The following is a 288,358-nucleotide window of genomic DNA, read 5'->3' on the forward strand; positions in this document are numbered from 1 at the left end:
ACTCCTAACAAACAGAGAGATGAGAAAAATACATTCTTTAAATGTATTAACATGATTATGAACTCTTATTCAAATAAATATTCAAACAACTATTAGCATACTCTGATGTGTTCTAGGGTGAAGTTTGTTGGGAGGTCCATTGATTGGGTGATTTGGGGATTTGAGAGCTGGACAACAGTAGACATCAAAGTTTTTGTTGAGACTATATTTGTGTCGAAGAAACTAGGTTTAAAGATGTCTGCCATGTTTGTGTAGCTCATAAAGGCCAAAGCTGGTTAAAAAAAATAAAAAAAATAAATAAGTATCCTAAATACAGAATAAAAGCTATCAAGTGCTGATAAACAGTATGTATAAACTACAGACAGGTGGATATGAAGCTTATAATGAAGTATAGAATGTATAGTATGAATTCTATTGAGTGAAGGAGATGGAAGTCTGATTTTGTAGACCTGTTTAACTTTGATGTAGCTATTTTTAATAAGAGAGAATGGAAAGCTGCTAATTGTGAATGAGAACATGAACAGATTTTTTCCATGTACAATCCACAATGTCAAATGTAGCTAAAAATGGATAAAAGTATAGGTTTATAGGTATATTGTTTATCAATGAATAGAAGCCCAATTTTTTGGCACATTGTCATGGTATTAGAGGAATAAACACTTCAGAACATTTATGTATACACATTATAGGAAGAGAACTTTTGTGGTAAAAATACCTCCACTTCATTATTAAAATGTCATTAAAGTGATATGTTTCTGATGATATACTCTATACTGTACATATATTGTGAGAAATTGCTTAGAATATTTGGGACATTCTGAATACATGAAATTAGTGATTTTGAAAGATATTGCTATACTGTAACTTTTGTTTGTTTAAATGATTGACAGGCAGGTGAACATGCCTCCTTGTTCTGATTCGTTGAATGCTTGAGGTATGGCTCAGTTCTTTTCATTTTTATCTATTCTTCTTAAAGAATCTTACAGGGACAGATACAGAGGACATGGACAGATTTTTCCCTAGTCATCAGATTCTGTGTGAAGCAGCCAATGTTGCCAATTTAATCTTTTTGGTTTGTTTATTTATAAAACTCTTGATTCAAAAGTGGTAGCTCAAGTGGTTAAGGCTCTGGGTCATTGACCGGAATATCAGGGTTTAAGCCCCAGCACTGCCAAGTTGCCACCTTTGGGCCTTTGAGCAAGGCCCCAAACCCACCATGCTCCAGGTGTGCTGCATCATGACCCTGTGCTCTGACCCCAACCCCCAAGGATGGGATATGTGAAGAAAGAATTTCACTGTGCAGTAATGTATATGTGTCAAATAAAGACAACTTAACTCAAAGAAACAGCCCTTTTGTGTTCATTCTAAATCCTAAAGGCACCGATAACAAACCCATGCACATGATGTTTAGGACAACCACTTAAAACAAGTTGCTACTATACCAGTGTTGCTCTCCGAAGTCCAACTGAAATCAATATTCAGAGAGACATAGCTTGTGATAAGTGGAGAGATTTCAGTACAGGTGGTTAGTTGACACTTGAGAACTTCAACCTCTGGAAAGATTTATAAAAGAAAATCAAGTCAGTTATTTTGTTCTAATCTTATTATTAATGGGAAAACAGTGGCTCATTAATTTATATTTTCTTGAGGTAGATTTCTTACCTAAGTTCTGGACAGAAACTGAGAAGCTGACATTGCTATCCATTTTCTTCAGAAACGTAGACACCACTTCTCCAGTTACATTCATTAGATAATTTGCAAACAATCTCAGATCAGTTTGGTTAGGACCATCAGTTATCACACATTTTGTGAGATCCATTATGGTGCTCAATTGAGTTTCCACCTCCTACACCACAACCAAAGATTACACATTCAAATGCAATGACAGTCCTGTCAGTGAATATGTTTATATTCATGTTAAAGAAATGACCAAATACATCTCACCTCCTCTGATAAGTATGTAATGTTCTGGGTTTGGTTCAAGATCTTCAGTGTTTCAAAATCAAGCTACAGCAAAAATGATTGCATATTAATATCTCTTTCTGCAATAATAGATGCCTTTATGCTTATATTTTTTTCTAAACATTTTACCTAAACATGTGTTGTAAGAAATTGGGTGAAATATGAATAAATTAAGGAGTCAAATACTATGTAGAAAATACAACAATACATAAAGGAATTGGACAGTGTTTATTGGTTTATTGGTTATTTATTATTCAGTCAAACATACCTCACAGTTTTCAAGCAATGCCAGTTCAACACCTGTAAAAAAGAGTGAATTATTAAACAATTTTTTATTATACCCTCTTTCTTTCTTTCTTTCTCTTTCTTTCTTTCTTTCTTTCTTTCTTTCTTTCTTTCTTTCTTTCTTTCTTTCTTTCTTTCTTTCTTTCTTTCTTTCTTTCTTTCTTTCTTTCTTTCTTTCTTTCTTTCTTTCTTTCTTTCTTTCTTTCTTTCTTTCCTGAATATTTTAAAGTTCTTTTTTGTTGTTAATCATGTTATAAGTGTAAATACCCCAACAATTACAAACAAAAAATGGCAAATGAAATTATAAAGGTGCAAAGCAACAATGTGCATCTTCTTCATAAATGAGCAACACATTAAGTTGGCTGTTGAATGTGATGAGTTCATTTACATATAATACATATAATGCCTTATGACTCTATCAGGTTTTAGTCAGGTTTAATCAGCAATGCTTTTAGTTACAAGTGTGAAAACCTGCTTCTGAAAAGAATCAGATACAAGATGCAAAATGTTCTAAGATGCCAAATGCAAAATGGGCAAGACTAAGATTTCAGATTAAGTTCAGTTTATTACAAAATTATTACAAGCTTTAATTGTCATTCTGACTAATTATAACTGATGCCCTACATAGTGGATTGAAAAAACCTTCCTCCTTGATCCTGATGCTACAAAAAGACACAGAACTACATAAGACAACACAGAACTAAGGGCTAAAAACAAAAAAAATAACCTTTTGACATAAAATGCATGTGTGCAACAGGGCCAGACAACAGACAAGAGACAATCCAACAGTCAATACAAAACACTATGAGACAGATACATAACATAGCGCTGACCAGTATACAGTCAGTGTGGATCTGAGTGCAAATAAAGATACTTATTTGTTCGTAAACATGTGTATACATCTGACAGCAGCAATTGGAAAAGCAAAAATAAAGTGATGTGCAGAAAACTATCAATAAATCCTTTTTCAAGTTTTCTTTTTCATTATTCTCAAGAAATATGAAAATTAATTTAAAAAAAATTAAACCCTTTTGTTTCTTGAGAAGAGTTATGACATTATTATTTACTTACTGGAAAGTAGAGAATCACATGTTGTAAATAGTAACAGAACAACGATTCCTGGTGGAGAGACACAGAAATGAGTTTATTGCTGACATTCTTTACACACATGCTTTATAGAGTAAAGTGTAAGAAATTATATCATGTGTAGAGAAAAGCCAAAATGTTTCACATTTTCGAATAACCTTTAACTGTAAAATTCCCCTTTAGCAATGGATATAAAAAGACTGAAAGGGAAACACCCAGGTTATCAGTCTATCAGTAAAATACTCACCTCTCCACAGATGAATCATTTTGCAATGTTTGTTGGTTAAATATTCACTCGTTGTCCATCGGAATATTGCTGCTGGTGTCGCGAGTGAGTGCGTGAATGAAGGTCCAAATGAAATAGGAACATTATTTTTGTCTGCATATCTGTAAATCTATAAATCATTTGCATTTGGAATCTAAAATGAGATACTTCATTGTCAGATTGGCAGCAAAGCAGCTTTTGCATATACAGGTCTCTGAGTTCCAGAGAAGTGGTAGATATGATCAGGGTGAAAAAAAAACACGTCTTGGAGAGTATAAGGAATGATGAACTCCTGGGGTCTAACAGAGACATGATTCTACATTCTATAAAATGTGTTTCATCAGCAGAAAGGATCTGATAATCTGCATCATTTTTGCTGAATGATGTGACTCCTGATTGATGAAGGAGTTCAACAGCAAAATAGAATTTAAACATAAACAAAGTTCCAAGGACGTAAGCAGGTCTGTTTTAAATTAAACAAAGAAATAAGCAGTGCACACAAAGGGCGATTTTTACTATAGATGCATCAAACCAAGGCTTTTAGGCTCTGAGTTAGTGAATGCATGCATCAGTAAGTATAAATGGTCTGGTCAGATGATCTAACTGGACATTGAAAATAAATGAGACCATTAACATGTTTAGAAGTTTGATCAAAGACTGAATCTGATGGTCAAATCATTTGGCATGGTGGTTTGGGGTAAATATCTGTGTGATCAGATGTCAAAACAATCCCTCACCCAATCCCTGCAGCTGACCGTGTACAAGTCTGGTGTACTTTCATTCTCAGGTTAGGAAATAAGAAGATAGACAGCTCTTCATTTGTCACACAAATTATTCAGATATAATTTTATTTTATTTATAGTGCTACTGGAATAGGGAATGATCATCAAATCATCAAACAATAAACTACAAAAAACAAATATTACATGACATTATTTTTCATAATTATTCATAAAATAATTAAATGTTTACAGTATAGAAGAATATATCAGGTTGGTAGACTTTTTGGACAATAGACCTTTTACCATTGAAAGAAAAAATAAAATATTTTGAAAAGTCAAACTAATAAATAAAACAGTTACCTAAACTAAATTAGAATTAAAATGTATATTGCTGAGTCTATATACTGTACAATTTATTGCTGGGTTTTAAATGGGGTTTTTTTCTGCATCTAATTCTGACCACAATTGTCTATTTCAACACACTGATATTATACAATATTTACCAAAGATTCTGGAAATATTTGAACTTCACCTTGACTGTAGTCTGTTAATAAAAACAGTTAGTCTCCCTAAAGATGTCAGAAATCTCACCGCTAAGTGTTTTTTCCCTTTATAATTAGCCTAATCAGTTCTGAATTTGAATTCTGAAAATTGAATTAGTTACTGAAACCTTAAAACTGTTCATAGTGTGAATAGAAGAGCTTCTCATAATCAGCACATGCTAGCCCTCTTTATTTAAAGTGAACCACAGTGCTGTAAAATTATTCATGAATTTTCTAGAACAGCAGCTCTTCGACATTTAATTTCATTCTTTAACAGTTATAAGGAATATCAGTATAAGCTTGAGATTAGTTATCCTGTGACTCTTCAGGTTGCCCAATGACACTCATGAAGCTGTTTCTGGATTGTTGGAGTGGCAGAAGGAATGCAGATAGTTTCTGTACATCTGTCTGACCTGAAAATGGATTAAAAGAAGCAAAAAATAGTCCAATAAATGCAAACACAAAAAGCAAATCACATTCTGTTTTAAGATTCTGCTTCCTAATAAAGTTTATTCTATTGTACCTCATTAGTTCAGAAAGGTAAAAAAAAACATTAAGTGAGACAGCTAAGTGGCTCTTGGGTAGGTGCTGACCTCTTTGTTAAGGACACAGTGGATGAGGAAGATGAAGGTGCCCTGCTGGGAGTTGAGGAACTGGAAGGCATGATATAAAACTCCGTTCTTGCTGGGAATGTACAGGAGTATCCAGTAGCAAATGAGAATAATGAACTGAGTCAGGCTCCTGATCATCAGGCATATGATCAGGTTCTTATTTGCAGAGGAGCTCATTTGAAGGAGTTCATTCTTAAGCTTCTTAAGTATGAAGATCATGATGATAACAGTAACAAGTAAGGGGACCAGGTTTAACTGCACAGGGAAAATAAAATAAAAGATGTGTGTAAAAAATATTAACCCCCTCCACATCTGACAGTTGCTACTAGCTATAATAAAAAAAAATGACTTACTGTAATAGTGAAAAGAACAGGACCTGCAAAAATAAAGCTCGAACTTTCATCCTCCATAAACCAGCATCTAGACACACAATGATAAACAGTAATGAAAACAGTGAAAGTCCCCATGAGTTGTAACTAATAATATATACATATATATATATTTATATTATTTATTATATTATATTTATATATATATTTGTTATAGAAAATTAATTGACACTTTCTGACATCATCTGAAATCATAAGCCTGATTTGAACTGTGTGTTGAACTGTGTGTTAAACAGAAGTCAGACTCACTCTTCATTGATGGAAGCCTTAGGAAAGCCTACACCAGAAGTGGCCAGTACTCCAAGTGGAATAAAATATCCAATCACAATTAACCATTTCCAGCTAAACACTTCCTCCTGGTTTGATCTGATTTCAGAAAGATTCTTCATGAAGATGTAGAGCAGCACAGCTTCAATGAACATCCACACGAAAACAGACATTAAAAAAAACCACTGGAATCCAGCCAGCACTTCACTCAATTGCTAGAGAGAGAGAGAGAGAGAGAGAGAGAGAGAATAGACAGATCATAACCAGCTATCAGGGGATGCATGCACTTTTGATGTTATTAATAGAAATAAATAATGACAGCCATGTGAAATTGCAGATATTGTTACCACCTTAAAATGTTTCAATTGCAGTACTATTAACAACTATTTCATATTCTTATTGATAACAAAATGACCAACTCTATATGTTTTATCCATGTATAGTTACCTTTAATGTCTGTCAAACAAGTAAGGTCCTATTATCGGTTGAATGTTATAGCAGCTATGAACATATCCCTCACCAGTCTCTCTTTTTTTTCTCTTTTGAAGCTTAAACTCCTCTGCCCTAGAGATGTTGTAAAACTCACCAGGGGGCGAATGTTGGTCAGGAAAAGAGTTCTGATCAGGCTGAGTAAGTGAAACAGCAGGAGGTTTATGCATAGGTTTATCAGAGTTGTGTTGGTCACTGGGTTCCGGGAATAAATGGCAAATGTCACTATAGACAAGCATAGGAATACGAGTCCCACTATTATAGCCACTGCAATCAGAATGTTCATGAGACGATCACTCTGCAAAGAAATAGTCCAGTTGGCAACAGTGACAGTGTTGAGACTATGCCATATATATATATATATATACACACAAGCTCAAACGTTTACCCTGAAAGAAATTGCTAAACATTGCCATTTATTTGAAAATATGACTAATAATGCAAAAGATTTTTTTCTTATTTAAGGTTAGTGGTCACGTGAAGTCATTATCACATAGTTGTTTGTTTTCTTTTTAAAACCTAATGATGACTGAAATCACCCGAACAACCCTGATCAAAAGTTTATATATCTCTGAATGTTTGCCCACATTATAAACACACAGGTTGATACACAGAATTGTTTGGGATGCAAAGAAAAACAACTTTGAAAGAAATGCAGGCTTCTCAGGAAAAAAGTGGTGTTGTTTTAAGGCGCACAATAAAGAGGTACTTGACCACAAATGACCTGCATGGTCGAGTTGCCAGGGGAAAGCCATTACAGTGCCCATGCCACAAAAATGCCCGCTTTTAGTACTCCAAACAGCACAGACAGTTCTCACCACTTCTGTGATGAGACCATAACTGACCTTTATAGTCACAACCATAAACGCTATGTTTGGAGAGGAGTCAAGAAGGCCTACAGTGAAAAGTACACCATCCCCACTATAAAGCATGCTGGTGGATCTCTTATGTTTTGGGGCTGTGTGAGCTCCAGTGGCACAAGGAAGTTGGCAGACCATTTGCATTCTACAGCACGAAAGCTGCGCATGGAACATTCTTGGATGTTCCAACATGATCTCATACACAATTATTACAAAAGACCGCATGCCATCATTGATGCTAAAGGGGTCAATACACGATATTAAGAACTAAAGATATGCAAACTTTTGAACAGGGATTATTTCCTCATTTTCTTTATTGTCATGTTTTGTTTGATGATTGTACCATTCTGTTATGAACTTGAGTCCTATAAGAAATAAAATAAATTTGTTTTGCTTTCTCACGTATATTTTCTTTAAAAAATGGTACACATCTTGCACATTCTCCCAAGGTATGCAAACTTTTGAGCACAACTGAATATACACACACTTGCTTTTGTGATATTCTTGCAGTGCATATATCCACTTTGAATTTACACACAATGTCTTTGTGCTTATATAAGGCTTACTCTGAAGTAGATATGTGCCAAATTAGGTGACAGTTAAACTAGGTTTGTACAGAACAGAATAAAGAGAAACAAACAGAAAATCAAAATAAAATCCACAATGATGGATAATCTAATTAGGTAGAAATTAATGTCACATGGTCCACTGACCTCATCTCGACACAGGAAATCCAGCAACACATGGTTCAAAAGTTATGACCAATAAAATTACTTCCAAATTAATCCCAAATCCTTTAATTTGTCTGATCTTTTTCTTATACCATTTGGTGTTTGTCATATTCCAGGAAAGATGTGTCTTATCTCCTTTCCTGTTTGAGGTTTTTATGAACAGGATATCAAGATGCAGTTAAGGATGGAGGATTGACCAGTATGGAGCTGAGGGAAATTAAGTCCTTCTTCACAATTGATTATAAAAGAGAGCATGAGATGTGTTACGGCAATGTTATGTTCACTTTACTGGTCTGTGATGGTGAAATGGACGCTCTGTGCTCAAAAAAGGAGCTCAGATCTTCCAAAAGATGGTGGGTTATGAAAACCTCATTGAATTGGTTACAGGAACCAAAGTTTGAGTTCAGCAAAAATAAATGAATGAACAACTCTTTATTTTTTGCATTTTCAAACTACGATATTTCTTTTCTGCTTAATGTGTGGTTTAGTGTGCATGTGTAAAAACTGATTTCTTACCATGCATGGGTCAGTCTGCATGATGAGAGTGAACATAGACATGTGATCACAAGAGCATTCTGTGTGAGTTCTGTTAAACCATATGATGCTACAACCTTTTTCAACCCATTTGTTTGTCATCCAGTGCACACAGGAGAGAACGCCTTTAGGTTCTAAATCCTAGGCAGTGGAGAAGAAATTCAAATAATCTGAAAATTGCTTATTAAAAAATTGATGAGACAAAGGCTCAAGACTTACATAAATATGCTTGAAGGTGATTTTGACCGGTGTGGTGAGGGTTGTGTTGGTAGTTTTGGGAAGAATAGCAGACACCACAGGGGACATCATGGTCTTATTTCTGCTTGTAATTGTCTTATAGAAGGTAGGCTTCAGAATTTTTGCCAAATTGTTGTAACTCATGATGGCCACAGCCTCTGGTCCTCAAGTTATAATGATATTGAAGTTAAAATAAAAAAAAAAAAAAATACAGTAATTAATATTGAAGGATTGCATTTATTATAGAATTCTTAATAACAAAAGCAGTGTTACCCACTACTGCTAGCTATTATTTATCCTAGCCATTTGATTGTATCAACTACTGTTTTGAAAAATAATGCTCAGCCTTTGCAAATTTAGTTTCAGGTTCTTAAACCAGACATTAAAAAAGTAACAGTAAACTACATTAATATTAATTATTATTATATTCAAATTTTAATCTGTTATTTATAAAATAAAAGATTACTACCATACCATTGTTGTTTATTGAACTTTCAGTAAGACTGATATCCATAGAAACATATTGTGTACTCAGTTGAAGAATATTACTTGAGGAAGTATTAGGTGCAGCCACAATGGTAACTTCTAAGGATATAAAGTCAGTGGATTTTTAGTTGTCTTCAGTTTGGAATATAGTCAAAGCAAAACAATTCAACAAAATAAACAAAGTATTCTCTACAATGGAATTGCTAGTAGAAGAAATTTAAGATTTGAAAAAAAAAAAGCCTTTATGTTAAAAAAGAGCTTTTGTACCTAAATCCTTGAGAGACCAGATGATGTTGATGGAAGCATCTCTTTTTCTCACCAGTGTAGACAGCAGTTGCTCAGTTACATTCAATACAGCATTTCCATAGGACGCAAGATACTTTCGGTCAGAAACATCGTTTGTCACAAGAGTTGTAAAATTTATTATGATGGTCAAATATTTTTTCACCATCTAGCCAACAGCCAGAGAGATATCCATGAGTCCATATACAAATGAAATTACCATGTGGTCCAAAAAGCCACTTATATTTACACTGAAGGAAATAATAACTAGCATGTCTTACCTCTTGTGGTAATTCTTGATGAATTTCAGAAGGAATTATACTCAGGAAGTCCAATATGCATTGTCCTGTCAAAACACCCTAAATTAAAAAATTAAAATTAGAATCAGGCATAACATTCTGAGCAGTGCCAGGTGAAGTGAATAACACTGATGATCTACTCATCATGGCAGCAAGGCAGCAAGTGAACATTTTATCCTCAATGTTGATGTGTTAGAAGCAGGAAAAATGGGCAAGCGTAACAGTTTAAGCGAGTTTGACGAAGGGCCAAATTGTGATGGCTAGATGACTGGATCAGAACATCTCCAAAACTGCAGCTCTTGTGGGGTGTACAAATCATTCATTCTTCAACCACTGCTACCTCTTGTTCAAGAACAGCTGTATATCTGGAATCTTTACTGGAAAACTGGGCTTGAGGCAGGTATTTACAATACACACTAGTCCATCACAGGTCACATCACACATTCACACCCTCATTCATTAAAGCAAATTTAGCATAGCCAATTCACCAACTGACTTCTCTTTGGGGGATGGTTGGAAATCAGGGAAGCCATAGTGATTTTTTATAAAAGAACTTCCACAATACAGATTGCAAATACTTCTCATATGATGTCCTCAGTGTTTTTTTTATTTTATTTTTTTTTTTACTGCTGCAAACATTTCTATCCTGGTATTGTACACACGCAGCAGTGAGACAGGTAAGACAGCTGTCTTACCTTGCATGGATCAGCCTGCATGACGAGGGCGAAGGTTCCCACACGATTACATGAGCACACTGAGTGACTGCTGTTGGTCTTTGTGATATTACATTCTTTTCCAACCCATCTGTTTTCCCTCCAGTACATACAGGAGAGAATGCTGTCAGGGGCTATCCCCTAGCCAACAGGAAAGGAGAAATGGATAAACAATTAAAAAGTTAGTTTGTTTATCAATCATCACTAGCACTTTATAATAGTTAGGTGGTGATCCAGGAATGACACGGTACCAAGCAGGAATAGACCCTGCTCCATACATACATTTATTTACACCTAGGGGCAATTTAGAATATATGGAAGGAGAGGTGACATGAAACACTGCACAGCCAGTAACATGTAACAGTAACAGTAACACTGTGGCAGCCCCCCAAAATACAGCTCTGGAAAAAAATAAGAACCCACTGCAAAATAATCAGTTTCTGTTCTTTCTTCCAGCTTCTTGTATTGGTGAGATGAAGAGTTTTGTTTGATTTTTTGTGAACTGCTGACAATATTTATCCTAAATTCAAAATATACCTATTGTTATTTAGAGTGTATATTTAAAGGAAATGACAACACATCAAAATAACCCAAGATCATGCAGCATTTGCAGAGCTTTAATAACTCAAAAAAAACAAAATGTAAATCATTTGTAAACAGATTGTGTTAATGCTTTGGCTAAATAACATTAAGAGATCAGTATTTGGTGGAATAACCCCAATCTGCATGAGTTTTGGCTCCATGATCTCCACCAGTTTCTCACATTGCTGTTGGGGAACTTTATACCACTCTATTTGCAAAAAAGCAAACAGCTCAGCTTTACTTGATGTTTTGTGACCATCCATCTTCCTCTTGATGACATTCCAGAGGTTTTCAATAGGGTTCACATCTGGAGATTGGGCAGTGGTCTCTTATTTCTTTTTCAGAGCTGTAGCTATTGTTTAAAATCTATGTAACAAGACAACAGTAATTTTAAGGTAAAATAACTGACTTTGATGTGCTTCAGGGTGAAGCTGACAGGTTTAGTTAGGCTGGAGTCGGTGGCTTTGGGAAGTGTTGCTGTAACCACCATGGACACAATGGATTTCTCTGTGTCTCTAAATGTGTTGAAGAAGGTTGGTTCTAATATGGCTGCCATGTTGGTGTAGCTCAAGAAGGCCACAGTAGCTTGTTCTGTAGGGTCAATGACACTGAGGTTCAGTTTCCATAAGTATTGATTTAAATGGAGCTTTAAATGTTATGTGACTTTATATAAATCTGCTTGCTGAACAGTTCTTGAAATTAATTTGTTTAAAAAAATTAAAAAACAAACAAACATACACTAAAACATCAGCTGTCTGATATGGAGAATGATAGTGGAACTGCAATAAATGGAGAACTTGCACTAGACACCCAGGTACCAAAAACACTGGTGATAAAACAGTCAGAGGTGAAAGAGATTCACAAGCACAGTTACTGAATCTTCTGCCAAAGAAGACAGTGATGATGTCTAAGCAGTCTGTATTTAATACATAATGGAAATCAAAGGCGCTCTATTCCTGGAATAAAAACAGCTAAACTGAGTTAGGACTAGCTAAGGTCTATAGAAAATCCCCTCATTCCCTTTTTCACCCAAATATCCACCTTAACCATTGTAGTTTTTACAATTTTGTATCCAACTTCATGATAAATAATCAGGAGGGATTTCTTCAGTGTTTAAACTGGGAAATCTACTCCTGAGCCCACTGCATTTTTACTGTATGGTAAGAATAGCCATGATCATTTATTTAGTGATTAATTTACTCACTTTCTTACTTATTATACTGTATACAGCACAGTGAAATTCTTTCTTCACATATCCCATCCTTGGATTTGGGGTCAGAGAGCAGGGTCAGCCATGATACAGTGCCCCTGGAGCAGAGAGGGTTCTCAAGGGCCCAACAGTGGCAACTTGAGCCACCTTACTCACTAACTATTTAGAAATCCCAACAGTGGACAATATTAAACATGGAAAGGTCATGACTATACCTATGTTATTATTGGCAATTGCAGTTAGACTGATATCCATAGAGGCATGACTTGTGATGAGACTGAGGTTTTTCCAGAAATCTTGAGATCCAACTGTGATAACCTGAAGCTCTGGAAAGAAATACATCAACAGTAAGCAGTATTCAGAAATCACAGGAATAAACAATAGATTGTAAAAGGAAAAATTCATGTAAATCTACACTGTAAGATATAGCTGTAGTGTTATAGCATTTACAAGCAGGATTTATACCTAAAGTTTGGAGAGAAATGTTGATGATATGGCTTTTCTGCACCAGGGCTGACACCAGAGTCTCGATGACATCCATTAAAATATTTCCATAGGACTCGAAATATTTATCCATCACATAAGAATCAAGATTCATTATTGTGGTCAAATAATTTTGTACAGTCTAGCAGACAGACAGAGAGACTCACATGAGTATGTAGAATAAGATTTTCCTACTGTCCCTAAAAACATTTATGTTTACAATATGAAAATTACTGCACCAAACACTTCTCACCTCCTGTGGTAAGACTGCAGGTATGTTATACTGAATTTGCTCCAGGAAGTCCATTACACACTGTTCTGTCAAATTCAGCTGGAGAAATATTACGTTCTAGATTATTTTTGTGTGAACTGAACAGTCTATATTTTACAAGGTAAAACAGTTTGTTTATGTTTTTTCTAAGTTCAACATATTTTAATGCATGTAGATGATGATGAACTATTAAATAATTCTCATTATTTACAGTTAAATTTATTTGGTACTACAGTATACATGTTTTTATCAGTACATACAAGTGTTATATAATATTTCATAGCCAGTTTACTACAGTATAAGAATAGTAAGATGTAATTGCTAGTAGCAATTGTTTATCACAGAAACTATTTTAAACCAAATATGCGTAAGTCTGGTGACCCTGAAGCTGCGAAGCCACAATGAGCCGTCAGTTGACTGTAAATTTTGCTCATATATACACACACACAGCTCATACCATGCATGGGTCAGTCTGACTGATGACCACTAAAGTTGTCAAGCTGTCACATGAGCACACGGTGTGAGTGTTGTTGGTCTGTATAAGGGAACATGTACCCCATCTGTTTGCCTCCAAGTCCATACAAGAAAGGATGGCCTGGGGTTTTAATGGCTAACCAAATGAGAAAAAAATATATATTGTTAAACACAAAAGAGATTAATATTAAAAACATTTCAAAGCAATAATTTATTGAATTCTCGAAAGTAACCATGATGTGTTTGAAGGTGAAGTTGACTGGAGTGGAGGGGTATGAGTTGGTTTTGAAAGGTATTCCTGACACCACATTGGATATCACTATGGTTTCAGTTTTTCTGACAACTGTGTCAAAAAAGCTGGGTTTAAAGATGTCTGCCATGTCGGTGAAGCTCATGAAGGCCACTGCAGTGGATGTTGAAGCTGAAGAGAACATTAGTTTTGTTAAATTCCACAGTAAGTTATGAAGTTCCATAACAAAATTTACACATCATACATGGTTTTATAATTATTAGAGATTTAAAGCGGCCATATGCTGGGTAAGAAATAAAAATAAGATGTATAACTTTTGAACAGAAAGTGACATCTTTCATCTTGCTGTAGAGACACTTGGATACTGCCATTATTATTATTATTATTATTATTATTATTATTATTGCAGAAAAATGGAAATGTGCATCATACAATGACAAGATTATTTCAATTTTGCAGCTTCTGGATCCATTTTTTTTTTACATATGGCATTTAAAAGTGTGCCAGTTTAGGGTGTGGGTCAGCCCTGTTATAGTGAAAGGAGATCAGGAGAAGGAATGAGCAATGAGCATATAGCCAGTGGATAATAAATGTGAGAGAAAGAGAACTGAGAACTGTGAGCACTTCTGTGTTTTTATTTCTACCCATTATTATTTATTTATTTCTGTTTGTACCCAGACTACAAACAGTTTGTGTCAGTCAGTTGGGTGTTATATGACATGCCTATGATGGAGTGTAGATGTTGCTGGGAATATCTGAGAAGCTGAATTGTCATATAGTCTTCTTGGCCATTTTTAAAGTCAAAAGGTTTCTCCTGTCTCAGCAATTTTTCCACAATCAAACGTTAAACATACTACCATGAGTGTAGTTTAATGAAGATACTCTCAAACAGGTCCTTCTTCACCTCCTTAATCATCAGACTGCAGAAGTTTGCCAGCTTTGCTGACCCCATAAATGACATTGACCTCTATGCATGCAAGGCAAGTGTATTGACAAAGCATGTAACTAACAGACCTTTTCAGATTTTCAGTATCGAGAAGAGGACAAAGAACTCAAAAATGACAATAATATTTCTTTGAATGTTTAGGGAACAGTAAGGGCTGACAGTTCTGGAAATGCAGATCAGTTCAACCTTCCATGTGGCCAAATGCAGCATTTGTGAATGATCAGCATAACCCTAACCCTAAACTTTTTCACTGAAACTTTGAACTACAAAACTATCATGAGTTGAATTTATTTGAACACACTTTGGAAGAGAAAAAATAGCAATTGTAAATATTACTACTGTACCATCTTTAATCGTTGTGAGATCAATACGCATAGACTCATTGCTTGTGTTGAGTTGCATCACATTATTTTTGAGTATGAGTACTTGAACCTCTGGAAAGATATAAATCAGGATTAGCTGTGTTTAGAACCTATATTGATAAAAAAAACCAAAAATATATTCACTTTTGAGTTAACCCCCTACATGGTGTGTACACAGTATGGGGAACATATGGTTATTGGTTTTTTGGGTAAATACAATCGTTTTAGTGTGAACTGATGATGAACAGAAATGCGGCTACCGTGTTCTGAAGTTTATATACCTAAATTTTGGACAGCTATATTTCTGATGGTTCTGATGGAATTTATCAGCATAGACACCACTTCCCTGACTGTGTCCAATACTTCCATTCCAAACATCGTTAGACCAACTTGATCAGGAGCCTCTTTTACACAAGCCGTTAGATTCATGATTTCGTTTAACTTGTCTTCTACATCCTGTTCAACAAATAAAGAGGTACTCATTAATTACATATAAATTCAATGACAATCCTGTTCATCAAGACATTTAGATTTGAAATTAGGAAATGTCTCACCTTCTGATATAATGTGTTAAACCTGTTGTAAAGCAGATTTTCCCTTAAATCTGTTACATTTAGCTAAATAAAATTAAAAAAAATAAATTAATTAATAAATTAAAAAAAAAAACAACAACAATGATAATGAATTTATGCAAAAAATGGAAATTTATTTACCACTCATTTTAGTAACCAATGTACTTAAATAAATGAACAAATAAATATGATAAATTCTACTTATTGCTTTTGGGTTTTTTTTGTTTTTTTTTTAATTAATGCTAAAAATGAAAAACTCGGTGCTTCACTCAGTGCACAAGAGCACAATGTCTCTTCATGACCCATTCAGACATACCTGACATTGTTCAGCCAATGTCAAAGTGACACCTTAAAAGGAAAAAAAAAATCACCCTTTCAGAATTATAATCCTGCAAACGTTCTCTAAAGTCCTTCAGAGAGGAAAGTCAGACTATCAGACTATAACAGGCATATGGACAGAGGCGTAAAGTATTGGAGTAAATATACTTAATTATTTTACTTAAGTATTTTTTTGGCTACTTTGTACATTTACTGAGTATCAAACATATAAACAACTTTTACTCTTTACTCAACTACATTTACACTGACACCGTTACTCCTTACATTGTGCACGGCAAGTCAGCAACTTTATCTGCTGGGGCTTCTTCAGCAAAAGAAGCAATATTGCCATCTGCTGGGAATTGAAGGTACTACATGCGATTTGCCTTTATGCGCCAAATGTTCTGCGCCACATGAACGCGAATCGGACGTTTGCTGTAGGGGTGTTCGCTTCCAGATTTTTTGAAGTCAAGAATAAATTCCAAGAACTTTGAGAACTAGCTTTTGTTGAAGTTGAACAAATTTTTTTTTGACTTTGACTGTTTAGTCCGTGTTAAAGCCTGTTTCTGCCATGCTTAAGAGGCTATTGTGTTGAGGCTGTTGTACCTTGATTTGATAAAAAAATATATATATATTGTTGGAAATAAGCCCTCACAAATCAGCTGTTCCTTGTTTTTTATTTTACATATCTCTGTTGGACTAGTGCATCTTTGCACCTACACTGTACACTGTAGACTTTTACTGAAGTTGTTTGGGAATTAGCGACTTGTAACTTGTAATGGAGTAATTTTTGCAATAAGGTATCTTTACTTTTACTCAAGTATGGTTTTCAGGTACTCTTTACACCTCTGTGTATGGAGCATGGAAACCCCACAGAACTCCATCTAATGCTTTCCTGAATCGTTCAATTGCTCAAAATGCTAACACCCTTTGGTCCGGTATACTGTAAAATGATTCCCCTAGGAAATATTATTTGAAATAAAAAAACAAAACAACGGAACCCGTCAGTTTTCTGTAGAAGAGAGATGTGCCTTAATATACAGTTGTGTTGGTGCTTTTTACTTACTGTAACATGAATTAGGAAGAACAGTAATTAAGGTCAGGAACAGCACAGTGACGTCTGTCGAGAGAAGAGGCACAGGGATTTTATCAACCAGCCAAAAGGAAGAAATTCACTGGTAAATCTAAACTCTTTTTCCATAACACAGATGATAGAAACACCTCTGTTTAATATATGAGAGATTGATAACTGAAATTAAACAGTAAAACACTATCTATCGAACTGAATACTGCTTTTGTGATGCTTCTTTATCTTCTAACACCACCTTTACCCTCCGCACTACTATCAACACCCACTTCTATCATTCATCAACAAAAACACAACTATAAGACACAGAAACCAGAAAATAAACCATTCATCCCCCAACCCACCAGCACTAATAACAGTTCTGCTACTACTAATAATAACCACACTTCAGTCTGTACTCACTTTTCATTAAGAGAATCATATTTTGATTTAGCTGAAATGTCCTTGGTATTCCCTGTAGTTGCGCTTCTTGACTGTATGAGAGCGTGAATTCGGAAATTAAACTAGATGGTTTGTTTGTTTACATATCATCGAATCAGACTCATTTGCATTCGGTGCATAAACTGTGACACACTGTTGTTAGAGCTGCACATACACTGTTAAAGGATTTGCATGTTACGCTCCAGTCACAGGTTGGAACAAGAAGAGAATTAATGTCATGAACAAAAGAAGCTGACAAGAATTTCTCAAATGTGGGGATATATTATATGTCAACTGTGTCAAATAAGGATAATAAACAAATGAGGATCTACTTTCTTTTCTCGTTAACTAAAAAAAAACATACAAGTTTTACATTGAATATTTACAAAGAAAGTGAACCAAATGGGTAAAACTTCTGTCATACTGTAAGGACACACTGGATACCAGGAAGTCAATAACAAACAATGAATGATGAACTCTAATGATGAACTGGAATTATTCCATAACTTAAAATATCATAAGCATATACGATATATGATAGAATAGAATAGAATAGAATAGAATAGAATAGAATAGAATAGAATAGAATAGAATATTAATGACTTGTGTATAAAGTGACCAGAATATTACTTTTATAAAAATACATATAAATAAAATTAGACTTATAATAATTTAAAATTATAATTATTAAAAAGTTGTAGGACCTTATTCATAAAAACCTATTTCATTGCAGATTTATTAAAACAATCACAAAAAAAACCACACACATAATTATCTCCTGGGCCACATCAGTATCTGCGAAGAACCCCCAGAGGTGGAAGCAGTGGGCAAAATCTAGTTGAAAAAACAGGCAGAGTAATCCAAATAACCAGTGAACAGTCAGCAGGAATAAACACAGCAAGGGTCATACACATGAAACAATGGCAGATACAAAAATACATAAAACAGAGAGGTACATGAGACAACATAGAACAAATTGTTTTTATTATTAAATATCTTATAAATTAAAAATAAATTAGTAAATCTTTGAAAATAAATCTTATTATAAATTAATAAATCTTATAATAAATACCAGTTTGTAAAAGCAAATAATGTGCAGTTAAAATACAAAAAACAAGATGTCACAACACAAAAACAGAATAAGAACATGGATATAAATGTAAGATTATATATTCTTGTAAAACATGGAAAGAGGAATAACCTTATGAGAAAACAGCAGTTTTCATCAGGTTATGATTTGAAGTGTTTACAAATGATTATGAAGTGAAAGGCTTTTAAATCAAACAGCAAACTACTGAAGTATGGTCTGGATAAAGTCAACAGCACAGTTATAAAATCTTCTCAGGGTTTCTTTACACTTTTGATATGTAGATATTTCTGCACTCCAGTATGACATGATGAAAAAAGACAATAGCTCTGTTGAGTTTGTAGACTGTTTCCTTTCAGATTCTCTGTGTAATCAAGCGTATTGTGGAGAAATGGGATGTAAACAATGCTGTTGTCACTCTGACAGGTTTTAAATGTACTTCAACCAAGATTTACATGAAACCAAATGGTAAATTTCAGCCATCATATTACAACTCTCATATTTGTCTTCCTGAAATATTCCTTGGTCATGTGATACACTGTCATATTGTCCTTTAAACAAGACATTAACATTGTTTCATGTTAATTTGCGTGTGAATGTGAAGCTCTGTTCTGGTCTTCTGACATGGCCTTGTACTTGGAGCAGTGGTAAAGGTCATCCCACCACTTCCTGTACTGGTGTCTGATCTAAAATCAAGTAAAACAGTACAAACTGTTAACGTTGTGATTCAGTGAACTCTGTCTGAAATGTTTTCACATGTATAGTAATGTTATTAAGTCAGTATTATAACACAGATGGTGTGATGTGACATTGGAGGTACTGATAGTTCTTATTTATACCTCAGCAATCTCTTTTTACTTCTCATTTATTAAAGAAGAGTTTTCACCCTTTTAATGGAATGAAATGTCCAGGAAACAATGTTAGTTCCTGTTATCACTCAGCTATAAACGGTATAAACAGTCCACCCTCTTTTTTTCTCTCTCTCTCCTGAGACACAAGTTCGTCATGTTACAGAGAAACCACAAAGCACAAACTCTGTCCTCTGTCCTGGATATGTCTTAACCTCTGACAGTTACGAAGCGCTGACACTGGAGACTCCTTCCAGAAATGCTCCATAAACATCTCCTAAGAGAAAACTTCAACCTATCAAAGCTTACACATGTTTCTTGTTTCTTGTCCTGCTGATGCTGACTAACACAGACAACAGCACTGTGGTTTAACTCAGTTTATAATTCTATTCTAAACAAAAAAAGCAAACAAACAAACAATAAACTTAAAAATTATGTGTAATGTAAGGGTTACAAGGTACGGAACTACAATTGTTATATCACATGAAAGAACATCTCACCTCTTGGTTGAGGACACAATGAACGATGAAGATGAAGGTTCCCTGCTGCGAATTTAAGAAGAGGAAGATGATCTTTATCATGTTGTTTTGCTCAGTGAAGAAGCCTAAAGCCCAGGGGCAGCCAAGAATGACAAACTGGAGCAGGGTTTTTAACACAAGAGTCCTACACAGAGAGAGAGAGAGAGAGAGAGAGAGAGACAGTATTTATGAATGTCTGTAAATATAAAGGAAGGTGAATAATTCATGAATGATTCAGGAAGGAGTGTGATGTGTGTTACCGGGTGTGTTTTAGGTGGGAAATGGATTTATCCAGGCTAGACAAAGAGCGGTGGAGAATTGCGATGATCACACAAGAAAGGAGAAAGTTGATCTGTGAGTGAAGAGGATAAATTTGTCTGGACAGTGTATCGCACTGTGACTAAGCAAGGATGAACATTTTAATTCCAAATTCGTATATTTGCAACATACATTTGCAATATAGCATTTACATTGTTGATTAGTGTCATGTGATTCCACTTTCTTTTCATTATTATATTATTTTTATCACTATCCATGTGTTTTGTTTTGATCTGATTCCTGTATCCACGTCTTCTCTGTCAGTGGTATATTGCCCTATTGTGTGTTCACATCTTCCTCTTCCGTAGTAAACACAATTTCCCAGAGCACAATGCAGCCAACTAACATGTACTACACATCCTAGTACCGATGGATATTAAGTGATAGTTAGTCTCACACACTCATGTTCATTAGTTTCTGATCAGTTTGCCTATTTATATCCTCATGTGCTTCAGTTCCTTTGTAAATTCTTATTGTTCTCTGGTTTTGGCCCTTAAAATTACATTAATCTTTTAATATTGAAAGTAAACCTGTTTGGCTGCCCAGAATTAAACTGATGCTGATCTGCCCTGAGTGTGTCCTGTCTCACCTCCACACCTGCCTGTCCTCTATAGTCCCTGCAAATGAGCTGTTACTATAGAAACCATCACAGATTAAACTGAGCTCATTAATATAATGATTTTCAGCTGCACTTTCCAGAATTCAGCTAGACAATAGACAATATGCACATTTGCATTATTTAGGACTTACAGCAATAATGCCACACACAGGACCCAGAAATGCCCAGATGACATCAGCCTGAAGCCAGCAACTGCATGAAGATCAACCAGTGGTTTTTAAATGAAGTTAATTTTGTGTCTAGTGTCAAGAGATTATAACCATATTGAAGTACAATATATAAAAAAAAAGAAAGAAAATAAACCAGACTCTTACTGATCTATACTGTAGGCATCAGGATACAGTCCAGAAGTCAAGCCCACCAAAACCAGGGGGATGATGTATCCAATCACAATCATGCATTTCCAGTTAAGCACGTCCACCTGCTTCGAGCTGATCCGTGAAAGGTTCTTCACACAGATGTGCAGCAAAACCGCCTCAATGAACATCCACACAAACGCTGATAAAAATAAGAAGTGTGTGACACCAGCCAACACTTCACACAACTGAGAGAACTGAGAGAGAGAGAGAGAGAGAGAGAGAGAGGGAGGTTTGTTAGAACATACTTAAACAAACAGAATCATGGAGACAAGGAATGAAAAAGAGACAAGTAATCCACAAAAAGTTACTTAAAATTAATCAATTAAGCTTTGGTTAATAATAATAATAATAATAATAATAATAATAATAATAATAATAATAAAACTATGAAGATCCCACAGAGCTACATTAAACCCATTATTTAGAAATCTGAAGAAAATGGCAACTCTGAGACTCTGCTTATGGTGAAGCATGGTGATGGCAACATAATAATGGAATCTTGCTAGCAATCTACCATCAGGTAACTGTTTATCAGGAATTGAACTTACCTGAGACTGTTTTACATTCTCCTGGTACTGTTGTGTGAGCAGGAAAACCAGGTGAGCAAAAAATAAGCTTATAGACAGGTTGAGCAAAGCCACGTTGGTCACTTTGGGGCCTCGCTGGCAGACAGCAAGAGTCAATATAGTCAAGAAGAGGAACAACAACCCCACGGACACACCCACTGTGTTAATGAGCTCTATGATCTCATCATCATCACCCTGCAAATCAAATAATCAGCATTTTTTAATACATCTGACAAAATTATTAGTTTTAGAATTCCATTACCAAGAAGGACCAAGTAGTGAATGCATGAAATAAATATTACACATTTTGTTCCCGTATTAACTTTTGTTTTAGATTTAGATGTTTACTCATATTAGATTTTTGACTGCAGTTTTCTTTTCTGTATTGGATTGTTAATATTTAAAACTAAATACACAAACACAACCTTTATCTTTTTGAATTATAAATAATTTTGCATACTGAGTTCCTCATACAAAACTGCACAGGGCCCAGTTTCTCAAAGACATTATAAAATTAAGATAATGATAACTAGTAGCATTAATGCTTTTATGATGACCTTACTACTTTTTCTTTTTTGCGCAAAGTAGTTGATTCTAATTTTAAAACCGAGTTTGTCAGGTTTTAAAAGCAGCTCACTGGAAATACAATTGGCTGCATGTGTTTGTGGTCAGGTAAGAAAAAAAAAATCTGAATTTTAGTTATTTTTTCTTTGGTGAAAAAAAAAAAGAGTATTAAAAATAGTTTACTGCATTCAGAAAAAAAGCCCAAAAGTGAAATTTTGTAAGATAATGTGGGTGAGAAATGCTTTTAATCTATTTCATGGCCCATGTGAAAGTTGAGCCATCATGAGTTCTACAACATACCAGGATATTTTGACCAAAAGTTCGGTTGTTTATGCCAAGAATTGTAAACTTGGCTGTACAGTGAATTTTTACAGATATTTCTGAATCTTAAACTTAAATGTAAAGCTGCTTAAAATGTATTTTGACAGAGGATTGACCCAAGATCCCTTCAGTTTTTTTTTTATTATTTAAAATATAATTAATGTGTCCTATAGGGGGCAGTGTTGCACAGGCCATGCCTGCATTGACAGGAGAAGCTGAGAAAAAATCATCAAAGACAAAGCGAATTCTGCAAAATCCAAGTCAATGGTCACTCAAAGCATTTCTGACGTGTATTCTCTCGTGTGTATTCAGCAGTATTAAGTGGATCAAGTGGTGCACATCCACAGCCAGTAGAGAACAGTAAGTACTGGATGTTACAAAGAAATTTGATATTGTTTATGCTTTATGGTTTAAAAACACATCCAGACAATCTTCCTTGCTAAAAGCCTGAACACTGCTTGGCACACAGCACCATAGACACAAATAATGCATAGTTTCTCAGTGGTCTGCATTTAAGTTTCAGTGCATCGCTCTGCATGTCTGGTTTACCCATAAACCCTCTCTGCCTCACAACTCAGCTACACATCAACATAAAGCCAGCTTCAAAAAATAGAGAGAGCTAAACGTTTCTTTCGTGTTATATCATCAACAATAGTTTACTCAAAGTAATGAAATATTGGCAGATGAACTTTTCTCTCATCTTTTCTTTCATTTTCAATAGCTAATCATTTTATAAACTGTTTTAGCAACAAATAAAGTTGACTTGTACTGCAAATATTGCATTCCATCAACCCTTCTGATGTAAAACAAAATGGACAAAAATATTTATTTCAATAAAAAGAATAGACGTTGAAACCAGTCATTTTTTTGTGAATCTGCTGGTCACTTACGTTGACCAGCTCGGTCTGCATGATGAGAGCGAAGGTAGATAGATGAGTACAGGAGCACACTGTGTAAGTGCTGTTCCTCTCTGTGGCATTACAACCATCTTCAACCCATTTACTCTCATTCCAATACACACAGAAGAGTTTTGCATCACGACCTAATTCCTACACAACAAAAAGTTCCAACAAAAAGTTATAGATGATCTGCTAAACAATAAGAATGATTAACTGGACTATTTAAGTAAATATTATTATTATTATTAATATAATATAAAAAACTAAATTCTAAATTGTTCTAATTGTGAAGAGTTTTAATTCAAATTTTAGCACATCCACCAGACGTTCAGCAGAATTCATGACTTATCCCTGCTACACTATTTATCAAGTAGGATCTGTTGATATCTGTCCACAGGCTGAAAATCTCTGATTTATACAAAGTACCTACTGAATATCAACAACAATAAATATTTGGGGTGTTTAATGGTAGTGAGTGGTGAGTTAATGGTCTGCCAGTGGTTTGAAGAGTGTCTACAGTAGATGATTTAAATAGCCTTACCAAATAAACTCAACTGAAATGAAGTAAGTAATAACTTACTTTAGCATATTTGAAGGTGAAATCAACTGGTTTGTTGAGGCTTGTGCCCGGGATGCTAGGAAGCGTTGCTGACACCACAGTAGACATCATGGTTTTAAGTGTGTTTTTGTTGGAACTTTTGTTGAAGAATGTAGGTTTCAGGATGTTGCCCATGTTGTTGTAGCTCACAAAGACCACAGCTGCTGATCCTGGAAATAAATATAACAACAACAACAATAATAATAATAATAATAATAATAATAATAATGAAAATGAAAACTGCAACAGTCACGTTTGTGAAATTTAAATTTTGCTTTTTTGCTTATTTTGCCTATTTTGTTATAAACCCAATGCTGATTTGAATTCATGTTTTTGGTCAAAAAGACATAAAAAGGGTGTAACATGTTTAGTTTCCATCCATGTCCTGTCACTGTTTGTCTTCCACATGTTTTCCAAATTAGTCTCCACCGTTTTCAGTTGGCCTTTTGATCAGTTTTTGTATTTCAACTCTTGTGGTTTGTGGAATTATTGTTTACTACTGTTTGCTGATCACCCAACCTCTGTCTGTTTCTTTTTCTGATTGCAAATTACATTTTACACCCTTTAAATAAAACACTTTTACTGCACCTGTATCCTTCTCAACTCACGACAAACATACACATAAATATGAAGAAGAGACAATTATTCCAGAAAATGTTTAAATTCGGATTACATATTGTTTAGTTTAACTACCAAAATGAAATCAGTGATTATGCTTTTCTAGAATTTGTGTCTAGCTCAAACATTATTTTTCCCCACAGGAATAGATTATTATCTATTTTCATTTTGTTTCTTTGTATATATCACTATTCATATCCTTGTAATATCGAGATTTATGTTTGAATGACATCATTTCCACCTATGGAATTATCTAATTTGTTCAGAACAGCTATGTGAGTGAGGCAGGTATGTTGCAAATGGGTTCCCTAGTTAAGTGATAAAATATAGCAGGTTAAGTCAAGATTTTGGACAAAATCTGCATATGATATGTTTTAATACTGGTCTAAGTTACTGAGTATGTTTAGTTGTTGATAATTAAGTGTATATTCAGAGTTTTAAGTTGACGTCCATGTGCCATTTTAAAATACCAGATTTCTTAAATGATATTGGTTGGTAAAAATGCATAAAACAGTGGACTACGCTCTTAAAACATTTTTACTTTGCTGAAGAATATTTTTCCTTTTATGTCTAAAATTATTTATTTGTACCCATGTGTATGTTCGATTAGTTGATCAGATTATCATATTATAATAAAGTAACAGATACACTATATTGCCAAAAGTATTCGCTCACCTGCCTTGACTCGCATATGAACTTAAGTGACATCCCATTCCTAATCCATAGGGTTCAATATGACGTCGGTCCACCCTTTGCAGCTATAACAGCTTCAACTCTTCTGGGAAGGCTGTCCACAAGGTTTAGGAGTGTGTTTATGGGAATTTTTGACCATTCTTCCAGAAGCGCATTTGTGAGGTCACACACTGATGTTGGACGAGAAGGCCTGGCTCTCAGTCTCCGCTCTAATTCATCCCAAAGGTGTTCTATCGGGTTGAGGTCAGGACTCTGTGCAGGCCAGTCAAGTTCATCCACACCAGACTCTGTCATCCATGTCTTTATGGACCTTGCTTTGTGCACTGGTGCACAGTCATGTTGGAAGAGGAAGGGGCCAGCTCCAAACTGTTCCCACAAAGTTGGGAGCATGGAATTGTCCAAAATGTCTTGGTATGCTGAAGCATTCAGAGTTCCTTTCACTGGAACTAAGGGGCCAAGCCCAGCTCCTGAAAAACAACCCCACACCATAATCCCCCCTCCACCAAACTTTACACTTGGCACAATGCAGTCAGACAAGTACCGTTCTCCTGGCAACCGCCAAACCCAGACTCGTCCATCAGATTGCCAGATGGAGAAGCGCGATTCGTCACTCCAGAGAACACGTCTCCACTGCTCTAGAGTCCAGTGGCGGCGTGCTTTACACCACTGCATCCGACGCTTTGCATTGCACTTGGTGATGTATGGCTTGGATGCAGCTGCTCGGCCATGGAAACCCATTCCATGAAGCTCTCTGCGCACTGTTCTTGAGCTAATCTGAAGGCCACATGAAGTTTGGAGGTCTGTAGCGATTGACTCTGCAGAAAGTTGGCGACCTCTTCGCACTATGCGCCTCAGCATCCGCTGACCCCGCTCCGTCAGTTTACGTGGCCTACCACTTCGTGGCTGAGTTGCTGTCGTTCCCAAACACTTCCACGTTCTTATAATACAGCTGACAGTTGACTGTGGAATATTTAGGAGCGAGGAAATTTCACGACTGGATTTGTTGCACAGGTGGCATCCTATCACAGTTCCACGCTGGAATTCACTGAGCTCCTGAGAGCGACCCATTCTTCCACAAATGTTTGTAAAAACAGTCTGCATGCCTAGGTGCTTGATTTTATACACCTGTGGCCATGGAAGTGATTGGAACACCTGATTCTGTTTATTTGGATGGGTGAGCGAATACTTTTGGCAATATAGTGTATTTTGCCCACTGACTGGAATACACAACAATATATCAGATGCAGGATTAAACTTAAACAAGATTACTACTGTACCATTGTTTTTCTTGGAAATCCCAATGAGATCAATACTCAGAGAAGAATTGCTCGTGACGAGAGGGGGAATTTCAGTCAAAGAAGTCATTTTTCCAACTGAAAATACTTGACCCTCTGAAAATATCCAGAAATGTTATTAATAGATCTTGCAGAGTAACTTTATTATGGGCTTCAAAACATTTTCAGAGTTTTAGAACAATTCTCAAAACAGTTTCCATACCCAAATCGCTGAGATTTATGCTTGTTGTGTTCTGGGTCTCTGTTGGTGTCACTAGTGAAGACACCAGTCTCTCAGTGACAGCCAGTACTTTATTTCCGTAGGAGATTAGCTTCTCAGAAGTAGCATTTTCAACAACAGATGTAACGTTCATTACTGAGGCCAAATAAAGTTCCACAGTCTGTCAACAACAAGAGAAACATTCAGTCATTACATATCCACACACTCTGATTGTCCAGAAATTCAGGAAACAGATGATTACATCACAAACTTGTCTTACCTTCTGTTCTAGTGGGCCTGAATTGTTTAGGAGTTGGTCAAGATTGTTCAGAAAATTCTCTGCACATGCTGCTGTCTAGAACAACAACAAAATTACATTTTATAGTGAACTTAAAGTGCCATGTGATTTCCGTCTATTCCTTAATGTTGTAAATGATTTAAAAATCAACTGGGCACATAGCTTCTTTTACAGTGAGATATTTGACAGTATAAGTTAGCTGCCTCTTACTGAGACTGGAACAAACCAATTTCTTTGTACAAAAGCATGTACATTTTTATTTTGTGCAAAAATATTACTTGCTAATAAAATGAAATTGTCTGACTTGGGTATTGTCTGTTTGACAAAGAAGTAGAAGAGTAGTTAGAGACTTTTTTTTTAATTAGTATGTACATTTGAATAAATGCCGGAATGTTCGGCTGAATGATGCAGTGATGGATTACATAAACCATTTACAGTAAAATGTTCTGCCACCAAACATGGTAAACAAGAAAGGCAAAATACTTAGAATTAACAGTGAATTGAGTCAAAAAGGTACAGAACTGTTTTGTTTAATCTTACCTGGCAATCTTTAGGCAGTGTGAGAGCTGAAAAAATAGATCATTAAAACAAAGCTGTTAAATTGTCATATTTTCCTCATACGCCGCCCATCATAATTTTAGTCATATAGTAATATGTCTACAAAAAGATTTTAGTTTATTTCCCCTCATACCTGTGCATCCGGCTGTGTCTTTATCTGTTGAAATTGTATAGCCTGGTGTACACACACAGCTGCCGTAAACAGTACCACAATAAGCATTCGATCCACAGGAAGAATTACTGCATAATAAATGACCTGTGGATGGCAGGGTGAATGTTAAATCAAGCAAAAAACCAAACTGCCCCTGTTTCTGTGACTCATTACAGACTCAAATCATTTTATTTTTAAATCTGTTTTTGTTAGAGAAGTAGGGATTTTCAGGGATTTGGAGCTTTTAGAACTGTAATAGCTATAAGGAACAAAAACCTAACATGCCAACTAAATAAAAAGGTGTTGATTATTTTGTTTAAAGTTTTTCTCACGTGTGGCATAAATTCCTTTGGTAGGTCGGAGGTAGTAGACAATGAATCCTTCGCTGCAGGTAGTAAAATATGTGATGTTTGAATTACATGTGAATAAGTTGTAATTTGGGACATTTCCGTTGGTGTTATTTTGGACGTTTGCGCAGGAAGTGACTACCTGGTTTCCACTTATACCAATGAAGCGGTACCATCCCTCCATCAGCTTACTGTCACTCTTATTACAAGTGGAGGAACAAAAGCCAACATTGCGCCAGGGCTCAGAAATGTTTATATACAGTGGACAAGAAGCTGAGGATGAGAGATAAACATAGGTTATATTATTGTAGCTACATGATAAGTGAGACAGCAAAATGACATCAGCGTGAAGATGAGTATTGTGCCGGTCAAATGGTTAGTGTTTATATGTTATCAGTTCTCATTCACATTCACTTGTACAGCAAAGCTTCACATAAAAACACTGATACTGTTTTATTCATTACTTATTCATTAACATTATACTTTAAAACCCATCTTTAAACCTTTCATTGATTATAAATTCAAATAAAGTTAATTGATTATATATAATATTTAGTCAAATTAGAGTTTTTATTTAAGGATACTTTTCTTTAAAATATTAGATATAAGCTTACCGTTTTGTGCAGTGCTGATGTTTGTAAGTACAGTCAGTAGGATCATGGCAAGACCTGTTAAAGTAGTACAAACAAAATCCAGATATATTACTCAATTCAGTTTCATCCTGAATAATAAAACCTTTTCTATGTAGAGATTTAGATTGGAACAATGAATAATAAGGAGCAAACACTCACATGGTGTAAAAGAGCTCATCGTTCTCCCTTCTGCTCTGTGCTGATGTATGGTCAGATGTGGTGTGGACAAGCTCAGGTTGTCCGACTGAACAGTGGTGATGACATCATCAGCACAAGGACCACTAAGAGAACAGCAGTAGCTTGGGTGTGGCCTCTTTCCCTTTTTGTGACTCAGGCTTGGCTTTAGAGAGATACCTTAAAGTGAAAAGTCATCAATATAAAGCTTTAGTGAATATAAACTGTGGTAAAATTTTACTTCACTCTTTTACAATGTGAGCTAATGAGAACGACAGAGTCTGGACTGGGTTTGGGTTCCAGTGAGTCGTGTACCGCCAAAATTTTTGTGTTTCCACGACAATGTCCTATAACCAACATTTTCACTGAAAACAAACATACAAAGGCTCTTCTCTTTAGCCAGTGCTGGTTGGAAGAAATCTGCATATATTCCAGGAAAGTCCGACCATAGTCAAATGTTGTGGTCATGAAACTGATCCTCTTTCTCTTTTGGGTGTCTCTTTTGGGTGTCTGGTAATTAACACCTCAGGTGAACATAAGCTTGCTTCGTATCTAATCCGAGGTATTTATAGCATGACTGAAACTCATGCATTTGTGTCAACTAATAAACATTAGTTTGACGACACTGGGTTTTCTCTAACTGAACTTTGATTCCTAGCCTCAGTAACAAGTACGCAATATTTATGGAAATGATTTTCAATCAATTTAAGATTCTTAAACTACTCATTCCAGTTATCCTGTGGTGCAACACAAAAGCATGATCTGGAGATAACAGGTTCAAATCTATTTGAGACAGGGAGTAATGTGATGTGGATAGTGCTTTTTTCTTAAATAAATAAGTAAATAAACTTTGCTTTATTTTTATTAATGCCATTTTTAACTACTTAAAAACTACATGATTCAAATAGAAAATCATAGACCAACCATCAAAGAAGCTAAATGCCAACTATTTTAATTATCAAATTTAATTTGTTTTGAAGGCTAGTTGATACTATACATTTTAACCCAAATGAAACATTTAAAATTACTTTTCTCCACTTGTTGTCTAGTAAAAGTACATACGTAGTATCTTTCACCAAATTGAGATCTTTTTTAAGATCTTTTTTTCTCTCTTTGGCAAATTTTGAAAGCAAGGCAACCTCAGAAAGCTGGCAGGAACAGCTGGACAGTTCCCTGCCAGGCCCAGAGAGGGCGCTGGCAGGTGAACCTGGGAAGCCTGCTTCTTTGTGAGTCTTTTGTGTTACGACCTTCCCATTGTTCTCCACCTGTATCTCATTAGCCCTAATGTCTCTCCCTATAAATAGGGATCCTTGCGTTCATGTCTTTGTCTGTGATTGTTAACTGTGCTGTGATGTCAGGTTTAGGCTAGTTATGTTTAGGCTAGTTATGTTTAGGCTAGTTATGTTTAGGCTAGTTATGTTTAGGCTAGTTATGTTTAGGCTAGTTATGTTTAGGTTAGTTATGTTTAGGCTAGTTATGTTTAGGTTAGTTATGTTTAGGTTAGTTATGTTTAGGTTAGTTATGTTTAGGCTAGTTATGTTTAGGTTAGTTATGTTTAGGTTAGTTATGTTTAGGCTAGTTATGTTTAGGTTAGTTATGTTTAGGTTAGTTATGTTTAGGTTAGTTATGTTTAGGCTAGTTATGTTTAGGTTAGTTATGTTTAGGTTAGTTATGTTTAGGTTAGTTATGTTTAGGCTAGTTATGTTTAGGTTAGTTATGTTTAGGCTAGTTATGTTTAGGTTAGTTATGTTTAGGCTAGTTATGTTTAGGTTAGTTATGTTTAGGTTAGTTATGTTTAGGCTAGTTATGTTTAGGTTAGTTATGTTTAGGTTAGTTATGTTTAGGTTAGTTATGTTTAGGTTTTGTTTTGCCATGTTTAGGTGTGTCTTTTGTTTAGTTTTACACCATGCAATGTCTAGTGTTAAGTTAGTTGCCCTCTGTCTTGTCTTTATGTAATAAAAGCAGTGCTTCGCTGAATCTTGCGTATGGGTCTCTATTTCCACAGCGTGCAGGCATGTGCACGCAACACCATGGCAGTCGGGTTCGAACGTGACAAAAGTATAGTTTGATAGTCAAATTAGCAAAAGGATTTTAAATACCACCCCAATTCACACATGCCTGTTGTCATACACACTCCTGCTAGTTGTTCCTCATTTTGACCATATGTAATCTCATATATCAGGAAACTCAACCTTGTAATAAAAACTACATGTCCCTAGAACAGAAAAGATTATAAAACCTATTTAAATGTATATTTGAATTTGAAGCACCTATCTCACTTATCTTGCTTGTTATGATGTTCTTAGTCTATCAAAAACACATCCTCATGCTATTTGAGTGTGTAGCAGTTCGAACTCAATGGATAGAACATGAAAAGGACGCACACCTTACTGAATAGTGTATATATATATATATATTATAGATATGGATTTTTAAAAATCAGGAGTAACATTAGCATAACTCAGGAAATCAGCCCAGTTGTCTACCTAATAAATCTCTCATTAAAGATCAAACAATCAAATGTGCTTTAAATATAAGTTTTATACTTTTTTCTTTACTACTTTCAGCATAATTCTGTGTGTGTGTGTGTGTGTGTGTGTGTGTGCGTGCGTGCGTGTGTGTGTGTGTGTGCGCGTGTTTCATAGTAACGATGTGGAAGTGTGGAAATCAATAAGCATATAAAGCACCACTAATAAGTATATAAGGGCAATATGCTAAATAAATACATACATACATTTTGTTCTATGGACAGCAATGAAGAAAACAAAGTACACATCAGACTCGATGTAATAAAAAATAATAGTAAAGGGTTGCCAAAAGCAGAGGCATTTCAGTGACTGCATATAAATAATTGTTTGTGATCATATCGTTTTCACTTCTGTCTAAATAATGATGCTTTTTACCCTCATTCTTATTATGTAGACAATGTATGTGCATTTTGTTTGCATTCAGAAGTCAAACCAATATTTGCATGAATGTCAATAAACTTATATAGCAGCCATAAAATATTATTAACATGCAACAACAAAGCATAAAACTCTACAAAGGAAAAGTTTACAATGTTATGGCTCATTGGTGTATATACACTACCAGTCAAAAGTTTGGACACACCTTCTAATCCATGGTCTTTCCTGATGTTTATTTCTTTCTACATTGTAAACCAATGCTGAAGGCGGCCGAAATCCACAACAATGTCGTTTGAACAGTTGATATTGAGATATGTCTGCTACTGATGCTCTGTAAAGCCTTCATAACGCCTCTAATCTGAGGTGCTGTTAATTGGTGATTTCTGAGGCTGGTGACTCTAAATGAACTTCTCCTCTGCAGCAGAGGTCAGTTTTGGTCTTGCTTTACTGGGATGGTCTTCATGTGAGCCAGTTTCATCATGGTGCTTGATGGGTTTTGCAAATGCACTTGACAATACTGTTCTTGCAAGAACTATTCCAGAACACCTGACCTTCGTGTCTTAAAATAACAACTGACTGTTTTTTGTTGTCATTACATATGGATTACTTAAGTCCATGTGTGTTATTTCATAGTTTTGAAATCTCCAATATTGTTCTAGAATGTAGAAAATAAATCCCTAAACAAAAAATATTGAATTAAAAAGGGTGTCCAAACTTTTGATATATATATATATATATATATATATATATATATATATATATATATATATATATATCTCAGTGGTGGGCCATGCATTTCACACCTAGGCCTTCACTGGTGTCCTTCCTGAATTAATCCACCTCTATACCATCATTATGACGCCACCATGGGCGTCGAGAGGCCATTTCTACATTTCTTTATCTACATTTCTACTCAGCCCTCCTAAAATTCTTCGATAAACTATACACAAATTCATGATCTCCTCAGTCTCCTTTAAATTTCATATGAAAACGGCGGCAGACTTCGGCTCCTCCGCATCTTTCAGCACGTTCTTCACTCCACAGACCGCGGCATCGCAGAGCAAGTGTGTGTGTGTGTGTGTGTGTGTGTGTGTGAGATCAGGAAGGCTCATATTTGACTTGTTCCATACTCAAATGTTATACACATCTATGCAATACAGTGGAATGCTGCAATAAATTTACCATCCTACCCTGTTAGTCAAACCTTTATTTTATTTATTTATTTATTTATTTTACTATTATACCCTCATTGGGAGGAAAATTCTAGACTCACCCATGGATGCCACGGCAATAGATACTAATCACCCGTTAAATAACGAAGTAAAAAAGAAATTAGTCTACAGTATTTCACACCTCACAAGGAATAGTAAATTTTATTACGGTTACTTTTCTCAAAAAAGACATTCTTGATGCCGTATGCAGCAAATTGCAATCTCTGGAGGACGCAGCATCCGAAATGAGACACAGTGAATATATAACAGGGTATATGGGCGGGTCACTGCCTCTGACTACTCCAACTATCCAATCAAAGGACGGGAAATTGCTGAATTGTAATCGTATGCCTGCTGGATGGCCCCAGTGACGCCAACTCGAAATCTGATTGGTTAATCTAACAATTTCATTGCCACTTATTTTAAGCTCCGGGCACCTGAACTGTTGATTCTGAAGGCCTTAAGGCAGATTTCTTTCACATGATGTCAGCCACTGGCTGAAATATGATTGGATAAATACTCTTATCATAAATATACACTACTGGAAGCAGCGCAGCCGAGAAAAAAGCTATGGAATGTAGAGAATAGACTATTGGGAATAATTTAATACACATTCATGGCAAAATATATTAAATATATTAAAATGCAAGTCAGTGATTCAGATCACTGATATATTTGATCAGATTCAGATATATTTATCAGCCATAACTTTATGACCACCTGTCTAATATTGTGTTGGTCCTCCTTTTGCTGACAAAACAGCAACTCCACTAGATCCCTGAAGGTGTGCTGTGGGATCTGGCACCAAGATGTTAGCAGCAGATCTTTTAAGTCCTGTCAGTTGCAAGGTGGAGCCTCCATGGATTGGACTTGTTTGTCCAGCACATCCCACAGATGCTTGACTGGATTGAGATCTGGGGTATTTGGAGGCCAAATCAACATCTCAAACTCTTTGTTGTGGTCATCAAACCATTGCTGAACCATTTCTGTTTTGCGGCATGGCGCATTATCCTGCTGAAAGAGGCCACAGCCATTAGGGAATACTGTTTCCATGAAAGGGTGTACCTGGTCAGCAACAACAGTTAGGTAGGTGTTCATGTAAAACTAACATCCACATGGATGGCAGGACTCAAGGTTTCCCAGCAGAACATTGCCCATGACCCTGTCTCCGGTTCACCACTGTTCCTTTCCTTGGACCATTTTTGATAGATACTGACCACTGCAGACAAATTAAAATATTTACATTCCTGGTGATTTTCTGTGCAGCACAAAACCTAAAGTAGATTTTTATGCATCCAACACTGTATTACACCAGGGTAGGAAGAAATGATCTGTAATCCTTACTTCTGTAATCCCAAAGGATGGAAAATTGATACACTATAGATAGAAATTGAACACAATAGATACACTACTTATTTGGTACACAGATTGCAAGATTCTCACACAATCTCATAAACATAAAAAAAAACGGCTTCTGCCGTTTCATCGCTGACTATGACACCTGTTCATTACACCTTTCAGTGAGCTATTTTCAGTGTGCATGCAACGTTCCCCCGTCCCCAGTGGAAGTTACGCCCCTGACTGTGGTGATCTAGAGTGATTTTTTTTTATTTGTTTTATATTTTTCAAGAACAGACCTCCTGAAATTCAGAACACATGGCATTTCTTCCTTACTCCTATGTCTGAAATGTCTATGTACTGATCTTTCAAATACAGTACAGTAAGGTATAGTTTTATAATTTATCCATATATGTGGATACAAATGAATCATAAAGTCTGATTTATTAAAAACAAAAAAAGTTAATGGATAAACAGAATGATTTCCGACACCAGTCATGTGACCAACAGAAATAGAAAACTCACATATACATGTACTGTGTCAAAGTTTTAGGTAGGTGTGAAGAAATTTGGTAAAGTAAGAATGCTTTCAAAAACATATTTTAATATTTTTATTTTTTATTTATTTACAAAATGCAAAGTGAGCAAACAGAAGATATATCTAAATCAAATCAATATTTGGTGTGACTGCTTCAAACCAGGATCTTGCACAAGGTTCAGAGTCAGGTATGTGATTAACCAGTTATACCAAGTAGGTGCTAATGATCATCAATTTCATGTAGGTTGGAACCCAGTCATTAACTGAAACAGAAACAGCTGTATAGGAGCTTAAACCTGGGTGAGGAACAAATTCTGCTATTAAGGTGATGTTGTGAATGACAGTTTAATGTCACAGGCCATACACCATGACAAGACTGAGCACAACAAGAAGACACAAGGTAGTTCTACTGCGTCTTTGTCTCTCCTAGGCAAACATTTCAAAGTAGACTAGTTTCAAGTTTTCTTGTTATCTTTGACCTTGGTGGATGGACATAACATTTAGGTTGGTTTTAATTCACTGAATGTTTTCACTTCTCTAATTCACCGCCACCACCATAACACCAATAACAAAGAAAAACAGAAGTGGAAAAATTCACTGTTCATTCTTTTTACCTATTTATGGCATAAAGCATTTTAAATATTTAACAGTACATTTTAACAAATGCAAATTTATATTAAAAAGAAACACATGTAATGGAAATTTATGAAAATGCAAAAGTTTGTACCTTGAAGGGTATTATCATTACAATTATTATTATTAAACCACAGAGCTACACTGGAAAAAATGATGTGTTGGATTTACTTAAAATACACATGCACCATTTTTGCATCCCACTTTTTAAGTAAATCCAACTTGAAGCAATTTTATGTAAATTTAACAAGAAAACCTTTGTTGTGTACATAAATATGAGTTCACTCAACATTCTTTACTTAAAAAAATATCTAACATCAATAGAATTTACCGAGTAAATTCAAGTTGTGTCAACATTTAAGCTGTTTTACATTTTAAAAAAGATAATTAATTGAGCTGAATCAACATAAAAATTTTATTTATTTTGGATTTAGAGCTACTGAATGAAACTGGTCTGCCTACTGGTCTGCCCTGCTCCAGAACATTCAGTGTCTTAAAATAAACACAAAACATAAAATTAGCACAAAATAAAACATTTTACTTTATTTTTAAATAGAGCTTGCAATACTTTTGTATACAAATGAATTGAGCACAGCTTAATAAGAAAATATAACATCATTCACTAAAGTTTTTTCAGAAGATTACAAAACTGAAGCAATTTTTTTCTTGACAGAGTTTGCAATACTCTGGAAAATTAAACAGCCTGAAAACCAAAAATTAATTATAATATAATACTGCTGAAAGTGACAAAGTTGACAAAAGGAAGTTCACAAGTCATTTCCTTGATTTTTTTCAACCTTTGCATGAAAGATTAATATTTCTCTAACATTTACTACTGGAACATGCAACAAACACAATTTTCACAAAATTGAGTGCAGACTAACAACATAGAACCATGTCTTTTGACAACATATTTTGAGTTGTAGTAGTTGTAATAGTCAAAACAACAACAGTGAAATCTTTTATTTCAACAAAGAAGCTTGTTCAGAGAATGCATCTTTGGAGAAAGCTTACCACTGTCTAGCTCCAGTAGAATCTTTTGAAAGAATTCAAATGTGTATCTTAGTTCTTTGGGGTAACTCAGATTAATTGCGTATATTAGGCCAAGTGGCAAAGCACAAGCCTTTGCAACACCTGCCAACCCTGTCAGCACTTCTATGCCTTCCAGCACTACCCCAGTCTCTAAAGGATCATCCATTGAGCCACCTTTCGTGATAATCCTCAGTGTGTGCTGTTCAAGTTCATCCAAGTCCACATGAGTATCCTTAAAGTAAAGCATAGCAAATGTGTATTTAATTGCAACATTACTTGGCATATTTCAGACTGTTTTATAGTGGGGAAAATATACATTAAATAAATGCAAAAAATAATGCATTAAATTAAATAAATAACACAAAATGACACAGAATGTTTTGAGGTAACCCAACCAACATAACTTAATAATAAATAAAATAAATGTTACAGTCTATTGTTTCAATACTTTCTAATTGGGTGAAATTGGTAGATTGCCAATGTTAAGTTGATTATTTAGGTCTGGATCTCAACTAGGTGGATCTCACTAAATCAAACAAACAGCATAGAGCATTCCATGTATTCTAGATACTTACTTGGTAATGCCTGATGAGATTATCGGTGTTTTCAGAGAGGTACACAATTAAACACCGAATCACAACATCTCTACGTTTTTCCACAGCACTGGTCTTCAAAGTACATGAAACAAAAAGCTGCTTTTCAGGGTGGATATACATAAAATCACGCATATATAGAGACCTCCATGTTACAGGACAAAGGCTTTTTTTAACTCGCTCATCTTCATTGATGGTGTAACTGCTGATGGCAAATTAATTCAGAAGCAAATGTTTTTACAACTAATTGGAGAATTCTTGAATGGCCAAGTCACCTCATCTGAACCTGATTGAGCATGCCTTTTATATACTGTAGAAAGCTTAAAGCATGCATATGCATATGACAATGCATATGACTTTCTTCTAAAAATCTAAAAATCTGTTCTGTGTTCATCTGAAGAAAGTAAGTCATACATCTGGGACAGCATGTGAGTGAGTAAACAATGAGAGAATTTTTATTTTTAGGTTGGAGTATCACTTTAAGGGGACTTGACCCCCAAAATAAGCAGTTGACTGAAGTTAGCTGCAGCACAGGCCTGGCAGAGCATCACCAGAGATGATACCTGGTGATATCTATGAGTTGCAGACTTTGAGCAGTTATTACATGCAAAGGATATGCAACAAAGTACTAAACATGACTAATTTACATACTGTTGCTGTGTCCTGAACATTATGATGCCCTCGAATGGATGTAAGTATGTATAACAACTGTTATAATTTCTACATGTTAAAACTGAAATTTATGAAAATACCCTTTAATAAAACCTAAGAATTTAACCACTTGAACTGTGAATTGTTTGATTACAAATCTAAAACTGTGGAGTACAGAGGAAAATTAAGAAAGAAATGGCTTTGTCCCAAACATTTTGGAGGGCACTAACATACATGTTCCAACAAACTAGTCACATACCTGATTCAGCACATTCAAAATTTCACAAATTTGCTGTCCAGCATTTCCTCCCTTGGTGCGAAACAAAGACAGGAGTGCATCTGTGTATTTGTCCAGGTTTGCCATGAATGATGTTTCTAGCTCAACAGCTGTTAAGCTTCTGAATTCTTCTTTGACCTTAAAAGACAATAACACAGTACTCAAAAATTAGACAAATTTAGAGCAAAATTAAAACAAGGGAACCTCAATATAGATACCTGAGAGATGTCGAACAAGGCAGGCCATCTTTGCTGAATGCTTGCTATAGAAGGACTGTTCTCCACTATCTCCTGGCGATGGTAGGAGAATGTTATGCCCATTTTCTGATTAATATTTTTCCAGTTATCCCTTATCTTGACCTCTTCAAGGAGCTCCACCCGTTCTTGTTCTAGATTTTGTACAGTTACTCCTGATGGATGTGGTGGGGGGTAGTTCAATTCGGCTTTCTGAGTTTTTTTTTTTTACAGCAGCAGGTCTTTTATTTTTGCCTGAGTTCACAGCAAATTCTGGACAACCTAGACTTCTCAGTTATGACCGATAGTTTCTCATCTTGTACTTCAATCTTGTTTGCCATCCATAGAATCCAGAGAATGACCCAGGCTCCTTCAAGCAAGGATGCTTTTGGATTAATGCCTCTGCAACTGTGCAAATTTGCTGGCTGGTTGGATATGCACAATACTGGAAAATTCTGCCAATTTTTCCAGAATATCGGACTTCACACATGGATTGTTCAGAAGAGTGCCACTGTTTTTGAATTCATCATTAGCAGACTTCAGAACCAGCTCAGTGTCATAGGCAAACTCTGGAATTTCAAACTGTGTTGGCCATGGCTGTGATCTTTGGCCATAACTCTCTGGAGAGGAGAGCAATAGTGTGTCATCTGATGAGCCAAATGATAAGGGAGCTGAAGAGGCAACTGAAGAGTCATCAGAAGTAGATGGGGCAGCACTCTCCAAACTGTTGACTGTTGCTAAATTTATAAAAACTTGCACTACCTTGATAGTGTCTTTATCTTTAAGTTCAGATGTTGAAGTCAGAGAAAAGAACTCTCCAAAATCAGCATCTTTGTAATGAAGAGTAAAGTTCCCTTGTATCTGAAATGTCTCTCTAACTACTGACTCCAACTTCACACAGGTATCTGAAATTCCAGAGGGCAGGTGAAGTTTGTGAATGGAGTGTTGATCAGGAATCACCCGTAATAGTGCTGGTTCGCACATGTCCTGTTTGAAAATACAGAATCAATTAAAGGGATAGTTCACCCAAAAAAGAAAACTGTCATTGTTTACTAATGCCGTTCCAAACTCTTCAAATTATTTTCATTCTCCTTTAGAACACAAAAGAAGATATTCTGAAGAAAGTTCCAGTGTTTTTTGTCCATTCAGTCAAAGTCAATGGGGTTCAAAAGTTTCAAGCTCCAAATAGGACATAGTGATTAAACTCCAGTGGTTTAATCCAAGACTTCTGAAGTGATGACAACTTTGTATGATTGTACAGGCACCAAGTTAATTTGTTGTTCACATGAGTAAATTACACAATTTTCATTTTTGGGTCAACTGTCCTTTACTGTAAAACATTCAGACATGACATTGAATTAAACCATTTCGATTTCCGATTACCTAGAACTGTACAGAAATGAAGCGCTTCAAAGTCACCATACACTTTCCCTCAACAGTGTATGCACCTAAAGGCACAACATCACTCAAGTCTTTCTGGAGAAGTACTTCAACATGCCCAGGTGCATCCAGTTCAAAAGACCTCAAGTGTTCATTGTACCAGGCTCTACGTGTTTTCACAATAAACCCAACAGCGTTTTTTACAACCATCATCTGGTGTATCTGCACAAAGTCAGGGAGTCCTGCAGTGGAACCATGAGCCACAACCATGCCTATACAGTATTTTGTTCAAGATACAGGATACAGAGATACAGAGTTTGCCAACACTACTGATGTTTTGCCTGGGAATTTTTTGCGAATTGCCTCCTGTACATCATTACAAAGCAAATCCAAATGGACACTGGACACATGTGAAACAGAAAGAGCTGGTTTAAAATTCCCCAAATTATGAGAATGAAAAGCCATCAACAACTGGTGTTTCATGGCAAGAGATAGCAAGATGTTCCTAAAAGAATGGGTCCAAAACTCATGGTCCACATAGCCACCAGAGGACCACATGCCTGTATCAATTCAGGATAGTGCTCCGGGAAATGATGCTTAGGGAGCAGTTTCTGCTGTGGAAATACACCCAAAAATCTGTGTCTGTGCTCAGATATTTTGGTGTCAAGGTAACCAATAGACTCCTGGGTATGGACTGGTGAAACTATCAGTTCCACAATTTCTTTAAGATCCATAAGAATTAACCATACAGGTTCATCAACTGGAATTTTTGGGCCTATAAGAAATGGAAGAAATCTGAGCAGGGCCCAGTTTTCATGGGTATTTCCTCCAATACTCTTTCGATTTCCAAAAGACAGAGGCAATGACTTTGGACAGTTGGTTTTGTCTGTCCATTTAAATGGGAAATGTTGGATTGCAACATTTATCTCACTCACTGTCAAGTATTTCTTTTTGATGAAAACATCTAAGCATAAAGCCAGTTCTACAGGAATGATCCCTTCAAAAACATCATGCAGGAGATCTGGTGGAAATCCTGATAAAACATGGAAATATTCCAGTTTGTCAGTCAAGATGCATTGTCTTTTGACACCAAATGAATGGACAACACTTGGATCCTCTAATGTTAATTTAATATGATGAGAGTGTTGCTCGATCGTCCTTCTCTGAAATGCCCCTGAATGTACTTCTTTCAGCTGAAAATCTGAACACTGGCCAAGGCAAAACCTGCAGGGATATAGTCCAGAAAAAATTTTCAACAAACCCACCAAGTGAATGGGCTGCTAAATTGTCTGCAACAATGCACATCACTGTACCTCTGACATTTTCACCAAGACTAGAAACAAAAACTCCTTCTCTCTCCAATACTCCAAGATCGTTCAAAAGGGGTTCTAGCACAACTGAATATCCATGCCGTTTCACATCTTCTGCTTTGCACAGCACTGCCAAATAAATAGATGACAACTCAGATCGGAGTAGTGATGGTATATTTCCCAGCACCCAATAAACTGCAGTAATTTTATGCAGGGAAATCCTGAATTCACCTTTAGACAGAAAAGGGTTTTGCTGAAAATATAGCCCATCATAAAAAGATTTGTATGTTGGGACATCCTGTTCAGAGATCTGAAGGCTTTCAAGTACCTTCTGAGAAATATCTGTCATTCATTAAACGAGACAACAACTTGAGAATAGGCACATACTGAAAACTCTGTCTTTCCTTGGCATCAATAATATACTCAACAGGTTCCAGAATGTTGAAGTTTTCTTTATAATATTCTTTCCTCTTATATGAGGAACTAAATATACCATCTAATCCAAATGACCTGCTTAATTGGCTTGACTTACAAAGTTCCCTTACCAAATCTGTGATTACTGAAGTGTCAAGAATACATTCATGTTTCTTTAGTGTTTGTTCAATAATACATCTAAATGCTCCAGCTGACCCTTCTGTTGAAATAAACTGTAAGTCTTCCACCAACTGGTCAATGCACTTGCCTGATACATGAAATAGGCTTTCCAACTTTAGCAGCACAGAACCAATTTTTTTTTTCCAGAAGAATCTGGTAAAGGTTCATTTTCTGCATTCAGTGGCAAACTGGTTTCTTCTTCTTTGCTTTCTTCTTCATGAGTTATGCTGCTGGAATGGCCACAGTCAGAATCTAAACTTCTATGCAGCACTACCGGTTTAAAATCAGTGACAGAATGAGGCATATGCTTTCTGCTTTTGTGAGCAGCAAATGTGCCATAAACATTTGTCCTGAAATCACACTGGTGAAAAACACAATCAACAGTTTCTTGTTTCTGTCTAAGATGTGTGAAAAATTCTGCCTCTGTTGAAAATGTAATAGAGGCACTATGTTGACATGAGAAGGAAAGCTTCTCCCCTGGTGTCTGTACATCAGAGGGGACATGGTGCCTTTTCAAGTGAGAACGAAATGAGTTCAATGTTTTAAATGAACAGGGACAATCCGGAAAAATACATGGAAGTGATCAGTGTCGTCCAAGACAGTCATGTTGTAATCTATAATGTTTAAGTAAGTCTGCTTTTTTAGAAACGACTGTGCTACAAAATTTGCATGTCCATATCATTGTGCACTAGAAGGAGAAGAAAAGATTAATTCATAGCTTTATATTTTGTATGAATTTTGTATGAATTGTCTCATTTAGCACAGACCTTTCAGTGAAAGCTTTTATACTAAACTGACAATATGGTCTTTAAAGCCGATAAATCACCCTAAATGCACAAAAAGCCAATTTGCCAAAAACAATTAACAGTGTGAAATAAAAAAAAAAATTACCTCCAATAATTTTGTTCCACTATAATTTGCACTATAATTGTTTGCAATACTGCATAGAACTATGGATGGAGAGAAAAACAACAGTATTAAACAACATAAAATAGCTTATTAGGCTAGCTTTTAAATTTTTATTATACAGTCTATTATTTTTGGATCTGAGCAATGCTGCAAATGCATTAGTGCAAACTCGATAAATTTAGCTTAGGCAATCTCCATGCATACGTGCAAAAGCGATGCATGAACATATACAGTACATAAATACTCTGACCACTTGCGTGCAAACTTGTTTATCGATTCATGTGCACACACTTACACGTATAAACTCGATGTATATTTACAAATTATTCATAAATAACATGTTTTTAGTTGTTTAAGCATCATTCGTAGCAATTCAAAAATGCCCCCTTGACCACCAACTTTAATATTTTGCTTCGTTTATATAAAGCTATGCTGACCTCTTTTCACCATCTTCACAACGTTGCATTTCAGAAAGTGGCTCCAGTTTGAATGTTAAAATTTCAAAAATCTACTTTTTGCTTCGTTTATATATATATATATATAAAGAAGTTAAGCTTACACTTTTTCACATCTTCACCAGATTGCGCAGCAGAAAATGGCTCTAGTTTAGGAATACACCCCACTAACGCAACAGAATTTTTAACCAAATATTAAAAAGCCATACTTTCATATTTTACTTTGTTTATATAGAGACAGCTTACCTGACAAAGTTTTCACTGCCTTTACGTCGTACAGTACTTCAGAAAATAGCTCCAGTTTGAATGGTAAAAAGTCAAACTCTACTTTTTGCTTCGTTTATATAAAGCTAAGCTTGTATCTCTTCAGTCTTCACCACATTGCGCAGGAGAAAATTGCTCTAGTTTAGGAATACACCCCAGTAATGCAATAGAATGTTTAATGAATGTTAAAAAGTCATATTTCAATATTTTACTTTGTTTATTATTGTAAAAGACAGCTTACCTGACAGAGTTTTCACCGTCTTCACGTTGCGCTTCAGAAAATGGCTCCTGTTCCTTAGCGGAAGAATATTTGCATATCATGTCGCTCATAGGCAAATTTTATGTTAGGTTTACTTAATTTTAACAAAATTGTAATGGTAGTTGACGTGACTTACATTTTCTCATTCACTTTATGCATACATTTAAGTTCACCTTGTAATTTATATTTTCATGTTACACATGAAACTAATGTACTAATGCACTAATGTATGTTAAATAGAGCAAAGAATGTTATGAACTGTACGTTTTTTTAGTTTAATCTATTTATCTTTATACGTAAGGGTTGTTGAGCCAACAAATCGTTTTTTTTCAGTGTACAAAAAACAACACAGAAGTAATAGTTATTCTTATTAAAATATCTCCAAATACCAGTTAGTAAAATAATGTGTGCATATTGTGTAGTTAGAATAAAACTATACTCTCATGAAAAAAGAAAAAAAAAGATGTCATCACTTTAAAAACAAATTTCCCACCTGGTTCAATTCTTCTGCTTTTATTAATTACAGTAATAAGTGATGATATGATATTCTGTTATTATATAATTCAGATTATCATGGATATGAATGTAAGTTTAAATATCCTTGTAAAACACGCAAAGAGGAAATCATTGATAAAAAAACAAAACAAAAAAAACATGTGTATTGAAAAGAAATGGGGTGTTAACCACACTAATGAGTGTTCAACTCTAGCTGTTGTCACTCTGACAGGTGAGAGGCCTTGTCTTTGTCCTTTAAACAAGACATTAACATTGTTTCATGTTAATTTGCGTGTGAATGTGAAGCTCTGTTGTGGTCTTCTGACATGGCCTTGTACTTGGAGCAGTGGTAAAGGTCATCCCACCACTTCCTGTACTGGTGTCTGATCTAAAATCAAGTAAAACAGTACAAACTGTTAACGTTGTGATTCAGTGAACTCTGTCTGAAATGTTTTCACATGTATAGTAATGTTATTAAGTCAGTATTATAACACAGATGGTGTGATGTGACATTGGAGGTACTGATAGTTCTTATTTATACCTCAGCAATCTCTTTTTACTTCTCATTTATTAAAGAAGAGTTTCCACCCTTTTAATGGAATGAAATGTCCAGGAAACAATGTTAGTTCCTGTTATCACTCAGCTATAAACGGTATAAACAGTCCACCCTCTTTTTTTCTCTCTCTCTCCTGAGACACAAGTTCGTCATGTTACAGAGAAACCACAAAGCACAAACTCTGTCCTCTGTCCTGGATATGTCTTAACCTCTGACAGTTACGAAGCGCTGACACTGGAGACTCCTTCCAGAAATGCTCCATAAACATCTCCTAAGAGAAAACTTCAACCTATCAAAGCTTACACATGTTTCTTGTAATCTGCTGATGCTGACTAACACAGACAACAGCACTGTGGTTTAACTCAGTTTGAGTATTTGTAATTCTATGCTAAAAAACTTAAAAATTATGTGTAATGTAAGAGTTACAAGGTACGGAACTACAATTGTTATATCACATGAAAGAACATCTCACCTCTTGGTTGAGGACACAATGAACGATGAAGATGAAGGTTCCCTGCTGCGAATTTAAGAAGAGGAAGATGATCTTTATCATGTTGTTTTGCTCAGTGAAGAAGCCTAAAGCCCAGGGGCAGCCAAGAATGACAAACTGGAGCAGGGTTTTTAACACAAGAGTCCTACACAGAGAGAGAGAATTTTTAAGTGTATTTATGAATGTCTGTATATATAATGGAAGGTGAATAATTCAAGGAGTGTGATGTGTGTTACCGGGTGTGTTTTAGGTGGGAAACGGATTTATCCAGGCTAGACAAAGAGCAGTGGAGAATTGCGATGATCACACAAGAAAGGAGAAAGTTGATCTGTGAGTGAAGAGGATAAATTTGTCTGGACAGTGTATCGCACTGTGACTAAGCAAGGATGAACATTTTAATTTAAAATTATATATTTGCAACATGATCCACAAAAATATAGCATTTACATTGTTGATTAGTGTCATGTGATTCCATTTCAGTGTGGATTCTGGTTATCAGTGCACATTGCCTATATTCCAATGCTTTTGTTTTCTTTTATTTTTATCACTATCCATCTTCTAAACAATAGACTCTACATGTATCTCTAAGTCTATATATATAGTCTATTGTTTAGAAGATGGATAGCGATAAAAAAATAAACTATATAACTATAAACATAAATAAACTATATATATATATATATATATTTGTCTTATTTAGGACTTACAGCAATAATGCCACACACAGGACCCAGAAATGCCCAGATGACACCACCCTTAAGCCAGCAACTGCATGAAGATCAACCAGTGTTTTTTTTTAAATGAAGTTAATTGTGTCTCTGACCAACAGTTTGTAACCATATTGAAGTACAATAGATAAAAAAATAAACCAGACTCTTACTGATCTATACTGTAGGCATCAGGATACAGTCCAGAAGTCACGCCTACCAATACCAGGGGGATGATGTATCCAATCACAATCATGCATTTCCAGTTAAGCACGTCCACCTGCTTCGAGCTGATCCGTGAAAGGTTCTTCACACAGATGTACAGCAAAACCGCCTCAGTGAACATCCACACAAACGCTGATAAAAATAAGAAGTGTGTGACACCAGCCAACACTTCACACAACTGAGAGAACTGAGAGAGAGAGAGAGAGAGAGAGAGAGGTTTCACATATACAGTATCTCACCTGTAAATATAAAAAAGAAATTGTAGCGTAGATATCCTGTATACTGACATCACACAGAGTCAAATTACTTACTGCACATACAACATGTCTGTAGGTGCCACCAATGTACAAGTATAGAATATCAAACAGAAAAAGAGGTATTATAGGGTGTGTAATGAAACAGGTGAGACCTGTGTAATGAAAGTGATCTCAATGTAACTGCACACGTTCAAGGAAGAACCCAGAGTTTGTTGTAATACTTAAACAAACAGCATCATGGAGACAGAGGAATCAAAAAGTAAAAAATCAGTTAGGCTTATGTTTATAAATAAATAAATAAATAAATTCAAAACATTGCACAGAGCTATGTTATTTTAAATAATTATTTTAAAAAATCTAAAGAAAATGACACCTCTGTGCTCTACTTGGAGAATCCATCAACCAAAATTAAGTAAGCAGGTAAAAAGTGGTTTAGTTGGAAAAACAACCAACAAATCAAAGGCAACTAATCCTCAGAGTGAAGCACGGTGATGGCCACATAACACTGGATTCTTGGTGTTTTTATAATGAAATCACATAGAACTTTAATTACACACAGTACCTGGTCATATGAACAAGGTGAACAAGGTATTATTTTTTATTTTGTGTATGTTCATAAAGAATACACAGTTTGACCTCCTGGTTCTAACACTAGGAAACTGATATTAGTTGCACACAGCTCTCTATCTCTATCGGACCAATGGTGCATACGAACTGTATATCCTGCTGTGTATCATCCCTCAAACATTAACCACTAACATATGCTATGCCTGAATAAAGTCTTATGCTTCAGTGTGTTAGTTAGATGGAGTATATTTATTTCAGAAGAGATGGTTATTAAGCAATGAAGGAGACAGCCCAGAGACACAGACAAATTCCATTCAATGTCATGATGTAACCATGGTGGAACTAGTTAAATAGTATAATGACATGAAAATGTGACCTACCATCAGGTAACTGTTTATCAGGAATTGAACTTACCTGAGACTGTTTTACATTCTCCTGGTACTGTTGTGTGAGCAGGAAAACCAGGTGAGCAAAAAATAAGCTTATAGACAGGTTGAGCAAAGCCACGTTGGTCACTTTGGGGCCTCGCTGGCAGACAGCAAGAGTCAATATAGTCAAGAAGAGGAACAACAACCCCACGGACACACCCACTGTGTTAATGAGCTCTATGATCTCATCATCATCACCCTGCAAATCAAATAATCAGCATTTTTCAATACATGATCAAATTTTACATTTGGAAAGTTCATATTCTCAGAAATCTAATAATCCTCAATTTCACCTCAATTCCTTCTTCTTTTTTAAAAATTGATTTCTGTTTTGAGAAACTCACTAAACTTAAATCCTTCCTGGATGTTATACTGAGTTCAAACATCTTTTTTGCCTTTATTTCCTTATGTGCAACTCTGTGTTATTCTTTTTCTTATTTATTCTCCTGGAATTTTGTTTCATCTCTTGACTCTGATCCAGGACAATTTTTATCCAAACCATTTTGCATTCCATCAATTCTTCTGATGTAAATATTGACAAAAATATTTATTTAAATAAAAAGAATAGAAGTTGAAACCAGTCATTTCTTTGTGAACACTTACCTTGTCCGGGTCAGTCTGCATAATGAGGGCGAAGGTGGACAGGTGAGTGCAGGAGCACACTGTGTGAGTGCTATTTTTGTCTTTGACCGTACAACCATCTTTAACCCATTCAGTCTCCTTCCAGTACACACAAAAGAGGTTTGCAGACTGACCTAATGTCTGGACAACAAAAAGTTACACACCTTATTAGTCAGCTGATGATCTATTAGTTCAGACTTCCAAGATGGCACCATGCTAGAGGCAGCCTGTCGGAGCAGCTCTGGAAATGAGTTGTATATTTTTGTATTTTAATTTGTTTTTATTTTTGCTGTCTGACATGCACCGTTCTTGTCCTGTGCACCTGGTCATTACACTTATGCCAAGATTCAGTGACTCAGTGTCAGGAACAGCTGGACAGTTCCCTGCAAGGCCCAGAGAGGGCGCTGGCAGGTGAACCTTGGAAGCCTGCTTCTTTGTGTGTCTTTTGTGTTACGCCCTTCCCATTGTTCTCTTTCCTGGTGTGTCACCTGTATCCCATTAGCCCAAATGTTTATCCCTATAAATAGGGATCCTTGTGTTCATGTCTTTGTCAGTGATTGTTAACTGTGCCGTGGATTTCTGTCAGGTTTTGTGTTAGGTTTTGTTTTGCCATGTTCAGGTTTTGTTTCAGATTAGTTTCTTGTTTTGTTGTACACCATGCAATGTCTAGTGTGAAGTTAGTTGCCCTCTGTCTCATCTTTATGTAATAAAAGCAGCGCTTCACTGAATCCTGCGTATGGGTCTCCTTTCACAGCATGCAGGCAAGTGCACGCAACACCACGGCGGTCTGGGTTTGAGCCCTGCACAGGGTGGGGGTCACAGACATGACACTTAGATATTTTTTTACTGCTCGATATTGTATTTGGGTCATTGCTAATGAATGGGAGCCTTGCCTGTAGCACTGCTGGCACTGCTTATAAACCTGACCAACTGATTGCCCTGAGGTGACCAGCTCTTGTTGTTGGAGAAAAGCATACTAGAGGAGAAGGAGGAGATGACATGGCTACAGAGTGAGTGTTAAATGGAGGATGAAAAAGAGGAGATTTAATCCCTGCAGTCATTATGTGAAATGCTACATCCTCGGCTAATAAAATGAACAAACTAGAAGTGCTTGCCAAGACTCAGAGAAGGTACAGAAAGTGCAGTATCATGTGTTTCACAGAAACATAGCTTCACAAACAGATACTGGACTCTAATTTGACTATCCCTGACTTCCACATAGTTCGAGCAGATGAAGAAAGAGGAAGAAAGGAGGGGGGCTTGGCATGCTTGTAAACTTGAGATCGTTTAACCCTGGGCATAGTTCCATCAAAGAGCACATTTACAAAATGAATATTAAGCTTATTGCTATCGGAATCTGCCCATATCAAGTGCTGAGAGAATTCACAACATAGTCATCGTTATTGTTTACATTTCTCCATTTGGGAACTCGGAAGTGGCAGGTGACGTTATCCATTCTGTAACTGAATATACAAACAAAACACCCCAGTGCCTTCATCTACATCACGGGTGATTTCAACCATGTCTCTCTCTCCTCCACACTTCCCATCTTGTACCAGTTTGTTAACTACAAAACAAGAGAAGACCCTATATTTGTTGTATGCAACCATCAAATATTCTAACAGTTCCACTGACCTCTGCCCTCTAGGTAGGTCAGATCACAACAAAGTACAGCTCTTACCACCACTTAAGCTTGCTGTACAGCGACAACCAGCTAAAGTGAGAAATGGCCTCATGAGGCCACTGTGCTACCCAAACAACAAACCTTGTGTAAACCATGACCTGAAAGCCCTACTGTAAAAAGAGGGCTTTTAGGTCAGGGGACCAAGCAGAACTCAAGCAAGTACAAAGAGAGTTAAAACACAGAAACAAGGAGACCAAGGATGCCTACAGAAAGAAAGTGAAAGAAAGCATGGAGAACAACACTAGGGATGTGTTCTGAGATCACTGTTTAACAGAGAAAAGGTAGAGGTGCAGAGGAGGGAAATGCACAAGAAGCAAATTTCACCAGTTTCCTGCAGCCCCTTTGTCCCACCCCTGTCACCCCCGTGCCAGACTGGGCTACCATTGCCAATGAGATAAGAAGAGAGCTAGAGAGGCTCAACCAGACAAAGGCTGCGAGACCAGACAGCATCAACCAATGCGTGCTGAAGACTTGTGCAAACCAGTTGTGTGGAGTACTCCAGCACCTCTTCACCCTGAGCCTGCACCCTCAAAGAGTTCCAGTGTTATGGAAAACATCCTGCTGTGTTCCAGTGACTAAGAGGGGACACCAGACCCATAGCACTAACTACCCACATAAAGAAGGTCTTGAAAATACTGTTTCTGGCTCAGCTTAGACCACTAGTGTGCCCATCACAATACTCCCTGCAGTTTTCATACCAGCTCATGGTGGGTGTGAAAGAGAATAATATATCTTCTGCAGAAGGCATACTCCTATCTGGACAGTGTCATGTTCTTTGACTCCTTCAGTGCATTCAATACCATCCAGACCAGACTGCTGAGGGCAAAACTGGAAAACATGTAGGTGGATCCTCCCCTAATCATATGGATACATAAAAATCTGATGGGTAGGCCATGTTTTGTGAGATTACAGAGCTGAATGTCTGATAAGTAACATCTGGGCCCCCCAGAAAATCTCCCTTCCTTTTCACCACAAACACCTCAAACTTTAAGTACTGAGTCATGTCATCGGCAGAAATTCTCGGATGACACAGCCACAGTTAGCTGTGTGGAAAGTGGACATGGGGACGAGTACAGGGACCTGGTTGACCTCTTTGTGAAGTGGTGTAGGGAGAACTACCTGCAGCTGAATGTGGCAAAGACAAAAGAGCTGGTGATATATTTCAGCCGGAATAAGTCCCCACTTTCTCTAGTCTGCATAGGTGGGCCCACCATGGAAATTGTAGAATCATATAATTACCTGGGCATCTAACTGTACAATAAGCTGGAGTGATCCACAAATACAGAGGCCATTTACAAGAAGTGCCTGGGCCAGCTTTATGTCTTGAGAAGGCCCAGGTCTTTCACTGTGTGCAACAGCATGCCTCAGATATATAGCCAAAATGGTCTGAGATACGTTTATTGGACACACCCTAAGAACTCTCTTGTCCTTTAATAAGTCTTTTTTATTATGTCAGTAGTTTGCATATTTTAACTGCTTTTCTTGCACATTTGCTTGTTTTGCACATTGTCTCATCAGTGCACATCAGTCCATCTAGTATATCAGTCTATTCTTGCACATATGACTGCCTCAGTATTTTGTAGTAGTTTACTGTATAAATCTCACAGAATGTATTGCATCCCAACTGCACTCTGCACTTTTTTTTAATTTATTCCTTTGTACCCAATCTCATTATCCATTTTGTTTTTTTCATTTTGTATCCCTACTCTCTTTTATTTAGTTCACAGAGCTGCCGTGACAATTTCCCTTCAGGGATTAATAAATAAAGAATTCTATTCTATTCTATTCTATTCTATTCTATTCTATTCTATTCTATTCTATTCAACAATTAACTGTAGTATTCAGTTAGTATTAACAGTGTTCGTAGTCTACCTATTAAACATCAACAACAATAAATGGTTGATATGTTTAATGGTAGTGACTGGTGAGTTATTGGTTTATCAGTGGTTTGAAGAGTGTCTACAGTGGTTTATCTTAAAAATCCCTCACTAATTAAACTCATCTGAATTGAGAAAGTTAAAATAACATACTTCAGTATATTTGAAGGCAAACTGAACTGGTTTGGTGAGGCTCTTGCTGGAGGTCATAGGAAGTGTTGCTGACACTACAGTGGACATCATTGTTTTATTTGTGTTTGACATTAGGCTGAAGAAGCTAGGTTTCAGGATGTTGGCCATGTTGCTGTAGCTCACAAATACCACAGCAGCTGATCCTGGGAATAAAAATAACAACAATAATAATAATAATTAAAACTGTCAAGTTGCATGCTGTGAATCAAATATGTTAAATTTCATGTTACAGAAATTCTTGAATATAACAGATAATTAATTACAAATATATACACAAATAGAGAAAGCGTATGACAGGGTGCCAAGAGAAGAGCTGTGGTAATGTATGAGGAAGTCAGGAGTAGCAGAGAAGTATGTCAGAGTGGTGCAGGACATGTATGAGAGGAGCAGGACAGTGGTGAGGTGTGCTGTAGGTCAGACAGAGGAGTTCAGAGTGGAGGTGGGACTGCATCAGGGATCGGCTCTGAGCCCCTTCCTGTTTGCTATGGTGATGGACCAGTTGTCAGAGGAGGTCAGACAGGAGTCTCCTTGGACAATAATGTTTGCAGATGACATTGTGATCTGTAGTGAGAGCAGGGAGCAGGTGGAGGAAAACCTGGAGAGGTGGAGGTTTGTGCTGGAGAGAAGAGGAATGAAAGTCAGTGGTAGTAAGACTGAGTACATGTGTGTGAATGACAGGGAGGGAAGTGGAACAGTAAGATTACAGGGTGAAGAGGTGAAGAAGGTACAGGAGTTTAAGTACTTGGGTCAACAGTCCAGAGTAATGGGGAGTGTGGGAAAGAGGTAAAGAAGCGAGTTCAGGCAGGTTGGAATGGGTGGAGAAAGCTGTCGGGAGTTCTGTGTGATAGAAAAATTTCAGCGAGAATCAAGGGGAAGGTGATACAAGACAGGGGTGAGACCGGCCATGCTGTATGGTTTAGAGACAGTATCACTGAGACAGAGACAGGAGTCAGAGCTGGAGGTAGCAGAGCTGAAGATGTTGAGGTTCTCTTTGGGAGGGACACGGTTGGACAGGATTAGGAACGAGTACATCAGTGGGAAAGCTCATGTTGGATGTTTGGGGGATGAAGTTAGGGAGGACAGATTAAGATGGTTTGGACATGTCCAGAGGAGGGAGAGTGAGTATATTGGTAGGAGAATGTTGGACATGGAGCTGCCAGGCAGGAGGAAAAGAGGAAGGCTAAAGAGGAGGTATATGGATGGAATAAATGAGGATATGAAGCAATTAGGAATTACAATATAGATTTTTAGTAAAGAAATAATTAAAATATAGATAGATAATGCAATGCAACTTTAAATAAATAAATGCAACATTCTGTAACATAGAGTCCTTGCAGTATAAGGCAGATAATATTATATATAGTACTCCACATCTTTTTTAAAAAGACACAAAAAGGGTGAAACATATTTTGTCTCCACTCATGTCCTGTCACTGGTTGTCTACCTTGTGTTTCCCAATTAGTCTCCACCGTTTTCATATTTAATTATTTTATGTATTTAATCTCTTGAGCTTCTGTGTTTGGACTGAGGTAAAGTTCCCTGTGTTCAACAATTTGCTGTCTGACATTGCCAAGCTGTTTTTTGCTTGTTGTCACTTCCTGGTTTTGAGCATGTTCTGGTTTCCGATTCTCTGTGATGTGGACTATCCCTGACACTGTTGTTTGCTGGATCACCCAGCCTCTCTTTCTTCTAACTCTTTCTGTTTCTTGTTCTGATTTCAAATTACATTTTGGATTTGTCGGCCTGAAACATTTTACTGCATCTGTATCTTTCTCAACTTGTGACAAACATACACATGAGTATGATAGAAAATTTTTATTTACAGAAAATATTTCAAATTTGGCAGGATGAAAACAGGATAATATTATAATATTATAATAAAGTAACAGACATTTTGCCCACTGGCTAAAATATATAAAAAATATATCAGATGCAAGATTAAATTTTAAAAGATTACTACTGTACCATTGTTTTTCTTGGAAATCCCAATGAGATCAATACTCAAAGAAGAATTGCTCGTGACGAGAGGGGGAATTTCAGTCAAAGAAGTCATTTTTCCAACTGAAAATACACGAGCCTCTGAAAATATCCAGAAATGTTATTAATAGATCTTGTAGAATAACTTTAATATGAGCTTATTTTTTATAAAGCATATACTATTCCATACCCAAATCGCTGAGATTTATGCTTGTTGTGTTCTGGGTCTCTGTTGGTGTCACTAGTGAAGACACCAGTCTCTCAGTGACAGCCAGTACTTTATTTCCGAGGGAGATTAGCAAACTGTCATTAAAATTTTCAATGACAGATGTAACGTTCATTACTGAGACCAAATAAAGTTCCACAGTCTGTCAACAACAAGAGAAACATTCAGTCATTACATATCCACACACTTCAATCCACACAAATTCAGGAAACAGATGATTACATCACAAACTTGTCTTACCTTCTGTTCTAGTGGGCCTGAATTGTTTAGGAGTTGGTCAAGATTGTTCAGAAAATTCTCTGCACATGCTGCTGTCTAGAACAACAACAAAATTACATTTTATAGTGAACTTAAAGTGCCATGTGATTTCTGTCTATTCCTTAATGTTATAAATGTTTTAAAATTAACTGGGGAAATGTTTGCCATTAGAATTGCTTTATGAGAAAATGGATATAATATGATTATAAGATAATACTATCAGTTAGCAACACAAATCTTGAGTGAAGTGTCCAAGTGCATACACACATTTAAGTTTTAATTAATTATCGTGTGAATTTGGAGATCATGTGAATTGTAAATGCCAAAATATTTTGCCAAGCGATGAATTAATCACCGTGTGAGGTGTCATAGCCTTTAAAGCAATCTTACCTCCTGGCAATCTTTAGGCATTGTGAGAACTGAAAAATAGTGAGGTAACATTCATCTAAAAAAGGCTTTTGAATTCACTGTTTGAAAATGGTTATCTCTTCTTCATGTACCCCATCCTAATTTCAGTCATACATTAAAATATCCTTTTTTATTAATTAATTATTTTTTTTTTACCTGAGCATCCATATGTGTTGTCATCTGTTGACATTGTGAAGCCAGGTTTACACACACAGCTGCCATAAACAGTACCACAAAAAGCATTCGGTCCACAGGAAGAATTACTACAGTATGAATGACCTGTTGATGGCAGGGTGACTGTTAACTCAAGCAAATAACCAAACCGACCCTTTTCAGTGACTCTTATTATTTCAGACTCAGGCTACAATATATTAAAGCTTTTAAAAAATCAAGTTTATTTATTAATTTATTTATTTTTATTTATTTATTTATTTTTTTATTTATTTGTGGGATTTTTGTTTGCTTGTTTGACAATGTAAAATAGGAATTTCAGGAATTTCATAACTTCAATATAAAAGAAGAAGAAGAAGAAAAAAAACCCCTTTAAAAGCCCCAAATCTTTAATGTTTTCGTTGATATTGTTTTTTTTCTAAATAACAATAGAAACCATAAAATCATAACCAAAAAACAGCCATTCAAGATGAATTTTTTCTAACTCTTAAATATTTTTTTTTCTTTTTGTTTTGTTACAGATAAGTTGGGATTTTCAGTGATTTAAGGATTTTAGAATGGCAATAAGTATAAGGAGCAAAAAGGTAGCATGCCAACTTGATAAAAATGTGTTGGTTGTTTCATTTAAATATACACTGCTATTTTAGTAATAAAACAAGTGCTACCATAAAATGAGCAGAAATGCACAGAATGAACTGATGACAATATACAACAAATATCAAAAACATGGAGGCATGTTTCTTTAGAAAAATGTAAGTTTTTCTCACGTGTGGCATAAATTCCTTTGGAAGGTCGGAGGTAGAAGACAGTGAATCCTTTGCTGCAGGTATAAAAATCTGTGGTGCTTGCATTACATACGAGTAAGTTTGTGACAGTTCCATCTGTGTTATTTAGGGTATTTGCGCAGGAAGTGACTACCTGGTCTCCACTTATACCAATGAAGCGGTACCATCCCTCCGTCAGCTTACTGTCACTCTTATTACAAGTGGTGGAACAAAAGCCAACATTGCGCCAGGGCTCAGAAATGTTTATATACAGTGGACAAGAAGCTGAGGATGAGAGATAAACATAGGTTATATTACTGCATTATTGTACACAATAAACAAGACAGCAAAATTACATCAGAGTGATGATAAATTCTGTATTGTGCAGATCAGAAGTTTAGTGTTTATATGTTATCAAAGCTCCACATAAAAACATGCATGAAACCACTGATACTGTTTTACTTATTCATTACTATAATATTTTATAACCCATCTAACCCAGTGACAAAAACTCTACAAATCTAAATTCAAATTCAAATAAATTCAAATAAAGTTAATTGATGATATATAATATTTAGTTTAGTCAAATTAGAGTTTTTATTTAAGGATACTTTTCTTTAAAATATTAGATATAAGCTTACCGTTTTGTGCAGTGCTGATGTTTGTAAGTACAGTCAGTAGGATCATGGCAAGACCTGTTAAAGTAGTACAAACAAAATCCAGATATATTACTCAATTCAGTTTCATCCTGAATAATAAAACCTTTTCTATGTAGAGATTTAGATTGGAACAATGAATAATAAGGAGCAAACACTCACATGGTGTAAAAGAGCTCATCGTTCTCCCTTCTGCTCTGTGCTGATGTATGGTCAGATGTGGTGTGGACAAGCTCAGGTTGTCCGACTGAACAGTGGTGATGACATCATCAGCACAAGGACCACTAAGAGAACAGCAGTAGCTTGGGTGTGGCCTCTTTCCCTTTTTGTGACTCAGGCTTGGCTTTAGAGAGATACCTTAAAGTGAAAAGTCATCAATATAAAGCTTTAGTGAATATAAACTGTGGTAAAATTTTACTTCACTCTTTTACAATGTGAGCTAATGAGAACGACAGAGTCTGGACTGGGTTTGGGTTCCAGTGAGTCGTGTACCGCCAAAATTTTTGTGTTTCCACGACAATGTCCTATAACCAACATTTTCACTGAAAACAAACATACAAAGGCTCTTCTCTTTAGCCAGTGCTGGTTGGAAGAAATCTGCATATATTCCAGGAAAGTCCGACCATAGTCAAATGTTGTGGTCATTGCTGAAACCCATGCGTCTGTGTAAGCTAATAAACAGTAGTTTGATGACACTGGGTTTCTGTAATTGATCTTTAATTCCCAGGAACTAAACCAAACTAATAATAAGTATGTTAGTGATATATTCTGAATAAATAAATAAATACATACATACATATATACATTTTGTGCTTTGCTATTGACCCAGAAACACAGAAAAACATGAAATAAACACCAGTCACAATGCCATTAATATATATATATATATAAAGGGGTGCTAAATGCAGAAGCATTTCAGTGGTTGCATAAAATAATCATATTCATATAATAATCATATTGTGTTTACATTATATACTTGTGTAAATAAAGATGTGATTTTAACCTCATTCTTATATATAGACATGTATTCACATTCTTTTGTCCAATTCAGAAGGCAAACTGATATTTGCATGCATATCAATGAACCTATGCCACCATAAAATATTATTAACATTCAACAACAAAGCATAAAACTTTACAAAGGAAAGGCAATGGCTTGGACATTCGTTGGAAAACAGATGAAAAACAACTACTTTGAAACCTGCAGCAAGTTTAATGGTCTGTTAATGAGCACTCTCAAGTCTGCTGTAACAGAAAAAAAATACATAACCAAAGCTACACAACCAGTAATATCATGCTCTATTTAATTTCTGTTTAAATTGTGTTTGTGTAAGATGGGGGATGTGGTAGCTAGGGGGTAAGGTGCTACCATGTGCCAGGATATGTCTGTCCCGGAGCTGCGAGCAGAACCCCACTAGCCTTGTAAGAACAAGGACTAAGGAGTGGGGTCAAGGTACAGGTTATAGAACCTGATAAGTGTGCGTGAAGAGGACCAACCTGCTGCAGTACAAATATCCTAGAGGGGATCGCCCCTAGCAAGAGTGCTGGACAAGGTGATACCTCTAGTGGAGTGAGCCCTAATTTCTAGAGGCATATCTTGTAGGGCACGACTACCCAGCTCAATGTGCTGCTTGGACACCAGATTGCTTTGTTCTGGCTGCCAAACCATGCTGTGTATCTGTGAGAGCCTAAACTTTTGACTACTGTACAGTAGAGCATAGTTTTATATTAGTCATGCATGCCAGGTGACCAACAGAAACAGAATAGTGTATAAACTCAGCATTACACACACACCAAATGCCCACTCAATAAAGAAGTTATGTTTAGTTTTATATAGATTTTAATCAGCTTTTTAGATGTTTAGTAGCTTTCTTATACATCAAAATTTTGGGAAGATTTTAAAATAAATACAACTATGCATATTGTTCATTCTTTCATTCATTCATTCATTCATTCATTCATTCATTCATTCATTCATTCATTTATCAGGGAAAACTCTGTGGCATAAATTTCTTACAGACAGTGAACAGTACATGACATCAAATTCATTATAAAATTAGTATATACCAAATATAAAACAATATATAGATTTGTCTTATTTACAAAATGTGAAAGGTTTCTATCTAAACAGGCACAGGTCAATAATCCAAAGAGACACATGGCAAACAAATCCAAAAGCTAGGTCATGAACAGTGGAACACGGAAAACAAGGAACACAGCTTGGTACACAGGAAAAACGCTGTATTACTTCTCAATGTGTATAGTATTAACATAGCTTAAATAGGCTTAACCCAGAAATAGGTGACCCGGATATGCTAGAATTCTGGTGACGGTGGCCTGACCTGAACCTCAATACCTCAGCATGCAAAATGAGCTCCTGAAGCTGAAGCAGGAAAATCCAAGTCAGGGGAGAGGTATTTCTCTCATAACGCAGCAAATTGCCAATTTACATTTACATTTACATTTCTGGCATTTGGCAGACGCTCTTATCCAGTGCGACATACAAAAGTGCTTTAAGTCTCTATCACTGAAAACTGGTTCAGTAGGTTACAGACTTAGGATACCATTAGCCTAAAATTGGATTTTTTTTTAAACATATAACAATACATAAACAGGGAAAGATAAGAGCTAGTTTAAGTGCTTCAGGAAAAGGTAGGTCTTAAGACGTCGTTTGAAGACAGTCAGAGACTCTGCTGTACGGACATCTAGGGGAAGTTTATTCCACCACCTCGGTGGAAGAACAGAGAAGAGTCTAGATGAATACCTACCCTTTGCTCTGAGAGATGGTGGGACCAGTCGGGCAGTGCTAGTGGATCGGAGGGAGCGAGGTACAGTGCGAGGAGTAATAAGATCTTTACAATTTCCAGTAATCTCAGTTGCTTTTATATACTTACAATTAATATAATACTCTTTGTTATATTGTGGTGATCAAGGGTGAGTTTTTTTCTATAGCACACCCACAGAGTGGGTGTATATTAAAGTAAAGTATATTACTTTTATAATATAAGGCTAAAAACACCAGAATCCCCACCAGTGAAGTGATCAGTAACACACCCACAGAGACACAGAGGTAAACAAAAACATATAGATCAATATATAGATTTGTTTTATTTACGAAATGTGAAAGGTTTGTTTTTACTCTATGACATCTTGGTAGTAGACCAGCGAGGTCATTCATTACAGTGAACAGTGTATATATTGTGGGTAGACGATATGGCGGAAACGTTGAGAAAGTTTTCATAGTCAGACGGAGTATTTATACTGGCAGGATGAGGATTATGGGAGATTGAGTTCTGGTTCCCAAATGAATTGCCTTCAGAGTCAGAAGCCTTGAACAACAAACAGCAGAAGGTTATTCAAAATATTCTCAAGATTTGTCAATCCCAGAGAATTCTTTTTTAAGTCACTCACCTCTCTTCTTCCTGGGCAACACTGCCACTTAACCAAGGTCTCTGGAATGCAACAATTTTATACTTAATGTCAGAAAAATGAAATGGAAAAAAAAGGATTGCTCAGAAGGTCTTGATGCCTTTTGTATAAGCACTGCTGCATGTCAAAGCTTTATATTAATGCACATGTTCCGTTATTATTTCTATTGTAACAGCTGATTTACAGGGATCTGAGAGCATGTAATAGTTGGTGAAGTTTTCTTTGAGGAGAAATGTGTTTGTGTATCATGTGTGGAAGGAGTCGTCAGAGTCAGAGCTGTGTAAGAGCCAGACTTAAAACTTTAAATTTTCTTCCAGACAGAAGAGTTTATACTGCATTGTGCTTTCTGTAGTAACATGCTGCAGTCTTTTTTCTTACTATCATCGAGAGAGAATAAAGGGAGGTTGGTGAGGGAACTTTTATATTGGTTGTGTCGGAACCCAGATCCCCTCTCTGGGTGGACACTTCAGGGTGGTCCTAGAGCCTTTTTCAATTACCAATATTATCAAAAGTCTTATATATTCCAGATCAAAAATGCAGGAAAACCCAAAGATATAAAGAATTCCTCCAGGCTTGGATGAGAAAAAGCAACCGGTTTTATTTAGAAAAATATCACCAAAAAATGGCACTTAAATACACAGATTCATGAATCGATGCAGTCAAGTACGCCCCCCTTCACAAATCCCCCAGTATACACGTATATACCTTCTAGCCCAGCTACCTAAACTTGCTGGGGTCAATTTTTTCTATGGATTGTTTTGACGTTCACTAATTTTTCCCCCTAAAAAACAGCCCCACCTTTCTGTGGCCTTCATACGGCCTGTGAGTCACAAGTTTTAATTTAACACGTTTTAGTCCGACCTTATTAATTATAACTTCAGAACTTATTTAAACCAAAAAACACATTTATTTCCTTACACATTTAGTTTATCACTTATATTTTAATCTACATAACCTACATCTACATGTTCCATATGTTTGTGTACTTGTTTGTTGTTCCTGTGTGGTTCATGGTGACTGCCTAGCAATTCCTTAGGATTTTTACCATGCTGTAAGAAAAAGGTGCTACCTTTATTTTAATTCAGTTTTCACTCGTTGCCTATGTGATAATGATAATATGGTAAAAGTAAAAGGAGTAAAATGGCTCTGTGATCTTAGTTTAGTTTGATTTACATTGAGTTTGTTTATTTATTTATTTAGGTTAGGATTAGTCAGTTTATTTTGATTTAGTTTAATTCAGTTTTTCTAAATCTTCTCCATTACTTCAAGCCCTTTAACCTTTTAAGGTCTGTATTTTTCCATGACACTTATTCTGTGTTTTCTCCCTATGTTTACATGAACATCAGCCACTGCAATAATATTTTGCTCTCTTCTCCTGGTGCTTCAGTAACATCTTCTCCAAACACACTTCCGTCTCAGCACCTGTTGTTTTGTTCTTTACTTTTGCCACAAGGAATTTTACCATCTTTCCACTTACCTAGGTAAAATACTTCTTATTTACTTACTTACATAGGTGGTGTAATATAATTTCTGTACATAAAGTTTATATTAACTTTAAATTTTAAAAAACAACCTTAAGCTCTCTCTCGAACATTCGAGTCAGTGTCATGTCAGATAAGACTGTTATGGTTTTCTCGCACCTAAGCTCAAGGATTCTGAATTTTCTCCAACATGTTTTTCTGTTTTAGGGGAGCCAGCTCCACGATATGATATGATATGCTAGCTTATGCACTTCCTTCTTCTGGTTGTTTATGCCAAAGCCAGACCACAGACGCCAGAAAGTTTGAGAATGATTCTAACTAACCCACTAATGATGACTCAGCCAGTTTGGCTCATCTCTATTTTTGTGGTTTTATTTTATTTTTTTTTTCCTTTTTTCCCCCTATAATGAACCAACTGGTTCCTTACATGGTTTTACATCTAACATCAGATAATCAGTAGATTAGGTATGGTAATTAGATAGGCAACATTGTTTATGACAATGAGGGTAGGTAATGATTAAAGTAAACTTAGTTATATTACCTTAAGATCGTCATAGATTTGATTAAGCACAACTGAGTGAGTTTAATGATTAAACAATTTATCTCAATTTATCTAGTAACATTTTTTTGTTTTTTGTATTTTCCTTATTTTAATGATTGAAACTGAATTAGATTTGTCTTAAAGATTAATGGAAAGAAATCAAATTTATGAGTTGGTTAAAGTACTTCCCTTACTGATTAAGAGTCAAACATAATTAATAATTAGATATATGAAAAGTATACGTTTAAAAAAAATTCCCACAGTTGTTTCACAACATTATATATAACTCTAAATGGATAAAATGTTATTGGAAAACATCAGAGTGGCAACAGCATGTCACACAGTACCACCTAGTGGTTAAATGTGTGTGTGTGTGTGTGTGTGTGTGTGTCTTACTTTTATAATTTAAGGCTAAAAACACCAGAATCCCCACCAGTGAAGTGATCAGTAACACACCCACAGAGACACAGAGGTAAACTCGCCAATCTGACAAAACAAAAACATTAGTTCTCTTCTCACTGTTATCATGATGTGTTGCCTGATACCACATGACATGCTCTACTGAATGTTACACACTCTTAGCTCAACATGCTAAGCAAAACCAGAGCTTCCTGGAGAGAACCACAGAAGGTCACTATGACATTTCTTCTGAACTCTTGCTCGATATAAACTTCCTACAAGGCTTGTGTAGACTAACTGAGACCTGGCAATAATATAACGTTAATATATACGTGTCTTCAGTTATTTTGACAAAGAAAAAAAAACTTTTAATATAAGATGTGCAGACATGATTATATAACTATAATTATACAGGTTTTAGGAAGACTGTGATTATCTTGTTAACCAATGGTGTCTAGTAAGATAAAAAAAAAAAAGTTGACACCGCTCACCTGTTTTGATGTTGTTGTAGTCAGTTGACTGAACTGTTGCTATAGTAACTGTGACAGAAAGAAAAAACATGTTTTCAGCGTATATACTGTAAGTAGCAGAGTTTAGTACCCTAAAGTTGTTTATTTTCCTAGAACAGCATGACCCAATCAATGATTACACACTTTTCATTGTGTTTATATGAAACGTCCACTGTATGATCCATGCTATAGAAACATAGCTCAACTTCTGTAAGAGCTGCTGTTATAAAAAAATTAATCAAAGCCTGATGATCAATCACAATTTTGTGCTGTGGCATAGGTGTGTCTACCTGCTGTAAATGTGGCATTGAATGTTATTGAGATAGCCCCCAGATAACTGATAGTAGATGGAGAATAAATGTGAGCTCTTGTGTTCAATGGTGAAGAACTCGTTGGTGCTGGGGAAAAAAAAGCATGAGTCATGTTACTTCTTTGAGTTTTCATTTTAGTGTTTTTCATTACTTTTATCTCAACATCTTACCATCTACAACTGTTAGGATGACCTTGGTATAGGTGTCAGTAACAGACCGGTCTACTGCACACCAGTACTTCCCAGAGTCTGTCATTTTGAGGTCAGTAATAATCACAGTGAAGATGTTCCCTCTGTCCTGTAGCTCATACTTCGAAGGAGTAGGCTTGACTGAGTCAACCACAACATCCTTCTCTTCTTTACACGGGTCCTTGCAGAAGTACTTCCTGTTACCTACTGCCCACACATGAGAGCACTCTATTGTCACTGACTGTCCTGTATATCCATTGATTTTAAGCTCAGATGTTACAAAGCATTGTGCTGTGGAAAAGATTATAATTTATTAGAGTTTGAAGTGTCTCATATTTTATTGCCAATCATTATTAAATAATAGAAGGTGCAACTCACCTGAGAGAAGGACACAAATAGCACAAAGAAGCAGCTTCATTATCATCTTAAACCTTCTTGAGACAATTATTAAGTGTGGAAATCACCATCACTCGAGCTGAACAAGTCACACCCTATGGTTCAGTTAAAGGAAGTGACATTGTCCTACGTTCAGTTTTGCTGAAATTTTCACCACAAGCACACCCACCATGTATATGCAGTATTTCTTACATATATCAACATTCACTTACTCAAACCTCTACAGCTTTATTATTATATTACGATTTAGATTAATTGTGTTTAAGTTCTTCTGTTTCTTTTTCTATATTTTTATAAGTTATTTTTTTCATTTGCATCCATTTAAATTTCCCAGCAACTGAATAAGTAAAGTATGAAAATATAATATACATTTTAAATGTAAGATTTATAATTATTGTTATCCTCATTTGTGCTTACAATTATATTCATGGTACCTGCTATGGTTTTCCATTTAATGATAAGTGTTTTCAAATTTTTGTCTACGCTGCACAGTCTGATTTGTGAAAGTGGAAACACATTGCACCCAAGCCATTTTCCCCAGGAAACCACCCCCAACCCTGTCAGTGTGAGGTGTAAAGAAACTGCATTACTGTACTACAGGACTACTCAACACTAACACTTCCTTTTAAAATAAAAGTTTAAGAGGACAGGAAAACATATCATAATATCCATAAAATAAACAAATGTAAGTTATTTAAAATGAAACAGTTTTAAACATATACAGTTTTTCACTGCATGTGTTTAGTGGTTTGGGTTTGATGCTGACTGTGCTGTGTGTTTAACTTCCTACTTTGCTGAGTCAGTGGGTTCACCTTTTCACATATGTGGTCTGAGATGATTTAAAAAAAAAAAACCCTGTACACAGTATAGACACAGTGTTCTGCTAACATGTTTGTAAAAGCCATTAACATATTTAAGGTTTAATTCATTTCATGAATAAATTTGGTGTCATTAATTTGCTTTTGTATAAAACACAGGAAGCAATAAATACACAAGCATGCAATACATTACCCAGAATTGAGGAAGAAGTATTTTAGAAAACTCTTAGAGGGCGGCACAATGGCTTAGTAGTAGCTTTTAGGCTGACTGGAGACTCTAAATTGCCCGTAGAGTGTGAATGTGTGTGTGTGTGTGTGTGTGTGTGTGAATGTGTGTGTGTGTGTGTGTGTGAATGTGTGTGTGTGTGTGTGTGTGTGTGAATGTGTGTGTGTGTGTGTGTGTGTGTGTGTGCGCGCCCTGTGATGGGTTGGCACTCCGTCCAGGGTGTATCCTGCCTTGATACCTGATGACGCCTGAGATAGGCACAGGCCCCCGTGACCTGAGGATAGATCAGATAAGCGGTACAGACAATGAAATGAAAAAAAAAAGTATTAAGAGAGCTATATGACAATTTCCTCAGCTAAAACAGGAAACAAAACAATGTGGTACACATGATGTCTTAACCACACACTCAGATGGCAGTTTCACTCATAAATTCAATGTCTACATTTCCTGTACATAAAGAGGCTCAGAGTCATTTCTTTTAACATTTATAATGTCAAACTACCCATGTGTAAATGTGTTTCATACAGCTATAGTATCATTTTTATGGGTTTCCTTTCATAGTTTTTGTATATTTTGATTTGTTAATGTATTTATTTGTGACAATGCTGAACCACTGACCAGTGTTCATTAGGTTCTAAAACTGCATTTTGTTGTTTTTCTTTCTTTCTTTCTTTCTTTCTTTCTTTCTTTGAGACTCAGGAAGAAGCTCACAAACTTTGTAGGTTGTGAGTATTTGATATCATGGATATGGGACCTTGAAAAGAGCATAGTCAACTGAGTAAACCAGCTCACCCTCCAGCCTAAATCTTCTTCATCAACCCCACAGAAGAGGGAACCCCATCTGCCACACCTGGAGCGCTTTGCAGATAAACCAAATCTCTGCTGGCCCTTTCTCATGCAGTAAGCAGTGATCTTCGAACTTCACCCATTGTCATTTCTGACCGACTGGACCTGGGTTGCCTATGTGATTTCCCTGCTTTCTGGAAAGCCTTGACTCTGGGTGACAGTCTTCTCTGTGCTCCTGCTTTGATGCCTTCTCACATAAGCTATGCAAGGTATTCAACCCCTCTGTTCCTAAGAAAGAGGCGTTCAAGTCCCACTTCGAGATCTCGGGCGGGTGACCAATGGCCATGTATGCGGTACACTTCTGGACCACAGCATCTGACTGTGAATGGAATTCAGACACACTCTACAATGTCTTCTACTGAGGCCTCACATCAGAGATCAAGGACAAACACACTGCCCGTGAATTACCTAAGGACCTTGACAAACTCATTAATCAGATTGTCAGAGCCCATGCAGATTGTTTATCATTGACTCACCAAGGCTGAGAGGGAGTGATGACATGCTGGCAGCTTATGCCTGTATGGCCAGGCCACATCGTCGATTCATGTCCCGTAAAAAAGAGGGCTTATTGCTGAGGGAGGGCCCGGTCCTCGTCTAAACCCCTGCTTCAAAATTCAAAACACAATCTTGCCGCCTTTGTTGACTCTGAAGTGGACACGGAATTCCTTGATTAGGAGCTAACCCAACTGGGCCCACAGATGGAACTACTCCCTGAAACCCTGCAAGTACAGTATCTTACAAAAGTGAGTACACCCCTCACATTTTTGTAAATATTTTATTATATTTTTTCATGTGACAACACTGAAGAAATGACACTCTGCTCCAATGTAAACTAGTGAGTGTCCAGCCTGTATAACAGTGTAAATTTACTCTCCCCTCAAAATAACTCAACACACAGACATTAATGTCCAAACTGTTGGCAACAAAAGTAAATACACCCCTAAATGGAAATGTCCAAATTGGGCCCAAAGTGTCAATATTTTGTGTGGCCACCATTATTTTCCAGCACTGCCTTAACCCTCTTGGGCATGGAGTTCACCAGCACTTCACAGGTTTCCACTGGAGTCCTCTTCCACTCCTCCATGTTGACATCAAAGAGCTGGTGGATGTTAGAGACCTTGCGCTCTCCCGCCTTCCATTTGAGGATGCCCCACAGATGCTCAATAGGGTTTAGGTCTGGAGACATGCTTGGCCAGTCCATCACCTTTACCCTCAGCTTCTTTAGCAAAGCAGTGGTCATCTTGGAGGTCTGTTTGAGGTCGTTATCATGTTGGAATACTGCCCTGCAGCCCAGTCTCCGAAGGGAGACTGCTTCAGTATGTCACAGTACACGTTGGCATTCATGGTTCCCTCAATGAACTGTAGCTCCCCAGTGCCAGCAGCACTCATGCAGGCCCAGACCATGACACTCCCACCACCATGCTTGACTGTAGGCAAGACACACTTGTCTTTGTACTCCTCACCTGGTTGCCACCACACACGCTTGACACCATCTGAACCAAATAGGTTTATCTTGGTCTCAGCGGACCCCAGGACATGGTTCCAGTAATCCATGTCCTTAGTCTGCTTGTCTTCAGCGAACTGTATGCAGGCTTTCTTGTGCATCATCTTTAGTAGAGGCTTCCTTCTGGGACGGCAGCCATGCAGACCAATTTGATGTAGTGTGTGGCGTATGGTCTGAGCACTGACCGGCTGACCCCCCACCGCTTCAACCTCTGCAGCAATGCTGGCAATACGTCTATTTCCCAAAGACAACCTCCGGATATGACGCTCAGCACGTGCACTCAACTTCTTTGGTGGACCATGGCGAGGCCTGTTCTGAGTGGAACCTGTCCTGTAAAACCACTGGATGGTCTTGCCCACCGTGCTGCAGCTCAGTTTCAGGGTCTTGGCAATCTTCTTATAGCCTAGGCTATTTTTATACAGAGCAGCAATTCTTTTTTTCAGATCCTCAGAGAGTTCTTTGCCATGAGGTGCCACGTTGAACTTCCAGTGACCAGTATGAGAGAGTGTGAGAGCGATAACACCAAATTTAACACAACTGATCCCCATTCACACCTGAGACCTTGTAACACTAACGAGTCACATGACACCGGGGAGGGGAAATGGCTAATTGGGCCCAATTTGGACATTTCCACTTAGGGGTGTAGTCAATTTTGTTGCCAACGGTTTAGACATTAATGGCTGTGTGTTGAGTTATGTTGAGGGGACAGCAAATTTACACTGTTATACAGGCTGGACACTCACTACTGTACATTGTAGCAGAGGGTCATTTCTTCAGTGTTATATAATAAATATAATAAAATATTTATAAAAATCTGAGGGGTGTCCTCACTTTTGTGAGATACTGTATGTGCACTGAATAGCCACCTTCTGCATCGAGTTCAGTAACATTCGGCTTGCCATTTAAGCTATGCTTAGCCATGACACAAGTCACTACCTCTAACAGCTTCTAAAAAGTGAGGAGACTCTTCAGCTACAACCCACTTTTCATCATCCACATCAAGCTTATCAGAGCATGATGTGGACAACATTAAATCCTTGTTTGTCTCAGATGAAGTCGCAAAGTGAACATCCAAATCCAAAGTGGAGATTTCCAAGATTTCTGATAACACTTAGGATATGAAATGAATGCAATAATGCTGATGGTGTGGTGTATTCCTCAATTAATTGTCAATTGATGAATTTACAGTAGGTTCATCTGAGATGATTAATAATAAATGAAATTAAATAATAAAATAGAATAAATATATATATTTTAAAAAAAACACCCTGTACAAAGTATATACACAGTGTTAATTCTAGATTATTACCCAAACTGAAAACAACATTAACGATTTTTACTCTTAAATATAGGCTTACATTTTTAGGAATAAATTTGTTGTAATTTATCTGCTTTTTTATTAAACATAGGAGGCAAGGTCAGCAGCAGGTAACTTGATAAACTCTTTCCTGTTGTGCTATTAAAAGATTTATTTAGAAAGCTTCTTGACCATTCAGCTAACACAGGAAACAAAACCCGTGCTACATATCACATCAGCAACGAGTTTTAACCACACTCTCAGTTGCTTGTTGGACAAGAGGGTTGAGTATAAAAGGTAAGAAAATGTTTATTTCATTTTTTAAGTTACTAAATTCATTTATTAATCCAATATCTAAATTTCCTGTAGATAGAGAGGATCAACGTCATTTATTTTACTAACTTATAATTAACAACTTTTACTGATTGCCTAGCAGTGTGGCTAAATATAGAGATATATCAATATCATGATAAACTCTGGTTGGAGCCATAAGTTTAGATGTTAAACAATTTGTTAATTAGTTTATTTTATAAATAAATAGAAGTATCAACAAAACTTTTTTTTTTTACAGATTTCTCTCTCTCTCTCTCTCTTTCTCCTTCTCACACACACACACACACACACAAAATCAGCATTATCACTCCATTGCACACATTGTTTGAGACAGGTCTGATAATTCCCAACCAGCTATGAGCTGAATAATCTCTACAAATGGAAGTTACTTACCATATACGGTGATTTGGCTATACCATATATGAGTGTAACTATGCATGTAGAGAATGTAGAGGATTTATTATCCAAAGTACACAACTATTTGTAAAACCATGTGATAAACACCAGTTTTGTAGATTGTATGAACAGGTTTTACACATGGTATTATAAGCTGCTTTATACATTTTGATAAATTAGAGATCTGGTATGAGAAAATGGGAATGTCTTTATCTATTGGCTATGTAGTTCTGGCTATGGAAGGTCATTGGGAAGAAAAGTACAGTAGTGAGTGTCCAGCCTGTATAACAGTGTAAATTTGCTTTCCCCTCAAAATAAGTCAACACACAGCTATTAATGTCTAAACCTTTGGCAACAAAAGTGACTACACCCCTAAGTGGAAATGTCCAAATTGGGCCCAAAGTGTCAATATGTGGCCACCATTATTTTCCAGCACTGCCTTAACCCTCTTGGGCATGGAGTTCACCAGCACTTCACAGGTTGCCACTGGAGTCCTCTTCCACTCCTCCATGATGACATCACAGAGCTGGTGGATGTTAGAAACTTTGCACTCCCCCACCTTCCGTTTGAGGATGCCCCACAGATGCTCAATAGGGTTTAGGTCTGGAGACATGCTTGGCCAGTCCATCACCAAGGCAGTGGTCATCTTGGGGTCATTATCATGTTGGAATACTGCCCTGCAGCCCAGTCTCTGAAGGGAGGGGATCATGCTCTGCTTCAGTCACAGTACATGTTGGTATTCATGGTTCCCTCAGTGAACTGTAGCTCCCCAGTGCCAGCAGCACTCATGCAGGCCCAGACCATGACACTCCCACCACCATGCTTGACTGTAGGCAAGGCACACTTGTCTTTGTACTCCTCACCTGGTTGCCCCCACACACGCTTGACACCATCTGAACCAAATAAGTTTATCTTGGTCTCATCAGACCCCAGGACATGGTTCCAGTAATCTATGTCCTTAGTCTGCTTGTCTTCAGCGAACTGTATGCGGGCTTTTTTGTGCATCATCTTTAGTAGAGGCTTCCTTCTGGGACGACAGCCATGCAGACCAATTTGATGTAGTGTGTGGCGTATGGTCTGAGCACTGACCGGCTGACCCCCCACCCCTTCAACCTCTGCAGCAATGCTGGCAATACGTCTATTTCCCAAAGACAACCTCCGGATATGACGCTCAACACGTGCACTCGACTTCTTTGGTGGACCATGGCGAGGCCTGTTCTGAGTGGAACCTGTCCTGTAAAACCACTGGATGGTCTTGCCCACCGTGCTGCAGCTCAGGTTCAGGGTCTTGGCAATCTTCTTATAGCCTAGGCCATTTTTATACAGAGCAGCAATTCTTTTTTTCAGATCCTCAGAGAGTTCTTTGCCATGAGATGCCACGTTGAACTTCCAGTGACCAGTATGAGAGAGTGTGAGAGCGATAACACCAAATTTAACACAACTGATCCCCATTCACACCTGAGACCTTGTAACACTAACGAGTCACATGACACCGGGGAGGGGAAATGGCTAATTGGGCCCAATTTGGACATTTCCACTTAGGGGTGTAGTCAATTTTGTTGCCAACGGTTTAGACATTAATGGCTGTGTGTTGAGTTATGTTGAGGGGACAGCAAATTTACACTGTTATACAGGCTGGACACTCACTACTGTACATTGTAGCAGAGGGTCATTTCTTCAGTGTTATATAATAAATATAACAAAATATTTATAAAAATCTGAGGGGTGTACTCACTTTTGTGAGATACTGTATGTGCACTGAATAGCCACCTTCTGCATCGAGTTCAGTAACATTCGGCTTGCCATTTAAGCTATGCTTAGCCATGACACAAGTCACTACCTCTAACAGCTTCTAAAAAGTGAGGAGACTCTTCAGCTACAACCCACTTTTCATCATCCACATCAAGCTTATCAGAGCATGATGTGGACAACATTAAATCCTTGTTTGTCTCAGATGAAGTCGCAAAGTGAACATCCAAATCCAAAGTGGAGATTTCCAAGATTTCTGATAACACTTAGGATATGAAATGAATGCAATAATGCTGATGGTGTGGTGTATTCCTCAATTAATTGTCAATTGATGAATTTACAGTAGGTTCATCTGAGATGATTAATAATAAATGAAATTAAATAATAAAATAGAATAAATATATATATATTTTTTAAAAAACCACCCTGTACAAAGTATATACACAGTGTTAATTCTAGATTATTACCCCAACTGAAAACAACATTAACGATTTTTACTCTTAAATATAGGCTTACATTTTTAGGAATAAATTTGTTGTAATTTATCTGCTTTTTTATTAAACATAGGAGGCAAGGTCAGCAGCAGGTAACTCGATAAACTCTTTCCTGTTGTGCTATTAAAAGATTTATTTAGAAAGCTTCTTGACCATTCAGCTAACACAGGAAACAAAACCCGTGCTACATATCACATCAGCAACGAGTTTTAACCACACTCTCAGTTGCTTGTTGGACAAGAGGGTTGAGTATAAAAGGTAAGAAAATGTTTATTTCATTTTTTAAGTTACTAAATTCATTTATTAATCCAATATCTAAATTTCCTGTAGATAGAGAGGATCAACGTCATTTATTTTACTAACTTATAATTAACAACTTTTACTGATTGGCTTGCAGTGTGGCTAAATATAGAGATATATCAATATCATGATAAATTCTGGTTGGAGCCATAAGTTTAGATGTTAAACAATTTGTTAATTAGTTTATTTTATAAATAAATAGAAGTATCAACAAAACTTTTTTTTTACAGATTTCTCTCTCTCTCTCTCTCTCTCTCTCTCTCTCTCTCTCTCTCTCTCTCTCTGTCTTTCTCTCTCTCTCTCTCTCTCTCTCTCTCTCTCTCTCTCTCTCTCTCTCTCTTTCTCCTTCTCACACACACACACACACACACAAAATCAGCATTATCACTCCATTGCACACATTGTTTGAGACAGGTCTGATAATTCCCAACCAGCTATGAGCTGAATAATCTCTACAAATGGAAGTTACTTACCATATACGGTGATTTGGCTATACCATATATGAGTGTAACTATGCATGTAGAGAATGTAGAGGATTTATTATCCAAAGTACACAACTATTTGTAAAACCATGTGATAAACACCAGTTTTGTAGATTGTATGAACAGGTTTTACACATGGTATTATAAGCTGCTTTATACATTTTGATAAATTAGAGATCTGGTATGAGAAAATGGGAATGTCTTTATCTATTGGCTATGTAGTTCTGGCTATGGAAGGTCATTGGGAAGAAAAGTACAGTAGTGAGTGTCCAGCCTGTATAACAGTGTAAATTTACTCTCCCCTCAAAATAACTCAACACACAGACATTAATGTCCAAACTGTTGGCAACAAAAGTGACTCCACCCCTAAATGGAAATGTCCAAATTGGGCCCAAAGTGTCAATATTTTGTGTGGCCACCATTATTTTCCAGCACTGCCTTAACCCTCTTGGGCATGGAGTTCACCAGAGCTTCACAGGTTGCCACTGGAGTCCTCTTCCACTCCTCCATGTTGACATCACAGAGCTGGTGGATGTTAGAGACCTTGCGCTCTCCCGCCTTCCATTTGAGGATGCCCCACAGATGCTCAATAGGGTTTAGGTCTGGAGACATGCTTGGCCAGTCAATCACCTTTACCCTCAGCTTCTTTAGCAAAGCAGTGGTCATCTTGGAGGTCTGTTTGAGGTCGTTATCATGTTGGAATACTGCCCTGCAGCCCAGTCTCCGAAGGGAGACTGCTTCAGTATGTCACAGTACACGTTGGCATTCATGGTTCCCTCAATGAACTGTAGCTCCCCAGTGCCAGCAGCACTCATGCAGGCCCAGACCATGACACTCCCACCACCATGCTTGACTGTAGGCAAGACAAACTTGTCTTTGTACTCCTCACCTGGTTGCCACCACACACGCTTGACACCATCTGAACCAAATAAGTTTATCTTGGTCTCAGCGGACCCCAGGACATGGTTCCAGTAATCTATGTCCTTAGTCTGCTTGTCTTCAGCGAACTGTATGCGGGCTTTCTTGTGCATCATCTTTAGTAGAGGCTTCCTTCTGGGACACAGCCATGCAGACCAATTTGATGTAGTGTGTGGCGTATGGTCTGAGCACTGACAGGCCGACCCCCCACCGCTTCAACCTCTGCAGCAATGCTGGCAATACGTCTATTTCCCAAAGACAACCTCCGGATATGACGCTCAGCACGTGCACTCAACTTCTTTGGTGGACCATGGCGAGGCCTGTTCTGAGTGGAACCTGTCCTGTAAAACCACTGGATGGTCTTGCCCACCGTGCTGCAGCTCAGTTTCAGGGTCTTGGCAATCTTCTTATAGCCTAGGCCATCTTTATATAGAGCAACAATTCTTTTTTTCAGATCCTCAGAGAGTTCTTTGCCATGAGGTGCCATGTTGAACTTCCAGTGACCAGTATAAGAGAGTGTGAGAGCGATAACACCAAATTTAACACAACTGATCCCCATTCACACCTGAGACCTTGTAACACTAACGAGTCACATGACACCGGGGAGGGGAAATGGCTAATTGGGCCCAATTTGGACATTTCCACTTTGGGGTGTAGTCAATTTTGTTGCCAACGGTTTAGACATTAATGGCTGTGTGTTGAGTTATGTTGAGGGGACAGCAAATTTACACTCTTATACAGGCTGGACACTACTTTACATTGTAGCAGAGGGTCATTTCTTCAGTGTTATATAATAAATATAATAATATATTTATAAAAATCTGAGGGGTGTCCTCACTTTTGTGAGATACTGTATGTGCACTGAATAGCCACCTTCTGCATCGAGTTCAGTAACATTCGGCTTGCCATTTAAGCTATGCTTAGCCATGACACAAGTCACTACCTCTAACAGCTTCTAAAAAGTGAGGAGACTCTTCAGCTACAACCCACTTTTCATCATCCACATCAAGCTTATCAGAGCATGATGTGGACAACATTAAATCCTTGTTTGTCTCAGATGAAGTCGCAAAGTGAACTTCCAAATCCAAAGTGGAGATTTCCAAGATTTCTGATAACACTTAGGATATGAAATGGATGCAATAATGCTGATGGTGTGGTGTATTCCTCAATTAATTGTCAATTGATGAATTTACAGTAGGTTCATCTGAGATGATTAATAATAAATTAAATTAAATAATAAAATAGAATAAATATATATATTTTTTTAAAAAAACCACCCTGTACAAAGTATATACACAGTGTTAATTCTAGATTATTACCCCAACTGAAAACAACATTAACGATTTTTACCCTTAAATATAGGCTTACATTTTTAGGAATAAATTTGTTTTTAATTTATCTGCTTTTTTATTAAACATAGGAGGCAAGGTCAGCAGCAGGTAACTCGATAAACTCTTTCCTGTTGTGCTATTAAAAGATTTATTTAGAAAGCTTCTTGACCATTCAGCTAACACAGGAAACAAAACCCGTGCTACATATCACATCAGCAACGAGTTTTAACCACACTCTCAGTTGCTTGTTGGACAAGAGGGTTGAGTATAAAAGGTAAGAAAATGTTTATTTCATTTTTTAAGTTACTAAATTCATTTATTAATCCAATAACTAAATTTCCTGTAGATAGAGAGGATCAACGTCATTTATTTTACTAACTTATAATTAACAACTTTTACTGATTGCCTAGCAGTGTGGCTAAATATAGAGATATATCAATATCATGATAAACTCTGGTTGGAGCCATAAGTTTAGATGTTAAACAATTTGTTAATTAGTTTATTTTATAAATAAATAGAAGTATCAACAAAACTTTTTTTTTTACAGATTTCTCTCTCTTTTTCTCTCTCTCTCTCTCTCTCTCTCTCTCTCTCTCTCTCTCTTTCTCTTTCTCACACACACACACACAAAATCAGCATTATCACTCCATTGCACACATTGTTTGAGACAGGTCTGATAATTCCCAACCAGCTATGAGCTGAATAATCTCTACAAATGGAAGTTACTTACCATATACGGTGATTTGGCTATACCATATATGAGTGTAACTATGCATGTAGAGAATGTAGAGGATTTATTATCCAAAGTATACAACTATTTGTAAAACCATGTGATAAACACCAGTTTTGTAGATTGTATGAACAGGTTTTACACATGGTATTATAAGCTGCTTTATACATTTTGATAAATTAGAGTTCTGGTATGAGAAAATGGGAATGTCTTTATCTATTGGCTATGTAGTTCTGGCTATGGAAGGTCATTGGGAAGAAATGTACAGTAGTGAGTGTCCAGCCTGTCTAACAGTGTAAATTTGCTTTCCCCTCAAAATAAGTCAACACACAGCTATTAATGTCTAAACCTTTGGCAACAAAAGTGACTACACCCCTAAGTGGAAATGTCCAAATTGGGCCCAAAGTGTCAATATGTGGCCACCATTATTTTCCAGCACTGCCTTAACCCTCTTGGGCATGGAGTTCACCAGCACTTCACAGGTTGCCACTGGAGTCCTCTTCCACTCCTCCATGATGACATCACAGAGCTGGTGGATGTTAGAGACTTTGCACTCCCCCACCTTCCGTTTGAGGATGACCCACAGATGCTCAATAGGGTTTAGGTCTGGAGACATGCTTGGCCAGTCCATCACCAAGGCAGTGGTCATCTTGGAGGTGTGTTTGGGGTCATTATCATGTTGGAATACTGCCCTGCAGCCCAGTCTCCGAAGGGAGGGGATCATGCTCTGCTTCAGTCACAGTACACGTTGGCATTCATGGTTCCCTCAGTGAACTGTAGCTCCCCAGTGCCAGCAGCACTCATGCAGGCCCAGACCATGACACTCCCACCACCATGCTTGACTGTAGGCAAGACACACTTGTCTTTGTACTCCTCACCTGGTTGCCCCCACACACGCTTGACACCATCTGAACCAAATAGGTTTATCTTGGTCTCAGCGGACCACAGGACATGGTTCCAGTAATCCATGTCCTTAGTCTGCTTGTCTTCAACGAACTGTATGCGGGCTTTCTTGTGCATCATCTTTAGTAGAGGCTTCCTTCTGGGACGACAGCCATGCAGACCAATTTGATGTAGTGTGTGGCGTATGGTCTGAGCACTGACAGGCCGACCCCCCACCGCTTCAACCTCTGCAGCAATGCTGGCAGCACTCATACGTCTATTTCCCAAAGACAACCTCCGGATATGACGCTCAGCACGTGCACTCAACTTCTTTGGTGGACCATGGCGAGGCCTGTTCTGAGTGGAACCTGTCCTGTAAAACCACTGGATGGTCTTGCCCACCGTGCTGCAGCTCAGTTTCAGGGTCTTGGCAATCTTCTTATAGCCTAGGCCATTTTTATACAGAGCAACAATTCTTTTTTTCAGATCCTCAGAGAGTTCTTTGCCATGAGGTGCCATGTTGAACTTCCAGTGACCAGTATGAGAGAGTGTGAGAGCGATTTAAATTTAACACAACTGATCCCCATTCACACCTGAGACCTTGTAATACTAACAAGTCACATGACACCGGGGAGGGTAAATGACTAATTGGGCCCAATTTGGACATTTCCACTTAAGGCTTGGTCACACTACAAGACTTTAACTGTCGGCAGATCGCTTTGCTCTTCAGACTACATGACTTCACTGTATGTCATTTTGTCCTTGTGGTGTTCACACTACGCGACACTTCGTAAATGATCCACAAGAGGGGGTCACTCACCACACGATCTGACAACAACTCTTGTCACCCAATGCCTCAATGCTGTCCCCAAACCACGTTTTATCATGAAAACACACGCGACAGGTGGATCCGGAAATGACGCGAGACTTTCGGCTTGTTTTGAAAATGAAAATGTCGGCAGGAGTCTCGCTCTAAATACATGTTAATTTATTAAAATAAATGTTGTGTCCACACTATTTTTGAAGCCATGTTGCTGCTGCTGCTTTCCTTCCGGTGACCTCAACTCTGTTGACTTGCTCTCTCATTGGCTGGAGGTCGTAGCTACAACTGACTCCACGTGATGTCGAGTCGGCCGACCGTCCCAGATATTTAACATGCCAGATATCTTGATTTTGTCTGCAACACATCAGCGAGCCTCTTTGATGCGTCATTGAGTAGTTCACACATAAAGATTGCTGAGCGCTGATCACCCACTGATTTTCCCACGATCACAGACCGATCTGTCGGCCAGCTCGTTAATTTGCAAATCGGCCTTAAATTGGGCTTAAAATCCTGTAGTGTGAACTAGGCTTTAACTCACTTTTGTGAGATACTGTATGTGTCCTGTTTTGTGTTGGGTTTTTTTTTTTTGTACTTACTGTTTTTACACTGTCTTGTCTTTGCTCTGTTTGCACCTAGTTGCACACTTTGCACTTTATGTGGGTAGGACAAACTCCTGTCTTTGCTCTGTGTTGTTGTTTTTTGTGTTTTAAACTATATGTTGTATGTTTATGTAGCACCAGGGTCCTGAAGAAACATTGTTTCATTTCACTATGTACTGCGTTTTCTATATGTGGTTGAAATGACAGTAAAACCTTCTTGACTTATAGGGCAGGGTGGAAACACACAAACTGAGGAGTGACTATGTATTTTACATTTTCATCTGTCTTTTTGATGCCACTGGACGTTTAAAATTAACCCTCATTTGCACATCTTTCACCCCAATGTTTGCACAGAAAAGAATAGCTACTGCAAAACATAGGTTTTTAACTTACATTGGTCGACACTTTAATCTGTACAGTCTTTAGTGTCTGTTACTTATAGTTTAACTGCTGAGTTTTAGGTGTGTTATTGTGATCATTTTGATTTTCTGTATGTTGCTATAATGGATGCTAAACTAGATATTTCTAGTTCTATATAATGTTCTGCATAACTGCAGTGTTTTTACTTTCAGTGTTGAATGTGCTCATATTGAATTACTTCCTGAAAAATTACACCTATGAGTGATGAAGGGAAACATTGAAAACAGTGTGCAAGTGTATGAATTGTTTTGAAAAGTCACTGTTCATTACTACCCCATGTGGCAGAACAGCTGGTACACTACTGAACAATTCAATACTTCTTATTCAAGCTGCAGTGGTCAAGACTCTAAAGTAATCTTTTTTTTTTTATTCCCTGAACCTGTTCCCCATTTGGGAACCACTGAACTGAATGAGGGTCATTGCTGGAAATATTCTTAACTTCTAACAGAAGCCTATGGGAGTGTCACAACTCTCTCTCTGAGTGGTCAGACTGTGATTCAGCAAGAGGAAATGAAATGGTGTGAATATCAACACTTCTTAAACACAGAGTCTTACACTTCTTGAGAAGGTGGAGTAAAAAAAAACTTTAATGTTTAATATCATTAAATTACTAAATTTCCTCTTTATATGTGGCAGGAGCGAAGGGTAAGGAAAAGATGTTGGAAAAACTATACTAGCACATTACGCTAACAGATTTATCAGAGATACAACTTCACACTATCCAACTATGCCACCTAAGGAATTTCACCCAAGGAATTAACAATGCACAGGTTTGAATCACCAATACTGGTCAGAGACATTGGCCAGAATTCAACAATAGGTTGTTTATTGACAATTCTTTAATAAAACAGCATTAACTAAATACAATTGCATTAATTTCTTCATCAGTAGACCACAAAGGGTCAAAAGTCAAAGCAGGGAACTGGAGCCCACAACAGAGGCAGAGGATTACACTAACCTCTCTGCAAACATACCTTCCTTGCACACACACACACAAACACACACTCGTGAAGACGATCACAACACACTGTGAGGAAAACACCACCACCAAGGAAGGACTAGTCCTCTACCCCAAGTGCCTAGGCCCTGCTAAGACAAAGATGCACGTCAACAGATAGAACAATAAAATAACCTTTAGCTGGGTCTATCAGACTCAGCTAACCAGATTTACAACAAATACAAAGAAAAAAAAAGTACAAACTAATAAGCCCATTTGAATCATCCACAAAAACCTGAGCATAAAAAAAAATGCAAAAGAAAATAAAACAAAAAGGTTTCCAACCTTGAAAAGAATTCAGTAAATCAAAATATGTTCAACCAAACCAAAACAGAATCCATACAAAAATACAGAAAGAATATACAAAAGTAAACTAAAAGGTTAGCTGAATCCCCATATTGGAAACAGAACAGCACGGCCGACCAGAGCGGACTAGAGTGAAATTACAGGCACTCCTGGGAAACCTATAAGAAACGAGACCATTAGCTCATCGAATTCAGTCGCCCAATCCTGAATATATCCAACCATATTAAAACTTGCATACCAATCATTGAATGTTAAAAGGAAGCTTTCCGTAGGGAATTAAAGCAGGAAAATCCCAACCTGGTGGCTGCATCAGGCTCTCATGACTAAAACGTAAAAAAAGGAAATCCACAGGGTTCCAAAATATACACCCGTGCTTCGGAAACACATAACTCATTGAAGCTGCAAGCTGTTAACAAGCATTTACCTACATATATCCCATGCCTGCTCTGATGTCACATCCGGTTCGTACAATAATGACAATGACCCCATAAGCGAAGTATAAGGTTGGCAATAACAATCGAAAGTGAAAGCACACTCAGAAACCGCAGTCTCTAAAACATACATTAAACATGGTATTAATGATGCATGTCTCATAACTGAAAATACATACTTGTACGAAACTTCAATTCAATTCAATATATTTTGTATAGCGCCTTTTACACTGAACATTGTCTCAAAGCAGCTTTACAAAAGAAGAGAAACAGAGAAAGGGGAGGGGAAAAAATTAAAATAAAAAATAAAAAAAAATATCTAAATAACTAGAAATAAGAATAAATAAATTAATTTAATTATTAAACTATTTTATCCATATTTTATCCCTAATGAGCAAGCCTGTGGTGACAGTGGCAAGGAAAAACTCCCTGGGATGATATGAGGAAGAAACCTTGAGAGGAACCAGGCTCAGAAGGGAACCCATCCTCATTTGGGTGACACTAAACAGAAAATAATGTAACTGTAACTGATTAATGTTCTTTCTACAACAGCAATCAATGACTATGAGGAACTATTAGGTCAATGTAGTTTCTAAGGTCATTATAGACACTAATTCTTTGCTGTCACGGGCTGACAGATGAAATGGCAGATCTGTGACAGTGTGAAAGTCCCCAAGTGGCTCTGTCCATGGCTGTCTCCTGGTCCACATAGATCCATCCACAGCATCAGTGGGCATCATCAAGCGGCGAGACTCAGACCAGGGGTAGGGCAGTGGTCACACTGGAAACTGGCAAACACTGGGAGCTCAGGAGTGGGGTGTATAGCTCCACAGAGAAAGACAGAGGGAGAAGGAGAAAGATATTAAGTATGATTCTGATCATGTGATGTTTAAAGACAATGTAGATTATGTGTAAAGTGCAGGCAGGACTCCGGCAAGACTAGCTATGACATCATAACTAAAAGGGAGAGCCAGAAGGTGACAGACATGAAGGTTTCTCGGGACATAAAGTGTCCAACCACTTCACAGTCAGCAAACCTGAGTGACTTGTGAGGGTGGTAAGATGACAGCATCCAACACATCCCAGTACACCAAACACTCTATGACCATGAACCTTCCAGATCTGCTCCTTTAACTAAGAAAACTATACATTAAAAGCTTGACTAAACAAATGTATCTTCAGCCTAGACTTAAACACTGAGACTATGGCTGAATCCCGAACACTAATTGGAAGGCTGTTCCATAACTTTGGGGCTTTGAAAGAGAAAGCTCCGCCCCCTGCTGTAGCCTTTGCTACTTGAGGTACTACCAAGTAACCAGCACCCTTTGATCGGAGTAGGCGTGGCGGATCATAAAAGACTAAAAGATCGCTCAAGTACTGCGGCGCAAGACCATTTAGCGCTTTAAAGGTCAGTAACAGTATTTTATAATCAATGCGAAATTTTACTGGGAGCCAATGTAGTGTGGCTAAGATAGGGGTGATGTGTTCATATCTTCTGGTTCTAGTTAGGACTCTAGCTGCTGCATTCTGGACTAACTGGAGCTTGTTCCTGCTCCTGCTGGAACATCCAGACAGTAAGACATTACAATAATCCAACCTAGAGGTAACAAAAGCATTAACTAGTTTCTCTGCATCATGAAGTGACATCATATTTCATATCTTGGCAATATTTCTGAGATGAAAGAAGGCTACCCGAATGATATTATCTACATGAGCTTCAAACGAAAGACCAGAGTCAATAATCACACCAAGATCTTTTACTGCTGGACAAGATGAAACCAAAAGACCATCCACTGTTACTCTGTAATCAGAAAGCTCACTTGTAGCTGCATGTGGTCCTTGTACTAGCACCTCTGTCTGTCCAAGTTAAGCAGGAGGAAGTTAGTGGCCATCCAATGTCTAATGTCCTTTACACATTCTTCTATCTTAATAAGCTGGTGTCTCTCATCTGACTTAGTCGACATAACAGTGGAAGCTAATACCATGTTTATGAATAATTGCACCAATGGGTAGAAACTAGCATTGCTTTTACCTTACTGACACCGGTATCCACGTTCAGTTCCTATGACAACAGCGTGTTAATGACGCAACGGTCTAGTACAAATGACGTATTTACATTTTTAATTTATCTGCTTTTGCATTAAACATATGAGGAAAGTTGAGCAGTATGTAACTCAGAAAACTCTCTGCTATCATGCTATTAAAAGATATATTTAGAGAGCTTTATGACCATTTCTTCAGCTAACACAGTAAACAAAATGGTGTGCCACATGACACCAACAACACATCTTAACACATCTTAACCATAGAGTCAGGCTGTTTGCTTGTTGGACAAGAGGGTTGAGTAGAAACTGTGAGAAAAAGTTTATTTAATTTTTTATTTTACTAAATTCACTCATTAATCCAATGTCTAAATTCCCTAAAGAAAGAGAGACTCAAAGTCATTTATTTTACTAACCTTACAAATAAGCATATTAAACATATCATGTCACTTTGTATGTGGAGAACTCGTCAGTATTTAAATATTTTTTACTCTTTGTGTGTAAGTTCTGTAAACACGACAGTTATTATAAATAAAAACTTCTTCTGCAACATGACAGTTTTGAAATTTGATTATTCACACACATACATTCACAAAAAATAATGTAATTACTCGAGTCAGAGCTACTGTTATAGAATATCTTAAATATTTATGGTATTTATATTAATATTAATAATGTTTTATATATATATATATATTTATTAATATTAAATATTTCAAGTGCTTTAAAAAGATTTAAATTTCATTTTATTAAATATTGTACATGTGATAAGTAGCTGCTCATGACTGCCCCATGTGGTAGAGCAGTGGTACTGTACTATAGGGCAAGCTACAGGACAATTCAACACTGAACATTTCTGTTCCAGATAATGTTAAGGAGGACAGGAAAACAAATTATATCATCCATATTATAAATAAAACATGCAATTGCACCCTGCAGTGTGTTTTAGCTCTTGATTTAAAGTTAGACAGACAGTTTGACACATACTGGGTGTTGCTGAAGCAATAAGTTCATCTCTTCAAACATGGTGATTGAGGTGATAAAACCTTTTGCACATTTCAGCAGTGGTAGTAAACACAAGTACACAATACAAAAAACATCTGCAGTTAATGAAGCAAATTTCAGCAAAGACGCATTACTGGTCTCGGTGCTACAGATTCACACAGCCAATCAGCAACAGTCTTGGCAGGTGACATGCCCCCTACAAGCTGTGCAGCTCTGCATCTAAATCTATTTTAAGATGCACCTTTTATATGATTTTAAGTTTCACCTGTCAGCATCCTGTGAGTACCAAAGTCAGTAATTATTCCATGATGCTGATTTGATAAAGTGGGACTGAACTCCTCATAATCTATTTCCTGTCATTACACTTTCCTAGCAGTAGGGGTTTCAGCCTAGAAGTACAGGTACATCTCAAAAAATTAGAATATCATGAAAAAGGTCAATATTTTTGTCACTCAGTTCAGAAAGTGAAGCCCATATATAGATTCATCACACATAGAGTGAAATATTTCAAGCTTTTATTTCTTGAAATTGTGATGATTATGGCTTACAGATAAGGAAAACCCAAAATCCTGTGTCTCAGAAAATTAGAATATTACATAAGATCAATAAAAAAAAGGATATTTCAAACAGAAATGTCAGGCTTCTGAAAAGTATGTTCATTTCTATGCACTCAATACTTGATTGGGCCTCCTTTTGCATGAATTACTGCATCAATGTGGTGTGGCATGGAGGCACTCAGCCTGTGGCACTGCTCAGGTCTAATGGAAGCCCAGGTTGCTTTGATAGCGGCCTTCAGGTCATCTGCATTGTTGGGTCAGACGAGTTTGCTGGCCAATCAAGCACAGTAACACCATGGTCATTGAACCAGCTTTTGATACACTTTAGCAGTGTGGACAGGTGCCAAGTTCTGCTGGAAAATGAAATCAGCATCTCCATAAAGCTTGTCAGCAGAAGGAAGCATGAAGTGCTCTAAAATTTCCTGTTAGATGGCTGCGTTGACTGTGGACTTCAGAAAACACAGTGGACCAACACCAGCAGATAACATGGCAGCCCAAATCATCACTGACTGTGGACACTTCACACTGGACTTAAAGCAACATGGATTCTGTGCCTCTCCACTCTTCCTCCAGACTCTGGGACCTTGATTTCCAAATGAAATGCAAAACTTACTTTCATCTGAAAAGAGGACTTTGGACCACTGAGCAACAGTCCAGTTCTTTTTCTCCACAACCCAGGTAAGATGCTTCTGACGTTGTCTCTGGTTCAGGAGTGGCTTGACACGAGGAATGCAACATTTGTAGGTCATGTCTAGGATTCGTTTGTGAGTAGTGGCTCTTGATGCACTGACTCCAGTCTCAGTCCACGTCTTGTGAAGCTCCCCCAAATTCTTGAATGGATTTTGCCTGACAATCCTCTCAAGGCTGCGGTTATCCCTTTTGCTGGTGCACCTTTTCCTACCACACTTTTTCCTTCCACTCAACTTTCTATGAATATGCTTGGATACAGCACTCTGTGAACAACCAGCTTCTTTAGCAATGACCTTTTGTGGCTTACCCTCCTTGTGAAGGGTGTCAATGACTGTCTTCTGGACAACTGTCAATTCAGCAGTCTTCCCCATGATTGTGTAGCCTACTGACCCAGACTGAGAGACCATTTAAAAGCTCAGGAAACCTTTGCAGGTGTTTTGAGGTAATTAGCTGATTAGGGTGTGACACCACGACTTTCCAATATTGAACTTTTTCACAATATTCTAATTTTCTGAAACACAGAATTTTGGGTTTTCCTTATCTGTAAGCCATAATCATCACAATTTCAAGAAATAAAGGCTTGAAATGTTTCACTCAATGTGTAATGAATCTATATAATATATGGGTTTCACTTTCTGAACTGAGTGACAAAAAATATTGACCTTTTTCATTATATTCTAATTTTTTGAGATGTACCTGTATAATACATAATATATACATACGTACATACATAGAAACATATCTATCTATACACATATTAATCACAATCTCTCACTCGTGACGCACACACCAGGCCACCATTTCACGCAATATACTATTCACCCATTAACAGCACTCACTTAAACTTCATTTAATTGATTGATAACTTGAACTAATGGTCAAATGTAACATCACATGGAATACTTTTTCAAAGTTGATATTTTAAACATTAAATAGATGCCTATAAAACAATTTAACATCAGATGAACGGAGCTCATGAAATCGTACCTCTCCTCTCTAGTAACATTGCAGGAAAGAGGACGAACTCCAATTGCTCTGTGATTTGAAACTCTCACCTGTGTATGATGTCAGCCGATGTGCATACTGTGACTGTTTCCTTTAATAAGAGCGCAGAACCTTCTTTCAAAATAAAATACCTCCTTACAAATAATAATTAAAAATAAAATAGAGTAAATAATTAAAATCTATAATCTGGTGTAACAACATACTCCTGCTTCACTTGGTAACTTCAGACTGTTAGCTAAAATATTTAATGTAAATTAGAAGATTCTGTGTACCATGAAAACGAGTTCACTTTAAACCACGCATTTTCTCTCAGCAATGTATGACAAGCAGACTCTGGATGCTAGTTTAGTGTTAAACTCAATATGATCATAACTCGTTTTCATGTCAGAGGACAGATGAGGTGGAGCTGCTTCAGAACAGAGAGGGTGAGACAGGGAGAAACAGCAGCAGCACAACATAACAGGATGGTTATGTGCTGTATGAAGGGCCAGGTGATTTTGATTTGTTGGTGATAAAAGGGAAGAAGTGTACATGATAAATATTGAATACAGTTTGAATCTTAGCAAAATAAATGCTTTTCTTGTATGTTTAGATGTTTAGAACATTTGTCACAGCATCACATGGGTGTGGTTTCATATTATTTACCTGCTCACTTGTTGGGTGGGAGAGAAACAAAGAGTCAGGCCCTGATAATCCTTTGTTGACCATTTCCATAAAGTTTCAGTTGTCATGAACTTTTGTTTATTTTTATTTGTGTCATGCTTTCATATCAGAGGACAGATGAGGTGAAGAGGCTTCAACACACAGTTCATTAACGTCCTGTTCAAGTGATTTATTTTACATTTTCAGGTACAGTGGTTAGATTAAAAAGTTTGTTTAACAGTGGAAATTAAGTCTCACATTATTTAAATTTTATTCACACACAAAACATTAATGGTGAACATTTCTGACTTTATAAAATGATTCTCTCAAGTCTTAGTAATCGGCCCCTATTAAACAATAAAGAAATTAAGACATCATTTTATATACATAGTTTAGTAGCCTACTATTCTTTTGGCAGAATTAATCATTATAATCAACCTAATTATTTCCTGGATTTTGTATCACCATAGTCTCTAAATGTATATAAATGCAGGAAATGGGATTCAAATCAAAAACATTTTCCCCCATTTTGTGTCCCCTCCACTTCTCAAACCAAAGTTACACCCTTGTGTCTTACCTTTGTCATGTGTCCTATCAAAGCCAATAATTTGGAGTGTGTGCACATAGAGCTTCAGACACAACTTCCTCAATGAAGCATTCCCATTTTGATGCAGCATCTTGTTCCCTTCTCAGGGAACTCGGTTACATATGTAACCTAGTGTAGGTGTTTTTTTGTTTGTTTTTTTACTTACTGTAAGTATGTTTTTCTTTTTATTTAACTGTATATAGAACCTTCAACAATGATGTCCCTCAAAATCGTGTTGCCACTTGACCTGATCTTTCTACTGGTGAGCTCAGGTGAGTCACCCATTGCATCAACATTCACACTTGAAATTTTTATATCTTGAAATTACAGCTTGATTTTATTTATTAAAAAATACACAAACAAACAAAAAAGATATTTTTAATTATTAACACAGGGCTGGGTGCGTTTTACCTTGCAGATGTATTATATCCTTCAGTCAGAAGACATGTCAGAAAATGTGTAAAATGTCATAAAGGTTAGAAAATATTATTATTAAAATCGTACAGTCAGTTCCAGCTGTGTAGCCAAGAGGAAAGAAATTATATATTATATACAGTATTGATTAAATATGTATCAAATAGCTTGACAGTTAAACTATTGGGATTTTTCTGAGGTTTACCATATATTCCATTGTGTTAATAATAATAATAATAATAATAATAATAATAATAATAATAATAATCATCATCATCATCATCATCATCATCATCATTATTATTATTATTATTATTATTATTATTATTATTATTATTATTATTATTATTATCTTGCACAGCCACTGGTTTGGGTGGTTGCATTTGGTTTATAAATATATAAATAAATAAATATCTACATACAATTTATCATCTGGAAATTAGATGATATGCTCTCTGAACAAAATCTGACAAAATTTATTATCCCTGCTAGCCCATTAATGCAAGCTACCACAATCATAGTTGTAAATCTGAATTGACAAAAACTAATCTTAAATAATAGTGAACTTGTCCTAAATTCCTGCACACAGTTTTCTTCCAGTGGTGAAGAATAGTTTTTATTTCTTCAACCTGGAGTTCCAGAGGAGAAAAGTGAAGCTGTGAGCTAACTGAGTGTTTGATGGGGTTCAGGATAATGACCTCTAATCACCTCTTTCATCTATCATGTTTCAGCAGCTCTGGGGACTGAATGGAGTGTGAAATACAGCCAAAGAAATCTCTGTGCTTTAAAAGGATCTACAGTGTTTATGAACGGCACTTACACACACCCAACACGTCTTACAGTGAAAGACAGGTTTTGGTTCATAAACACAGTTAAGGGTAAAGAGCCGACTGATCTGTGTAATGAACCAGGTTACTCAGGTAGAGTGCAGTATTTAACAGATGGACAGAATCACTTCTCCCTCAGACTGAGTGATGTGAAGAAAACAGATGAACAGATGTACTACTTCAGAATCACAACAAACACAGCCAAATACACTGGTGATCCTGGAGTTACACTCACTGTTACAGGTAAATAAAATCATCTTATTTTCTACATACATCATTTCTTAAGTTTCTTATCAGATTACTGAAGTGGTTTTCTTTAATGTTTTTACTACACATCGACAGAGCAGAGATTTAAAAGTAGATGCATTAATGGTTTATGACAGCTTTTGAGGAATTCATGTTTCTCTTGTTGTTTAAGATCTTGATGTTCAGATCGCTCCTGCAGAAGTGACAGAGGGACAATCAGCCGTTCTGACCTGTAAAACCACCTGCAGTCTGACTGATCCAACATTCATCTGGTACAAAAACAGCCATCATTTAACCACAAAGACCAGCAAGAGAAATGAAGTCCGTCTGCAGTCAGTCAGCAGTGAGGATGCAGGCAGTTATAGCTGTGCTGTAAGAGGATATGAACATCACTCTCCTGCTCAAACCCTCAGAGTCAGATGTGAGCTTTATTTACATTTTTCTTATATGCATTAGATCCTGATAGATCATAAATCACTTCATATTTACAGGAGTAAAAGACAAGTACTGATGTAAGTAAGTAAAGAAAAGAAAAATGACATTGTCTAAGACCTTGAACTGTCTTCATTGTCCTTGTCCTGGTAGAATGTATAAATATTTATTATATTAGCATGTAATGTAAACAATCAGGTGACTAATTACTTTAGGCATTTCAGCACAACAAATCTATACAGAATCCCATCTAATCCAAGCAAAGGGAAAAATGCAAATAAAGACATGATACAATGGTGACTGAGAACAATCACAGTATAAAATATCCTCAGAATTATGACTATATAATTGTACTAAAGTTGGTTTTACAAAGTTTAATAAAATATATTAAATAAATACATATAATTTATTACAATATATAGCCAAGTCACATGGATAAAAGCAGTGAGATAAACTAAACACTGTATCTAAGAACTGATAAAACAAACAACAACAAAAAAAAACACTAATTGGCCATGAACTGCTTTTTTCACTCTTATCATGGAACTCTCTAGATCGTCCAAAGAGAGTCTCAGTGTCCATCAGTCCCTCTGGTGAGATTGTGGAGGGCAGTTTAGTGACTCTGACCTGCAGCAGTGATGCTAACCCACCTGTGAAGACCTACACCTGGTATAAGCAGGCGACATCAGTAGGAACAGAAAAGACCTACACCATCTCCAAGATCAGCTCCATGGACACTGGAGAGTATAAGTGCAAGTGCAGTAATGAAGTCGGACATCAGGAGTCCAGCAGTGTGTCTCTAAATGTTCTGTGTAAGTTAAAGCTGAAGATCTCCTCACAGCCAATAAGAGCTAAAACTGTCATTGATTTACTTAAAGTGTTATCTTTCTGTCCATTTTAGATCCTCCAAAGAATGTCTCAGTGTCCATCAGTCCCTCTGGTGAGATTGTGGAGGGCAGTTCAGTGACTCTGACCTGCAGCAGTGATGCTAACCCACCTGTACAGAGCTACACCTTGTATAAGCAGGCGACATCAGTAGGAACAGAAAAGACCTGCACCATCTCCAAGATCAGCTCCATGGACACTGGAGAGTATAAGTGCAAGTGCAGTAATGAAGTCGGACATCAAGAGTCCAGCAGTGTGACTCTGAATGTTCTGTGTAAGTTAAAGCTGAAGATCTCCTCACAGCCAATAAGAGCTAAAACTGTCATTGATTTACTTTAAAGTGTTATCTTTCTGTCCATTTTAGATCCTCCAAAGAGTGTCTCAGTGTCCATCAGTCCCTCTGGTGAGATAGTGGAGGGCAGTTCAGTGACTCTGACCTGCAGCAGTGATGCTAACCCACCTGCACAGAACTACACCTGGTATATGGAGAAAGAATCATCACCTGTAGGATCTGGACAGAGTTACAGAGCTGGACAGAGTGGACAGTACTACTGTGAGGCTCAGAATGAACACGGCTCTGACAGATCAGCTGCAGTGTCCATCACTTTTAATGGTGAGGATGATGATTTTTCATTCCTGTGTGATCACTTTTCTGTTCTACATCATGCACTGTGGGTGACGTTTTGAAGAAAATGTGTGTGTGTGTGTGTGTGTGTATACACTATTAGATGTTTCTGTGATGGTGTATGTTACTGTTGGACTCGGACTTTTTGGGCTTGCAGCTCTTCTCTCTGCACTCTTCTGGCTGAGGTGAGAATATTTGTGTTGATGAATTCATCACTAATGACTCTGAAGATGATTACACTGGGTAAATATTTGACTTTATGTGAGCAGAAGCAGGAGACAGAAGAAGAAGGCAGATGAAGATGAAGGTGACAATCAGGTGAGTTATTACAGAAAAGTCCACCAGATGGGTGCTTTGTTCATATTAATAATTATGAACATTATGATGAGCAGAACCTGCTCATGTTCTCCAGCCCTCCTCTCTGCAGAAACCTGAGCCGAGCGCTCAAGACGACACGTATGCAAACGTCGAGTTACTACAAACACATGCTGTAAGTGTTTACTGAAAAATAACTGTTACATTAAATGATGAATATTTTATTGTTGTAAATCTAATTAATATTAAATTCAGCTTTTTGCAATGAGGTTTATGTTTTATATTTACTTTTAGTTACATACTTGATTCTTTAAATTCAACATCCTTATTTCAGATTTCTCTTCCCACTGCTCCTGCTGACACGCCCACATCCCCTGACTATGAGAATATTGCAGTGAGTTTGAGATTTTGATCTCTGAATCACCACTAGATTAAAGTGTCATTTCATAATAAATATTTTTATATGTGCTACGATACACATCTTTAACTCCAACACTACTTTTATATTCATTTTCTAATTAATAATATTAATGAACATAAATCAGAGTGTGTGTGATGATGACTGATGTAAATAAAAGTTATTAAAGTGTTGTGCTTTAACACACATTTCTGATGTTTCTCTGTGTTTTTCAGACCTTGAGGAACATGATGAATAAATAAATCCTGACACAGAGGATGAATAGAGAGATCCTCACTGAAGTGGAGAAACTCCTTTTAACCAGCAACATCAGCAAGTTACAGCCATTTAAAGCAGCTTCAGTCAGTTTCTAGAAATGTGTGAAGTGTTTTATTCTGCCAGCAGCTTAGTTTTCATTTATTAGTGATTGTTTCTTTATTGTGAATGCTTGAAGATTACCTGAAGTCCATTTTCAGCAGAGTGTGTGTATTTAGAAGAAATAAAACTGTGTGTGTGTGTGTGTGTGTGTGTGTGTGTGTGTACTTGTGTGCTAGTCAGATGATAAACTTGGGGATGATGAGACCCTCCTGACTTTCTGAGTAGGAATTCTGAGTTGAGGTTCTTTTGCCTTTTTTCAAAGGTCTAAGCTTTAGACAAACAAAGCATGATGTCCTGACTGGCACACAGTGTTCCTGACTCCTGACTCACTGTGACTCTGAGCAGGATAAAGTGCATGTATATATCACAGTACAGCTATGTTAATTAGCCAAAAGCTCCTCATATACATTGTTTCATTTTAGCTCACTCTAAATGAAGATAAAATAATACGTATTATTTTGCTTTGTATGTGAAGAAATTGTGTCAACATTGAAATATTTTTGCTGTGTGTGTGTGAGTTCTGTAACAATGACAGTTTTTATAAATAAAGGAAAAACTTCTGCTGCAATATCACAGAACTGATCAGTCTCGAAAATGTATTATTCACACTTTCATACACTCAAAGTATCTCTCTCTCTCTCTCTCTCTCTCTCTCTCTCTCTCTCTCTCTCTAATTAATTAATTAATTAGATTATGCTTAAAAATTAAAAGGGTATTCTGCAAGAGACAAGTTACAATTGTCACAACATATGTAAACATTAAACAGTAATTTGACAACAGTAAGGTAGGAACAGCTGAGTCTCACAGGTCTTAACACTTTATGTAATTATGCACATTAGCCAGTAAAAAAAAAAAACATGAAGAGAAAGGACATTAAAGAAAAAGGCCAAGGTTTAAGTTGTTGGTGGAAAACTACCTTAAAGGAATTGTGCTCTCAACCATACCTGTGTGAACAGCAAACAATAGGAAGAGGGACTCAAACCATGGTGCCCCAAACTCACAAGCATGTGCTTCCCCAAGTGATTAGCCTTCCCCTTTGGAGCACTCAGCCTAGGCACGAAACTGGGACACAGAAACAAAGCAGCAGACCACCAGTGGGGGTGCTGGTGGGTGGATTATTATTCCTTGTTAATCATGTGATTATGTCATGGGTATTGTCACCTTTTTCTTGTAACTCTTAATGTGACATATTGTACAGAGACCAACAACTCTGAGGAGGAGTACACGGCATCGGTGACTAGCTACATCGGCAAGTACATAGATGACATGACTGTCTCCAAGACCATCACCACTTGCTTCAATAGGAAGCCATGGATGAATATAAAGGTGAATCCAGAGCCACTTCTGTGACAGCGACGACACACGTGCATGTGGAAGGACATCCAGGCAATCACTAACTACAGGACAACTTCACCTGCCCGTAACAGTGATGTCTCCCTTCCAGATATGCTGGACAACTTCGATGCTCAGTTTAAGGTGCAGAACAACATGGTCACAAGGAAGACTATCCCTCCTCTTAATGACCCTATGCTCAGTTTAAGGTGCAGAACAACATGGTCACAAGGAAGATTATCCCTGCTCTTAATGACCCTATGCTCAGTTTAAGGTGCAGAACAACATGGTCACAAGGAAGACTATCCCTCCTCTTAATGACCCTATGCTCAGTTTAAGGTGCAGAACAACATGGTCACAAGGAAGATTATCCCTCCTCTTAATGACCAAGTGCTCTGTCTAACCACAGCTGATGTGAGGAGAACTCTATGCAGAATTAAGACATGGAAGTCTGCTACACCAAACAACATTCCTGGTAGAGTGCTTAGGGAGTATGTAGAACAGTTAGCAGATGTCTCCACTTACATCTTTAACATATCCCTGAGCAGCAAAATTGTCCCTAAATGCCTAAAAACCACCTCCATCATCTGTGTGCAGAAGAAGTCTACAGTGTCCTGCCTCAAAGACTAACGTCCTGTTGCACTCACACTCATCATTATGAAGTGCTTCAAAAGACTCATCATGAGGCACATTACCACAACCCTCCACAAGGCCCTCACACACCTGGAAAAAAGCACACATACATATGAATCCTGTTCATAGACTTCAGTTCAGCTTTCAACACAATCATTCCTCTGCAACTGTATCCTGGACTTCCTGACTGGGAGACCTCAGTCTGGATTGGGAACAGCATCTCCAGCACCACCACACTGGGCACTGGGGCCCCTCAAATCACACGTGAACCACATCATCAAGTTCACTGATGACACGACCATCGTGGGTCTCATAAGCAAGAATGATGAGTCAGTATACAGGGAGGAGGTGCAACAGCTCAAGTGGCAGGGTGGTGGTAGCTCAAGTGGTTAAGGATCTGGGTCATTAACTGGAAGTCCCAGCACCACTAAGCTGCCACCATTGGGCCCATGAGAAAGGTTCCCAACCCACCCTGCTCCAGGGGTGCTGCATCATTGCTGACCCAGTGCTCTGACCCCAACCCCTCAAGGATGGGATATGCAAAGAAAGAATTGCACTGTGCAGTAATGTATATGTGACAAATTAAGACAACTTAACAGCTAACAGCCTGGTGTAGAGCGAATAACCTGTCTCTGAACGTTGACTACAGGATAGCACAGAGTTCCCTGATGTAGTTGTGGAAGTTTGGAGAAAATAGCACACTGGTAGGCATGGACAAAAATATGAATTAGATTTACAACAATTAAATTATCATTTAATGGTATTTTTCCAGGAAACACTTACAGCATGTCTTTGCAGTAACTCGAGATGTAGTGTACATGTCTCGTCTTTAACACTCGGCCCAGTGTTCTGCAGAGAGGAGGGGTGGAGAACATGAGCAGGTTCTGCTGAAGATCTTTACAGTAAGAGATTATTATGGACAAAGAAGCCACCTAGTGGACATTTCTGTAATAACTCACCTGATAGCCACCTTCATCTTCTGTCTCTTGCTTCTGCTCAGGGGTGTAATTTCCACTGGGGACAGGGGGGAAATTGTATATATTTTTTATGTTTGTGTGACAATCTTGCATCCTGTGTACCAAATCAGTAGTGTATCTATTGTATTATCAATTTTCCATCCTTTTGGATTACAGATGTAAGGATTACAGATGCTTACTTCCTACCCTGCAATAATACAGTGTTGGAGGCATAAAAATGATCTACTTTAGGTATTTGTGCTGCACAGAACATTATGGGTGGTGATTTATGCATGAAAGACAATTATTAATCATTAATTAAGTAATGATCAACATTTTCATATAATTACATATTAATGTTGCTGCTGTCTATCTGCAAGTGATATTACAAAGTTGTGATTCAACACGTCATTTTTCTTTCTTTACTTACATCAGTATTTTTCTTTCATCATTGTAAATATTTAATTTATCAATTTAATTTATATAAGAAGATAAATAAAGCTCACATCTGACACTGAGGGCTTGAGCAGGAGAGCGGAGATGTTCATATCCTCTTACAGCACAGCTATAACTGCCTGCATCCTCACTGCTGACTGACTGCAGACGGACTTCATTTCTCTCGCTGGTTCTGCAGGAGTGATCTGAAGATCAAGATCAACTGGTCCCACCATCTCTCAGGGTGAAAGGTAGGTATTCATCTAGACTCTTCTCTGTTCTGGCACCGAGGTGGTGGAATAAACTTCCCCTAGATGTCCGTACAGCAGAGTCTCTGACCGTCTTCAAACGACGTCTTAAGACCTACCTTTTCCTGAAGCACTTAACCTAGCTCTGATCTCTCCCTGTTTATGTATTGTTATATGGTTAAACAAACAACAAAATAAATAAATAAAAAAAAAATACAATTTTAGGCTAATGGTATCCTAAGTCTGTAATCCACTGAACCAGTGTTAATGTTTTCAGTGATAAAGACTTAAAGTTATTATTGTCTTATTCAAAATGAAAACTGACTTAATATATTAAACACAATTATTTACTCTTATTTTTCCTTCACACTGAGGTTTGAAGTTTTCAGCACACCATGTCATTTTTAGTGAAATTATTCTCCTAATCATTATTACATGGGGCTCATTTTAAATCTAAAGTTAACTTTTCACAGTTATACTGTTATAATTATTAGAATTTCTCATTTTCTGTAAATGTAACAAATGTACATGGCAGTACATTTGCAATTTTGAATTTTGCCCCTCTTCAGTAAACTCTGACACTCCATTACACTCTGACTTTGTATGCATGATGTCGCGGTTCATCTCCCCGCCCCTTGTACTCGGTTCAACATGCGTGTATATTACGTGAAGAAGTGATCTCAGTGATTTTTCCCTTGATTTTTATACAGTCGACGTCAAACATTTATTTCTTTTTTTAAGGGTAATGTATTAAAAGCTAACTTTTAAATGAAATGAAAGTGTTTTGGGAGCATGACTGGGGTCATATTTAGGGTTTAAACTCTAAAAATAAGCATTTACAGTACAGTATTAGCATTTTTAGTGACACCACTGAACAAAACCTCGTACTGGCGTTTATCACGTGCTTACAAAAATTTGTACACTTTGAATGATAAATCCTCTATGCTCTCTAAACTGCATGCATAGCTACACTCATTTACATAAAGATTCAATGCACCAAATCACCATATATGTAGAGTATGGAGTAAGTAACTTCCATTTGTAGAGATTATTCAGCTGGAATACCAGACCTGTCTTCAACAATGTGTGCAATGGAGTGATAATGCTGATTGTGTGTGTGTGTGTGTGTGTGTGTGTGTGTCCAAAATCTTTTAATAGCACAACAGCAAAGAGGTTTTACATGTTGCTCACATTGCCTCCTATGTTTAATACAAAAGCAGATAAATTACAACAAATTTATTCCTAAAAATGTAAGCCTAAATTTAAGGCTAAAAATGGTTAATGCTGTTTACACTCGGCTTAATAATCTAGAATTAACACTTTATGTATACTTTATACACAAAGTATAAAACACAGTCAACGTTATGCCATCCATTTCATGTCCTAAGTATTATGCCTGTAAATAATAATAATATGAAAGATTCATAGAACGAATTAGGTCATTTTAAAAATATTGTTCGCATTGTGCTCTGATGAGCTTGATGTGGGTGATGAAGGTTGTAGTTCACCGTTTTACTGTGTCTCTGACTCCCCCTGATGTTCTCAAGGGGGAGAACATTACATAGTGCTAAAAATATCTATAAATAAAGGAAATTAAATTCAATACGGAAAAAATCTGTAATATTGATAATAAACTATTATACTAAACAAAATACTATAATACTAAATTTTATGCTACTGTATACTACACTGTAATTATAATACTCAATATGATAATGTACTGTAATATATTAATATAATACTGTAATGCTGAATTTATATAACACTTAATATTGCATCAGTGCAGTTTAGAATGATGTGATGGGAAAAAGCTTATGATTTCTGACAAAACAGAATTTTATTTAATGATGAATGAATGCAGTATAAAATGAAAGTTTCTGTTTGCGTAAGAACTCATTTAATGTGTGTGAAGCAGTTCTTTCCACATGACTGAAAGAAATGAAACCAACAGCTCCTCCTTCAGGTCAAACGAGTCACAGCAGGTTATGGCCAGAGAGAGAACCACTATGGCTTTACAGGACTGTAAACACTGATGTACAATACACCGGCATGATAAAGTAAAATAACAATATTCATTTAGATTAGTTTATTATACACACTTAGTACACAATACACAAATGAATGGCCTCATTTAAAGACACACTGCAACTTAATGCACCAGAGTAAATGTGATAAACACTATACACATACATATTAAATGGAATCCTGTAAATCATACTGACCATGAGCAGAAAACAGAACAATCATAAATTAACAGCAAAACAAGAAAACCATCAAATATAATGCTTAGAAAACCTAGTTCTAAAACTATGATTAAATATTTACTGATACATATATGCTTTACTAGAAAGCTGCATTTTGCATTTTATTGTCTTAAAGCTGGATTCTGAACTAAGGGTGGAGAGTTTATAATGAGTTATCTTTATATATACAAACTGTGAGCAGTTTAATCCTGATACATATTTACACTTATCCAATATTCTCTACTTAAACTTGTCTTGATTTGAGATTTTATTTAATCTTGGTGCACAGACTCAATTGTAACTGAAAGTCGTTCCTCGGCCCATGTGGAGAATATGATGATTAAATTCAGACACTCTTATTTAACAAGAGAATTCTCAGCCACTGCTAAATTTTATCAGAATGTCCCCTGCTCTACCAGATGGGACAGCACACTGGACTATGTATATACAAACAATACTGAAGCGTACAAGGCTTTTTTCCTTCCCCACTTGGGTCTGTCTGATCACCACTCATCAAACATGTGAAACCATCAGTGAAAACAGTGAAGGTATGGCCAGAGGGAGACATTTCTTCATTACAGCAACAGTTTCAACACTGGAGCATGTTTGCCTAACAGGCCAGTTCAGGCCTACACACAGACATAGTCATTTATAAATCCTCTGTTCTGGACCATATCAACAAATGATTTAACAACATCACATTTTAACAACGTCTGTCAGGCATGTAAAAACTTTCCTAATCAGAAGCCGTCTCTTGCTGAAAGCTAGAGATGCTGCTTTTAAGTTGGATGATGCAGAGGACTATAGCAGAGCCAGCTCCAACCTGGACAAGGGTGTTAGGAAAGCTTTTACAGCCTTTATAAACCTCATATCGAGGAGCAATTCCACAGCAACTCCGACCACATATGCATGTGGAAAAGAATCCAGACTATCACTGACCACAAACCTACAATACAAACACTACCAACTAGCAATGCCTTCCTCTCAGATCTCAAGCACTTCTTTGTTCACTTTGACCAAGACATCAGACATCACACCACAAATGTTGACTCCTCCACATTTGATCATCTAATGTCGCTCTCCACAACAGATGTGCACTCAGCACTGAGCAGAGTATATGCACAAAAGTCAGCTGGCCCTGATAGCATACCTGCGCATGTGGTCAGGGCATGTACTGACCAACTGGAAAAATCTTCAGTGACATTTACAACCTGTCACTGGCCCAGGCTACTTTTACCAACATGTCTGAAGACTACAACTATCAAACCAGTGCCTAAGCATTCATCTGCAAAGTGTCTGAATGATTTACGCCCTGTTGTGCTTTCTCCTATTGTTATGAAGTGCTTTGAGACCTACCACCTACATTAGACCAGTTTGCTACTACACACCACCTTCACAGGTCCACAGAGGACACCATTTCCACTTCTTTTCATTTAGCTCTCACACAGCTGCGTTGTTCCCACTGAATTGATCACTAAGCTTAGTGACCTGGGCATATGCACTTCCATATGCAGGTGGATTATGGACTTTCTGAGTAATAGAAGGTTGGGTAATCACATGTCCTCAACCCTCATCTTGAACATTGGCATCCCACAAGGCTGGATGCTAAGCCCACTGCTCTACTCCTTGTTCACCCATGACTGTGTCCCTCTGCATAACACCAACATCTTCAAGTGTGCAGATGATACCTCAGTGCTTGGTCAGATCAGCAAAAACAATGAATTGGTCTAAAGGGAGAAGGTTCAAACACTATCAGCATGGTGTTCCCTCAACAACCTCACCATCAATGCCACAAAGACCAATGAGTTAATTGTAGACTTCCAGAAACCAGTGTGTGGAAGAAATTCACTGCAAAGTGTATAAGAGAGATACAGGTCCAGTCACACCAGAACTTACAAGTTAAGGGCCTATGTATACTATCCTATATTATCTATCTATAATGTATTATGTATCTATGTATTCATCCATTAGAAGGTCTAAAGATGGTTTTACACTGTAGGTGTTTTGTGTTAAAAATTGTTTGTGTGTGAGTTGTGTTTTGCAGATAATTTGTCACACACAATGTGACACGCTAACCAGCAGATGATTGAGTGTCACTGGTCTGGTGTGAATGCTCTTAAAGCACTGCTGTAATCGTACAGTGTAACAACAAGTTTAATTTTACAAATTAGCCATCAAAGTTTCTATAAGGTTTCTGCTGTGGATCTTCTGATGAGATTGAATTAATATGTGAAAGTTGTTTATTTCACTCTGCTGGAGATTACAGTGGGATCCTCAACATTGGAAGGCCTACAGAAAGAGAGACAATTATTACACTAAGATCCAGCAGAAGATCATTTCCAGCTCTGTTAGACTGGAGGAAACACACCAGCTCCTCTCACCTGTAGTCAGCAGTAGTGGTGCGTTTAAATCTAACACTAGCGTACTGAACCTCCCCGTCCTCAGAGGCAGAAGCTTTCACAGCAGAACTCTCAGCTTTCCTGGGATCAACTGCCCTCTGGTGTACAACACTGGCATACAGAACTTCATCCTGATGGGCTGAGGCTGAATCAGATACAGTGTTGGTTGGATTTGCTATGTTGGCATAAAGATTATCCTGAGGTGGAAGAACATGACATCACAGAGACAGGACAGAGGAGTTTATGCTGAGGTTTCTCAGTTACATGACAAGCCTTGTTTTTTTGTCTTATTAACATCAACAGAAAGAATAAAGGGAGGCTGCTGAGGGAACAACTGCTAATAGTTGCTAAAATGTAAAAGAGAACAGGAACTGATTTCTGACATGGATTTTCTACAATGTTAACTATAATGTTAGCATTATGTTACTGTTAATAATAATAATTATAAGCTCTCATAATCTCAGCTCTCAGGACATACCCAACTAGTCATAACTTTATAACACAGTTATGATATATAACAATATAACACAGGTTAAATATCACAACTTTAGAACCAACTGGTTACACCTTCAATATAAATTAGTAAACCCTGCCCACAATCACACCTTAAAGGAGACTGAAACTACTCCTGATTACTCTCCTGAGACAAACACTATAGGATCAACAAACTATACAATTTAACACAGTTCAAATAACACAACTCTAGAACAAACCAAGTTAAACAGATAGTACACATAGGAATAGGAATAAAACACACAGACGCATGGTGTTACAGGAAATTAATCCTAAAAAAGTCTTTAAAGGATATTCACATACACTTCACAACAATTATTTATTTACCTGTCTTAAACTTTGGTCTGGCGTTGAACCAGCTCTTTTCTTTTTCCTGTTGAAACAAAAAAGCAACAAGAGTAAATAAAATATAATAAATCCATTATTCCTGTCACAGGAAACACAAAACATACACTATTTGTAAGTTCTTCACAGAAGAGTGGAGCTTATAATAATAGTAAATTGTTTCAGAGATACACGACCATTTGGCAAAATACTGTACAGAAAATATATTCAGATAATAACAGGAGTGTTTACTGGAAAAATATTCAAACTCACAGGTCTGTACAACAGAAAAGTATGTTGTTGTCATTTTTTTTATATTAAGGTGAAAACAATCTGTATTTTCTTACCTTATACACCAGAAGGTGACAGTCAGACAAATGCACACAAACAGAACAACACCAAGACCTGCATATACACCTACGCTCTGGGACCCTGTGTGGACGAGGATGTGATAAAGAATCAATGTTTTATATTTATTAGTTTGATTCTGATTTATATCATTTATATGATATATCATTTACATCACCCTCACCTTTTAAAGTGACAGTTACTGCAGCTGATCTCTCAGAGCCGTGTTTATTCTGAGCCTCGCAGAGGTACTGTCCACTCTGTACAGCTCTGTAACTCTGTCCAGATCCTACAGGTGAGCTTTCATTTCCCTTATACCAGGTGTAGTTCTGTACAGGTGGGTTAGCATCACTGCTGCAGGTCAGAGTCACTGAACTGCCCTCCACTATCTCACCAGAGGGACTGATGGACACTGAGACATTCTTTGGAGGATCTAAAATGGACAGAAAGATAACACTTTAAGTAAATCAATGACAGTTTTAGCTCTTATTGGCTGTGAGGAGATCTTCAGCTTTAACTTACACAGAACATTCAGAGTCACACTGCTGGACTCCTGATGTCCGACTTCATTACTGCACTTGCACTTATACTCTCCAGTGTCCATGGAGCTGATCTTGGAGATGGTGTAGGTCTTTTCATTTCCTACTGATGTCGCCTGCTTATACCAGGTGTAGGTCTTCACAGGTGGGTTAGCATCACTGCTGCAGGTCAGAGTCACTGAACTGCCCTCCACTATCTCACCAGAGGGACTGATGGACACTGAGACATTCTTTGGAGGATCTAAAATGGACAGAAAGATAACACTAAGTAAATCAATGACAGTTTTAGCTCTTATTGGCTGTGAGGAGATCTTCAGCTTTAACTTACACAGAACATTCAGAGTCACACTGCTGGACTCCTGATGTCCGACTTCATTACTGCACTTGCACTTGTACTCTCCAGTGTCCATGGAGCTGATCTTGGAGATGGTGTAGGTCTTTTCATTTCCTACTGATGTCGCCTGCTTATACCAGGTGTAGTTCTGTACAGGTGGGTTAGCATCACTGCTGCAGGTCAGAGTCACTGAACTGCCCTCCACTATCTCACCAGAGGGACTGATGGACACTGAGACATTCTTTGGAGGATCTAAAATGGACAGAAAGATAACACTTTAAGTAAATCAATGACAGTTTTAGCTCTTATTGGCTGTGAGGAGATCTTCAGCTTTAACTTACACAGAACATTCAGAGTCACACTGCTGGACTCCTGATGTCCGACTTCATTACTGCACTTGCACTTATACTCTCCAGTGTCCATGGAGCTGATCTTGGAGATGGTGTAGGTCTTTTCTGTTCCTACTGATGTCGCCTGCTTATACCAGGTGTAGGTCTTCACAGGTGGGTTAGCATCAGTGCTGCAGGTCAGAGTCACTGAACTGCCCTCCACTATCTCACCAGAGGGACTGATGGACACTGAGACATTCTTTGGAGGATCTAAAATGGACAGAAAGATAACACTTTAAGTAAATCAATGACAGTTTTAGCTCTTATTGGCTGTGAGGAGATCTTCAGCTTTAACTTACACAGAACATTTAGAGACACACTGCTGGACTCCTGATGTCCGACTTCATTACTGCACTTGCACTTATACTCTCCAGTGTCCATGGAGCTGATCTTGGAGATGGTGTAGGTCTTTTCTGTTCCTACTGATGTCGCCTGCTTATACCAGGTGTAGGTCTTCACAGGTGGGTTAGCATCACTGCTGCAGGTCAGAGTCACTGAACTGCCCTCCACTATCTCACCAGAGGGACTGATGGACACTGAGACATTCTTTGGAGGATCTAAAATGGACAGAAAGATAACACTTTAAGTAAATCAATGACAGTTTTAGCTCTTATTGGCTGTGAGGAGATCTTCAGCTTTAACTTACACAGAACATTTAGAGACACACTGCTGGACTCCTGATGTCCGACTTCATTACTGCACTTGCACTTATACTCTCCAGTGTCCATGGAGCTGATCTTGGAGATGGTGTAGGTCTTTTCTGTTCCTACTGATGTCGCCTGCTTATACCAGGTGTAGGTCTGTACAGGTGGGTTAGCATCACTGCTGCAGGTCAGAGTCACTGAACTGCCCTCCACTATCTCACCAGAGGGACTGATGGACACTGAGACATTCTTTGGACCATCTAGAAAGTTCCATGATAAAAGTGAGGAAAGCAGTTCATGGTCATAATTAATGCTTCTTTACTGTCTTTCATCAAGACTTGAAGCCAGTGTTTAACCATTTTTAGCATTTATTGCAACTTTTTTCATTATAATAATTGGCTCAGTATTTTATTTTAATCTTTCTTATTGTGATAAATCAGGGATTCCATGCTATAAATGCTTGTATTTTCTTTTTTTACTTTCATAAACCAAAGAAAGAATTAAACTCTCTGTATTACTTACCACTCTATTTCACTAATCAACAGAAAAATAAAATTGCTTTCAGATTAATTTAACAGATTTAGTTAATACAAAAATAATAAAACACAATCGAACAATTTTCATTGCAAGAATGAATATAGTGACATCTAGTGACAACACATTAGGTGGAATGTAGAGTCCTTTAAATATTGTCGTGAATTTCAGAGTTTTATAGCATTTGGTTCTTCCCCTTTTTGCTTTAATGACAGTTTGCACTCGAGCTGGCATAAACTCCACAAGTTAATGTATAAAACATTATGATAACATTTTAGATTAAATCCATGGGAGCATCATCTGATCATAAGCTTCAGTAGAAAACATTACACTAAAAATCTGACCATTTGTACACAGGAGATAACATGGCCATTATCACTAATCTGAGTAAATTTATAATAGGGACCAAGAAATAGTGTAGAATCTTCATTAACTATATATTGAAGATATTAAACATTTCCTTTGTTTCTTAAGTTCTAAACCCTTCTGGTTAATTCTGTTTGTTTTTTTTTAAATCCCAGATTTTGGGAAAAATCCTAGATGTGATGAGATGAGATGGTTTCAGGTTTTTGGACCACAGTGTATTTAAACAAAAGAAAAATGTGATGGAAATAACAATGACAACAAATAAAATTATCGTAATTAAATAAAAAACATTTCTAAAATGTTTACTTTTTAATGTATGTGGGTCTAAGATTGTTTTTTCTATCATCTTAAAAATTATATAAGAAGAAGGTAAATAAAGCTCACATCTGACTCTGAGGGTTTGAGCAGGAGAGTGATGTTCATATCCTCTTACAGCACAGCTATAACTGCCTGCATCCTCACTGCTGACTGACTGCAGACGGACTTCATTTCCCTCGCTGGTCTTTGTGGTTAAATGATGGCTGTTTTTGTACCAGATGAATGTTGGATCAGTCAGATTGCAGGTGGTTTTACAGGTCAGAACGGCTGATTGTCCCTCTGTCACTTCTGCAGGAGCGATCTGAACATCAAGATGATCTGAAACAAGAGAAAAATCAGTAAAACTGTCCTAAAGTCAATGCTCTGCTTTCTCCAAATCACATGAGACAAACAGCAGCATGAATGTTCCAGGCACTCTGAATAATCAGGTACAAACTTATGAAACCTATTTCAGTAAGAACATGAAATAGATAGATCTTCATTAATCTGGTACAAAGCTGTTCAATGAATAAGAAAACATCATATTAAAATTAGATTTATTTTAAAGAAGGATACCATAAGCCCACTTTTAACTTGGATGTCCAAGATGACACTTGGATGAAACTGAAGGTACTTGACTACATACATCCACTAACTTGGGACTAACTTCAAGCAAGAAATAGAAAGCATGGGTAAAATATGCAAAAAACCTGCACAGAAAGAGAGCAGCTTCTGAAGAACTGAATCCAGACCTAAACTCTATAAAGAATCCATGGATGTAATTAATTATAAATGATTGACAATGCTCCAGTGTGGATGAACTGAAAGGTTTGTTACACAACAGTTACAGAAACTGGCTGATTTAAGGCCCAGATATTGTGAAGAGGTTCTGCAAAACAAAGGATGGCAACCTAAACACTGAACCACTGTAACTGTGTGTAACAGGCTTTAATGGTAAAGGCCAACACAGTGAAATCAGCATAAGGCAAAAACAAAGGACAGCAGTCAGCGATGCAAACAAAACAGCAGAAAGCAGGTCAATACATGGGCAAACTAGACTAGAAACAAGGCTCAGTACAAACGATAATTTGTGCCACTGTGTTGGTGCCCGTGTGTTTTATTTTCATGATAGCGGAAGTAGAGAACAGGAAGTCTCAGAATTGGGGTGACGGGTCTCTCTGCTGGGTGTTACGGTAAATAGCTGGCAATGTTGTGACACTATGTGTGGAAGTGGGGGTGTGGCCAAGTGCCAGTTTGTGAATGGAAGGAGGAGCCGAGGGAAGTGAGTGGTAAGGATCACATACCTGTGGAGAATTGAATTAAGACTGTTCTCTGTAGCAGTGAGCTGTGGCAGGGATAGAAGATGGAGACGTGTGTGTGTGTGTGTGTGTGTGTGTGTGTGTGTGTGTGTGTGTGTGTGTGAAAAGAGAGAGAGAGAGAGAGAGAGAGAGAGAGAGAGAGAGAGAGAGAGAGAGAGAGAGAGAGAGAGAAAGAAATAATGTGTGCCCTGAAAAGTGAGTTATAAAAATAAAGGTTCAGGTGTGATCTGCCTCCAAGCCTGCCTCTAGTTTCCTCCAAACACGCTACACTGTGATCTGTAATGAAGACACTACTGAGTGTCCACTTACTTTCTGTATAATAATTATGTAGATTTTTAAACATAATCATCTATTTTTAGAAAGTGTTTTGGTTGAAAAGTGAGCTTGTGGCATCTTTCTTTAAAATAAATGCCATTTGCTTTGACATGTCGTTTTCTAATGAAGTGAAAATTATAAAGTGCAGAAAAAAAGACTGTAAGTGTGGATTAAGGGTCCAAAGACTTTTAGGGTAATTATATGTAGAAAATAAATTGATTTTATTTACCTGTAACAGTGAGTTCAACTCCAGGATAACCCATGTATTTGTCTTTCTCTGTGTTTGTTGTGATTCTGAAGTAGTACATGTGTTCATCTGTTTTCTTCACATCACTCAGTCTGAGGGAGAAGTGATTCTGTCCATCTGTTAAATACTGCACTCTACCTGAGTAACCTGTTTCTTTACACAGATCAGTCGGCTCTTTACCCTTAACTGGGTTTATTAACCAAAACCCTTTCACTGTAAGACGTGTTGGGTGTGTGTAAGTGCCGTTCATAAACACTGTAGATCCTTTTAAAGCACAGAGATTTCTTTGGCTGTATTTCACACTCCATTCAGTCCCCAGAGCTGCTGAAACATGATAGATGAAAGAGGTGATTAGAGGTCATTATCCTGAACCCCATCAAACACTCAGTTAGCTCACAGCTTCACTTTTCTCCTCTGGAACTCCAGGTTGGAGAAATAAAAACTATTCTTCACCACTGGAAGAAAACTGTGTGCAGGATTTGGGGTGTGTTCAGAATTCAGGACTCGTCATGTGGAATTAATAATCAAACTGTGAATCTGCATTATGATCCACTATTCACACTTTCAGTGTTAAGTGTTTTATACTTTAAATCCAGTGAAACTTTGCAAAAGTTGCAATTTGTTACATTTTTATTTACTCATGATTCTTAAATTGATCTTCATCACATTTGTCTTGTGTGATATCAGCTGGAGTGAGGAGCAGCGTTAAGTTTCTGACAGTTTGATAACCACAATGTCACACATAACACAAATACCTGGAACTTTTCCCTGTGTAAATACTGAATACACCAAATCTGAATAGAGCACGATGTGAGAATTTAATATAGAAATGTATTTAAAATTCTGCAGTCCACTGATTAGACATTTGAGAAATCTTTCAGACACCACAGCTGCTAGTGACACACTGATATAAAACTACAGATTTATACATTTGTAGATAAAAAGTCTCAACAAATATTGGTGATTAAATCTGTATTTACTGTCTCCAGTGTGTGTGACTGTGATAATGTAAATGTAAGATTCACCTGTGATCCTGAGGAGAAAGATCAGACAAAGCAGAGAAGATGTTTTTAGGGACATCATTCTTCTATAAAGATTCTATATGTAACTAAAAACATAAAATAAAATTACACCAAGTAACAAAACCAGCATACAAGATACTAAACAGTTAAACTGAACTTTCTTTAGACTAAATGATACATAACTATGTGAGAGATGTTTATTTATGGAAGGAGTCTCCAGTGTCAGGGCTTTGTAACAGTCAGAGGTGAAGCTGTAAATTTCCTGACATCTTCAGGACAGAGGAGTTTATACTACATCGTTTCTCAGTAACATGACAAGCTGCTGTTTCTTTTGTCTTTTTATGAGAGAGAATAAAGAGAGACTGGTGAGGGAATGACTGTTTATAGCTGCTCTAAATGTAAAAATGTTTTATGGACATTAAATACATCTTTAAGCAAATAAATAGGTTAAGAGAGGAAAAACAATATATCCTACAGATATTAGGAGCACTCTTTAAGCGTTTACAGACATTTTAATAAATCACAATAATGGAACATTCACAAACGAAAATCTGTGCATGAATTCAATGATAGCAGCTCTGTTCAAAGCAACTAATGAAGGATTAAAATGCACTTAATTGTCATGCACTAATCACATGTTAATTAAATTAGCAGCATCTAATATTTAAAGGAGAGTTTTTTCAAACACAGATCTAAAGTTAAATAGAATAAAGTTAAATGAAGTGAACTAAAACTTATGCATATTTTACAAGCCAGGGCTCTTAAAAAAACTTTTTAATCTTTAAAACTTGCATATGTGTTTTTCTATGAACAGAAAGTGATTTGTTCCTTTTATACCCCTACTGGTAGGAAAGTGTAATGACAGTAAACTGATAATGAGGAGTTCAGTCCCACTTTATCACATCAGCATCATGGAGTAATTACTGACTTTGGTGCTCACAAGATGCTGATAGATGAAACTTAAAATCATATAAAAGCTGCATCTTTATATAGATTTAGATGCAGAGCTGCACAGCTTGTAGGGGGCGTGTCACTCTGTGTGATCACCTGCCAAGACTGTTGCTGATTGGCTGTGTGAATCTACAACACTGGGCTTGTTACAGTTAGCACACAGTGTTACTTCTTACTGTTCTGTGTGTTTATCTTAAGAGCTTTTGACACGCTCCACAATTAGCAGTACTTTCAGCAGGCGACTGTGCCTTTAAAGGGGAAGTTGTTTACCGTATATGGAGATGTGTAAATGAATGTGGTTGTGCAGAAGCAGAGCAGCTTACAGTGTGTTGCTTTTATCAACATCCATTGCATACTGTGTATGTGAGCATGTGTGATATCATTTTGCAGAAAAAGCCACACTTCAAAAATCTACCAGAAAATGTAAACTACCGTTTGGATTCTCATTTCCACATCCTGCGATTCAGGACACACTACTTCTGATCTCAGACACTATTTAGAACAGATACTAGGAAAATTGGGACTCTTCCCTTTTCCTTACACACCTCCTTCAACTCATCAGAAACCAAAGCAGATGTGAGTGTGTTAAAGCAGGAAAATAATAAATTACACAAGACAAGATTAGTCCTGAGCCTGGACTCAGAAACACAACACAAAGAAACATGGCCAAAATATCGTAATATAATATAATAATACTTAAAGACATTTTTACGATACATGATATGTGTCACAATGTAAAGAGTTTTACAACAAATTATTTACATTACTATTTACAACAAAATAGTTTTATAACAAACTGTTGGCAAAATAGCAAAGGCACTGAGAGTTCAATACATATTCATTATAAAATATTAATTATTTCACCTTTAAAACCCTCCATCCATTTTCTGTCCCTCTTGTCCCACACAGGGTGATGGGGAACCTGCAGCTTATCCCCAGGCACAAGGCAAATAAACCAGTTTTTTTCTCTACTGTGTGCAACAGTAGGTTAGTTTATCTTCTTAGATCTTTTGGAATGCTCCACAATTAGCAGTACTTTCAGCAGGCAACTGTATTTATAAAGGGGAAGTTGCTTACTGTATATGGAGATGTGTAAATGAATGTGGTTGTGCAGAAGCAAAGCAGCTTAGAATGTGTTGCATTCGACGTCCATTACATACTGTGTACATGTGCATATGTGATATCAGTTTTCTTATTTATACTTCTTCTTTTCTTCATTCATTATTCTTTATATAATTTGATTTATATCATTTAATCCGCAAGGTTTTGTGGGCAGAAAAAAGTTTCCAAGGATCCACACTTAAAAAATCTACCAGAAATATTAAACCATCCTGCTACCTTTTGGGTTCTCATTTCAACATCCTACATTTCGGTCCATACTAATTTATTTTTTAAATTAATTTATCACTATTTAGAACAGATACTAGGAGAATTGGGACTTTTCCTTTTTCCCAACACACCTCTCTGTCTACAGGAAATATAGGCATTGGATTAATGAGTGACATTAGTAACATAAAAAATTAAATAAATTTTTCTTACCGTTTCTACTCGACCCTCTTGTCCAACAAGCAAACAGCCAAATGAGTGTCGTTAAGGCGTGTTGCTGATGTCATATGTAGCGCATCATTTAGTTTCCTGTGTTAGCTGAAGAAATGGTTATTAATCTCTCTAAACATATTGTTTAATAGCACGATAGCAGAGAGTTTTCTGAGTTTCTGAACTTGCCTTCTGTTCTACACAAAAGCAAATAAGCCTCTGAGCCTCTGAGACTCTCAATGGGCAGAAAATGTACATATAAAGAGCAAATTTAGTAAATTAATGATATTAAACGTTAAAGTTTTTTTTTTTTACCATGCCTTCTCCACCCTCATGTCTAGTGATCAAACTATGACTAATGAAGTGTGAAAGATTGTGTTTAAGAAGTGTTGATATTCACACCATTTCACTCCCCACAGGCTTTTAACAGGCTTATTATATCATGAAATAAAAACTAGAGACACAGGTTCCTATACCAAAAAATTTCACGAGAACCCAAGCCGAGGAAAGTCTTCCTTCCCACTTCTCTGAGGAAAAAGCAACGTCAGTGCAACTTAAGTTTTATTGCTTTATTTTCTGGCTAAATAATAGAAGCCTTTATTGTGACCTAGTCCCCTGTGCTGTTCCGTTCCCCTGCTCAGCGCGCTACACAGCACCACTCAGAGAGAGAGTTGTGACACTCCCATAGGCTTCTGTTAGAACTGAAGAATATTTCCAGCAATGAACCCCATTCAGTTCAGTGGTTCCCAAATGGGGAAGAGGTTCTGGGGAACATGGAGAGCAATCTGTCCAGGGTCCTTCTCTCTACTACTATCACCAGTAAGTCCAGCTCTGTTCCCATCACAGAGACCGCCATCCTCACCAATCAGTCCAGCCATACCACAACTCTCTTTCTGCAGCTTCTGCCCCAGCACATCAAAGCATAGAAACGGACATTGGCCATCAGAGACTGGTAAAATATGTGAAGCAGTTTTTTGCAGATGTTAAAGGAGGCAAGAATCCTAAGGAAGTACAGACAGCTCCGTCCCTTCCCAAGGACAGTGTCTTTGTTCATGGTCCAGTCCAGCCTGTCATCCAGCTGCTTCCCCAGATATTTATAGGTCCTGACCATTTCCACATCAACCACCCGTATGGACACAGGTTGAGAGTGTGGGTTGTTCCTAGAAAAATCCATCACCATCTCATTGGTCTTGAATGTGTTCAGCTGCAGATGGTTAGACCTACACCACTCATCCGAGTATTCTGAATATGGCAGAGTTCAGAGTTACACTGGAAGTCAGATGTGTACAAGGTGAACAGTATGGGAGAGAGCACAGTCCACTGTGGTGCTCCAATGTTACTGACCACAGTGTCTGAAGTACAGCCATTCAGACTGACATACTGTGGCCTGTCAGTGAGCTAGTCTGTGATCCATCTCACCAGGCTCGATTCTACTCCCATTCCTGACAGCTTCTATCTTAGATTGTGGGGGCAAATGGTGTTAAAGGCACTAGAGAAATCATAAGACATGATTCTCACTGCACTGCTCTCTTTGTCCAGATGGGAGTAAGTCCTGTGTAGCAGACAGATGATGGGCATCATCTAGACCCAACTTCACCTGGTTCTCAAACTGCAATGAATCATGAGAGTGGTGGACCTCTGAGGACATGGAGAAGAAGCTATTCTAAAGACTTCATGATGTGTGAGGTCAGAGCAACTGGCCTAAAGTCACCGGGTTCCCTGGAGTGAGTCTTCTTGGGGACTGAGACAATACACAAAGTCTTCCTCTGAAGTCTTTACTTAACATTGTAATATTAAATATAATTATAATGCAGGATTTATATAACATTGAATATTGCATTGATATAGTTTACAATGATGTGACAGGAAAAAGCTCACAATTGATTAAATGTTTGTAAAGCAATTCTTTCCACATGACTGAGAGAAATGAACTCAAATGAGTCACAGCAGGTTAAGGTCAGAGAGAGAACCACTATGGCTTTACAGGACTGTAAACACTGATATACAGTACACTGTCATGATACAGTAAAATAACAATATTCATTTAGATAGTGTTATTATACTCACTTCAAATAAATGGCCTCATTTAAAGACACACTGCAACTTAAAGCACCAGTGTAAATGTAGTGGTTATGAAAAAAGAAGAAAATGGTAAAAAAAGGGATAAATCATATTAAATTTAATATATTCCTTGAACATATGTTATAGTGTGCAATATTGTATTATATCTTCCATTATTTATTTTGAATACTGATCGGTTGATCATTTTATTCGTTTTGCCTTTCTCTGTGAGGGTTCACCTATGGAGGGAGAGGGTGCACTGCTGAATTAATACACGTCTTCAGAAGAAGATGTAGCAGCTCTGTCTCCTGTGACTTTTTTCTTAACTGTTTATTTCTCATCAAGGATTAAAGTGTACCTAAATGCATTTACATTATCTTAAACATGTTAACAATAGCATATGACGTGAATGTCATTGTTTAGAGTGTTGTATGAGTTGTTTCAAAGTGTTTGAGGGTTATATCATTTCAGCTAGTCATGCTAACAGCGGAAACTATGCGTTTGCAGCGATTATTTTGTTCATAATTCATATTGACAATGAGCAGAAAACACAAAATAGTCATAAATTAAGAGCAAAACTAGCAAGTGTAATGTTCTAAAATTATGATTAAATATTTACTGATACTAAAGTGCTTTGAAGAAAGCTATTTGGATTAAATATCCTCTTTCTAACAGAATTGTCATCATTTCCTTCTTCTTTATGCTACAACTGTGGGTTTACATTGTCATTTACAGTCAGAACACATGTCTGTTAAAGTAGTGGCATTTATTTACTGACTTACAGCCGAGAAAGGAGACCGCTTAGCATGTGAAGCTAACATGCCCAGCATATCCTGTGTGTAATCATGCTAGCTGGTACCAGTGACGCATGTTAGCTGAAGTTTGTTTTATTAACTGGTGATGTTTTTGTATTGTGGACTTGTGTGTTTACTACCGCTGCTGAATTGTACAAAAACAAATGCAACACAACACAGTGGTTCTCTGAAAGCCTATAAAACTAGAATAATTTTAATTATTTTATTAAAGAGTTATTAAAGAGCTCAGATTGTGCCAGCGTGAGAATAAACGCTGTGTAGGCACTGTGTAGAGAGTGGTTTTACCACGTCTGTCGACATGTGTGAACAGATGCAACAACTTAATGCCTCAGCAACACCCAGTTTGTGTCAAACTGTCACTGTACACTGCAGGATAGAAATGCATTGTTTATTTATAATATGGATAATAAAATATGGGTTAGTCCATGTGGGACAGTTTGGCCCTTGCTGTTTTTAAAGCTGTCTTCTACCCTGGTCTGAAGGTGGAGTCTCTAGACTTCAGTGTGTTCCTGTCCTCCATTAACTGGAACAGAAATGGTCAGTGTTTTATTGTCCTGTAGCTTGTCCTGTAGTTTAGTACTGCTGCTCTGCCACATGGGGCAGCCATGAGCAGCTCCTTGTCAAATAAAAATTTTAATTAAATACACAGTCATGGGTTAGAAAAGTAAATGGCAATGGGCTGAGCACACAGCCTTGAGGAGCCCCAGTGCTCAGTGTGGTAGTGCTGGAGATGCTGTTCCCGATCCAGACTGAGGTCTCCCAGTCAGGAAGTCCAGGTTCCAGTTGCAAAGGAAGTTGTTCAGGCCCAGCAGGTTCGGCTTTTCAATCAGGTGCTGAGCAATGATTGTGTTGAAAGCTGAACTGAAGTCTATGAACAGCATTCATATGTATGTGGTGTTTAAGGGCCAGGTGGAGGGTTGTGGTGATGGCATTGTCTATAGAGCAGTTGGGATTATATGCCAACAGCAGGGGGTCTAGGGAAGGTGGCAGCAGGTTCTTCATGTGCCTAATTACAAGCCTCTTGAAGCACTTTATAATGATGGGTGTGAATGCAACGGGACAATAGTGATTGAGGCAGGACTCTGTAGACTTCTTCTGTACAGGGACAATGGAGGTGGTCTTTATGTATGTAATAGAATAGAATAAACTTTATTGTCAGTGCACATAAGTACAACGAAACTGTGGATGCTCTTCTCAAACACAGTGCACTGAATAAAATACCATAAAAAGCATAGCAGATAGTATATAAAATAAGAAATAAATAATTAAAATAAACAATTTAAAGAAATACAAAACACTGTACAGGTGTAAAAAACGGTTCCTGTTTAAAGTGCACAGTGAAATTGCACATTTTATGAGGTAAAGTGTATATTGTGTGTGTGTGTGTGTGTGTGTGTGGGTGTGTGTGTGTGTGTTCAGTGATTGTTTGCAGTCTGAATGGCCCAGGGGAAAAAGCTGTTTGTTAGTCTGGTGGTTTGAGACTTTGTTGACCTGAAGTGCCATCCAGACGACAACAGGTCAAACAGGTGATGAGCAGGATGTGAGGAGTCTCCTGTGATGGCCTTGATTTTTCTGAGGCAGCGGGACCTGGATATGTCATCCAGGGAGGGCAGAGGGCAGCTGATGATTTTTGAGCTGTATTTATCACTCTCTGCACAGTTTTTCTGTCCTCAGCTGTGAAGCCTGCATACCACACACCCATACAGTATGTCAGTGTGCTCTCCACGGAGGCGTGATAGAAAGCCATCAGCAGGTTTTTGTCCAAGTTGTTTTTCCTGAGGACCCGCAGGAAATGCAGCCGCTGCTGAGCTTTCTTTACTAAGGCCTTGATGTTGGGAGTCCAGGAAAGGTTCAGCCGAGATGTGGGGGCCCAGGAATCTGATGGTGGAGACAGTTTCCACATGATCTCTGTTGATGAGGAGGGGGGCGTGGTCCTGTCTGTGTTTCCTAAAGTCCATAATTAATTCTTTAGTTTTATGTACATTCAGTGTCAGATTGTTCTGTGAGCACCAGACGGACAGGTTCTCTACTTCAGCCCTGTCAGCCATCTCATCCCCTCCGGAGATGAGCCCAACCACGGTCGTATCATCTGCAAACTTGATGATAGCGTTGTTTGGGTGGGATGGAGTGCAGTCATAGGTATACAGGGCATACAGTAAAGGGCTCAGCACACAGCCCTGAGGGGATCCAGTGCTGAGTGTGAGCGTGCTGGAGAGGTGGGGGGTGTTTATATGTAGGGAGATATTATATGCTGCTCAGAGATATGTTAAAGATATCAGTAAAGACATCTTCTAGCTGTTCTGCATACTCCCTGTGCACTCTACCAGGAATGTTGTCTGGTCCAGCAGACTTCCGTGGGTTAGTCTCCGTGGAACAGTTTGGCCCTCGCTGTTTTTAAGGCTTTCTTCTACCCTGGTGGTGTTTTTTTTCCTGAGGTAAATCAAATGGCCTGCATTTAACAGTGAAGTACTCCACTAGCGATGAGCAGTAATTAGAAATAAGCACTAGAAATAAGAGTTATTGCACCATTCCATGTTGATGTAAACACACACAATCACCGCAAGTAAAAATGTAAAAATATATGAAAAAATAATGTAATAAACTATATTACTTTGCTACTACTATTGTCAAAGCTATTGTTATAGAATATGCAAAATATTTACTTTCAAGTGCTGAAAAAAGCTTAAATTTCCACTTTATTTCCTATTTTACATAAGTTTTGTGTTTAGAAAAGTAGCTGCTCGTAACTGCCCCATGTGGCAAAGCAGCAGTACTACAGGACAAACTGCAGGACAATTCAACACTGACCATTTCTGATCCAGTTAATGTTAATGGAGACAGGAAAACATATTATATTACCATATAATAAATAAATGATGCATTTTTATCCTGCAGTGTGTTTTAGCTCTTGTTTTATGGTTAAACAGATAGTTTGACACATACTGGGTGTTCCTGAGGCAGGAAGTTCATCTGTTCACAGATGACTGAGGTGATAAAACCACTCTGTACATGGTGTTTATTCTCATGCTGACCCTGCTCTCTTTAATAACAACTTTAAAAGTTATTCTAGTTTTATAGGCTTTCAGAGAGCCACTGTGTTCTGATCCAATATTTATATCAGTAAAGCATTTTTTTTAGATTTTATTTTATGAGATTAGAGAAAAGTTTGTTTTTTTCTCTTTCTTTATCTGAGTATTTGCGCTATTTCAGAAGAAGTGACTACTTCAGCAGAAAGAACAGGAAAACAACAGCAACACTTGAAAACCACATGCACTTCTCCTGACACTTTATTTTCTGCTCAACTGTTGGACACGAGGGTCAAAAGGACACGGTAAGAAAAAAGTCTTTAATGTCTTTAAACATGTCTTTAATGACTAATTTCACTCATTAGTCTAATATCTACATTTCCTGAACATTGACAGGTTCCGTGTTCAAAATATTTTCAGTTCACATGTCATTTCTTTAGCTAATTTGCTTAATTCAACTTTTACGATTGAATATGAGAAAACTGTAAGACTGTTTATTTTGTAGCACATATCATGTACCTTAAACATGTCTTTAAGGGTCATGATATTATATTGAAATATTTTGGCCCTGTTTCTTGTCCAGGCCCAGGAGTAATCTTCTATTATATTATTGATTATTTTCCTGCTTTAATAGAGTCAGATGTGCTGTTGAAGGAGGTGTGTAAGGAAAAGGGAAGAGTCCCAATTCTCCTAGTATCTGTCCTAAATAGTGTCTGAGATCAGAATTAGTGTGTTGAGATCAGCACTGTAGGATGTTGAAATGAGAATCCAAAAGGTAGCAGCATGTTTTACTATTTCTGGTAGATTTTTTAAGTATGGCTCCTTGGACACTTTCTCTGCTCACAAATCCTTGTGGATCAAATTATGTAAATTAAATGATATAAGGTATAATGAATGAAGAAAAGCAGAAATATAAATAAGAAAACTGATATCGCATATGCACATGCTCACATACACAGTATGCTATGGACGTTGATAAAAGCAACACATTTTAAGCTGCTCTCACAACCACATTCATTTACACATCTCCATATATGGTAAACAACATCCCCTTTAAAAGTACAGTCACCATCTGAAGGTACTGATAATTGTGGAGCGTGTCAAAAGGTCGAAAAAAGATGAAAGATGCTACCCTACTGTTGCACACAGTAGAGAAAAATTGGTTTATTTGACACTTTTGTAAAAGGTTTCTCCATCTCCAACACCGTCTTACTAAAGTCAAGGTCCCTCTGTGTTGTACTGCACATGAAAGAATCAGGAGTTCCCCCTGGAGCACATTCTAGAAACTCACCTGTGTGTCACCACAAACCTGAACATTAACTGACTCAAAGCCTTTTATCTTCACATATGTGAATTTTAAACACTGACCAATGTTATGGCTACATGTGTGCAATGTGGGCGTGGTTCATATGAGCGGTGCTGAGCCCTCATGACTTTCAGAGATTAAAAACATCAAAAATACGTCTGTTTTTTTTTTTTTTGGAATCCAAATTGTCTTATTTGTGGTAAAAACAGATTTTGAGGATTTCAGAGGATTATTTAGGATTTTTTTTTTTTAACTGGGAACAAATACTCCACCAGCAGTAAGTAACACTGTGGGCTAACTGTAACAAGAACAGTGCTGTAGATTCAAACAGCCAATCAGCAACAGTCTTGGCAGGTGATCACACAGAATGACACGCCCCCTACAAGCTGTGCAGCTCTGCATCTAAATCTGTATAAAGATGCACCTTTTATATGATTTTATGTTTCAACTGTCAGCATCCTGTGAGCACCAAAGTCAGTAATTACTCCATGATGCTGATGTAATAAAGTGGGACTGAACTCCTCATTATCAGTTTACTGTCATTACACTTTTCAACCACTAGGAGTCAGCTCAGGGGTAGTTCAAAATATACAAACATCCTCGTGCACAGGAACAAATCACTTTCGGCGCATAGAAACACACATATGCAAGTTTCCTCTCTCATGAAGTCAAAAGACAACAGAAACAGCAGCTTGTCATGTTACTGAGAAACGATGTAGTATAAACTCCTCTGTCCTGAAGATGTCAGGAAATTTACAGCTTCACCTCTGACTGTTACAAAGCCCTGACACTGGAGACTCCTTCCATAAATAAACATCTCTCACATAGTTATGTATCATTTAGTCTAAAGAAAGTTCAGTTTAACTGTTTAGTATCTTGTATGCTGGTTTTGTTACTTGGTGTAATTTTATTTTATGTTTTTAGTTACATGTAGAATCTTTATAGAAGAATGATGTCCCTAAAAACATCTTCTCTGCTTTGTCTGATCTTTCTCCTCAGGATCACAGGTGAATCTTACATTTACATTATCACAGTCACACACACTGGAGACAGTAAATACAGATTTAATCACCAATATTTGTTGAGACTTTTTATCTACAAACTGTCAGAAACTTAACGCTGCTCCTCACTCCAGCTGATATCACACAAGACAAATGTGATGAAGATCAATTTAAGAATCATGAGTAAATAAAAATGTAAAAAAAAAATGCAACTTTTGCAAAGTTTCAAAATTTTAATTAAAATAGACAAAAACATTATTTATTTGCCTAAACCTGAGTTCCAGGATGAAATATTGTAGTTAAAAAGGTGTCTGTCAGTGACACTGGACTTAAAGTATAAAACACTTAACACTGAAAGTGTGAATAGTGGATCATAATGCAGATTCACAGTTTGATTATTAATTCCACATGACGAGTCCTGAATTCTGAACACACCCCAAATCCTGCACACAGTTTTCTTCCAGTGGTAAAGAATAGTTTTTATTTCTCCAACCTGGAGTTCCAGAGGAGAAAAGTGAAGCTGTGAGCTAACTGAGTGTTTGATGGGGTTCAGGATAATGACCTCTAATCACCTCTTTCATCTATCATGTTTCAGCAGCTCTGGGGACTGAATGGAGTGTGAAATACAGCCAAAGAAATCTCTGTGCTTTAAAAGGATCTACAGTGTTTATGAACGGCACTTACACACACCCAACACGTCTTACAGTGAAAGACAGGTTTTGGATCATAAACCCAGTTGAGGGTAAAGAGCCGACTGATCTGTGTAATGAACCAGGTTACTCAGGTAGAGTGCAGTATTTAACAGATGGACAGAATCACTTCTCCCTCAGACTGAGTGATGTGAAGAAAACAGATGAACACATGTACTACTTCAGAATCAGTACAAACACAAAGAAAGACAAATACATGGGTTATCCTGGAGTTACACTCACTGTTACAGGTAAATAACATCATCTTATTTTCTAAATATAATTACCCTAAAAGTCTTTGGACCCTTAATCCACACTTAATTCAAAGCTTTTAACTTTTTTTCCTACATTTAATTTTCACTTCATTAGAAAACGACATGTCAAAGCAAATGGCATTTATTTTAAAGAAAGATGCCACAAGCTCACTTTTCAACCAAAACACTTTCTAAAAATAGATGATTATGTTTAAAAATCTACATAATTATTATACAGAAAGTAAGTGGACACTCAGTAGTGTCTTCATTACAGATCACAGTGTAGCGTGTTTGGAGGAAACTAGAGGCAGGCTTGGAGGCAGATCACACCTGAACCTTTCATTATTTTCTATAATTCTCTTTTCAGTGAACACATTATGTCTCTCTCTACACACACACACACACACACACACACACACACACCTCTCTTCTATCCCTGCCACAGCTCACTGCTACAGAGAACAGTCTTAATTCACTTCTGCACAGGTGTGTGAACCGTATCACTCATTTCCCTCGGCTCCGCCCTCCATTCACAAACCGGCACTTGGCCACGCCCCCACTTCCACACATGATTACGAGTTTTACTGATTTTTCTCTTGTCTTTTAAGATCTTGATGTTCAGATCACTCCTGCAGAAGTGACAGAGGGACAATCAGCCGTTCTGACCTGTAAAACCACCTGCAGTCTGACTGATCCAACATTCATCTGGTACAAAAACAGCCATCATTTAACCACAAAGACCAGCGAGGGCAATGAAGTCCATCTGCAGTCAGTCAGCAGTGAGGATGCAGGCAGTTATAGCTGTGCTGTAAGAGGATATGAACATCTCTCTCCTGCTCAAACCCTCAGAGTCAGATGTGAGCTTTATTTACCTTCTTCTTATATACTTTTTAAGATGATAGTTGATAAAGGAAAACAATCTTAAGCAAACATACATTTTAAAAAAAAGTTTTAGAAACATTTTAGAAATGCTTTTTATTTAATTATGATAATTAGTGTGATTGCATCAGCAATCACACTCTTGTTAACGTCACTATTTATTATTATTATTATTATTATTATTATTATTATTATTATTATTATTATTATTATTATAATTATTCCGTTTCCTGGACGCGCTACTAGTCGTAAACGGTAATAGCTAAAATTCTGGTTCCAACGCTAAAATGTTCATCATGTGTTTCTTAAGTGTGCTATTACTCGGGGGCGCCGCTAACAGTTTTGGGCCCTATGAAAAAATTTGAAGTTGGGCCCTCTACCTCACGCATTCTGCACCAAACATACAAACCAAGCTAGATATCCAAAATCTTTGTCTGCAGTTTAGTCATAGTACTGACCTCTGGCTTTTTTTATTTGTTTTGACCACAGTGTATCAGTATTTAGTCAGAGAACAAGCATAGCTGTAGCTAGCAGATGATTTATTGTGCAAATGTAAATGTTATACAGAAATAAAGTATAGTAATACAGTAATTAAGTACAAAAATAATAACTGAAAAATGCAACATTTTTAAACATGCATTACAAACACAAAAAAATATTGGTTTCCGCACGGGCATTTAAGGAGAGCGCGCACAGTTCGGCTTTTCTCGGAGATTTTCGGGAGCTGTCGTAAACAAGCATGTAAAACATTACTAGTCCTAAACGGTAATAGCTAGAAACATGGTTCCAACGCTAAAATGCTGCTCATGTTGTGCTTAAGTGTGTTATTACTTTTCATGCTGATAAGTATTATAGTTTATTTTATATGCATTTTAAAAGCATTATGGACTTCAGACCGCTACTGTGTGTGTGTGTGTGTGTGTGTGTGACGTCAGCTAGAGTGAGGGAAGAGGTTGGACGCATCGTCTTTAAACTGTTCCCAGCGCGCGCACTAGTTCGTTTAAACTTCATGTTTTAACTGTGACTTTAGTTTGTATTTATTATTTGAGAATGTAATGCAATAGTTTAAGCATGTATAACTTTTATATTTGTAACCGAGTGCAGCACTAAGTGCTGTGATGTAAACCTCATCTTCATAAGTTAACTTGCCAGTGTTATCTTTCATTGCTTGTGGTACTTTGTTAGCGCGTCCGCCTGCCATGGTGGAGACCCGGGTTCGAGACCCGCTTGGAGTTGTATTTATGTATTATTTCAGAATGTCTTGTAATAGTTTAAGCAACATATTCACAATCACACTCACATTTTCTTCTGGAAATGCAGCATTCTAGTTTTATTTGTTATTTGTTGTCATTGTTATTTCCATCACATTTTTCATTTGGTTAAATACACTGTGGTCCAAAAACCTGAAACCATCTCATCTCATCACATCTAGGATTTTTCCCAAAATCTGGGAAATAAGAAAATACAAGCATTTATAGCATGGAATCCCTGATTTATCACAATAAGAAAGATTAAAATAAAATGTTGAGCCAATTATTATAATGAAAAAAGTTGCAATAAATGCTAAAAATGGTTAAACACTGGCTTCAAGTCTTGATGAAAGACAGTAAAGAAGCATTAAATATGACCATGAACTGCTTTCCTCACTTTAATCATGGAACTTTCTAGATGGTCCAAAGAATGTCTCAGTGTCCATCAGTCCCTCTGGTGAGATAGTGGAGGGCAGTTCAGTGACTCTGACCTGCAGCAGTGATGCTAACCCACCTGTGAAGACCTACACCTGGTATAAGCAGGCGACATCAGTAGGAACAGAAAAGACCTACACCATCTCCAAGATCAGCTCCATGGACACTGGAGAGTATAAGTGCAAGTGCAGTAATGAAGTCGGACATCAGGAGTCCAGCAGTGTGTCTCTAAATGTTCTGTGTAAGTTAAAGCTGAAGATCTCCTCACAGCCAATAAGAGCTAAAACTGTCATTGATTTACTTAAAGTGTTATCTTTCTGTCCATTTTAGATCCTCCAAAGAATGTCTCAATGTCCATCAGTCCCTCTGGTGAGATTGTGGAGGGCAGTTCAGTGACTCTGACCTGCAGCAGTGATGCTAACCCACCTGTGAAGACCTACACCTGGTATAAGCAGGCGACATCAGTAGGAACAGAAAAGACCTACACCATCTCCAAGATCAGCTCCATGGACACTGGAGAGTATAAGTGCAAGTGCAGTAATGAAGTCGGACATCAGGAGTCCAGCAGTGTGACTCTGAATGTTCTGTGTAAGTTAAAGCTGAAGATCTCCTCACAGCCAATAAGAGCTAAAACTGTCATTGATTTACTTAAAGTGTTATCTTTCTGTCCATTTTAGATCCTCCAAAGAGTGTCTCAGTGTCCATCAGTCCCTCTGGTGAGATAGTGGAGGGCAGTTCAATGACTCTGACCTGCAGCAGTGATGCTAACCCACCTGTACAGAACTACACCTGGTATATGGAGAAAGAATCATCACCTGTAGGATCTGGACAGAGTTACAGAGCTGTACAGAGTGGACAGTACTACTGCAAGGCTCAGAATAAACACGGCTCTGACAGATCAGCTGCAGTAACTGTCACTTTTAGAGGTTCTTGTGAGGATTTTTCATTCCTGTGAGATCACTTCTCTGTTCTACATCATGCACTGTTTGTGAACTTGTAAAAAATCTGTGTGTGTGTGTGTGTGTGTGTTTGTACTATCAGATGTTTCTGTGATTGTGTATGTTGCTGTTGGACTTGGACTTTTTGGGCTTGCAGCTCTTCTCTCTGCACTCTTCTGGCTGAGGTGAGAATATTTGTGGTGATAAATTCATCACTAATGACTCTGAAGATGATTACAGTGGGTAAATATTTGACTTTATGTGAGCAGAAGCAGGAGACAGAAGAAGAAGAAGGCAGATGAAGGTGACTGTCAGGTGAGTTATTACAGAAATTTCCACCAGGTGTCTCCTTTGTTCATAATAATCTCTTACAGTAAAGATCTTCAGCAGAACCTGCTCATGTTCTTCTCCCCTCATCTCTGCAGAACACTGGAAAGATTGCTCAAGACGACACATACGCAGCTCTGGACCCTGCAGGACGGGCAGCTGATGACGTGTATCAAACACTTGCAGTAAGTGTTTATAAATGCAGTTACTCGTAGCATGTTTGATGACTAAACCAGTGTTTTTCAACCTTTTTATAAGTACAGCACATTTTTTACATAAAAAACAATCCCATGGGACACCACCAACCAAACAGTTTACAAAATGACACGCTATACCCTAACCCAGTATATAATGACAACATAATCTCTCAGTTTGTTTGAGTTCAGTTACTAGGTAGTTTGTTTTGAGAGCTCTTTCCTTCAACTTTGTGTTTTTTTCGTTAATGCTGCATGTTTCTCAGTGTGTTCACACAGGCATATAAAATAGTCTGGGATCTTGTTGTGAAGTCATGAGTGTTTAGTTTGGAGATGGAATTTAAGCTTTCTTGGGTCCATGGCACTGAGGGATAGCTTTTTCCCACACACCAAGTATAACGGAGTTGGTGCAGTCAGATTCCCAGTAGAAGCAAATCCAAACAAACATCCGGGTCAGAATTTTGTCCAGGGCCTGGTGCAGAATTTGCACTTTTTAAATATTTATCTAATGCTGTCTTTGCTGCATATAACACACCTCATTAATTCTATTGTCATGAATTAACAAGATCTTTATTGCTCTACCTACTGAAGTTGAGGACTTCCATTACTCTCCCAGTCACTACACCGCAGGCACAGGTGCTCAACAATGGCAGAGTATTTCTAGTAACCTCATAATAATAATAATAATAATAATAATAATAATAATAATAATAATACAAAATAACAACAACAACAACAACAATAATAATGATAATAATAATAATAATAATAATAATAATAATAATAATAATAATAATAATTATTATTATTATTATTATTATTATTATTATTACAGAAATGTCCATCAGGTGGCTGCTTTGTTCATAATAATGTCTGACAGTAAAGATCTTTAGGAGAACCTGCTCATGTTCTCCTCCCCTCCTCTCTGCAGAACTCTGGGCTGAGTGTTAAAGACGACACGTACACGACTCTCAACCCTGCAGGCCGGGCAGCTGATGATGTGTATCACACACTGGTAGTAGGTGTTTAATGAAAAATACAGTTACTCGTGATATGTTTGATGATAAATATTTTATTCTTGTAAATCTAAATCCTATTAATCCTGTTTTTGGTTTTAGATTTTTAATTTTAGAGTTACATTATTGATCCTTCAAATTTAACAAAGCTACTCATATACATTGCTTCATTTTGTCTCACTTCAAATAAATAAATAAAACATCTTTGTATATGAAGAACTCGTGTCAGTAGTTAAATATTTTTACTCTTTTTTATTGTGCTTGTGTCAGTTCTGTAACCACATGACACTTATTATGAATAAAAACTTCTGTTCCAACAGTCCAGTTTTGAAATGGATTCTTACATTCATCCTCTCACAAATAAGAGAGAGTAAAAAATAGATTATTGCTTTTAACATAGATTTGATTAGGTGTATTTTTAATTTAAATTATCTACATTAACGTGGGGAAAATGTATGTCAAAATAATCTAATACACTTTATACTTTATAATTTTTTTCTGTTTCTATACTTCTACAGAGCTGCTTTGAGACAATATCCATTGTTAATAGAGCTATACAAATAAATTGAATTGAATTGAACTTGAATTAACACTCTACTACTAGTATCTTCAGAGCTACTGTTATACAATAGGCTAAATATTTACATGGGGGAAATAGATGTAAAAATAATATAATACACTGTACTACATTGCTACTACAATTGTCAGAGCTACTGTTATAGAATATGCTAAATATTCACTGTAAAGTGCTGAAAAAAGCTTAAAATATCACTTTATTAAATATTGTACATGAGATTAATTTTTAGAAAAGTAGCTGCTCGTGACTGCCCCGTGTGGCAGAGAAGCAGTACTGTACTACAGGACAATCTTCAGGACAATTCAACACTAACCTTTTCTGTTCCAGTTAACATTAAGGAGAACAGGAAAACATATTGTATTTTCCATACTATAAAGAAAGAATGCATTTTTTCACCCTGCAGTGTGTTTTAACTCTAGTTTTACAGATAAACATTTTGACATAGTGAGATACTGGGTTTGCTGAGGCAGTAAGTTTATCTGTTCACACATGTTGACCAAAACCACTCTGTAAACAGTGCATACACAGTGTCTGTTCTCATGCTGACACACCCTGCTCTCTTTAATAACAACTTTGAAAATTGTTCTAGTTTTTATAGAACAACTGTGTTGCAAACCATTTTTTAGCATTAATTCAGAAGTGGTAGTAAACACACAAGTACACAATACAAAAACATCAGCAGTTAATGAAGCAAATTTCAGCAAAGATGTATTGCTGTTTCCAGCTAGCATGATTACACACAGGATGTACCGGGCATGTTAGCCTCATGTGCTAAGTGGTCTCCGTTTTCTGCTGTGAGTCAGTAAATAAATGCCGTTCCTTTAATAGACGTGTGCTCTGACTGTAAATGACAAATGTCAACACACAGTTGTAGCCTAAAGAGGAAGGAAATGGTGACAATTCTGTTAGAAAGAGCACTTTTTTCGTCTTTTTAATATTTATATCAGTCAATCAAATTCAATAATATTTTCAGCATTCTTTTTTCAGATCTTATGTGAGTAGAGAAAAAGTTTGTTTTCTCTCTTTCTTTGTCTGAGTATTCACCAAAATATGTCAAGTGAAGTGATTACTTCAGCAGAAAGTGGAGCAAAACAACAGCAGCACTTGTAAACCACATGCACTTCTCCTTAAACTATTTTCTGCTCAGCTGTTAGATACGATGGTCGAAAAGAAGCAGTAAGAAAAAAAAACATGTTTTTTAATAGTTTCATTCATTCATCATCCTGAACTTTGAGAGGCTATGGCTAATAAGCTAATAAGGCTATGGCTTGTTGTGACTACCAACACACTGTACAAAGTATACACACAGTGTTAATTCTAGATTATTAACCCCAAGGGTGTAACTTTGGTTTCAGAAGTGGAGGGGACACAAAATGGGGGAAAATGTTTTTGATTTGAATCCCAGTTCCTGCATTTATGTACATTTAGGGAGTATGGTGATACAAAATCCAGGAAATAATTAAGTTGATTATAATGATAAATTCTGTCAAAAACAATAGTAGGCTACTATACTGTCTATATAAAAAAGATGTCTTACTTTCTTTATTGTTTAATAGCAGCCGATCACCAAGACTTGAGAAAATCATTTTATAAAGTCAAAAATGTTCACCATTAACGTTTTGTGTGTGAATAAAATGTAAATAATATGAGACTCAATTTCCACTGTTGAACAAACTTTTATTTTAAACTGTACCTGTGTAATGAAGTGCCAGAGGTGTTGGTTGTAGAATCCAGCGGTTTTATTTGCAGCAGAATCAACAGGCAAAAACGTGGTCAAGAAAAACAAAGTGCGAGTCAAAACCAGAAACACACTATAACAGGTAAACAAGTCCGAAGCGCAAAACAGAACGGGTGAGCGAGAAACAAGCGAGGTCATACACAGTAATCCAAATAACACAAGGCAAGATCAGTGGTCAAAAAACAGGTGAGGTCAAGCACAGAAATCGAAGCAGAGATCATAAACTCTCAGTATGTCACAAGGGAACAATACTTAGCGTAGATACACTATATTGCCAAAAGTATTCACTTACCTGCCTTGACTCGCATATGAACTTAAGTGACATCCCATTCCTAATCCATAGGGTTCAATATGACATCGGTCCACCCTTTGCAGCTATAACAGCTTCAACTCTTCTGGGAAGGCTGTCCACAAGGTTTAGGAGTGTGTTTATGGGAATTTTTGACCATTCTTCCAGAAGCGCATTTGTGAGGTCACACACTGATGTTGGATGAGAAGGCCTGGCTCTCAGTCTCTGCTCTAATTCATCCCAAAGGTGTTCTATCGGGTTGAGGTCAGGACTCTGTGCAGGCCAGTCAAGTTCATCCACACCAGACTCTGTCATCCATGTCTTTATGGACCTTGCTTTGGTCACTGGTGCACAGTCATGTTGGAAGAGGAAGGGGCCAGCTCCAAACTGTTCCCACAAAGTTGGGAGTATGGAATTGTCCAAAATGTCTTGGTATGCTGAAGCATTCAGAATTCCTTTCACTGGAACTAAGGGACCACGCCCAGCTCCTGAAAAACAACCCCACACCATAATCCCCCCTCCACCAAACTTTACACTTGGCACAATGCAGTCAGACAAGTACCGTTCTCCTGGCAACCGCCAAACCCAGACTCGTCCATCAGATTGCCAGATGGAGAAGCGCGATTCGTCACTCCAGAGAACGCGTCTCCACTGCTCTAGAGTCCAGTGGTGGCGTGCTTTACACCACTGCATCCGACGCTTTGCATTGCACTTGGTGATGTATGGCTTGGATGCGGCTGCTCGGCCATGGAAACCCATTCCATGAAGCTCTCTGCATACTGTTCTTGAGCTAATCTGAAGGCCACATGAAGTTTGGAGGTCTGTAGCGATTGACTCTGCAGAAAGTTGGCGACCTCTTCGCACTATGCGCCTCAGCATCCGCTGACCCCGCTCCGTCAGTTTACGTGGCCTACCACTTCGTGGCTGAGTTGCTGTCGTTCCCAAACACTTCCACGTTCTTATAATACAGCTGACAGTTGACTGTGGAATATTTAGGAGCGAGGAAATTTCACGACTGGATTTGTTGCACAGGTGGCATCCTATCACAGTTCCACGCTGGAATTCACTGAGCTCCTGAGAGCGACCCATTCTTTCACAAATGTTTGTAAAAACAGTCTGCATGCCTAGGTGCTTGATTTTATACACCTGTGGCCATGGAAGTGATTGGAACACCTGATTCTGATTATTTGGATGGGTGAGCGAATACTTTTGGCAATATAGTGTATGTGTGGGCGTGCTGCTTAAATGTCCATGGGAACCGGAAATAGATCACGTGACTAATCAGAACTCCGGTGAGGGTTGCCTTAGATGTTCAGATTCCCAATGGGAGGTGACAACCTGAAAATGTAAAATAAATGACTGTGAAATGAAATGAAATTAAATGAAAATAATTTTACAGGATGTCTGTCAGAGACACATCCACCAAACTGCAGGGCTTTAGAATAGAAACAGCAGAAAGTTTTTATAAACTGTGTGTGTTACATAGCTATTATGTATTATCACTTGCAGATAGACAGCAGCTACATTAATATAGGGGAGAGCGGGGACGATTGCAACATGGGGCAGTTGCAACAAGGCTTATTTCTCCAATCAGGAATGAGCTAGAGTGACAATACTCATACTGTACATGCTCAGTGAGCCCCTCCCCCCATCTGCAAGAAATCAGCCATGTGTGACCATTCCTTCTAGAACAAGCAAAATTCAAGTAAAAAAGTATTTTTTTTTAATGCTCAGAATTTTTCTCATACTGTTTAAACTGTTTTTGTGAAGCATTATTCATTCATATAATTTAAATCAGTGTTTTCTTAGCTTCTAATAGGCATAGCTAGCAAGTGTCAAAGCTGTTGTGTCTAGCTAGCATAGCAAGTTTTATCATGGCTGTCAGAGTAGGGACAGTTGCAACAAGGTGTTGCAACCATCCCACCTTGCTGTTGCAACAAATTTCATGCAAAAGATGTGTGGAACATGGATGAAACAGGGGTTACAACTGTCCAAAACCCAGAAAATATTGTTGCCAGGCATGGCGGTAGACAGTTTGGGTCATCCACATCAGCAGAAAGAAGGACACTTGTGACCCTTGCTTGTGCAGTCAGTGGGGAATATGATCCCACCTCACTTTGTATTCCCTTGTGTCCATTTCAAAAAACATTTTATCCGTGATGGCCCACCTGGATGCATTGGAACAGCCAATGCATCCGGGTGGATGCTGGTAGAAGACTTTATCGTGTTTCTGAAGCATTTCCAACACCACAGTCCTCAGTGGATGCTAAAGTCCTGCTTATACTGGACAACCACTCATCCCTTTTGTCTCTGACAGGAATAAATTTCTGTAGAGACAATGGAATTGTCTTGCTTTCCTTTCCACCTCACTGCTCTCACAAACTACAGCCACTGGATCGTACTGCTTATGGTCCTCTAAAATGAGCTGTGAACTCTTTCTGTGCCTCATGGATGAAGAGCCACCCAGGGCTGACAATGTCAATTTATGACATTCCTGGGATTGTTAGGTTGGCCCTCCCTTTGGCAGCAACACCAGCAAATGTGCAGTTAGGTTTTAGGTGCACTGGCATTTGGCCATTTAATCAGGAGGTCTTCCAAGATGTTGACTTTGCACCATCTTTGGTGACAGACTATACTCCTCCATTCACTGCAGCTCCACCAGTTCCATCTGCCCTGCCTACACCTCCTGCAGATCCTGTCTCCAGCTGCTGTTGCTTAACCACTGCCACCTGTGCTGCCCACAACTGCTGGAACTGCACAAGAGACACCTTCCCATATCGATTTCTCACCTGAGAACTATGACCTCACCCTACGACCTCTGTTAATTTTATTACTCTTTGTCTTTATCAGTTTAACCAATTTAACTCTGTCTGTTCACAAATAAAATAAAGAAATTGCAGTATGATGTTATATAATGTATTAATTTAATTACATTTTAATGAATGTTGCAACCGTCCCCTGTTAGGGGGTCAGTTGCAACATTTCACTTTGTCTGTTAAAGTTTACATTGTTCATATATTATTACACGTATGGATGTTACAACAATGTGGGTGAGTAGCTGACAGATTTAAGTGTAATATATTAAAATTTTGGCTTTCTACTAAAAACGGTCACTGAGAAACTGAAGAAAATACAAAAAGTGTTTCAACCGTCCCCGCTCTCCCCTACAATTATATGAAAATGTTGATCATTAATTTAATAATTGTCTTTCATGCATAAACAACCACCCTTAGTTACTGAACAAATTAAAATATTTACATTCCTTGTGCTAATTTTCTGTGCAGCACAAATACCTAAAGTAGATCATTTTTATTCCTCCAACACTGTATTATAGCAGGGTAGGAATAACCATCTATAATCCTTACTTCTGTAATCCAAAAGGATGGAAAAATTGATAATACAACAGACACACTACTTATCTGGTACACAGGATGCAAGATTGGCACACAATCTCACAAACATAAAAAAAATATATTAAAAACATTGTCCTCCATCTATTCATTCAATCACATATTTCCACCTAACTATCCACCTCATCTGTCCTCTGATATGAAAATGACTTAGTTATAATTAAACTAGCATCCAGAGTCTGCTTGTCATACGTTGCTGAGAGAAAATGTGCGGTTAACAGTCAACTCATTTTCATGTTACACAGAATGTTCATAAAAGTATGATAATCCTGACCTGAGCTAATTTACTGACTCACATCTCCATTCTTTCTTTTCATCCATGATGACATTAAAATCATCTGTTGCTGCTTCTGGCGTTTCATCGCTGACTGTGACGCAACCGTGATACCTGTTCATTGTACCTGTTCATTATACCTGTTCATTACACCTTTCAGTCATATATTTTCAGCGTGCGTCGTTCCTGGACACGGACATGCGCACCGACACAGGCACACTCTCTGAGTCCAGCTCCTCCACGGCGATGACGGCGCACGGTTAAAAAACCATAACAAACAAATTTGAAAAGTGGGGGGACATGTCCCCCAGTCCCAGTGGAAATTATTCCCCTGATTAACCCTATTGTAAACAGCATTAACATTTTTAAGCCTTAAATTTAGGTTTACATTTTAGGAATATAACATGTATCGCAGAAAACTCTCTACTGTCATCCAATTTAAAGAGGGTTTTTTTTGACAATTTCTTCAGCTAACACAGTGTAGCAGGGACAATGGTAAGGGAAAGGGGTTGGGAAAGCTATTTCAGCAAATTACACTGAAAATTGATCAGGAAAAACAGCTTCACACTATCCGACTATGCCACCCTAGGAATTTCATCCAAGGAATTAACATGCAAAGGATCAAATCACCAATAATGAGACATTGGCCACCATACAAAAATAGATAGTTTATTGACAGTTCTCTAATAAAAGCGGCATTTAAATAAATAAAGATACATTTGTTCCTTTCTCAGTAGACCATGAAGGTTCAAAACCAGAGTCAAAGCAGGGAACTGGAGCCAACAAACAGAGGCAGAGGGTCAGGCTAACCTCTCCACAAAGATTCCTTTCTTGCACATGTACACACACACACACACACATACACACACACACACACACACATACACACACAGACACATACACACAAACTCGTGAAGGTGAAGAAGATCACTCCCAAGGAATGACCACTCCCCTACCCCGAGTGCCCAGACCCAGGCCAAAAATAAAGAATATACATACCAGGAAGAAGAACAATGAAATAACTTTTAGGTACATTTATCAGGCTTAGTTAACGAAAAAACAACAAAAAAAAAAACAATTAAAGCATATACAAGGTAAAGACAATAATAATTCGACGTACTGTATATATATATATACAAAAGAAAACTAAAAAGTTACCTGAAGCAATACAGAAAAGGCTTGGTTTGTAAAACACTGAAGCGATACTTCGCAATGAAAGGCAGCGTGCATGCTGCTTAAATGTCCGTGCCACCCCAAAGTGGCATAATATTCGGGTGAGGGCTCCCTTTGGTGGGAGGCGAGTGAGCTGGTTTGAGGAGGGAGACATGGAAGATCGGGGAAATGTGGTAGTAAGATGGAGGTTGCAGTTGTTAGGAGACTGGGTAGACTTGTCTCGTGATTACGAATGGGACAATGAAATGGGGACACTTAAACTTGAGGTTATGGGTGGAGAGCCACACCCTTTGGCCAACATGGTATTGGGGATGTGGTTGTCACCTTTGGTTTGCTTGGAAAAGCTTTAGACAAATTGCTTTTTGGAGGTGCACATGAGCACTTTCCCAGATGACCTGGCTCCATTGTATCCAATCGCCTACAACCATGGACCAGAGAAACAATGAGGGCTGCTTCCCCGAGACACACTGAAATGGGGATAATCCGGTGGACAAATGGATAAGGGAGATCTGGGCGTATTCCATCCAGCGTATGAACTCATTCCATCCTAGTTGATCACGGCTGCAATATGATTGTAAATATTGACTGATTTTTTGATTCAGGCATTACACCTGTCCATTGGATTGGGTTGATAACTGGAAGTGAGTCTCACGTTGATATCCAGTTGACAGCAAAAGACTCTCCAAACCTGGGAGGTGAATTGTGTCTGACTGTCAAACACGATGTCCTCTGGGAGGCCGCAGAAGGGCTTTCAGAAGTATGAGGTGGCAGGCTTTGGAGAATCTGTCAATGGCTCATAGTATAGTCGTGAACTTGTTAGAGCTTGGCAGATCTGTGACAAAGTCAGTAGAAATATGTGACCATGGTTGTTGGGGTATCGGAAGGGGTTCTAAAAGTCTGTGAGAGAGCTGATGGCTGGGCTTAGATTGGGCACAGGTCTGACAGGCTTTTACATAATTTTCCACATCTTGAAGTAGAGAGGGCCACCAGAAGGTGTTTTGAAGAATGGACTTGGTTCTTTGTATTCCTGGATGGCCTGACCCTCATGAGGTGTGAACCCAATGAATAATGCAGGGCCAAAAGTTAGTGGGGACATACAGTTGGTGGGGCTGGACATTCTGGAGGTGAGAGTTCTGAGACTTGGGCTCTTCAGATTTCCTCTATTATGTCCCATCGGATGGGTGTAGGGAGGATTGAAGGAGGTAGGATGGGTTCAGCGTTCATGGGCTGATGGATGGGGTTGTGATGACGTGAGAGGGCATCAGCTTTACCACTTTAATTCCAGGCCGGTATTTCACGGTAAACTGAAAGCAGGTAAAGAATTATGCCCACCTGTCCTGATGGGGATTGAGTTTCTTGGCGCTGTTTATGTATTAGAGGTTTTTATGATCAGTTATTACTTGAAATGGATGTTTTGCCCCCCCCAAGCCAGTGTCACCATTCCTCCTTGGCTTCCTTAATGGACAGCAGTTCTCGTTTGCTGATATTGTAGTTGGCTTCTGCTGAGGTAAGTTTCCTGGAATAGAATCCACATGGGTAGAACCTTTTTGCCTCGCCATGGCACTGTGAAAGGACTGCCCCGATTCTGTGGAATCCACTTTCATTACGAATGGTGCATTGGGGAAAGGATGTTTGAGAAGCTTTTATTGTCATTTCAACCACATATAGCTGACGCAGTACATAGTGAAATTAAACAACGTTTCTCCAGGACCTGGTGCTACATAAACATACAACATAACGTTTAAACACACACAAAAAACAATAAGACAGAGCTAGAACAGAAGATTGTACTAGCTACATAAAGTGCAAAGTGTGCAACTAGGTGCAAACAGAGCAAAGACAAGAAAGTGCAGAAACAATAAGTACAAAAAAGACAACACAACAAACAGGACACAGCGCAGAAAAAGAGAACATGGGCAATGAAATGTAAAATGAAATAATGTACATTTAAACTGTAGAAAAGAGTTGATAAGGATATCATCAGTATAAGCAGTATAGCAATATAGCGGTTCATCAGAACATTGAACATTTCATTGATGAAGGCTTGAAACAATGCTGGTGCAATGGTGAGCCAATACGGCATAAATACATATTTGTAATTTCACCTGAAGGTATGGAAGGTGGTTTTCCGTTCATGTCCTTCTTTGATTCTGATCAGGTTATATGCACTCCTAAGATCAAGTTTTGTAAATACCGGAACTATTCGAGGGCTGTGGGCACTAATGGAAGAGGAAATGGGTATTGTACTGAGATGGAGGGGTTCCGGCCCCTGTACTGTGATGGAGGGTTTCAGGCCCCTGTAGTTGCACGGCTGGAGTCTGCCATCTTTCTTTTCTACAGCCGCAGGGGATGTGGAAGGACGGATGTGGCCTGCCACCAAGGCCTCATCAATGTATTCTTCTATAGCCTGGCTTTCATGGTTAGACAGTGGATACATCTGGCATTTGGGGGCATAGGGTTAGGCAGGAGGTCAATGGAACAGTCCCATGGTCGGTGAGGGGGCGGTACAGTGGCTCGTTCTTTGCTACACTTCTCTGAGAGGAATGAGTTGCAGGCTGGGCTCTTCACAGAAGTGGTTAAGCATGGACAGGTGGTGTGAACACTGAGGCAGTTATTCAAGCAATATGGGACTACTGAGTCAGTTCTTTGTCCTGCCAAGAGAACATTTGATTTTGTACCTGGAGCCATGGCAAACCTAAGATAACTGGGTTGACTTGTGAGGACTTGACATAAAAGGAGAGTTTCCCTGTGTAGAAGAGTCCCATTTGCATGGTGATAGGAATGGTATGACAGGTGATGTAGCCCTCTCCAATGGGTCAGTTTTTGACTGCTATGGTTCGGAGTGGTGCAAGGTGATGTAGGGAGTTGTACCGCTTCCACGAGTTGTTGATCAATAAGATTGACAACAGCTATGGCATCAACTAGGGCCACAGTGCAATGGATATCATGAACAAGGTGCAAGTTTATAGGAACAGTTACACTACACAAACAGGAGATCCAGCTCACCTTAGAGCCTTGATATGAGTGTTTCTCTGGACAGGCAGCACACTGGTGAACAGCTGGTGACGTCATTGGCGTTATTCTAAGGAGATGCGGGTCGCGAGTGTTAGTTGTATGCAGTGCACTGATCTGCTCGTGGTAGGCCAGCAGCATTTCCCTTTGTTGCCTCACAATTGCCTGAAGCTGAAAAATGGCAGCTGGATCCGTTGCAAAGTATTCTGTAATGATTGCCCTGAAGTGGAAGATCCATAAGCAGACTTTACTGAGATACAAATAATCCAAAGTAAACAGAATCCAAACAGTAATCTGAAAGCAGTGTCAAAGAACAGACAAAGACTAACAATCAGATAAACTTATCCAAGAAAGGGCAAAGTGAGAATCAACAACAAAGAAGAAATAATCAGGGTCATACACAATAAGTAATACAGAAAACAAACGGCTTGGTACGTAAAACACGTAAACAATAATTCACAAAGAACGGCAGCATGCACAATGCTTAAATGTCCGTGCAACCCGGAAGTGGCTTAATATTCAGGCAAAGGCTTCCTCTGGCATTCTGGAGAGGGTATAGTGGATCAGGATATTACACCTGCACAAGGAACCTATAAAAAATTAAACTCTATTAGTGTTACCTCATTAAATTGGACCTCCAATCCCAAATATACAGACATATTAAAACTTACATACCAATCGTGGAATGTGTTATAAAGGAACAATAATGCAGCAGCTTTTCATAGCAAATTAAAGCAGGAAAGCCCCAGTCCAGCAGCTGCATCAGGCTCTCACAACTAAAAAAAGGAATCTGTCAAGTTCTAAAATATAGGCCAGTGCTTCGGAAACACATGACTTATGACTACAACAAATTAACTGCATATATCCTCTACCTGCACTGATGTCCACGTCCGATTCATAAAATGATGGCAATGACCCTGCAAACGAAGGTTAAGATAGGACATAGCAGTTGAAAGCTAAAGCACACTTAATAATCACAGTCTCTGCAGAATAAAAAAACATACATCTACGAAACAAGCATTGCATTCACCTTACTGCCCCAGGTTACCACATCCAGTTCCTACAACGATAATAACATGTTAACAATGCTGTGGTCTACTAAAAGTAACATATCCCAGGTTGCATGTATGCTTCCAGTTTTTTTTATAAGCTAGAGAGTGCTGCTGATTGGCTAAAACACCAAGCAATAGCCACAGAGGCCATTGAGCCTCCTGCCACACAGGAAATGAAATGATGTGCTACATATGACATCAGCAGTGTATCTTAACCACAGTCTCAGTTGGCTGTTTGCTTGTTGGACAAGAGGGGTGAGTAAGAACAGTAAGAAAATGTTTATTTATTTTTATGTTTATTATTTTACTAAATTGACTAATCCAATGTCTTAATTTCCTGTGGACAAAGAGGGTCAAAGTAATTTATTTTACTAATTTTGCTATAATTAATTTTGCATAATTTTCCACATCTTGAGGTAGAGAGGGCCACCAGAAGGTGTTTTGAAGAATGGACTTGGTTCTTTGTATTCCTGGGTGGCCTGACCCTCATGAGGTGTGAACCCAATGAATAATACAGGGCCAAAAGTTGGTGGGGACATACAGTTGGCGGCGCTGGACATTCTGGAGGTGAGGGTTCTGAGTCTTGGGCCCTTCGGATTTCCTCCATTATGTCCCATCAGATGGGTGCAGGGATTGAAGGAGGTAGGATGGGTTCAGTGTTCATGGGCTGATGGATGGGGTTGTGACGATGTGAGAGGGCATCGGCTTTACCACTTTTAATTCTATGTCGGTATTTCACGGCAAACTGAAAGCAGGTAAAGAATTAGGCCCACCTATCGTGATGGGGATTGAGTTTCTTGGCTCTCTTTATGTATTAGAGGTTTTTGTGACCAGTTATTACTTGAAATGGATGTTTTGTCCCACCAAGCCAGTGTTGCCATTCCTCCATGACTTCCTTAATGGACAGCAGTAAAAATGGCTTGAACTTTACTCAAGTCCATTTCTACACCACCTTGGTAAATAACGTATCCTAAGAACGTGATGCTGGTTCTGTGGAATTCACATTTCTTTGCTTTTATGTACAGATGATGTTGTAGCAGCCAGGTGAGTACTGTGTATGTGGTAAACATGATCATTGAGGTTTGTAGAGTTGATAAGGATATCATCAATATAAGCAGTATAGAAATATAGTGGTTCATAAGAACCTTGAACATTTCATTGATGAAGGCTTGAAACAATGCTGGTGCATTGGTGAGCCAATACGTCATAAAAACGTATTTGTAATTTCACCTGAAGGTATGGAAGGTGGTTTTCCGTTCATGTCCTTCTTTGATTCTGATCAGGTTATATGCACTCCTAAGATCAAGTTTTGTAAATACCCATGCCTTCTGGAACTGTTTGACAGCTGTGGGCACTAATGGAAGAGGAAATTGGTATTGTACTGTACTGTGATGGAGGGGTTCAGGCCCCTGTAGTTAATGCACGGCCGGAGTCTGCCATCTTTTTTTCTACAGCAGGAGGGGATGTGGAAGGATGGATGTAGCCCGCCACCAAGGCCTCATCAGTGTATTCTTCTATAGCCTGGCTTTCATGGTTAGGCAGTGGATACATCTGGCATTTGGGGGCATAGCATTAGGCAGGAGGTCAATGGAACAGTCCCATGGTCGGTGAGGGGGCGGTACAGTGGCTCGTTCTTTGCCACACTTCTCTGAGAGTCCCCAGGAATGAGTGCAGGCTTGTTGCAGGCTGGGCTCTTCACAGAAGTGGTTAAGCATGGACGGGTGGTGTGAACACTGAGGCAGTTATTCAAGCAATATGGTACTACTGAGTCAGTTCTTTGTCCTGCCAAGAGAACTTTTGATTTTGTACCTATAGCCATGGCAAACCTAAGATAACTGGGTTGACTTGTGAGGAGTTGACATAAAAGGAGAGTTTCCCTGTGTGGAAGAGTCCCACTTGCATGGTGATAGGGATGTTATGACAAGTGATGTAGCCCTCTCCGATGGGTCAGTTTTTGACTACTGTGATTCGGAGTGGTGCAAGGTGATGTAGGGAGTTCTCTTCCACGAGTTTTTGATCAGTAAGATTGACAACAGCTATGGAGTCAGCTAAGGCTACAGTGCAGCGGATATCATGAGCAAGGTGCAAGATTATAGGAACAGTTACACTACACAAACACCAGCTCACCTTAGAGCCTTGATATGAGTGTTTCTCTGGACAGGCAGCACACTGGTGAACAGCTGGTGATGTCATTGGCGTTATTCTAAGGAGATGCGGGTCGCGAGTGTTAGTTGTATGCAGTGCACTGATCTGCTCGTGGTAGGCCAGCAGCATTTCCCTTTGTTGCCTAACGATTGCCTGGAGCCGAGAAATGTCCTCTGGATCCGTTGCAAAGTATTCTGTAATGATTGCCCTGAAGTGGAAGATCCATAAGCAGACTTTAATGAGAGACAAATAATCCAAAGTAAACAGAATCCAAACAGTGATCTGAAAGCAGTGTCAAAGAACAGACAAAGACTAACAATCAGATAAACTTATCCAAGAAAGGGCAAAGTGAGAATCAACAACATGGAAGAAATAATCAGGGTCATACACAATAAGTAATACAGAAAACAAACGGCTTGGTACGTAAAACACGTAAACAATAATTCACAAAGAAAGGCAGCATGCACAATGCTTAAATGTCCGTGCAACCCGGAAGTGGCTTAATATTCAGGCAAAGGCTTCCTCTGGCATTCTGGAGAGGGTATAGTGGATCAGGATATTACACCTGCACAAGGAACCTATAAAAAATTAAACTCTATTAGTGTTACCTCGTTAAATTGGACCTCCAATCCCAAATATACAGACATATTAAAACTTACATACCAATCGCGGAATGTGTTATAAAGGAACAATAATGCAGCAGCTTTTCATAGCAAATTAAAGCAGGAAAGCCCCAGTCCAGCAGCTGCATCAGGCTCTCACAACTAAAAAAAAGGAATCAGTCAAGTTCTAAAATATAGGCCAGTGCTTCGGAAACACATGACTTATGACTACAACAAATTAACTGCATATATCCTCTACCTGCACTGATGTCCACGTCCGATTCATAAAATGATGGTAATGACCCTGCAAACGAAGGTTAAGATAGGACATAGCTGTTGAAAGCTAAAGCACACTTAATAATCACAGTCTCTGCAGCATAAAAAAAACATACATCTACGAAACAAGCATTGCATTCACCTTACTGCCCCAGGTGACCACATCCAGTTCCTACAACGATAATAACATGTTAACAATGCTGTGGTCTACTAAAAGTGACGTATCCCAGGTTGCATGTATGTTTCCAGTGTTTTTTTTTATAAAAAAAATAGCACTAGAGAGTGCTGCTGATTGGCTAAAACACCAAGCAATAACCACAGAGGCCATTGAGCCTCCTGCCACACAGGAAATGAAATGATGTGCTACATATGACTTTAGCAGTGTATCTTAACCACAGTCTCAGTTGGCTGTTTGATTGTTGGACAAGAGGGTTGAGTAAGAACAGTAAGAAATTTTTTTTTTAATTTTTTGCTTAATGCTTATTATTTTACTAAATTGACTAATCCAATGTCTTCATTTCCTGTGTACAAAGAGCGTAAAAGTAATTTACTTTACTAATTTTGCTAATAATTAACAACTTTTTCTGCTTAGCAGTGCTAATCAGCTACCTTAATTAGCCAAAAGTTTCTCATTGCTTTATTTTGTCTCACTCCAAGTAAACATATAAAACATATTATGTTGCTTTGTATGTGGAGAACTCGTGTCAATATTTAAATATTTTCTTTGTGTGTAAGTTCTGTAATCAGATGACAGTTATTATAAATAAAAACGTCTGCTGCAACATACTCATACACTCATACACTAGAATGTAAGTAAAAATAATGAAATACACTATATCACTCTGCTACTACTATTGCCAGAGCTACTGTTATAGAATATCATATAAATTATAACTATGCATTTTTATCCTGCAGTGTGTTTTAGCTCCTGTTTTACAGTTAAACAAATAGTTTGAAACGTATTGTGTGTTGCTGAATCAGTGGGTGCATCTGTTCACACATGACGACTGAGGTGGTAAACGCACTCTGTACACAGTGCATACACAGTGTTTATTCTCACGCTGGCACATCCTGCTCTCTTTAATAACATTTGAAAATTGTTCTAGATTTTATAGAGCCATTGTGTTGCAAACCATTTTTTAGCATTAATTTGGCAGTGGTAGTAAATAAACAATATACAAACATCAGCAGTTAATGAAACAAAATTCAGCAAAGATGCATCACTGGATCCAGCTAGCATGATTACACACAGGATGTGGGTGCTTTTGCTATTTTGCTGACAGTTTGTTGTAAAACACTTAATATTGTTACATATATCATGTATCTTGTGTCATCATGTGTCTTCAGGTATTATGATATTATATTGAGATATTTTGTCCCTGTCTCTGAGTCCAGGCCCAGGAGAAACCTTGTCTCATACAATTTATTATTTTCCTGCTTTAACACAGTCACATCTGCGTTGTTTATATTGTTGAATCAGGTATGTTAAGAAAAGGGAAGAGACCCGATTTTTCTATTATGTGTTCTAAAGTGTGTCAGAGATTAGAATTAGTGTGTCCCCAATCGTAGGATGTTGAAATGTGAATCCCAAAAGTAGCGGGATGGTTTACAATTTCTGGTAGATTTTTGAAATGTGGCTTTTTGGACACTTTTTGCTCACAAATCCTTGTGGATTACATTATATAAATTAAATTATATAAGCAATAATGAACAAAGAAAAGCAGAAGTATAAATATAGAAACCGATATCACACATGCACATGCTCACCTACACAGTGTGCAGTAGACGTTGATAAAAGCAATACATTCTAAGCTGCTCTGCTTCTGCACAACCACATTCATTTACACATCTCCATATACGGTAAACAACTTCCACTTCAATAGCACAGTCACAATCTAAAGGTACTGCTAATTGTGGAGCATGTCAAAAGGTCGAAAATGTTGCACACAGTAGAGAAAAAAATTGGTTTATTTGACACTTTTGTAAAAGGCTTCCAGCAGTATCCACAAACACAGGTAATAAATAAAATAAGAAGGAATATAACAAAAAATACTAAAATACCCGGAATTAAGGGTACAAAAATATAACAAAATATATAACAAATAACAAAATATTACACAATATAACAAATAACAAAATATTACACCATTTAACAAAATATAGCAAACAATACTAAATATAGAGATTTGAGGAATAATTGTAGAGAATTAGACAAATACAATATAACTAATGTGCAAAAACACAAGTGTTTAAATGTACAGATGTAGTGAGGTGATATGCAAAAACTGTTCATGTGCAAAAACTGTGTGTTTATGAGTCCTGTGCAAACCAGAGTGTATTGTGTGTAGTTTATTGTACAGTCCAGGACAGAGAGTAGTGTCAGCACTGACTTTTCAGGACAGAGAGTAGTGTCAGCACTGACTTTTCAGGACAGAGAGTAGTGTCAGCACTGACTTTTCAGGACAGAGAGTAGTGTCAGCACTGACTTTTCAGGACAGAGAGTAGTGTCAGCACTGACTTTTCAGGACAGAGAGTAGTGTCAGCACTGACTTTTCAGGACAGAGAGTAGTGTCAGCACTGAAGCTGCTTCTCTGTCTGGAGATGTTGCTGTACAGTGGATGAAATGGATTGTCCATGATGGACAGGAGCCTGCTCAGCACCCTCCTCTCTGCCACTGATGTCAGGCTGTCCAGTTCTGAGCCCACAATCGAGCCAGCCTTCCTCACCAGCTTGTCCAGACGTGAGGTGTCCTTCTTCTTTATGCTGCCTCCCCAGCACACTGCCACATAGAAGAGGGCACTGATAGAACATCTGCAGCAGCTTCTTGCAGATGATAAAGGAAGCCAGCCTTCTTAGGAAGTACAGCTCTGTCCTTTCCTATACAGAGCGTCTGTGTTGGCAGTCCGGTCCATTTTATCATTCAGCTGAACTCCAATGTATTTGTTGGTTTTGACAACCTCCACACATTCACCATTCAGTCACAGGCTCAGGTTGAGGCCTGGGCCTCCTGAAGTCCACCACCATCTCCCTTGTCTTTGTGGAGTTTAGGTGCAGATGGTTAACGTCACACCATGCAACGAAGTCCTGTATCAGTTTTCTGTACTCCTTCTCCTGTCCCTTCCTGATACAGCCAACAATAGCAGTGTTGTCCGTGAACTTTTGCATGTGGCAGAACTCTGAGTTATACTGAAAGTCCGAGGTGTAGATGGTGAACAGGACCGGAGAGAGCACAGTCCCCTGTGGCGCTCCCATACTGCTGACCAAAGTGTCAGACCTGCAATCCCCCAGTCTCACATACTGAGGTCTGCCTGTCAGGTAGTCTGTGATCCATGCCACCAGGCGTGAGCTTACTCCCATCTCTGTTAGTTTATCTCTGAGGAGCAGTGGCTGGATGGTGTTGAATGCACTGGAGAAGTCCAAAAATGTTATTCTCACAGCCCCACTGCAGCTGTCCAGGTGAGAGAGGGATCTGTGAAGCATGTAGGTAATGGTATCCTCCACTCCCACCTTCTCCAACTGTGGCCTAATGTGGTGTAGCAGCACCCGCTCCATGGTCTTCATTATGTGAGACGTCAGGGCGACTGGCCTGAAGTCATTCAGCTCTCCAGGGCATGGTTTCTTTGGGACTGGGATGATGCAGGATGTTTTACACCGAGGTACCCTCTCCTGCTCCAGGCAATGTGGGCGTGGTTAATGTCAGCGGTGCTGAGCCATCTTGATTTTCATAGATAGATAATATTAAAATATTATTGTGAGGCTCTTTTTGTTTTTTTGGCATCCACATTGTCTTATTTGTGGCGAAAAGGATTTTAAAGAGAAAAATTATTTGTTTTTTTTTAATCAGGTAAAAACGCTCCACCAGCAGTTATAAGAAGATAAACATACAGAACAGTATGAAGTAACACTGTGGGCTAACTGTAACAAGCCCAGTGAAGTAGATTCACACAGAGTGACACGCCCCCTACAAGCTGTGCAGCTCTGCATCTAAATCTAGTTTGAAAAATTCAGTTTACTGTCATTACACTTTCCTACCACTAGGGGTTTCAGCTCAGCAGTAGTTCTAAATATACAAACATCCTTGTGCACAGGAATGAATCACTTTCTGTACATAGAAACGCACATGAGCTTTAAAGTTTAGTTAAAGTAAGTTTTAAAGTGAGGCTTTTTTAAAGAGCCCTGGCTTGTAAAATGTGCACAACTTTTTGTTCATTCCATTTAAATTTATTACATTTAACTTCAGTGTTTGGAAAATTTTAACTTCAAACATCAGATTCTGCTAATTCAATTAATATGCAATTAGTGCATGACAATTAAGCGTATTTTAATCCTGCATTAGCTGCTTTGAACGGAGCTGGTATCAGTGAATTCATGCACTGATTTTGATTTGTAGCTTGTGAATGTTCCATTATTGTGATTTATTAAAATGTTGCTAAATGCTTAAAGAATGCTCCTAATATTGGAGGAATATAGTATGAATATTTTATTGGAAATGAAACCCCTGGTGGTGTAAACTCCAGAGTGATGAAGTGTTGTGATGAAGCAAAATTACTGTCTCCACCTTAATGATTATTTTCCCACATCTGCACTTCACCATCTGTTTTTTTATTCTTTTAACCTTTTTCATCTGTTTATAGTTATAATCAATGTTGTCAAATGCCCATAAAACAAAACTCCATAAAACTTGTTTACATTTAGAGCAGCTATAAACAGTCATTCCTTCACCAGCATCCCTTTTTTCTCTCTTATGAAATCAAAAGACAACAGAAACAGCAGCTTGTCATGTTACTGAGAAACGATGTAGTATAAACTCCTCTGTCCTGAAGATGTCAGGAAATTTACAGCTTCACCTCTGACTGTTACAAAGCCCTGACACTGGAGACTCCTTCCATAAATAAACATCTCTCACATAGTTATGTATCATTTAGTCTAAAGAAAGTTCAGTGTAACTGTTTAGTATCTTGTATGCTGGTTTTGTTACTTGGTGTAATTTTATTTTATGTTTTTAGTTACATGTAGAATCTTTATAGAAGAATGATGTCCCTAAAAACATCTTCTCTGCTTTGTCTGATCTTTCTCCTCAGGATCACAGGTGAGTCTTACATTTACATTATCACAGTCACACACACTGGAGACAGTAAATACAGATTTAATCACCAATATTTGTTGAGACTTTTTATCTACAAATGTATAAATCTGTAGTTTTATATCAGTGTGTCACTAGCAGCTGTGGTGTCTGAAAGATTTCTAATCTAATCCAATCTAATCTAATCTAATCTAATCTAATCTAATCTAATCTAATCAGTGGACAGTAATATTTTAAAAAGACACTTCTATATTAAATTCTATATTAAATTTACATAGTGCACACAAGACAAATTAGCTTAAGATCAATTTAAGAACCCAGAGTAAATTAATGTGTATAAACTTTAAACATTTATACAATTTAAATTAAAATAGACAAAAACATTATTTATTTGCCTAAACCTGAGGATGAAATATTGTAGTTAAAAAGGTGTCTGTCAGTGACACTGGAATTAAAGTATAAAACACTTAACACTGAAAGTGTGAATAGTGGATCATAATGCAGATTCACAGTTTGATTATTAATTCCACATGACGAGTCCTGAATTCTGAACACACCCCAAATCCTGCACACAGTTTTCTTCCAGTGGTGAAGAATAGTTTTTATTTCTCCAACCTGGAGTTCCAGAGGAGAAAAGTGAAGCTGTGAGCTAACTGAGTGTTTGATGGGGTTCAGGATAATGACCTCTAATCACCTCTTTCATCTATCATGTTTCAGCAGCTCTGGGGACTGAATGGAGTGTGAAATACAGCCAAAGAAATCTCTGTGCTTTAAAAGGATCTACAGTGTTTATGAACGTCACTTACACACACCCAACACGTCTTACAGTGAAAGACAGGTTTTGGTTCATAAACACAGTTAAGGGTAAAGAGCCGACTGATCTGTGTAATGAACCAGGTTACTCAGGTAGAGTGCAGTATTTAACAGATGGACAGAATCACTTCTCCCTCAGACTGAGTGATGTGAAGAAAACAGATGAACACATGTACTACTTCAGAATCACAACAAACACAGAGAAAAACAAATACATGGGTTATCCTGGAGTTACACTCACTGTTACAGGTAAATAACATCATCTTATTTTCTAAATATAATTACCCTAAAAAGTATTTGAACCCTTATTCCACACTTACAGTCTCATAAATTTTTTACAGTTTCACTTTCTTTTCAATTTTCACTTCATTATAAAGTGACATGTCAAAGCAAATGACATTTATTTTAAAGAAAGATGCCACAATTCAACCAAAACCCTTCCTAAAAATAGATACTTACGATTAAAAATCTACATAATTATTATACAGAAAGTAAGTGGACACTCAGTAGTGTCTTCATTACAGATCACAGTGTAGCGTGTTTGGAGGGTTCGAGGGAAGAGGAAACTGGTGGCAGGCTTGGAGGCAGATCACACCTGAACCTTTCTTTATCTTTTACAACTCGCTTTTCATTGCACAAATTATGCCTCTACACACACACACACACACACACACACACACATGACTCTCCCTTTTCTAACCCTGCCACAGAATTCAGCTTACAGATCCTTACAGCTCACTTCCCTCAGCTCACAAATTTTCTTTTGTGAAAATTCACAAAATTTTCTGTAACAGTTGTGCACAACATTTCTATTCCTTTTCAACCAACAAACCTTTCAGTTCATTCACACTGGAGCATTGTCAGTCTTTTATTATTCATTACGTCCAGGGATTCTTGATAGAGTTTAGGTCTGGACTCTGTGATGAGTTCCATCAAAAGGCTGCTGTTTTTTTTTTCACTTCTGTCACGTGAATAATTTCTTCTCTGAAATCCAGAAATCATCTGTACACTTCTGAGTTCATGAAACCATCAGAGAACACAAGCTCACTAACCCCACTGTAGGAAAACATCCCCAGCCTTTTGTGAGATTTATAGATTCCTTACTGCTCTCTTTCTTCGCATGTGTTTTTCTTTCCACATTTCACCCTAGCTTTCTGTTGGTTAAGGTTGATAAATGGTTCTTTGGTTATTATTTTTTATTACATTATTTTCCCTCTGTCCCCATCATTGATCATTTAAGCTGTATCTGCATCAGTGATATCTGACACAATCTTTGCTCCTGTTTCTAACCTGTATATTTATTTTATTTTATTTTACTCACAATTTTCCTGCTTTCGGTTTCTGCCAGTAAATTTTATAAATTTTATTTTTTAAGATCCAAAGCTAGTTGATGTATGTAGTCAGTTACCTTCAGCAACTGTAAGTGTCTACTCAAATTTTATTTTGAATTTTGAAGAGTATATCTATTATAAACAAAAATGTTTTTCAGAACCATTTTGTTTAAAAAGTTGGCCTGTGGTATCATTCTTTAAAATAAATTTCACTTGGTTTGAAATGTTTTCTTATGCAATGAACAGTTTTCTACCAGATTAATGAAGATCTCTAACTATTCTATTTCATGTTCTTAATAAAAGAGGTTTCAGAAGTTTGTACCTGATTATTGAGAGTCTCTGGAACATTCATGCTGCTTTTTCTGTCAAAGAAAAATTGTTTTCTCTCATTGTTCTGGGCAATAAGGGGTTGGTAAAAGTGACTAGTTTCCAGAATTGAGTAGGAAAATGATATTGAAAAGAATCTCATTAGATAGAAAAACATTTGGAGAAAGCAGAGCATTGACTTTAGGACAGTTTTACTGATTTCTCTTGTTGTTTAAGATCTTGATCTTCAGATCGCTCCTGCAGAAGTGACAGAGGGACAATCAGCCGTTCTGACCTGTAAAACCACCTGCAATCTGACTGATCCAACATTCATCTGGTACAAAAACAGCCATCATTTAACCACAAAGACCAGCAAGAGAAATGAAGTCCGTCTGCAGTCAGTCAGCAGTGAGGATGCAGGCAGTTATAGCTGTGCTGTAAGAGGATATGAACATCACTCTCCTGCTCAAACCCTCAGAGTCAGATGTGAGCTTTATTTACCTTCTTCTTATATACTTTATAACTTGATAGTTAATAAAGGAAAATAATATAAAGTGTAAAAATGTAAACACATACATTTCTAAAAAAAAATTACATTTAATTTATTAATTTAATTTACATTTTAGAAATGTTTGTTATGTAATTCCAATAAATGTATTTGTTATTTGTGATCATTGTTATTTCTATTCCTTTTTTTTTTTTTTTTTTTTTTTTTTTTAATACACTGTGGACCAAAAGTCTGAAACCACATCTGGGATTTTTCCCAAAATCTATTTTTTTTTATTTTTGTTTGGAAAAAAAAAACCCCAAAATAACCAGAAGGGTTTAGAACTTAAGAAACAAAGGAAATGTTTAATATCTTCAATATATGGTTAATCAAGAATCTGCACTATTTCTTGGTCCCTATTATAAATTTACTTAGATTAGTGATAATGGCCACGATAACTCATATGTACAAATGGTCAGATTTTTTTTTTTGTAATATCTTCTTCTGAAGTTTGTGATCAGATGATACTCCCATGGATTTGATCCGAAATGTTATCATACTGTTTTATACAAACCTGTGGAGTCCATGCCAGCTCGAGAGCAAACTGTCATTAAAGCAAAAAGGGGAAGAACCAAATACACCAAAGATTCTACTTTTCACTCAATTTGTTGTCAGTATTAATACTTGCAATGAAATTGTTCTATTATGTTTTATTATTGTTTTTTTAGTTAATTTTATTATTATAAAACATTTCATATTCATGTTAATTACTGAAATATACTGGCAATTAGAACAGAGTTTATTTGTTTTTGGGTTTATGAAAGTGGAGCTTTACAATCCTAATTTGACCACAAAAGAAAGAAATACAAGCATTTACAGCAAAGTGTCCCTGAATTATCACAATAAGACAGATTCAGATAAAATACAGAACCAAATATAATAATAAAAAAAGTTGCAATAAATGCTAAAAATGGTTAAACACTGGCTTCAAGTCTTGATGACTAACAGTAAAGAAGCATTAATTATGACCATGAACTGCTTTCCTCACTTTTATCATGAAACTCTCTAGATCGTCCAAAGAATGTCTCAGTGTCCATCAGTCCCTCTGGTGAGATAGTGGAGGGCAGTTCAGTGACTCTGACCTGCAGCAGTGATGCTAACCCACCTGTGAAGACCTATGAATGGTTTAAAGGTACGACATCAGTAGGAAATGGAAAGACCTACACCATCTCCAAGATCAGCTCCATGGACACTGGAGAGTACAAGTGCAGGTGCAGTAATGAAATCGGACATCAGGAATCCAGCAGTGTGACTCTGAATGTTCTGTGTAAGTTAAAGCTGAAGATCTCCTCACAGCCAAAAACAGATAAAACTGTCACAGATTTACTTTAAAATGGTACCATCCTATTCATTTTAGATCCTCCTAAGAATGTCTCAGTGTCCATCAACTCCTCTGGTGAGAGAGTGGAGGGCAGTTCAGTGACTCTGACCTGCAGCAGTGATGCTAACCCACCTGTACAGAACTACACCTGGTATATGGAGAAAGAATCATCACCTGTAGGATCTGGACAGAGTTACAGAGCTGGACAGAGTGGACAGTACTACTGCGAGGCTCAGAATAAACACGGCTCTGAGAGATCAGCTGCAGTGTCCATCACTTTTAATGGTGAGGGTGATGATATAAATCTATAAATCAGAATGAAACTGATAAATATTTAACAGTGATTCATCGTCCACACAGGGTCCCAGAGCGTAGGTGTATATGCAGGTCTTGGTGTTGTTCTGTTTGTGTGTATTTGTCTGACTGTCACCTTCTGGTGTATAAGGTAAGAAAATACAGATTTTTTTTCATCTTAATATTAAAAAATGGAGAAATACATTTTTTGTTGTACAGATGTGTTTTAATATTTTTTCAGTAAACATTCCTGTTATTATCTGAAATTTTCGGATACTTTGCCAAACGTTTGTGTAGCTCAACACAATTTACTATTTTAATAAGCTCCACTCTTCTGTGAAGACCTTCTACTAGACTTTGGATTGTTGCTGTGTGGACTTGTGTTCATTCAGCTACAAGAGCATTAGTGAGTGCAGACACTGATGATGGGGTGAAGGACACTCGAGTTCATCCACTTCAAACTTAACACACCATAACTTCATGGAGCTGCTTTGTGCACAGGGCTATTGTCATGAATGAAGAGATTTAAGCCTCTTAGATCCATTGAAATAAATTGTAATGTTACAGCACACAGTGACGTTCTATACAAATGTATGCTTCCATGTTTGTGGTAACAGTTTGGGGAAGACCCCCAAGTTGGTGTGAGGGTCAAGACTTTTGTATGTTTAGTGAGAGTGTAATTTTAGTGTTCACTGTGACAGGAATAATGGATTTATTATATTTTATTTACTCTTGTTGCTTTTTGTTTCAACAGGAAAAAGAAAAGAGCTGGTTCGACGCCAGACCAAAGTTTAAGACAGGTAAATAAATAATTGTTGTTAAGTGTATTTGAATATCCTTTAAAGACTTTTTTAAACACTTCAGTGTGTTTTTATTATAGCAAAATAATCAACAACAGGGTGGTGAGTTACTCTTACCACCCCAATAGAGATTCTTTTCCTGTAACAGCATGCTCCTAAGTGTTTTATTACTCTTAAACAACAGTGATTTGCCAGTGACTATAAACTTATGCCTTCACCATTTGGTACAGTGGTACCCCGACATACGAATGCCTACCCTCACAAACGTTCGCCTTAAGAATTGAAATTTTGCAAGAAATTTGCATCGGCATACAAAGCATTTCCAGCATATGAATAAATCGGAATGATTGTCGGCTTAGTTGCGCACACGTCCAAGAGCCTTTCAAAACTTTTTTCAGTCAATGAAAGCCGTTTCGTAATTGTTATGCCGAGGTTCCACTGTGTGTCCTGAGAGCTGGGATACTCTCAGAGAAAAAGCTCAAGAACAAGTATTGAGTGTTTGTAGGATTTATACGGAATTATTATTAGCAGTAACATTATAGTTAATGTTGCAGAACATCCATGACACAAGCCAGTTCCTGTTCTCTTTTACATTATAGCAGCTATAAGCACAGTAGACTCACAATCTTTATATTTTGTTACTTATAATGAGATCGCGAGTCTCGCGATACACTGCAGGAGACTGAATCGCATGAAAACCGCTCACTTTTAAATGCGTTTAGAAGATAATGGCTGAAGGAGGGCAAGAAGCAAGCGTGTTAAAGGGATCAGGACACCCATTGCTTTATAAACAATTTATTTCCTCACTCCAATGAGTGAAAAAGAACATAAAGTGATGCCTGCTTTGTTCACCCAAACAAGCTTACATTTCAGCATACAGGAATTCCAGCTCCAGAAATATTTTCAAATTAAATGTTTATTCCAAACGTCCAGTTTATTTTCCACTAAATTATGCAAACTGAGCAATATTAAGACATTTGTGTCAAAAGAAGAATCCTGTTGAAATGAAACATGATTGTATGTTTATATGGGTTTATATCAGAACAGACTTTGGAGAAGAGGCTTGGTTTACAGATTTCCATGTAGTCTGAGATTCAGGATTCTTTCTTTATTTGTATCAGACCCAAAATATCTACTGTAGTAACTCGCTACTTGAGCAGTCGTCTCTTTAGACTCTTTTGTAACGCCCCTAGCATAACTAGCTATAGTGGAGTGGCTAACCCGAAACCTTTTAACTTTAGTAAAAGTTCTAAACTCACTTTTCTAGGTCCATATGAGAGTAGACTATATTACTGTACTCGCCAGTGGATCCAGCTATTCACCCGTCCAGCAGCAAAGTCCTTACAATGTAAAAGACAACTCAAAACTTCTAAGTCAACGTCTTTCTGATATCGTCTTCGACTTTGAAAAGAAGCGCTATATTCAGTGTTTGGATTGAACACCTAACTGTACGTGTTACTCATTAACACACAGATCATATATTAACCCCCTTTTTTTTTCTTTTTTTGTTAAACTTCCCAGCTCCTAATTCCTTCTTGTTCTTCTTCCAATCATTTCGTGTGCAACCAATCATCCCCTATGACCTGGCACATGACTAATATCTTAAGACACTTTCTTTTAAAACACTTTCACCTGCATATTGTCTGCATTGTCTTGTCTTGTCATCCTGTGCACTTCTGTTGTATGTCTAGTTTCTAAAGAATTGCACCTTAAGTATAGTTCAGCTTTATCTCTATGTTTAGCTCTATGTCTGTCTGCATCACCTGTACCTTGTTTTTGTTCTGTGCAGCACCTCTGGTCTAGGAGGAACATTGGTTCATTTCACTGTGTACTGCATCAGCTAGATATGGTTGAAGTGACAATAAAGCTTCTTTGACTTTGACTTGATATTTAAAGTATTTTAACACAAAACATTTTATAAAATATTAAATCACTTTAAATGAAATAAAATCAAATAAAAATATCACATGACCTCATTACATCACTCTTTGTTGGCCAATGAATTTTAGCTTCCACACCATTCATGAACCAACTATCGACCCACCTCTGGATGTCATGTTCTCCCACAGGATAATCTTTATTCCACCGTGGCAGTGACAAATCCAAACAACACTGTATCTGATTCAGCCTCAGCCCATCAGGATGAAGTTCTGTATGCCAGTGTTGTACACCAGAGGGCAGTTGATCCCAGGAAAGCTGAGAGTTCTGCTGTGAAAGCTTCTGCCTCTGAGGACGGGGAGGTTCAGTACGCTAGTGTTAGATTGAAATGCACCGCTGCTGACTACAGGTGAGAGGAGCTGGTGTGTTTCCTCCAGTCTAACAGAGCTGGAAATGATCTTCTGGATCTTAATCGTAATGATTTTCTCTCTTTCTGTAGGCCTTCCAATGTTGAGGATCCCACTGTAATCTACAGCAGAGTGAAATAAACAACTTTCACCTATTAATTCCATCCCATTACAATTTTTACTTGATTACAGCAGAAAACCCTCTAGAAACTTTGATGGCTAATTTGTAAATTAAACTGGTTTTTACACTGTACGATTACAGCAGTGCTTTAAGAGCATTCACACCAGACCAGTGACACTTAATCATCTGCTGGTGAGTGCATTATGTGTGGTACGAGTGCCAAAATCATCTCACAAACAAACAGTTCTTTTAAAAAATTTTGTATGTGTAAATCAGACTGAATTAATCAGGATTAAACTATGAGCTGCACGTCACAGTTTGGATATATAAAGATGACTCAGTATAAACTTTGCATCCTTGTTTAAAGACAATAAAATGCACAAGACAATCTTTAATCCAAATAGCTTTCTTGTAAAGCATAGGTATTTAATTAAAATTCCATATCAGGTCCATATAAAGATTTCATAGAGTTTCTTCCCTTTAGCGGTTAGAAGCAACCAATTTGACAGTAGTTACAACAATTGCCTGCAACATGCTATTTAATAATAATAATCTGAAGTTATTTACATGTTTTATATTATATTTATGATCATTTGTCATCTTTCTATTTATCACGTTTATCAGTAATTTAATCAGAATTTTAGAAATAAGTTTTCTAGACATTATATTTGCCAGTTTTGCTGTTTTACTGTTAATATATGAGTATTTTGTGTTTTCTGCTCATTGTCAATATTATTCACAAAATTCAATCAATCAATAAATCAATCAATTCACTTTACTGTAATTGTCCTAAATAACAGAGTATAAATAACAATGAGATATCATTAAAGCATCCTCTTTTTAGGCATACAATATAATAAATGCAACCATAGTGCAGCAGTGCAGTACTCTTAACGGTTATGTCAAAAAAATAGAATATGGGGGGAAGGGTTGAACCAAGAAATTGTGTTTATCTTGTGTACTGCAGCAATGCAAAGTCCAGTTCACAGTTATTGTCATAGTGAAGTGTGGTATATAATGATAGGTGGGGGCAGGGAGGGGGTGATTGCTCGTTCAGCAGCCTCACAGCCGTTGGAAAAAGGCTGTGGGACAGTCTGGTGCTTCTAGCGCATATGGACCTGTACCTTCTACCCGAGGGCAGTAGCTGGAACAGGTGATGTGCAGGATAATGCTGATCACGCAAGATGTTGTGCACTCGACGAAGGCATCGTGTGGTGTAGATGGTGATAATCTCCGGGAGACTAGTCCCGATGATTTTCCCAGCTGCTTTCACCACCCGATGCAGTGCCTGCTGTTCCTCCTTAGTGCAGCTGGAAAACCACACCAAGAGTCATATGTCAGCACACTCTCTATAGCACAACGGTAAAAGTTCACCAAAAGCTGCCAAGAAAGGTTAGTTCTTTTCAGTTTCCTCAAGTAGAAGAAGCGCTGCTGGGCCTTTCCTATGGCAGAGTTGATATTATTACCCCACGTTAGATCCTCTGATACAGTTACATTGATACATTGCCAATAATAAGTGGTAAAAGAATATTTTTTTATCTCTACGAAAATCCACAATCATCTCCTTGGTCTTCTTAATATTGAGGGCCAGATTGTGGGTATCGCACCATGCTGCCAGATGTTCCACCTCCCTTCTGTATAAGGACTCATTGTTGTTAGTGATGAGACCTACCACTGTAATGTCATCAGCAAATTTTATGATGTAGTTAGAAGGACAGGAGGCACAGCAGTCATGTGTGTAGAGTGTATAAGGTAGAGTACACATCCCTGGGGGACCCCGGTGTTAATACGCACTGAGAATGATGTGTATTTATCTACTCGCACACACTGTACACAATTCGTTAGAAAGTCCATAATCCAGTTACACAATACAGTGCTTAGTCCCAGCTTACAAAGCTTAGTTTGGAGCTTGTTTGGCAGGATGGTATTAAATGCTGAATTAAAATCAACAAAGAGAAGCCTAGCATATGTATTTTTGTGTTCCAGATGTTCTAAAATGGAATGGAGCACAATAGCCACTGCATCCTCTGTTGATTTGTTTGCTCTGTATGTGGGTGGTATGACATCCTTGATACGCTTAATCACCAACCTCTCCAAACATTACAATTCAGTGAAATATAGAAGTATATAGTGTTTATCATGTTCACACCGGGGCATTAAGTTGCTGTTTGTCTTCAAATGAGGCCATTTATTTGAAGTGTGTATAATAAATATTATTTTACCTCATCATGTCTGTGTACTCTATTTCAGTGTTTACAGACCATTAAAGCCATAGTGGTTCTATAACTGTCTCCTGCTGTGACTGTCTATAACTGTCTTCTGCTATTTCCCTGAAGGAGGAGCTGTTGAGTTCATTTCTCTCAGTCACATGGAAAGAACTGCTTTACACACCTTTAATATAAGTTCTGCTTACGCAAACAGAAACTTTCATTTTATCATACATTTATTCAGTATTGACTAAAAATCTGTTTTGTCTGAAATCATGAGCTTTTTCCTGTCACATCATTGTAAACTTTGCTGATGCAATATTCTGGATTATACAAATTAGCACTACAGTATTATGTAGCCTTCTCTCTCTCTCCGTGTGCTTACTGACCTCTAGCACCGTGAGTGTGGTATTCTATTGGTATATAATGTACTCACAATTCAATGTTTTTAACCCCGGATCCAAGCTGGCCGAGTGAGATCCTGAGGGAGAACAAAGGATGTGATATGAAATTCAGCTTTTTTCAATGTGAGTTTTATGTTTTAGATTTTACTTTTAGTTACAGGCTTGATTCTTCAAATTCATCAGGGTGTGAGCTCTTTGTTTTTTTCAATGATTTCTTCTCCCAGATCATAAATATATATTTTGTATTATGTGTGTTGATGGTTTGAGTGGCCATGCTAGCCATGTTGAACTCAGTCATATGATAAACTTCTGAATGAGGAGACCCTCCTGATTCTCTGAGTAGGAAATCTTTGTTTTTTCTCTGAGCTTTATACAAATAAAGCATTATGTCCTAATTGGCACTCAGTGATCCTGAAACAGACTCCTAACTCACCGTCACTCTGAATAGGATAAAGCAAGGGTGTAATTTCCACTGGAGACAGGGGGACATGTCCCCCTGCTTTTCAAAGACCTGTATTTCTCTTTTGTCTTTGTCCTCGATCTTAGGAAGTGGAACTCCTACGATGCATTGGGCAATTTTCGCCACCCTCTGCAGCATTTTCCAGGCCGACACAGAGCAGTTCCCATACCAGACTGTGATACAGCTGGTCAGGATACTCTCGATGGTGCAATGGTAGAAGTTCACCATGATGTATGAAGAGAGATGGTTCTTCCTCAGAGCCCTCAGGAAGAAGAGGTGCTGGTGAGCGTTCTTGACCAGACTGGAGCTGTTGGTAGTCCAGGAGAGATCCTCGGAGATGTGGATACCCAGGAATTTGAAGCTAGTGACACGGTACACCACCTCTCCATTGATATGAATGGGTGCGTGTGTGTCACCTTTCTCCTTCCTGAAGTCCACTATGAGCTCCTTGGTCTTCTTAGTGTTGAGCAGCAGGTTGTTGCCAGCGCACCAAGCAGCTAGATGGTCCACCTCCTCTCTATAAGCTGGCTCATCGATGTCCATCGGAGTCCAATCACCGTGGTGTCATCTGCAAACTTGATAATTGTGTTGGAACTATGTACAGGCTTGCAGTCAGAGGTGAAGAGAGAGTAGAGGAAGGGACCCAGCACACAGCCTTGTGGTACTCCAGTGCCATTGGATGAGGGTGGAAGAGCAGTGGTGATCTATCCAAACATGCTGGGGCCTGTTGGTCAGAAAGTTCAGTTGCATAGTGATGCGTTGATGCCCAGGTCTCCAAGTTTGGTGACTAATTTGGAAGGGATGACAGTGTTAAACACTGAACTGAAGTCAAGGAAAAGCATTCTGGCATAGGTGTCTTTATTGTCCACATGAGAGAGGAGCGCTGTGGAAACTGCTTCCAGATTCGGGCACATAATCTTCAAATAGTCTTCATAATTGTTTTCTTTAGTGTCCACAGCTGGTCTACTGCTCTCCTACTGATTGACAGATTATTTAAAATAATTTTATAAGACAATTAGACAAGTTTTATTCAGCCATCATGTCTGCTTAAAATAATTTAGGGAGTCAGAAGTATAAATATCAAAACATGCTCCCCATATTTTTACAGCACAGATAGAATTAGAGGTGGTGTAATAAAGTGATTTTATACTGGAAGCATTATTTGATATGGGATCTTGGTCTGTTGAGACATGCTACCCTTGAAATCTTAATTAATAATGTTATAATCGAGTATCGAAACATGCTCCCGGCACTCTAACAGTACAATTAGCCCCTTTTAATATGCCATATCACTGTTATACCTTTAAAGTATATACACAACTGGACATATGAAAATGTTAGGTAGCATTTTTCAATAGAGTAGCACGAACCGATAGAGTTTGCTAATGATTCGTGCTACGGTAGCAGCAAAACTCGACAGAACACCAGCAATAGCAATCGAAAGTGAAGGCACACTCGGAAATTGCAATCTCTAAAACATACATTAAACAGGGTATTAATGATGCATGTCTTGTAACTGAAAATACATACTTGTACGAAACAAGCATTGCTTTTACCTTACCGACACCAGTGTCCACATTCGGTTCCTACGACAACAGCATGTTAACGATGCAATGGTCTAGTATAAATGATGTATCCCAGGTGGCACGTGTCGTTCCGTTTTTTTTTATAAACTACCGAGCGCCACTGATTGGCTAAAGTGCCAAACAATTAACAATAGAGGCAATTGCCCCTCCTGCCACATGTAAATTTTCTGAACATCGAGAGGCTCATGTTTTTTAATGTGGTTGTACTTTGTGGTGTTAAATTAGGAACAAAATGTGTAGAGCATTCAGCTGCAGGGGTGAGCACAGACACACACAAACACACTCTTAATTCTAGATTATTAACCTGACTGTAAACAGCATTATTATTTTTAACCCTTAAATTTAGGCTTACATTTTTAGGAATAAATTTGGTGTAATTTGTCTGCTTTTCTATTAAACATATGAGGAAAGTTGAGCAGCATGTAACTCATGCTATTAAAAGATATATTTAGAGAGCTTTATGACCATTTCTTCAGCTAACACATGAAACAAAATGGTGTGCCACATGACACCAGCAACACATCTTAACACATCTTAGTCTCAGGCTGTTTGCTTGTTGGACAAGAGGGTTGAGTAGAAACTGTGAGAAAAAGTTTATTTAATTTTTTATTTTACTAAATTCACTCATTAATCCAATGTCTAAATTCCCTAAAGAAAGAGAGACTCAAAGTCATTCATTTTACTAACCTTACAAATAAGCATATTAAACATATCATGTCACTTTGTATGTGGAGAACTCGTCAAATATGTTTACTCTTTGTGTGTAAGTTCTGTAAACACATGAATAATAATAAAATAAAAACAATAAATAAAAACTTCTTCTGCAACATCACAGTTTTGAAATTTGAAAATTCACACACTCATACACATACATTCACAAAAAATAATGTAATACACTATATTACTCGAGTCAGAGCTACTGTTATAGAATATCTTAAATATTTATGGTATTTATATTAATATTAATAATGTTTATACATTTTTAAAAATATTTCAAGTGCTGTAAAAAGATTAACATTTCATTTTATTAAATATTGTACATGTGATTAGTGTTTAGAAAAGTAGCTGCTTATGACTGCCCCATGTGGCAGAGCAGTGGTACTGTACTAAAGGGCAATCTACAGGACAATTCACAGTGTTCCAGACAATGTTAAGGAGGACAGGAAAACAAATTATATCATCCATATTATAAATAAAACATGCAATTGCACCCTGCAGTGTGTTTTAGCTCTTGATTTAAAGTTAGACAGACAGTTTGACACATACTGGGTGTTGCTGAAGCAATAAGTTCATCTCTTCAAACATGGTGATTGAGGTGATAAAACCTTTTGCACATTTCAGCAGTGGTAGTAAACACAAGTACACAATACAAAAAACATCTGCAGTTAATGAAGCAAATTTCAGCAAAGACGCATTACTGGTCTCAGCTAGCATGATTACACACAGGATGTTCTGGGCACGTTAGCCTCACATGCTAATCTGTCTACTTTCTCGGCTGTAAGACAGTAAATAAATCCAGTTCCTTTAATAGACGTGTGTTCTGAATGTAAATGACAATGTAAACCCACAGTTGTAGCATACAGAAGAAGGAAATGTTGACAATTCTGTTAGAAAGAGCACTTTAGAGCAGAGGACATGATTTACTCATGCAGCTGAATATTTATATCAATAAATCAAATTCAATAGTATTTTCAGCATTTTTTTTTAGATTTTATTTTATATGTGTAGAGAGAAAGGTTGTTTTCTCTCTTTCTTGGTCTGAGTATTTGTGCTATTTCAGAAGAAGTGACTACTTGGGCAGGAAGAGGAGCAAAACAACAGCAACACTTTTTAACCACACACACTTCTCCTGACACTTTATTTTCTGCTCAGCTGTAAGAAAAACGGTAAGAAAAAAGTTTATGTCTTTAATGACTAATTTCACTCATTCGTCTAATATTTACATTTCCTGAACATTGACAGGTTCAGTGTTCATAATATTTTCAGTTCGCATGTCATTTCTTTAACTAATTTGCTATATTCAGCAACTTGTACTGATCACATATATAAAATCAATATGGTGATGAGTTATTTCTGAGGTATTGTAGTGTTGGTAGTATGATTGCAGCTTTTTAAATGAGTAGTCCAGATTTTAAAGGAAAGTAAATGTTTACTTTTTGAAAGTAAATGCAAAACATCCTCAGCAAGACACCTTAAGAGCACACTCTGTTTCTTACACTTCTTTTTTTGCCATTTGGCCACGATGGTGGTGAAGGCACTGTGTGGGCAGAAGATTAAATATAGCTCTAGAAAAAAATAAGAGACCGCTGCAAAATAATGAGTTTCTTATGTTTTTTTCTTCCAGGTAAATCATTTGTAAACAGATTGTGTTAATGCTTTGTCTAAATAACATTAAGAGATCAGTATTTGGTGGAATAACCCCGATCTGCATGTGTTTTGGCTCCATGATCTCCACCAGTTTCTCACATTGCTGTTGGGGAACTTTATACCACTCTTTTTGCAAAAAAGCAAACAGCTCAGCTTTGCTTGATGATTTATGACCATCCATCTTCCTCTTGATGACATTCCAGAGGTTTTCAATAGGGTTCAAATCTGGAGATTGGGCAGTGGTCTCTTATTTTTTTATCCAGAGCTGTATATAAATAATTGTACAGAATATTTACATCTATAAAAATATTTGCAGCTCTGAGAGGCGTGTTGCCTGAGCCATTAGCACCTCACACTACTGGGGTTGTGAGGTTTGTTTCCTGCCTCCACCGTGTGATATCACACATGCACATGCTCACGTACACATTCAAAGCTGCTCTGCTTCTCCACAACCACATCATTTACACATCACCATATATGGTAAACAACTTAAAAGATCATTTGCATGCTGAAGGTACTGCTAACTGTTGAGCATTTAAAAAAATCTAAGAACATGAACTTACCTACTGAGTTCCACCTGGAGCACATTCAAGAAACTCACCTGTGTGTCACCACAAACCTGAACATTAACTTAGTCTAAGCCTTTTATCTTCATATATGTGCATTTTTAAAAACTGGCCACGCTTACAGCTACATGTGTGCAATGTTGGCGTGGCTTTTATCAGGGGTGTTGAACCCTCATGACTTTCAAAAGAATTAAAAAAAATATTCATGTGATTGTCAGTTTACCACGTTGTCTCATTTACAGTGAAAACAGATTACTTGAGCAAAAATGCTCCTCCAGCAATTATAAGATAAACACACAGAACAGTATGAAGTAACACTGTGGGCTAACTGTAACAAGTCCAGTGCTATAGATTCACACAGCCAATCAGCAACAGTCTTGGCAGGTGACACGCCCCCTACAAGCTGTGCAGCTCTGCATCTAAATCTATTTTAAGATGCACCTTTTATATGATTTTAAGTTTCACCTGTCAGCATCCTGTGAGTACCAAAGTCAGTAATTACTCCATGATGCTGATTTGATTAAGTCTATTTACTGTCATTACACTTTCCTAGCAGTAGAGGTTTCAGCCCAGAAGTATTTCTAAATATTGAAACATCGTTGTGCACAGGAATAAATCACTTTCTGTGCATAGAAATGCACATTTAAAGAGCCCTGACTTGTAAAACATGCATGACAATTAAGTTCATTTTAATTATGCATTAACTGTTTTGAACAGAGCTTGTATCACTGAATTTATGCTCAGATCTTCATGTGTAGCATGCAATTGTTCCATTATTGTGATTTATGAAATGAAATTATTAATGAAATTTCTGTAAATTATTAAAAAGTGTGCCTATTATTAGAGGAATATAGTGTGATTATTATGTAAGAAATGAAATGCAAGATGTGTGGTGTAAACTCCTGAGTGGTGTAATGAAGCAAACTCCTCACAAGCCTCTTTTTATTTTCTCTCATGAAGTCAAAAGACAATTGAAATGCAGCTTAGATGAGTTACAGCTTCACCTCTGACAAAGGTAGATAGATATATAGATAGACAACTTTATTATCATTGCAAAATACAGGTACATAGCAACGAAATGCTGTTTAGCATCTACCAGAAGTGCAAATAGTAGAAATTGTGCAAATGAACAAGTGCAGATAAATATGTAAATATGTACATTGATAAATAAGACTATGTCAGAGTGTGCATAGAAAAGTATGTGCAGGTAGTATTTACAGCAGATAAAGTGACAGGTGTAATTATAATTGTGCTACAAAAGTGTGCATTATGTACAATGTATGTACAACAGTAACAGATAATATACAGTGAATATACAGATAGTATATAGTATGTATAAATATAGTATATATAAATGTATATAAATAGATAGACAGATAGATAAAAAAAACTAGGTGTAATCTATAAAATGGACAATATGTACGTTAATTATATTACACAGAGAAAATATTATATTATACCAGAATGTACAACAGAATGTATAACAGTGAAAAATATTATATTAACGGAATGTACAGGGTGGAGCAGAACTGTAAAGTGGTAAGTGTAGTAAGACACGAGTGTCCTAATGGTGTAGTGTAGAGTTCAGTAGATTTGTGGTTGAAGGAAAAAAACTGGCCCTAAACCTGCTGGTTCTGGTGAGGATGGACCTGTATCTCCTCCTGGATGGAAGGAGGTTGAACAGTTTATGACTCGGGTGGGAGGAGTCCTTGATGATTTTGTGTGCTCTGCGCAGACATCTACTGTGGTGAGGTAGTTGGGTGCCAATGATGTGTTGGGTGGTTTTCACAACCCTTTGCATTGATTTCTTTTCACACACCGTGGAGCTGCCATGCCACACTGTGATGGAGCTCATCAAGATGCTCTCAATGATGCAGTGGTAAAAGTTGGTCAGGATCTTGGGGGATAGGTGAACTTTCTTCAGTCTCCTTAGGAAGTAAAGATGCTGTTGCGTCTTCCGAACCAGAGTTGAGGTGTTCAAATGCCAGGACAGATCCTCAGAGATGTGGACACCCAGGAACTTAAAGCTGGAGACATGCTTTACTTCAGACCCGTTGATGTAAATAGGGGAGTGTCTGCTGCTGTTAGATTTCCGGAAGTCCACAATGAGCTCTTTGGTCTTTGTGGCATTGAGGGTGAGGTTGTTCATGGAACACCATGCTGACAGTCTATGGATCTCCTCCCTGTAGGCCGATTCATCGTTGTTGCTGATTCGGCCAACAACTGTGGTATCATCTGCATACTTGATGAAGACGTTGGAGTTTTGTTGTGGAACACAGTCACAGGTGAACAGGGAGTAGAGCAGTGGGCTCAGCACTCAGCCTTGTGGGACACTGGTGTTCAGGATGAGGGTTGAGGATAAGTGATTACCCAACCTTACAGACTGAGGTCGATTTGTTAAAAAGTCCATAATCCAGCTGCATATGGATGTGCAGAAATCCAGGTCACTGAGCTTAGTGATCAGTTTACTAGGGACAACTGTATTAAAATCAGAGCTGAAGTCAATAAACAACATCCAAATGTATGTATTGTTATTGTGGGAGAGAGCCAAGTGGGAGAGAGCAAGATGAAGAGCAGTGTAAATAGCATCCTCTGTTGACGTATTTGGGCGATAGGCAAACTGGTGTGGGTCCAGTGTAGGTGGGAGACATGCTATGAGGTAACTTAGAACCAGCTTCTCAAAGCACTTCATAACAATGGGAGTGAGTGCAACAGGGCGGAAATCATTCAGACACAGTTGGTCAGCACAATTCCTGAGCACAAGTCCAGGTATGCCATCAGGGCCAGCTGACTTACGTGGATTTACTCTGCTCAGAGCTGAGTGTACCTCTGTTGTGGAGAGTGATATTGGAGGATCAGCCATAGAGGAATCCTCATTCCTGGTGTGTGTGATGTCCTGGTCAAAGCGAGTAAAGAAGTGGCTGAGCTTGTCTGGCGGGAAGGCATTGCTGGAAGGTAGAGACTGTATTGTTGGTTTGTGGTCAGTGATGGTCTGGATGCCTTTCAGAAACAGAAACAGAAACAGCCTATATTTGTCACATATACATTACAGCACAGTGAAATTCTTTCTTCGCATATCCCATTCACATGCATCTGGGGTTGGAGACATACGCAGTTTATGTGCATGCCTGGCTTTCCTAATGCCCCTTTTCAGGTTGGCCCTGGCTCTGCTGTAGTCCTCTGCATTGCTGGATTTAAAAGCAGCATCTCTTGCTTTCAGCAAGAGGTGGACCTCAGAGTTCATCCATGGCTTCTGGTTAAGAAAGTGTTTCACATGTTTGACAGTGGTGACTGTGTCAATACACATACTGATATGGTCCAGTTCAGACGACGCATATTTGTTAATGTCTGTCTGTGTGTCTGAGGTGGCCTGTGAGGTGAACATGCTCCAGTCAGTGTCTTGTAGTTGTTGCTGTAGTGAGGAAATGCTCCTCTCCGGCCATACCTTCACCGTCTTCACTGATGGTTTCACATGTTTGATGAGTGGTGTGTATTTGGGTAGCATGAACAAAGAGAGCTGATCAGACTGACGCAAGTGGGGGAGGGAAATGGCCCTGTATGCCTCAACAATGTTGGTGTAGACATGGTCCAGTGTGTTGTCCCCTCTAGTAGTGCAGGAAACATGCTGATGAAATTTGGGAAGTACAGATTTCAGGTTGGTGTGCTTGAAGTTCCCATCAACAATAATAGCTCCACCAGGGTGTGTGGCCTGTCGCTTGCTGATACCTGCATGCAGTTCCTCCATAGCAGCCTTAGCATTAGCATCAGGAGGGATGTATACTGCAGTCACAACAATGGCTGAGAATTCTCTTGGTAGATAAAAGGCTCTGCATTTATTCATCAAATACTCCAGATGAGCAGAGCAATGACTTTCAATTCCAGTCGAGTCTGTGCACCATGATTTATTAATATAAATACACAGACCTCCACCCTTGTGCTTACCAGAGTCCACTGCTGACCTGTCTGCCATGAAAACACTGTGTCCCTCTAGCTCAATGGCGCTGCTGGGAATGTTGTTGTTAAGCTATGTTTCCGTGAAAATCATGACATTACATTCCTTGATCCATTTTTCATTGTTACAGTTCGTCACAGTTCGTCCATTTTATTCACCAGAGATCATACATTAGCAAGAAAGATGCTTGGGAGCGATATTCGATTAGGGTTTAGCTTTAGCCTCACTCTAATGCCACCACGCTTCCCATGTCTTTGTTTACACTTGTGGCGCCGGCACTGTGCTCTCTCTGCCGGGTGAGCTGGAGCGGAGATCAGCGGTGTTTTAACGATTTCCAGAGGGAGTTGAAAGGTCGGTGAATTATCATTAATCCAGTTATGACCGATGTCCAACAATGCTTGTCCGCTGTACGAGATATATGCAAGGCTATTCTGAATAAATAAACTTGCAACTAGTAGAGAAATAACTACTAAATCACAGAATCTGGGGAGAGGCTGAGCCTCGTGTTGTGCACGCGCCACCATCTTGGTCTGAGTATCAGTGCTGCAAAGGTTACAAACATTTTGTCTAAAGAAGGGTCTTTATTTAATTAATTTAACTGCTTAGTATTTTGCATGCTGGTTTTGTTATTTGGTATAATTCTATTTTATGTTTTGAGTTGCATATAGAATCTAAAACATCTCCGCTTTGTCTGATCTTTCTACTCATGGTCACTGTCACAGTCACACACACTGGAGACAGTAAAAACACATTTAATCACCAATATTTGTTGAGACTTGTTATCTACAAATGTATGGATCTACACAAGGTTACTTAAATAAACCGGTTCCGTGAGAAGGAAACTCTATGATGTTTCATGGCTGATGATATGGGAACAATTTATTGAGGAAGTTGTGTCTGAAGCTCTGTGTGCACACACGCCAATTTGTTGGCTCAGAATGGACAAGTGACGAAGGAATACGCCATATAAGGACATCTATGTTATAAAGTTGAGAAGTTCCCTTTCGAGGGAACTCAATGCTGTGTCATGGGAATGTCATGCCGCCACATACTGTCTGACTATGAGTGAACTGAGAACAGAACTTCAATTAGCCCTTAGAGAACCTGAAAAAGGTATGCAGAGATGACCAGCATGCTGCAGCACAAATTTCTTGGTGGGGAACACCCCTGGCTAGGGCACTGGATGAGGCAATACCCCTACTGGAGTGAGCTCTGACACTATGATATATATATAAATTGTGATGACAGCGCAGGCAGCGCCACACGCATGCAAAAGAAAACTGCTCTTCGCCCCTCTCTCTCCCTTCAATACAGAAGCAGCGGTAGTTCAAGACCCTGGGATAAATTAGAGTGCAAGTTGGAGCAGGAAAAAGTGTGTCAAAACAAAGCGGACCAACCAGGAGCCCTCCGGCAGCAGAACACAGTGGAGAGCCAGGCTCCGCTGGACACACAGGGTAATGTCTGCCCCCTGCAGGACTTATGTGGGTTGTCTGTTTTGTTCACAGATTCCTCCGGATAGAACCTGCTCACATTGGGACCACTGAAGCTCTGCCATGCTCCTGGGCCAACCCTGCCAGACTGCTAATGACTCCAGCCCCCTCTGGCTTCAGTTCCAACCCTGGCCAGCCACTTCTTAGTTTGTTTTTTGAGACTGCCTAATTTTCCTTTCTTTGCCCCTTTGGGTTCAGTAAAGGCATGTGATTAACCTTCTCCCTGGCTCTTTGTGCTGTTCTGTGTTCCTCGCTCAGTGCGCTACACTGACACACTGAGGATGCAGGCAGCGGATGCAGAACAGACCCCTGGGGTCAATATGGAGCAAATACTGCAACATTTGCTAGAGATGAGTAGCCACCAGCACATGGTCACCCAGGAGCTGGCCCAGAGCATGAGTATGCCCACCAAGGAGCTGCAGGAGCTGCGTAAGGGCCCCCAGGCCACTGCAATTCATCTCCCTGATTCTGGCCATCCTGTCCAGCGCCTCCTTACTACATTGACAGCATAGGACGACGTGAAGACCTTCATTGAAATGTTTGAGAGGACTGCGGAGCATGAGGGCTGACCACAGCAGGACTCAGCTGATGCTCTGGCCTTACCCTTCCCCCTGAGCAATGCAAGACCGTGGTACTCCACAGCCCCACCACTCCAAAGGGTTCCTGGTGAGGCTAGAGTGTTCCTGGAGATCAGCTGTGGTGCCTGGAGAGACTTTCGACCTCCTCCACACCAACCCCAGCCTCCATGACCACCGGAGCCAGAACCCCACGGGTAGAGGAGGAAGTTGGTGAGCTGCCCTGAAAACGGCCCTGCTGATGAGCCCATGCCAACCAAACCTGAACTCACGCTGCTGGCTCATGCTCCTAAACCCTGGCTTGCTGGATGTTCCCTCAATGATGCCGCTACCCCAAAATTGCCTCAGGTCACAGTGGAGCTCAATAGCCACTCCGTGCTGTCCCTGCTGGAGCCCCATTAACCTGGTCCGATCTGTTCCTCCCAAGAGAGTAAAACCAGCAGGGACAATACCAATCTGGTGTATTCATGTCGAGGTCTGTCCAGTCCCTTCCACACAAGTCTACATTCATGGGCTGTCTGGAGAGTGGCCCATTATTGCAGGGATAGTTCAGGACCTCCCTGTCCCCCTGCTACTTGGATGTGACTGGCCGGGGAGCATCGGATGAGAGCAGGAATAGGATGACTGGCTGAAGCACTGCTAGGGCCAGGTACTGCTGGTAGTGGGGGTGAGTACCAGCCCAGAAAACCAGCTCCTCTCATCAGACTTCCTTGTCAAGGGGGGGCGGCTGTTTTACCACACAGAAAGTCGTGGATAGCCCTGTGACTTGCTAGTTGTCCCTCACACCAGAACTGCCCTCCTCCTGCACCTGGCCCACACACACCCTCTGGCAGGCCACCTGGGTCTATGTTACACACTGGAGAAACTAAAGGGCATCAACTGGCCAGAAATGCAAGCGGAGGTCCAAACCTTGTGCCACACATGCCCCAGGTGTCAAAAGACAGCCCTCCAGAAGCCAGTGCCAGTGCCTCTCATTCCCCTTCCCATCATGGGCATGCCTTTCGAGTGGGTTGGCATGGATCTCATCAGACCACTGCCGAAGTCAGCCTGGGTTCACAAATACATCCTGTTAATGATGGATTACATGACCAAGTACCATGAGGCGGTCCCACTTCCTGCAACGTAGACATGGAGCTCCTGACGTTCTTCAGGTATGTCCTTCACCTCATGACTAATGGCTGATCTGTGTCGGCTTTTACAGGTCAAACACATGAGGATGTCCGTTTATCACCCGCAGACTGATGGAGAGGTTCAATCAGACCCTCAAGAGGATGCTATGCTGGGTGGTAGAGGAACTGAGACCTCCTCCTTCTCTGCGTACTATTGGCAATCCAGGAAATGCCTCAAGCGCCGACAGGGTTCACCCCATTGAGCTCCTGTTTGGATGGCGACCTTGGGGACTGTTAGACATGGCCCGTGAAGCCTGGGAAGAACAGCATTCACTGTTTAGATCCATGATTGACTATGTCCAGGACATGTAGGTGAGGATTGACATAGTGGGGCCCATCGTAAGGGAGCACATGGAGGCAGCCCAGCAAGACTAACAACGAGTCTACAACTGGTCAGCCCCGGGAGTTCCAACCTGGGGACCAAGTAATGCTCCTAGTCCCCAACACCTCTTGTAAGTTCGTAGCCAAATGGCAGGGCCCGTATACAGTCCTTCAGCGGATGGGATCTGTGAATTATCATCTTCAACAGCCAGGTAAGTGTGTAGATAACCAATAATATCATATCAACATCTTGAAGAAATGGTTACCGGCCAGGCTGGCTGTATCTGCATTTGCTTGTCCCATCACAGATCCCCAAGAGTGCACCCTTGTTAGGAGGGGAGAAGATCTCTCACCAGACCAGCAGCAAGATCTCATTGACCAGTTTGCCAACATTTCCTTGTCCACCCCTGGGATCACACAGCTGGTACAACATGAGATTGTGGTTGGTGGCGGGATGGTGGTTCATCAGCGGCCATGCAGAGTCCCGGAGGCCTATTGTCACACTATAGAGGAGAAAGTAGAACAAATTCTTAAAGAGGGAATCATAGAGAAATCATCCAGCCCATGGTCTAGCCCTATTGTGGTGGTGCCCAAGCCAGACGGATTTCTCTGCCTCTGTAATGATTTCCGGAGGCTGAACCAAATCTCAGAGTTCGATTCCTACCCTATCTCTTTTGTGGACGACCTTGTGGAGCAGCTGGGGAAGGCACAGTTTGTTTCCACCCTCGACCTCACCAAAGGCTATGGGCAGGTAGCCCTATACCCAAAAGCCAAACCCAAAACAGCCTTCACTACCTATCAGGTGCGTGCCTTTCTGGGTTTGGCGGGTTATTATCAAAGGTTCATCCATAAGCACACCTCAAAACTCAAATACATTTAATTACTTACTTAGGCCCTGATGGTCCAGCAGCAGGATCCTACATGCTCATCACCATCATGGACAGGGTTTATTTGCAGGGTAGGGAACCAACCCAGCTACTGAGGTTAGCTCTGAGTGCTGGTCCCATCCCTGGATAAAAGTTGCATCAGGAAGGGAGTAAAACCTATCAAAACCTAATCAAATTAAATATGTGGGTTGGATGATCTGTTGGAGACCTGGTGAAAAAGATTCATTCCTGGACACCTCTGCAGAAATGATGCTAGGAAGATCACTTAGTTGCATACATACACACACAGGGGCAAGGTAGATTTATGATTAGCATGTATACCTTGTACCTCTGGGTTTGGAGTTTGAATTCTGCCTCTGCTGTGTGTGCATGGAGCTTGCATGTTTTTAGCATGCCTCTGTCATGGATTGTTATGGTTTGACACCCTGTCCAAGGTGTCACCAACATTGTGCCCTGAGACCACTGAGACAGGCTCCAGGCTCCCAGCAGGGATGAAACTTTCAGTTGACTTTAGCTATAAACAGTGATTCCTCAGCAGCCTTTGTTATTCTCTCTCACTTTTAGACAGAACAATATCAATATAATATCATATTTTAGATTTTATTTTAATATTTTAATAAATACCATTGATGACTGTCTTTAAGGAGAGTTTTTACAGGTATTTCTGTTTCCAGCTGGAAAACACATCCTTGAGCAAACAGTAGATATAGAAAAAACCCACAAGCAACAAATTTACTTCAGTGTGTAATCTAAACAGGTATGAATGACCATAATCCAAACAGATCCACCTCATTGCTTCTCACCAGTTTCAAAGAAGCTTAACAAACAAAAAGAATACAGCAGCAAGTAGTGATGTAGCATGATATGGTGACATCATTGGTTCTTGATAAAATAAACAACAATTACTACTTACATGTTAACAATAACTACCTTAATAGCAATTATCACAAACACAGACACACACACAATATTCAACATGTAATTTTCTCTAAAGAAGCATGGCTTTGATGGAAGTCTATGCTGCATCATGGCTGATGCCTGATGCTATGGGAATGCTTCATTGAAGAAGTTGTGTCTGAACCTGTGTGCCCACATGCAAATTTATTGGCTCAGATATGTTGTGAATTCACTGAAACATATCAGGGGACTCAGAACACACTGTGTGGTACTGTAGTCATCGAGTCTAGTGAAAAGGAAAAGTTTTAAAGGTCTTGAGTGGGCAGGCCTTGAAGGTGTGACAATACAAAAGCCTAGAGGTGATACTCTTAAACTAAACCCCCAAGGGGAGGTAGACCTCACAGGTGTTGACTTCCTGGTATGATAATGCAAAAGCTTAGAGGTGATACTCTTAGACAAAGCATTTAATGGGAGAAAGATCCCCAGAGTTGGCCCCCCAACTGTCAGCTAGTTCACAGTTCCTGATGACCATCTAATTTGATTACCATTTGGTGGTGAGAGCTGGGAGAGCTTATTCAAAGAGCAATGTATGTTACAGTAGATTCTAGTGTGACCTTAAAATATGTTTTCCTACATATATGACAAATGAAGAAGGGAATATGTGTCAGCAAGTCCATATAAGGGCATCATTATCCCAGCCTCTTTTTCTTCAGAAAGCTCTCTGGGTATGTTTGTGTTGATTGTTTGTCCCATCTGTCTAGACTAGGGAAAAAGAAGATTTTTTTTATTATATATATATATATATATATATATATATATATATATATATATATATATATACACACTACCAGTCAAAAGTTTGGACACATCTTCTAATTCAATGTTTTTTGTTTAGTGACCTATTTTCTACATTCTAGAACAATACTGGAGATGATTTCAAAACTATGAAATAACACACATGGACTTCAGTAATCCATATGTAACGACAACAAACAACAGTCAGTTGTTATTTTAAGACACGAAGGTCAGGTGTTCTGGAATAGTTCTTGCAAGAACAGTATTGTCAAGTGCATTTGCAAAACCCATCAAGCACCATGATGAAACTGGCTCACATGAAGACCATCCCAGTAAAGCAAGACCAAAACTGACCTCTGCTGCAGAGGAGAAGTTCATTTAGAGTTACTGGCCTCAGAAATCACCAATTAACAGCACCTCAGATTAGAGCCGTTATGAAGGCTTTACAGAGCATCAGTAGCAGACATATCTCAATATCAACTGTTCAAAGGACATTATTGTGGATTTCGGCCGCCTTCAGCATTGACGATGAAGCAAGACCATGGATTATAAGGTGTGTCCAAACTTTTGACTGGTAGTGTACATATATATATATATATATATATATATATATATATATATATATATATATATATATATATATATATATGCAAAATATTGGGAAAGATAGCGAGCAAACAGTTCAGAAAGTGCCTTCATCTGTGTCCCGCTACATGGTGGGAGACACTCGCACTCTCTCTGCATTGTTTGTTTTGTAGAGGAGTGTGTACGTGCGGCTCTCAAGGGAGGTGGCTGCATGCACTGCAAAACATTTCCTTTCCGTAAGATCTGATCCTGCTTGGCTGTTTTCTCCAGCCAAGGGACTGCGTCTCATTGCTCGGGTCTTGTGTCTGCTGAGGCAGCGTGCCGACTTAGATCATGGGTCTCACAGGTCGAGTTAGCAGAGGCGGAGCAAGAAACATGTGATCCCCTTTCTCTCTCCTACTCGGATATCCTGCTTAGTCTCCGGGTCTGCGGTGAGTACCTCACCAATGAGTTCTCTACTCCAACAAGCCAAAGATTTAGCCATCAAAAGGACAAAACCTTTTTTTAGATGCCCCGATTGAGGAGCAAGGAGGATTGAGGATTGATAGCTAGGGCTATCAACCAGTGGCCAGCGGCCCCAGCCTAGCTTGCTGAGGCAGGAAAAGAAGATTCTAGTGTTGCAGCCTGAGCCCGGGAATAGGGACAAGCCCACCAAGCGGTCATCTCCCTCAGGCAGGCCAGAATTAAATGCTAATGCCCAGGGGGCTTGGGTTTCCAGGGATGTCCCTTTATGCCCAACTCCATACCCTGCCAGCTCTGGTGCTTCAGGGGTCAGCCATACCCATATAATATGTATATAATATATATATATATATATATATATATATGTATACGTACAAACATATACACATATCTATCTATACACATATTACTCAAAATCTTAGCTGCTAACACATCTCTCAATTGTAACGCACACACCAGGCCACCATTTCACGCAATATACTATTCACCCATTAACAGCACTCAATTAAACTTCATTTAATTGATTGATAACTTGAACTAATGGTCAAATGTAACATCACATGGAATACTTTTTCAAAGTTGATATTTTAAACATTAAATAGATGCCTATAAAACAATTTAACATCAGATGAACGGAGCTCATGAAATCGTACCTCTCCTCTCTAGTAACATTGCAGGAAAGAGGACGAACTCCAATTGCTCTGTGATTTGAAACTCTCACCTGTGTATGATGTCAGCCGATGTGCATACTGTGACTGTTTCCTTTAATAAGAGCGCAGAACCTTCTTTCAAAATAAAATACCTCCTTACAAATAATAATTAAAAATAAAATAGAGTAAATAATTAAAATCTATAATCTGGTGTAACAACATACTCCTGCTTCACTTGGTAACTTCAGACTGTTAGCTAAAATATTTAATGTAAATTAGAAGATTCTGTGTACCATGAAAACGAGTTCACTTTAAACCACGCATTTTCTCTCAGCAATGTATGACAAGCAGACTCTGGATGCTAGTTTAGTGTTAAACTCAATATGATCATAACTCGTTTTCATGTCAGAGGACAGATGAGGTGGAGCTGCTTCAGAACAGAGAGGGTGAGACAGGGAGAAACAGCAGCAGCACAACATAACAGGATGGTTATGTGCTGTATGAAGGGCCAGGTGATTTTGATTTGTTGGTGATAAAAGGGAAGAAGTGTACATGATAAATATTGAATACAGTTTGAATCTTAGCAAATTAAATGCTTTTCTTGTATGTTTAGATGTTTAGAACATTTGTCACAGCATCACATGGGTGTGGTTTCATATTATTTACCTGCTCACTTGTTGGGTGGGAGAGAAACAAAGAGTCAGGCCCTGATAATCCTTTGTTGACCATTTCCATAAAGTTTCAGTTGTCATGAACTTTTGTTTATTTTTATTTGTGTCATGCTTTCATATCAGAGGACGGATGAGGTGAAGAGGCTTCAACACACAGTTCATTAACGTCCTGTTCAAGTGATTTATTTTACATTTTCAGGTACAGTGGTTAGATTAAAAAGTTTGTTTAACAGTGGAAATTAAGTCTCACATTATTTAAATTTTATTCACACACAAAACATTAATGGTGAACATTTCTGACTTTATAAAATGATTCTCTCAAGTCTTAGTAATCGGCCCCTATTAAACAATAAAGAAATTAAGACATCATTTTATATACATAGTTTAGTAGCCTACTATTCTTTTGGCAGAATTAATCATTATAATCAACCTAATTATTTCCTGGATTTTGTATCACCATAGTCTCTAAATGTATATAAATGCAGGAAATGGGATTCAAATCAAAAACATTTTCCCCCATTTTGTGTCCCCTCCACTTCTCAAACCAAAGTTACACCCTTGTGTCTTACCTTTGTCATGTGTCCTATCAAAGCCAATAATTTGGAGTGTGTGCACATAGAGCTTCAGACACAACTTCCTCAATGAAGCATTCCCATTTTGATGCAGCATCTTGTTCCCTTCTCAGGGAACTCGGTTACATATGTAACCTAGTGTAGGTGTTTTTTTGTTTGTTTTTTTACTTACTGTAAGTATGTTTTTCTTTTTATTTAACTGTATATAGAACCTTCAACAATGATGTCCCTCAAAATCGTGTTGCCACTTGACCTGATCTTTCTACTGGTGAGCTCAGGTGAGTCACCCATTGCATCAACATTCACACTTGAAATTTTTATATCTTGAAATTACAGCTTGATTTTATTTATTAAAAAATACACAAACAAACAAAAAAGATATTTTTAATTATTAACACAGGGCTGGGTGCGTTTTACCTTGCAGATGTATTATATCCTTCAGTCAGAAGACATGTCAGAAAATGTGTAAAATGTCATAAAGGTTAGAAAATATTATTATTAAAATCGTACAGTCAGTTCCAGCTGTGTAGCCAAGAGGAAAGAAATTATATATTATATACAGTATTGATTAAAAATGTATCAAATAGCTTGACAGTTAAACTATTGGGATTTTTCTGAGGTTTACCATATATTCCATTGTGTTAATAATAATAATAATAATAATAATAAAAATAATAATAATAATAAAAATCATCATCATCATCATCATCATTATTATTATTATTATTATTATTATTATTATTATTATTATTATTATTATTATTATTATTATTATCTTGCACAGCCACTGGTTTGGGTGGTTGCATTTGGTTTATAAATATATAAATAAATAAATATCTACATACAATTTATCATCTGGAAATTAGATGATATGCTCTCTGAACAAAATCTGACAAAATTTATTATCCCTGCTAGCCCATTAATGCAAGCTACCACAATCATAGTTGTAAATCTGAATTGACAAAAACTAATCTTAAATAATAGTGAACTTGTCCTAAATTCCTGCACACAGTTTTCTTCCAGTGGTGAAGAATAGTTTTTATTTCTTCAACCTGGAGTTCCAGAGGAGAAAAGTGAAGCTGTGAGCTAACTGAGTGTTTGATGGGGTTCAGGATAATGACCTCTAATCACCTCTTTCATCTATCATGTTTCAGCAGCTCTGGGGACTGAATGGAGTGTGAAATACAGCCAAAGAAATCTCTGTGCTTTAAAAGGATCTACAGTGTTTATGAACGGCACTTACACACACCCAACAGGTCTTACAGTGAAAGACAGGTTTTGGTTCATAAACACAGTTAAGGGTAAAGAGCCGACTGATCTGTGTAATGAACCAGGTTACTCAGGTAGAGTGCAGTATTTAACAGATGGACAGAATCACTTCTCCCTCAGACTGAGTGATGTGAAGAAAACAGATGAACAGATGTACTACTTCAGAATCACAACAAACACAGCCAAATACACTGGTGATCCTGGAGTTACACTCACTGTTACAGGTAAATAAAATCATCTTATTTTCTACATACATCATTTCTTAAGTTTCTTATCAGATTACTGAAGTGGTTTTCTTTAATGTTTTTACTACACATCGACAGAGCAGAGATTTAAAAGTAGATGCATTAATGGTTTATGACAGCTTTTGAGGAATTCATGTTTCTCTTGTTGTTTAAGATCTTGATGTTCAGATCGCTCCTGCAGAAGTGACAGAGGGACAATCAGCCGTTCTGACCTGTAAAACCACCTGCAGTCTGACTGATCCAACATTCATCTGGTACAAAAACAGCCATCATTTAACCACAAAGACCAGCAAGAGAAATGAAGTCCGTCTGCAGTCAGTCAGCAGTGAGGATGCAGGCAGTTATAGCTGTGCTGTAAGAGGATATGAACATCACTCTCCTGCTCAAACCCTCAGAGTCAGATGTGAGCTTTATTTACATTTTTCTTATATGCATTAGATCCTGATAGATCATAAATCACTTCATATTTACAGGAGTAAAAGACAAGTACTGATGTAAGTAAGTAAAGAAAAGAAAAATGACATTGTCTAAGACCTTGAACTGTCTTCATTGTCCTTGTCCTGGTAGAATGTATAAATATTTATTATATTAGCATGTAATGTAAACAATCAGGTGACTAATTACTTTAGGCATTTCAGCACAACAAATCTATACAGAATCCCATCTAATCCAAGCAAAGGGAAAAATGCAAATAAAGACATGATACAATGGTGACTGAGAACAATCACAGTATAAAATATCCTCAGAATTATGACTATATAATTGTACTAAAGTTGGTTTTACAAAGTTTAATAAAATATATTAAATAAATACATATAATTTATTACAATATATAGCCAAGTCACATGGATAAAAGCAGTGAGATAAACTAAACACTGTATCTAAGAACTGATAAAACAAACAACAACAAAAAAAAACACTAATTGGCCATGAACTGCTTTTTTCACTCTTATCATGGAACTCTCTAGATCGTCCAAAGAGAGTCTCAGTGTCCATCAGTCCCTCTGGTGAGATTGTGGAGGGCAGTTTAGTGACTCTGACCTGCAGCAGTGATGCTAACCCACCTGTGAAGACCTACACCTGGTATAAGCAGGCGACATCAGTAGGAACAGAAAAGACCTACACCATCTCCAAGATCAGCTCCATGGACACTGGAGAGTATAAGTGCAAGTGCAGTAATGAAGTCGGACATCAGGAGTCCAGCAGTGTGTCTCTAAATGTTCTGTGTAAGTTAAAGCTGAAGATCTCCTCACAGCCAATAAGAGCTAAAACTGTCATTGATTTACTTAAAGTGTTATCTTTCTGTCCATTTTAGATCCTCCAAAGAATGTCTCAGTGTCCATCAGTCCCTCTGGTGAGATAGTGGAGGGCAGTTCAGTGACTCTGACCTGCAGCAGTGATGCTAACCCACCTGTACAGAGCTACACCTGGTATAAGCAGGCGACATCAGTAGGAACAGAAAAGACCTGCACCATCTCCAAGATCAGCTCTGAGGACACTGGAGAGTATAAGTGCAAGTGCAGTAATGAAGTCGGACATCAGGAGTCCAGCAGTGTGACTCTGAATGTTCTGTGTAAGTTAAAGCTGAAGATCTCCTCACAGCCAATAAGAGCTAAAACTGTCATTGATTTACTTTAAAGTGTTATCTTTCTGTCCATTTTAGATCCTCCAAAGAGTGTCTCAGTGTCCATCAGTCCCTCTGGTGAGATAGTGGAGGGCAGTTCAGTGACTCTGACCTGCAGCAGTGATGCTAACCCACCTGCACAGAACTACACCTGGTATATGGAGAAAGAATCATCACCTGTAGGATCTGGACAGAGTTACAGAGCTGGACAGAGTGGACAGTACTACTGCGAGGCTCAGAATGAACACGGCTCTGACAGATCAGCTGCAGTGTCCATCACTTTTAATGGTGAGGGTGATGATTTTTTATTCCTGTGTGATCACTGATCTGTTCTACATCATGCACTGTGGGTGACGTTTTGAAGAAAATGTGTGTGTGTGTGTGTGTGTGTGTGTATACACTATTAGATGTTTCTGTGATGGTGTATGTTGCTGTTGGACTCGGACTTTTTGGGCTTGCAGCTCTTCTCTCTGCACTCTTCTGGCTGAGGTGAGAATATTTGTGTTGATGAATTCATCACTAATGACTCTGAAGATGATTACAGTGGGTAAATATTTGACTTTGTGTGAGCAGAAGCAGGAGACAGAAGAAGAAGGCAGATGAAGATGAAGGTGACAATCAGGTGAGTTATTACAGAAAAGTCCACCAGATGGGTGCTTTGTTCATATTAATAATTATGAACATTATGATGAGCAGAACCTGCTCATGTTCTCCAGCCCTCCTCTCTGCAGAAACCTGAGCCGAGCGCTCAAGACGACACGTATGCAAACGTCGAGTTACTACGAACACATGCTGTAAGTGTTTACTGAAAAATAACTGTTACATTAAATGATGAATATTTTATTGTTGTAAATCTAATTAATATTAAATTCAGCTTTTTGCAATGAGGTTTATGTTTTATATTTACTTTTAGTTACATACTTGATTCTTTAAATTCAACATCCTTATTTCAGATTTCTCTTCCCACTGCTCCTGCTGACACGCCCACATCCCCTGACTATGAGAATATTGCAGTGAGTTTGAGATTTTGATCTCTGAATCACCACTAGATTAAAGTGTCATTTCATAATAAATATTTTTATATGTGCTACGATACACATCTTTAACTCCAACACTACTTTTATATTCATTTTCTAATTAATAATATTAATGAACATAAATCAGAGTGTGTGTGATGATGACTGATGTAAATAAAAGTTATTAAAGTGTTGTGCTTTAACACACATTTCTGATGTTTCTCTGTGTTTTTCAGACCTTGAGGAACATGATGAATAAATAAATCCTGACACAGAGGATGAATAGAGAGATCCTCACTGAAGTGGAGAAACTCCTTTTAACCAGCAACATCAGCAAGTTACAGCCATTTAAAGCAGCTTCAGTCAGTTTCTAGAAATGTGTGAAGTGTTTTATTCTGCCAGCAGCTTAGTTTTCATTTATTAGTGATTGTTTCTTTATTGTGAATGCTTGAAGATTACCTGAAGTCCATTTTCAGCAGAGTGTGTGTATTTAGAAGAAATAAAACTGTGTGTGTGTGTGTGTGTGTGTGTACTTGTGTGCTAGTCAGATGATAAACTTGGGGATGATGAGACCCTCCTGACTTTCTGAGTAGGAATTCTGAGTTGAGGTTCTTTTGCCTTTTTTCAAAGGTCTAAGCTTTAGACAAACAAAGCATGATGTCCTGACTGGCACACAGTGTTCCTGACTCCTGACTCACTGTGACTCTGAGCAGGATAAAGTGCATGTATATATCACAGTACAGCTATGTTAATTAGCCAAAAGCTCCTCATATACATTGTTTCATTTTAGCTCACTCTAAATGAAGATAAAATAATACGTATTATTTTGCTTTGTATGTGAAGAAATTGTGTCAACATTGAAATATTTTTGCTGTGTGTGTGTGAGTTCTGTAACAATGACAGTTTTTATAAATAAAGGAAAAACTTCTGCTGCAATATCACAGAACTGATCAGTCTCGAAAATGTATTATTCACACTTTCATACACTCAAAGTATCTCTCTCTCTCTCTCTCTCTCTCTCTCTAATTAATTAATTAATTAGATTATGCTTAAAAATTAAAAGGGTATTCTGCAAGAGACAAGTTACAATTGTCACAACATATGTAAACATTAAACAGTAATTTGACAACAGTAAGGTAGGAACAGCTGAGTCTCACAGGTCTTAACACTTTATGTAATTATGCACATTAGCCAGTAAAAAAAAAAAACATGAAGAGAAAGGACATTAAAGAAAAAGGCCAAGGTTTAAGTTGTTGGTGGAAAACTACCTTAAAGGAATTGTGCTCTCAACCATACCTGTGTGAACAGCAAACAATAGGAAGAGGGACTCAAACCATGGTGCCCCAAACTCACAAGCATGTGCTTCCCCAAGTGATTAGCCTTCCCCTTTGGAGCACTCAGCCTAGGCACGAAACTGGGACACAGAAACAAAGCAGCAGACCACCAGTGGGGGTGCTGGTGGGTGGATTATTATTCCTTGTTAATCATGTGATTATGTCATGGGTATTGTCACCTTTTTCTTGTAACTCTTAATGTGACATATTGTACAGAGACCAACAACTCTGAGGAGGAGTACACGGCATCGGTGACTAGCTACATCGGCAAGTACATAGATGACATGACTGTCTCCAAGACCATCACCACTTGCTTCAATAGGAAGCCATGGATGAATATAAAGGTGAATCCACAGCCACTTCTGTGACAGCGATGACACACGTGCATGTGGAAGGACATCCAGGCAATCACTAACTACAGGACAACTTCACCTGCCCGTAACAGTGATGTCTCCCTTCCAGATATGCTGGACAACTTCGATGCTCAGTTTAAGGTGCAGAACAACATGGTCACAAGGAAGACTATCCCTCCTCTTAATGACCCTATGCTCAGTTTAAGGTGCAGAACAACATGGTCACAAGGAAGATTATCCCTGCTCTTAATGACCCTATGCTCAGTTTAAGGTGCAGAACAAAATGGTCACAAGGAAGATTATCCCTGCTCTTAATGACCAAGTGCTCTGTCTAACCACAGCTGATGTGAGGAGAACTCTATGCAGAATTAAGACATGGAAGTCTGCTACACCAAACAACATTCCTGGTAGAGTGCTTAGGGAGTATGTAGAACAGTTAGCAGATGTCTCCACTTACATCTTTAACATATCCCTGAGCAGCAAAATTGTCCCTAAATGCCTAAAGACCACCTCCATCATCTGTGTGCAGAAGAAGTCTACAGTGTCCTGCCTCAAAGACTAACGTCCTGTTGCACTCACACTCATCATTATGAAGTGCTTCAAAAGACTCATCATGAGGCACATTACCACAACCCTCCACAAGGCCCTCACACACCTGGAAAAAAGCACACATACATATGAATCCTGTTCATAGACTTCAGTTCAGCTTTCAACACAATCATTCCTCTGCAACTGTATCCTGGACTTCCTGACTGGGAGACCTCAGTCTGGATTGGGAACAGCATCTCCAGCACCACCACACTGGGCACTGGGGCCCCTCAAATCACACGTGAACCACATCATCAAGTTCACTGATGACACGACCATCGTGGGTCTCATAAGCAAGAATGATGAGTCAGTATACAGGGAGGAGGTGCAACAGCTCAAGTGGCAGGGTGGTGGTAGCTCAAGTGGTTAAGGATCTGGGTCATTAACTGGAAGTCCCAGCACCACTAAGCTGCCACCATTGGGCCCATGAGAAAGGTTCCCAACCCACCCTGCTCCAGGGGTGCTGCATCATTGCTGACCCAGTGCTCTGACCCCAACCCCTCAAGGATGGGATATGCAAAGAAAGAATTGCACTGTGCAGTAATGTATATGTGACAAATTAAGACAACTTAACAGCTAACAGCCTGGTGTAGAGCGAATAACCTGTCTCTGAACGTTGACTACAGGATAGCACAGAGTTCCCTGATGTAGTTGTGGAAGTTTGGAGAAAATAGCACACTGGTAGGCATGGACAAAAATATGAATTAGATTTACAACAATTAAATTATCATTTAATGGTATTTTTCCAGGAAACACTTACAGCATGTCTTTGCAGTAACTCGAGATGTGTGTACATGTCTCGTCTTTAACACTCGGCCCAGTGTTCTGCAGAGAGGAGGGGTGGAGAACATGAGCAGGTTCTGCTGAAGATCTTTACAGTAAGAGATTATTATGGACAAAGAAGCCACCTAGTGGACATTTCTGTAATAACTCACCTGATAGCCACCTTCATCTTCTGTCTCTTGCTTCTGCTCAGGGGTGTAATTTCCACTGGGGACAGGGGGGAAATTGTATATATTTTTTATGTTTGTGTGACAATCTTGCATCCTGTGTACCAAATCAGTAGTGTATCTATTGTATTATCAATTTTCCATCCTTTTGGATTACAGAAGTAAGGATTACAGACGGTTACTTCCTACCCTGCAATAATACAGTGTTGGAGGCATAAAAATGATCTACTTTAGGTATTTGTGCTGCACAGAACATTATGGGTGGTGATTTATGCATGAAAGACAATTATTAATCATTAATTAAGTAATGATCAACATTTTCATATAATTACATATTAATGTTGCTGCTGTCTATCTGCAAGTGATATTACAAAGTTGTGATTCAACACGTCATTTTTCTTTCTTTACTTACATCAGTATTTTTCTTTCATCATTGTAAATATTTAATTTATCAATTTAATTTATATAAGAAGATAAATAAAGCTCACATCTGACACTGAGGGCTTGAGCAGGAGAGCGGAGATGTTCATATCCTCTTACAGCACAGCTATAACTGCCTGCATCCTCACTGCTGACTGACTGCAGACGGACTTCATTTCTCTCGCTGGTTCTGCAGGAGTGATCTGAAGATCAAGATCAACTGGTCCCACCATCTCTCAGGGTGAAAGGTAGGTATTCATCTAGACTCTTCTCTGTTCTGGCACCGAGGTGGTGGAATAAACTTCCCCTAGATGTCCGTACAGCAGAGTCTCTGACCGTCTTCAAACGACGTCTTAAGACCTACCTTTTCCTGAAGCACTTAACCTAGCTCTGATCTCTCCCTGTTTATGTATTGTTATATGGTTAAACAAACAACAAAATAAATAAATAAATAAAAAATACAATTTTAGGCTAATGGTATCCTAAGTCTGTAATCCACTGAACCAGTGTTAATGTTTTCAATGATAAAGACTTAAAGTTATTATTGTCTTATTCAAAATGAAAACTGACTTAATATATTAAACACAATTATTTACTCTTATTTTTCCTTCACACTGAGGTTTGAAGTTTTCAGCACACCATGTCATTTTTAGTGAAATTATTCTCCTAATCATTATTACATGGGGCTCATTTTAAATCTAAAGTTAACTTTTCACAGTTATACTGTTATAATTATTAGAATTTCTCATTTTCTGTAAATGTAACAAATGTACATGGCAGTACATTTGCAATTTTGAATTTTGCCCCTCTTCAGTAAACTCTGACACTCCATTACACTCTGACTTTGTATGCATGATGTCGCGGTTCATCTCCCCGCCCCTTGTACTCGGTTCAACATGCGTGTATATTACGTGAAGAAGTGATCTCAGTGATTTTTCCCTTGATTTTTATACAGTCGACGTCAAACATTTATTTCTTTTTTTAAGGGTAATGTATTAAAAGCTAAAAATGAAAGTGTTTTGGGAGCATGACTGGGGTCATATTTAGGGTTTAAACTCTAAAAATAAGCATTTACAGTACAGTATTAGCATTTTTAGTGACACCACTGAACAAAACCTCGTACTGGCGTTTATCACGTGCTTACAAAAATTTGTACACTTTGAATGATAAATCCTCTATGCTCTCTAAACTGCATGCATAGCTACACTCATTTACATAAAGATTCAATGCACCAAATCACCATATATGTAGAGTATGGAGTAAGTAACTTCCATTTGTAGAGATTATTCAGCTGGAATACCAGACCTGTCTTCAACAATGTGTGCAATGGAGTGATAATGCTGATTGTGTGTGTGTGTGTGTGTGTGTCCAAAATCTTTTAATAGCACAACAGCAAAGAGGTTTTACATGTTGCTCACATTGCCTCCTATGTTTAATACAAAAGCAGATAAATTACAACAAATTTATTCCTAAAAATGTAAGCCTAAATTTAAGGCTAAAAATTGTTAATGCTGTTTACACTCGGCTTAATAATCTAGAATTAACACTTTATGTATACTTTATACACAAAGTATAAAACACAGTCAACGTTATGCCATCCATTTCATGTCCTAAGTATTATGCCTGCAAATAATAATAATATGAAAGATTCATAGAACGAATTAGGTCATTTTAAAAATATTGTTCGCATTGTGCTCTGATGAGCTTGATGTGGGTGATGAAGGTTGTAGTTCACCGTTTTACTGTGTCTCTGACTCCCCCTGATGTTCTCAAGGGGGAGAACATTACATAGTGCTAAAAATATCTATAAATAAAGGAAATTAAATTCAATACGGAAAAAATCTGTAATATTGATAATAAACTATTATACTAAACAAAATACTATAATACTAAATTTTATGCTACTGTATACTACACTGTAATTATAATACTCAATATGATAATGTACTGTAATATATTAATATAATACTGTAATGCTGAATTTATATAACACTTAATATTGCATCAGTGTAGTTTAGAATGATGTGACGGGAAAAAGCTTATGATTTCTGACAAAACAGAATTTTATTTAATGATGAATGAATGCAGTATAAAATGAAAGTTTCTGTTTGCGTAAGAACTCATTTAATGTGTGTGAAGCAGTTCTTTCCACATGACTGAAAGAAATGAAACCAACAGCTCCTCCTTCAGGTCAAACGAGTCACAGCAGGTTATGGCCAGAGAGAGAACCACTATGGCTTTACAGGACTGTAAACACTGATGTACAATACACCGGCATGATAAAGTAAAATAACAATATTCATTTAGATTAGTTTATTATACACACTTAGTACACAATACACAAATGAATGGCCTCATTTAAAGACACACTGCAACTTAATGCACCAGAGTAAATGTGATAAACACTATACACATACATATTAAATGGAATCCTGTAAATCATACTGACCATGAGCAGAAAACAGAACAATCATAAATTAACAGCAAAACAAGAAAACCATCAAATATAATGCTTAGAAAACCTAGTTCTAAAACTATGATTAAATATTTACTGATACATATATGCTTTACTAGAAAGCTGCATTTTGCATTTTATTGTCTTAAAGCTGGATTCTGAGCTAAGGGTGGAGAGTTTATAATGAGTTATCTTTATATATACAAACTGTGAGCAGTTTAATCCTGATACATATTTACACTTATCCAATATTCTCTACTTAAACTTGTCTTGATTTGAGATTTTATTTAATCTTGGTGCACAGACTCAATTGTAACTGAAAGTCGTTCCTCGGCCCATGTGGAGAATATGATGATTAAATTCAGACACTCTTATTTAACAAGAGAATTCTCAGCCACTGCTAAATTTTATCAGAATGTCCCCTGCTCTACCAGATGGGACAGCACACTGGACTATGTATATACAAACAATACTGAAGCGTACAAGGCTTTTTCCCTCCCCCACTTGGGTCTGTCTGATCACCACTCATCAAACATGTGAAACCATCAGTGAAAACAGTGAAGGTATGGCCAGAGGGAGACATTTCTTCATTACAGCAACAGTTTCAACACTGGAGCATGTTTGCCTAACAGGCCAGTTCAGGCCTACACACAGACATAGTCATTTATAAATCCTCTGTTCTGGACCATATCAACAAATGATTTAACAACATCACATTTTAACAACGTCTGTCAGGCATGTAAAAACTTTCCTAATCAGAAGCCGTCTCTTGCTGAAAGCTAGAGATGCTGCTTTTAAGTTGGATGATGCAGAGGACTATAGCAGAGCCAGCTCCAACCTGGACAAGGGTGTTAGGAAAGCTTTTACAGCCTTTATAAACCTCATATCGAGGAGCAATTCCACAGCAACTCCGACCACATATGCATGTGGAAAAGAATCCAGACTATCACTGACCACAAACCTACAATACAAACACTACCAACTAGCAATGCCTTCCTCTCAGATCTCAACCACTTCTTTGTTCACTTTGACCAAGACATCAGACATCACACCACAAATGTTGACTCCTCCACATTTGATCATCTAATGTCGCTCTCCACAACAGATGTGCACTCAGCACTGAGCAGAGTATATGCACAAAAGTCAGCTGGCCCTGATAGCATACCTGCGCATGTGGTCAGGGCATGTACTGACCAACTGGAAAAATCTTCAGTGACATTTACAACCTGTCACTGGCCCAGGCTACTTTTACCAACATGTCTGAAGACTACAACTATCAAACCAGTGCCTAAGCATTCATCTGCAAAGTGTCTGAATGATTTACGCCCTGTTGTGCTTTCTCCTATTGTTATGAAGTGCTTTGAGACCTACCACCTACATTAGACCAGTTTGCTACTACACACCACCTTCACAGGTCCACAGAGGACACCATTTCCACTTCTTTTCATTTAGCTCTCACACAGCTGCGTTGTTCCCACTGAATTGATCACTAAGCTTAGTGACCTGGGCATATGCACTTCCATATGCAGATGGATTATGGACTTTCTGACTAATAGAAGGTTGGGTAATCACATGTCCTCAACCCTCATCTTGAACATTGGCATCCCACAAGGCTGCATGCTAAGCCCACTGCTCTACTCCTTGTTCACCCATGACTGTGTCCCTCTGCATAACACCAACATCTTCAAGTGTGCAGATGATACCTCAGTGCTTGGTCAGATCAGCAAAAACAATGAACTGGTCTAAAGGGAGAAGGTTCAAACACTATCAGCATGGTGTTCCCTCAACAACCTCACCATCAATGCCACAAAGACCAATGAGTTAATTGTAGACTTCCAGAAACCAGTGTGTGGAAGAAATTCACTGCAAAGTGTATAAGAGAGATACAGGTCCAGTCACACCAGAACTTACAAGTTAAGGGCCTATGTATACTATCCTATATTATCTATCTATAATGTATTATGTATCTATGTATTCATCCATTAGAAGGTCTAAAGATGGTTTTACACTGTAGGTGTTTTGTGTTAAAAATTGTTTGTGTGTGAGTTGTGTTTTGCAGATAATTTGTCACACACAATGTGACACGCTAACCAGCAGATGATTGAGTGTCACTGGTCTGGTGTGAATGCTCTTAAAGCACTGCTGTAATCGTACAGTGTAACAACAAGTTTAATTTTACAAATTAGCCATCAAAGTTTCTATAAGGTTTCTGCTGTGGAACTTCTGATGAGATTGAATTAATATGTGAAAGTTGTTTATTTCACTCTGCTGGAGATTACAGTGGGATCCTCAACATTGGAAGGCCTACAGAAAGAGAGACAATTATTACACTAAGATCCAGCAGAAGATCATTTCCAGCTCTGTTAGACTGGAGGAAACACACCAGCTCCTCTCACCTGTAGTCAGCAGTAGTGGTGCGTTTAAATCTAACACTAGCGTACTGAACCTCCCCGTCCTCAGAGGCAGAAGCTTTCACAGCAGAACTCTCAGCTTTCCTGGGATCAACTGCCCTCTGGTGTACAACACTGGCATACAGAACTTCATCCTGATGGGCTGAGGCTGAATCAGATACAGTGTTGGTTGGATTTGCTATGTTGGCATAAAGATTATCCTGAGGTGGAAGAACATGACATCACAGAGACAGGACAGAGGAGTTTATGCTGAGGTTTCTCAGTTACATGACAAGCCTTGTTTTTTTGTCTTATTAACATCAACAGAAAGAATAAAGGGAGGCTGCTGAGGGAACAACTGCTAATAGTTGCTAAAATGTAAAAGAGAACAGGAACTGATTTCTGACATGGATTTTCTGCAATGTTAACTATAATGTTAGCATTATGTTACTGTTAATAATAATAATTATAAGCTCTCATAATCTCAGCTCTCAGGACATACCCAACTAGTCATAACTTTATAACACAGTTATGATATATAACAATATAACACAGGTTAAATATCACAACTTTAGAACCAACTGGTTACACCTTCAATATAAATTAGTAAACCCTGCCCACAATCACACCTTAAAGGAGACTGAAACTACTCCTGATTACTCTCCTGAGACAAACACTATAGGATCAACAAACTATACAATTTAACACAGTTCAAATAACACAACTCTAGAACAAACCAAGTTAAACAGATAGTACACATAGGAATAGGAATAAAACACACAGACGCATGGTGTTACAGGAAATTAATCCTAAAAAAGTCTTTAAAGGATATTCACATACACTTCACAACAATTATTTATTTACCTGTCTTAAACTTTGGTCTGGCGTTGAACCAGCTCTTTTCTTTTTCCTGTTGAAACAAAAAAGCAACAAGAGTAAATAAAATATAATAAATCCATTATTCCTGTCACAGGAAACACAAAACATACACTATTTGTAAGTTCTTCACAGAAGAGTGGAGCTTATAATAATAGTAAATTGTTTCAGAGATACACGACCATTTGGCAAAATACTGTACAGAAAATATTCAGATAATAACAGGAGTGTTTACTGGAAAAATATTCAAACTCACAGGTCTGTACAACAGAAAAGTATGTTGTTGTCATTTTTTTTATATTAAGGTGAAAACAATCTGTATTTTCTTACCTTATACACCAGAAGGTGACAGTCAGACAAACGCACACAAACAGAACAACACCAAGACCTGCATATACACCTACGCTCTGGGACCCTGTGTGGACGAGGATGTGATAAAGAATCAATGTTTTATATTTATTAGTTTGATTCTGATTTATATCATTTATATGATATATCATTTACATCACCCTCACATGTTAAAGTGACAGTTACTGCAGCTGATCTCTCAGAGCCGTGTTTATTCTGAGCCTTGCAGTAGTACTGTCCACTCGGTACAGCTCTGTAACTCTGTCCAGATCCTACAGGTGAGCTTTCATTTCCCTTATACCAGGTGTAGTTCTGTACAGGTGGGTTAGCATCACTGCTGCAGGTCAGAGTCACTGAACTGCCCTCCACTATCTCACCAGAGGGACTGATGGACACTGAGACACTCTTTGGAGGATCTAAAACAGACAAGAAGGTAAGGATACAAAGGAAACCCTCATTATTTTTCAGATTATTGAGGGTCAATCAATGACAGTTTTAGCTCTTATTGGCTGTGAGGAGATCTTCAGCTTTAACTTACACAGAACATTCAGAGTCACACTGCTGGACTCCTGATGTCCGACTTCATTACTGCACTTGCACTTGTACTCTCCAGTGTCCATGGAGCTGATCTTGGAGATGGTGTAGGTCTTTCCATTTCCTACTGATGTCGTACCTTTAAACCATTCATAGGTCTTCACAGGTGGGTTAGCATCACTGCTGCAGGTCAGAGTCACTGAACTGCCCTCCACTATCTCACCAGAGGGACTGATGGACACTGAGACATTCTTTGGAGGATCTAAAATGGACAGAAAGATAACACTTTAAGTAAATCAATGACAGTTTTAGCTCTTATTGGCTGTGAGGAGATCTTCAGCTTTAACTTACACAGAACATTTAGAGACACACTGCTGGACTCCTGATGTCCGACTTCATTACTGCACTTGCACTTATACTCTCCAGTGTCCATGGAGCTGATCTTGGAGATGGTGTAGGTCTTTTCTGTTCCTACTGATGTCGCCTGCTTATACCAGGTGTAGGTCTTCACAGGTGGGTTAGCATCACTGCTGCAGGTCAGAGTCACTGAACTGCCCTCCACTATCTCACCAGAGGGACTGATGGACACTGAGACATTCTTTGGACCATCTAGAAAGTTCCATGATAAAAGTGAGGAAAGCAGTTCATGGTCATAATTAATGCTTCTTTACTGTCTTTCATCAAGACTTGAAGCCAGTGTTTAACCATTTTTAGCATTTATTGCAACTTTTTTCATTATAATAATTGGCTCAGTATTTTATTTTAATCTTTCTTATTGTGATAAATCAGGGATTCCATGCTATAAATGCTTGTATTTTCTTTTTTTACTTTCATAAACCAAAGAAAGAATTAAACTCTCTGTATTACTTACCACTCTATTTCACTAATCAACAGAAAAATAAAATTGCTTTCAGATTAATTTAACAGATTTAGTTAATACAAAAATAATAAAACACAATCGAACAATTTTCATTGCAAGAATGAATATAGTGACATCTAGTGACAACACATTAGGTGGAATGTAGAGTCCTTTAAATATTGTCGTGAATTTCAGAGTTTTATAGCATTTGGTTCTTCCCCTTTTTGCTTTAATGACAGTTTGCACTCGAGCTGGCATAAACTCCACAAGTTAATGTATAAAACATTATGATAACATTTTAGATTAAATCCATGGGAGCATCATCTGATCATAAGCTTCAGTAGAAAACATTACACTAAAAATCTGACCATTTGTACACAGGAGATAACATGGCCATTATCACTAATCTGAGTAAATTTATAATAGGGACCAAGAAATAGTGTAGAATCTTCATTAACTATATATTGAAGATATTAAACATTTCCTTTGTTTCTTAAGTTCTAAACCCTTCTGGTTAATTCTGTTTGTTTTTTTTTAAATCCCAGATTTTGGGAAAAATCCTAGATGTGATGAGATGAGATGGTTTCAGGTTTTTGGACCACAGTGTATTTAAACAAAAGAAAAATGTGATGGAAATAACAATGACAACAAATAAAATGATCGTAATTAAATAAAAAACATTTCTAAAATGTTTACTTTTTAATGTATGTGGGTCTAAGATTGTTTTTTCTATCATCTTAAAAAGTATATAAGAAGAAGGTAAATAAAGCTCACATCTGACTCTGAGGGTTTGAGCAGGAGAGTGATGTTCATATCCTCTTACAGCACAGCTATAACTGCCTGCATCCTCACTGCTGACTGACTGCAGACGGACTTCATTGCCCTCGCTGGTCTTTGTGGTTAAATGATGGCTGTTTTTGTACCAGATGAATGTTGGATCAGTCAGATTGCAGGTGGTTTTACAGGTCAGAACGGCTGATTGTCCCTCTGTCACTTCTGCAGGAGTGATCTGAACATCAAGATGATCTGAAACAAGAGAAAAATCAGTAAAACTGTCCTAAAGTCAATGCTCTGCTTTCTCCAAATCACATGAGACAAACAGCAGCATGAATGTTCCAGGCACTCTGAATAATCAGGTACAAACTTATGAAACCTATTTCAGTAAGAACATGAAATAGATAGATCTTCATTAATCTGGTACAAAGCTGTTCAATGAATAAGAAAACATCATATTAAAATTAGATTTATTTTAAAGAAGGATACCATAAGCCCACTTTTAACTTGGATGTCCAAGATGACACTTGGATGAAACTGAAGGTACTTGACTACATACATCCACTAACTTGGGACTAACTTCAAGCAAGAAATAGAAAGCATGGGTAAAATGTGCAAAAAACCTGCACAGAAAGAGAGCAGCTTCTGAAGAACTGAATTTAAATGAATTCTCATGACAGTGGGATGGATCTGATGGAGGAATGTTTGTGTGGAGAAAGGCAGGAGGAGAAGAAGACCAACCAAACTGCACTAAGGGATCTTTAAAGCTCAGAGGAGACTGGGGCTGTTTTTCCTACAGTGGTGTTAATGACCTTGTGTCCTCTGATGACTTGAAGTGTACAGATGAGTTCTGGATTTCAGAGAAGAAACTATTCAAGTGACAGAAGTGAAAACACCAGCAAACTTTAGAAAGAACACTTCACAGAGTCCAGACCTAAACTCTATAAAGAATCCATGGATGTAATTAATTATAAATGATTGACAATGCTCCAGTGTGGATGAACTGAAAGGTTTGTTACACAACAGTTACAGAAACTGGCTGATTTAAGGCCCAGATATTGTGAAGAGGTTCTGCAAAACAAAGAATGGCAACCTAAACACTGAACCACTGTAACTGTGTGTAACAGGCTTTAATGGTAAAGGCCAACACAGTGAAATCAGCATAAGGCAAAAACAAAGGACAGCAGTCAGCGATGCAAACAAAACAGCAGAAAGCAGGTCAATACATGGGCAAACTAGACTAGAAACAAGGCTCAGTACAAACGATAATTTGTGCCACTGTGTTGGTGCCCGTGTGTTTTATTTTCATGATAGCGGAAGTAGAGAACAGGAAGTCTCAGAATTGGGGTGACGGGTCTCTCTGCTGGGTGTTACGGTAAATAGCTGGCAATGTTGTGACACTATGTGTGGAAGTGGGGGTGTGGCCAAGTGCCAGTTTGTGAATGGAAGGAGGAGCCGAGGGAAGTGAGTGGTAAGGATCACATACCTGTGGAGAATTGAATTAAGACTGTTCTCTGTAGCAGTGAGCTGTGGCAGGGATAGAAGATGGAGACGTGTGTGTGTGTGTGTGTGTGTGTGTGTGTGTGAAAAGAGAGAGAGAGAGAGAGAGAGAGAGAGAGAGAGAAATAATGTGTGCCCTGAAAAGTGAGTTATAAAAATAAAGGTTCAGGTGTGATCTGCCTCCAAGCCTGCCTCTAGTTTCCTCCAAACACGCTACACTGTGATCTGTAATGAAGACACTACTGAGTGTCCACTTACTTTCTGTATAATAATTATGTAGATTTTTAAACATAATCATCTATTTTTAGAAAGTGTTTTGGTTGAAAAGTGAGCTTGTGGCATCTTTCTTTAAAATAAATGCCATTTGCTTTGACATGTCGTTTTCTAATGAAGTGAAAATTATAAAGTGCAGAAAAAAAGACTGTAAGTGTGGATTAAGGGTCCAAAGACTTTTAGGGTAATTATATGTAGAAAATAAGATGATTTTATTTACCTGTAACAGTGAGTGTAACTCCAGGATAACCAGTGTATTTGTCTTTCTCTTCATTTGTTGTGATTCTGAAGCAGTACATGTGTTCATCTGTTTTCTTCACATCACTCAGTCTGAGGGAGAAGTGATTCTGTCCATCTGTTAAATACTGCACTCTACCTGAGTAACCTGGTTCATTACACAGATCAGTCGGCTCTTTACCCTTAACTGGGTTTATTAACCAAAACCTGTCTTTCACTGTAAGACGTGTTGGGTGTGTGTAAGTGACGTTCATAAACACTGTAGATCCTTTTAAAGCACAGAGATTTCTTTGGCTGTATTTCACACTCCATTCAGTCCCCAGAGCTGCTGAAACATGATAGATGAAAGAGGTGATTAGAGGTCATTATCCTGAACCCCATCAAACACTCAGTTAGCTCACAGCTTCACTTTTCTCCTCTGGAACTCCAGGTTGGAGAAATAAAAACTATTCTTCACCACTGGAAGAAAACTGTGTGCAGGATTTGGGGTGTGTTCAGAATTCAGGACTCGTCATGTGGAATTAATAATCAAACTGTGAATCTGCATTATGATCCACTATTCACACTTTCAGTGTTAAGTGTTTTATACTTTAAATCCAGTGAAACTTTGCAAAAGTTGCAATTTGTTACATTTTTATTTACTCATGATTCTTAAATTGATCTTCATCACATTTGTCTTGTGTGATATCAGCTGGAGTGAGGAGCAGCGTTAAGTTTCTGACAGTTTGATATAACCACAATGTCACACATAACACAAATACCTGGAACTTTTCCCTGTGTAAATACTGAATACACCAAATCTGAATACAGCACGATGTGAGAATTTAATATAGAAATGTATTTAAAATTCTGCAGTCCACTGATTAGACATTTGAGAAATCTTTCAGACACCACAGCTGCTAGTGACACACTGATATAAAACTACAGATTTATACATCTGTAGATAAAAAGTCTCAACAAATATTGGTGATTAAATCTGTATTTACTGTCTCCAGTGTGTGTGACTGTGATAATGTAAATGTAAGACTCACCTGTGATCCTGAGGAGAAAGATCAGACAAAGCAGAGAAGATGTTTTTAGGGACATCATTCTTCTATAAAGATTCTACATGTAACTAAAAACACAAAATAAAATTACACCAAGTAACAAAACCAGCATACAAGATACTAAACAGTTAAACTGAACTTTCTTTAGACTAAATGATACATAACTATGTGAGAGATGTTTATTTATGGAAGGAGTCTCCAGTGTCAGGGCTTTGTAACAGTCAGAGGTGAAGCTGTAAATTTCCTGACATCTTCAGGACAGAGGAGTTTATACTACATCGTTTCTCAGTAACATGACAAGCTGCTGTTTCTTTTGTCTTTTTATGAGAGAGAATAAAGAGAGACTGGTGAGGGAATGACTGTTTATAGCTGCTCTAAATGTAAAAATGTTTTATGGACATTAAATACATCTTTAAGCAAATAAATAGGTTAAGAGAGGAAAAACAATATATCCTACAGATATTAGGAGCACTCTTTAAGCGTTTACAGACATTTTAATAAATCACAATAATGGAACATTCACAAACGAAAATCTGTGCATGAATTCAATGATAGCAGCTCTGTTCAAAGCAACTAATGAAGGATTAAAATGCACTTAATTGTCATGCACTAATCACATGTTAATTAAATTAGCAGCATCTAATATTTAAAGGAGAGATTTTTCAAACACAGATCTAAAGTTAAATAGAATAAAGTTAAATAAAGTGAACTAAAACTTATGCATATTTTACAAGCCAGGGCTCTTAAAAAAACTTTTTAATCTTTAAAACTTGCATATGTGTTTTTCTATGAACAGAAAGTGATTTGTTCCTTTTATACCCCTACTGGTAGGAAAGTGTAATGACAGTAAACTGATAATGAGGAGTTCAGTCCCACTTTATCACATCAGCATCATGGAGTAATTACTGACTTTGGTGCTCACAAGATGCTGATAGATGAAACTTAAAATCATATAAAAGCTGCATCTTTATATAGATTTAGATGCAGAGCTGCACAGCTTGTAGGGGGCGTGTCACTCTGTGTGATCACCTGCCAAGACTGTTGCTGATTGGCTGTGTGAATCTACAACACTGTTCTTGTTACAGTTAGCACACAGTGTTACTTCATACTGTTCTGTGTGTTTATCTTAAGAGCTTTTGACACGCTCCACAATTAGCAGTACTTTCAGCAGGCGACTGTGCCTTTAAAGGGGAAGTTGTTTACCGTATATGGAGATGTGTAAATGAATGTGGTTGTGCAGAAGCAGAGCAGCTTACAGTGTGTTGCTTTTATCAACATCCATTGCATACTGTGTATGTGAGCATGTGTGATATCATTTTGCAGAAAAAGCCACACTTCAAAAATCTACCAGAAAATGTAAACTACCGTTTGGATTCTCATTTCCACATCCTGCGATTCAGGACACACTACTTCTGATCTCAGACACTATTTAGAACAGATACTAGGAAAATTGGGACTCTTCCCTTTTCCTTACACACCTCCTTCAACTCATCAGAAACCAAAGCAGATGTGAGTGTGTTAAAGCAGGAAAATAATAAATTACACAAGACAAGATTAGTCCTGAGCCTGGACTCAGAAACACAACACAAAGAAACATGGCCAAAATATCGTAATATAATATAATAATACTTAAAGACATTTTTACGATACATGATATGTGTCACAATGTAAAGAGTTTTACAACAAATTATTTACATTACTATTTACAACAAAATAGTTTTATAACAAACTGTTGGCAAAATAGCAAAGGCACTCAGAGTTCAATACATATTCATTATAAAATATTAATTATTTCACCTTTAAAACCCTCCATCCATTTTCTGTCCCTCTTGTCCCACACAGGGTGATGGGGAACCTGCAGCTTATCCCCAGGCACAAGGCAAATAAACCAGTTTTTTTCTCTACTGTGTGCAACAGTAGGTTAGTTTATCTTCTTAGATCTTTTGGAATGCTCCACAATTAGCAGTACTTTCAGCAGGCAACTGTATTTATAAAGGGGATGTTGGTTACTGTATATGGAGATGTGTAAATGAATGTGGTTGTGCAGAAGCAAAGCAGCTTAGAATGTGTTGCATTCGACGTCCATTACATACTGTGTACATGTGCATATGTGATATCAGTTTTCTTATTTATACTTCTGCTTTTCTTCATTCATTATTCCTTATATAATTTGATTTAGATCATTTAATCCGCAAGGTTTTGTGGGCAGAAAAAAGTTTCCAAGGATCCACACTTAAAAAATCTACCAGAAATATTAAACCATCCTGCTACCTTTTGGGTTCTCATTTCAACATCCTACATTTCGGTCCATACTAATTTATTTTTTAAATTAATTTATCACTATTTAGAACAGATACTAGGAGAATTGGGACTTTTCCTTTTTCCCAACACACCTCTCTGTCTACAGGAAATATAGGCATTGGATTAATGAGTGACATTAGTAACATAAAAAATTAAATAACTTTTTCTTACCGTTTCTACTCGACCCTCTTGTCCAACAAGCAAACAGCCAAATGAGTGTCGTTAAGGCGTGTTGCTGATGTCATATGTAGCGCATCATTTAGTTTCCTGTGTTAGCTGAAGAAATGGTTATTAATCTCTCTAAACATATTGTTTAATAGCACGATAGCAGAGAGTTTTCTGAGTTTCTGAACTTGCCTTCTGTTCTACACAAAAGCAAATAAGCCTCTGAGCCTCTGAGACTCTCAATGTGCAGAAAATGTACATATAAAGAGCAAATTTAGTAAAATAATGATATTAAACATTAAAGTTTTTTTTTTTACCATGCCTTCTCCACCCTCATGTCTAGTGATCAAACTATGACTAATGAAGTGTGAAAGATTGTGTTCAAGAAGTGTTGATATTCACACCATTTCACTCCCCACAGGCTTTTAACAGGCTTATTATATCATGAAATAAAAACTAGAGACACAGGTTCCTATACCAAAAAATTTCATGAGAACCCAAGCCGAGGAAAGTCTTCCTTCCCACTTCTCTGAGGAAAAAGCAACGTCAGTGCAACTTAAGTTTTATTGCTTTATTTTCTGGCTAAAAAATAGAAGCCTTTATTGTGACCTAGTCCCCTGTGCTGTTCCGTTCCCCTGCTCAGCGCGCTACACAGCACCACTCAGAGAGAGAGTTGTGACACTCCCATAGGCTTCTGTTAGAACTGAAGAATATTTCCAGCAATGAACCCCATTCAGTTCAGTGGTTCCCAAATGGGGAACAGGTTCTGGGGAACATGGAGAGCAATCTGTCCAGGGTCCTTCTCTCTACTACTATCACCAGTAAGTCCAGCTCTGTTCCCATCACAGAGACCGCCATCCTCACCAATCAGTCCAGCCATACCACAACTCTCTTTCTGCAGCTTCTGCCCCAGCACATCAAAGCATAGAAACGGACATTGGCCATCAGAGACTGGTAAAATATGTGAAGCAGTTTTTTGCAGATGTTAAAGGAGGCAAGAATCCTAAGGAAGTACAGACAGCTCCGTCCCTTCCCAAGGACAGTGTCTTTGTTCATGGTCCAGTCCAGCCTGTCATCCAGCTGCTTCCCCAGATATTTATAGGTCCTGACCATTTCCACATCAACCACCCGTATGGACACAGGTTGAGAGTGTGGGTTGTTCCTAGAAAAATCCATCACCATCTCATTGGTCTTGAATGTGTTCAGCTGCAGATGGTTAGACCTACACCACTCATCCGAGTATTCTGAATATGGCAGAGTTCAGAGTTACACTGGAAGTCAGATGTGTACAAGGTGAACAGTATGGGAGAGAGCACAGTCCACTGTGGTGCTCCAATGTTACTGACCACAGTGTCTGAAGTACAGCCATTCAGACTGACATACTGTGGCCTGTCAGTGAGCTAGTCTGTGATCCATCTCACCAGGCTCGATTCTACTCCCATTCCTGACAGCTTCTATCTTAGATTGTGGGGGCAAATGGTGTTAAAGGCACTAGAGAAATCATAAGACATGATTCTCACTGCACTGCTCTCTTTGTCCAGATGGGAGTAAGTCCTGTGTAGCAGACAGATGATGGGCATCATCTAGACCCAACTTCACCTGGTTCTCAAACTGCAATGAATCATGAGAGTGGTGGACCTCTGAGGACATGGAGAAGAAGCTATTCTAAAGACTTCATGATGTGTGAGGTCAGAGCAACTGGCCTAAAGTCACCGGGTTCCCTGGAGTGAGTCTTCTTGGGGACTGAGACAATACACAAAGTCTTCCTCTGAAGTCTTTACTTAACATTGTAATATTAAATATAATTATAATGCAGGATTTATATAACATTGAATATTGCATTGATATAGTTTACAATGATGTGACAGGAAAAAGCTCACAATTGATTAAATGTTTGTAAAGCAATTCTTTCCACATGACTGAGAGAAATGAACTCAAATGAGTCACAGCAGGTTAAGGTCAGAGAGAGAACCACTATGGCTTTACAGGACTGTAAACACTGATATACAGTACACTGTCATGATACAGTAAAATAACAATATTCATTTAGATAGTGTTATTATACTCACTTCAAATAAATGGCCTCATTTAAAGACACACTGCAACTTAAAGCACCAGTGTAAATGTAGTGGTTATGAAAAAAGAAGAAAATGGTAAAAAAAAAGGGATAAATCATATTAAATTTAATATATTCCTTGAACATATGTTATAGTGTGCAATATTGTATTATATCTTCCATTATTTATTTTGAATACTGATCGGTTGATCATTTTATTCGTTTTGCCTTTCTCTGTGAGGGTTCACCTATGGAGGGAGAGGGTGCACTGCTGAATTAATACACGTCTTCAGAAGAAGATGTAGCAGCTCTGTCTCCTGTGACTTTTTTCTTAACTGTTTATTTCTCATCAAGGATTAAAGTGTACCTAAATGCATTTACATTATCTTAAACATGTTAACAATAGCATATGACGTGAATGTCATTGTTTAGAGTGTTGTATGAGTTGTTTCAAAGTGTTTGAGGGTTATATCATTTCAGCTAGTCATGCTAACAGCGGAAACTATGCGTTTGCAGCGATTATTTTGTTCATAATTCATATTGACAATGAGCAGAAAACACAAAATAGTCATAAATTAAGAGCAAAACTAGCAAGTGTAATGTTCTAAAATTATGATTAAATATTTACTGATACTAAAGTGCTTTGAAGAAAGCTATTTGGATTAAATATCCTCTTTCTAACAGAATTGTCATCATTTCCTTCTTCTTTATGCTACAACTGTGGGTTTACATTGTCATTTACAGTCAGAACACATGTCTGTTAAAGTAGTGGCATTTATTTACTGACTTACAGCCGAGAAAGGAGACCGCTTAGCATGTGAAGCTAACATGCCCAGCATATCCTGTGTGTAATCATGCTAGCTGGTACCAGTGACGCATGTTAGCTGAAGTTTGTTTTATTAACTGGTGATGTTTTTGTATTGTGGACTTGTGTGTTTACTACCGCTGCTGAATTGTACAAAAACAAATGCAACACAACACAGTGGTTCTCTGAAAGCCTATAAAACTAGAATAATTTTAATTATTTTATTAAAGAGTTATTAAAGAGCTCAGATTGTGCCAGCGTGAGAATAAACGCTGTGTAGGCACTGTGTAGAGAGTGGTTTTACCACGTCTGTCGACATGTGTGAACAGATGCAACAACTTAATGCCTCAGCAACACCCAGTTTGTGTCAAACTGTCACTGTACACTGCAGGATAGAAATGCATTGTTTATTTATAATATGGATAATAAAATATGGGTTAGTCCATGTGGGACAGTTTGGCCCTTGCTGTTTTTAAAGCTGTCTTCTACCCTGGTCTGAAGGTGGAGTCTCTAGACTTCAGTGTGTTCCTGTCCTCCATTAACTGGAACAGAAATGGTCAGTGTTTTATTGTCCTGTAGCTTGTCCTGTAGTTTAGTACTGCTGCTCTGCCACATGGGGCAGCCATGAGCAGCTCCTTGTCAAATAAAAATTTTAATTAAATACACAGTCATGGGTTAGAAAAGTAAATGGCAATGGGCTGAGCACACAGCCTTGAGGAGCCCCAGTGCTCAGTGTGGTAGTGCTGGAGATGCTGTTCCCGATCCAGACTGAGGTCTCCCAGTCAGGAAGTCCAGGTTCCAGTTGCAAAGGAAGTTGTTCAGGCCCAGCAGGTTCGGCTTTTCAATCAGGTGCTGAGCAATGATTGTGTTGAAAGCTGAACTGAAGTCTATGAACAGCATTCATATGTATGTGGTGTTTAAGGGCCAGGTGGAGGGTTGTGGTGATGGCATTGTCTATAGAGCAGTTGGGATTATATGCCAACAGCAGGGGGTCTAGGGAAGGTGGCAGCAGGTTCTTCATGTGCCTAATTACAAGCCTCTTGAAGCACTTTATAATGATGGGTGTGAATGCAACGGGACAATAGTGATTGAGGCAGGACTCTGTAGACTTCTTCTGTACAGGGACAATGGAGGTGGTCTTTATGTATGTAATAGAATAGAATAAACTTTATTGTCAGTGCACATAAGTACAACGAAACTGTGGATGCTCTTCTCAAACACAGTGCACTGAATAAAATACCATAAAAAGCATAGCAGATAGTATATAAAATAAGAAATAAATAATTAAAATAAACAATTTAAAGAAATACAAAACACTGTACAGGTGTAAAAAACGGTTCCTGTTTAAAGTGCACAGTGAAATTGCACATTTTATGAGGTAAAGTGTATATTGTGTGTGTGTGTGTGTGTGTGTGTGGGTGTGTGTGTGTGTGTTCAGTGATTGTTTGCAGTCTGAATGGCCCAGGGGAAAAAGCTGTTTGTTAGTCTGGTGGTTTGAGACTTTGTTGACCTGAAGTGCCATCCAGACGACAACAGGTCAAACAGGTGATGAGCAGGATGTGAGGAGTCTCCTGTGATGGCCTTGATTTTTCTGAGGCAGCGGGACCTGGATATGTCATCCAGGGAGGGCAGAGGGCAGCTGATGATTTTTGAGCTGTATTTATCACTCTCTGCACAGTTTTTCTGTCCTCAGCTGTGAAGCCTGCATACCACACACCCATACAGTATGTCAGTGTGCTCTCCACGGAGGCGTGATAGAAAGCCATCAGCAGGTTTTTGTCCAAGTTGTTTTTCCTGAGGACCCGCAGGAAATGCAGCCGCTGCTGAGCTTTCTTTACTAAGGCCTTGATGTTGGGAGTCCAGGAAAGGTTCAGCCGAGATGTGGGGGCCCAGGAATCTGATGGTGGAGACAGTTTCCACATGATCTCTGTTGATGAGGAGGGGGGCGTGGTCCTGTCTGTGTTTCCTAAAGTCCATAATTAATTCTTTAGTTTTATGTACATTCAGTGTCAGATTGTTCTGTGAGCACCAGACGGACAGGTTCTCTACTTCAGCCCTGTCAGCCATCTCATCCCCTCCGGAGATGAGCCCAACCACGGTCGTATCATCTGCAAACTTGATGATAGCGTTGTTTGGGTGGGATGGAGTGCAGTCATAGGTATACAGGGCATACAGTAAAGGGCTCAGCACACAGCCCTGAGGGGATCCAGTGCTGAGTGTGAGCGTGCTGGAGAGGTGGGGGGTGTTTATATGTAGGGAGATATTATATGCTGCTCAGAGATATGTTAAAGATATCAGTAAAGACATCTTCTAGCTGTTCTGCATACTCCCTGTGCACTCTACCAGGAATGTTGTCTGGTCCAGCAGACTTCCGTGGGTTAGTCTCCGTGGAACAGTTTGGCCCTCGCTGTTTTTAAGGCTGTCTTCTACCCTGGTGGTGTTTTTTTTCCTGAGGTAAATCAAATGGCCTGCATTTAACAGTGAAGTACTCCACTAGCGATGAGCAGTAATTAGAAATAAGCACTAGAAATAAGAGTTATTGCACCATTCCATGTTGATGTAAACACACACAATCACCGCAAGTAAAAATGTAAAAATATATGAAAAAATAATGTAATAAACTATATTACTTTGCTACTACTATTGTCAAAGCTATTGTTATAGAATATGCAAAATATTTACTTTCAAGTGCTGAAAAAAGCTTAAATTTCCACTTTATTTCCTATTTTACATAAGTTTTGTGTTTAGAAAAGTAGCTGCTCGTAACTGCCCCATGTGGCAAAGCAGCAGTACTACAGGACAAACTGCAGGACAATTCAACACTGACCATTTCTGATCCAGTTAATGTTAATGAAGACAGGAAAACATATTATATTATCCATATAATAAATAAATGATGCATTTTTATCCTGCAGTGTGTTTTAGCTCTTGTTTTATGGTTAAACAGATAGTTTGACACATACTGGGTGTTCCTGAGGCAGGAAGTTCATCTGTTCACAGATGACTGAGGTGATAAAACCACTCTGTACATGGTGTTTATTCTCATGCTGACCCTGCTCTCTTTAATAACAACTTTAAAAGTTATTCTAGTTTTATAGGCTTTCAGAGAGCCACTGTGTTCTGATCCAATATTTATATCAGTAAAGCATTTTTTTTAGATTTTATTTCATGAGAGTAGAGAAAAGTTTGTTTTTTTCTCTTTCTTTATCTGAGTATTTGCGCTATTTCAGAAGAAGTGACTACTTCAGCAGAAAGAACAGGAAAACAACAGCAACGAGGGTCAAAAGGACACGGTAAGAAAAAAGTTTATGTCTTTAATGACTAATTTCACTCATTAGTCTAATATCTACATTTCCTGAACATTGACAGGTTCCGTGTTCAAAATATTTTCAGTTCACATGTCATTTCTTTAGCTAATTTGCTTAATTCAACTTTTACGATTGAATATGAGAAAACTGTAAGACTGTTTATGTTGTAGCACATATCATGTATCTTAAACATGTCTTTAAGGGTCATGATATTATATTGAAATATTTTGGCCCTGTTTCTTGTCCAGGCCCAGGAGTAATCTTCTATTATATTATTGATTATTTTCCTGCTTTAATAGAGTCAGATGTGCTGTTGAAGGAGGTGTGTAAGGAAAAGGGAAGAGTCCCAATTCTCCTAGTATCTGTCCTAAATAGTGTCTGAGATCAGAATTAGTGTGTTGAGATCAGCACTGTAGGATGTTGAAATGAGAATCCAAAAGGTAGCAGCATGTTTTACTATTTCTGGTAGATTTTTTAAGTATGGCTCCTTGGACACTTTCTCTGCCCACAAATCCTTGTGGATCAAATTATGTAAATTAAATGATATAAGGTATAATGAATGAAGAAAAGCAGAAATATAAATAAGAAAACTGATATCGCATATGCACATGCTCACATACACAGTATGCTATGGACGTTGATAAAAGCAACACATTTTAAGCTGCTCTCACAACCACATTCATTTACACATCTCCATATATGGTAAACAACATCCCCTTTAAAAGTACAGTCACCATCTGAAGGTACTGATAATTGTGGAGCGTGTCAAAAGGTCGAAAAAAGATGAACGATGCTACCCTACTGTTGCACACAGTAGAGAAATATTGGTTTATTTGACACTTTTGTAAAAGGTTTCTCCATCTCCAACACCGTCTTACTAAAGTCAAGGTCCCTCTGTGTTGTACTGCACATGAAAGAATCAGGAGTTCCACCTGGAGCACATTCTAGAAACTCACCTGTGTGTCACCACAAACCTGAACATTAACTGACTCAAAGCCTTTTATCTTCACATATGTGAATTTTAAACACTGACCAATGTTATGGCTACATGTGTGCAATGTGGGCGTGGTTCATATGAGCGGTGCTGAGCCCTCATGACCTTCAGAGATTAAAAACATCAAAAGTACGTTTTTTTTTTTTTGGAATCCAAATTGTCTTATTTGTGGTAAAAACAGATTTTGAGGATTTCAGAGGATTATTTAGGATTTTTTTTTTTTTTAACTGGGAACAAATACTCCACCAGCAGTAAGTAACACTGTGGGCTAACTGTAACAAGAACAGTGCTGTAGATTCACACAGCCAATCAGCAACAGTCTTGGCAGGTGATCACACAGAATGACACGCCCCCTACAAGCTGTGCAGCTCTGCATCTAAATCTATATAAAGATGCACCTTTTATATGATTTTATGTTTCAACTGTCAGCATCCTGTGAGCACCAAAGTCAGTAATTACTCCATGATGCTGATGTAATAAAGTGGGACTGAACTCCTCATTATCAGTTTACTGTCATTACACTTTTCAACCACTAGGAGTCAGCTCAGGGGTAGTTCAAAATATACAAACATCCTCGTGCACAGGAACAAATCACTTTCGGCGCATAGAAACACACATATGCAAGTTTCCTCTCTCATGAAGTCAAAAGACAACAGAAACAGCAGCTTGTCATGTTACTGAGAAACGATGTAGTATAAACTCCTCTGTCCTGAAGATGTCAGGAAATTTACAGCTTCACCTCTGACTGTTACAAAGCCCTGACACTGGAGACTCCTTCCATAAATAAACATCTCTCACATAGTTATGTATCATTTAGTCTAAAGAAAGTTCAGTTTAACTGTTTAGTATCTTGTATGCTGGTTTTGTTACTTGGTGTAATTTTATTTTATGTTTTTAGTTACATGTAGAATCTTTATAGAAGAATGATGTCCCTAAAAACATCTTCTCTGCTTTGTCTGATCTTTCTCCTCAGGATCACAGGTGAGTCTTACATTTACATTATCACAGTCACACACACTGGAGACAGTAAATACAGATTTAATCACCAATATTTGTTGAGACTTTTTATCTACAAACTGTCAGAAACTTAACGCTGCTCCTCACACCAGCTGATATCACACAAGACAAATGTGGTGAAGATCAATTTAAGAATCATGAGAAATAAAAATGTAAAAAAAAAAAAATGCAACTTTTGCAAAGTTTCAAAATTTTAATTAAAATAGACAAAAACATTATTTATTTGCCTAAACCTGAGTTCCAGGATGAAATATTGTAGTTAAAAAGGTGTCTGTCAGTGACACTGGACTTAAAGTATAAAACACTTAACACTGAAAGTGTGAATAGTGGATCATAATGCAGATTCACAGTTTGATTATTAATTCCACATGACGAGTCCTGAATTCTGAACACACCCCAAATCCTGCACACAGTTTTCTTCCAGTGGTGAAGAATAGTTTTTATTTCTCCAACCTGGAGTTCCAGAGGAGAAAAGTGAAGCTGTGAGCTAACTGAGTGTTTGATGGGGTTCAGGATAATGACCTCTAATCACCTCTTTCATCTATCATGTTTCAGCAGCTCTGGGGACTGAATGGAGTGTGAAATACAGCCAAAGAAATCTCTGTGCTTTAAAAGGATCTACAGTGTTTATGAACGGCACTTACACACACCCAACAGGTCTTACAGTGAAAGACAGGGTTTGGATCATAAACCCAGTTAAGGATATAGAGCCGACTGATCTGTGTAATGAACCAGGTTACTCAGGTAGAGTGCAGTATTTAACAGATGGACAGAATCACTTCTCCCTCAGACTGAGTGATGTGAAGAAAACAGATGAACACATGTACTACTTCAGAATCACAACAAACACAGACAAATACACTGGTTATCCTGGAGTTACACTCAATGTTACAGGTAAATAAAATCAACTTATTTTCTACATATAATTACCCTAAAAAGTCTTTGGACCCTTAATCCACACTTAATTCAAAGCTTTTAACTTTTTTTCCTACATTTAATTTTCACTTCATTAGAAAACGACATGTCAAAGCAAATGGCATTTATTTTAAAGAAAGATGCCACAAGCTCACTTTTCAACCAAAACACTTTCTAAAAATAGATGATTATGTTTAAAAATCTACATAATTATTATACAGAAAGTAAGTGGACACTCAGTAGTGTCTTCATTACAGATCACAGTGTAGCGTGTTTGGAGGGTTTGAGGAAAGAGGAAACTGGAGGCAGGCTTGGAGGCAGATCACACCTGAACCTTTCATTATTTTCTATAATTCTCTTTTCAGTGAACACATTATGTCTCTCTCTCGACACACACACACACACACACACACACACACACACACACACACACACACCTCTCTTCTATCCCTGCCACAGCTCACTGCTACAGAGAACAGTCTTAATTCACTTCTGCACAGGTGTGTGAACCGTATCACTCATTTCCCTCGGCTCCGCCCTCCATTCACAAACCGGCGCTTGGCCACGCCCCCACTTCCACACATGATTACGAGTTTTACTGATTTTTCTCTTGTTTAAGATCATCTTGATGTTCAGATCACTCCTGCAGAAGTGACAGAGGGACAATCAGCCGTTCTGACCTGTAAAACCACCTGCAATCTGACTGATCCAACATTCATCTGGTACAAAAACAGCCATCATTTAACCACAAAGACCAGCGAGGGCAATGAAGTCCGTCTGCAGTCAGTCAGCAGTGAGGATGCAGGCAGTTATAGCTGTGCTGTAAGAGGATATGAACATCACTCTCCTGCTCAAACCCTCAGAGTCAGATGTGAGCTTTATTTACCTTCTTCTTATATACTTTTTAAGATGATAGTTGATAAAGGAAAACAATCTTTAGCAAACATACATTTTAAAAAAAAGTTTTAGAAACATTTTAGAAATGCTTTTTATTTAATTATGATAATTAGTGTGATTGCATCAGCAATCACACTCTTGTTATCGTCACTATTTATTATTATTATTATTATTATTATTATTATTATTATTATTATTATTATTATTCCATTTCCTGGACGCGCTACTAGTCCTAAACGGTAATAGCTAAAATTCTGGTTCCAACGCTAAAATGTTCATCATGTGTTTCTTAAGTGTGCTATTACTCGGGGGCGCCGCTAACAGTTTTGGGCCCTATGAAAAAATTTGAAGTTGGGCCCTCTACCTCACGCATTCTGCACCAAACATACAAACCAAGCTAGATATCCAAAATCTTTGTCTGCAGTTTAGTCATAGTACTGACCTCTGGCTTTTTTTATTTGTTTTGACCACAGTGTATCAGTATTCAGTCAGAGAACAAGCATAGCTGTAGCTAGCAGATGATTTATTGTGCAAATGTAAATGTTATACAGAAATAAAGTATAGTAATACAGTAATAAAGTACAAAAATAATAACTGAAAAATGCAACATTCTTAAACATGCATTACAAACACAAAAAAATATTGGTTTCCGCACGGGCATTTAAGGAGAGCGCGCACAGTTCGGCTTTTCTCGGAGATTTTCGGGAGCGGTCGTAAACAAGCATGTAAAACATTACTAGTCCTAAACGGTAATAGCTAGAAACATGGTTCCAACGCTAAAATGCTGCTCATGTTGTGCTTAAGTGTGTTATTACTTTTCATGCTGATAAGTATTATAGTTTATTTTATATGCATTTTAAAAGCATTATGGACTTCAGACCGCTACTGTGTGTGTGTGTGTGTGTGTGTGTGACGTCAGCTAGAGTGAGGGAAGAGGTTGGACGCATCGTCTTTAAACTGTTCCCAGCGCGCGCACTAGTTCGTTTAAACTTCATGTTTTAACTGTGACTTTAGTTTGTATTTATTATTTGAGAATGTAATGCAATAGTTTAAGCATGTATAACTTTTATATTTGTAACCGAGTGCAGCACTAAGTGCTGTGATGTAAACCTCATCTTCATAAGTTAACTTGCCAGTGTTATCTTTCATTGCTTGTGGTACTTTGTTAGCGCGTCCGCCTGCCATGGTGGAGACCCGGGTTCGAGACCCGCTCGGAGTTGTATTTATGTATTATTTCAGAATGTCTTGTAATAGTTTAAGCAACATATTCACAATCACACTCACATTTTCTTCTGGAAATGCAGCATTCTAGTTTTATTTGTTATTTGTTGTCATTGTTATTTCCATCACATTTTTCTTTTGGTTAAATACACTGTGGTCCAAAAACCTGAAACCATCTCATCTCATCACATCTAGGATTTTTCCCAAAATCTGGGAAATAAGAAAATACAAGCATTTATAGCATGAAATCCCTGATTTATCACAATAAGAAAGATTAAAATAAAATGTTGAGCCAATTATTATAATGAAAAAAGTTGCAATAAATGCTAAAAATGGTTAAACACTGGCTTCAAGTCTTGATGAAAGACAGTAAAGAAGCATTAATTATGACCATGAACTGCTTTCCTCACTTTAATCATGGAACTTTCTAGATGGTCCAAAGAATGTCTCAGTGTCCATCAGTCCCTCTGGTGAGATAGTGGAGGGCAGTTCAGTGACTCTGACCTGCAGCAGTGATGCTAACCCACCTGTGAAGACCTACACCTGGTATAAGCAGGCGACATCAGTAGGAATAGAAAAGACCTACACCATCTCCAAGATCAGCTCCATGGACACTGGAGAGTATAAGTGCAAGTGCAGTAATGAAGTCGGACATCAGGAGTCCAGCAGTGTGACTCTGAATGTTCTGTGTAAGTTAAAGCTGAAGATCTCCTCACAGCCAATAAGAGCTAAAACTGTCATTGATTTACTTAAAGTGTTATCTTTCTGTCCATTTTAGATCCTCCAAAGAATGTCTCAGTGTCCATCAGTCCCTCTGGTGAGATAGTGGAGGGCAGTTCAGTGACTCTGACCTGCAGCAGTGATGCTAACCCACCTGTACAGAACTACACCTGGTATATGGAGAAAGAATCATCACCTGTAGGATCTGGACAGAGTTACAGAGCTGTACAGAGTGGACAGTACTACTGCGAGGCTCAGAATAAACACGGCTCTGACAGATCAGCTGCAGTAACTGTCACTTTTAGAGGTTCTTGTGAGGATTTTTCATTCCTGTGAGATCACTTCTCTGTTCTACATCATGCACTGTTTGTGAACTTGTAAAAAATCTGTGTGTGTGTGTTTGTACTATCAGATGTTTCTGTGATTGTGTATGTTGCTGTTGGACTTGGACTTTTTGGGCTTGCAGCTCTTCTCTCTGCACTCTTCTGGCTGAGGTGAGAATATTTGTGGTGATAAATTCATCACTAATGACTCTGAAGATGATTACAGTGGGTAAATATTTGACTTTATGTGAGCAGAAGCAGGAGACAGAAGAAGAAGAAGGCAGATGAAGGTGACTGTCAGGTGAGTTATTACAGAAATGTCCACCAGGTGTCTCCTTTGTTCATAATAATCTCTTACAGTAAAGATCTTCAGCAGAACCTGCTCATGTTCTTCTCCCCTCATCTCTGCAGAACACTGGAAAGATTGCTCAAGACGACACATACGCAGCTCTGGACCCTGCAGGACGGGCAGCTGATGACGTGTATCAAACACTTGCAGTAAGTGTTTATAAATGCAGTTACTCGTAGCATGTTTGATGACTAAACCAGTGTTTTTCAACCTTTTTATAAGTACAGCACATTTTTTACATAAAAAACAATCCCATGGGACACCACCAACCAAACAGTTTACAAAATGACACGCTATACCCTAACCCAGTATATAATGACAACATAATCTCTCAGTTTGTTTGAGTTCAGTTACTAGGTAGTTTGTTTTGAGGGCTCTTTCCTTCAACTTTGTGTTTTTTTCGTTAATGCTGCATGTTTCTCAGTGTGTTCACACAGGCATATAAAATCGTCTGGGATCTTGTTGTGAAGTCATGAGTGTTTAGTTTGGAGATGGAATTTAAGCTTTCTTGGGTCCATGGCACTGAGGGATAGCTTTTTCCCACACACCAAGTATAACGGAGTTGGTGCAGTCAGATTCCCAGTAGAAGCAAATCCAAACAAACATCCGGGTCAGAATTTTGTCCAGGGCCCGGTGCAGAATTTGCACTTTTTAAATATTTATCTAATGCTGTCTTTGCTGCATATAACACACCTCATTAATTCTATTGTCATGAATTAACAAGATCTTTATTGCTCTACCTACTGAAGTTGAGGACTTCCATTACTCTCCCAGTCACTACACCGCAGGCACAGGTGCTCAACAATGGCAGATTATTTCTAGTAACCTCATAATAATAATAATAATAATAATAATAATAATAATACAAAATAACAACAACAACAACAACAACAATAATAATAATAATAATAATACTACAAAATAACAATAATAATAATAATAATAATAATAATAATAATAATAATAATAATAATAATAATAATTATTATTATTATTATTATTATTATTATTACAGAAATGTCCATCAGGTGGCTGCTTTGTTCATAATAATGTCTGACAGTAAAGATCTTTAGGAGAACCTGCTCATGTTCTCCTCCCCTCCTCTCTGCAGAACTCTGGGCTGAGTGTTAAAGACGACACGTACACGACTCTCAACCCTGCAGGCCGGGCAGCTGATGATGTGTATCACACACTGGTAGTAGGTGTTTAATGAAAAATACAGTTACTCGTGATATGTTTGATGATAAATATTTTATTCTTGTAAATCTAAATCCTATTAATCCTGTTTTTGGTTTTAGATTTTTAATTTTAGAGTTACATTATTGATCCTTCAAATTTAACAAAGCTACTCATATACATTGCTTCATTTTGTCTCACTTCAAATAAATAAATAAAACATCTTACGCCACTTTGTATATGAAGAACTCGTGTCAGTAGTTAAATATTTTTACTCTTTTTTATTGTGCTTGTGTCAGTTCTGTAACCACATGACACTTATTATGAATAAAAACTTCTGTTCCAACAGTCCAGTTTTGAAATGGATTCTTACATTCATCCTCTCACAAATAAGAGAGAGTAAAAAATAGATTATTGCTTTCAACATAGATTTGATTAGGTGTATTTTTAATTTAAATTATCTACATTAACATGGGGAAAATGTATGTCAAAATAATCTAATACACTTTATACTTTATAATTTTTTTCTGTTTCTATACTTCTACAGAGCTGCTTTGAGACAATATCCATTGTTAATAGAGCTATACAAATAAATTGAATTGAATTGAACTTGAATTAACACTCTACTACTAGTATCTTCAGAGCTACTGTTATACAATAGGCTAAATATTTACATGGGGGAAATAGATGTAAAAATAATATAATACACTGTACTACATTGCTACTACAATTGTCAGAGCTACTGTTATAGAATATGCTAAATATTCACTGTAAAGTGCTGAAAAAAGCTTAAAATATCACTTTATTAAATATTGTACATGAGATTAATTTTTAGAAAAGTAGCTGCTCGTGACTGCCCCGTGTGGCAGAGAAGCAGTACTGTACTACAGGACAATCTTCAGGACAATTCAACACTAACCTTTTCTGTTCCAGTTAACATTAAGGAGAACAGGAAAACATATTGTATTTTCCATACTATAAAGAAAGAATGCATTTTTTCACCCTGCAGTGTGTTTTAACTCTAGTTTTACAGATAAACATTTTGACATAGTGAGATACTGGGTTTGCTGAGGCAGTAAGTTTATCTGTTCACACATGTTGACCAAAACCACTCTGTAAACAGTGCATACACAGTGTCTGTTCTCATGCTGACACACCCTGCTCTCTTTAATAACAACTTTGAAAATTGTTCTAGTTTTTATAGAACAACTGTGTTGCAAACCATTTTTTAGCATTAATTCAGAAGTGGTAGTAAACACACAAGTACACAATACAAAAACATCAGCAGTTAATGAAGCAAATTTCAGCAAAGATGTATTGCTGTTTCCAGCTAGCATGATTACACACAGGATGTACCGGGCATGTTAGCCTCATGTGCTAAGTGGTCTCCGTTTTCTGCTGTGAGTCAGTAAATAAATGCCGTTCCTTTAATAGACGTGTGCTCTGACTGTAAATGACAAATGTCAACACACAGTTGTAGCCTAAAGAGGAAGGAAATGGTGACAATTCTGTTAGAAAGAGCACTTTTTTCGTCTTTTTAATATTTATATCAGTCAATCAAATTCAGTAATATTTTCAGCATTCTTTTTTCAGATCTTATGTGAGTAGAGAAAAAGTTTGTTTTCTCTCTTTCTTTGACTGAGTATTCACCAAAATATGTCAAGTGAAGTGATTACTTCAGCAGAAAGTGGAGCAAAACAACAGCAGCACTTGTAAACCACATGCACTTCTCCTTAAACTATTTTCTGCTCAGCTGTTAGATACGATGGTCGAAAAGAAGCAGTAAGGAAAACAAACATGTTTTTTAATAGTTTCATTCATTCATCATCCTGAACTTTGAGAGGCTATGGCTAATAAGCTAATAAGGCTATGGCTTGTTGTGACTACCAACACACTGTACAAAGTATACACACAGTGTTAATTCTAGATTATTAACCCCAAGGGTGTAACTTTGGTTTCAGAAGTGGAGGGGACACAAAATGGGGGAAAATGTTTTTGATTTGAATCCCAGTTCCTGCATTTATATACATTTAGGGAGTATGGTGATACAAAATCCAGGAAATAATTAAGTTGATTATAATGATAAATTCTGTCAAAAACAATAGTAGGCTACTATACTGTCTATATAAAAAAGATGTCTTACTTTCTTTATTGTTTAATAGCAGCCGATCACCAAGACTTGAGAAAATCATTTTATAAAGTCAAAAATGTTCACCATTAACGTTTTGTGTGTGAATAGAATGTAAATAATGTGAGACTCAATTTCCACTGTTGAACAAACTTTTATTTTAAACTGTACCTGTGTAATGAAGTGCCAGAGGTGTTGGTTGAAGAATCCAGCGGTTTTATTTGCAGCAGAATCAACAGGCAAAAACGTGGTCAAGAAAAACAAAGTGCGAGTCAAAACCAGAAACACACTATAACAGGTAAACAAGTCCGAAGCGCAAAACAGAACGGGTGAGCGAGAAACAAGCGAGGTCATACACAGTAATCCAAATAACACAAGGCAAGATCAGTGGTCAAAAAACAGGTGAGGTCAAGCACAGAAATCGAAGCAGAGATCATAAACTCTCAGTATGTCACAAGGGAACAATACTTAGCGTAGATACACTATATTGCCAAAAGTATTCGCTCACCTGCCTTGACTCGCATATGAACTTAAGTGACATCCCATTCCTAATCCATAGGGTTCAATATGACATCGGTCCACCCTTTGCAGCTATAACAGCTTCAACTCTTCTGGGAAGGCTGTCCACAAGGTTTAGGAGTGTGTTTATGGGAATTTTTGACCATTCTTCCAGAAGCACATTTGTGAGGTCACACACTGATGTTGGACGAGAAGGCCTGGCTCTCAGTCTCCGCTCTAATTCATCCCAAAGGTGTTCTATCGGGTTGAGGTCAGGACTCTGTGCAGGCCAGTCAAGTTCATCCACACCAGACTCTGTCATCCATGTCTTTATGGACCTTGCTTTGTGCACTGGTGTACAGTCATGTTGGAAGAGGAAGGGGCCAGCTCCAAACTGTTCCCACAAAGTTGGGAGCATGGAATTGTCCAAAATGTCTTGGTATGCTGAAGCATTCAGAGTTCCTTTCACTGGAACTAAGGGGCCAAGCCCAGCTCCTGAAAAACAACCCCACACCATAATCCCCCCTCCACCAAACTTTACACTTGGCACAATGCAGTCAGACAAGTACCGTTCTCCTGGCAACCGCCAAACCCAGACTCGTCCATCAGATTGCCAGATGGAGAAGCGCGATTCGTCACTCCAGAGAACGCGTCTCCACTGCTCTAGAGTCCAGTGGCGGCGTGCTTTACACCACTGCATCCGACGCTTTGCATTGCACTTGGTGATGTATGGCTTGGATGCAGCTGCTCGGCCATGGAAACCCATTCCATGAAGCTCTCTGCGCACTGTTCTTGAGCTAATCTGAAGGCCACATGAAGTTTGGAGGTCTGTAGCGATTGACTCTGCAGAAAGTTGGCGACCTCTTCGCACTATGCGCCTCAGCATCCGCTGACCCCGCTCCGTCAGTTTACGTGGCCTACCACTTCGTGGCTGAGTTGCTGTCGTTCCCAAACACTTCCACGTTCTTATAATACAGCTGACAGTTGACTGTGGAATATTTAGGAGCGAGGAAATTTCACGACTGGATTTGTTGCACAGGTGGCATCCTATCACAGTTCCACGCTGGAATTCACTGAGCTCCTGAGAGCGACCCATTCTTTCACAAATGTTTGTAAAAACAGTCTGCATGCCTAGGTGCTTGATTTTATACACCTGTGGCCATGGAAGTGATTGGAACACCTGATTCTGATTATTTGGATGGGTGAGCGAATACTTTTGGCAATATAGTGTATGTGTGGGCGTGCTGCTTAAATGTCCATGGGAACCGGAAATAGATCACGTGACTAATCAGAACTCCGGTGAGGGTTGCCTTAGATGTTCAGATTCCCAATGGGAGGTGACAACCTGAAAATGTAAAATAAATGACTGTGAAATGAAATGAAATTAAATGAAAATAATTTTACAGGATGTCTGTCAGAGACACATCCACCAAACTGCAGGGCTTTAGAATAGAAACAGCAGAAAGCTTTTATAAACTGTGTGTGTTACATAGCTATTATGTATTATCACTTGCAGATAGACAGCAGCTACATTAATATAGGGGAGAGCGGGGACGGTTGCAACATGGGGCAGTTGCAACAAGGCTTATTTCTCCAATCAGGAATGAGCTAGAGTGACAATACTCATACTGTACATGCTCAGTGAGCCCCTCCCCCCATCTGCAAGAAATCAGCCATGTGTGACCATTCCTTCTAGAACAAGCAAAATTCAAGTAAAAAAGTATTTTTTTTTAATGCTCAGAATTTTTCTCATACTGTTTAAACTGTTTTTGTGAAGCATTATTCATTCATATAATTTAAATCAGTGTTTTCTTAGCTTCTAATAGGCATAGCTAGCAAGTGTCAAAGCTGTTGTGTCTAGCTAGCATAGCAAGTTTTATCATGGCTGTCAGAGTAGGGACAGTTGCAACAAGGTGTTGCAACCATCCCACCTTGCTGTTGCAACAAATTTCATGCAAAAGATGTGTGGAACATGGATGAAACAGGGGTTACAACTGTCCAAAACCCAGAAAATATTGTTGCCAGGCATGGCGGTAGACAGTTTGGGTCATCCACATCAGCAGAAAGAAGGACACTTGTGACCCTTGCTTGTGCAGTCAGTGGGGAATATGATCCCACCTCACTCTGTATTCCCTTGTGTCCATTTCAAAAAAACATTTTATCCGTGATGGCCCACCTGGATGCATTGGAACAGCCAATGCATCCGGGTGGATGCTGGTAGAAGACTTTATCGTGTTTCTGAAGCATTTCCAACACCACAGTCCTCAGTGGATGCTAAAGTCCTGCTTATACTGGACAACCACTCATCCCTTTTGTCTCTGACAGGAATAAATTTCTGTAGAGACAATGGAATTGTCTTGCTTTCCTTTCCACCTCACTGCTCTCACAAACTACAGCCACTGGATCGTACTGCTTATGGTCCTCTAAAATGAGCTGTGAACTCTTTCTGTGCCTCATGGATGAAGAGCCACCCAGGGCTGACAATGTCAATTTATGACATTCCTGGGATTGTTAGGTTGGCCCTCCCTTTGGCAGCAACACCAGCAAATGTGCAGTTAGGTTTTAGGTGCACTGGCATTTGGCCATTTAATCAGGAGGTCTTCCAAGATGTTGACTTTGCACCATCTTTGGTGACAGACTATACTCCTCCATTCACTGCAGCTCCACCAGTTCCATCTGCCCTGCCTACACCTCCTGCAGATCCTGTCTCCAGCTGCTGTTGCTTAACCACTGCCACCTGTGCTGCCCACAACTGCTGGAACTGCACAAGAGACACCTTCCCATATCGATTTCTCACCTGAGAACTATGACCTCACCCTACGACCTCTGTTAATTTTATTACTCTTTGTCTTTATCAGTTTAACCAATTTAACTCTGTCTGTTCACAAATAAAATAAAGAAATTGCAGTATGATGTTATATAATGTATTAATTTAATTACATTTTAATGAATGTTGCAACCGTCCCCTGTTAGGGGGTCAGTTGCAACATTTCACTTTGTCTGTTAAAGTTTACATTGTTCATATATTATTACACGTATGGATGTTACAACAATGTGGGTGAGTAGCTGACAGATTTAAGTGTAATATATTAAAATTTTGGCTTTCTACTAAAAACGGTCACTGAGAAACTGAAGAAAATACAAAAAGTGTTTCAACCGTCCCCACTCTCCCCTACAATTATATGAAAATGTTGATCATTAATTTAATAATTGTCTTTCATGCATAAACAACCACCCTTAGTTACTGAACAAATTAAAATATTTACATTCCTTGTGCTAATTTTCTGTGCAGCACAAATACCTAAAGTAGATCATTTTTATTCCTCCAACACTGTATTATAGCAGGGTAGGAATAACCATCTATAATCCTTACTTCTGTAATCCAAAAGGATGGAAAAATTGATAATACAACAGACACACTACTTATCTGGTACACAGGATGCAAGATTGGCACACAATCTCACAAACATAAAAAAAATATATTAAAAACATTGTCCTCCATCTATTCATTCAATCACATATTTCCACCTAACTATCCACCTCATCTGTCCTCTGATATGAAAATGGCTTAGTTATAATTAAACTAGCATCCAGAGTCTGCTTGTCATATGTTGCTGAGAGAAAATGTGCGGTTAACAGTCAACTCATTTTCATGTTACACAGAATGTTCATAAAAGTATGATAATCCTGACCTGAGCTAATTTACTGACTCACATCTCCATTCTTTCTTTTCATCCATGATGACATTAAAATCATCTGTTGCTGCTTCTGGCGTTTCATCGCTGACTGTGACGCAACCGTGATACCTGTTCATTGTACCTGTTCATTATACCTGTTCATTACACCTTTCAGTCATATATTTTCAGCGTGCGTCGTTCCTGGACACGGACATGCGCACCGACACAGGCACACTCTCTGAGTCCAGCTCCTCCACGGCGATGACGGCGCACGGTTAAAAAACCATAACAAACAAATTTGAAAAGTGGGGGGACATGTCCCCCAGTCCCAGTGGAAATTATTCCCCTGATTTACCCTATTGTAAACAGCATTAACATTTTTAAGCCTTAAATTTAGGTTTACATTTTAGGAATATAACATGTATCGCAGAAAACTCTCTACTGTCATCCAATTTAAAGAGGGTTTTTTTTGACAATTTCTTCAGCTAACACAGTGTAGCAGGGACAATGGTAAGGGAAAGGGGTTGGGAAAGCTATTTCAGCAAATTACACTGAAAATTGATCAGGAAAAACAGCTTCACACTATCCGACTATGCCACCCTAGGAATTTCATCCAAGGAATTAACATGCAAAGGATCAAATCACCAATAATGAGACATTGGCCACCATACAAAAATAGATAGTTTATTGACAGTTCTCTAATAAAAGCGGCATTTAAATAAATAAAGATACATTTGTTCCTTTCTCAGTAGACCATGAAGGTTCAAAACCAGAGTCAAAGCAGGGAACTGGAGCCAACAAACAGAGGCAGAGGGTCAGGCTAACCTCTCCACAAAGATTCCTTTCTTGCACATGTACACACACACACACACACACACATACACACACACACACACACACACACATACACACACAGACACATACACACAAACTCGTGAAGGTGAAGAAGATCACTCCCAAGGAATGACCACTCCCCTACCCCGAGTGCCCAGACCCAGGCCAAAAATAAAGAATATACATACCAGGAAGAAGAACAATGAAATAACTTTTAGCTACATTTATCAGGCTTAGTTAACCAAAAAACAAAAAAAACAATTAAAGCAAATACAAGGTAAAGACAATAATAATTCGACGTACTGTATATATATATATATATATATATATATATATATATATATATATATATATATATATATATATATATATATATATATATATATATATATATATTATATGGTTTGAGGAGGGAGACATGGAAGATCGGGGAAATGTGGTAGTAAGATGGAGGTTGCAGTTGTTAGGAGACTGGGTAGACTTGTCTCGTGATTACGAATGGGACAATGAAATGGGGACACTTAAACTTGAGGTTATGGGTGGAGAGCCACACCCTTTGGCCAACATGGTATTGGGGATGTGGTTGTCCCCTTTGGTTTGCTTGGAAAAGCTTTAGACAAATTGCTTTTTGGAGGTGCACATGAGCACTTTCCCAGATGACCTGGCTCCATTGTATCCAATTGCCTACAACCAGTACATGGACCAGAGAAACAATGAGGGCTGCTTCCCCGAGACACACTGAAATGGGGATAATCCGGTGGACAAATGGATAAGGGAGATCTGGGCGTATTCCATCCAGCGTATGAACTCATTCCATCCTAGTTGATCACGGCTGCAATATGATTGTAAATATTGACTGATTTTTTGATTCAGGCATTACACCTGTCCATTGGATTGGGTTGATAACTGGAAGTGAGTCTCACGTTGATATCCAGTTGACAGCAAAAGACTCTCCAAACCTGGGAGGTGAATTGTGTCTGACTGTCAAACACGATGTCCTCTGGGAGGCCGCAGAAGGGCTTTCAGAAGTATGAGGTGGCAGGCTTTGGAGAATCTGTCAATGGCTCATAGTATAGTCGTGAACTTGTTAGAGCTTAGCAGATCTGTGACAAAGTCAGTAGAAATATGTGACCATGGTTGTTGGAGTATCGGAAGGGGTTCTAAAAGTCTGTGAGAGAGCTGATGGCTGGGCTTAGATTGGGCACAGGTCTTTTACATAATTTTCCACATCTTGAAGTAGAGAGGGCCACCAGAAGGTGTTTTGAAGAATGGACTTGGTTCTTTGTATTCCTGGATGGCCTGACCCTCATGAGGTGTGAACCCAATGAATAATGCAGGGCCAAAAGTTAGTGGGGACATACAGTTGGTGGGGCTGGACATTCTGGAGGTGAGAGTTCTGAGACTTGGGCTCTTCAGATTTCCTCTATTATGTCCCATCGGATGGGTGTAGGGAGGATTGAAGGAGGTAGGATGGGTTCAGCGTTCATGGGCTGATGGATGGGGTTGTGATGACGTGAGAGGGCATCAGCTTTACCACTTTAATTCCAGGCCGGTAAACTGAAAGCAGGTAAAGAATTATGCCCACCTGTCCTGATGGGGATTGAGTTTCTTGGCGCTCTTTATGTATTAGAGGTTTTTATGATCAGTTATTACTTGAAATGGATGTTTTGCCCCCCCCAAGCCAGTGTCACCATTCCTCCTTGGCTTCCTTAATGGACAGCAGTTCTCGTTTGCTGATATAGTAGTTGGCTTCTGCTGAGGTAAGTTTCCTGGAATAGAATCCACATGGGTAGAACCTTTTTGCCTCGCCATGGCACTGTGAAAGGACTGCCCTGATTCTGTGGAATCCACTTTCATTACGAATGGTGCATTGGGGAAAGGATGTTTGAGAAGCTTTTATTGTCATTTCAACCACATATAGCTGACGCAGTACATAGTGAAATTAAACAACGTTTCTCCAGGACCTGGTGCTACATAAACATACAACATAACGTTTAAACACACACAAAAAACAATAAGACAGAGCTAGAACAGAAGATTGTACTAGCTACATAAAGTGCAAAGTGTGCAACTAGGTGCAAACAGAGCAAAGACAAGAAAGTGCAGAAACAATAAGTACAAAAAAGACAACACAACAAACAGGACACAGCGCAGAAAAAGAGAACATGGGCAATGAAATGTAAAATGAAATAATGTACATTTAAACTGTAGAAAAGAGTTGATAAGGATATCATCAATATAAGCAGTATAGCAATATAGCGGTTCATCAGAACATTGAACATTTCATTGATGAAGGCTTGAAACAATGCTGGTGCAATGGTGAGCCAATACGGCATAAATACATATTTGTAATTTCACCTGAAGGTATGGAAGGTGGTTTTCCGTTCATGTCCTTCTTTGATTCTGATCAGGTTATATGCACTCCTAAGATCAAGTTTTGTAAATACCGGAACTATTCGAGGGCTGTGGGCACTAATGGAAGAGGAAATGGGTATTGTACTGAGATGGAGGGGTTCCGGCCCCTGTACTGTGATGGAGGGTTTCAGGCCCCTGTAGTTGCACGGCTGGAGTCTGCCATCTTTCTTTTCTACAGCCGCAGGGGATGTGGAAGGACGGATGTGGCCTGCCACCAAGGCCTCATCAATGTATTCTTCTATAGCCTGGCTTTCATGGTTAGACAGTGGATACATCTGGCATTTGGGGGCATAGGGTTAGGCAGGAGGTCAATGGAACAGTCCCATGGTCGGTGAGGGGGCGGTACAGTGGCTTGTTCTTTGCTACACTTCTCTGAGAGGAATGAGTTGCAGGCTGGGCTCTTCACAGAAGTGGTTAAGCATGGACAGGTGGTGTGAACACTGAGGCAGTTATTCAAGCAATATGGGACTACTGAGTCAGTTCTTTGTCCTGCCAAGAGAACATTTGATTTTGTACCTGGAGCCATGGCAAACCTAAGATAACTGGGTTGACTTGTGAGGACTTGACATAAAAGGAGAGTTTCCCTGTGTAGAAGAGTCCCATTTGCATGGTGATAGGAATGGTATGACAGGTGATGTAGCCCTCTCCGATGGGTCAGTTTTTGACTGCTATGGTTCGGAGTGGTGCAAGGTGATGTAGGGAGTTGTACCGCTTCCATGAGTTGTTGATCAATAAGATTGACAACAGCTATGGTATCAACTAGGGCCACAGTGCAATGGATATCATGAACAAGGTGCAAGTTTATAGGAACAGTTACACTACACAAACAGGAGATCCAGCTCACCCTAGAGCCTTGATATGAGTGTTTCTCTGGACAGGCAGCACACTGGTGAACAGCTGGTGACGTCATTGGCGTTATTCTAAGGAGATGCGGGTCGCGAGTGTTAGTTGTGTGCAGTGCGCTGATCTGCTCGTGGTAGGCCAGCGCCATTTCCCTTTGTTGCCTCACAATTGCCTGAAGCTGAAAAATGTCAGCTGGATCCGTTGCAAAGTATTCTGTAATGATTGCCCTGAAGTGGAAGATCCATAAGCAGACTTTACTGAGATACAAATAATCCAAAGTAAACAGAATCCAAACAGTAATCTGAAAGCAGTGTCAAAGAACAGACAAAGACTAACAATCAGATAAACTTATCCAAGAAAGGGCAAAGTGAGAATCAACAACAAAGAAGAAATAATCAGGGTCATACACAATAAGTAATACAGAAAACAAACGGCTTGGTACATAAAACACGTAAACAATAATTCACAAAGAACGGCAGCATGCACAATGCTTAAATGTCCGTGCAACCCGGAAGTGGCTTAATATTCAGGCAAAGGCTTCCTCTGGCATTCTGGAGAGGGTATAGTGGATCAGGATATTACACCTGCACAAGGAACCTATAAAAAATTAAACTCTATTAGTGTTACCTCATTAAATTGGACCTCCAATCCCAAATATACAGACATATTAAAACTTACATACCAATCGCGGAATGTGTTATAAAGTAACAATAATGCAGCAGCTTTTCATAGCAAATTAAAGCAGGAAAGCCCCAGTCCAGCAGCTGCATCAGGCTCTCACAACTAAAAAAAGGAATCTGTCAAGTTCTAAAATATAGGCCAGTGCTTCGGAAACACATGACTTATGACTACAACAAATTAACTGCATATATCCTCTACCTGCACTGATGTCCACGTCCGATTCATAAAATGATGGTAATGACCCTGCAAACGAAGGTTAAGATAGGACATAGCAGTTGAAAGCTAAAGCACACTTAATAATCACAGTCTCTGCAGAATAAAAAAAACATACATCTATGAAACAAGCATTGCATTCACCTTACTGCCCCAGGTGACCACATCCAGTTCCTACAACGATAATAACATGTTAACAATGCTGTGGTCTACTAAAAGTGACGTATCCCAGGTTGCATGTATGCTTCCAGTTTTTTTATAAGCTAGAGAGTGCTGCTGATTGGCTAAAACACCAAGCAATAGCCACAGAGGCCATTGAGCCTCCTGCCACACAGGAAATGAAATGATGTGCTACATATGACATCAGCAGCGCATCTTAACCAGAGTCTCAGTTGGCTGTTTGCTTGTTGGACAAGAGGGGTGAGTAAGAACAGTAAGAAAATGTTTATTTATTTTTATGTTTATTATTTTACTAAATTGACTAATCCAATGTCTTAATTTCCTGTGGACAAAGAGGGTCAAAGTAATTTATTTTACTAATTTTGCTATTATTAATTTTGCATAATTTTCCACATCTTGAGGTAGAGAGGGCCACCAGAAGGTGTTTTGAAGAATGGACTTGGTTCTTTGTATTCCTGGGTGGCCTGACCCTCATGAGGTGTGAACCCAATGAATAATACAGGGCCAAAAGTTGGTGGGGACATACAGTTGGCGGCGCTGGACATTCTGGAGATGAGGGTTCTGAGTCTTGGGCACTTCGGATTTCCTCCATTATGTCCCATCAGGTGGGTGCAGGGATTGAAGGAGGTAGGATGGGTTCGGGGTTCATGGGCTGATGGATGGGGTTGTGACGATGTGAGAGGGCATCAGCTTTACCACTTTTAATTCTATGTCGGTATTTCACGGCAAACTGAAAGCAGGTAAAGAATTATGCCCACCTATCGTGATGGGGATTGAGTTTCTTGGCTCTCTTTATGTATTAGAGGTTTTTGTGATCAGTTATTACTTGAAATGGATGTTTTGTCCCACCAAGCCAGTGTTGCCATTCCTCCATGACTTCCTTAATGGACAGCAGTAAAAATGGCTTGAACTTTACTCAAGTCCATTTCTACACCACCCTGGTAAATAACGTATCCTAAGAACGTGATGCTGGTTCTGTGGAATTCACATTTCTTTGCTTTTATGTAGAGATGATGTTGTAGCAGCCAGGTGAGTACTGTGTATGTGGTAAACATGATCATTGAGGTTTGTAGAGTTGATAAGGATATCATCAATATAAGCAGTATAGAAATATAGTGGTTCATAAGAACCTTGAACATTTCATTGATGAAGGCTTGAAACAATGCTGGTGCATTGGTGAGCCAATACGTCATAAAAACGTATTTGTAATTTCACCTGAAGGTATGGAAGGTGGTTTTCCGTTCATGTCCTTCTTTGATTCTGATCAGGTTATATGCACTCCTAAGATCAAGTTTTGTAAATACCCATGCCTTCTGGAACTGTTTGACAGCTGTGGGCACTAATGGAAGAGGAAATTGGTATTGTACTGTACTGTGATGGAGGGGTTCAGGCCCCTGTAGTTAATGCACGGCCGGAGTCTGCCATCTTTCTTTTCTACAGCAGGAGGGGATGTGGAAGGATGGATGTAGCCCGCCACCAAGGCCTCATCAGTGTATTCTTCTATAGCCTGGCTTTCATGGTTAGGCAGTGGATACATCTGGCATTTGGGGGCATAGCATTAGGCAGGAGGTCAATGGAACAGTCCCATGGTCGGTGAGGGGGAGGTACAGTGGCTCGTTCTTTGCCACACTTCTCTGAGAGTCCCCAGGAATGAGTGCAGGCTTGTTGCAGGCTGGGCTCTTCACAGAAGTGGTTAAGCATGGACGGGTGGTGTGAACACTGAGGCAGTTATTCAAGCAATATGGGACTACTGAGTCAGTTCTTTGTCCTGCCAAGAGAACTTTTGATTTTATACCTATAGCCATGGCAAACCTAAGATAACTGGGTTGACTTGTGAGGAGTTGACATAAAAGGAGAGTTTCCCTGTGTGGAAGAGTCCCACTTGCATGGTCATAGGGATGTTATGACAAGTGATGTAGCCCTCTCTGATGGGTCAGTTTTTGACTACTGTGATTCGGAGTGGTGCAAGGTGATGTAGGGAGTTCTCTTCCACGAGTTTTTGATCAGTAAGATTGACAACAGCTATGGAGTCAGCTAAGGCTACAGTGCAGTGGATATCATGAGCAAGGTGCAAGATTATAGGAACAGTTACACTACACAAACACCAGCTCACCTTAGAGCCTTGATATGAGTGTTTCTCTGGACAGGCAGCACACTGGTGAACAGCTGGTGAAGTCACTGGCGTTATTCTAAGGAGATGCGGGTCGCGAGTGTTAGTTGTATGCAGTGCACTGATCTGCTCGTGGTAGGCCAGCAGCATTTCCCTTTGTTGCCTAACGATTGCCTGGAGCCGAGAAATGTCCTCTGGATCCGTTGCAAAGTATTCTGTAATGATTGCCCTGAAGTGGAAGATCCATAAGCAGACTTTAATGAGAGACAAATAATCCAAAGTAAACAGAATCCAAACAGTAATCTGAAAGCAGTGTCAAAGAACAGACAAAGACTAACAATCAGATAAACTTATCCAAGAAAGGGCAAAGTGAGAATCAACAACATGGAAGAAATAATCAGGGTCATACACAATAAGTAATACAGAAAACAAACGGCTTGGTACGTAAAACACGTAAACAATAATTCACAAAGAAAGGCAGCATGCACAATGCTTAAATATCCGTGCAACCCGGAAGTGGCTTAATATTCAGGCAAAGGCTTCCTCTGGCATTCTGGAGAGGGTATAGTGGATCAGGATATTACACCTGCACAAGGAACCTATAAAAAATTAAACTCTATTAGTGTTACCTCGTTAAATTGGACCTCCAATCCCAAATATACAGACATATTAAAACTTACATACCAATCGCGGAATGTGTTATAAAGGAACAATAATGCAGCAGCTTTTCATAGCAAATTAAAGCAGGAAAGCACCAGTCCAGCAGCTGCATCAGGCTCTCACAACTAAAAAAAGGAATCTGTCAAGTTCTAAAATATAGGCCAGTGCTTCAGAAACACATGACTTATGACTACAACAAATTAACTGCATATATCCTCTACCTGCACTGATGTCCACGTCCGATTCATAAAATGATGGTAATGACCCTGCAAACGAAGGTTAAGATAGGACATAGCTGTTGAAAGCTAAAGCACACTTAGTAATCACAGTCTCTGCAGAATAAAAAAAACTTACATCTACGAAACAAGCATTGCATTCACCTTACTGCCCCAGGTTACCACATCCAGTTCCTACAACGATAATAACATGTTAACAATGCTGTGGTCTACTAAAAGTGACGTATCCCAGGTTGCATGTATGTTTCCAGTGTTTTTTTTTTATAAAAAAAATAGCACTAGAGAGTGCTGCTGATTGGCTAAAACACCAAGCAATAACCACAGAGGCCATTGAGCCTCCTGCCACACAGGAAATGAAATGATGTGCTACATATGACTTTAGCAGTGTATCTTAACCACAGTCTCAGTTGGCTGTTCGCTTGTTGGACAAGAGGGTTGTTTAAGAACAGTAAGAAATTTTTTTTTTAATTTTTTGCTTAATGCTTATTATTTTACTAAATTGACTAATCCAATGTCTTCATTTCCTGTGTACAAAGAGCGTAAAAGTAATTTACTTTACTAATTTTGCTAATAATTAACAACTTTTTCTGATTAGCAGTGCTAATCAGCTACCTTAATTAGCCAAAAGTTTCTCATTGCTTTATTTTGTCTCACTCCAAGTAAACATATAAAACATATTATGTTGCTTTGTATGTGGAGAACTCGTGTCAATATTTAAATATTTTCTTTGTGTGTAAGTTCTGTAATCAGATGACAGTTATTATAAATAAAAACGTCTGCTGCAACATACTCATACACTCATACACTAGAATGTAAGTAAAAATAATGAAATACACTATATCACTCTGCTACTACTATTGCCAGAGCTACTGTTATAGAATATCATATAAATTATAACTATGCATTTTTATCCTGCAGTGTGTTTTAGCTCCTGTTTTACAGTTAAACAAATAGTTTGAAACGTATTGTGTGTTGCTGAATCAGTGGGTGCATCTGTTCACACATGACGACTGAGGTGGTAAACGCACTCTGTACACAGTGCATACACAGTGTTTATTCTCACGCTGGCACATCCTGCTCTCTTTAATAACATTTGAAAATTGTTCTAGATTTTATAGAGCCATTGTGTTGTAAACCATTTTTTAGCATTAATTTGGCAGTGGTAGTAAATAAACAATATAAAAACATCAGCAGTTAATGAAACAAAATTCAGCAAAGATGCATCACTGGATCCAGCTAGCATGATTACACACAGGATGTGGGTGCTTTTGCTATTTTGCTGACAGTTTGTTGTAAAACACTTAATATTGTTACATATATCATGTATCTTGTGTCATCATGTGTCTTCAGGTATTATGATATTATATTGAGATATTTTGTCCCTGTCTCTGAGTCCAGGCCCAGGAGAAACCTTGTCTCATACAATTTATTATTTTCCTGCATTAACACAGTCACATCTGCGTTGTTTATATTGTTGAATCAGGTATGTTAAGAAAAGGGAAGAGACCCGATTTTTCTATTATGTGTTCTAAAGTGTGTCAGAGATTAGAATTACTGTGTCCCCAATCGTAGGATGTTGAAATGTGAATCCCAAAAGTAGCAGGATGGTTTACAATTTCTGGTAGATTTTTGAAATGTGGCTTTTTGGACACTTTTTGCTCACAAATCCTTGTGGATTACATTATATAAATTAAATTATATAAGCAATAATGAACAAAGAAAAGCAGAAGTATAAATATAGAAACCGATATCACACATGCACATGCTCACCTACACAGTGTGCAGTAGACGTTGATAAAAGCAACACATTCTAAGCTGCTCTGCTTCTGCACAACCACATTCATTTACACATCTCCATATACGGTAAACAACTTCCACTTCAATAGCACAGTCACAATCTAAAGGTACTGCTAATTGTGGAGCATGTCAAAAGGTCGAAAATGTTGCACACAGTAGAGAAAAAAATTGGTTTATTTGACACTTTTGTAAAAGGCTTCCAGCAGTATCCACAAACACAGGTAATAAATAAAATAAGAAGGAATATAACAAAAAATACTAAAATACCCGGAATTAAGGGTACAAAAATATAACAAAATATATAACAAATAACAAAATATTACACAATATAACAAATAACAAAATATTACACCATTTAACAAAATATAGCAAACAATACTAAATATAGAGATTTGAGGAATAATTGTAGAGAATTAGACAAATACAATATAACTAATGTGCAAAAACACAAGTGTTTAAATGTACAGATGTAGTGAGGTGATATGCAAAAACTGTTCATGTGCAAAAACTGTGTGTTTATGAGTCCTGTGCAAACCAGAGTGTATTGTGTGTAGTTTATTGTACAGTCCAGGACAGAGAGTAGTGTCAGCACTGACTTTTCAGGACAGAGAGTAGTGTCAGCACTGACTTTTCAGGACAGAGAGTAGTGTCAGCACTGACTTTTCAGGACAGAGAGTAGTGTCAGCACTGACTTTTCAGGACAGAGAGTAGTGTCAGCACTGACTTTTCAGGACAGAGAGTAGTGTCAGCACTGAAGCTGCTTCTCTGTCTGGAGATGTTGCTGTACAGTGGATGAAATGGATTGTCCATGATGGACAGGAGCCTGCTCAGCACCCTCCTCTCTGCCACTGATGTCAGGCTGTCCAGTTCTGAGCCCACAATCGAGCCAGCCTTCCTCACCAGCTTGTCCAGACGTGAGGTGTCCTTCTTCTTTATGCTGCCTCCCCAGCACACTGCCACATAGAAGAGGGCACTGATAGAACATCTGCAGCAGCTTCTTGCAGATGATAAAGGAAGCCAGCCTTCTTAGGAAGTACAGCTCTGTCCTTTCCTATACAGAGCGTCTGTGTTGGCAGTCCGGTCCATTTTATCATTCAGCTGAACTCCAATGTATTTGTTGGTTTTGACAACCTCCACACATTCACCATTCAGTCACAGGCTCAGGTTGAGGCCTGGGCCTCCTGAAGTCCACCACCATCTCCCTTGTCTTTGTGGAGTTTAGGTGCAGATGGTTAACGTCACACCATGCAACGAAGTCCTGTATCAGTTTTCTGTACTCCTCCTCCTGTCCCTTCCTGATACAGCCAACAATAGCAGTGTTGTCCGTGAACTTTTGCATGTGGCAGAACTCTGAGTTATACTGAAAGTCTGAGGTGTAGATGGTGAACAGGACCGGAGAGAGCACAGTCCCTTGTGGCGCTCCCATACTGCTGACCAAAGTGTCAGACCTGCAATCCCCCAGTCTCACATACTGAGGTCTGCCTGTCAGGTAGTCTGTGATCCATGCCACCAGGCGTGAGCTTACTCCCATCTCTGTTAGTTTATCTCTGAGGAGCAGCGGCTGGATGGTGTTGAATGCACTGGAGAAGTCCAAAAATGTTATTCTCACAGCCCCACTGCAGCTGTCCAGGTGAGAGAGGGATCTGTGAAGCATGTAGGTAATGGTATCCTCCACTCCCACCTTCTCCAACTGTGGCCTAATGTGGTGTAGCAGCACCCGCTCCATGGTCTTCATTATGTGAGACGTCAGGGCGACTGGCCTGAAGTCATTCAGCTCTCCAGGGCATGGTTTCTTTGGGACTGGGATGATGCAGGATGTTTTACACCGAGGTACCCTCTCCTGCTCCAGGCAATGTGGGCGTGGTTAATGTCAGCGGTGCTGAGCCATCTTGATTTTCATAGATAGATAATATTAAAATATTATTGTGAGGCTCTTTTTGTTTTTTTGGCATCCACATTGTCTTATTTGTGGCGAAAAGGATTTTAAAGAGAAAAATTATTTGTTTTTTTTTAATCAGGTAAAAACGCTCCACCAGCAGTTATAAGAAGATAAACATACAGAACAGTATGAAGTAACACTGTGGGCTAACTGTAACAAGCCCAGTGAAGTAGATTCACACAGAGTGACACGCCCCCTACAAGCTGTGCAGCTCTGCATCTAAATCTAGTTTGAAAAATTCAGTTTACTGTCATTACACTTTCCTACCACTAGGGGTTTCAGCTCAGCAGTAGTTCTAAATATACAAACATCCTTGTGCACAGGAATGAATCACTTTCTGTACATAGAAACGCACATGAGCTTTAAAGTTTAGTTAAAGTAAGTTTTAAAGTGAGGCTTTTTTAAAGAGCCCTGGCTTGTAAAATGTGCACAACTTTTTGTTCATTCCATTTAAATTTATTACATTTAACTTCAGTGTTTGGAAAATTTTAACTTCAAACATCAGATTCTGCTAATTCAATTAATATGCAATTAGTGCATGACAATTAAGCGTATTTTAATCCTGCATTAGCTGCTTTGAACGGAGCTGGTATCAGTGAATTCATGCACTGATTTTGATTTGTAGCTTGTGAATGTTCCAGTATTGTGATTTATTAAAATGTTGCTAAATGCTTAAAGAATGCTCCTAATATTGGAGGAATATAGTATGAATATTTTATTGGAAATGAAACCCCTGGTGGTGTAAACTCCAGAGTGATGAAGTGTTGTGATGAAGCAAAATTACTGTCTCCACCTTAATGATTATTTTCCCACATCTGCACTTCACCATCTGTTTTTTTATTCTTTTAACCTTTTTCATCTGTTTATAGTTATAATCAATGTTGTCAAATGCCCATAAAACAAAACTCCATAAAACTTGTTTACATTTAGAGCAGCTATAAACAGTCATTCCTTCACCAGCATCCCTTTTTTCTCTCTTATGAAATCAAAAGACAACAGAAACAGCAGCTTGTCATGTTACTGAGAAACGATGTAGTATAAACTCCTCTGTCCTGAAGATGTCAGGAAATTTACAGCTTCACCTCTGACTGTTACAAAGCCCTGACACTGGAGACTCCTTCCATAAATAAACATCTCTCACATAGTTATGTATCATTTAGTCTAAAGAAAGTTCAGTGTAACTGTTTAGTATCTTGTATGCTGGTTTTGTTACTTGGTGTAATTTTATTTTATGTTTTTAGTTACATGTAGAATCTTTATAGAAGAATGATGTCCCTAAAAACATCTTCTCTGCTTTGTCTGATCTTTCTCCTCATGATCACAGGTGAATCTTACATTTACATTATCACAGTCACACACACTGGAGACAGTAAATACAGATTTAATCACCAATATTTGTTGAGACTTTTTATCTACAAATGTATAAATCTGTAGTTTTATATCAGTGTGTCACTAGCAGCTGTGGTGTCTGAAAGATTTCTAATCCAATCCAATCTAATCTAATCTAATCTAATCTAATCTAATCTAATCTAATCTAATCTAATCAGTGGACAGTAATATTTTAAAAAGACACTTCTATATTAAATTCTATATTAAATTTACATAGTGCACACAAGACAAATTAGCTTAAGATCAATTTAAGAACCCAGAATAAATTAATGTGTATAAACTTTAAACATTTATACAATTTAAATTAAAATAGACAAAAACATTATTTATTTGCCTAAACCTGAGGATGAAATATTGTAGTTAAAAAGGTGTCTGTCAGTGACACTGGAATTAAAGTATAAAACACTTAACACTGAAAGTGTGAATAGTGGATCATAATGCAGATTCACAGTTTGATTATTAATTCCACATGACGAGTCCTGAATTCTGAACACACCCCAAATCCTGCACACAGTTTTCTTCCAGTGGTGAAGAATAGTTTTTATTTCTCCAACCTGGAGTTCCAGAGGAGAAAAGTGAAGCTGTGAGCTAACTGAGTGTTTGATGGGGTTCAGGATAATGACCTCTAATCACCTCTTTCATCTATCATGTTTCAGCAGCTCTGGGGACTGAATGGAGTGTGAAATACAGCCAAAGAAATCTCTGTGCTTTAAAAGGATCTACAGTGATTATGAACGTCACTTACACACACCCAACACGTCTTACAGTGAAAGACAGGTTTTGGTTCATAAACACAGTTAAGGGTAAAGAGCCGACTGATCTGTGTAATGAACCAGGTTACTCAGGTAGAGTGCAGTATTTAACAGATGGACAGAATCACTTCTCCCTCAGACTGAGTGATGTGAACAAAACAGATGAACACATGTACTACTTCAGAATCAGAACAAACACAGAGAAAAACAAATACATGGGTTATCCTGGAGTTACACTCACTGTTACAGGTAAATAACATCATCTTATTTTCTACATATAATTACCCTAAAAAGTATTTGAACCCTTATTCCACACTTACAGTCTCATAAATTTTTTACAGTTTCACTTTCTTTTCAATTTTCACTTCATTATAAAATGACATGTCAAAGCAAATGACATTTATTTTAAAGAAAGATGCCACAATTCAACCAAAACCCTTCCTAAAAATAGATACTTACGATTAAAAATCTACATAATTATTATACAGAAAGTAAGTGGACACTCAGTAGTGTCTTCATTACAGATCACAGTGTAGCGTGTTTGGAGGGTTCGAGGGAAGAGGAAACTGGTGGCAGGCTTGGAGGCAGATCACACCTGAACCTTTCTTTATCTTTTACAACTCGCTTTTCATTGCACAAATTATGCCTCTACACACACACACACACACACACACACACATGACTCTCCCTTTTCTAACCCTGCCACAGAATTCAGCTTACAGCTCCTTACAGCTCACTTCCCTCAGCTCACAAATTTTCTTTGTTGTGCACAACATTTCTATTCCTTTTCAACCAACAAACCTTTCAGTTCATTCACACTGGAGCATTGTCAGTCTTTTATTATTCATTACGTCCAGGGATTCTTGATAGAGTTTAGGTCTGGACTCTGTGATGAGTTCCATCAAAAGGCTGCTGTTTTTTTTTTTCACTTCTGTCACGTGAATAATTTCTTCTCTGAAATCCAGAAATCATCTGTACACTTCTGAGTTCATGAAACCATCAGAGAACACAAGCTCACTAACCCCACTGTAGGAAAACATCCCCAGCCTTTTGTGAGATTTATAGATTCCTTACTGCTCTCTTTCTTCGCATGTGTTTTTCTTTCCACATTTCACCCTAGCTTTCTGTTGGTTAAGGTTGATAAATGGTTCTTTGGTTATTATTTTTTATTACATTATTTTCCCTCTGTCCCCATCATTGATCATTTAAGCTGTATCTGCATCAGTGATATCTGACACAATCTTTGCTCCTGTTTCTAACCTGTATATTTATTTTATTTTACTTTACTCACAATTTTCCTGCTTTCGGTTTCTGCCAGTAAATTTTATAAATTTTATTTTTTAAGATCCAAAGCTAGTTGATGTATGTAGTCAGTTACCTTCAGCAACTGTAAGTGTCTACTCAAATTTTATTTTGAATTTTGAAGAGTATATCTATTATAAACAAAAATGTTTTTCAGAACCATTTTGTTTAAAAAGTTGGCCTGTGGTATCATTCTTTAAAATAAATTTCACTTGGTTTGAAATGTTTTCTTATGCAATGAACAGTTTTCTACCAGATTAATGAAGATCTCTAACTATTCTATTTCATGTTCTTAATAAAAGAGGTTTCAGAAGTTTGTACCTGATTATTGAGAGTCTCTGGAACATTCATGCTGCTTTTTCTGTCAAAGAAAAATTGTTTTCTCTCATTGTTCTGGGCAATAAGGGGTTGGTAAAAGTGACTAGTTTCCAGAATTGAGTAGGAAAATGATATTGAAAAGAATCTCATTAGATAGAAAAACATTTGGAGAAAGCAGAGCATTGACTTTAGGACAGTTTTACTGATTTCTCTTGTTGTTTAAGATCTTGATGTTCAGATCGCTCCTGCAGAAGTGACAGAGGGACAATCAGCCGTTCTGACCTGTAAAACCACCTGCAATCTGACTGATCCAACATTCATCTGGTACAAAAACAGCCATCATTTAACCACAAAGACCAGCAAGAGAAATGAAGTCCGTCTGCAGTCAGTCAGCAGTGAGGATGCAGGCAGTTATAGCTGTGCTGTAAGAGGATATGAACATCACTCTCCTGCTCAAACCCTCAGAGTCAGATGTGAGCTTTATTTACCTTCTTCTTATATACTTTATAACTTGATAGTTAATAAAGGAAAATAATATAAAGTGTAAAAATGTAAACACATACATTTCTAAAAAAAAATTACATTTAATTTATTAATTTAATTTACATTTTAGAAATGTTTGTTATGTAATTCCAATAAATGTATTTGTTATTTGTGATCATTGTTATTTCTATTCCTTTTTTTTTTTTTTTTAATACACTGTGGACCAAAAGTCTGAAACCACATCTGGGATTTTTCCCAAAATCTATTTTTTTTTATTTTTGTTTGGAAAAAAAACCCCCAAAATAACCAGAAGAGTTTAGAACTTAAGAAACAAAGGAAATGTTTAATATCTTCAATATATGGTTAATCAAGAATCTGCACTATTTCTTGGTCCCTATTATAAATTTACTTAGATTAGTGATAATGGCCACGATAACTCATATGTACAAATGGTCAGATTTTTTTTTTTGTAATATCTTCTTCTGAAGTTTGTGATCAGATGATACTCCCATGGATTTGATCCGAAATGTTATCATACTGTTTTATACAAACCTGTGGAGTCCATGCCAGCTCGAGAGCAAACTGTCATTAAAGCAAAAAGAGGAAGAACCAAATACACCAAAGATTCTACTTTTCACTCAATTTGTTGTCAGTATTAATACTTGCAATGAAATTGTTCTATTATGTTTTATTATTGTTTTTTTAGTTAATTTTATTATTATAAAACATTTCATATTCATGTTAATTACTGAAATATACTGGCAATTAGAACAGAGTTTATTTGTTTTTGGGTTTATGAAAGTGGAGCTCTACAATCCTAATTTGACCACAAAAGAAAGAAATACAAGCATTTACAGCAAAGTGTCCCTGAATTATCACAATAAGACAGATTCAGATAAAATACAGAACCAAATATAATAATAAAAAAAGTTGCAATAAATGCTAAAAATGGTTAAACACTGGCTTCAAGTCTTGATGACTAACAGTAAAAAAGCATTAATTATGACCATGAACTGCTTTCCTCACTTTTATCATGAAACTCTCTAGATCGTCCAAAGAATGTCTCAGTGTCCATCAGTCCCTCTGGTGAGATAGTGGAGGGCAGTTCAGTGACTCTGACCTGCAGCAGTGATGCTAACCCACCTGTGAAGACCTATGAATGGTTTAAAGGTACGACATCAGTAGGAAATGGAAAGACCTACACCATCTCCAAGATCAGCTCCATGGACACTGGAGAGTACAAGTGCAGGTGCAGTAATGAAATCGGACATCAGGAATCCAGCAGTGTGACTCTGAATGTTCTGTGTAAGTTAAAGCTGAAGATCTCCTCACAGCCAAAAACAGATAAAACTGTCACAGATTTACTTTAAAATGGTACCATCCTATTCATTTCAGATCCTCCTAAGAATGTCTCAGTGTCCATCAACTCCTCTGGTGAGAGAGTGGAGGGCAGTTCAGTGACTCTGACCTGCAGCAGTGATGCTAACCCACCTGTACAGAACTACACCTGGTATATGGAGAAAGAATCATCACCTGTAGGATCTGGACAGAGTTACAGAGCTGGACAGAGTGGACAGTACTACTGCGAGGCTCAGAATAAACACGGCTCTGAGAGATCAGCTGCAGTGTCCATCACTTTTAATGGTGAGGGTGATGATATAAATCTATAAATCAGAATGAAACTGATAAATATTTAACAGTGATTCATCGTCCACACAGGGTCCCAGAGCGTAGGTGTATATGCAGGTCTTGGTGTTGTTCTGTTTGTGTGTATTTGTCTGACTGTCACCTTCTGGTGTATAAGGTAAGAAAATACAGATTTTTTTTCATCTTAATATTAAAAAATGGAGAAATACATTTTTTGTTGTACAGATGTGTTTTAATATTTTTTCAGTAAACATTCCTGTTATTATCTGAAATTTTCGGATACTTTGCCAAACGTTTGTGTAGCTCAACACAATTTACTATTTTAATAAGCTCCACTCTTCTGTGAAGACCTTCTACTAGACTTTGGATTGTTGCTGTGTGGACTTGTGTTCATTCAGCTACAAGAGCATTAGTGAGTGCAGACACTGATGATGGGGTGAAGGACACTCGAGTTCATCCACTTCAAACTTAACACACCATAACTTCATGGAGCTGCTTTGTGCACAGGGCTATTGTCATGAATGAAGAGATTTAAGCCTCTTAGATCCATTGAAATAAATTGTAATGTTACAGCACACAGTGACGTTCTATACAAATGTATGCTTCCATGTTTGTGGTAACAGTTTGGGGAAGACCCCCAAGTTGGTGTGAGGGTCAAGACTTTTGTATGTTTAGTGAGAGTGTAATTTTAGTGTTCACTGTGACAGGAATAATGGATTTATTATATTTTATTTACTCTTGTTGCTTTTTGTTTCAACAGGAAAAAGAAAAGAGCTGGTTCGACACCAGACCAAAGTTTAAGACAGGTAAATAAATAATTGTTGTTAAGTGTATTTGAATATCCTTTAAAGACTTTTTTAAACACTTCAGTGTGTTTTTATTATAGCAAAATAATCAACAACAGGGTGGTGAGTTACTCTTACCACCCCAATAGAGATTCTTTTCCTGTAACAGCATGCTCCTAAGTGTTTTATTACTCTTAAACAACAGTGATTTGCCAGTGACTATAAACTTATGCCTTCACCATTTGGTACAGTGGTACCCCGACATACGAATGCCTACCCTCACAAACGTTCGCCTTAAGAATTGAAATTTTGCAAGAAATTTGCATCGGCATACAAAGCATTTCCAGCATATGAATAAATCGGAATGATTGTCGGCTTAGTTGCGCACACGTCCAAGAGCCTTTCAAAACTTTTTTCAGTCAATGAAAGCCGTTTCGTAATTGTTATGCCGAGGTTCCACTGTGTGTCCTGAGAGCTGGGATACTCTCAGAGAAAAAGCTCAAGAACAAGTATTGAGTGTTTGTAGGATTTATACGGAATTATTATTAGCAGTAACATTATAGTTAATGTTGCAGAACATCCATGACACAAGCCAGTTCCTGTTCTCTTTTACATTATAGCAGCTATAAGCACAGTAGACTCACAATCTTTATATTTTGTTACTTATAATGAGATCGCGAGTCTCGCGATACACTGCAGGAGACTGAATCGCATGAAAACCGCTCACTTTTAAATGCGTTTAGAAGATAATGGCTGAAGGAGGGCAAGAAGCAAGCGTGTTAAAGGGATCAGGACACCCATTGCTTTATAAACAATTTATTTCCTCACTCCAATGAGTGAAAAAGAACATAAAGTGATGCCTGCTTTGTTCACCCAAACAAGCTTACATTTCAGCATACAGGAATTCCAGCTCCAGAAATATTTTCAAATTAAATGTTTATTCCAAACGTCCAGTTTATTTTCCACTAAATTATGCAAACTGAGCAATATTAAGACATTTGTGTCAAAAGAAGAATCCTGTTGAAATGAAACATGATTGTATGTTTATATGGGTTTATATCAGAACAGACTTTGGAGAAGAGGCTTGGTTTACAGATTTCCATGTAGTCTGAGATTCAGGATTCTGCACCTTAAGTATAGTTCAGCTTTATCTCTATGTTTAGCTCTATGTCTGTCTGCATCACCTGTACCTTGTTTTTGTTCTGTGCAGCACCTCTGGTCTAGGAGGAACATTGGTTCATTTCACTGTGTACTGCATCAGCTAGATATGGTTGAAGTGACAATAAAGCTTCTTTGACTTTGACTTGATATTTAAAGTATTTTAACACAAAACATTTTATAAAATATTAAATCACTTTAAATGAAATAAAATCAAATAAAAATATCACATGACCTCATTACATCACTCTTTGTTGGCCAATGAATTTTAGCTTCCACACCATTCATGAACCAACTATCGACCCACCTCTGGATGTCATGTTCTCCCACAGGATAATCTTTATTCCACCGTGGCAGTGACAAATCCAAACAACACTGTATCTGATTCAGCCTCAGCCCATCAGGATGAAGTTCTGTATGCCAGTGTTGTATACCAGAGGGCAGTTGATCCCGGGACCTTCGAGAGTTCTGCTGTGAAAGCTTCTGCCTCTGAGGACGTGGAGGTTCATTACACTAGTGTTAGATTGAAATGCACCGCTGCTGACTAAAGGTGAGAGGAGCTGGTGTGTTTCCTCCAGTCTAACAGAGCTGGAAATGATCTTCTGGATCTTAATCGTAATGATTTTCTCTCTTTCTGTAGGCCTTCCAATGTTGAGGATCCCACTGTAATCTACAGCAGAGTGAAATAAACAACTTTCACCTATTAATTCCATCCCATTACAATTTTTACTTGATTACAGCAGAAAACCCTCTAGAAACTTTGATGGCTAATTTGTAAATTAAACTGGTTTTTACACTGTACAATTACAGCAGTGCTTTAAGAGCATTCACACCAGACCAGTGACACTTAATCATCTGCTGGTGAGTGCATTATGTGTGGTACGAGTGCCAAAATCATCTCACAAACAAACAGTTCTTTTAAAAAATTTTGTATGTGTAAATCAGACTGAATTAATCAGGATTAAACTATGAGCTGCACGTCACAGTTTGGATATATAAAGATGACTCAGTATAAACTTTGCATCCTTGTTTAAAGACAATAAAATGCACAAGACAATCTTTAATCCAAATAGCTTTCTTGTAAAGCATAGGTATTTAATTAAAATTCCATATCAGGTCCATATAAAGATTTCATAGAGTTTCTTCCCTTTAGCGGTTAGAAGCAACCAATTTGACAGTAGTTACAACAATTGCCTGCAACATGCTATTTAATAATAATAATCTGAAGTTATTTACATGTTTTATATTATATTTATGATCATTTGTCATCTTTCTATTTATCACGTTTATCAGTAATTTAATCAGAATTTTAGAAATAAGTTTTCTAGACATTATATTTGCCAGTTTTGCTGTTTTACTGTTAATATATGAGTATTTTGTGTTTTCTGCTCATTGTCAATATTATTCACAAAATTCAATCAATCAATAAATCAATCAATTCACTTTACTGTAATTGTCATAAATAACAGAGTATAAATAACAATGAGATATCATTAAAGCATCCTCTTTTTAGGCATACAATATAATAAATGCAACCATAGTGCAGCAGTGCAGTACTCTTAACGGTTATGTCAAAAAAATAGAATATGGGGGGAAGGGTTGAACCAAGAAATTGTGTTTATCTTGTGTACTGCAGCAATGCAAAGTCCAGTTCACAGTTATTGTCATAGTGAAGTGTGGTATATAATGATAGGTGGGGGCAGGGAGGGGGTGATTGCTCGTTCAGCAGCCTCACAGCCGTTGGAAAAAGGCTGTGGGACAGTCTGGTGCTTCTAGCGCATATGGACCTGTACCTTCTACCCGAGGGCAGTAGCTGGAACAGGTGATGTGCAGGATAATGCTGATCACGCAAGATGTTGTGCACTCGACGAAGGCATCGTGTGGTGTAGATGGTGATAATCTCCGGGAGACTAGTCCCGATGATTTTCCCAGCTGCTTTCACCACCCGATGCAGTGCCTGCTGTTCCTCCTTAGTGCAGCTGGAAAACCACACCAAGAGTCATATGTCAGCACACTCTCTATAGCACAACGGTAAAAGTTCACCAAAAGCTGCCAAGAAAGGTTAGTTCTTTTCAGTTTCCTCAAGTAGAAGAAGCGCTGCTGGGCCTTTCCTATGGCAGAGTTGATATTATTACCCCACGTTAGATCCTCTGATACAGTTACATTGATACATTGCCAATAATAAGTGGTAAAAGAATATTTTTTTATCTCTACGAAAATCCACAATCATCTCCTTGGTCTTCTTAATATTGAGGGCCAGATTGTGGGTATCGCACCATGCTGCCAGATGTTCCACCTCCCTTCTGTATAAGGACTCATTGTTGTTAGTGATGAGACCTACCACTGTAATGTCATCAGCAAATTTTATGATGTAGTTAGAAGGACAGGAGGCACAGCAGTCATGTGTGTAGAGTGTATAAAGTAGAGTACACATCCCTGGGGGACCCCGGTGTTAATACGCACTGAGAATGATGTGTATTTGTCTACTCGCACACACTGTACACAATTCGTTAGAAAGTCCATAATCCAGTTACACAATACAGTGCTTAGTCCCAGCTTACAAAGCTTAGTTTGGAGCTTGTTTGGCAGGATGGTATTAAATGCTGAATTAAAATCAACAAAGAGAAGCCTAGCATATGTATTTTTGTGTTCCAGATGTTCTAAAATGGAATGGAGCACAATAGCCACTGCATCCTCTGTTGATCTGTTTGCTCTGTATGCGGGTGGTATGACATCCTTGATACGCTTAATCACCAACCTCTCCAAACATTACAATTCAGTGAAATATAGAAGTATATAGTGTTTATCATGTTCACACCGGGGCATTAAGTTGCTGTTTGTCTTCAAATGAGGCCATTTATTTGAAGTGTGTATAATAAATATTATTTTACCTCATCATGTCTGTGTACTCTATTTCAGTGTTTACAGACCATTAAAGCCATAGTGGTTCTATAACTGTCTCCTGCTGTGACTGTCTATAACTGTCTTCTGCTATTTCCCTGAAGGAGGAGCTGTTGAGTTCATTTCTCTCAGTCACATGGAAAGAACTGCTTTACACACCTTTAATATAAGTTCTGCTTACGCAAACAGAAACTTTCATTTTATCATACATTTATTCAGTATTGACTAAAAATCTGTTTTGTCTGAAATCATGAGCTTTTTCCTGTCACATCATTGTAAACTTTGCTGATGCAATATTCTGGATTATACAAATTAGCACTACAGTATTATGTAGCCTTCTCTCTCTCTCCGTGTGCTTACTGACCTCTAGCACCGCCACTACTAATCTGCACTGTGTTATGTATGTTCGTGGGTGTTGGTAGAGAGATGGGAGGTGGCCACAGAGGGGTTCAGGATCATGGCTTGACTGTTTATTCCACAGGACAGCACCTATACTACAGTTATCCCCCGTTTATTGTGGGGGTTACGTTTCAAACCCACCCACGATAAATGAAAATCTGCGATTTAACAAGATGGCACCGGTGAGGTCGGCTGCCGTCACGACTGCTCTGACCTTTTTCTTTGTTTTTGTTTTTTAAGTTTACACTCAGTACAGTAAAATCGGCAAATTCTTCAAAATGGAGTGCATTAGGTACAATAGAGATACTCTTATTTCTATTGGTATACAATGTACTCACAATTCAATGTTTTTAACCCCGGATCCAAGCTGACCGAGTGAGATCCTGAGGGAGAACAAAAGGACGTGATATGAAATTCAGCTTTTTTCAATGTGAGGTATAATGAACAGGTATAATGAACAAGTGTTATGAACAGGTATAATGAACAAGTGTTATGAACAGGTATAATGAACAGGTATAATGAACAGGTGTTATGAACAGGTATAATGAACAGGTGTTATGAACAGGTATAATGAACAGGTATAATGAACAAGTGTTATGAACAGGTATAATGAACAGGTATAATGAACAGGTGTTATGAACAGGTATAATGAACAGGTGTTATGAACAGTTATAATGAACAGGTGTTATGAACAGGTATAATGAACAGGTATAATGAACAAGTGTTATGAACAGGTATAATGAACAGGTATAATGAACAGGTGTTATGAACAGGTATAATGAACAGGTATAATGAACAAGTGTTATGAACAGGTATAATGAACAGGTATAATGAACAAGTGTTATGAACAGGTATAATGAACAGGTATAATGAACAGGTGTTATGAACAGGTATAATGAACAGGTATAATGAACAAGTGTTATGAACAGGTATAATGAACAGGTATAATGAACAGGTGTTATGAACAGGTATAATGAACAGGTATAATGAACAAGTGTTATGAACAGGTATAATGAACAGGTATAATGAACAGGTATAATGAACAGGTGTAAAGAACAGGTGTAATGAACAGGTATAATGAACAGGTGTAATGAACAGGTATAATGAACAGGTGTAATGAACAGGTATAATGAACAGGTGTAATGAACAGGTTTAATGAACAGGTGTAATGAACAGGTATAATGAACAGGTGTTATGAACAGGTATAATGAACAGGTATAATGAACAGGTGTAAAGAACAGCTGTAATGAACAGGTATAATGAACAGGTGTAATGAACAGGTATAATGAACAGGTGTAATGAACAGGTATAATGAACAGGTGTAATGAACAGGTATAATGAACAGGTGTAATGAACAGGTGTAATGAACAGGTATAATGAACAGGTATAATGAACAGGTGAAATGAACAGGTGTAATGAACAGGTATAATGAACAGGTGAAATGAACAGGTGTAATGAACAGGTGTAATGAACAGGTGAAATGAACAGGTGTAATGAACAGGTATAATGAACAGGTGTAATGAACAGGTATAATGAACAGGTGAAATGAACAGGTGTAATGAACAGGTATAATGAACAGGTGAAATGAACAAGTGTTATGAACAGGTATAATGAACAGGTGTAATGAACAGGTGTAATGAACAGGTGAAATGAACAGGTGTAATGAACAGGTGTAATGAACAGGTGTAATGAACAGGTGAAATGAACAGGTATCGCGGTTGCGTCACAGTCATCGATGAAATACCAGAAGCAGCAACAGATGATTTTAATGTCATTATGGATGGAAAGAAAGAATATGGAGATGTGAGTTGGTTGATTCAGTAAACCAAAAAATTTACAGGAACTGGAGGCATTTTGTATATATATATATATATCACAGTATTTAGTTGTTGTTGATCTTTCGGCCGCTCCCTGTGTGAGGGGTCGCCACAGCAGACCAACTGGTCTGCTCAACAACGTGGCACAGGTTTTATGCCAGATGCCCTTCCTGACGCAACCCTCCCATTTTTTTTATTCGGGCTTGCAATTGGGACCAACACTGCATCCAGTGGTTAAGAATTGAACCCAGGCCTTCCGTGTGGTAGGTGAGAAACCGGGTTTACACAGACATTTAATGCAGAGTTCACACTGCACGAATTTCAAACCTAGGGTAGCATTCAGTCGCTGCTGTGTTCACACTACGCGATGGATCAGTGACAAAATGGAGCTTTCACACTGCATGACTTCACAATAGGAAGAATTGCCGATAACTCTGTCTGGTCTGCAAATGTTTCGCAACCAAACGTACGCAAGAAATAATAAGGAAATAGGCCAAGATCACAAGTGAGATCAGAGTTCTCGCGCGAGACTGGAAATGGTGCGGGGAATAAGGATTGTGCGTTCTGTATGATTGAACAAATGAATAATTTTGCAATGTGCTGCTGCTGATGCGGCTGGTCAAGCAAATGCTTCTGCTTTATTTCTGTTTGATGTGATTGTAAAGCTTATATATTCTGATATAACTATATTTAAGACGTTTTTTTTCCTGATAAAAAACCTATAAACTCCATTAAACTATAACATTATGCTCCAACCGAAGCCATGCTTGCTGATATTGTGGTCTATAACTCCTCCCCGAACTGACCAGTGCCCTGTATCTCGCTCTCTCATTGGCTGTAGGTCATCGTCGACGTATGTTTCAGTCTCCTTTCACACTGCACGACTTTGAGTCGGCGACTCCCGTGAAATATTTGGCATGCTAAATATCTGGACCTCATCAGCGACTGGTCATATGGATGTTTTGCTCATTTACACTGCGCGACTGTCACTCGCGTGCACGCCGTCTTCGTCGCGAAGTAAAACACCAAACCGTTTTCTTTGTTGTTTAGATTCATTGTATATAAACTTGTTTGTTTTTCCCGACCTTGACTTTCCCTCTCGCGTTTATCGGATTTGTTTGTTGATAGTTGATATTAAGCTTCTGATCTTTCTGACGCTTTAGTTTCGGTTTCGTTTCGCGGTGTATTTGCCTCAGTAAATCCGCGTATGGACGCTAGAGCTCCCGTTTTGGGGCATTTATTATATATTTCTAATTCACATTAACTTGTGCTTTATTTATTTAAATTGCTAAAAGTTAAGAGGTGAGATTAATGTTTAGAAAAGTAGCTGCTCATTACAAACTACAGGACAATTCAGCACTAACCGTTTCTGTTCCAGTTAATGTCAAGGAAGGCAGGAAACCACATTCTATTATCCATGTTATAAATGAACTATGCATTTTTATCCTGCCGTGTGTTTTAGCTCTTGTTTTACCTTTGACACATTGTCTACTGTTCACCACTCATCTGTTCACACATGTCGACTGAGGTGGTAAATCCACTCTGTACACAGTGCATGCAGAGTGTTTATGATCATGCTGACACACACTGCTCTCTTTAATAACACATTTAAAAAATCGTTCTGGTTTTCTCAAGACTTTTGGAGAGCCGCTGTTTGTTTTTGTACAATTCAGCAGTGGTAGTAAATAAACAAGTACACAATACAAAAACATAATCAAGCAAATTTCAGCAAAGACGCGTCACTGGATTCAGCTAGCATGATTACACACAGGATGTTCTGGGCATGTGTTAAGCAGTCTACTTTCTCGGCTGTAAGACAGTAAATAAATGCAGTTCCTTTTTAATAGACGTGTGCTCTGACTGTAAAGGATAATGTAAACCCACAGTTGTAGCATAAAGAATAGTGACAATTCTGTTAGAAAGAGCACTTTAGAGCAGAGGAGATCATACACTCATGAAGCTATATATTTATATCAATAAATCAAATTTAATGATATTTTTAGCATTTAATAGATTTTTTTTGTGAGTAGAAAAAAAAGTTCTCCTTCTTTTTTCATTCTTCAGTAGAAGAAGGAGCAAAACAACAGCAACACTTCTTAACCACACACACTTCTTCTCACACTTTATTTTCCATTAAACTGTTGGACAGGACGGTTGAAAAGGCACGGTAAGAGAAAACTCTGCTTTTAGTGAGTAATTTCACTCATTAGTCTAATAGCTATGAACTATTTCATTAACATTGACTGGTTCAGTGTTCATAATATTTTCAATTCCCGTTTTATTTCTTAAGCTAATTTGCTATATTCGGCAACTTTTACCGATTGCATATAAGACATGATATCAAGTTTCACGTTTCAAGTTTCAACACGCCTGCTTTTTCTGGATTGAATACTCTGGTACTGCCTGTCTGATGGCAGTTTGTTAAACAGGCTGTGTGCTGGTTGACTGGGGTCAACTGTGTGAGCCTTCCTCAGACATCATAATTCATCATAATTCACATCAAGATTATGATCAGTTATTTCCAAGGTATTGTGGTGTTGGTGGTAAAAAAATGAACTTTGGGAGTGGAAGGAAGGGATTATTTCAGAAATTAAAGATAACAAAGGGTTGTGTTTATGCAAGGCATCCTAAGCGCAATAAAAATATAAATAATGAATTTAAAAAAAGGAGAAGTACCAATAAGGAAACTGATGCACACATACACAGTATGCAATGGATGTTGATACAACCAACACATTCTAAGCTGCTCTGCTTCTGCACAACCACATTCATTTACACATCTCCATATATGGTAAACAACTTGCCCTTTAAAAGTACAGTCACTTGCTGAAGGTGCTGCTAATTGTGGAACATGTCTAAAGGTCAAAAAAGATTTTTCACCTACTTTGAACACAGTAGAAATAAAAAATTATTTGACACTTTTTTAAATGGATTCTATCTCCATAACCATCGTACTAAAGTCTGGGATATGGAAGCTTAGTGGTTAAGGTGTCGAACTACTGATGGGAAGGTTGTGAGTTTGAATCCCTGGTGCACCAAGCTGCCACTGCTGGGCCCCTAGGCAAGGGGCCTCAATTGCTTAGTTGAATAAAATGCAAGTTGCTCTGGATAAAGGCAATGACCAAATTCTGTAAATGTAATGTAAATATAACATACTACTATGTACTAACATCAAAACAGCACATAAATCTCAGCACCTGCACACTCATATGCAATAAACACCATCATTCATGAAACGGTTTTGCCCGACTCCTATCATGGCATCATACTGTCTAAAGCTTTAGAGAGTTTAAACAACAAATTATTTGTTTGCTTTCAATTATGACAAGTGTTGTTTGCAGCCTCTTTCCATATGCACACTGCACCATGCAAGTTTATACCATGGCAATAGTTCCTTCAATTACCTTTAATAATTAGCTTTGAAAATACATTTATCTACAATCTGTTTCCTTTAAGTAAGCCGCCCTATGACCATGGGTGTCAAAGTTTAGAGGAAAAATCTTTAACAGATGTAAGTTGTCTAGGTTACTAGTAATAAAACTAGCTAAAAAATAAATGCTATCAAACATAAGCTTGTTCACCCTTTTGTAGGTTTGTGGGTCATTGCAAAATGGCTGGGTAAATATTTGACTTTGTGTGAGCAGAAGCAAGAGACAGAAGAAGTGCAGAACTGGTGTCTGGTGTCCTCACAGAGCTCATTTCAACACATCAATTTAATTGGCTGAAAAGGGCCAGGTGACGTAGCAGTGTGTCAACGAAACTATAAAAGGGAATCTACAAATGCTTCAAATTCCTTGGTGTTCATCTGGCAGAGAACTTCTCCTGGTCACTCAACACCAGCTCCATCACCAAGAAAGCCCAGCAGCGCCCTCAAGCCACTCAAGCCATCAGGCTTCTCAACACCCAGGACTGAACTGTACAAAACTCTCTCTCTCTCTCTCTCTCTCTCATATATATATATATATATATATATATATATATATATATATATATATATATATACACACAAACCACACACTCTCTCTCTCTCTCTCTCTCTCTCACCTGTGTGAACAAACTTATATTGTTCATTAATTATTGCACTACCTCAACCCTGTTAATATTTCTTCCGCTGCTATATTTATGTTTATTACTATTTGCACTACCTCAACTGCTGCTACTGCATTTTTGCACAATACATGTTACAATCATATTATGTTATTGTACATGTTATTAGTTACCTGGTTTTTGTACATATTCTCAAATGTTGTACATTATTTCATTTTACATTTCATTGCACATGTTCTTTTTCTTTTTCCTGTTTTTTGCGTTGTCTTTCTGTACTTATTGTCTTTTGCACTGTCTTGTCGTTGCTCTGTTTGCACCTAGTTGCACACTTTGCACTTCATGTGGCTTGGACAAATGTCTGTCCTAGCTCTGTGTTGTTGTTTTTTGTGTTTAAACTTTATGTTGTATGTTTCTGTAGCACCAGGTCCAGGAGAAACGTTGTTTCATTTCACTATGTACTGCGTCAGCTATATGTGGTTGAAATAAAAACTTCCTGAATCTAGAATCTTGAATCTACATCATGTATCCCTGAAAAACATAATGCTGTTTGTCTTTCTGTGTAAATTGTCTGTTGTCTTCTGTCTTCTCTATTTATTGCAATATAGCAAGCAAAGGACTTAAAAGATGTTTGCCGCTGTGGCTCCTTTTTTATTTTTAGTTATTTATTCATTTTTTACAAAGGACTCAATCTTTGTGTTCTTTGTTAGGGAGCATAGCATACATGGTCAGCTCTCGAGAGAAGAAGCTCTACTGTTGCCTGGCCTTATTTTCAATCCCGGTGCCTGTTCCCTGGGGCTCAGGTCCTGTGTTTTCCAAAGTGACACATCGGCTTTGCTCACAGAGATTGAAGTAGGAGTTGGCAGAAGCAAGACAGAATCCCCTTTTTCTTGCCCTCTTGACTTAATGTGGGCTGCATCATGCTGTGAGGAGCTTAAAATCAGCAACAAATTGTGGGTTGCGGCTGAGGATTCTCGTCAGTCAGGCCACACAAGCATGAGGTTATGGAGCTCTGCCAAGGATGGGAGAGATGCTTGCAAACTATCTCTTTCCCTCATCAGAAGTGTAATGGAGTGTATATCGCACTACAGCTACTTTAACTTGCCAAAAGCTACTCATATACACTGCTTCATTTTGTCTTACTCCAAATAAAGAAATAAAACATATTATTCAACTTTGTATGCAAAGAACTCCTGTCAGTATTTAAATATTTTTCTGTGTATGTGTCAGTTCTGTAACCACAGGACAGTTATTATTATAAATAAAAAATTTCTGCTGCAACATTCAGTCTTGATATTTGATTCTTTAACCCCTCATACACTCATAGTTTCTTTCTTGCTCACAATTAAGAGACAGTAAGTAATCCATAAATGTTTTTAACATAGGTTTGATTAGTTGTATTTTTTATTTAAATTTTGATCTACATTAAAATTGGGAAAATGTGTGTAAAAATAATGTAATATACTTTAAACTTTATTATTTCCTGTGTTTATATACTTCTGTATAGCTGCTTTGAGACAATTATTCTACTACTAGTATCGTCAGAGCACCTGTTATACAATATGCTAAATATTTACTTTAAATTGCTGGAAAAAGCTAAAAATTTCACTTTATTAAATATTGTATGTGAGATTAGTATTTAGAAAAGTAGCTTCTTGTGACTGCCCCATGTGGCAGAACAGCAGTACTGTACTACTGACCCAGATAATGTTAAGGAGGACAGGAAAACATATAATATTATCCATATTATAAATTAACTATGCATTTTTATCCTGCAGTGTGTTTACCTCTTGTTTTGAAACCAATTTGACACAGTGTGATACAGGGAGGCAGTAAGTTCATCTCTTCACACATGTCAACTGTGGTGCTAGAAGCACTCTGTACACAGTGCATACACAGTGTTTATCTCACGCTGATACACCCTGCTCTCTTTAATAACACATTTGAAAACTGTTCTAGTTTATATAGAACCATTGTGTTGCAAAATATTTTTTACATTTATTCGGCAGTGGTAGTAAAGTACACAAGTACACAGTTCAAAAACATCAGCAGTTAATGAAGCAAATTCCAGCTAGCATGATTACACACAGGATGTGGTGAGCATGTTAGCCTTATGTGCTAAGTGGTCTCCTTTCAGGGTAGTAAGTCGTGTGCTCTGACTGTAAATGCCAATGTAAACCAACAGTTGTAGCATAGAGGAGAAGGAAATGGTGACAATTCTGTTAGAAAGAGCACTTTATAGCATGAAGCTACATATTTATATCAATAAATCAAATTCAATAATATTTTTATTATTATATAACTTTATTTTAAGTGAGTATGGAAAAATTTGTTTTCTCTTTCTTTGTCTGAGTATTTGTGCTATTTCAGAAGAAGTGACTACTTCAGCAGGAAGAAAAGCAAAAAAAACAGCAACACTTTTAAACCACACACACGTCTCCTGACACTTTATTTTCTGCTCAGCTGTTGGACATGATGGTCGAAAATACACGGTAAGAAAAAAGCTCATGTCCTTAATGACTCATTTCACTCATTAATCTAATATTTACATTTCCTGAACACTGACAGGTTTATTGTTCATAATATTTTCCAGTGTCATTTCTTCAGCTAATTTGATATATTCAGCAACTTTTACTGATTGTATATGAGATATAATATCAATATTGTGACCAGTTATTTCAGGAGGTATTGTGGTGTTGGTAGTAAAATTTATTAAGCTATTTTCAAAGTGACTACAGTAGCTCAGAAATTAAAAGAAACAAAATGTCGTGTTTATGCAAAGCTTTGTCAGCAAGGCATCTTAAGTGAACACTCTTTCTATCACACTTTTCTTTCTTTGCTATTTGGCCTTTGAATGCGAGGGTCATGTAGGCACTGTGGGGGCAGAAGGTTATATATTTAAATGTTTGTGCAGAATATTTAAATTTATAAAAAGGAAAATAAAAATCTCTGAGAGGTACATTGCCTAAGCCATTAGCACAGTTGCCTCACACTACTGGGGTTGGTTGAATTGCCTGCCTCCATCATGTGAGGGGTGGTTTCTTTTCTTCTGCACTCAAAAAAATAACTCTTTCAATGAACTTAATGGAATCATGGAAAGAATTTCTACGTATATTAGAGATTTTCTTTCAGCATTAAAGAATTTTGTTGGCCCAACATCATGTGCTTAATTATCTTAATTAATTAGGTTTCATTTAACTTATTTACTACAGTTGGGTCCAACATAATTTAATAGTCTTGAACCAACCCAAGCAAATTTAGTTGGCACAACAGAATTGCCTAATGCATTTACATTTCTGGCATTTTAGCAGACACCTTTATCCAGAGTGACTTACATTTTCATCTCATTTTATACATTTGAGCATTAAGGACCTTGCTCAGGGGTCCAGCAGTGGTAGCTTGGTGGATCTGGGATTCAAACTCACAACCTTCTGATCATCTGTCCAATACCTTAACCACTAAGTCAGCAACACTCCCAACTAAAGGGGCCATTTAATCACATGGAAATTCTTTCCATGATTTAATTAAGTTCATTCAAAGAGTAACTATACTGTAAAAAGAAACAACTAATTAGCAGCTACAGTGGGTGTGTTAAAGTGTTGGTGAATTCGAAACTGTGCTGGACAAAATAAGTTAACAATATTACCATTTGCTTGCAAAAACACAAGAAAAAGGAACAGTTTGTGCCACTTTTTAAATTACAAACTCTTTAAAAACTATGCTTCAGGATGATTCATTGAAGAAATATGAATGCAAATGCATTGAGGACGTTGTGTCTGAGGCTCCATGTGCACACATGCCAGTTTAAAGGCTTAGACAGGACACAGGACAAGTTCATATAAGGGCATCTATGTCACATTACTCCAGCTTCTACTTGCCTGAAGAAAGCGCAAGTGGATGCCCAGGGTGTGACAAGTGGTGCAACATCACGTACATACATAATCCGGTTGCCTGAGAGGGAAACGAGATGCTGTTTTATAACATTTTTACGACATGAAAACATATTTTAGTTTTATAACAAACTGTTGGCAAAATAGCAATAGAACCCCAAGGCCAATAAGAATTTATCAACAAATTTTAATTATGTTACATACATAACCTGGTGTAGTTCCCTTCCAAGGGAAGGCAATGCTGCTTCATGGCTAATGCTATGGGAATGTTAGTACTGTACCCACACTGCCACACACCCCTCAGTGTCCCAGAGGCTGTGAGAGAGCATAAGCAAATTAGGAATAGAACATCAATTAGCCATGAATTATCCAATTAGCCCTGGAGTGGGGTTCAGGTCCAAGTCCAGCTTACAAGTTCTGCCACGTGCAAAAGTTTGCGGATGACACTGCTATCATTGGCTGTAGGAGGAGAAGTACAGAAAACTGATACGGGACTTCGTTGCATGGTGTGACTTTAACCATCTGCACCTTAACACCACAAAGACCAGGGAGATGGTGGTGGACATCAGGAGGCCCAGACCTCAACTGGAGCCTGTGACCATCAACAGTGACTGTGTGGAGTTTGTCAAGACCTACAAATACATTGGAGTACAGCTGGATGATAAAATGGACCGGACTGCCAACACAGTCGCTCTGTATAGGAAAGGACAGAGCCGGCTGTACTTTCTAAGGAGGCTGGCATCCTTTAACATCTGCAAAAAGCTGCTGCAGATGTTCTATCAGACTGTTGTGGTGAGTGCCCTCTTCTATGCAGCAGTGTGCTGGGGAGGCAGCATAAAGAAGAAGGACACCTCACATCTGGACAACCTGGTGAGGAAGGCTCGCTCGATTGTAGGCTCAGAACTGGACATCAGTGGCAGAGAGGAGGGCACTGAGCAGGCTCCTGTCCATCATGGACAATCCACTGCATCCACTGTACAACATCATATCCAGACAGAGAAGCAGCTTCAGTGACTGTCACTGCCCTGCTCCACCGACAGACTGAGGAGGTCGTTCCTCCCCCATGCCATGCGACTCTTTAACTCCACTCGGGGTGGGAAAAGTCAGTGCTGACACTAATCTCTGTCCTGGACTGTACAACTACTAAACTATACACCATACACTCCAGTTTGCACATACCTGGTTTTTGCACATCACCTCACTATGTCTGTACCTTTAAACTCTTGTTTTTTTGTTTTGTTTTTTTTGCAAATTTCTTATCTTATATTCCTTAAATCTCTGTATTTAGTATTTTTGCTATATTTTTTTTAACTCTCTGTATTTAGTATTTTTGTTAGATTTATTTTATTATAGGTTGTCATATTTTATCTACCTACCTATCTATCTATCTATCTATCTATCTATCTATCTATCTATCTATCTATCTATCTATCTATCTATCTAAGGTGTGCTGCAGCACAATATTCTTGAAGAGGAACATTGTCATTAAGTATCATGATGTTAATTTGAGATATTTTGGCTATGTTTCTTTGTGCTGTGATTCTGAGTCCAGGCCCAGGAGTAATCTTTTCTTGTATAATTTAATACTTTCTTGCTTTAACACACTCACATCTTCTTTGATCATATTCTGATGAGTTGAATCGGGTGTGTTAGGAAAAGGTAAGAGTCACAGTTCTTCTAATATCTGTTCAAAATAGTGTCTGAGATCAGAATAAGCGTGTCCCAAATCCTAGGATGTTAAAATGAGAATCCAAAAGGTAGCAGGATGGTTTACTATTCTGGTAGGTTTTTGAAGTGTGGCTCCTTGGACACTTTTTCTGCCCACAAATCCTTGTGGATTATAAATCAAATTATATAATGAATAATGAATGAAGAAAAGCAAAAGTATAAATAAGGAAACTGACATCACACATGCACATGTACATAGTACTGAATGGGTGTTGACAAAAGCAACACATTCTAAGTTGCTCTGCTTCTGTACAGCCACATTCATTTACACATCTCCATATATGGTAAACAACTTCCCCTTTAAAGGCACAGTCGCCTTCTGAAGGTATTACTAATTGTGGAGCATGTCAAAAGATCTGACCTGCACAGGAATAAATCACTTTCTGTGCATATGAACACACATATGCAGGTTTTAAAATGAGACTAATTTAAAAAGCCCTGGCTTGTAAAATGTGTACAACTTTGTGTTCATTTAACTTAAATGTATTTCATTTAACTTTAGGGTTGTTTGAAAAATTTTGACTTTAAATATCCGATTCTGCTAATTCCAATAATATGCAATTTTAACCATGCATTAGCTGCTTTGAACGGAGCTGGTATCAGTGAATTCATGCACAGATATTCATTTGTAGCTTGTGAATGTTCCATTATTGTGATTTATTAAAATGTTGCTAAATGCTTAAAGAATGCTCCTAATATTGGAGGAATATAGTATGAATATTTTGTTGGAAATGAAACCCCTGGTGGTGTAAACTCCAGAGTGATGAAGTGTTGTGATGAAGCAGAATTACTGTCTCCACCTTAATGATTATTTTCCCACATCTGCACTTCACCATCTGTTTTTTTATTCTTTTAACCTTTTTCATCTGTTTATAGTTATAATCAATGTTGTCAAATGCCCATAAAACAAAACACCATAAAACTTGTTTACATTTAGAGCAGCTATAAACAGTCATTCCTTCACCAGCATCCCTTTTTTCTCTCTTATGAAATCAAAAGACAACAGAAACAGCAGCTTGTCATGTTACTGAGAAACGATGTAGTATAAACTCCTCTGTCCTGAAGATGTCAGGAAATTTACAGCTTCACCTCTGACTGTTACAAAGCCCTGACACTGGAGACTCCTTCCATAAATAAACATCTCTCACATAGTTATGTATCATTTAGTCTAAAGAAAGTTCAGTTTAACTGTTTAGTATCTTGTATGCTGGTTTTGTTACTTGGTGTAATTTTATTTTATGTTTTTAGTTACATATAGAATCTTTATAGAAGAATGATGTCCCTAAAAACATCTTCTCTGCTTTGTCTGATCTTTCTCCTCAGGATCACAGGTGAGTCTTACATTTACATTATCACAGTCACACAAATGTAAATGTATCTGTAAATTGATATCAGTGTTTCACAAGCAAATGTGGTGTCTGAACAATTTCTCAAATGTATAATCAGTGGATGACAGTTTTTTTTTTTAGTATTGCTAAATGCACTTGACAATACTGTTCTTGCAAGAACTATTCCAGAACACCTGACCTTCGTGTCTTAAAATAACAACTGACTGGTGTTTTTTGTTGTCATTACATATGGATTACATAAATCCATGTGTTATTTCATAGTTTTGAAATCTCCATTATTGTTCTAGAATGTAGAAAATAAGTCACTAAACAAAAAACACTGAATTAGAATAGAAGGTGTGTCCAAAATTTGACTGGTATATATATATATATATATATACATATATAAATTAAATTAAATTCCCACATAGTGCTGCATTCAGATTTTGTGTATGTAATATTTACACAGAGTAAAGATCTAGGTGTTTGTGTTATGTGTCACATTGTGGTTATATCATTGTGGTTATAAACTGACACTATGGGAATGCTTCATTGAGGAAGGTGTGTCTGATGCTCTGTGTGCCCACACACCAATTTAAAGGCTTGGATAGGACACATGATGAAGGGAATATTTGCCAATAAGTCCATATAAGGACATCTATGTCACATTACTCCAGCATCTATTTCTCTGAAGGAAGCATGAGTGGATACCCGGCGTGTGGCAAGTGATGCAGCCTCTCAGAGGCTGAGGCGTGGTCTGCAGGGTGGCACCGTGCAGAAAATTAGAGATCAGGGGGTCCCTAACCAAGGAGGCCCAGAGGACAAGTTTGTGGTTTGCAGCAATGGCGGCCATGTACACTTTTAAAGTAAAGGGGGACAGGCCCTGCAAAAAAAGGAGAGACTTCAAAAGCACTGACTGGGCAGTGAGCTGGGTCCTGACTGCACTGACTGCACCAGAGGTGAAAAAGCCTCCATTTTAGAGCATACAGCTTTCTAGTGGAGGGAGCCCTCTGATGACAGTCAATCTGAAAGAAACCTGGTCTCTGCCTAGAGCAGAATCTGCTGTGCCAACCTGAACAGAGGGTATGAATGCAGACTGCCCTGATGATTGATATAGGAAACTACTGTAGTCCTGTCAGTGTGCACCAACACGCACTTGCAATGCGTTAAGTTCAAGTGTGAGCATCTTGAACGTGAACGTCTTCAGTGCACAGTTCAGAGCCCAGAGGCCCAAAACTCAGCCCCTATTTTTCTTAGCAGAATACTCAATACTCGGTCTCGATCTGGTAGAGGAACATGTTCTATGGCCCCTTTCCTCAGAAGCGAGAGAAGTTTCTCTTGGAGGATCATGTTGCCCACTGTTGCCCAACAACAGTGGGCAACATGCCCTGAAATTGAGGAAGATTGGTGGCAAACTGGATCCTAGTGGAAACTGGATCCAAACTGGTGGCACACTGGTCTATGGTATCTAGGACTCACTGAGAGACACCTTCCAGAAGTTTCCATGCTGCCAGGTTGTCAGACCTTATTGACCTCTGAGACACCAGAGGCAGCAGGGCTGGAGGTAGGAGAAACCACCCTAGGGAGGACACTCCTAGGAACCCTAGCCCTCAGCATCAGGATTCCTTCTTGGCCCACCTTTACTTAAATGACAGCTTGAATGTCCTGTCTCACCTGACAGGCCTGGGCCTGAGCATGCTGGCTGGCCTCCATAGACTTTGACAGGGGGCACGGCCCACCACACTAGCCCTTCTTTCTACTCTGAGCTGCCTTTACCACAAGGGCTGAAGTGATTCTACAAAGCTTAGAAGGGAGCGCAGGCTTCCCTTGCCAGCAATGTACGGGAGAGATAGCTCGCAAGCATCTCTTCAACCTTGGGCCTATAGCTGTATACCCATGATTTTCAAGCCCAACAATGGCCGAATAATTAGAGGAGGCTGGGGAAAAAGGTGTGCAGAATAAGGATTTCTCCAGAACCTCAATATCTAAGCATGGAGGTTGGGACAAACAGCAGCTGTATGCATGGGGTGAATGTGGCCTGAAGTCAGGAAGTGGTTGGCAAGCTTAAAGCGAACGGTGGTAACTTCATCTTCAGGTCAGTTTAAATGTAATTTAGTGACAGCTCACATTAAAACATCGAGGAGCTCCTTGAATGCCACTGACTGCGGTCACAGATCGAGAGAGGAATGCCCCGCCCCCCTACATCAAGCTCCTCAGAGCCCAATCCGGTCAACAACATATCCTCTTCTAGGATTGCAGTGTGAGCTCCCGAAACTGAAGTGGGTATATCGGAGTCAGAGGAGAGGACAAGAGAAAGGGAAGGACCCGTCTCTTGTTCCACTTCTGCCACCTCGGTGGACGTGGGACCTGAGCCACAAGGTGCAGAAGCTTGGACGGAAAATACAGCCAAGCAGGACCTAAGCTTACGGAGAGGAAGCCTTTTGCAATGCAAGAAGCTGGTTCCCTCAAGAGCCGACTGGGCAAACGCCTCTGCCAAACAAACAGAGCAAAGAGCGTGTCTGTCGTCTTCCATGATAAAACAGGGGCACGGATGCACACAACTCTTAAAATGTTTGCTTAACACTGAAAGTGTGAATAGTGGATCATAATGCAGATTCACAGTTTGATTATTAATTCCACATGACGAGTCCTGAATTCTGAACACACCCCAAATCCTGCACACAGTTTTCTTCCAGTGGTGAAGAATAGTTTTTATTTCTCCAACCTGGAGTTCCAGAGGAGAAAAGTGAAGCTGTGAGCTAACTGAGTGTTTGATGGGGTTCAGGATAATGACCTCTAATCACCTCTTTCATCTATCATGTTTCAGCAGCTCTGGGGACTGAATGGAGTGTGAAATACAGCCAACGAAATCTCTGTGCTTTAAAAGGATCTACAGTGATTATGAACGTCACTTACACACACCCAACAGGTCTTACAGTGAAAGACAGGTTTTGGTTCATAAACCCAGTTAAGGGTAAAGAGCCGACTGATCTGTGTAATGAACCAGGTTACTCAGGTAGAGTGCAGTATTTAACAGATGGACAGAATCACTTCTCCCTCAGACTGAGTGATGTGAAGAAAACAGATGAACACATGTACTGCTTCAGAATCACAACAAACACAGAGAAAGACAAATACACTGGTTATCCTGGAGTTACACTCAAGGTTACAGGTAAATAAAATCAATTTATTTTCTACATATAATTACCCTAAAAAGTGATTATACTCTTAATTCACATAAAAAGTCTTTTTTTTCTACACTTTTTTTTCTACACATGTAATTTCCTCTTCAAAATTGACGTCAATTCAAATGGCATTTATTTTAAAGAAAGATGCCACAAGATCACTTTTCAACTAAACACTTCAGTAAAACAGATTATTATGTTTAAAATCTGCATAATAATTATACAGAAAGTAAGTGGACACTCAGTAGTGGCTTTATTACAGATCACAGTGCAGTGTGATTGGAGGGTTCGAGGAAAGAGGAAACTGGAGGCAGGCTTGGAGGATGACTTTTCACACACATTGTCACACACACATTATGTCTCTCTCTCTCACACACACTCTCTCTCTCTCTCTCTCTCTCTCTCTTGCTCTCTCTCACTCTCTCCCTTCTCTGTTCAGTCAGCTCTGCCCTTCATTCACAAACCAGCACTCGACCATGCCACCACTTCCACACACAGTTACAGTGGTTCATTGTTTAGGTTGCCATCCTTTGTTTTCCAGAACTTCTTCACAATGTCTGGGCCTTAGTTCAGCCTGTTTTTGTAACTGTTGTGGTGAAAATTCCTTTAACTTTCAGTTCCTAATTGGAGCACTGCTCTTCTGCTCTTTTATTTTCCATTACATCCATGGATTCTTTATAGAGTTTAGGTCTGGACTCTGTGAAGTGTTCTTTCTAAAGTTTGCTGGTGTTTTCACTTCTGTCACTTGAATAGTTTCTTCTCTGAAATCCAGAACTCATCTGTACACTTCAAGTCATCGGAGGACACAAGGTCATTAACACCACTGTAGGAAAAACAGCCCCAGTCTCCTCTGAGCTTTAAAGATCCCTTAGTGCAGTTTGGTTGGTCTTTTTCTTCTGTCTTTATCCACACATGTTGTTGATCCTCCTTTAAGTTGTATCTGTATCAGTGACACTTCCTTTATACTGTTTCTCACCTGTTTTTGTTGATTTTATTCACGATGGTCCTGCTTTCTGTGTCTGCCTGTAAATTGTCTGTTTTCATTCACATGTCCTTCATCCTTAAATTTTAAGCTGGCCTTACTGTATGTTAGTGGTTGTATATAGTTAAGTACCTTCAATTTCATCCAAGTGCCCCTAGCAGAGTAATGCAGGATGTAGTTTATCATATTAACTATGGATTAACTGCAACAACCTGAATAATCCTAAGTGTCCAAATACTTTTTTTGTCTAATATTAAATTCTATTATTTATATTTATAAACATAACTGTTTCAGAAACTATTTTGATTAAAAAGTGGGATTGTGTTTTCCTTCAATATTAACAATATTTCTGTTTGTTTGAAATATTGTATTCTCATGCAGTAAAGAGTTTTGTGTCAGATTAATGAAGATCTCTAACATGTTTTTACTGAAAAAGGTTTTAGAGTTTTGTAGCTGATTAATGACAGCCATAATGCTGTATGTCAATGTTTTTCTGTCAAAGTAAGAAGTGTTTTCTCTGATTGATCTGATCACTAAGGGATTGGTCAAAAGTAACTAGCCTCCAGATTTGAGAAGGTTAAAAACCCTGATAATAATACTGAAAAAGAACCTCATTAGATAAAAAAAACTCTTTAAGAACAGAGTTTTAGAAGTAGACGTTCTAATAGTTTCTTGACGGCTTTCATGATTTAATGTTTCTTTTTAAGATCTCAATCTTCAGATCGCTCCTGCAGCAGTGACAGAGGGACAATCAGCCGTTCTGACCTGTAAAACCACCTGCAGTCTGACTGATCCAACATTCATCTGGTACAAAAACAGCCATCATTTAACCACAAAGACCAGCGAGGGCAATGAAGTCCGTCTGCAGTCAGTCAGCAGTGAGGATGCAGGCAGTTATAGCTGTGCTGTAAGAGGATATGAACATCACTCTCCTGCTCAAACCCTCAGAGTCAGATGTGAGCTTTATTTACATTTTTCTTATATACTTTATAACATGATAACTTATGAACACTTCATGTTTATAAGAATGAAGGAAAAGTACTGATGTAAGTAAGTAAAGAAAGGAAAAAAATTACAAACACTTGTGACCTTGAACTGCCTTCACTGTCCTTGTTGTGGTAGGATATAAATTGTTTATTACCATGTAATGTAAACAATGAGATGAAGAATGATTACAATATTAAAGTATTTTCAGAATTTTTTTTATTTTTGTAAAGGCACTAATTACAATTATTGGTTTTACAATGATATTCAATCAGAGCAACGTATAATGTTAAATTAAAGCAGTGAGTTGAACTAAAAACTGTATCCATGAACTGATAAAAGAAACAAACAAACAAAAAGAACTCTACTTTGCTATCAGCTGCTTTTCTCACTTTTGTCATGAAATGCTCTAGATCCTCCAAAGAATGTCTCAGTGTCCATCAGTCCCTCTGGTGAGATAGTGGAGGGCAGTTCAGTGACTCTAACCTGCAGCGGTAATGCCTACCCACCTGTGCAGAACTACACCTGGTATAAGGTGAAAGAATCATCACCTGTAGGATCTGGACAGAGTTACAGAGCTGGACAGAGTGGACAGTACTACTGTGAGGCTCAGAATGAACACGGCTCTGACAGATCAGCTGCAGTGTCCATCACTTTTAATGGTGAGGGTGATGATTTTTCAATCCTGTGTGATCACTGATCTGTTCTACATCATGCACTTGGTTGAAGTTTTTTAGAAAATATGTGTGTGTGTGTGTGTGTGTATGTATACACTATTAGATGTTTCTGTGATGGTGTATGTTGCTGTTGGACTCGGACTTTTTGGGCTTGCAGCTCTTCTCTCTGCACTCTTCTGGCTGAGGTGAGAATATTTGTGGTGATAAATTCATCACTAATGACTCTGAAGATGATTACAGTGGGTAAATATTTGACTTTATGTGAGCAGAAGCAGGAGACAGAAGAAGAAGAAGGCAGATGAAGATGAAGGTGACTGTCAGGTGAGTTATTACAGAAAAGTCCACCAGGTGTCTCCTTTGTTCATAATAATCTGTTACGGTAAAGATCTTCAGCAGAACCTGCTCATGTTCTCCTCCCCTCATCTCTGCAGAACACTGGGCCGAGTGCTGGACCGAGTGCTAAAAATGACACATACGTGTCTTCACAGATTTCTCTTCCCAGTCCTCCTGCTGACACGCCCACATCCTCTGACTATGAGAATATTGAAGTAAGTTTAACCATAACTAGCTTAAGTAGTGATTTCATAAAAATGTTTTGGTATGGAGATCTGCTATGATACACTGCTGTAACTCCAACAGTACCTTTTATATTAATTTCCTAATTAGTAATATTAATGCACGTAAATCAGCGTGTGATGATTACCGATGTAAATAAACGTTATTAGAAGTGTTGTGCTTTAAAAAACATGTCTGATGTTTCCTTGTGTTTTTTCTTTCAGACTTTGAGGAACATGATGAATAAAATTAATCCTGACACAGATGATGAATAGAGAGATCCTTACTGAAGAAACTCAGCAACATCAGCAACTTTCAGGCATTTAAAGCAGCTTCAATCATTTTATATCATTGTGTGAAGTATTTTTCTGCTGCCAGCAGGTTAGGAATAATTGTGTGCCTGCTTTTATATTTAAATACTTTCATTCCTCTTACACCACCCCATAAAAGTGTGTGTTTTATTAACAATCAGCTTGTCTATTCAGTTTATTGATCATGAATATTTTTTGTATCATGTTTTGATGGTTTGAGTGGCCAATCTGAAGTCATATGATAATCTGAAGTCATATGATAAACTCGGGGACGAGGAGACCCTCCTGACTTTCTGAGTAGGAATTGTGAGTTGAGGTGCCAGTTTCTTCTTTTTTTTTATCCAAATTCTGAGCTTCAGCATGACATCCTGATCGGCATTCAGTGATCCTGAAATAGACTCCTAACTCACTGAGACTCTGACCAGAATAAAGTGCATGAATATATATCACAGTACAGCTACTTTAACTAGCCAAAGCTACCCATATAAATTGTTTCATTTTGTCTCACTCCAAACAATTACACAAAACAGACTGTTTTAATTTGTATGTTTAGAACCCATGTCAGTATTTAAATATTTTTGCTCTTTGTGTGCAAGTTCTGTAACCACATGACAATTATTATTAAGGGTGTAACTTTGGTTTGAAAGGGGGGGGGTACAAAATGGGGGAAAATGTTCTATATTCATAATATTTATTTATTTATATCTATAATATTATAATAATGAAGTTGATTATAATTATAATTCTGCCAAAAAGAATAGCAGGCTACTGAACTATGTATATAAAATGATGTCTTAATTTCTTTATTGTTTAATCGTGGCCAATCACCAAGACTTGAGAGAATCATTTTATAAAGTCAAAAATGTTCACCATTAATGTTTGTGTGTGAATAAAATTGAAATAATGTAAACAAACTTTTATTTTAAATTGACTGCTGTACCTGAAAATGTAAAATAAATGACTTGTTGTACCAGACGTCTGTCAGAGACACATCCACCAAACCACAGGGGTTTAGAATAGAAACAGCAGAGAGCCTTTATAAACTGTGTGTGTTGAATCACTATTTTGTAACATCACTTGCAGATAGACAGCAGCTACATTAATATATAATTATATGAAAAAGTTGATCATTAGTTCAATAATTGTCTTTCATGCATAAACAACCACCCTTTACTTAATGAACAAATTAAAATATTTACATTCCTGGTGCTAATTTTCTGTGCAGCACAAAATAAAGTAGATTTTTATGCATCCAGTACTGTATTATAGCAGGGTAGGAAGTAACAATCTGTAATCTGTAAACCATACAATCCAGTCTAATAATAGTCTCTGTATTCCTCTTTCTATTTTAATTTCCTTCCTAGCTTCCCCTTCTACATGTTCAAAAAGAAGAGACAAATGACAGATTCATATGCAAGCATCAGAGCTACTGAGAAACATTGAACATTTCCTATCCCATGGGATAATACCAATTCTCTCTGTAGCTGCTATATTACCTTTAGAGGCTGCAGTATGAGATGACTTTTCTGCAGGATTGTCAGAGAGAACAGAGGCCAATTGCACTGGTGTATTAATGCCTGTTCTTGGGACAGGCATTTGGGGTTGTCGTCACATGTCTCTGAGTTGTGCAAATTCCTCCTGAATAACTGCTGAACACACAAATCACACAAACAGAGAACAAATAGAGCATCCAGCACACAAAAAATTGAAGAAGGATGCAACGGGGGTGTTCGGAAGAAACACCAGCAAGTCAGAGGCCGAGAAGTCATTACAGAGCTGGAGTCAGCTGCTGTGTTTGTCTTTACAAAAAGAAAACTCTTACTCGTAAAAGAAAAAAAAGGGTTATGAGACAACACAATATCAAGAAATCCCCATCTATGTTCTTACAGTATATCAATCATGCCAACCAGGCCTTACTGTGGCATTAGGGATACAAGTTAAATGCAATAAATGCAGTGACTACATAACCCGGGGAATGTCACTCAAAGAACCAACCAAGCAAAATGCACAAATTTATGATAATCGATATAATGCATAAGCAAACACTTACCTCAACAACCAAAATTCAGGTAACACTTGTAAACCACATGCACTTCTCCTCACACTTTATTTTCTGCTTAAATGTTGGACACGAGGGTCAAAAAGACATGGTAAGAAAAAAAAGGTTTTTTAATAGTTTCACTCAGTAGTCTAATATCTACATTTCCTTAACACTGACAGGTTTTGTATTCATGATATTTTCATTTCCCATGTCATATACAGCTAATTTGCTATTTTTAGCAACTTTTACTGATTGCCTATCAGATATAATATCAAATTTCAGATTTAAAGTGCCAGAAGTGTAAAGAGTAGAATTTTGAAAAAGAGCAAGTGCTAATAAATATGTAAATACATGTACAACAAATAAATAAGGCTATGGCAGGTAGTAGGTGTCTAAGAATATATATCTGTACAATATATGTGCATTATGTGCATTGTATGTACAACAGTATTTAGGATAATGTACACTGGCCCTAAACCCACAGGTTCTGGTGCAAATGGACCTGTATCTCCTTCTGGATTCATAATCCATCTGCATATGGAATTGCAGATGCCCAGGTCATTAAGCTTAGAGACCAATTCAGTGGGGACAACTGTGTTAAATGCAGGTGGGTGAGAGCTAAATGAAGAGAAATGGTATCCTCTGTGGACCTGCTCGGGCAATAGGCAAACTGGTTTAGGTCTAATGTAGGTGGTAGGCCTGCTGTGAGGTGACGTAGAACCAGTTTCTCAAGTATTTCATAACATTGGGAGTGAGCACAACAGGGCAGTAATCACTCTGCAGATGAATGCTTAGGCACTGGTAGTTTGATAGTTGTAGTATTCAGACTACAATTTCCATGTTGGAAACAGTAGCCTGGGCCAGTTGAAAATTTATTTGCCAGTTGGTCTGCACATGCTCTGACCACATGCCTGGGCCAGCTGAATTTTGTGCATCTACTCTGCTCTGTGCTTGTGGAGAGTGACATTGGATTATCAACCTTGTACATTTGTGGTGTGATCTCTGATGCCTTGGTCAAAGCAAGCAAATAAGTGGTTGAGATCTGGGTAGAAAGGTATTAATACTTGGTAGAGTTTGTATTGTAGGTTGGCACATGCATATGGAGTCGAAGTTGCTGTAGAAGTGCTTCTCCATATGACGTTTATGTGTATGTTTGACTTTCCTAATGCGCTTTTCCAGGTTGGCCCTGGCTCCATTGTAGTCCTCACCCAATTTAAAAGCAGCATCTTTAGCTTTCAGGAGAAAGGGGACGTCAGAGTTCATCCATAGCTCCTCAGATCCTTGACAGGAGTGATATTGTCAAAGAGGAACTTTAATCCAAATAGCTTTCTTCTAAAGCATATATGTATCAGTAAATGTTTAATCATAATTTTAGAATTAGGTTTTCTAAACATTACATTTGCTAGTTTTGCTGTCTTGCAAATTTTGTGTTTCCACATTGTCAATATGATTTACAAAATTCAGTGAAATACAGAGGTGTATAGTGTTTATCATGTTTATCATGGTGCATTAAATTGCAGTGTCTTCAAATGAGGTCATTTATTTGAAGTGTGTATAATAAATATCTAAATTAATATTATTTTACTTCATCATGCTAGTTTACTGTATGTCAGTGTTTACAGTCCTGTAAAGCCATAATGGTTCTCTCTCCGACCATAACCTGCTGTGATTCCTTTGGCCTGAGAGAGAAGCTGTTGAGTTAATTTCCCTCAGCCATGTGAAAAGAACTGCTTTACACACAGTTAAACTATAATAGAATAAAGAATGATTTTTGAATTTTTGAATGTAGAAAAATCTATTATATGTATCCTCCATGTCTGTTTTCTGTTTGATGTTAAATATCATTGTATATTTCCTAAAACTTAAAAAAAAAAAAAAGCTTACAGAAGAGGTCTGTTTACAGGGTGGCTCTGTCTTTAGTGTTCTGTTTTTAAGTAATAAAACTCATTCTACTTGATTGTAGTCTGATCTGGATTAAGCACGTTGTTTAGACGAAGTATTTTCAGTTTATTACCTTTTTTTGAAGGTTATTTTTTATGCTTTACTTTGTTTCCTCAGACCATTGGTTGTGTGATGTTTAGATTTTTAAACTGTATTTGTGTGTTAATACAGATTTCAGTATTTGGTATAGGAACCTGTGTCTCTAGTTTTTATTTCATTGTATAACGAGTCTGTGATCTTTTGGGTTAATATCTGTGTGGTCCATGGTGTAATTTTCCGGAAAACGTAGTTGGTTTATTTTTCTATCTTGTTGGTCTGTAATTGTTCTGTTTAGCTCTGCTACACAAGTATTAGCGTTAGTAAATATTAGCATCAATATTAGACCATTTTCAAAAATTAGCTAAGCTATTTATTTATGAAGAGCATTTGCTTACTTCCTAATTTAGATGTAGAGAGTAAAAAATATGGGGGGGGGCATGATGGCTTGGTGGTTAGCACGTTTCCTTCACACCTCCGGGATTAGTGGTTCAATTCCTGCGCCTAAGCGGTGAAGAGAAGGGACGGATAATAATAATCAGTTAACATAAAGACATAGTGACTATTAAAGGCTTATCTTAAAGCAAGAATGTCAACTGTCATTTTTAAACATTGTGTTGGCTCAGATTTTGAGTTCAAACACAATGCATACAAAATGCATCTCAGTGTAGTACAGAAACTGCTGAACCCAGGACTGCAAAGCCCTGCAGAGAGTGGTGTGTTAAGCAAAGCACATTACCTTATCTGCTTCTCTGCACAATATCTACACCAGGTGATCCAGCAGTATGCTTTTGTATAAAACATCTGAGGTAATAATTGCACAAGAATGCAAAACATTGCCCAAAAATGACTTTAAGATATGAAAACTCTCTGCTTCCCTTAGACTTAATTAAATTTAGATTTAGGTAGCACATAGAGCATTCTTTTATATTCATATAAATATGTATCATGTTCTTTGTCTGTGTATTTTCTCTAATGCAAAAGTGGGGGCTAATTCAGTAAGAAGAGGAAATGAAATGGTGTGAACACTTCTTAAACACATACCCTCTCACACTGCTAGTTCATCATAATTTGATCACTTGTCATGAGGGTTGAGAAGGCACAGTAAGAGAACTTTAATGTTTAATATCTTTTACTTGCTACAGTTCCTCTTTTGTACATTTTCTGAACATAGAGAAACTCAGTGTGCATTTTTATTGTGGTTGTACTTTGCGATGTTAAATTGGGAACAACGTGACTTTTGGCAACTTTAAATGGTTGCTTATATATACTGGGAATTATGGATAAACAGATTGATTTCATGACAAATTATATCAGAGATAATTGTAGTCGCTTGTGTATATATTGTGATTTTATAACACTTTCAAACTCTGAATGTTAAAAAAATGTATTAAATATTTAAAATGGCAGCTTTCTGTATTTTCTTCCATATATTTTTTATGTTTCCTTATTTTCAAAGTTAATTAGACAAAAGTGCTCTTATACTGAATATCGGTAAAACTAGCATCCAGCCGTAGGCACAAGCTGTAGATAAAATGTTGCTAGTGTGACAGTTCTATTAACAAGAAATTTTATCAATCACAATATGGTCAAATATTTTGGGTTTTTTGCTCCTTGCGTATGTTTATGTAGTGATACATCAAAATATCTTCAAGTATGGTATGAAGTGATGTTTTATATTTTGTTATCTAGTATTTTATACAGTAGTTGTATCTTATATAGCACTTTAACAATTTTACACACTCGAGTCTGCTTTGTTAATTAGCTGAAGAGTTGGATCACGTGTGTTGGGACTCCAGGATTAGAAAGGCTGATAATGTAGCTGTGGTTGTTGCTGGTACTGTGATGATGTAATGTGAAAGGCCAACTTGGCCAAAACAAGTGGCTCTATTCATTTATTAAATGCGTTGCATAAAGCTAGAGTTTCTGATTAAATCTGCTGTTTAATTGAGTTTATTGTTGACAGTATTGAAACTTATGAACAAGCGAGACCAGCAGTTGATAATCAATGTCCCACTAGTGCATGTTCAATTAAACATGAAATGTATACTTAGCTTCATGCACAAATAATAAAGCTACAAAAGTATGTTTTATTCTGTTTTCCAAGAACTCAACATGTGTCATGGCTTGACGATATGGAAGTGCCCCTCGCGGAACCAGTGTCTGAAGTCCTTATGAACACAAGTCAATATCATTGACTGAAAAAGGTGTCAGGGGACAGAGTGACATGTTTCAGCAAGAAATGTGAACCCCTTTTCTCTCGCACAGTTTGATAAGATATCTTTAGGAAGTCCATAGTTACTAAGTATGTGTTGGACAATGCTCATGCAGTTTCAATGGAGGTGGCGAGTCCCTCAAGTGCACTGTATTCCCTGACAGTATAACAAACTCTTTAAAAATAAGTTAATTGTACTTAAAATTGTTTAACAGTTCATTCATCTCAAAACTTTTAAGTGTTTTGACCTCCAATAACTCAAATAAAATAGTTGAAGTCATTCAACTCAAAAATTTTAATTATAACTTCGAAATGATGTAATCTCATTACCAGACTTGTTATTATTATTATTATTATTATTATTATTATTATTATTATTATTATTATTATTATTATTAAAAACAGAGAATAATTGTCTTTAATCCACGGGTTGCATTATGGCATTCTATTTAATAAAATAATGCGAAGAAGAAGAGTCTTGAATTGCAAATGCAATTTATTTAAATTTTAAAACATATAGGTAAAAAATCTCTGTAGTACTATAGAAAGAGAGAAACATTTAGACTATCGTGCCGTGTCAGATTATTTATTGTTTTACATAAAGTACTATAATTAACAGCGGATTTACATTTGAAAACGCGCACGCGTATTTGAATTTGGAAACCAGCCATTTTTTAACGGTCGGTCCTGCAGGAGTCATTGCCTCAACACGTTTCTCTGGAAATAATATTGGCCATCATTTCCGTGGTTGCTGCGGGTGGTTTAGCAGTTATAATCTGGTAATTACTTTACAAAACATTCTTACTAATAGACCTAGATTATTTGTATTATCAGGAACAGTTTACATGTTGTAATGTTATTTTTGTTAGCTGTGTATTATGGGTGAACTAAATTTAACCATGATTTAGGGGTAGACTTGTTATATTTGCTGACACTGTGGCCCTGTTGGTTATCGCGGTTACTTGTCTTGAAGCTTTTCAGTTCCAGGAAAAAAAGGTCAATGATTTTGTTCACTCCTACTTTTACCAGTTTGGAATTAAATTAGTTGTAATCATACCAAATGTACCTCGTTTTTGTATATCTTTGACATTATATTAATTTATGTTCGGGTTGTAAGGCCAGAGCATACTGAGTAAAATTAAAATTTGTCGGTGAATATATATTGCTAACGACCAAAAGCAAATTATAAAACTCCAGTTGATTTCTGAGGTTGGCATAACTTATTGTGTTCTTGTCTCTGGTCATTTTCATGATTTGGATTTGAATGATGGATTGGAAACGCAAGTTATGTGATTACTCGTCACTTACCCGAGCACAGTTACTTAGGCATTGTGGATTACAACATAGCCATTTTTCAAAGCTTAGCCCTTTACCTTGTCTCTGTGACTCATGCATTTGCACATTTGTTTCATTCAGTGCACTGAAAATTCATGTATCACGATTTCATAATGAGAAGGATAAGATGCATGCATGTCCAGGAGTCCAGCTGGTGTACAAATGTCCTTTATGTGGGTGCAAGCAACCTTTTTCAGAGAAAACTCTCTTCGGCCATTTAAGAGGGCATTTGAAAACTCATGAAATGGTGATATGCCCATATAAGAATTGTTTTGTCTCTATGCTTGCTTGCAGATTTCTGCAGAATTTCATAGAATAACGAACATCAACTTGAAGAACAGGTTCTATGCAGAGCTGGACAAACATACTCCTCGACTCATGGCTGTCTACAGGCGGAAGGCTGCCCGCACTGGCAAGATAGCAGAAGCATTGAGAAGCATATTTAATGCCTATGATCTTCTGGTAAATTTAAATGTTAATTACAATCATAGTATGTTAATTGGTTAATGGTCACAAGTTTCACTTCATAAGGAAACACTGCAAGCTTTGAATTCTGTCACTTTAAATGTATTTCCCATTGTCACCTGTCCTGTATCACTACTTTTTCTCTGTTCTTTTGCACCTCTAATACTTATTTTACAGGAGCACTTTGATATCAATAACAGACGCACAGCTGCACTTCGAGCTCTCCCTGTTTACTTGCGTGAAGATGACTCTGTCTTTTTCAAGACGTGGAATGTAGGTTTTATATACACTATATTGCCAAAAGTATTCGCTCACCCATCCAAATAATCAGAATCAGGTGTTCCAATCACTTCCATGGCCACAGGTGTATAAAATCAAGCACCTAGGCATGCAAACTGTTTTTACAAACATTTGTGAAAGAATGGGTCGCTCTCAGGAGCTCAGTGAATTCCAGCGTGGAACTGTGATAGGATGCCACCTGTGCAACAAATCCAGTCGTGAAATTTCAATTTCACGACTGGATTTGAGAGTCAATCGCTACAGACCTCCAAACTTCATGTGGCCTTCAGATTAGCTCAAGAACAGTGCGCAGAGAGCTTCATGGAATGGGTTTCCATGGCCGAGCAGCTGCATCCAAGCCATACATCACCAAGTGCAATGCAAAGCGTCGGATGCAGTGGTGTAAAGCACGCCGCCACTGGACTCTAGAGCAGTGGAGACACGTTCTCTGGAGTGACGAATCGCGCTTCTCCATCTGGCAATCTGATGGACGAGTCTGGGTTTGGTGGTTGCCAGGAGAACGGTACTTGTCTGACTGCATTTTTCCTCTGGTCAACCAGCACACTGTGTAGTGGATAAGAAGGGTTGTCCAGGATTGAATGGAGTTTTGACAGCATCTTTCTCTAAACAACAATGTGAACTGAGTCCAGCTCCATGCCAAGTAAAGAGCCAGCACTCCTGATTAGTTTGTCCAGTTTATTTCTCTTTGCCACCTTCATGTTACTTCCCCAACAGACCACTGCATAGTAAATGACACTAGACACCACAGACTCATAGAACATCCACAGTATGGTGTTGCAGACATTGAAGGACCTGAGCCTCCTCAGAAAATACAACTTACTCTGTCCTTTCTTGTAGAGCACTGTTGAGTTTAGTGTCCAGTCCAGTTTGTTGTCAATATGGACTCCCAGGTATTTGTAATACTCAACAATCTCAACTTTCTCTCCAAAGACAGACAAAGGAAAGGCTAGGGTTCTGAATTTTGTAAAGCCCACTACCAGTTCCATTGTTTTCCCAACATTGAGCTGTAGATGGTTGAGTTCACACCAGGTGACAAAGTTGTACACTGCTGTCTGATACTTTGAGGTGTTACCTGGAGATGAGTGTACACATTCAACTTCTCTGCAAGTAGGGTGGGCCAGATGGTTTTAAAAGCACTTGAGAAGTCAAAAAACATAAACCTTACAGAGCTCCCCAGTTTGTCTAGGTGGGTGTAGGTGCGGTTAGCAGATGTATAATGGCGTTGTCCACTCCGAGTTGAGGCTGGTAGGGGTAGGGGATCAAGGAAGGGTTTCACGAGGGGTTGCATGGAACTGAGGATCAGTCTCTCAAAAGCTTTCATTATATGAGAGGTCAGTGCTACAGGCCTATAATCATTAGGGGCACAGGGCCGTGCTACCTTTTGTGATTGTGGTAATCATGAGGAGTGTTGCAGGTTTTTGAGGTAGTGGGGCTTTCAATGGAGGTTGTGCAGTATGGTAACCTGGGACCCTCCTGGAGGCTGAGGGCAAAGTAGTGTGGAGATTTATTTTCCTTGCCAGTAGAATTGGGGATCATGGACCAGGAGCCATGGGAAACCAAGGATGATCAGGTTCACTGGGAAGGAGATCACAAAGAGCTCCAGGCTTTCTATGTAAAATAAGCCCACTTGGAGGGTCACAGGGGCTGTTGGTGAATGATGTTGCCATACCCAAAAGGCTAGTTATTGATGGTAGTATTTCTTAGTGGAGGGGCACATGGCATCATCAGGATCTATAACTCTTCAACCAGGCAATGGTTCATAAGGCTTACAGCCAATCCTGAGTCCACTAGGGCTGAGATACGACAGGTTTGGTTAGTGTGACATAAACATACTGGTAGAAGTAGGCTGTAGGGACATGGATGAAGGCTCACCTTGGATGTTCATTGTCCAGGATTGGCCATGCAGGAGGCAAACCACTGTCCAGCCTGTCTATAGTAGAAGCAAAGTTGTTTCTGAAGATGACTTTGGCATTCCTTAGCCAATACACAGGTTTTGCCCAGTTGCATTGTTTCAGGAAAGCCCAGGGCTGGTGCTCATCCCTTAGTCCGACAGTGGACACATCTAGAGGTTAGGGTGTTGCAACCATCACAAACTATTGATCCAGATAGCCAGTGTGATGTACTGAAAGAGTGTCATGGAATCCCCCTTAGAGGCCATTTCTGCCTGTACAGTACAGACTGATTCAGTCCCTCGTGGAAGATGTCCCACTCTGTGTAGCAAGGGTCTACAATTTTACAGCATATTCTGCCATCGACTCAGACCCCTGATGTAGTTGTAACAGAAGACCAGTGATATTCCATTCCTCCACAGGATACTCAAACACATCTTGTATTAGTTGGCTGAAGTGAGAAAATGTGGCCCATACCACTGTAGCCCAGGCTAGAGCCTTGCCTGTGATGAGGGACATTAGGAAGGTGTACTTGGTAGACTCGTCATGCTAGGCTGCAGAACGGTGCACAAAGAATCCTTGACATTATTGCACAGAGCTGTCAAATTAGTATCCACATTCTATCCAGATTAAATTGCTCTGAGAGCATGGTGACCTTGGACTGCTTGAGCTGGTTAAGTGTCAGTGGCCTGCAATGCAGATACCTATTCCTGGTAGGCCACCAGGACTTTGCTATGGTAGGCCACAACTGAAAAAACCTCCACTGTATTCGTCTCAGGGAAAGTAATCTTTAGCAGAAACAATGGTCATACACAATAACAGTGGTAGAAAATAACCAGCTTGTTAAAGTAGATAAACTAGAAATACTTTGCACCTAGCTTAACATGCTTTCTCAATCATATTGTGTTACAAGGTGAAAGTTGTGCGATACCAGCTTGTGCAACAGAGGAGGGTTTACAGTATTTTTATTTTTACATTAATCATATTTACATATAATTGATTGAGAACACCTATAAAGTAACAAAACTGATTACATCTTTGTTTGTTTCAGTCAATCATGGTCTAAATATTGGGGAGTTATTATTACTCGTCATTCCTATTATAATAATCCTGTGTCCTGAAGATTTTAGAAAACTTAAAGTCAGAGATTTATTTTTGACTGCTACTGAAGACTCCTTCCATACATTTTACATGAACCTCTTACAGATAACTTCATTATATCAACAATTTCACGCGTTCATTTATAATTATGTGAAACACCTCTGCTGGAAGCTGTAAACATTTTAGGCCATCACATAATTTCTTTAAAGAAATGTGTTTTAACAGATTAGTAGGATGTATGTTGCTGTTGTGACAGATTATGAGATTATTAGTATTTTTTTTTTCCTTTTAAAGATTACCAGCAATGACGTTCATCAAAAAGACTCCACTTTATTTGGTCTTTCTGTTCATGATCTCAGGTGAGTCACACATTAACATCACTACAGCTACAACAATACTTATTTTTACAATATTATTATCATAAAACGTCTCACTGCTTAAGTTGATAATGCACAAGAAAAGCAGGCCAAGGTTCAGGTCAGACTCTATTAATTTAGGATGTACCACTGTTTTTGAATAAATCTTGGTTCTGAATACTGATTGAGTGTGTGTGTGTTCTAAACTCAACTCTTAGTAAGATATAAGACAATATATAGACAAAAATGTCATATAATGCTCCAAATCCTGAAGACCAGGTGAAGAAATGCACTCTGTCATTGACACTGGATTTTAGAGACAAACAAACAGAAGTGATGGCTGAATATTAGTGGATTATGTTAAATGTTAATTCCAGAGTAAGTCCTGAATTCGGAACACACATGACAGGACATTTGAACACATGTCCAAATCATAGACACAGTCTTCTGGTGAAGAGTGGTAAAGAATAGTTTTTATTTCTCCAACCTGGAGTTCCAGAGGAGAAAAGTGAAGCTGTGAGCTAACTGAGTGTTTGATGGGGTTCAGGATAATGACCTCTAATCACCTCTTTCATCTATCATGTTTCAGCAGCTCTGGGGACTGAATGGAGTGTGAAATACAGCCAGGAAAATGTGTGTGCTTTAAAAGGATCTACAGTGTTTATGAACGGCACTTACACACACCCAACAGGTCTTACAGTGACAAAGAGGTTTTGGTCAATAACCTTAGTTCATGGTGAAGAGCCAAATGATCTTCATAATGAAACAGGTTACCCAGGTAGAGTGCAGTATTTAACAGATGGACAGAATCACTTCTCCCTCAGACTGAGTGATGTGAAGAAAACAGATGAACACATGTACTACTTCAGAATCACAACAGACACAGACAAAGAAAGGTTCCTGGGCATACCTGGAGTTACACTCACTGTTACAGGTAAATAACATCATCTTATTTTTTACATTCATCACTCAGACCATAATCTCTCTTTAAGTAAAGGAGTGTCAGAGTTTACTGAAGGGGGCAAAATTAAAAAATGCAACATGTATGGTTTAATCGCAAGGAATAACATTTAATAACACTTACACTTAGTCAAGACGCTGCCTTTCACCATTTTTGAATCAGACAGCTCTTCTGTGCCAGTCTTGTTGCCTAACGGGATAGCACATTGTTCACTGGCTCCATACTGCAGAATCAGCAGGTCATCTGGGTATTTCTCACCTACTGTTTTATGAAAACTGAGAATTCTGATGAAGTGATAAAATAAGAATCTATTGAGGTTAAAACAATTTAGAAATGTTGATATGGTATAAATATAATCCAATATTCACTATATATAGGTAGTAATATACATTTACAGAAAATTAGAGATTCTCAGAATTATAACAGTATAACTGTGATGTAAAAAAAAAGTCAGTTTTCAATTTATATGACAATAATAACTCTATCTATCTATCTATCTATCTATCTATCTATCTATCTATCTATCTATCTATCTATCTATCTATCTATCTATCTATCTTTTCAGCTTTAATGAAAAACACAATGTATTTTCTTTATCTACTTATTTACTGAAAGTTTCTCTTGTTGTTTAAGATCTTGATGTTCAGATCGCTCCTGCAGCAGTGACAGAGGGACAATCAGCCGTTCTGACCTGTAAAACCACCTGCAATCTGACTGATCCAACATTCATCTGGTACAAAAACAGCCATCATTTAACCACAATGAGTGGTTAAAAAATTCTCAAAAAATTCTGCTGTGTGCACAGCAAATAATAGGAAGTTCAAATCATGGTGCTCCAAACTCACAATAGTGTTAGATTATGTTAAATTGCGTTAGATTATCTTCATGCTTCACTAACTCAGACCCCTGAGAATAAGTACTTGACACATTGCAGGAACCCACCTGGACTCTATGACCCCATGGACTTCTGGGCATGCCCTCCCATTCCTAACCCTAACCCTCTCAAAATTTACCGTGGGCTGAAGGTGCACTAATTGCTTTAACTCTATGGAGGGAATCATGAGAAACATGTTCAATAGACTGGTCACAGTACCTGCAATGTGACAGGATTAACAGCAAATCTACAATTCTTGTAAGATTCTAATAATAGTCTCTGGATTCCTCTTTCTACATCAGACTGATACTAAGTTTCCTTCCTAGCCTCCCCTTCTACATGTTCAAAAAGAAGACACAAATGACAGATTCACATGCAAGCATGCATCTCTTCAAACTGTTCATTAATACACACATCAGAGCTACCGAGAAACATTGTACATTTCCTATCACATGGGATAATACCAATTCTCTCTGTATCTGCTATATTACCTTCAGAGGCTGCAGTATGAGATTACTTTGCTGCAGGATTGTCAGAGAGGACAGAGGCCAATTCCATTGGTGTAGCTATTGCCTGTTCCTGAAGAAGGCACTCGGGGTCAGTACTCAGTTGTGTCACATGTCTCTCAGATGCGAAAGTTCATCCTCAATAACAGCCGAACACACAAATTACACAAACAGAAAAAACAAAATAGAAGAAGGATTCTAAGCAAGCATTCAGAAGAGACACCAGCTAGTCGGAGACAAGAAAGTCATTACAGAGCTGGAGTCAGCTGCTGTTTTTGTCTTCAAAAAAAAGCAGAGCTAACTCCCACCCATGAAAATAAAAACAAAAAAACAAAGTAAGTAGGTTTTATGGGTTATCAGAAAAAACAATATAAAGGAATCCACATCTCTGTTTTTACAGCGTATCAATCCTACCAACTAGGCCTGATTGTATCATTAGGGATATAAGTGTCTATAACTTAATGAATATAACTACAACTGAACAATAACAGTGACTACATAACACTAGGAACATCACCCAAAGAACCACCTAATTAAATGGCACAAATTTGTTATAAACAAGCTAGGGCTTAAGCAAACACTTACCATGACAACCAAATGAAATGCTTAGAGAGGTTTGTCATGAGGGACATTAAGACCCAGCTACCACCCTCACTGTACCCAATGCAGTTTGCGTATTGTCCAAACCACTCCCCTGACGATGCCATCACCACAACCCTCCATCTAGCCCTCTCCCACCTGGACAATAAGGACACATACGTAAGAATGATGTTCAAAGCCTTCAATACAATCATTCCTCAGCACCTAATTGAGAAATTGAGCCTGCTGGGCCTGAACACCTCCCTCTGCAACTGGATCCAGGACTTCCTGACTGGAAGACCTCAGTCGGTCTGGTTCGGGAACAGCATATCCAGCACCACCACACTGAGCACCGGAGGCCTTCAGGGCTGTGTGCTCTGCCCACTGCTGTTCTCTCTGCTGACTCACGATTGTGCAGCAATGCACAGCTCAGACTACATCATCAAGTTCGCCGATAACACAACCGTGGTGGGTCTCATCAGCAAGCACGACAAGGCAGCATACAGAGAGGAGGTTCAACAGCTAAGAGCCTGGTGTAAAGCCAACAACCCATCTCAGAACATCGACAAGACTAAAGGGATGGTTGTTGACTTTAGGAGAGCACAGAGTGGCCAATTTCCACTGTTCATCGATGGGTTCTCTGTGGAGATCGGACACCGAATTCCTTGGGGTTCATCTGGCAGAGAACTTCACCTGGTCACCCAACACCAACTCCATCAGCAGCATCTCTACTTCCTACGGAGGCTGAGGAATGCCCTTCTTTCTTCCCTCATCCTGACCATGGTCTATAGAGAGACCACTGAGAGTGTCCTGAGCAGCTGCATCACTTCCTGGTTTGGGAATTGCACTGTCTCAGATCACAAGACCCTTCAATGGATAGTAAGGGCAGATAAGAAGATCATTGAAGCCACTCTTCCCTCTATCATGGACATTTACACCACATGCTGCATCCGCAAAGCCATAAGCATAGTGGATGATCCCAAACAAAATCTTCAACCTCCTGCCGTTTGAAAAGAGGTACCAAAGCATTCCAGCCCTCACAAACATACTGTTTGTTCCCTCATGCCATCAGGCTCCAGACCTGAACTGTACCAACTCAAAAACACCCCCCCCACACACACACACACAGTCACTCAGCCACTCAACTGTGTGAACTGACCTGTTCCGAGCTTGAGATTTAACACATACTGTACATCTATAACTATCTATCTATCTATCTATCTATATGTATATCTATCTATAACTGTTTACATGCTTGTGTATATATAAGGCCTTCTCTGCTGGCCTAAACAGCAGTGATCTAAATCACCGACTTGTATTTTAATATATTTTACATATTTTTCCATGAATGTGTATTAAATTATTCCCAATAGTCTATTCTCTACATTTCATAGCTTTTCTCTTGGTTGCGCTGCTTCCAGTACTGTGTATATTTATTATAAGAGTATTTATCCAATCATATTTCAGCGAGTGGCTGACATCATGTGTCGCCAGGGTGAAAATCTGCCTTAAGGACTTCAGAATCAATAGCGCGGGTGCCCGTAGTAAAATAAGTGAGAATGAAACTGTTCCATTAACCAATCAGATTTTGAATTGGCGTCACTGGGGCCATCTAGCAGGCATAAGATTACGTCAGCAATTTCCTGTCCTTTGATTGGATAACTGGAGTAGTCAGAGGCAGCGACCCGCCCATATACAGTGTTTCTATATTCGCTGCATCTCATTTCGGATGCTGCGTCCTCCGGAGATTGCAGTTTGCTGCATACATCATCAAGAATGTCTTTTTTGAGAAAAGTAACTGTAATAAAATTGATTATTCCTTGTGAGGTGTGAAATACTGTAGACTAATTTCTTTTTTACTTTGTTAGTTAACGCTTGAGGCATCCAGGGGCAATTCTAGGATTTTCATTTAAGGTCCTTTGAGCCTCCTCCTCTGATCCTCGCACTGCGACGCCACGGTCTGTGGATTGAAGAACGCGCTGAAAGACGGGGAGGAGCCGAAGTCTGCCGCCGTTTTCATATGAAATTTAAAGGGGACTGAGGAGCTCACCAATTTATGTTTATGGAGAATCACAGAATTTTAGGAGGGCTCAGTAGAAAATGGCCTAGTGACGCCCATGGTGGCGTCATAATGATGATATAGAGGGGGATTAATTCAGGAAGGACACCAGTGAAGGCCTAGATGTGAAATGCACAGCCCACCACTGATTATATATATATATATATATATATATATATATATATATATATATATATATATATATATATATATATATGTGTATATAGCAGCCTGACAATATGTACTGTGCAAAAATGCAATAGCAGAGGTTAATGTAGTGCAAATAGAGATAAACATAGCAGCGGAGCAGTGCGTGTGTGTGTGTGTGTGTGTGTGTGTGTGTGTGAGAGAGAGAGAGAGAGAGAGAGAGAGAGAGAGAGAGATTTGTAGATAGTTTGGGTGTTGAGAAGCCTGATGGCTTGAGGGAAGAAACTGTTACACAGTCTGGTTGTGAGGGCCCAAATGCTTAGGTACCTCTTTCAAGATGGCAGGAGGACAAAGAGTGTGTGTGAGGGGTGTGTGGGGTGTGTAAGAGTGTGTGTGAGGGGTGTGTGGGGTCAGCCACAATGCTTTTTGCTTTGCGGATGCAACGTGTAGTGTAAATTTCCGTGGAGAGAGACTCCAATAATCGTTTCAGCTGTCCTCACTATCCACTGAATGGTCTTGTGATCCGAGACGGTGCAGTTCCCAAATGAGGCAGTGATGCAGCTGCTCAGGATGCTCTCGATGGTCCCTCTGTAGAACACAGTCAGGATGGGGGAGGGAGATGGGCTTCACCTTGTGCTGAGTGTCCAGGTTCTCTGCCAGATGAACACCAAGGAATTTGGTGCTCTTGACGTTCTCCACAGAGGATCTGTCAATGGACAGCGGAGAATGGCCACTCTGTGCTCTCCTGAAGTCAACAACCATCTCTTAAGTCTTGTTGACGTTCAGAGACAGGTTGTTGGCTCTACACCAGGCTGTTAGATGTTGCACCTCCTCTCTGTATGTTAACGTGCCGTTCTTGCTGATGAGACCCACCACGGTAGTGTCATCGGCGAACTTGATGATGTGGTTGAATCTGTACATTGCTGCACAGTCGTGAGTCAGCAGAGTAATGTAACTACTTTATGTCCTTATCTCTGTGTTGTTGTTTTGCTATATGTTTTTATGTTGTTTTATGTAGCACCAGGGTCCTGGAGAATCGTTGTCTCATTTCACTATGTACTGCATCAGCTATATCTAGTTGAAATGACAATAAAAGCTTCTTGACTTGACCGGAAAAAGGGTTAGTATCCCAAAACATACATTCCAGTATTTCCTTCCTGAGTATATTATACAATAATAATAATAATAATAATAATAATAATAATAACTAGAATGTATACTAGAACTAGAAGAAAATGCGAGTGTGATTGTGAATATGTTGCTTAATAGAATAGAATAGAACAGATTAGAATAGACTTTATTTTCATTGCAGAAGAAGTACAACGAAACTGTGGTTACTCTTCTCAAAACCAGTGCATTGAATACAATACCATGAAAAGCATGGATAAGATGTAAATAAATAGTTAAACTAATAAACAACTAGAATGTTGCATTTCCAGAAGAAAATGCGAGTGTGATTGCGAATATGTTGCTTAAACTTTTGCAAGACATGCTCAAATAATATTTAAAAGCTAAAGTCACAGTTTAAAAAGTTTAAGGTAGTTTATGTGGCTGTAGAGTAAGAATTCAAGCTGTAGGAACAGTTTAAAGACGATGCGTCCTTAAAAAAACCTCGTCCCTCACTCTAGCTGACGTCACACTCACACACACACACTCACACACACACACACACACTCACACTCACACACACACCCACTCACTCACACACACACACACACACACTCACACACACTCACACACACACACTCACACACACACACACACACTCACACACACACCCACTCACTCACACACACACACACACTCACACACACTCACACACACACACAGTAGCGGTCTGAAGTCCGTGAAAAATCCATTTAAAAATCCATGTAAAAAAACTATAATACTTATCAGCATGAAAACTAATGGCACACTTAAGCAGCATGTTAGTGTTGGAACCATGTTTCTATCTATTACCGCAATAGTTTAAGCGATATGTTGCTTAAACTATTGCAAGACATTCTGAAATAATACATAAATACAACTCCGAGCGGGTCTCCGCCATGGCAGGCGGACGCGCTAACAAAGTTCTGTAAGGGATGAAAGCCATCGCTGGCAAGTTAACTTATAAAGATGAGGTTTACATCACAGCACTTAGTGCTGCACTCGGTTACAAATATAAAAGTTATACATGCTTAAACTATTGCATTACATTCTCAAATAATAAATACAAACTAAAGTCACAGTTAAAACATGAAGTTTAAACGAACTAGTGCGCGCGCTGGGAACAGTTTAAAGACGATGCGTCCAACCTCTTCCCTCACTCTAGCTGACGTCACACACACACACACACACACAGTAGCGGTCTGAAGTCCGTAATGCATTTAATATTTATAAATAAATATAGTTTATAAAATAAACTATAATACTTATCAGCATGAAAAGTAATAACACACTTAAGCACAACATGAGCAACATTTTAACGTTGGAACCATGTTTCTAGCGTGTGCAGGAAGTGAAGTCCGTAAAAATTTAAGCACGGGCGCACTAATAAATAAGCTAAACCTCAGCTTATAATACTCCTGAGATCAGTGCAGTAAAGGGAGTAAAAGCAAGGTGACTTATAAGCAAGTTGAAACATGCTTCATACAACTCACTGCACGGCACCGTTACATATATAAAAACTATACATGCTTAAACTATTGCAAAAAATTATCGAATAATAAACACAAAATAAAGTTACAGTTAAAATATCAAGTCTAAACGAACCAGCGTGTGTGTTCTGCTTAAATATCAGTTTAAAGACGATACGACTTAAACCTCTTCACTCACTCTAGCTGACGTCTCACACACACACACACACACACACACACATACACACACACACCCACACACACACACTTACACACCAGCGGTCTGAAGTCTGTGAAAAATACATTTACAAATCTATATAAAAAGCTATAATACTTATCAGCATGAAAAGTAATAGCACACCTAAGCAGCATTTTAGCGTTGGAACCATGTTTCTAGCTATTACCGTTTAGGACTGGTAATGTTTTACATGCTTGTTTACGACATCTACAGATGCTCGTTTTAGCGCTGGAACCATAATTTTAGCTATTACTGTTTAGGACTAGTAGCGAGTCCAGGAACCGGAATAATAATAATAATAATAATAATAATAATAATAATAATAATAATAATAATAATAATAGTAATAATAATAATAAATAGTGACGATAACAATTACTTGCCCTGAAAAACAAACATACACACCAGCTACTATCTCAAATTGACAAACTGACATGGAGTGTCTGTGTTCGGCACATGTTTATCAAAACAGAACAGAAAAAAAAATGTAGGTGAAAACAAATCATAGGATGTCAGAATCATAAGATGCATAAGCAAATAGTATCACATAGACAGCCCAGGGCAGAGTGTGCCCAGATATATTCAGAATACATAAGAAAAGTAGCTGCTCATGACTGCTTATTGTGGCAGAGCAGCATAATTTCTGTTTTAGTTAACGTTAAGGAGGACAGAGAAAACGTATTATATTATCCATATTATAAATATACTACGCATTCTTATGATGAAGTGTGTTATAATGCTTGTTTTAACCTTTGACACTTTGTTTACTGGAAGTGGTTGTTGATTTGGGCTGTGCTGGGTGTTGGTGAAGCAGATCATTCATCTGTTCATACATGTCCACTGAGTTGCTAAAAGCACTCTGTACACAGTGCATAAACTGTGTTTATTCTCATGTTGACACACCCTGTTATCTTTAATAGCACATCTAAAAATTGTTCTAGTTTTTAAAGGCTTTCGGAGAGCCATTGTGTTGTGATTTTTGTACAGTTCAGCAGTGGTAGTAAACACACAAGTACACAATACAAAAACATCACCAGTTAATGAAGTAAATTTCAGCATAGATGCATCACTGGTACCAGCTACTGTAACATGATTACACACAGGATGTGCTGGGCAGGTTAGCTTCACATGCTAAGTGGCCTCATTTTTTGGCTGTAAGTCAGTAAATAAATGCTGCTGCTTTAATAGATGTGTATATAGAAGGAAATGGTGACAATTCTGTTAGAAAGAGCACTTTAGAGCAGAGAAAATCATTCGAGCATGAAGCTAAAGAGCAGCTGCTCATTTCTAAAGAAAAATGCAAATGACTTCAACAAAGTTGCATCAAATAGTTCTGAAACCTTTCAGTGATGATGCTATTCTTTCTCTGCTTCTGTGGTAATATTAATAAATAATATTATATTATATTATAATAATAAATAATATTTAAAATATTTATTAGATTTTATTTTATGTGAGAAAACCTCTCTCTATTTTTTTCTGACAATTTCAGAAGAATTAACCACTTCAGCAGAAAAAGGAGCAAAACAACAGCAACACTAGTTAACCACAGACATTTCTCCTGACACTTAAAGACATGGTAAGAAAAACAGATTCATTATTTTAATTGTTAATTTCACTCATTAGTCAAAATGTAGAAATATCTACATTTCCTAAACATTGGCAGGTCCGGTGTCCATGATATTTTCAAGTCATGTGTCTTTTCTTTATGTAATTTTCTATATTCATCAACTTTTACTGATCGCATATGAGATATAATATCTATAATGTGATCACTTATTTCTGAGATTGTGGTTTTGGTAGTAAAATTGCAGGGTTGTGTAGGCACTGTGGGGGCAGAAGATACAGTACAAAGACATGTGTTAAAGGCTGTGTGGGTGTATGACTGTGCCCTGCTATAAACTGGTACCCCAACCAGGGTGTCTCCTGCCTTGTGCCTGGGAATAAGCTACAGGTTCCCCATCACCCTGTTTACAACAAGAGGGACAGAAAATGGATGGAGAACTGTTATTATTGTGACACATATTAGGTATCTTAAAAATGCCTTTAAGTATCATGATATTATATTTACATATTTTGGGCCTCTTTCTTTGTGCAGTGATTCTGAGTCCAGGCCCAGGTGTAATCTTGTCTTGTGTAGTTTATTATTTTCCTGCTTTAATACACCCACATCTACTTCGCTCATATTCTGATGTGGTGTCAAATCAGATGTGTTAGGAAATGGCAAAAGCCTCCAATTCTCCTAGTATCTGTTCTAAATATTGTCCGAGATCAGAATTGATGTGTTCCAAGTCCTAGAATGTTGAAATGAGAATCCCAGAGGTAGCAGAAAGGTTTACTATTTCTGTTATATATTTGAAGCCACACTCCTTGGACACTTTTTCTGACCCTAAATCTTTGTGTGACTTTTTTGCTTCGCAGAATTCAACATGCAAACTGGAGGAAATGTGAAAAAATGAGGGGAATGATAGGGAACGTTAGGGAATGATATATTGAATTTTATGAATTATATAAGAAATAATGAATTGAGAAAAGCAGAAGTATATATATAGAAACTGATTTCACACATGCACACATACACAGTATGCAATGGACAATGCACAACCACATTCATTTACACATCACCACCCTACCACTAGGGGTTTCAACACAGGAATGGTTGCCATTAATTGGACGCTGCATCATGATTCACTCTATGGGAACACTACAGGAAGTTGTGTCTCAAGCTCTGTGAGCACACATGATGAGGGAATGCTTGCTAACAAATCCATATAAGGGCATCTAATTTACATTACTCCAGTTTTTTTTTCTTCATGAAGTGTTCTGTGTATGTTTGTGTCAATTGTCTGTCCTGTCTGTCTAGACTATGAACAAAAGAAGATACAAATAAAAGACGATTAGGGAGAAAGGGGATTGTAGCAAGCGGTGGTGTGTGCATCTGTACCCTCGCAATGTCATGGAGGATGGCATGTTGTTGTTTAGGAGAGGTACACAGCTGGTCGGCTCTCGAGAGAGCCAGTTGCATGCAATGTGAGAGTTTTACTTTTCGCAAACTACAATCCCGCTTGCCTGTATTTTTGCAGCCAAGCTTCTGCACCTTGTGGCTCAGATCCTGTGTCCACCAAGGCAGCCTGGTGGCTTTGTTTATGGGGTCCATAGGTCAGGTTGGCGGAACTTCCCTTTCTCTTGTCCTCCCCCCTGACTCTGATATCCCGGTTTCAGATTCTGGAGCTCACTCATTGATCTCTCCCGATCTGGAAGAGAATATGTTGTTGTCTCCTCTGGGCTCTGAGGAGCTCGCATGGAGGTAGCCATTCTAAGCTGTATAGAGTCACCTCATGGAGAAGGCCTACAGTGCTTTGGTGCAGCCCTGCACACCATGGTGGTCTTGGAGGCCTACCAGGTTGACCTGCTAAAAGAACTCAACTGTGGCAAGAGGTTGAAATACAGGGTGATCTCAGAGCTCGTCTGAGCCACAGATCTCATGCTCTGTGCCACAAAGCAGACTGCCCACACCATTGGTTGTTTTATGGCTGCGTTAGTTGCCAAAGAGAGGCAGAGATACAGACAGAGATAAGTCCTTTTTCCTGGATGCCCCAATCTCGCCTAAGGGCCTCTTCAGCAAAGCAGTGAGTACTGTCATCAACAGGCACCAGGAGGCAAAGTGCTAGTCATCTGCGCTCAGGGAATTTATCCCCCATTGCAGTGAGCAGCCTGGGCCATCTTTCAGCCGGACCCCCCGCTGCCACTGTATCTTCAGAGCATCCATGTACTAGATTACCTGCATGACTGGCTCATTCTGGCCCAGTCGAAGGCTATGCTGTGCTTGCCCATATGAGGTAAACCCAGATCAACCCAGATAAACCACAGAAGTGTTTGTCTTCTCCTTCTCAGAGAACCACCTTCTTACGAGTAATTTGGGACTCGATGCAGGCATGTCTGTCTCCTGCTCAAATGGCGTCCATCCTGTAAGCAGTGAAAGTGAATCTGCTAGACCAAAGGCTTTCAGTTTCTGAGATTAAGAGAGTGCCTGGCCTCATGGTGGCAACAGCCAACATTATCCCTTTGGGTCTGCTTCAAATGAGGCCATTTCAGCTCTGGCTCAGGGGTGCAGGCTTTCATCCCCACAGACATCCCCTCGTAAGGGTTATGCTCTGTGGGCTTTGAACCCAGGAGCTACCATGTGTTAGTGCCCTCTGTTCAGGTTGGTGCAGCATACTTTGTTTTGGGCAGGGACCATGTTTCTCTTGATGAGAAAGATTTTCATCCCAGGGCATGTAAATCAGGGCCTGGGGAGTGGCATCTAGATTTTGGCAGAAGAGTCGACCCACTGTCTGTATGTTTTTTTCTTTCTCACCTAGCCCCTCTGGGCCTGGATGCTCTGGTACAGACATGGGCATGGTTCCTCCTGTATGCCTTTTCCCCAGTAGCTCTACTCCCAGCAGTCCTAGCCAGAGTGCAACACGATCAACCTTCTACTAGAGGCTCCACATTGTCCCACTCGAGTTTGGTTTGTGGACCTAGTCTCCCTTCTGGATGGCACTCCTTGGGAGATTCCCACCAGGAGAGATCTCCTCTCTCAGACACAGGGTGTAGTCCTACACCAAAAATTGAATGGGTGCTCTGCAAGGAACAAGTTCTACAATTGTCAGAACGTATGTAAATTTAACAATAATTCAGATAGAACCAGATAGCTCAGCTGAGTCTCAATCCTTGAGTCCCAAACTTATCCTTGGGGCCTCCTTGGGTAGGCACCCTTTGGTCTCTCATTTTCTGCATGGTGCCAGGTGGCTGAGGCCACCCTGCAGAATGCACATTCCCTCCAGGGACCTCTTGATGGTTTAAGAGGAGCTGATTGAAGCTCCCTTTGAGCCCATGGAGTCAGGCTCTGAGAAGTTTCTGAACACCTTTATCAGGTTAAATAACCTGGACCTGAACCCCACTGCAGGGTCACAGATCCTTCAGGGATAATTGATGTTCTGTTCTCAGTTCGCTCATTCTATCTCACAGCCTCTAGGACAGACATTAACTGGTGTGTTACAGAGTGGGTACTGATGGTCCCATCGCGTCAGCCATGACACAGCATTGAGTTCCCTTGAAAGGGAACTCCACCAGGTTATGTATGTAACCCAGTTCTTTGAAATGGGAATGAGATGCTGCATCGCTTGCAACACCTTGGACGTCCACTCGCGCTTCCTTCAGACAAGTAAAAGCTGGAGTAAAGTGATGTAGATGGCCTTATATGGACTTGTTGGCATGTATATCCCTGTAACATGTCCTAACTGGGCCAATAAATTGGCATGGGTGTACACAGAGCTTCAGACACATTTCTTCTTCAATGAAGCATTCCCATAGCATCAGCCATGACTCAGCATCTGGTTCCTTGTCTTAGGGTATCAGGTTACTTATGTAACCTGGTGTAGTTCTAAATATACAAACATGCTCCTGCACTTGTTTACTGAAGTTGATTATTTTCCCAAAAACAGAACGCCACCATGTGTTTTTCCTTTAATGTTTTTCATTTAATGTTCTTTAATGTCTATAAGAGTTTCTGTTCTCGTTTACATTCATAGCATCTATAAACAGGTGTTCCCCCACCAGCCACTTTGTATTCTCTAACATGAAGTAAAAAAGACAACAGAAACAGCAGCTTGTCATGTCACTGAGAAACGATGTAGTATAAACTCCTCTGTCCTGAAGATGTCAGGAAATTTACAGCTTCACCTCTGACTCTTAAAAAGCTCTGACACTAGAGAATAAACATCTCTCATGTAGTTATGCATCATTTAGTCTAAAGAAAGTTCAGTTTAACTGTTTAGTATCTTGTATGCTGGTTTTGTTACTTGGTGTAATTTTATTTTATGTTTTTAGTTACATGTAGAATCTTAATAGAAGAATGATGTCCCTAAAAACATCTTCTCTGCTTTGTCTGATCTTTCTCCTGAGGATCACAGGTGAGTCTTACATTTACATTATCACAGTCACACACACTGGAGACAGTAAATACAGATTTAATCACCAATATTTGTTAAGAATTATAACATAAATCACTAGCATAAGTCACTAGTAGTTGTTTTGTCTAAACATTTTCTTTAAACATTTAAAATGTCTAATCAGTGGACTGCAGTTTTTTAAAATACATTTCTATATTAAATTCTCACATCGTGCTGTATTCAGATTTGGTGTATTCAGTATTTACACAGGGAAAAGTTCCAGGTTTTTGTGTTATGTGTGACATTGTGGTTATCAAACTGTCAGAAACTTAACGCTGCTCCTCACTCCAGCTGATATCACACAAGACAAATGTGATGAAGATCAATTTAAGAATCATGAGTAAATAAAAATGCATGAACTTTAATCATTTGTCAAGGTCCAAAATATAAAGTGGAATAGACAAAAACATTATTTATTTGCCTAAACCTGCGTTCCAGGATGAAATATTGTAGTTAAAAAGGTGTCTGTCAGTGACACTGGACGTAAAGTATAAAACACTTAACACTGAAAGTGTGAATAGTGGATCATAATGCAGATTCACAGTTTGATTATTAATTCCACATGACGAGTCCTGAATTCTGAACACACCCCAAATCCTGCACACAGTTTTCTTCCAGTGGTGAAGAATAGTTTTTATTTCTCCAACCTGGAGTTCCAGAGGAGAAAAGTGAAGCTGTGAGCTAACTGAGTGTTTGATGGGGTTCAGGATAATGACCTCTAATCACCTCTTTCATCTATCATGTTTCAGCAGCTCTGGGGACTGAATGGAGTGTGAAATACAGCCAAGAAAATCTCTGTGCTTTAAAAGGATCTACAGTGATTATGAACGTCACTTACACACACCCAACACGTCTTACAGTGAAAGACAGGTTTTGGTTAATAAACCCAGTTAAGGGTATAAAGCCGACTGATCTGTGTAATGAACCAGGTTACTCAGGTAGAGTGCAGTATTTAACAGATGGACAGAATCACTTCTCCCTCAGACTGAGTGATGTGAAGAAAACAGATGAACACATGTACTACTTCAGAATCACAACAAATGAAGAGAAAGAAAAATTCATGGGTTATCCTGGAGTTACACTCAATGTTACAGGTAAATAAAATCATTTTAAGGTAAGTTATGCTAATAACCTACTAATAACTGCAATGAGAGCAATGAAGTCCGTCTGCAGTCAGTCAGCAGTGAGGATGCAGGCAGTTATAGCTGTGCTGTAAGAGGATATGAACATCTCCACTCTCCTGCTCAAACCCTCAGTGTCAGATGTGAGCTTTATTTACCTTCTTCTTACTGTATATACTTTACAACTTGATAGTTGATGAAGGATAAGAACATGAAGTACTAGTTTAACTAAAGAAAACAAAACAAAAAGATATTGACTAAATTGTTGATTGCTTTTATTTTCCTTGTTTTTTTATGCAGTTGGGTCCAAAAGTTTGAGACCACATTGAAAATCTGGGATTTTTTCCTATAAATTAAAGAAATATAAATAAACAGACTTAGGTTTAGATTTTTTAATCTAAGCATTTAAAACAAAGAAAGTAAATATTTATTGAATAATATTCAAGAATCTGCACTATTTCTTGATCCCTATTTAAATAGTAAGCAGATTTGTGATACTGGCCATGTTAACTGTCTTGTACAAAAAGTCAGACTTTCCTCGTGTCTAATCTCTTCTACTGATGTGTGTCAGATGGCACTCCCATGAATTTGATCTAAAATGTTATGACAATGTCCATGCCAGCTCAAGTGCTATAATAAAAACTATAATTAAAAAAAAGGATAGATAGATAGACAGACAGATAGATAGATAGATAGATAGATAGATAGATAGATAGATAGATAGATAGATAGATAGATAGATAGATCCAGCAGCAATAGAGACAATAACACAAAGACAGGTTGAAGATTGCACACTGTATATCTTACAAATAGTCAGTATACACTTACTAGTATAAAGTATACAGTATAAAGTTACTAGTGCAATGCTAAGAACAAAAACTACAAGATATATAAGAAGCATCTAAATAAAGCATATAAATCACAGTTTAAAAGGGGGGTGGGGGTGGGGGGTCACAAATAGGAGAAATTAGGTTAATTGCAGTGCAGCCCTTGATGTGCAATTTTATATGTAACAAAGTGACAGTGCAAATAGTATTAATTGTTCAAATATCTAAGTAAGTGTGCAAAGAGCAGCATGAAAGTAACAATGAAATTGAGTCTGTATCTAATTCGGAATTACATGTTAATAATTTAAAGATTCTACTTTTCACTCTATTTGTTGTCAATATTATCACTTGTACTGAAATTTGTTGTACAGTATTAGAGGCAAGGCGATCATTTTTTACCATGCCCTTACCCAGGTGTTCCCCGCAGCAGTCAGGAGCAGACAGAGATCAGGGTTGCTGGAAGAACACTCTGCTGATGTACCTTTAGCTGCTCCTCACAGAACTGTTGTTTCTACATCAAGGGTTTGGTGTATGGTCTAGAGCACCCCAGACACCCCAGTTCCCAGAGAGTGTGGTCCTTTAGGATCTTTTTCTTTGGCGGTGCAAACCTAATGAGAATTCTAAAAGTGCTCTCAGGAAGGGAGGGGCATACTCTTTTCTATCAGTCACAGTGACCCCAGCCAATCATGGACACCTATAACCTCATACATTCCTCCAAGTGTGTTATCCTACCTGTTGTTCCATTAGCAGCAGTTTGAAAAGATGCAGTTGGCTCCCTTTACAGGCCTTCACACAGGAAGCACATGTTAGTCTTTGCTCACCATGATTGGTAGCTCATGTGATAGGGGAAACCAGTGGGAACTGGAGATGACTAAATTATGGAAAAGTGGGTAAGAACACAAAGATGACAAACTTAGTTGAGCACTTCCTTGGGTACCTTACCTCATCCTTTCTTTCCCTTATACACTTTATTTCCCTTATAAAAACTTTATACTGCTCCTTTACCTGCATTTCACTTAGAGCCATATAACATGTCTTTATTACACTCATTTGTTCAGTCACCATTCACTACTCAGTAATAAAACTAGTTTTACATAAATTTAATATAAATATACACTTTATTTTGTAAAATAAGTATGAAAAATTTTGGAAGACATATTGTAAAGTATTCATTTCCCCCATGTATGGAGAAATACAAGCATTTACAGCACATTAGGAAGATTTGTAACATGAATCAGAATTGTAACATCACATTTTGGCCATGAAGTTGCTTTAATATTCAATGGGAGCCAAATATATAGTGAGGAAAATAAATATTTGATCCCTTGCGGATTTTGTAGGTTTCCCCACTCACAAAGAAATGAAGGGTGTATAATTGGTATGGTAGGTTTATTGTAACAGATAGAAAACAAATATCAACCAAAAATCCAGAAAAAGCACACGATATAAATGTTATAAATTGAGTTGGATTTCATTGAGTAAAATAAGTGTTAAGGTAGTCTTTAAGTACAGGAAATACCTACACAATTAAAAGGATCAGATCTGAGGACAGTGGAGATTACACATGTGAGGCTAAGAATAAACATAGACATCAGTCCTCTACTGTGGTGTCTCTGTATGTCCAGTGTGAGTTTATGATGATTCACTAATGTCCATGATATAACTTCCTTACCATCAGTAATCTGAAAAATAATGAAGGGTTTGTCTTGTATCTTTATCTTCTTGTCTGTTTTAGATCCTCCAAAGAATGTCTCAGTGTCCATCAGTCCCTCTGGTGAGATAGTGGAGGGCAGTTCAGTGACTCTGACCTGCAGCAGTGATGCTAACCCACCTGCACAGAACTACACCTGGTATAAGGTGAAAGAATCATCACCTGTAGGATCTGGACAGAGTTACAGAGCTGGACAGAGTGGACAGTACTACTGCGAGGCTCAGAATGAACACGGCTCTGACAGATCAGCTGCAGTGTCCATCACTTTTAATGGTGAGGGTGATGATTTTTCATTCCTGTGTGATCACTGATCTGTTCTACATCATGCACTGTGTAAAATGTGTGTGTGTGTATACACTATTAGATGTTTCTGTGATGGTGTATGTTGCTGTTGGACTTGGACTTTTTGGGCTTGCAGCTCTTCTCTCTGCACTCTTCTGGCTGAGGTGAGAATATTTGTGGTGATAAATTCATCACTAATGACTCTGAAGATGATTACAGTGGGTAAATATTTGACTTTGTGTGAGCAGAAGCAGGAGACAGAAGAAGAAGGCAGATGAAGATGAAGGTGAGAATCAGGTGAGTTATTACAGAAATGTCCACAAGATGGCTGCGTTGTTCATAAAAATATCTTTCTGTAAAGATCTTCAGAAGAACCTGCTCATGTTCTTCTTCCCTCCTCTGTGCAGAACACTGGGCAGAGTGCCCAAAATGACACATACGCAAATCTCGAGTTTTCACAGATTTCTCTTCCCAGTCCTCCTGCTGACACGCCCACATCCTCTGACTATGAGAATATTGCAGTGAGTTTGATCTCACACCACACTAGATTAAATAGTGATTTGATAATAAATGTTTTTATATGAAGATCTGCTACAATATACATCTGTAACTCCAACTGTACTTTTATATTTGTTTTCTAATTAGTAATGTTAATGAATGTAAATCAGTGTGTGTGAAAAGTAATTAAAATGCTGTGCTTTAACACACCTTTCTGATGCTTCTCTGTTTCATCTTTCAGACTTTGAGGAGCATGATGAATAAAATGAACCTTGACAGAATGTATAAATACAGAGATCTTCACTGAAATAACTGAACAAACTCACCAACATCAGCAAATAAAGCAGCTTTAATCATCAGTGTGTGAAGCATTTTTCTACAATCAGCATGTTAGAACTTGGTGTGTGTGTGTTTTTTTTATATTCAAATACTTTTTATTCCTTTTACACCACCTCCTGTAAGTGTGTGATTTGTTAACAATCAGCTAGCCTGCTAAATTTATTGATCATTTATTTATTGATCATCAAGTATTTCATGTATCATGTGTGTTGATGGTGTGAGCGGCCATGCTAGCCACGTTGGTCTAAAGCCATATGATAAATTCAGATTTTAGGAGACCCCCCTTACTAACTGAGCAGGAATTATGAGTTGAGATGCCAGTTTCTTTGCTCTGAGCTTTAGACAAACACAAAATGGATTCCTGATTGGCACATTGATCCTGGTGTACTGTAGGATCCTGACTCACTATGACTCTGACCAGGGTAAAGCACACAGTACAGCTACTTTAACTAGCCAAAGCTACATATATACATTTTTGTTTCGTTTCACTCTAAAAAAAAACATATGAAACTTATTATTTAGCTTTGTATGTTATATCAGTATTTATATATTTTTACTCTATGTGTGTTCTGTAAGCACATGACAGTTATTATAAATGAAGATGCTGTAACGACTTCACCCGTACCTCCCCCTCCCATCCACCAGAGGGACCCATCTCCTGAATATTAACAGTGGCTCAAGGTTAAATGGCACTTTCTGTATTTGGTCTTCTTAAGCTATGCTCCTGTTAAGATTCAGCGTGATGTATTGTTAGGGGTAGCTACAGTATGTACCACGCCATTCATTAGATTTTTTCTTTGTGATTGCTTTTTCTCTGTTTAACCCTGCATTGTCCTCTTGTTTTTGCTCTTTAGATTTTGTGTATTGGATTTGTCACCACAGTGTTTTCCTTATCAGTTTTGTGAACTTCACCTGTTTTTTGACAACACTTTTTGTCTGTTGTTTTGGATTATCTGCCTTTTGATTTTTCTGTTTAATAAGAACTCTGCTTATGGATTCTACACCATCTGCTTCTGTGGGTTCATTACAATCACTGAACTGATCAGTCTTAAAAATTTATTATCCATTATCTTATACACTCAAAGTATCTCTTTCACACACATACACAAGTGAGAGAGAGTAAGGCCAATCCATAAATGAATTTATTGTTGGTTTGACACCCACTGAATGGACAAAAATTTGTTGACACAATGAAATGCCACAAACATGTTTTCCACATAAACAAAAAAAATAAGTACATAAATTTGATTTCGCTTAAAAATTTAAAGGGAGTTCTGCAAGGGACATTTTTGAGAACTGTCACAACAAATGTAAATGTTAAATAGACTTATATTTTTTTATATTGTTGCCCTACCTATAAACTAGAAAGGACAAGACACGTGAAAAGTACTAAGCAAAATGCAGAGTAGTTCCAGGGTCTAAAAATAGCACAAACTACCCAAGATGCAGGCCTGAAAGAGCTAGCAGCCCCAAAACCAATTCCTAACACTGCCAGGGAAAGATGATGGATGTTAGAATGCTGTTTCAGCTGTTGAGTGTCTAGTCAGTCACAAGGATGTTTGCATCACAACATGCAAATTCTTAACTGAAGAATTCAGAAAAACAGAATGAGAAGTCACAGGCTTTGATGCCTGAACCACTGCAGGAAATTACAAGGAGAGGAGGGGCATCCTGTTGATGGTGGACTACAAGCAAGAAATGTTTCTGGCTCAAGAAGCCATACATTGTCAATGAAGTCCTTCTTATCCTGGCATGGCATGGCACTTATGGAAGAGCTGACCCAGGGTTATGATGTGGCACTGGTTGGACCTGGGCCTTCCACATAGACTGATGGACATTGTGAATTTTATCTATGTCATCCACAGGTGCAATGTTATACACCACTCCTCCCTCTTAATGCTACATGAGTACCTGCTACATGACTGAACTCCAAAGGTCATCAGTTTTATGATGACCTCTTGTCCCGCAATCCCCTAGATTTACCCTCTGGACCTCATGTAGTCAGACTTCAATCATCCTCTAGTCATGGTATTTCTTATTCTGTGAAGCAGCAATAGCTAATCACTCTCTGGCCCCCTCAACAGAAATCTAAATTAATCTCATTTTGATAATTTGATAATCTCAATTATCAATTGTGACCCAATTGTGCATTGTAGCATTGTGTCAGAGTTCACTGGCAGCTGAGGGTCCTGGATAAACATAAAAAATGATCATAATTTGATCTTGCTCTCCAGATCAGAGGAAAAGTTATCAACACACTGATGACACTGCTGCAATGCTTGAAGAACTGGTGCCTGAGGCATGGTGGGAAAGTCAAATATGACTAAGACTGACCAATCAAAAGCTTATAATGCATGGTAATCACATTTATTCCAAAATCACATGGAAAACTAAGTAGGGTCTTTTACCACTAATGTGCCATAGCCAGGTGACTTTAGCAGCGAATGACACATATAATTCGAGGATATCACATTCCCTAGCAAAGTGACCAGAGAGCTGACAAATCCTATATATTACTGGCCCGTTATGAGGCAGCCTACTTCACCTGTCGTTACTCTGACTCTCTCAATTGATTAAGCTGGTTCTGTTAGTGCTTTAGATTATCTTAAAGCTCTACCAACTGATACCCCTAAAAACATGTACTTGACACATTGCAGGAACTCACCTGGACTGAAGCACCAAACTGAAGACCATAAGTAGATGGAACAGAATAATGATGACCCCATGCAATTCTGGGCATGCCTTCCAATTCCTACCTAGTGGTCTCAAAATTTATGGCGGGCTGATGGTGCACTAATTGCTGCAAATCTATGGAGGAATCATGAGAAACATGTTCAGTAAACT

General features: G+C 38.3%; 12 protein-coding genes and 1 long non-coding RNA gene across 38 annotated transcripts in view; 6 read left to right on the top strand and 7 right to left on the bottom strand.

The window, feature by feature from the left end:
• The window catches only part of LOC131346706 (uncharacterized), a 12,279-nt gene extending 10,433 nt beyond the window's left edge, over nt 1-1,846 (bottom strand). The window contains exons 1-4 of the mRNA XM_058380281.1: nt 1,663-1,846; nt 1,443-1,553; nt 102-271; nt 1-4 (exon numbers count right to left, since the gene is read on the bottom strand). The exon at nt 1-4 is cut by the window's left edge and continues 158 nt beyond it. Coding sequence (XP_058236264.1) covers nt 1-4; nt 102-271; nt 1,443-1,553; nt 1,663-1,819 — 442 coding nt within the window. The 5' untranslated portion in view covers nt 1,820-1,846. The remainder of the gene's footprint in view (nt 5-101; nt 272-1,442; nt 1,554-1,662) is intronic.
• A 35-nt stretch (nt 1,847-1,881) lies between these two features.
• Nucleotides 1,882-3,683, bottom strand: LOC131346959 (uncharacterized). Its single transcript, XR_009203679.1, has 4 exons — nt 3,581-3,683; nt 3,319-3,366; nt 2,231-2,262; nt 1,882-2,007 (listed from the first exon to the last, which is right to left on the bottom strand). It is a non-coding gene; the product is annotated as an uncharacterized LOC131346959 (long non-coding RNA).
• A 908-nt stretch (nt 3,684-4,591) lies between these two features.
• LOC131346879 (uncharacterized) lies at nt 4,592-17,819 on the bottom strand. The gene is made up of 23 exons (XM_058380615.1): nt 17,718-17,819; nt 17,295-17,348; nt 16,227-16,258; nt 15,893-15,955; nt 15,620-15,794; nt 15,321-15,410; nt 14,014-14,201; nt 13,764-13,916; nt 13,289-13,366; nt 13,018-13,177; nt 12,768-12,878; nt 11,752-11,933; nt 10,743-10,901; nt 10,030-10,107; nt 9,734-9,917; nt 9,455-9,565; nt 8,963-9,138; nt 8,726-8,884; nt 6,716-6,916; nt 6,112-6,344; nt 5,827-5,893; nt 5,456-5,728; nt 4,592-5,275 (listed from the first exon to the last, which is right to left on the bottom strand). Exons 1-23 carry the CDS (start codon nt 17,734-17,736, stop codon nt 5,207-5,209), a joined length of 3,015 nt encoding a protein of 1,004 aa, XP_058236598.1. The 5' UTR covers nt 17,737-17,819; the 3' UTR covers nt 4,592-5,206.
• A 622-nt stretch (nt 17,820-18,441) lies between these two features.
• Nucleotides 18,442-29,812, bottom strand: LOC131346890 (adhesion G protein-coupled receptor E3-like). Of its 2 annotated transcripts, XM_058380635.1 has the most exons (16): nt 29,383-29,812; nt 29,206-29,259; nt 28,577-28,864; nt 28,227-28,349; nt 28,076-28,101; nt 27,518-27,592; nt 27,241-27,418; nt 27,021-27,134; nt 24,415-24,602; nt 23,826-23,984; nt 22,033-22,245; nt 21,440-21,678; nt 21,257-21,317; nt 20,449-20,540; nt 20,171-20,333; nt 18,442-19,508 (listed from the first exon to the last, which is right to left on the bottom strand). In XM_058380635.1, exons 1-16 carry the CDS (start codon nt 29,399-29,401, stop codon nt 19,404-19,406), a joined length of 2,097 nt encoding a protein of 698 aa, XP_058236618.1. In that variant the 5' UTR covers nt 29,402-29,812; the 3' UTR covers nt 18,442-19,403. The 2 variants fall into 2 exon arrangements, with proteins under 2 accessions (XP_058236618.1, XP_058236619.1); XM_058380636.1 differs by lacking the exon at nt 23,826-23,984.
• Nucleotides 29,813-35,605: 5,793 nt separating this feature from the next.
• On the bottom strand, nt 35,606-57,144 carry LOC131346891 (adhesion G protein-coupled receptor E3-like). Of its 7 annotated transcripts, XM_058380638.1 has the most exons (22): nt 56,702-57,144; nt 56,525-56,578; nt 55,887-56,168; nt 55,105-55,227; nt 54,931-54,959; nt 54,523-54,597; nt 54,247-54,424; nt 54,045-54,158; nt 52,041-52,222; nt 48,309-48,467; nt 47,692-47,904; nt 46,402-46,640; nt 46,229-46,289; nt 45,758-45,849; nt 45,504-45,666; nt 43,963-44,863; nt 43,704-43,858; nt 42,985-43,043; nt 38,795-39,796; nt 38,559-38,714; nt 37,631-37,723; nt 35,606-37,287 (listed from the first exon to the last, which is right to left on the bottom strand). In XM_058380638.1, exons 1-16 carry the CDS (start codon nt 56,718-56,720, stop codon nt 44,759-44,761), a joined length of 2,088 nt encoding a protein of 695 aa, XP_058236621.1. In that variant the 5' UTR covers nt 56,721-57,144; the 3' UTR covers nt 35,606-37,287; nt 37,631-37,723; nt 38,559-38,714; nt 38,795-39,796; nt 42,985-43,043; nt 43,704-43,858; nt 43,963-44,758. The 7 variants fall into 7 exon arrangements, with proteins under 7 accessions (XP_058236621.1, XP_058236623.1, XP_058236620.1 ...); XM_058380640.1 differs by having other exon boundaries at nt 43,704-44,863; nt 48,309-48,425; XM_058380637.1 differs by having other exon boundaries at nt 43,704-44,863.
• A 945-nt stretch (nt 57,145-58,089) lies between these two features.
• LOC131346937 (CMRF35-like molecule 5) lies at nt 58,090-65,060 on the bottom strand. 2 transcript variants are annotated; one of them, XM_058380743.1, is made up of 7 exons: nt 63,776-65,059; nt 63,380-63,688; nt 63,189-63,296; nt 62,881-62,928; nt 62,387-62,476; nt 59,951-59,991; nt 58,090-59,868 (listed from the first exon to the last, which is right to left on the bottom strand). In XM_058380743.1, the coding sequence occupies exons 1-7, from the start codon at nt 63,819-63,821 to the stop codon at nt 59,710-59,712; spliced, it is 801 nt and encodes a 266-aa protein (XP_058236726.1). In that variant the 5' UTR covers nt 63,822-65,059; the 3' UTR covers nt 58,090-59,709. The 2 variants fall into 2 exon arrangements, with proteins under 2 accessions (XP_058236726.1, XP_058236727.1); XM_058380744.1 differs by lacking the exon at nt 62,387-62,476 and having other exon boundaries at nt 63,776-65,060.
• A 21,319-nt stretch (nt 65,061-86,379) lies between these two features.
• Nucleotides 86,380-90,136, top strand: LOC131346707 (B-cell receptor CD22-like). Its single transcript, XM_058380282.1, has 8 exons — nt 86,380-86,474; nt 87,351-87,686; nt 87,862-88,110; nt 88,676-88,933; nt 89,371-89,619; nt 89,735-89,816; nt 89,901-89,949; nt 90,044-90,136. Exons 1-8 carry the CDS (start codon nt 86,417-86,419, stop codon nt 90,134-90,136), a joined length of 1,374 nt encoding a protein of 457 aa, XP_058236265.1. The 5' UTR covers nt 86,380-86,416.
• Nucleotides 90,137-96,180: 6,044 nt separating this feature from the next.
• Nucleotides 96,181-192,734, bottom strand: LOC131346877 (B-cell receptor CD22-like). 6 transcript variants are annotated; one of them, XM_058380604.1, is made up of 17 exons: nt 192,465-192,734; nt 191,790-191,974; nt 189,978-190,060; nt 188,930-189,274; nt 186,937-187,188; nt 185,655-185,912; nt 185,308-185,565; nt 102,061-102,318; nt 101,714-101,971; nt 101,367-101,624; nt 101,020-101,277; nt 100,675-100,932; nt 100,337-100,585; nt 100,152-100,236; nt 99,808-99,853; nt 98,950-99,164; nt 96,181-98,857 (listed from the first exon to the last, which is right to left on the bottom strand). In XM_058380604.1, the coding sequence occupies exons 3-17, from the start codon at nt 190,033-190,035 to the stop codon at nt 98,809-98,811; spliced, it is 3,105 nt and encodes a 1,034-aa protein (XP_058236587.1). In that variant the 5' UTR covers nt 190,036-190,060; nt 191,790-191,974; nt 192,465-192,734; the 3' UTR covers nt 96,181-98,808. The 6 variants fall into 6 exon arrangements, with proteins under 6 accessions (XP_058236587.1, XP_058236588.1, XP_058236590.1 ...); XM_058380605.1 differs by lacking the exon at nt 191,790-191,974; XM_058380607.1 differs by lacking the exon at nt 191,790-191,974 and having other exon boundaries at nt 188,930-189,271; nt 192,465-192,732.
• On the top strand, nt 114,536-123,114 carry LOC131346899 (B-cell receptor CD22-like). Of its 4 annotated transcripts, none has more exons than XM_058380661.1 (11): nt 114,536-114,852; nt 116,778-116,860; nt 117,450-117,794; nt 118,406-118,654; nt 120,345-120,602; nt 120,692-120,949; nt 121,039-121,293; nt 121,403-121,484; nt 121,569-121,614; nt 121,725-121,811; nt 122,752-123,111. In XM_058380661.1, the coding sequence occupies exons 2-11, from the start codon at nt 116,803-116,805 to the stop codon at nt 122,848-122,850; spliced, it is 1,737 nt and encodes a 578-aa protein (XP_058236644.1). In that variant the 5' UTR covers nt 114,536-114,852; nt 116,778-116,802; the 3' UTR covers nt 122,851-123,111. The 4 variants fall into 4 exon arrangements, with proteins under 4 accessions (XP_058236644.1, XP_058236645.1, XP_058236646.1 ...); XM_058380662.1 differs by having other exon boundaries at nt 117,453-117,794; XM_058380663.1 differs by having other exon boundaries at nt 121,039-121,287; nt 122,752-123,110.
• Nucleotides 137,779-175,906, top strand: LOC131346902 (B-cell receptor CD22-like). 6 transcript variants are annotated; one of them, XM_058380677.1, is made up of 12 exons: nt 137,779-137,829; nt 142,391-142,473; nt 143,188-143,529; nt 172,570-172,818; nt 173,384-173,641; nt 173,731-173,988; nt 174,079-174,327; nt 174,447-174,528; nt 174,613-174,661; nt 174,756-174,833; nt 174,993-175,052; nt 175,292-175,906. In XM_058380677.1, the coding sequence occupies exons 2-12, from the start codon at nt 142,416-142,418 to the stop codon at nt 175,316-175,318; spliced, it is 1,710 nt and encodes a 569-aa protein (XP_058236660.1). In that variant the 5' UTR covers nt 137,779-137,829; nt 142,391-142,415; the 3' UTR covers nt 175,319-175,906. The 6 variants fall into 6 exon arrangements, with proteins under 6 accessions (XP_058236660.1, XP_058236658.1, XP_058236657.1 ...); XM_058380675.1 differs by having other exon boundaries at nt 137,795-137,829; nt 143,185-143,529; nt 174,736-174,833; XM_058380674.1 differs by having other exon boundaries at nt 137,795-137,829; nt 143,185-143,529.
• Nucleotides 192,735-198,332: 5,598 nt separating the features above from the next.
• On the top strand, nt 198,333-235,130 carry LOC131346907 (B-cell receptor CD22-like). Of its 4 annotated transcripts, none has more exons than XM_058380690.1 (10): nt 198,333-198,612; nt 225,692-225,774; nt 226,496-226,840; nt 228,436-228,684; nt 229,742-229,999; nt 230,090-230,338; nt 230,414-230,498; nt 231,102-231,147; nt 232,617-232,834; nt 232,925-235,130. In XM_058380690.1, exons 2-9 carry the CDS (start codon nt 225,717-225,719, stop codon nt 232,830-232,832), a joined length of 1,506 nt encoding a protein of 501 aa, XP_058236673.1. In that variant the 5' UTR covers nt 198,333-198,612; nt 225,692-225,716; the 3' UTR covers nt 232,833-232,834; nt 232,925-235,130. The 4 variants fall into 4 exon arrangements, with proteins under 4 accessions (XP_058236673.1, XP_058236674.1, XP_058236675.1 ...); XM_058380691.1 differs by lacking the exons at nt 225,692-225,774; nt 226,496-226,840 and adding exons at nt 200,520-200,602; nt 201,194-201,532 and having other exon boundaries at nt 232,925-235,125; XM_058380692.1 differs by lacking the exons at nt 225,692-225,774; nt 226,496-226,840 and adding exons at nt 200,520-200,602; nt 201,197-201,532 and having other exon boundaries at nt 232,925-235,125.
• Nucleotides 235,131-247,999: 12,869 nt separating this feature from the next.
• LOC131346708 (B-cell receptor CD22-like) lies at nt 248,000-254,543 on the top strand (the record flags this gene model as incomplete). Its single annotated transcript, XM_058380283.1, has 6 exons — nt 248,000-248,394; nt 251,222-251,563; nt 253,266-253,514; nt 253,956-254,204; nt 254,323-254,404; nt 254,489-254,543. Coding segments are annotated over exons 1-6 (1,035 nt in total), but the record flags the coding sequence as incomplete, so codon positions are not given.
• A 21,525-nt stretch (nt 254,544-276,068) lies between these two features.
• LOC131346932 (B-cell receptor CD22-like) lies at nt 276,069-286,466 on the top strand. 2 transcript variants are annotated; one of them, XM_058380738.1, is made up of 9 exons: nt 276,069-276,120; nt 276,236-276,322; nt 280,615-280,697; nt 281,486-281,830; nt 284,420-284,668; nt 284,760-284,841; nt 284,926-284,974; nt 285,085-285,198; nt 285,417-286,466. In XM_058380738.1, the coding sequence occupies exons 3-9, from the start codon at nt 280,640-280,642 to the stop codon at nt 285,480-285,482; spliced, it is 963 nt and encodes a 320-aa protein (XP_058236721.1). In that variant the 5' UTR covers nt 276,069-276,120; nt 276,236-276,322; nt 280,615-280,639; the 3' UTR covers nt 285,483-286,466. The 2 variants fall into 2 exon arrangements, with proteins under 2 accessions (XP_058236721.1, XP_058236722.1); XM_058380739.1 differs by having other exon boundaries at nt 284,926-284,963; nt 285,153-285,198.
• The last annotated feature ends 1,892 nt before the right edge of the window (nt 286,467-288,358 follow it).

Source organism: Hemibagrus wyckioides, linkage group LG26 (assembly GCF_019097595.1).
Source record: "Hemibagrus wyckioides isolate EC202008001 linkage group LG26, SWU_Hwy_1.0, whole genome shotgun sequence".
NCBI lineage: Eukaryota > Metazoa > Chordata > Actinopteri > Siluriformes > Bagridae > Hemibagrus > Hemibagrus wyckioides.

Coding starts and splice junctions, on each gene's coding strand:
- LOC131346890 (XM_058380635.1), bottom strand. Junction 28,350..28,576: donor CAAAGGAATTTATGCCACAC/GTGAGAAAAACT, acceptor TGCCATCCACAG/GTCATTTATTATGCAGTAAT. Junction 19,509..20,170: donor ATTGTGTCCTCAACCAAGAG/GTGAGATGTTCT, acceptor ACTTGATTTTAG/ATCAGACACCAGTACAGGAA.
- LOC131346879 (XM_058380615.1), bottom strand. Junction 13,178..13,288: donor CTGCAGTCTTACCACAGGAG/GTGAGAAGTGTT, acceptor TCTGTCTGCTAG/ACTGTACAAAATTATTTGAC. Junction 9,139..9,454: donor AAGTTCAATAAACAACAATG/GTATGGTAGTAA, acceptor CTTGAGGACCAG/AGGCTGTGGCCATCATGAGT.
- LOC131346891 (XM_058380638.1), bottom strand. Junction 55,228..55,886: donor CAAAGGAATTTATGCCACAC/GTGAGAAAAACT, acceptor TGCCATCAACAG/GTCATTCATACTGTAGTAAT. Junction 47,905..48,308: donor TGCAGACTGACCCGGACAAG/GTAAGTGTTCAC, acceptor TTTGATTTGCAG/GGTGATGATGATGAGATCAT.
- LOC131346707 (XM_058380282.1), top strand. CDS start 86,417: ATGATGTCCCTCAAAATCGTGTTGCCACTTGACCTGATCTTTCTACTG. Junction 88,934..89,370: donor TGTGTCTCTAAATGTTCTGT/GTAAGTTAAAGC, acceptor TGTCCATTTTAG/ATCCTCCAAAGAGTGTCTCA. Junction 89,950..90,043: donor AAGATGAAGGTGACAATCAG/GTGAGTTATTAC, acceptor CATGTTCTCCAG/CCCTCCTCTCTGCAGAAACC.
- LOC131346937 (XM_058380743.1), bottom strand. CDS start 63,821: ATGATAATGAAGCTGCTTCTTTGTGCTATTTGTGTCCTTCTCTCAG. Junction 63,689..63,775: donor TATTTGTGTCCTTCTCTCAG/GTGAGTTGCACC, acceptor TCTTTTCCACAG/CACAATGCTTTGTAACATCT. Junction 59,869..59,950: donor GTTGCCCAGGAAGAAGAGAG/GTGAGTGACTTA, acceptor TTGTTGTTCAAG/GCTTCTGACTCTGAAGGCAA.
- LOC131346907 (XM_058380690.1), top strand. CDS start 225,717: ATGATGTCCCTAAAAACATCTTCTCTGCTTTGTCTGATCTTTCTCCTC. Junction 230,000..230,089: donor TGTGACTCTGAATGTTCTGT/GTAAGTTAAAGC, acceptor TATTCATTTCAG/ATCCTCCTAAGAATGTCTCA. Junction 230,339..230,413: donor AGTGTCCATCACTTTTAATG/GTGAGGGTGATG, acceptor TCGTCCACACAG/GGTCCCAGAGCGTAGGTGTA.
- LOC131346902 (XM_058380675.1), top strand. CDS start 142,416: ATGATGTCCCTAAAAACATCTTCTCTGCTTTGTCTGATCTTTCTCCTC. Junction 174,529..174,612: donor TCTGCACTCTTCTGGCTGAG/GTGAGAATATTT, acceptor TTGTGTGAGCAG/AAGCAGGAGACAGAAGAAGA. Junction 174,834..174,992: donor AGTTACTACGAACACATGCT/GTAAGTGTTTAC, acceptor TCCTTATTTCAG/ATTTCTCTTCCCACTGCTCC.
- LOC131346899 (XM_058380661.1), top strand. CDS start 116,803: ATGATGTCCCTAAAAACATCTTCTCTGCTTTGTCTGATCTTTCTCCTC. Junction 118,655..120,344: donor TCAAACCCTCAGAGTCAGAT/GTGAGCTTTATT, acceptor GGAACTTTCTAG/ATGGTCCAAAGAATGTCTCA. Junction 121,615..121,724: donor CAGATGAAGGTGACTGTCAG/GTGAGTTATTAC, acceptor TCATCTCTGCAG/AACACTGGAAAGATTGCTCA.
- LOC131346932 (XM_058380738.1), top strand. CDS start 280,640: ATGATGTCCCTAAAAACATCTTCTCTGCTTTGTCTGATCTTTCTCCTG. Junction 280,698..281,485: donor CTTTCTCCTGAGGATCACAG/GTGAGTCTTACA, acceptor ATCATGTTTCAG/CAGCTCTGGGGACTGAATGG. Junction 284,975..285,084: donor AAGATGAAGGTGAGAATCAG/GTGAGTTATTAC, acceptor TCCTCTGTGCAG/AACACTGGGCAGAGTGCCCA.
- LOC131346877 (XM_058380605.1), bottom strand. CDS start 190,035: ATGATGTCCCTAAAAACATCTTCTCTGCTTTGTCTGATCTTTCTCCTC. Junction 101,972..102,060: donor TGTGTCTCTAAATGTTCTGT/GTAAGTTAAAGC, acceptor TGTCCATTTTAG/ATCCTCCAAAGAATGTCTCA. Junction 99,854..100,151: donor GTCACCTTCTGGTGTATAAG/GTAAGAAAATAC, acceptor TTGTTTCAACAG/GAAAAAGAAAAGAGCTGGTT.